The 288,358-nt window shown below is 37.4% G+C and overlaps 6 protein-coding genes and 4 long non-coding RNA genes across 15 annotated transcripts; 5 read left to right on the plus strand and 5 right to left on the minus strand.

Annotated features, from left to right (window-relative positions):
- Positions 1-7,142: 7,142 nt before the first annotated feature.
- LOC127974309 (serine/threonine-protein kinase ULK4-like) lies at positions 7,143-45,792 on the plus strand. Its single transcript, XM_052577491.1, has 7 exons — positions 7,143-7,187; positions 7,356-7,412; positions 11,380-11,431; positions 12,763-12,946; positions 14,084-14,176; positions 23,745-23,793; positions 45,322-45,792. The coding sequence occupies exons 1-7, from the start codon at positions 7,143-7,145 to the stop codon at positions 45,784-45,786; spliced, it is 945 nt and encodes a 314-aa protein (XP_052433451.1). The 3' UTR covers positions 45,787-45,792.
- Positions 45,793-49,269: 3,477 nt separating this feature from the next.
- On the plus strand, positions 49,270-112,233 carry LOC127974920 (serine/threonine-protein kinase ULK4-like). Of its 3 annotated transcripts, none has more exons than XM_052578511.1 (6): positions 49,271-49,543; positions 56,980-57,146; positions 68,815-68,907; positions 85,011-85,184; positions 109,103-109,168; positions 112,054-112,233. In XM_052578511.1, exons 2-5 carry the CDS (start codon positions 56,982-56,984, stop codon positions 109,166-109,168), a joined length of 498 nt encoding a protein of 165 aa, XP_052434471.1. In that variant the 5' UTR covers positions 49,271-49,543; positions 56,980-56,981; the 3' UTR covers positions 112,054-112,233. The 3 variants fall into 3 exon arrangements, with proteins under 3 accessions (XP_052434473.1, XP_052434471.1, XP_052434472.1); XM_052578512.1 differs by lacking the exon at positions 49,271-49,543 and adding an exon at positions 51,663-51,809; XM_052578513.1 differs by lacking the exon at positions 112,054-112,233 and having other exon boundaries at positions 49,270-49,543; positions 109,103-110,000.
- A 112-nt stretch (positions 112,234-112,345) lies between these two features.
- LOC127974915 (catenin beta-1) lies at positions 112,346-126,035 on the minus strand. Of its 3 annotated transcripts, XM_052578499.1 has the most exons (17): positions 125,857-126,034; positions 120,051-120,095; positions 119,703-119,927; positions 119,134-119,387; positions 118,811-119,049; positions 118,409-118,610; positions 117,471-117,615; positions 117,283-117,386; positions 117,154-117,180; positions 116,402-116,740; positions 116,120-116,278; positions 115,822-115,941; positions 115,084-115,234; positions 114,669-114,790; positions 114,320-114,380; positions 113,320-113,545; positions 112,346-113,092 (listed from the first exon to the last, which is right to left on the minus strand). In XM_052578499.1, the coding sequence occupies exons 2-16, from the start codon at positions 120,061-120,063 to the stop codon at positions 113,337-113,339; spliced, it is 2,370 nt and encodes a 789-aa protein (XP_052434459.1). In that variant the 5' UTR covers positions 120,064-120,095; positions 125,857-126,034; the 3' UTR covers positions 112,346-113,092; positions 113,320-113,336. The 3 variants fall into 3 exon arrangements, with proteins under 3 accessions (XP_052434459.1, XP_052434461.1, XP_052434460.1); XM_052578501.1 differs by lacking the exon at positions 113,320-113,545 and having other exon boundaries at positions 125,857-126,035; XM_052578500.1 differs by lacking the exon at positions 117,154-117,180 and having other exon boundaries at positions 125,857-126,033.
- An 893-nt stretch (positions 126,036-126,928) lies between these two features.
- LOC127974926 (uncharacterized) lies at positions 126,929-133,403 on the minus strand. Its single transcript, XR_008157414.1, has 2 exons — positions 133,164-133,403; positions 126,929-128,586 (listed from the first exon to the last, which is right to left on the minus strand). It is a non-coding gene; the product is annotated as an uncharacterized LOC127974926 (long non-coding RNA).
- Positions 133,404-155,637: 22,234 nt separating this feature from the next.
- LOC127974922 (uncharacterized) lies at positions 155,638-159,232 on the plus strand. Of its 2 annotated transcripts, none has more exons than XR_008157410.1 (6): positions 155,638-155,885; positions 156,684-156,783; positions 157,749-157,897; positions 158,016-158,100; positions 158,606-158,732; positions 158,853-159,232. It is a non-coding gene; the product is annotated as an uncharacterized LOC127974922 (long non-coding RNA). The 2 variants fall into 2 exon arrangements; XR_008157409.1 differs by having other exon boundaries at positions 157,784-157,897.
- Positions 159,233-161,073: 1,841 nt separating this feature from the next.
- On the minus strand, positions 161,074-163,773 carry LOC127974924 (uncharacterized). The gene is made up of 4 exons (XR_008157412.1): positions 163,518-163,773; positions 162,724-162,823; positions 162,398-162,558; positions 161,074-162,010 (listed from the first exon to the last, which is right to left on the minus strand). It is a non-coding gene; the product is annotated as an uncharacterized LOC127974924 (long non-coding RNA).
- Positions 163,774-193,148: 29,375 nt separating this feature from the next.
- cmtm8b (CKLF-like MARVEL transmembrane domain containing 8b) lies at positions 193,149-203,947 on the plus strand. Its single transcript, XM_052578508.1, has 4 exons — positions 193,149-193,373; positions 202,596-202,769; positions 202,886-203,005; positions 203,238-203,947. The coding sequence occupies exons 1-4, from the start codon at positions 193,212-193,214 to the stop codon at positions 203,322-203,324; spliced, it is 543 nt and encodes a 180-aa protein (XP_052434468.1). The 5' UTR covers positions 193,149-193,211; the 3' UTR covers positions 203,325-203,947.
- On the minus strand, positions 195,025-201,475 carry LOC127974923 (uncharacterized). Its single transcript, XR_008157411.1, has 3 exons — positions 200,510-201,475; positions 199,928-200,044; positions 195,025-195,918 (listed from the first exon to the last, which is right to left on the minus strand). It is a non-coding gene; the product is annotated as an uncharacterized LOC127974923 (long non-coding RNA).
- A 34,920-nt stretch (positions 203,948-238,867) lies between the features above and the next one.
- LOC127974918 (zymogen granule membrane protein 16-like) lies at positions 238,868-240,254 on the plus strand. The gene is made up of 3 exons (XM_052578509.1): positions 238,868-238,961; positions 239,230-239,374; positions 239,629-240,254. The coding sequence occupies exons 1-3, from the start codon at positions 238,907-238,909 to the stop codon at positions 239,945-239,947; spliced, it is 519 nt and encodes a 172-aa protein (XP_052434469.1). The 5' UTR covers positions 238,868-238,906; the 3' UTR covers positions 239,948-240,254.
- A 29,903-nt stretch (positions 240,255-270,157) lies between these two features.
- LOC127974919 (zymogen granule membrane protein 16-like) lies at positions 270,158-273,435 on the minus strand. The gene is made up of 3 exons (XM_052578510.1): positions 273,356-273,435; positions 270,743-270,872; positions 270,158-270,488 (listed from the first exon to the last, which is right to left on the minus strand). The coding sequence occupies exons 1-3, from the start codon at positions 273,408-273,410 to the stop codon at positions 270,167-270,169; spliced, it is 507 nt and encodes a 168-aa protein (XP_052434470.1). The 5' UTR covers positions 273,411-273,435; the 3' UTR covers positions 270,158-270,166.
- Between the last annotated feature and the right edge of the window lie 14,923 nt (positions 273,436-288,358).

Below are 288,358 nucleotides of genomic sequence, written 5' to 3' on the forward strand. Positions count from 1 at the left end.
GTAGTGTTTCACCAAACACATTAATAGTAATTATTACAATGTCGGGAGCAATTGTCGAAAATAATGATTTTTGTCATAATATTGCAGCCCTAGCCTGTAATGGGTTCCTGAGTTAAATGTATAATTTATATTTAATTTTAAACAGTTTATTGTTATTGGTAACAGTTGAAAGTATCCTACTGATTGAAGTAATTGGTTAAATTTAAGTATTTGACATTAGAGGTCAACACATACAATTAATAATGCCCCTGGAAATCAATACCATAATATTGCCCCAGAAATCAATTTTAAATAATATATAAGGAATATGCTGTTTCAAATATTATTTATTATTATATATTATATATTTAATATTGCTCCAAAATCACATACTCTCTAACTACTTCATATGAACAAGTAATCATTTTGCAACCGTTAAAAAGTCTGTTCTGTATTCAAACCTATAATGGCAGTTGCCATTCACATTCCAGTTCCCATTCTCCTCTCTTGTGGCCTCATGGTTTGTATATAGAATAGAATTTGGGACACTGTACAAATTGTGAATAAAAACAGAAATGCAATGATGTGGAAGTTTCAAATTTCCATATTTTATTCAGAATATAACATAGATGATATATAAATTGTTTAAACTGAGAAAATTTATCATTTTAAGGGGACAATAATAGTTGATTTAAAAATTCATGGCATCAGTACATTACAAAACAGTTGGGATAAGGACATGTTTACCACTGTGTGGCATCCCCTCTTCTTTTTATAACAGTCTGCAAACATCTGGGGACTGAGGAGAAAAGTTGCTCAAGTTTAGGGATAGGAATGTTGTCCCATTCTTGTCTAATACAGGTTTCTAGTTGCTCAACTGTCTTAGGTCTTCTTTGTCGCATCTTCCGCTTTATGATGCGCCAAATGTTTCCTATGGGTGAAAGATCTGGACTGCAGGCTGGCCATTTCAGTACCCGGATCCTCCTTTTAGGCAGCCATGATGTTGTAAGTGATGCAGTATTTGGTCTGGCATTGTCATGTTGGAAAATGCAAGGTCTTCCCTGAAAGAGATGACTTCTGGATGGGAGCATATGTTGTTCTAGAACTTGGATATTCCTTTCAGCATTGATGGTGCCTTTCCAGATGTGTAAGCTTCCCATGCCACATGCACTCATGCAACCCCATACCATTAGAGATGCAGGCTTCTGAACTGAGCTCTGATAACAACTTGGGTTGTCCTTGTCCTCTTTAGTCCAGATGACATGGCGTCCCAGTTTTCCAAAAAGAACTTAAAATTGTGATTTGTCTGACCACAGAACAGTTTTCCACTTTACCACAGTCCATTTTAAATGAGTCTTGCCCCAGAGAAAACGCCTGTGCTTCTTGATCATGTTTAGATATGGCTTCTTTTTAGACCTATAGAGTTTTAGCCGGCAACGGCGAATGGCACGGTGGATTGTGTTCACCAAAAATGTTTTCTGGAAGTATTCCTGAGCACATGTTGTGATTTCCATTATAGTAGCATTGCTGTATGTGTTGCAGTCCAGTCCAAGGGCCCGAAGATCGCGTACATCCATTATGGTTTTCCGGCCTTGACCCATATGCACAGAGATTGTTCCAGATTATCTGAATCTTTGGATGATATTATGCAATGTAGATGATGATAACTTCAGAATCAGAATCAGAATGAGCTTTATTGCCAGGTATTGCTCATTCTGATTCTGATTCTGAAGTTATCATCATCTACAGTGCATAATATCATCCAAAGATTCAAACTTCAAACTCTTTGCAGTTGTTCTCTGAGAAACTCCTTTCTAATATTGCTCCACTATTTTTCGCTGCAGCATTGGGGGAATTAGTGATCCTCTGCTGGCTCTTAAAGGGAATGGAAGATGAGACTCTGATTGGTTTATTGCATGTTACGCCCAAAAAAACACCCATTACTCATTAAGAGAATAGGGACAACCCATTTAGACCATGGGCCCAGGCGCGCCAACTGTTTTTCCGTCGTAAAATAGCAAAAGTGGATTTGGACATGCCCTGAGTGCACCTTGCACTTTACACTTTGCATTTTGATCCTTAAAATAGGGCCCTTGATATGTTATCTATATTCTGTTGTGAATAAAATATAAGTTTATGAGATTTGTAAATTATTCCATTCCTTTTATACTCACAATTTGTACAGTGTCCCAACTTTTTTGGAATCAGGTTTGTAAAATTAATGTGTAATATAATCTGGGCATACTACATGTATCATGTTGTCATTATTGTGTGACCTATAATGGCAGTTGGCATTCACAACTCCTCTCCTGTGGCCTCATGGGATAGTAAAGTGGCCATAGGATGTTCACTTCAGAATCTTACCTAAAAAGTAGATTATACAGGTTACTTTTGCCTTCTATTTTATAAAAACTGAATTCAGTCATAATACTCTTTCACTTAGTGTTTTTGCCTATATATTAGACAATAATGCATATTCAGATGCAGCCATTGTAATAGGAAAAAAAAAAGTTCATTTTGAAGTATAGAGATGTATTGTGGTAGATAATGTTTGAAAAGAGTAAATGTGTAAATCATTATGTGCCTTTTAAACTAACTAAAAAATAAACTTCCCAGACTCCCTCCACCTCTCACTTTATTTAATGTCTTAATCTAAACTGAAAAAAAAATAAATAATGAATGTGCTGTACCTGCCTGTCATGCGCTGAGTGTAATCACCGTCTGTGTCAGAATGAAATGATCTATTAGGGAGCTTTCCGGTGCAGCTTCAATGCACACACTCAGATTATTACCAGTTGCCAAACTGTGCAAAATTGGATTTACTTCTGACACACTCAGTCACGCCAAAATTAATATGAAGGGATCTGGTTTTCTCAGAGAAAGATGTTTGTCAGTGTGCTGAGTTGATGAATCTCTCTGCTGATTAAATACACTTTTACATTCGGCCAGGATTTGCCATGGAGACTCAGTGGCAGATTGAGTCGTCTCATTTGAAGGGGTCGGTGCTGATAGAGCTGTCTGTCTGATAGTTCCACTGTCATTAACTCATCTAAGGAGGATACACTGATGTCCATTAACACAGAGCTGCAGTGGGAGGCTTAGAGTGGTAATAGGCAGTTCTTTTGATTGTTTGTGTCTGTCTGTTTTAATGGTCCTCACAGTGAGTTGTGTTGGTGTAGTGCCAGCCTCAGACAGCACATCCACAGATCACCCACAAGCATTCACTGGCCATCTGATGCATATTACTCTAAAAAAAATGGCAAATATTTGTCCAAATATTCGATCTTAATGGCTGATTAAATTTCTAGGAGACGAGGTAGCCAGGCTGCTTCAGTAAGAGCTTCCGAGGAAGAACTATACACTGAGAAAACTCAGATCTAATTGCCCTCCTCTAAAATGAAATGTGTCTATTCATTTTCTCATGATCTTAGAAAACTTTTGGTCTTACCTTTATATTTAATATGCTTAATTTCTTTACAGATCAAAATTTTAGAGACAGTAACATTTTTGAAGGAAATTGAAAAGTCTGAAGAATTTTTTTTTTTTAATGATTGCTGAAGGATCATTTCAGGGTGGCTGATTTGAAGAAGGTACAATGTGACATAAATAAAAGTTTTATTTGAATTATGAGTGGTTGATATGGCAAAAATATCATATGATTTTTTTTTTTTTTTTTTTATGTTTTTTAATTCACGATTTTGTACTGATTCTATGTCATGTTGATTTTTACTATTTTGCAAGTTGTCTGAGCATTACAGCAAAACTGTGTCCCTGTTTTAAAAACAAAGCCTTACAAAGTAACAAAATACAAAAGAATGGCAGACATTTAGGGCAAAGTGGGCACAGATCTTTATCTTTTGATACAGTATTTGATCTTACAGTGACAAACACTCAACAGATTGACTACACAGAATATACAGTATTGTTAAAAATAATAGCAGTACAATGTGACTAACCAGAATAATCAAGGTTTTTCGTATATATTTTTTTATTGCTACGTGGCAAACAAGTTACCAGTAGGTTCAGTAGATTCTCAGAAAACAAATGAGACCCAGCATTCATGATATGCACGCTCTTAAGGCTGTGCAATTGGGCAATTAGTTGAATTAGTTGAAAGGGGTGTGTTCAAAAAAATAGCAGTGTAGCATTCAATCACTGAGGTCATCAATTTTGTGAAGAAACAGGTGTGAATCAGGTGGCCCCTATTTAAGGATGAAGCCAACACTTGTTGAACATGCATTTGAAAGCTGAGGAAAATGGGTCGTTCAAGACATTGTTCAGAAGAACAGCGTACTTTGATTAAAAAGTTGATTAGAGAGGGGAAAACCTATAAAGAGGTGCAAAAAATGATAGGCTGTTCAGCTAAAATGATCTCCAATGCCTTAAAATGGAGAGCAAAACCAGAGAGACGTGGAAGAAAACGGAAGACAACCATCAAAATGGATAGAAGAATAACCAGAATGGCAAAGGCTCAGCCAATGATCACCTCCAGGATGATCAAAGACAGTCTGGAGTTACCTGTAAGTACTGTGACAGTTAGAAGACGTCTGTGTGAAGCTAATCTATTTTCAAGAATCCCCCGCAAAGTCCCTCTGTTAAAAAAAAGGCATGTGCAGAAGAGGTTACAATTTGCCAAAGAACACATCAACTGGCCTAAAGAGAAATGGAGGAACATTTTGTGGACTGATGAGAGTAAAATTGTTATTTTTGGGTCCAAGGGCCACAGGCAGTTTGTGAGACGACCCCCAAACTCTGAATTCAAGCCACAGTACACAGTGAAGACAGTGAAGCATGGAGGTGCAAGCATCATGATATGGGCATGTTTCTCCTACTATGGTGTTGGGCCTATTTATCGCATACCAGGGATCATGGATCAGTTTGCATATGTTAAAATACTTGAAGAGGTCATGTTGCCCTATGCTGAAGAGGACATGCCCTTGAAATGGTTGTTTCAACAAGACAATGACCCAAAACACACTAGTAAACGGGCAAAGTCTTGGTTCCAAACCAACAAAATTAATGTTATGGAGTGGCCAGCCCAATCTCCAGACCTTAATCCAATTGAGAACTTGTGGGGTGATATCAAAAATGCTGTTTCTGAAGCAAAACCAAGAAATGTGAATGAATTGTGGAATGTTGTTAAAGAATCATGGAGTGGAATAACAGCTGAGAGGTGCCACAAGTTGGTTGACTCCATGCCACACAGATGTCAAGCAGTTTTAAAAAACTGTGGTCATACAACTAAATATTAGTTTAGTGATTCACAGGATTGCTAAATCCCAGAGAAAAAAAAAATGTTTGTACAAAATAGTTTTGAGTGTGTACAGTCAAAGGTAGACACTGCTATTTTTTTGAACACACCCCTTTCAACTAATTGCCCAATTGCACAGCCTTAAGAGCGTGCATATCATGAATGCTGGGTCTTGTTTGTTTTCTGACAATCTACTGAACCTACTGGTAACTTGTTTGCCACGTAGCAATAAAAAATATACTAAAAACCTTGATTATTCTGGTTAGTCACATTGTACTGCTATTATTTTGAACAATACTGTATCTCTCTGGTACGACACTCATAACCAAACGAAGACAAAGATACAAACAATAGCAGAAAATAGTTAATCAGAATGCTAGAGAAACCCGATAGTACTGTGTCAACGAGGCTCAAAGGCACTAGACAACTGTTTGGGATGGTCCTTTTATCTGGTACAGGCATAGCATATTTTAAAGGTCTTACCGGGGACATAAGTCTGAAGTAATGAATTTAGGTAAATGGGTGCAGAGCCAGTGGTGGTTTTGTAGGCAAAGATCAATGCGTTGAATTTTATGCGAGCATTTGATGTGAATGTATGTTGTATTTTACAGTATATTAAGACGGAGGCAACACAACTGCAACTGACAGAATGCACACTGTAGCACAATATTTCTTCAGAAGCAGATTGAGGAGACATTTGAATCGTTCACGAACAAAAATCCTGATGTCGCACACCACTAATTTGACTAATTTTTTGTCACTGATTAATGCACATGCTTACATTTTTGTTATTTCACAGTTGTTGTGGCTGCATTTGAAATGTTTCTTAAAATAAGTAAAAAATAACTTTTGTCAGTCGGTCGACCCCTTCCTGCCTAAGTGGGCAGTTCTTGGCTAGCAAAAGCTGCAGTGTGGGCTAGACTTTATGCCTATAGTCAAAAGTCTGGCTACACAAATCCAGTGTGTATGTGTTTTGATATTAAGAAAAATGCTGCAGGGCATAGCTGGTTGTCTTCCCAGTAGCAGGTTGGTCTGCATCTTTGAGACTTCACTGGCCTCTTATGCCCTTAAGCCCCGTGTGCCTGATCTCTTCAGCTGCTGTATGGTTCTGAGAGGCGTCATGCTCTTGTAATGTGAGAGCATGCCTGTGTGTTTGTGCATCCATACATACATTCATGTGATGAGCCCTCTCTGTGGTCTCATCTGTCTCTCTGGCCTGTTGCTTCTCTGACAACCAACACCCTGCGCTGACACTCAGAGCACTCATCAGTCACAGGGGTCAGCGCAGAGGTCAGTTCTAATGTGTTTCTCAGAGGCGAGAGTGGATAAGAGCTCAATGCATCACTGTCCAGGACTATGACCTTTAACCTCACATCATTACAGTCCTACAGCACAAACATGAACCCCCTCATTCTCACACCAGCGCTGAAGTCCTCCAGAGAGGAGGATCACATCCCAGGATGACACTGTAAATGAAACGCACTCGAATACCACATCTTCTGCTGCTTAGTCGAAATGGTGCATGATGGGGGAAAATCTCCTCTGACAGAACAGCAGGGTTTCATAACATTTTCTCTTAAACCGACTGAACATTTTGCGTTTTTTGCTGTCCTCTACAATCGCTGCTTGTCAGATTGTATGGTACGGCGCGTCCTGGATGAGATCTTGGGTAAAACCCACGGCAGATTTTAACATCGACATTCCTCAGTGACATTAATGTTCTTATGTCAGACTATACGATGCGCATCGTAGCTGGGATTTTAGTTCACGATTGACAGCATTGAGCATCTAGAGTGCAGCAATGCGGCCTAAAAATTCTGAACCTGCCAGAAGATTCATTGCAAAGGCAATTTATCGTCCGTCGGAGAGCATGATGCATTAATAGATCCAAGACTGCCGATTTTGCAGTACGATGAAAGAAATCTGCAGTGTACATTCAGCTGTGTTCAAGACAACTGTAAGACTTCATAGCTGCTAAAGCTCAAGTGAAGACTGACAGTTTTTGGTGGAACTCAAACGGAATAAGACTCAATGGTAGTGAATAGCAATGTTGTACAGTGTTGTAGGTTGGTGAAGTGTCTTTTAGGGTAGATCCCTTCATGACTGTGCCTGTTTGCTTCGACAGATCTTCCGACCGCAGGTGGTGACTGAGGCCTTTCTCATCAAATTTGGAAAACTGCTGGTAAGTCTCTCAGTTTTTATTGATTATTGCTTCATTGGTGTTTGTTCATCTATTAGTGTACTCACTGATGCTGATTGATTAATTTGTTACCCTACAATATAATTAGATGCTTAATCATTAAGATTTGTACTCATGGAAATTTACGTATTAAAATAGTCAAACCTGTTCATTAGAATTGGGTGTCCCGATTAGGGATGCTACTATACACTTTACAAAAAAAAAAAAAAAAAACATTACTGGTGTGCATTTTGAGACAAAATAAAGGCACTGATATATTTTAAGATCAGCCAGAGCAAGTTTCTTTAAGTTGAACCAGCTCAGACTTAGATTTTAGTCTGGCATAAGGCTTGTAAAGATTTGTCTGTGAAACGGGGGATTGTCATTTAAATGGTTGTTATAAAAACTTGTTTATATTCTACACAAATGTATAGGTCTAATGTATTTATAATTTTAGCAATATGATTAAACAGTTATCTTCCTGAGGTAAATGTCACACAACTGACACTCTTCACAGGCCGTTACACTGATGATTTCCCTGTTTAACCTTCGATTAACGCGTATACGCCTTATGAGTAATTTTCTCCTGATAACCCCGAAGATAACTTAAATTACACTTTCAGGTTTAATCGTACAGATAAGATCAATACATCAATCAAATCTTTAAAGGGCCTACTTTTTTTTGGATACAGACATAATAACAACAAAACTTTGTGCACTTATAAAATAAAGATAACAAACAAGGTGTGCTGTCTGCAGCCATTGTCTGCGCTGATCTTCATTTACAAACACGTCATTAAAATGAACTGTAACTCCGTGAATACTCAACGAAGAGACATGAGAGAGATATCTATAAAAAGCTTGACATGTCTACTTTTAAACTAAGCAAGTGCCGCTTATAGGCACATAAAATGATGCGTGATTGTAAGTTGTACTTTATTTTTCGACATATCCTCTGATTTACAATCATGTTATAACTCGTATTAAACTGAAGAATTGTTCATTTAACTTGTGTGCTGCCATTGCCTGAGGCAAATAACGTGATCTATCCCAGACTACATTAAACTTTTTGAAACTTTTATTTGTTTTTTGACTGAATTGTTGCTAGCTATAAATTAGGTCAATTAAAATATATTTATATGGAACCACTGTCGTTGTCATCATACCACGGACATTACCTAAGATGTTAAAGTCAGTATGAAAACAAAAATTGACATTATTTATTTTGTTAGCACACATTGCTTGTCTTAGATTTTTTTTTAGTCTTAGATTCTTAAGGTCAACAAATAATCTGTGCAAGTTTATATATATATATATTACACACATAGGCTAAATAAAAGCAAAAATTTTGACTTTCCCTTATACTGGGCTGCTTATACTTTATTATAATTATATAATTATGACAATATTACAATATTTTTGGTCAGTTTATATTGTCATAAATTTCTCATGATATAATAAATAGTTTTTACACTATGAGCTCAAGATTGTATTACATTTTGAGAAAATTATTACATTATGAACATTTTATCTCCCGAGAAAAGTGTGTGCAAGGTGTCGATAAAAATGTTCTGGAAAAGTTAGTCTCTAAATTATCTATTTAACCCCATGCAGAAGGTAAAACTTTCCCTCCATAAGGACATGCTCACAAACACAATATATCAAGCTGTGTTTCAGAGCAGCAAGGGCCACATTCACATCTAACCTGAGATCTCACATCTTCACGCCTGACAGAACTACACCTGAGATCACGGCTCCCCTCTGCCCAGCACTATTATTCTCACAAACCTCTTGGCAACAGGAAATCACTCAGGAGTGAAGGGAGTGTGTATGTGTGTATATCTCTCTCCGTGTGAGGCTTTTATAATGAGTATCGACATGCGTTCTGTAGGACTGATGCATCAGGAAGCGTTGAGAGGACACAGACTCTCTGATACTCTATAATAGAAGAAGACATCTTAATTACAGTTCACCAGGAGTCGTTAAATCCCATTATTCGCTCTAAAACACACACACACTGTGACTCCATATAGCATGTGAATGATTATAGTTTATTGAAACTGATATTCTTGGGGGTTATAGACACAAAAGTTGTTCATAAATGGGGTAATGTCATAGAAGAACAGTTTTGGATACCCCAAAGAACCTTTCAGTAAACTGTTAAAAGAAGACATCAGAAGCTGTAATACTTTAAGGTCTTCATAGGGTATTCAGCGAGGTTTTAGTGTAAAATAACACTTATAACACATAACTTTACCTTGTCAAAAGCAGCTCTGTTCACAGCGACCCATTTCGGTGGATGTACCTTTAAATGATAATGAGCTCTGCTCACCCCACCCCTCGCTTCCATTCTTGCTTTAAAGTCACCTTTCTTATTCAGGCAGTTATAATACATTTGTAAATGACTTATTACTCATTAACAAACATCTTTGTAAACCCTCTACAAAGGTAAACTTAATGTAGTGTTACCATGTAATCTTTAAAGAAAACATAACCTTTTTGTAGTAAGACAATTCCCATAATACATTGTTCATTATAAATGTGTGGTTATGAATTATACTTAGAAGCTTCGAAGTAGAAATGACGACAACAGTGTTCTCTGAGACTGTTAACTTTAGCCACATAGATCGTGGAACTTACCAAATCATCCTTCAGGAACAACTTTTTAGCAAAACCCGCTTTTAACAGAGCCTCATTTACAAAGTCTGGTGTAAAGTGATTCGCACAAACATAATTGCATTTATTTACGCACATTCCCTTCAAAAACAAAAGTAATCCACTGAGTCTTCACAGTTCAGATGTCGGGAGTAATTGACGACTATGTTCATTATTACATCCAACAACAGATCACCTCAAATGCTTCGAAACAATGGCTGACTCTTTACAGCTCACTCGGGGCAGGTGTGTGCTGAAACGGCAGTCTATCAACAGTCGTGGGTAAAAATGCAGTTTGTACAAACAACAACTTACATATGCAATGTGTGTGTGTGTGTGTGTTTGGGTGGGGCACACTTGTCTGGAAGATACTAGTATTTTTACTAACATATAATGAAAGACGAAAAAGCCTCATTTAAAACAATGCCTTTTTTTCATTGCTTATTATCATTGTTTAAACAAAAAAAATCTGAAGAATCAAAGTTGTGGTCAAAATCAACAATTTCTTTGACATTTCCAATAAATTTTTAACTTTTTGAATGTAAAGTTTTTTTCAAAACATGAATAGAAAAAAAAGTGAATTTCTAAGAACTCACAATTGTATGTTTAACACGATTTAAAAAAAAAAGTTTTCCTTAACTTTATCAAGGACACTTTTATTCATCATTGACCCATATAATGCTGTCTGGGTAGAAAGCTCACAAAGTTTGATTCTAAGTGTTCAGACATACCTCAACTAAGCTACAGAGAAAGAATTACCATTATATTGACATTCACGACAAACGTCTCATAAGGTGTGGGCAAGAGATCAAAGATGTGCCGCGGGTTTAGCATAGCAACTGTACAATACTTGCAGCTCAGTGAAAAAACGTGTTGTCTTACAATAGAGACAGAAGAAGAGAGAAATTCATAGATAACCTTTACAATGTTTCTTTGGTGTTCTTTTCACATAGAATCAGAGAGAGTGAAATCCTTTGTTTGAGAGATGCCCACAGCTATCCACATTAAGACACCTGTGCGCAACATTTGCTGCCGTGTGGCTGATTGTAGTTGGTAATAATCGTAAAACCTGATTCTAATTTTCAAAAGAGCTGGCGTAAGGCCTTTTGTTGGAACACACTTTCTATGATCAAAGGGCAGAGCTGACATCACATTTCCATGCAAATTGGAGCTGTTCAGAGCACTCTCTCAGTCTTCCGCTTCCAGCTGTTTCACTTTCACTCAAGTCATGTGTGTGGTCTGGTGAGACTAAGCACATATAGGTGCGATTTCTCACTTGTAGAGTAATGCAGACTTCTCTCTTTGTTTCCCCAAGGTTGTGGATTTGATTGTACCACCGCTGGCGTCTCTGGCCTTCAGTAAGAATGGTGAGAACACACTTCAGCTGCAAATAAGCAAAGACAATTACACACTACCAGTCAAGGTTTGACACATTATTCATTCTTTTTTATAACTATTGACTACATTTTTTAAATAATAGTTAAGTAATCAAAAGTATGAAATGGGACAAATGGAAGCAAACAAACTTGATGTTTCCTTGACGCTCATAGAACCCATTCATATTCTCGCTATTTTGTCAACTAACAATGTCCAACATTGAATACAGTTTTATATAAAACCCAGTCTCATTGGAAATATGACTTTACAGGCTTGTCTAACATGCAATAGTAAGCTTGAACGGTAGCTCACCTGGTGTTCACAAATGAGCTCAAAGCCTCATAGAAGGAAGCTAAGGCATGGTTCCTTTGGTAAATGTGTTTCTATCTCAGTTTTTTTTTTTTCATTTAAGTTAAAGGTAGAGTTTATTATAGGCGGTACATTATTCTCAAATGCAAAAATTTTAGTGCCATTCACCAGACATTTCATTTCTGAACTGCAGTACTCGCAAGGTTTTTATTATTATTATTATTTTATAACCATAGCACTGCTGTTTTATATTCTGTAGTGCTATATAATCTGTAATGGAGAAAAGTCATATTGCTTATAGCAGCCTCTTGTAGACATGTCATATTATTATCATATTATCATATTATCAATATTATCATATTATTATTTAAAAAAAAATGCATATTTGAAGTTTAAATAAGGACATCATTTCCTAAAAATAAACACATGAGAAACATGGCTATCAGATTGATGAAAATTTTGAAACGGTTGAAGGAGCTCTATTATAAATCATATATATATATAAAACAAACAAACCAAATATATATATATATATATATATATATATATATATATTTTAATAAATACTAACCCCCAGGACATAAGAGTGCACAAATTGGAGGAAAATAGACCACAAACAATGTTATGTCTTCTTTTCTTTTCTTTTCTTTTCTTTTCTTGAATGTTTCCCAAAAGTTAGTAATAATAACACAATAATTATTTGCTCATTTATTTATGTAAATAAATTCATTGATAGGCACATTTTGCATTGGCCAATTTATGTCAAGTATTAAAGCGTAAACCATTAGAACAAAAGTTGAAGATCTTGTTAAGATCATTAGAAACATGAACACATTTATCTTGAAATAGGAGCTATAAATATGTTGATTTATATTCATATTTGTGAATTCATGCATGTATATAAATATATACACACATGGATGTGTATATATATTCTAGATTTATTTATTTGTGAATATATGCATGTATGCATGTAAGTATATATCTAAACCTTCTGCTGTGTGTGTCCCAGTGGAATGGCGTGTTGTGAGTTTGCGTGTGCTGTCAGAGATCACGCTGCTGCTGCTGCTGAGCCAAGTCGAGGTGGAGGAGAGTGAGAGAGACGGAGGGAGAGAACGAGAGGCAGAGTGGGAAGGTGAAGGCATCTCATCCAACACTCGCTTGCTGACGCTCATCTCTGAGGCCCTGCTGCCACAGTAAGACTCACCCCTCACTTACCTATATTCTGCTTTCTCAGTTTACTCCTCCATCCTCTCTGTTTATTAAAACTATGATTGTGTCCTAACCAGGCATGAGGTGATGCGAAGCTTCCAGCAAGAAGCAATTTGTCTGTGCACACTGAATGCACACAATAGCTGGCAATCAGGAGATATTTCATGCTTAATGTACAGCGTGGTTTTGGACCAGTGGTATTTATTGAGTGTGACACAAATAGAAACCAAGTCATTGACAAAATGTCTTGTCACTCATTGTGTGTCATGGTTGCAAGTGGTTAGGATAAAAACGTAGATGCAGGACTAGAAACAGGATTCTGTAGCTTGTTGATGCATTGGTTAATGAAACAATTCGTAGCTGATTCCAAATTCAAATAGCACAGGCATGTGTTATAATACCATTTTAGGGTAGAAAACAACCATAATGTACTTAGTTTTCTAAAGTGGATTCTATTCTGGATAATGCCAATAATAAATTGGTTCGAATTAAAACTAATTCTGAATAATGATGCAAAAATCTAAAATCAGAATGAATCAGTTTTTACTCATTTGACTTTTTTGTCTTATTTCTGCAATTTTTCTGAAAAGTGATCTTTCCAAATCATCCATTCATTATAACAACAAATATCTTTCATTGCCAATCCAGACAAGAAAGATGCAGCTACATGAGCGATTCTTTCACATTTTATTAAATTAAATTTTATAGGCTAAGAAGTATTTACTTTCATAAGAGTATTTAAATAATTGTATCACTGTATTTTACTGGCTATGCAATTAATATTTTGAATGATCAACTAAACCATACTGTATGTGTTAAATTGTCAAAACACTAATTAATTAAAAATATTTAACTTTTATAATACACAATGATGGTTCATTTTTTGTTGAGTGTGTTTTCACTGTACAGCAATAACAAGAAATGTTTTATGTTGTATGCATTTTTATGAAAAGCCACGTTGAGTTTGTTCCTGAAATCCTGAGGAGAATTCAGTTCATAGAGAATACATCCACAACGTAAAAGTTGCAATGGTTGATAAACTTTTCAATGACTGTTGTCATGAATTGACTTTTTTCTTACTTACTTGCATAGCTTTCCTTTAATTTGGCTTTTCTCTGCAGGTATGAGACTCTGCTTCTGGAGTCAGATCCTGTACCGGTGTATGCTCTCAAACTGCTGGTGTCCCTCACTGAGCACAGCTCACCCATCAGCAGGTAACCAATAACACTCTCCAAATACACAGCTATTCCTACATACTGTGGGAGATTTTTGCCATTCTTATGCCAAAAATCCCCCTCCTTTTTGTGTAACCCTCAAGATGAGCCCCTCACACATCTCATTCTGTAAGCGGGTGATGCAATATAGAATGATAGGCATCATGCTGTTGCTCACAGTACACTTTGTCTCTCTCTCTCTCTCTGTCTCTTTCCAGTGGGCAGTGGTACGAGTGGTACACTAACCACAGGACAACAGCTTGTCCTTTGATTAATAATACGAACTAATAATGTATTCTTACAGAACAGTATACTAAGACTTTTTGGAGGAAAAATATACAGATAAACTTCTAAAATTACCACTGATTCGAGACAGAAGACTGTCTTGAGGGGAATGTGTTTCTGAACTCAACCTTATTAGTTTATTGATCCTGAAATTGTTAAAGTAGGTCATGCCGAGCAGCAATGAACTTCAAAGATGCCGCACATAGTTTCTCACTACATCCACAGACTATGCTTTATGCTACTCTCTCTCTCTCTCTCTCTCTCTCTCTAATATTCTATATATAAATATGGTAAATAAGTCTATGAGATCATTTGTGAACATGATTTGAAGGCTCTAAATGTGTCTCTATTGTGGGTCTTACCTTTGTTTGGAATAGAAGCTTACATATATAATGACTGATACATACACAGTCCTCCTCTGATTTTCTCAAAATGTTTGTCTCTTTTGTCTGTCATTTCCTGCACTGTTCTTACCACTTCTCTCTGTGGGCTGTATTGAGTGTCTGGGTGCACAGGTGAGGGAGTGTGTGTGAGTGTGTGTGTTTCTTATCTCATCCTCATCCCCCCGTCGTTTCTCTAATGGCTCCTGCTGGCCTCCTGCACATTGTCTTTCTTGGTGCTGATAGAGCTGCAGCCACATGGTTGAACTATTCAAATTGATGTCACCAATCGGAAAACGTTCGTCAGTCGCCGAGGCAACCCCCCCTTGCCTGCAAAGAGCTATTTCCACTCACAATAGTGAAATTAAATTGCATTTGCAAGTGCTTGATAAAGTCCTAAAAAACGCAGACCTTCTCTTGATGGGTTCCAGGCGAAATGAGATTGCAAATGAGGGACATTAGCAGGTTCCGTGCAAGCACTGGCGTTCTTTTATTATCGGTTGTGATAGTAGTTCAAACTTTCCAATTATTGAGAACCTTTGGCCACTCTTGGCTTTGTGCAGACGAAAGCAAATGTATGTGCTGTTAAGAGAGTGGTGCTGAACGGCTTCTCTAAAGTGTTAATTTTATCAATATTAAGAATTTATATCTAGAGTACATTGGCCATTGCTCAGGCAGGTGATAATGAACTCCTTTCTTACCAGTATGTTTAGTTAAAACTCTTAATGGGCTCTGTCTCAGCTGAAGGAGGAAATGTGTCTCACTGATGGTCTGATTGACAAAAATTAAATTGACTATTTAGTCCTTTCAATGGGTGAGGGAGCAGGTGATTGGCTGCAGCAGATTGAGTTGGAACTACACAGAATTAGCTTACGCTATTCTTTATTTTATCGAAAGTAAAGAGCTGACAGGAAACAATTGGGGAAGGGATTTAGGGAAGGACTCAAGCCAGACTATGTTCATTACTCAGATTCCCACCTCATGTTGGAGCCTGTGCATTAGTTGCCAGGCCTCACCTCCGACCTGTTTAAAAGTTTGAATGTGAATGGATTGATGTGCTTTCCAGGGCAAGAAAAATCATGGAAATAAATGAGATCTTCAAAAGTCATAGGAATATATACAGTGAATGTAAATTTTTTAGCACTTGTACATTGTAGAAGAGCTAGCTTTACCCAAAAATCTCTTCTTTTTTGTTGAACACAGAGCATATTTCGAAGAATGTTCATATAAAACAGTTTTTGTTCCCTTTGACTTGTGTGTGTGTGGGGGGGTACTTCGTTTGATGAAATTTCACAGGAAAAATCCTGTAATTTCAAAAGGAATCCACACTATCAGGAATTTTCTTTTCTTGAATGTTTCCCAAATGTTAGTAATAATAACACAATAATTGTTTGCCTATTTATTTCAAGTATTGAAGTGTAAACCATTAGAACGGAAGGTTGTTAAGATCATTAGAAACATAAATACAAAACAAAAACAAAAATCGTTTGATGAAATTTCACAGGAAAAATCCTGTAATTTCAAAAGGAATCCACGCTATCAGAATTGCAAGAGAATTAAGTGTTTCACACACTGATTAAAAGCATGCTGCTTTGATTTGCTAGCACTTTATAAAAATGTTTTTATTTTTTTTTAATTGAGATATAAACTCGCATGGGAGATATAAAGCCAGAATTGCGAGATGTAAACTCTCAATTCTTAAAAATTTAATTCCAATTTGCATGATATAGGATTACATCATGAAATTCTGTATTTTCTTCAAATACAGAAAAAGTCAGAAGTCAGAAAAACCGGAGTTATAAAGTCTGAACTGTAAGATATAAACACACAATTCTTAGAAATAAAGTCAGAATTGTGAGATAAAAACTTACCATTCTGACTTTTTTTCTCGCAAACACGAGTTTATATCTTGCAGTTCTGACTTTTATTTATTTTCTCAGAAATGTGAGATAAAAACGAGTTTTAAAGTCTGATTCTTAGGGGAGGAAAGACTGATATGTTCTCAGAATTAGTAGTTTAATTCTGACTTTATTTCTTGCAATGTTGATATCATGTGATTCTGAGAAAAAAGTTAGAACTGCGAGTTTATATCTCCCTTCTGAGAAGAAGAAAAAAAGCCAGTATTTTCCACATAATGTACATTGTTGTTTGTCCTCTATGCGCTACGCCTTTTTGAAACGCATTGATTTTTACAAAGCTCATCTTTCTAAAAAAGCAAGGTGTGCTCTCATTGGCCAGCTATCCAGTGCGTTGTGATTGGCCGAATGCCTCAAGTGTGTGATGGAATTGTTACGCCCCTTAATAAACTGTCATGCCATCTCCCAGTAGGATTAGGCTCATTCCAGCGGCTCTGCTCGTGCGCATCCCATCATCGGTTCTCTTTAGCAGTTCAGTCAGTGTACTGTTAGGAGTAACAGAATAACATGGGATATTGGTTTATTTAGTGTCAAAGGCAGTGTCAGGCACGTTTATAAACTGAATAACTTAATTTGTGGATTAGTGCGTACTGTAGACGTGAACTGTTTCAAATGATTCAATTCAATTTGGTGAACTGGTTCAATCGGTTTACTCAGAAGATCCAGTTAAAAAGAACGATTCGTTCACAATCAGGACATCTCTAGATGAGACAAAACCAATAAAACCCATTACAAACGAGGCATTTGTTGCATCCAGTGGTAACAGAATTGTCTTTTTACACGTTGCGTTGTGTATTGCGCTGTGTAAACATAAAACCATGTCTGCATTTGTGATCAGAGAAACAACAAGCCTTCTCTACACTGCTCAAAACTCATGTTCGAATCATTAGTGGCAATTTTTTTAAATGTAAAGTTACTTACAGGCTGTGAGTCAGAAGTGCCAGACTGTCCTTGCAAAGGTGTAAAGTGTAAACAGCCGTTGTGCACAGATGGATTGTAGGCTACTGTTTCAGGAAATAGTCATCTTCCTCCATAAAATGCTCAGCACACATCTGAATATTTGGGCTGAACTGTTCTGGAACAGTGTTGTAAAACAACTTAGCCACTGATTTCTAGTTGTGTCCTCTTTTGGAAGGCCAAACAAAGTAATTTTGCTTTCGCAACAAAACACTGCATCTCCTCCACAACATGGGGCCGGCTGCAACAGTGAGAATGTTACACCTTCTTTCTTTTGTGTGAACATTTGGGCGATGTTATGCAAATCTTCCCACATTGTGACGTAGACATGTGGGGACGTGTAAGAATGAGCCGTTTTTAGAGCTTGTAACACTCCAAAGAGAAAGGAAAATTTGCAATGGCATCATACGACTCTTTAAAGTTGGATTTACCTTTATTTATTTATTTGTTTATTCATTTAGTGGCAGAAACAGGCTTCCATAGTCCCTTGTAACATAATATTGCAAATAGAGGACATCAGCAGTAGTAGTGTCTTTAATTATAAATAGTGTTTGTGATAGTAGTTCAACATTTTAAAATGATTTACCCAAGACTGGAAAAGATGTGGAAAAAAATTAAGTCTTAAAAATTGCTATAGTGAATATATTCATATATTGTCTTATCACGTTTACTTGTTTCTAAGCAAATTTCACAGGCGAAATCCAGTAATTTCAGTAGGGATCCACGTGATCTAAAATTTTGTGTCAAACAGGGCCAAACAGATTTTGTGTCAGTTTTTCACGCAATTTCTGCCCATTAACTAACAGAATGCTTGATTTGAAAGTAAAATTAATTTACATTTGCCAGCACATTGGTACAGAAGTATTCCGATGTACTTATTATCTAATAATTTTGTGAAGTCACCATAATGTGACTTTACAAGCCTGCTTTAAATTTAATATTAATTAAAGTCAAATGGTTGCAGACTTCTGTTTTTATTATCATTATTATTTTCGTCCCAGCGTTATGTCCTTTGCTAGTGTAGATGAGGTGGTGTCTTTCTGCACTAGTGGAGGTGTCTTTTCTGCTGCTGCTTCTGCTGTGAAGGGTGACACCCTCTGCTAGCGGGATATTGGACAGGACATGCGATGTGTGGGAGCTGTCTGTGTCCATGGTGCTCAGGCATGTGGAAGTGTCACGATTTGTTTGTATGTGTGACTGGCTATTATTCTTTCAGCACTGTTTATGTGGGTGGCTCAGGACTGAAAGCATGTGTGGGTTTAGCAGTTGCTCGGGCTACAAACACTGGCCCCTGACAACATTGTACATCCACTGAACGGATGAGACAGAGATGGACAGATGGATGGCTGCAGTGTCTGGAATCTATGTAATGGATCTATTTGTTAGTACACCAGAACAACAGAAATCTCAAGAGGTGGACCTGGGAGAAATTGCACCCTACGACGGCTCTGATAGTGTCTCGGCCCCAGAGTGCCGATGGCACCAGTAAATGTCAGGGCTGTTGCGTGCCGTTCTGAAAGAGTGAGGGGTGAATAAGGACTGAATAGCAGCAGTTCTTCATACTGACTGATTGGAGATCAGATGCAAAGGTTGCCTGCAACCGTAAAGATTATGTGCATACGTTCTCTTATTAGATGCTTTAGTGTCTTTGGCTGACATTTACCTGTGTAAATGCCAATCTCTCCACTTCCCATTTCCGTGAAAATGCTGCTTAGAACCGTTAAAATCATTCTTAGTTGTCAACGAAAAGTTGAGGCATTCATTGTTTTGTGTGTTAAGACCCACATGCCTTGGTTTTTTTTTTTAGACAAGATGTAGGATTGAGATTTGAGATGCCTGTAATGGCTGGACTAAACCTTATCTCTGCTGATAGGATGTTGATTTTTGTGACAAATTTGTCAACATCGCCAATTACATCAGCTTCATTTTTAGTATGGATGACCAGGCTGTCTGGTTAACTCTCTGCAGACCATATTACTGTAAGGACGAAATATGCCTAACATTTCACCCCCAAATCTAAAGAAAAATAAGATTTATTTTGCAGAGATGGTCAAAGATTATTTTTAGAACAATTAAAAAAATATATATATTTCTTCTTTTTTTTAGGGGGGCGGTGATCTTATCATGGCAATTAGGCATATTTTCAAGTCAGCTGGCATAATATGTAATGTACCTAGACAGGTAAAAAAAAAAAAAAAAGGATTTCCATTTTCTTTTCCAAAGAGATTTAATGCATTCTTAATTTATTTTTCTATGTTCAAATACCCAGTATGTATAGATTTAGTTTTATCCTTATATTGTTTTTTTGACTTTGCATCTTATTTTATACAAATGCCTCAAGAAAATATAAATTATTCCATGAGTAAAACTATGGTTAAATAGACAATGGTGAAAAATAATGTAATAATAATAATAACTAAATATAATGATCTAATCATTTTGACATTTTAGTGTGAAAATAATTGCTAGAGTACCCTGCCCCTCGGCTGTGACATCTTTTCCTACAACATTCTGTTAGTTTACTTGTTTACTGTGGAGGCAAAAGTATAAAGGTGTAAAGTGTAAAGCATGCAGAAAATTTATATAAATCAAGGTAAATATCTAATCAAATTAATCACTTTTTATTGTTTTTCAATTTATGTAAAAATGTGTCAGTATTATTTATTTGGTTTAATGCATTAAATGCTATTAACCTTAGCAAGAGTATTCATTTTAACATTTAACATAACATTAACATATTAGAAAAATGTTGATCATGTTATGTTGATGATTAGATTAGAAAGAATGACATATTTATCACCATTATTACTCAGAATGCTGTCCAAGCAAATATATAATTTGAAATGCAGTGGAAATAGGATTTGCATTGGTTTAAAAAATATTATAAAAAGACAAAACTGACACAATTATCAACTGATAAGTTTTTTTTTTTTTTTTTTTTTTTTTTTTTTTTTACATGGACATTTAGGTTTTGGGGGCGAAAAGATATTCTGGCATGTTAGCCTTACACAGTCTATTACTATGTGGACCACGACTACTTTATCCAAGTGGTGAAAAACTGTGCCTCTGGACACTGGCTACTTTGCCTGAGGACTGTGTAAGTGGGCCAATAACCTGGTTGGCCTGAAAGCTGTCTAAGTGAAAGTCTCTGTATTTTCTCACTCGCCCAGTTGACTCCATTTACCTTTGCAAACGTCCGTCATTTAGAAAGATGCATGAGTGATCCTAGTCACCGGGCTGCTTGCCGGAGCACATACCGGACACGGATAAACCTTCAGTGAGAAAATGCCACCATCTCTCTCCCTCTTTCTGTTGTGTCATGATAAAATGGTCCTGTTCATTATGCCTGCTTACTCTGTTGTACCCAGAGAGTGTGTGTTTTCTATTGGCTCTTGTGTTTTGTTGGTAATTGTAGGGGTAATGATGTTTGTTAGGAAGGAGAGCGCAGACAGATGAGAGATTATTGACTGTTCTGAATAAACAGAATAAGCAGAAAGGTGCTCACTTGAGTGTAATGATTGCTCGATGTGCGTCATCAATGAATTCAGTGTACCATGAGTGACTGTATATTTCATGATGTTATTGTCATTTAATTAATGATGTTTGTTGCAGGCAATCTATTCCTGGTCTGTTGAATAAATTCTGTTGTACATATTCACTGTCTCTGAGCCGAGGCTTAATGGTTTATGATAAAGCATTGATAAACCGATAAACATGTTCAGCTGTGTTGTGTTTATGAAATATGTAAGTTCTAATTCAACTTTTCTATATTTACTACATTCTGTATAAGTAAAAATATCAAAAATAACATGTTTTATAATGTTTTCAAGAGCACATCAAATGGCTTGACAAATGTAGTTTTTACAGGAAGTTGAGACAAAATATATCGAATTTCTTGTTAACTTAAGCAATAATAAGCAATAATAAGCAATAACCACAAGCATATTTTCTTTTTTTATTATTTTATAAATGCAAAGCTAACTTCATTATTTCTTTGACTACCAAAAGATCATTGCTGTTCCTGTTTCTGGTTGTGTTGACTTTTTTTGCACAATTCCTTCAAAAATACACGATTATTTGGGCACAGTAAACCCTGTTTTAACCTAAAAAAATCCCTAAATCCCAGGTCTTGAAGTGTGCTCACTTTCAGGCACAAAGAAGATAATTATTTCTCTACCTGTGGCTTTGGGTTCATTTAACTGAGATTTACTCATATAGACCTCTCCATTCACCTTATCTCAAGTTCTGGGCAGTTCTCACTCTTTCTCACTCAAAGAAACCAAAACCTCCACAGAGGACACACTCAGGGGAGAATGGCCAAATAACTCTATAGCACAATTTTTATATATCACTGTATTGACTGGGAAGGGCACTGTAAGTATTTCAAATGTAACCCTTTAGCTAATTTAATTTTATCAGTCTGTCCTTTTCTCAGATTACTGTGGCATTCTTCTCTACACACCTTTATCATACGTAATTGGCTGTGAATCAAAGACCTTAATAAGAGAGCATGACGAGTCATTTTCAATAAAGGCCTCGATTATTCCTCTCAGCCAGGCTGTCTGGAGCATTTTCTGTCAGTTTCAACACCTTGTGAGCTGCCTACCTTGACAAAATGTTGGGCATTTCAGACATTCCATTTAGACTAAATGGACTGTCTACCAAGACAGTTTTGAATGTTCCATTCATACGATGTGAGTCTAGTGAGTAGCCAGCATAGTCAGCTGTTTTGGACATCATAATTACATACAAACCTAGTGAGCTGTCTACCATGTCAGCAGTTTCTAGCATCATATAGACATGTATGTGCAATCTATTTAAATGATTTAAACTTGAGTGAACTCCCTACCTAGTCAGCATTTTGCAGCTGTAAGCGTATTTTAATATTTGATTTACTAAACTAAATAAGTGCATTTTTGTAACCACACATTTTCAAACATTTGCTTCAAATGAGTTGCCTACCTAGACAAAAAATGTTGTCCATTATAGTACCATTCAAAAGTTTTTTTTTTTTTTTTTTTTTTTTTTTTCCTGCAATTAGAACTTAAACTGCCTACATAGCATTGTTTGAGATATATTAAAGTATTCAGACCTAGTAAATGGTGTACCTAGACAGTCTTTTTAGACACGGTAGACACATCAAAAAATCTGTTCAAATGTTCTGAACCGAGTGAACTGCCTATCTGTAAAGTTACTTTGGGGAAAGTATGAACTGCCTTCATAAACATAAAAATAGGTCTTTTGCGTTACATGTTCTGCTATTTAGTTAATGTTTATTATATTACTGTATTTGTTGTTGTTTTTTGTGTGTGAGGAAGGACCATTTACAGTCACCTTGAAACATCATGTGACTTTCTATTTTACAGCCATCTTTTATTATTCTGGTTGTTATCAGTCCGTTTAAAAAAAACAAACAAACAAAAAAATAAAAGGTTGCATGCTATATTAACATTATATTGCTTAATAAAATTTGTTAAGCACACAGGCATACATATGACATCCCATAATACCTGAAACAGTATCACTGTATGGTTACAGTGAATTTCTGGCAACAACAGCTTTTTGGCCATCATTAGCATGTTTAAACATTTTAGCCTGATGAAGCCTCCCTCTTGACAGCATTTCTGAGAATTATAGTCTAATAATGTTGTTCTGTGTTTTCCAAAAAAATGCATTTTAGGTAGGCAGCTCACTAGGTTTGCATACATGGGTCCTCTATTTCTCATTCTTATTACATTGTTGTGTTTTCCATCCGACTTTCTCCCTCCATCATTCTCTCACTCTTTCATCCTTTCAGTGGCATGCGTTCTCTTTCATTTTCACTCGTCACTGGATTAGTCAAAGGTCATTTTCCCAGCTGACTGATCTTGGCACGATGGAGCGTTCACACCTCAGCGGTTCCATACAGTGCCAAAACCTAAATGCGTGCACAAGTGTCACACTAATGAAGATGGAACGTGGGCCTAGTGCCATGAAGTAAATGTGTGTCACAAGCTAAATGTGTGTATCTGTGTGTGTTTCCCCCAACAGGCTTGTTAGAGAGAGCAGTCTCCTGCCTGCTATCTTTCAAGTCATAGAGGTAAGTGTGCTTCTGAGCCTTCTGGTTTCCTCACTCTCCGTTTGCTTGATTCATTTATTGGCTTGGGTATTGCTCTGACTTCACTAAGTAATGGAATTACCAGAAAACGAGCTTCATGGAAATCAGAAAACACTATATTGGAGAAATTGGCCTTGTTGCAGAAATGCGTCAAAGTATTTTAAAAGTAATACAATATTATCAGTCCTAGATGTACCTTCACTATTTTAGTAATTTAAAGGCATAATTCACTCAAAAATGGTTTTCTGTCATTATTTACTGACTACCATTTCCCATTCTAAACCCTTATGCTGTATATGTATGTTCATTTATTCAATCAATCAATCATTCATTCATTCATTTGTTTGTTCGTTCGTTCATCGTTCGATCAATAAATCAATCATTCATTCGTTCATTCGTCTGAATCATATTCACATAGGTTTTTTTTTTTTTTTTTTCGTATTATCACTGTTCATAGTGTATTTATTGTGGCTTGTGTGCTGCAGCCTTCTAAAACCCAAAAGATAGCTTTTTATGAGAAACAGAAAAACATTATATCATTATTTGCTTGAAAAACTTCACTGCATCCTTTCACAGAAACCAGAAATGGCTTTGTACGTGTCATTTTAGCTTCAATGGAAGGGGCCATTTTTAGAAGTAATGGCTTTTTTTCCATCTATCACAAAATGGATGAATAGTTTATATAAAAAAATAAATTTAAAAATTAAAATAATTAATGATGTATTAATTCCAGAAAAAATGTTAATCTCTTTTAAAATTGACTAATAAATGGACATTTCTGAAACAGTTTAATTGATTTTGTTGTTGTTGTTGTTTAAATGTATTTATATGTATGTACAGTTTATGTATATGTAACAATAAAAATTCAAATAAATTAATTACTCCAAACTTTTTAATAAATTACTCCGAATAAAACTGTCGTTCAAAAGTTTTGGGGTCATTAAAGGGATAGTTCACACAACATGTTTAATTATGTCATTAATTACTGTAACAGATATGCAGGTCAGCGATTCATGGGTTAAATTCTGTTTTATAAATTCAGACTGTTGGTACTAAATGCCAGCCTGGCTGGACTTAAACTATTTACGATGCCCATGCGAGCTTCAAAGAAGAAACGAAAACCCCCAACCCAAATTCTTCCAACACTGGAGACAAAGGAACTTTTCGTATAAGTTCCTTACTTTCATTTTATTATTAATATGTATTTTAATTATGTTTATGGATTGCATAAAATGGTTAATCCTTGTTATGTGAAGAGTATAAGTTGCAAGCTCATACTTTAGGAAATGTCTCTCCTCACTTTAACTTTCTCAAAAGGAAATGTTCTGCAACCCCCACACTCCTTGGTAGCTCGTAAAATTTTACGACTACACAGGACAGGAGAGAAGCCAAGTCACTGGCTTCTTTTGAACAATGCATTCTATGGAATGTATTCATTAACTTTCTGTTTTCATGTTTTATAAATGTATTACGTATTCCCTTTTGGTACATTTAGATGTTTCCCAACATCTGCAGTGTTATCATGTGTTAAACAAATCTTTAAATGTGTAATTCGATCTAAAAATTAGATCTTTGGTCATATATATATTATGTCTAGTCTTGTTCTAATCGTCATGCTTTGACAGACCCATTTATCTAGAGCAAAGTAATGAAAAATGTATTTAATCTGGAATAATGAACTTGCTTTAATATTCCTGATGAAATCGGACAGGCCCTAAATCATCAGGGGGTTGTCTCAACCGAGACAAAGGAACTTTCCCTCCGCTTCAGATCGCGGACATTCATTGGATGCTCCCTCGAAAATGGGCGTGAACTATTTCAAGCTATAAGAATTGACCAAACAAGGTCCACCCTCTCTTCTCTCTTCTTGCTCTTCTTTCTCTTCTTCGTTCTCGGACACGCTGCTCTCCAACGTTGCTTCCGCGCGGCCATAGGCCGCGCTCATAGCGCGAACCCCCTCAGCACAGGGGCTGAGAGAAAAAGCCATTTTAATGGCTCCTTTGGAAGCTTTCGTTTCGTTCGTTTTCTTTTCTTTTCTTTACTAAGTTTATTAAACTATTCGCCTCTCCACGCAAGGAAGACGAATTCTGGAACAATGTTTGTTGAACCTTTCAAATACCGCGCGAGGACAGAACAAAGGACCACGTGCTCCACGCTCACGCCAAGCGCAGCGTGCACGCGCGTCACATGGCCTCCGTTTCATGGCACATGGCTGTTTCAACGCGCAAAGCTCACAAGCTCGACGCCGATCTCACGCCACACTCACATGGGACACTTCTGCAAGTATCACTTTCTCTATGGAGATTTAAATGCTGGTTTAAAGTGTTGTTATGATCTGATTTGTTGTTGGCTTCCCAAAAGTTACTGACTATGATTTTCATACCTGAGCTCATTCTGTGATCTCTCTCGCTTTCTACACTTCTCTCTCTCTCTCTCTCTCGTTCTCTCTCTCTCTCTCTCTCTCTCTTTTATTTGGATTCCGTTATGTCTTGTAAATGTTTATTGTCTGTATTTTCGTACGCATATTTACTCTGTGTGATTTGTAGTTTGATGTATTACTAGTTGAATTATTAAAAACCCATATATAAAATGATTGACTTTGGACTCCACCCCACTCACATTACGAGTCACTGAGATGTGTCTGATCTTTAGCTACAAGCTCTAAATTTAGAAACTAAATTTATCATAAGGATAGGATAATATTTTCATGGCCAGAGAATACTTTTCCTTGAATTATAAAAAGTGATATCTCTATTGAAAATTGATAGGTCTACAGTGGTGTGCTGGACATACCACGGTTTGATCTGCAGTAATTTACAGTAAGTCATATCACAATAATTGATATGAAGAATGTAATATTGACATATTAATGAGTAAATTACAGTGCCCTGTGATTAGTATTGGTATTGGCAATTGAGCTATTTTTCATAATCAATAAAATTAAATGTAACTGTCATCTGAGATATATATTAATCAAATTCTTGATTAATTATTCAAATTCCCTATATATCATTTGAGTTAATTACTATGTAAAACTCATTGTTGTTACATTTTGGTGGAGGAACGCGGCTATTTCAAACTTCGTTTTGTGAGCAATCAATCTGTGTATATGGTTTTTAATAATTTCTGCACGTGCGCTATGAAATTATGTAACGTTACTTGTGAGATAAGTCGCAAGACGCGAACTCACTCCTAACTGACTGAGGCAAAAAGCTGGTCAGTAAGCACCTAGGTATTTATAGAAACTTAACAGTATAGTCACTGTTAATTTTAATGAACGTAATCTGCAGTATAATGTTAAAAGTATCCTGTTAAGAAAGACCAAAATCTTTTTACAGTGAGAACATTTTAATATGAATAATTAAAAGATGAAGAAATCTTTTATTAGTTGCAACAGGTAAATCTGAACATGAGCGATGTTCCTCTGATTCAGTAAAAAGGCCTTGTTATTAAATATCGTTATTGAATTCGTGGTAAACCACAATAATATTCAAAAATAAAACGATAAAAACTCCTGGTCTAAAATTGGCTTAGCTACCCGATTTTTAAACCTAAAACATTTAAATCATAAGTGCTATTTTGATAAATGTTTATTGGAGTCAACAGTTGGAAAATTCCTGTTTTTATTACAGTTGTGTTTTGGAAGTGAACGGATCCTTCTTCAACCTATGTTAATATAGCACCTCAGAGATTAAAACCTTTGGTTTGTTACTTGTGATTTTTGATGCAGAAAATCAGCCTGACAAATGATCAGATAAATTCTAAGTCCTATTGAAATTGTAATTCCTCTATCTAAACACCAGGAGGAACGCGTGGGTTAGAAATTTCAGGGTACGCCCTGCTTTCTGATTCCAGCTTACATGAGTGCAAAGCTGCCATCCTGTGGCCATTTCAGATAATGCGCTCTGATTGCTAATTTATAATCCCCTGTGATGTATATTTGAATTGGATGTCTAAATTCTCGATAATTATTTGCATTTACAGCTTTGCTCGTGCGAATATTATTACAGGGAAACAAAAGAATGTTCCCTGCCTTTGACTGTTTACATTTACTTTGAGTTTAGTTCAAACATGATTTGAATTAAAATGTAATTGTTTAATAGTTGAAATCTAGATGTTTCAGGTCAACCACTGATTGACCCACTTAGAAGGTAAGCCATCTAGTGGCAGTCTCCTGTTAAATCGACTAACAGACCTCTGTCTTTTCCATTCTGTTTTGAATTGAATGTCCACTTTTACCCTCTTTGATTAATCTCACACTGTTTGATTAATTTCATGATCATTAATGATAACTTACAAGCTATCAATGGTTATTATAGGATATTATTCAGATTTTCCTTTTTAATTCATACATGCTTATTTTAAATTTTGATTTAAACCAGTTTTGAATTTTTAATTTGAATTAAGTTTTCTGCTCAGCAGGTTAAAGACAGAGAAGCAGTACTTTCCCCCCCTTGCGGTGAAAACCAGCTACTCCTTCTCCCTTGTTTCATTACTGTTTTTTAATTTGATGTTTATTATTTTGCTTCTCTCTTTTGACTTAGGTTATTTTGATAATTACCATTATTATCATAAATTCCTTTGTTTTGTTTTATCATGATTAGGTAAAGCTGTTACCTTTCCTCTCTACATATAGTTACTCAATTGATGTTAAACAAACCAAACCTTAATTAACTTTAAGTTTCCTTTGTTCATCCTTTGTGTATTTGATTGTAGAACTCCCTCGGTGATTGGACAGTCATCTCAGGTTTCCAGTGAGCAAGGCTGCCCGACCGGTGTTACCGATACTGACTGTGAGTGAAACTCGGTCCCTCTTGTCTCAAGAGACATCAGCAATTTTGGCACTCCAAAGGTTGTGCTAAAAGTCACAAGCCGTTCGAGACGGCGCCACGCCAGAGTAACGGAGGACCGGGGACACTGCGGTTCAGTGTTTGGGGAGCACCGGGGAGGTTGACCAAGCCACTGGTTCCCACCTGAATGACTTCAATTCAACCAGGTGAACCAAAAGTGATAAAACCTATCCACTTATTATAAGCCACAGAATATTAGATATTCCCCCGGATATATTTTAAGTGTTCTGACCCTTTTGCTTCTTTAAGCCACACCATATTTCTAGGTTTCCTACCCAGATAGCCCACTCACCTGTTGGCCCTATCTTAAAACCTAGCAGTAGGCTCAGGCCTCCTTATTCCCACTAACACATTGTGTTTCTATTGTTTTCATCTCATTTCAAGTGTTGTGCTTCACTTTGATCTTTTTCTACCCTCTGTTCTGTTGTGATTTGTTTCTTTCATTTCACATAGAGACAGTAACCTGGGAGCCACCAACGAAGTTAAATAGTAGAGCGACCACCAGCAGCCGGTGTCATCACACGACCCGCTAGGCTACTGCCTGTCAAATCTCCATTTCAGGTCCTTCGTTGACCCAAGTTAATTGGCTACTTAACTGTCTGACTGTTTGCATCAGTCAGCCCCAAAATTCTCATAAACGGCACAGCCCGTATGAATATAGCTCGTTAAATGTAGAACGAACTTGCATTGGTCTTTTTGTGTGTGTGTGCTGTGTTTCTCTCACCGACAGAGAATCAGGATGTTCCAGGCATCCAGTCCAGCAGTCCACGGGGGCCACCTCTCGACATGGTTGAAAGCAGTGACGACCCCCTTCCTGCCCAAGGATGCCAGTAACCTGCAGCACCCAGAGCAACTAGACACCGAGCTAGATGAACTGATGGCACGCGATCCAAACCAAAGCGACTACTACAGAGAACTCGCCAGGATCTTCAGAAGCCTAGTTCACATTCTCGTCGCCCAGGCACGGCTCAGTGAACGGAGCAACATCGCGGAGGAGGCCTGGAAGGACCAGGCCCCAACCCAGAGTCATCTTGATCAGCTTCTCCTCGAGACCCAGAACCAGCGCGAGAAAGAGGACGACACAGATCCAGAGCTACAGAAAGGAGTTGAAAGACTTCACAATGCCCTGCAAGATCTTCGCCTCGACACAGATCAAAGAGAACAGCTGGAGAGAGAAGCCAGAAAAGAACTCAACAAAAAAAAAAAACTCCAGCAAGGCGACGCTCTCCTAAACAGAGCAGAGACTGAACTGAAAGAAAGAGACTATAAAACCTGGGCCTGCAAAACACACTTGCAAGCGGCCCAAGCTAAATTCAACAAGCTTACTCTGCAGAGAGACAAGCTCCAAGATGAACTTTACACTGTTCACACAGAACTGAGACAATTTCACAGATTACAGAGTGGCTGGATCGGAGAAACGCACACCACAAAATTTCTCCCGGGCCGCCACTCCAACCCTTTCAGCCAAGAACCCAGAGCTGGAAAAGGGGGTGTAGTCTCCCTTCTAAGGAAATCACCAGCCAGCTTACAAGAACATCTGTCAACAACGGAGGGAAGAGAACCCTTCCAGAGAACGCATGTCACCAAACCCTGCACTGCTCACAGAGAACTTCACAAGCTAGCCAGAAGCATCTCTACATTCATTCCAGATCCTGCAGGAGGACATGATGTTCATGCTTCTTTACAAGCCATTGACTTTCATTTGCAAACTGTCGCCAACGTGACAGATGTGAACACATTGTACCTGTTAAAAATTACGGCCAGCCGTGATGTGCATTGCTTTCTGGATCGTCAACCAGAGACTGTCAAAGCGTACTACCAGCAACTGCTACAGACTTTGATTCTTGAATTCTCTGATCCAAACTCAGATCATGGGCTCCTTATTGCTATGGACCTCAAACAGGGCCGATTTGAAAACCCACAGACTTTCTGTAGTCAGCTACGAAACACCTACTTCGGAGCATGCAACGAACCAGGTATGGAACAGGATTTCAACTTAAAAACTCTGTTCCTCCTAAACCTACATGCTAGTTGGAGTTTTCATCTCAGAGTCCCAGCGTGTCCCCGTAACAGGACTACACAAGAGTTACGGAACTTAGCCCACAAAGCTTGCACCAAGCAAAATACTATTTGTGAAAAGACTGTGAAATACCCCAAAGTCTCTGTCTCTGAGCACTGCTTGGAGTTAACCCTAGATGGCGCCCTACAACACCACAGTCACAGACATCTTTACAGAGAGTCAATACCATTCCAAGCCAGCAGAGGGCAACACAGTGCAGCCACGTCTGAGACAGCAGAGATCCTGAGGGTGCTGAAAGATCTTCTTCACATGAATACTCGCAAGGAAGATGAGCCAAGCACCCAGAACACTGCCCGAGCTCCACAGTCAACAGCTACAGCTAACTGAACGAGACAGCACAGGTCCTCACACCAGGTACCACAAACACAAGGTACCAGAAAATGCTGTTTTGACTACCTGCCTTCGCAGCGAGCTACACAAGACCGGTCCTCATCACCCACCGATCGTCCCACCTGCCCTAATGCCAACATTCCTGGGCAGCCCTGTCAAAAAGGGGGTGGGTCAAAAAGGAGTCAACAGGGAAGACCTGATCGACACAGGATTAAACCTGACGGTGATCTCATCTTACCTTTCCAAAAGACTCCAATTTGAAGCTAAGAGACAAGATCGAACTCTTACACCTCAAACTTATGAACTGAATGTACAGGTGTACAGACAGGATGACATCCAGTTTGAACAGGTTGTTTCCATTCACCTGACATTCGTTCCGATGAGTCTAATACATCCCATGTATGTCCCACCAATGAACACTCATACATTGCTCATCGACAAAGACCTGCTAGAACACTTTGACCCTTTTCTGAACTTCAAACAGCTAAAAGACTTTGCTCAAGTGCGAGAACCTCTTTCTCTCCAGCCACACAGGTTGCTAGAGCCAGACTGTCAGGTCGCAGAGGTCACGGGAACTCCCACAGAGCCAGACGGTCAGGTCACAGAGGTCACGGGAACCCCAGCAGCCAGCCATGAGTACAACGCCCTAACAACAGGCCCAAGTTCAAGCCTCTGTACCTTAGTCAACAAACAGGGTACGGTGGTACCAGCTTACACCAAAGGGGTCGCTGTTCGACTCAACCTGCAAGGTGGTCAAACCTTACACCACACGCTGGGTTTCTTCCAATCCTCACCTGAATGTGTGGAACTCGGACTCACACTTGCAAACAAGCATGTCAAACACCAACACCTGTTCCAGCAATGTGATAACATCACAAAAACACACAATGTGATCGTGTACTGGAAGAAGGAAAAAGGACACTCAAAGTTACCAAGTCTAGACGAGGACTTTAAAGATCACACTGACACCCTTGCCAAAACTGGCACACTAAACAACATTCTGTGGTCACTCCCAACCCACCCACCCACATTCAAGGTTGAAGTGATTACACACAGCACAAGAACTTTACTAGCTAAACTGCCTACCTCAGAATCGCTTACGCAGGCTCCGTTGTCTACACAGACCAACACAGCGGACATGCGGGCTTCTGAAACCTTGATAATGACTTTACCACCTCTCAGACCCCTCCATCCACCCTGGCAACCAGTCTACAGTCACTGACAACCAAAGCCCCAGACCACTGCATGATACACAAACCATGCTGCGTGCACAGAACAATATTGTGGGTTGTGCACCGTCTGGCATCACAATGCCAGGGCGTGTAATGCCACGGAGCAAAAGGGGGATACTGCCAATATATTTCCATGACGCAGCATGTGCTGCACCACGCAGCACCAGAGCCACTGACACAACACTGAGGCAAGCGTCATGCCAGCAGCAAGATGTGGCAAAACATGGGCGAGGGCGAGCTAAACCCAGTCGCCGCCCACGAAGCAAAGAGACTGTCCTGTCCAACCAAAGACAGGCCTTGTTTGTTTCTTTCTCCCCTTTCTCTCTCTCTCTCCCTATTATCTGTACCAGGATGCTGCTGTGGTTTGCCGTGCCGTGCTGTCAGCCAAAGAGAGGACAGCTGCCACCGAGAAAACCGCTGAGACTCCTGACTACCGATGACAGGGCACACTACCCCAGCACTGTAACCGAATACAGCTGTACAAGGTTCCGATGGAGAGAGGACTCCCTCACTCACACTGAGGCCGATGTCAAACACCTGTTCAGCCAATATGAGAAAGTGACGGTTACACAAATGGAGTTAGGTGGACACCACCACCGCTCCAAACAGCTCCCGGGAGCTTTGCTTAGAGCCGCTGCTGCTGCCGCCAGAATGTTTAACATTGTTATGTCCAGTGTCAATGCAGCGAACCAGACTGTAAACTCCTTGAAACCACTGTTTACTGTCTTCCAGAAGAACTTTACCCAGACTCAGCTGCCTACAGCGTTAACAACAGACATGCTGTGGGAGGTTAGCTCCTCCAAAGACAGCCTAACCACGAGTAAAACCCCACCATACATGATACCCTTAAGCCCTGTGTTAACTGTGCTGTCTTACACCATCACCATGCCAGCTGACCTGCTACGAATGCACCTGGCCAACTCTCTGGATAGCGCCTTCCTACGGCACGTAAACCCCAAACAGAGAGAAGTGAACGTGCTCCTGAACCAACTCATCAGCGAGTCAAACCAAGTCTACAGACCTAAAGACATTGTCAGTGTCAGGATGTGGAAGAGCAACACCCACACCAAAACACACATTCCAAATGTGGTGGCCTACCACGACAGCAACACACAGCTGTACCTGGCCCCAAACATGCACATGTGTACTTTAACCAAAGACATTCATTATCTCTGCCTTAGCAAACCCTTCCTCAGACACAACTCTGAAGGAATCTGCGAGCTGCAACCCTGGGTCAGCGATACGCGCTGCCCTGCCGAAGCCAAGCCTCGTACACAAGTCACAGAAACGCAAGCAGAGATTGTGGGTAACAGATGGCTCGTCAACACTCCTGTGCGCTCAGCTATGCTGACCTACGACCAGCATGACACCGCCACCCGTGCCAACCTGCTGGACCAAGTACTGAAAGGTACCACCCAACACATTGACATTACTCCTGTCGATACAGCCCTCCAAGCACTGTCTCGACAGCCCATTCTGAACCAGTCATCTGCGGTCCTAGCCTGGACTGCTGCCGACACTGCACGGTGCATCTCCACCGTCATTGGTCCCGCCCTGACTCTTGGCGTGACCTTCATCCTATACAGGATACTCAACGAGATGCAAACCTCTACAGCCAAACTCACGACAACTGTGGCTGGAGGTCCCCGATGGAATCCCCGGAAAGGGGGTGCCAAGTCAAAGACAACACCGAACCTCATCAAGGGGAGTCCTCAGCTTCAGGAACCACCTGCCATCATGACCCACCTGCTACATGACCATCACGATTCACCTTTCATCTGCCCATCCTGATGATTGCCGTCCGATGATGTCCACACAGGGACTTCATCTGACGAAAGGGGGAGATGTAACAGATATGCAGGTCAGCGATTCATGGGTTAAATTCTGTTTTATAAATTCAGACTGTTGGTACTAAATGCCAGCCTGGCTGGACTTAAACTATTTACGATGCCCATGCGAGCTTCAAAGAAGAAACGAAAACCCCCAACCCAAATTCTTCCAACACTGGAGACAAAGGAACTTTTCGTATAAGTTCCTTACTTTCATTTTATTATTAATATGTATTTTAATTATGTTTATGGATTGCATAAAATGGTTAATCCTTGTTATGTGAAGAGTATAAGTTGCAAGCTCATACTTTAGGAAATGTCTCTCCTCACTTTAACTTTCTCAAAAGGAAATGTTCTGCAACCCCCACACTCCTTGGTAGCTCGTAAAATTTTACGACTACACAGGACAGGAGAGAAGCCAAGTCACTGGCTTCTTTTGAACAATGCATTCTATGGAATGTATTCATTAACTTTCTGTTTTCATGTTTTATAAATGTATTACGTATTCCCTTTTGGTACATTTAGATGTTTCCCAACATCTGCAGTGTTATCATGTGTTAAACAAATCTTTAAATGTGTAATTCGATCTAAAAATTAGATCTTTGGTCATATATATATTATGTCTAGTCTTGTTCTAATCGTCATGCTTTGACAGACCCATTTATCTAGAGCAAAGTAATGAAAAATGTATTTAATCTGGAATAATGAACTTGCTTTAATATTCCTGATGAAATCGGACAGGCCCTAAATCATCAGGGGGTTGTCTCAACCGAGACAAAGGAACTTTCCCTCCGCTTCAGATCGCGGACATTCATTGGATGCTCCCTCGAAAATGGGCGTGAACTATTTCAAGCTATAAGAATTGACCAAACAAGGTCCACCCTCTCTTCTCTCTTCTTGCTCTTCTTTCTCTTCTTCGTTCTCGGACACGCTGCTCTCCAACGTTGCTTCCGCGCGGCCATAGGCCGCGCTCATAGCGCGAACCCCCTCAGCACAGGGGCTGAGAGAAAAAGCCATTTTAATGGCTCCTTTGGAAGCTTTCGTTTCGTTCGTTTTCTTTTCTTTTCTTTACTAAGTTTATTAAACTATTCGCCTCTCCACGCAAGGAAGACGAATTCTGGAACAATGTTTGTTGAACCTTTCAAATACCGCGCGAGGACAGAACAAAGGACCACGTGCTCCACGCTCACGCCAAGCGCAGCGTGCACGCGCGTCACATGGCCTCCGTTTCATGGCACATGGCTGTTTCAACGCGCAAAGCTCACAAGCTCGACGCCGATCTCACGCCACACTCACATGGGACACTTCTGCAAGTATCACTTTCTCTATGGAGATTTAAATGCTGGTTTAAAGTGTTGTTATGATCTGATTTGTTGTTGGCTTCCCAAAAGTTACTGACTATGATTTTCATACCTGAGCTCATTCTGTGATCTCTCTCGCTTTCTACACTTCTCTCTCTCTCTCTCTCTCGTTCTCTCTCTCTCTCTCTCTCTCTCTTTTATTTGGATTCCGTTATGTCTTGTAAATGTTTATTGTCTGTATTTTCGTACGCATATTTACTCTGTGTGATTTGTAGTTTGATGTATTACTAGTTGAATTATTAAAAACCCATATATAAAATGATTGACTTTGGACTCCACCCCACTCACATTACGAGTCACTGAGATGTGTCTGATCTTTAGCTACAAGCTCTAAATTTAGAAACTAAATTTATCATAAGGATAGGATAATATTTTCATGGCCAGAGAATACTTTTCCTTGAATTATAAAAAGTGATATCTCTATTGAAAATTGATAGGTCTACAGTGGTGTGCTGGACATACCACGGTTTGATCTGCAGTAATTTACAGTAAGTCATATCACAATAATTGATATGAAGAATGTAATATTGACATATTAATGAGTAAATTACAGTGCCCTGTGATTAGTATTGGTATTGGCAATTGAGCTATTTTTCATAATCAATAAAATTAAATGTAACTGTCATCTGAGATATATATTAATCAAATTCTTGATTAATTATTCAAATTCCCTATATATCATTTGAGTTAATTACTATGTAAAACTCATTGTTGTTACATTACTCACTCTCATGTCGTTCCAAACTTGTAAGACTTTCGTCTTATAAAATTACAATATTTTTTATTAATTCTAAGAGCTCTCTTAGCCTCCCATAGAGAGCAAAGATCCTAACACAATCAAGGCTCAGAAACGTAGCAAGGAGTTTGCTATATTAATCTGTGACATCAGTGGTTTCAACTGTAATTTTGCGAAGCTATGAGAATACTTTTTGTGTACAAAGACAAATTGTTGAATTGAACTAATTAATTATTTTTATTTACTTTTTTGCGCACAAAAAGTATTCTTGTGGCTTCGTAAGATCATGGTTGAACCACTGATGTCACATGGATTATTTTAACAATGTCCTTGGAACTTTTCTGGCAATTGATAGTCAAAGGAAAAATAAATAAATATATACATATATAAAAATAAAAATACTGGTAATTTAGCCTTAGACATGGTGTGTGCACATGATTTTGTGTAACAGACAGATTTTTCCCTTTGAGCATGTTCCCATCTCAGTATCCATTGAGTTATTATGTAAATGAGGCAGTGGGGGTTTGACCTATCAGAGTGTAATGTGTAATTGGGTTGCAGAGTTAATGGAGTGTGGATGTGAGGCCTTTTCAACAGCAGGTTACATTCTCATTAGAGTGGACCCTACATCGACTGTTAATAGTCAACACACCCCACCTCCTCGAAAAACTCACAATCACACATACATACTTGTTTCCAGCAGGCCAAAGTGAACAGCAGAGCTGAGCAAACGATATGCTGTCTGGTAAATGGTCATTGCCCAGCAGCAATCCAGAGCCAACAGATTTTCAAGAAGTATCCCATGATTGAAACTTTGACGTTCCCATTACCTGAAGTGAAAAATTACCATTACATTAAAACCACTTTTCAAGGTTAATGTAAGCTATAATCCCAGAGTGTCTCATGGACTGTAATTAAATTTTCCAAAGGATATACTTTTCCATCAGCCAAGCTAACCAAATAAAACTCACACTCTTAAGTATTTGAATATAAGGCATTTTATGTGCATAAATTATAGACAAATAATGTGAAACCGTGAACACAACATTTTACAATAAGGCCCCAAATAGTTAAAATTGACACTATTTACTTCGTTAGCACACATCTGTGCCAAAGTTATTCCACCTGAAAAAATTGCTTTAGTTTTCTGTAGCAACGAGGAGGGCTCATCTCAGACCTGTAACATTCATCTGTGTTTGTCTTTTTTCTTACATTGTTTGCTTTGGAATAATTCCCTCAGCAGTAGTGAGGCATTTAATCCTGCTTTATTTGGTCCATTGCTGATGTCTTGCAGGAGATTTAATCAAACAGCAAGAAAAGATCATTCAGTTTTAATATGGCAAGAAAATCATCAAAAATTTCTAAGTTTGATATTTTCATATTAATAAATTCATTCAGTTTTAGCTCCGCCTCAGAAGATAATGTATTAACTATTTTGTAACGGTGTGCTGATATAAAATTCTGCCCATTATCTTTTACTAGAACATTAGTTGTGATTATTAAATCAGGCATTAGTGTTTCTAGTTCCCATACCTGGGATAAGGTTTTGTTGTTGTTGGGGGTGGTGGTGGTGGTGGTGGTGTGTGTGTGTGTGTGTGTGTAATTATTTTTTTTTTAAACTAGGATGTTATGATATGAACAAGTATTGTGATAAATGAGATGTATACTATTGCACTTTAATACTATATGAAATACCAATGCTTTCTTGTGAATGACGAAAGGTCAATGTTAGTTAAGATTCACAGCTGAATGGATGCATCCTTTAGCTGTGACTATTTTCATGCTACAGCACAGCCTTTAGTTACTTAAATGGCTTCTACATACAACACCATTCAAAGGTTTGAGGTTATTTAGTTTTTAGTCATTCTATTTATACAGATATCTATCTATCTATCTATCTATCTATCTATCTATCTATCTATCTATCTATCTATATATATATATATATATATATATATATATATATATATATATATATATATATATATATATATATATATATATTAAGCAGCACCACCATCGTTAAGACTATTGACATACAGTACTTCAATATGTTTCTTGAATGCTAAAAATTTGGTATTGCCTTTGCATAATTGTATTTTAAAATATATTAAAATTCTAAACTGTTCATTTAAATTGTAATCATATATCACAGTATTACAGGTGTAATATTTATTTATAAATTTTTTTGCACTTTGCATTTTGATCAAATAAATGCATCCTTGGTGAGTATAAGAGACTCAAAAATATGGCATAGATGGGCCAAACTGAACTTGTTTCAACCATTCCAATGAAAGAGCAGCCCAGTCTGTGAGTCTCAGTGTAATTCAGATGCGGTCCATTCATCTTCATGAGCCCTGAGAGGACATGAAAGTAAGCCGAGGACTCTAATGAACAAGAGATCACTAATGAACATGGAGAGAGAGAGGGGTTTGTCTGTCTTATTTGGCCATCTCAGCGAGCTAGTGAGACGTTAGCTACTGCCTCACATCCCTTTTAATCCCAATCCCTCAATACTGCTGCCCTGCCAGTTCACAATCTGCCCTCCACACAGAGGTTTGGGCCTGTTTGCTATAACAAGTGAACGGATTACCGCTTACTGAACATTTGAATTGTGTTAATGTGCTGAGGCGAGTCTTCCCGGTGTAGCCCAAATCCCAAAGCGCCTTATTGGTCGAAACTTTCAAGAAGAGAAAAAAAAGAGTAAAACTGATGACAAAGGCTGAGTTGTTTAATATATATCCAGCCCATTCAGCTCTTCCAAGATTATGCTAGGAATCAGTTTGCAATTGTAAAACTTGCATGTCAAATAGAAAGTCGTGTGCGGTTTTTCCTTGAAACTGTAAAACCCAGAGTTTATTTGAAAGAATGTATGAAAATCCTGTGATTCATTTGACCGTCTTTATTCTTTACTCGAGTCTCTTAAATATCAAGGCAGCCATGAGCAATTTACAAAAAGAAAGAACCCTTTCAGGTAGCGTCATTGTATGGTATCGCTGAGGGAAAACTTTAATGAATTACTCCACCACTGCTTACCTCAGTTTTACTGCAATGGCTTTCTGTTGAATGTGACCTGCCAGTATAGATCGGGCAGGAAAAAGAAACCATTAATGTTCTTGAGAGCCGAGATGTACTCACAGCCACACTTTCTGAGCAAGAGAAGTGCACTGAAAGCTTTTAGCTGTTCTTGTCAATCTGAGGAGCTGAAATAAAAGGAGGAGGCTTGTTTTTAATGTACTGTAGTAAAAGACACGACAGTGTTCTGAATATTTCCGCTATAGTGTGGTGTATCAAGAGGAGAATTTTAAAACCATTTGTCATACCTCTAAGTTAAATAAAATATGAAATAAAATTCTGAAATTGCTAATATTTTATTTAATCAATAAAAAGGATTTGCCAGATTAGTGAGGTTTTTCTAGTTGTAGGACACTGTTCAGTGGGACAAACTACCATGTTAATGCATAGATGTAAGAATAATAATTTGATGTAAATGCTGGATGTAATGCTGATCCTGTTCCAAAGTCAGATACCATATTGAAACAGCTGTTTTACCATCCAAAAATTTTACCAAAAAATTTTTATAATACTAATAAAAAGTAGCCTGAACAAAGAATTTTCAGTTGGAATCAGTTGAGTTTTTTGTGTGAACCGAACAGAAATACCCTAAACATGTCGCTATCAAAAGTTATGTCATAACCTTACTTATTTTTTTCACAACATATCCAAATGTTCTTTTAACTTTTCAAATTTAGTCATCTTAACAAACAGTTTGAACTATATTGCATCAAGTTCCCAGCATGCATTGCAGCTTGAAAACATGTTATGTTAATTATTATTAAAATAACATAGCTCCTAAGAGTTGTTTACTTATGTTGAACATAAAAGAAGATATTCTGAAGATTAGGGGTGCACCGATATATATCGGCCGATGATTAATGCACATCTAGTTCTCTAATCAGCAGTCAAATCCATCAGGTGTGTGATTTCACATAGAGTAGCTGTTAGCACACAGAGCCATTGTTAATTGAAAAGCAAAAGACTGTTATTGGCCTACTCCTGCCTCCTTAGAGCACAGCAACTGTTACAGAATAGCAGACCGTCAAAATGAGTAACAATATAGTGGCGTTTTTCTTTTTTGTTTTGTTTCTCCCCTTCCCGGAATGGATTTACCAGCTATTAAGTTCCTGTGCTTCGAGCAACAGGACTGTTCACTGGAGGACCATACCAGGGACTTTTTCAATCTGGCGTGCCTTACGCACTTCCCGGGTCGCTCGCTCTACATATTCTATGACACCAGCCTGAGAGAACGGTGTAAGGCACACCTGCCAGCAAACTGTCCCAAGGAGGGTTTCGCCACTTTCGCCGAGTGGGTGCTGGAGAACAACAGATCACCATCACCATCAGCCCCACTCCCGAACCTGAGCCTGCTGCAACACGTGAGCCAGTGCACATACACCTGCCACTGAGCCGATCATCACCCCGGAGCCAGAGACTTAACACGATCTGACCATGTGTGTGATCCGGCAACATCGCCCGTCCCCAAGGGAGTACTGGGGAAGATCGAGGACTTGAAGGGAAGGGTGAGCTGCAGCCGGTTTCTGGGATATATTATGAAGAACTATTGGACATTTTTCAAACTCCCAGTTATCCTGTGTCTCCACTGGTTTCGTCCACCCCTGAATCTCCTGTTTCTCCACTGGTTCCGCCCAGCTCCTGTCCTCTGGTGTTCCCTCCCTCCCTCCCACCTCCTCTTAAAAGGAGCTCACCCTCAGTCAGTGCCATCTGGGCGCTCTGATCCGCCTCGGTACTTCCAATCGCCAGCTCTGCCTTGTGTTCACTTTGTAGATTATAATAAAAGACTGTTATTGTCCTACTCCTGTGTTGCGTGCCTCCTTAGAACACAACAACCATGACAAAGCTGTCCCTTATTTTCTTATAATAATCATTATCCCTTATTTTTTGCATTTCTGAAATTAATTGGCAAGTCAAATTACGACTTAAATATATTTTGACTCCTACGACAGAGGCACCTGTTGAAGATATGAGATCAAAAATCCAATGAATTACAAGGCTGTAGGTAACAGTTCACTATTTCAGACAGGACAATATACTGAGGTTTTAATTACATTATTTAAATAGGCCTGTAGTCAGTCTTGAACTAAAGTGGGCCAGTCTAAGTCATGAAACACCAGGGCTTAAAATGAGTCCCGCCCTTGCAGCCTATAAATGACTATACCACATTTTGGAATTAACGCTCACTGTAAATTTTCTGATGATTTATAAGTTTTAATGTATAGTTATAATGTTATTGTTGTCAGTTTGCATACTTTCCCTTTGTGCCACCTGGCAATAGTTTTGTGAACAACTTCAACAAGTGACTGACTTGAAGTTAATGCCGTAGCCCTGCGGCAGTGGTACACTCAGTGGTAGTAGTCATTTTGGTTTTTCACCTACTGTACAATCATTTTTGCCCTTGAAAAATGTGATCTTGCCAAATTTGTCTAAGACCTTTAGGGCCATGAGTCGAACAGGCCCACCGAGTTTAGTTCCAATCGGCCTTCATTAACCTTGTCTAATGGGTACTCAAACTTTGTTGGCCAATGAAGTCCATGGTTTTTGAGATACGCAAATGACCTTGCGACACTATAGACAGAGACTGTGCACACCAATTTTAATGTTGATATGACAAATGGTTGCACAGTTATGGCCATGTTTTTTCCCCTTCCTACAGTGCCAACAAGTGGCATTTTTTTCCCTTTGACCTCAGATTGAGCTAGTACATAAGTGTTCTGAGTTTGGCGAAAATATCTCATTCTGTTCAGTAGTTATAGGCTCGCAAGCAAATCTGAGGCATATATTTTGTCCAGCATAAGCCAAGGATCCCAATGATATAAAACACATAAGGCTGCGACTGATGGTTGAGGAGTTTTTGACTGTTGATTGCAGTAGCGTCCCCATCAGGCCGATTGGGGTGAGTCTTGGTCACGTTGTAGGTGGTGGGAGTACTGCCATCCCTCCACGTTTCAAGTTCCTACAACTTCATGATCTGCACGATCAGTTGTGATATCCACACAGGAAAAAAAATGAAGAGTGATAGTCGATTTTGTCCATTGGGAATTGATTGGATTGTTATAATAATTCCTTACATTTATATGCGCTTTTAAAGACACTCAAAGCGCTTGCATAGTCAAGGGTATCTCCTCAACGGCAGCTATAGTGCGCCAGAACGCCCACCACACCTCTACTCTTTTCGAAAGACATCCTGGGATTTTTAATGACCACAGAGAGTCAGGACCTCGGTTTAACGTTTCATCCGAAGGACGGTGCTTGTTGACAGTATAGTGTCCCAATCACTACCCTGGGAAGCTAGGACCCACACAGACCACAGGGTGAGTACCCCCTGCTGGCCTCACTAGCACCTCTTCCATCAGCAACCTAGTTTTCTCAGGAGGTCTCCCATCCAGGTACTGACCAGGCTCAGCCCTGCTTAGCTTCAGTGGGCAACCGGTCTTGGGCTCCAGGGTGATATGGCTGATATGGGTGGATTGTTGGCATTTTCCATTTTCTACAGGGCTTGTTGTCCTGCCCTCATGCCAGTATATGTCATTAGTGGAGAAAAGTTGGTTTAAGGGAAAGGATGTCAATCAGGATTGGTGTATTTTTTATTTTATTTTTTTACCCTAGCAGCAATATACTGTTTGAGAACATCTCAACAATGCCCAATGTGCTCTGCACATATTTAACACACAACAGAAATGTCAGTGTTGAAGCATCTGATCATAGCAATGTGAATACATTTGTACCAGTTCTCCAATTTGGCAATCAAGTCGAATCATGTTTATTTATATGCAATAGACTGCTTTTGTAGTATTACACATTAAAATTGTCATTTTCAATTAGAATTACAACTTAATTTTCTACTATAAAGCTGATTTCCAGTGCGATAATTTTTTTAACTGATTTCTGACCTTGACAGACTGTACAGAAGAAATGGTTACTCTTTAGTATAGGGTCCAATTCACACTAATAACTAGTTGCTTATTAGCATGTCTATTATTAACATATTGGCTGTTTATTAGTGCTTATAAAGTACATATAATGCATAATATCCATAATCCTACCCAATACCCTAAACTTAACAACTACCTTATAAACTATTAATAAGCAGCAAATAAGGAGTTAATTGAGGCAAAAGTCATAGTTAATGGTTAGTTAATAGTGAGAATTGAACCCTAAAATAAAGTGTGACCAAAGAAATGAACCTGAGAAGATTTCCATGTCAACATAGGCCGATCGCCCCAGACTAATTTTAGTTTAAAGTTGCTTACCAGCATGCAAAAGTGAAATTTCTCTAAAAGTTTTTCCAAACTCTCTAAACAAACTGCAAAAGTTCCTCCCTTGTTTTGACCTTTTTTTGTTCAAAAAGAGGTCACATAAATTCTTGCTTCAAATTCGCTTAGTGTATAGGGGCCTTAATGGTTATTTTTCTGCAATTATTATAGACCTCCTTACAATGATGGTGTGTAAAATCAGTGGTAAAACATCCGATACTATGTGTAGTTAGATGTTAAGGATGATTGTTTCACTCTGTGACATCAATGCTTGTTTTGTTAAGCAAGCTATTTTCAGCACTGACCCAATATTAAATGCTTCCTCATTGTCTCTCCTGCAGTTTGTATGTGTGTGTGTGTGTGTGTGTGTGTGCTATATTTATGTATGGACTGAAGGTTCCTGATGAATGCACGACCCCTCCACTCCACCTCTCCCGAGGCTCCGTGCGGAAATAAAGCGGAAAAAGTAATGATTCCAGGCCTTGAAAATTCTTGCACAGCCTGTGGAGGGGCTCAGAGATTCCCCTGAGACAGACATACCCTTCTCTATCTGTCTCTCAGCCAGCAGAGTTGGCCAGACCCCTCTCTCTCCATCTTTATCTCTCTTTCTCTCCCAAGCCTCACTCAGACCTCTAATTAAAACCCCCATCGATTTTTTTTCCCTCCTTCTTTCTGCTCTTCTTTGTCTGTTTATCATGTTTTTAATCGGCCCCTGGACCTGAGCTCGCTCCAGGATTAGACAGTGTCTTTGACCCTAGAGTCAAAAGAGCTAGACAACACCGTCCTGACACCTCCGGTCTTACCCAGCTCCCCCTGTTGGCCTCACCCAGCCTCGGGTGTCTGCCCTGGGGTAGAGATGAGAAGGGCAGAGGCTTGGCTCTCTCTATCTGACAGCACCTCTGCCCTCTTGGTTAGGTTCACTCTCTACTCTTGGAAATAGTAGACGTTACACAAAAGTGGAATTGATGATCTACACTTTTTTGCTGTTGTGAGTTTTATAGCAGGCAGTTTTTTTTTTTTTTTTTTTTTTTTTTCCTTACTGGGAGTGTTTTACTGTGTTGGATTACAGGTATAAGCAACAAAAAGTATTGTGTTTCAGTGATAATACCATGGGTACGCGGAGTTATTTGGCACATTTTGTCATTAATTACTCATGTCAACCCTCATTCCAAACCCGTAAGACCTCTTCGGAACACAAATTAAGATATTTTTAATGCATCCCGTGAGAAATGTTTTGCTTGATTTGTCATTAACCCGGCCTGATCATTTAGAACAGTGGTTCTCAACTTTTTTGACTTCAGGTCCCTGTTTGTCTGACACTGGATTCAAAGGCCCTCCTGGTGTACCTCTCTGTCGTTTTGAAATAAACATGATGTAAAATGATGTCTTTTTAATATGGTACATCTTTATTTTCAGTGTTCTTTTATCATTTTAAATATGATTATGATAATATAACTACATTTAAATAATATTAAGACTTATTCGGGCCCGCCTGGAAGTTTGCCGAGGCTCCCTAGCGGGGAGGGTTGTGAACCACTTGTTTATAAACATGAAACACACCTCTCATCAGTATGATCCACTAATAAACAATTCCAACTGTGCAGAAGTCTAATTATGCTTAGTCACAGCAATATCAGCTAATTTACACACAGCTTTGAAAGTGGTGCTTTCAGAGTTTTTTATTTATTTATTTTTTGTATTGATTTTAGATGTTTTGAGATTTTAATTGAAGACTTTTTCTTTTTTCTTTTCTTTTTTTAGGAGCACAAGAATAACACAGTCGGCAGCATGATGCAGAATGCCATGGCTCTCCTCTGCAATCTGACTGGACAGAAGGGCACAGACCTCAGACCATTCGACCAGCAAGGTGCAGTACATCTGAACGTCATTCGCTTTGATATATATATCGGCCCTCCGGTTTCTAGCCTATCTCTGAACCAGAACACACAAACCCACACAGTCTTTTCACCCAGACACTGCCACACACATGAAAAGGGCCTGCATTCAGAGAGCTGCCCTTGTTTTGTTTTGGAGTGTTTTCATTCCATTACCAGACCCTTATTGCTCTCATCTCGCTGTCTGACTTTGTGTGTGACTCTGATGGAGGGGGAGGGCGTCCAGCTGCCTTTTTTTAAGGGCTTCCACCAGATACTGCTGCTTTTATCAGCATGGACTCATGTGTGGCGGCCCTGTAGCCCACATCTACTTAGTATCCCACCCATCTAGCCCTCACATCACCCACTCTCCATGCTTGGGCATCAATAAAAGCCTCCCGTCGCCTCCTGTTTTTATCTGTCACTATCTACCCAGCTACTGGGCAGCCTCTCACTCATTCTCTCATCTGCAGAAGTTGCTGTCTGTTGCCTCTCTGTTCATGCCCATGCAAGGCTGTTTTTCCCCCCAGCCTGCCGTGTGAATGCCCAGTCGCACCCTGACGTTTTCAGCTCTCTGTGCTGAATTATTGAGTAATGGATTCCAATAGCCTTACTCATGTTGACAGTTTTGGACCCACATGCCTGTCTTCGGCACAACATAGGGCGAGATGTACACTGAGGTGTGCGTGGGTGTACGTTTGTGTGTGTTTGTTTTTTACGTAAGGAGATGAGTCAGATTCACACACACTCTCCACATTCAGCACCTGGGAAGGAGGGGGAACCATGGAAAAAAAGAGCGTTGGTTCGCACTTACGTACACATGCAGTCCTAGAGAGGTTGAGATTTACATTGACTGCATTAACTAACACGTTAAATAAGCGTAATAACACGTAATATTAGTGTGCGGACATCACGTTTGTTTTCCATCCAATAAATATCTAATTTACGGTGCTATGTATGATCTTAAAGCCTGTGCACTCCAGCACAAATGTTCAGCAAGAAAAATTCAGTTTTCGTATGTGATTTGTCTGTTCATTCCGATGTAAAAAATGGCATATAGGCTGAGCTTAAGTGCAAATTCACTCTCTGATAGTAGGTGTCACTTATGGAAGTGCAGAAATATAGTGCTACACAAAGGCAGCGGTGTGTAACTTTCCATTTCTGACACCACATTGTCATTGTGAAGGAAGGAACGCAAATGGTATTTACATGCTTTCAAAAGCTATTCAGATGTTGGTATTTGCTGAGGTTTTTTTATCAGACAACACCAAATACAAGAGTAAAGAGACAGAAGAGCCGTTTCAGATTCTGTCTATTATAGCTTTACAAAATTGTCTGTTTCTTAGTGTCACAAAGTCATATTTTTGTATAACAGCAGCAGCTCAGGGCATGTTACCAAATGCATGGATCTTATTGGTTGGCCTTTTTCACAGTGCAATGGAAAAACACCAAAAAGCTCTTAAAAAATAAATAAATCATAAAAATAAATAAATCTGTCACACTGACAGCATGTGAATGTTATGTTGGTCTGAACAGATGTATTAACAGCTGTTCATTAAAAATAAAATGTTTATCGCATATGAATTTTCTTAGTGACTACTAATCGGGTTTGTATCTAACTCTGCACATCATTTGGTTGCAACATTTTGTTCTTAAATCAAGACTAAATAATATGTACAGTAGTTGTAAAAAATGGCATTTTTTGAAAATATTGAGCAACCTTCAAATTTGTAATTAGGCCGTATTTAGCATATATGATTAAGCAATTTATACTAATAAAGCCAAAAAAAAATTTTTTTATTAATTAATTCATTCAAGTTTTTTTGTGTTTATTTGTTTTTTGTTACTTCATTTACTTATACTGGATATTTCATTTGTATTTTTCACATAAAGATGTGTTTTTACAATTCACTTCCTGTCTATCCACTGTAGTGAAGCTTACTCACACACATATCCCAAGCCACACAGATAAGTAGAGGCCTGTAATGGCTTGTTTTCTGGTAGATCTGTGCACAGCACGCTTCCCCATATCACAACAACCCCTCATGGACCCCTTCTCCTGTCTAAGCGGTCCAGGCTGCTGCAGGCTGGGATCAGACGTAACAAACCCTGCCCTCCGCACCTGTTTTTTTTTTTTTTTTTTCAGCACAGGGTCATCTACGAGCAATCTCATACAGCCAGCATCGTTATCAGCACTCCTCCTCTTGGAGAGCTCTGACCCGGCACTAAATATAACCTCTACAATTAGCACTATCTTGCTAATGCCAGTCACCTCGGCCCTGCTCTGCTGTAATTGGTTCTTTAAGGTGCTAGCAAAAGAGCATGGGTATGGGACGCAGACGCAAGTTAAGGAGGGAGTAAGAGAGAGTCAAAGAAAAAAAATGAGAGAATGTGAGTTGCGGTGGAGTTGAGGGTTGATTGAGAAGAGGAAATAGTGAGAAAAGCTAGATGAATTTTATAATTGGTACCATTTGTTGGGGTGAAAGATAACAGACAAAGGAGAAGGAATATGCAAGAGGAAGAAATCCAGACAAAATGGCTGTGAAAAATAGCAGTGTTCAATGTTTAGAAACTACCTTGAAAATCTAGCTTCTCAAATTTGTCATAATTGCAAATAGTTAAAACTAGTCAACCTAACCTTTTGAAAAAAAAATAGTTAAATATATTATAAACCACTACAAAATTGGAGACCATACTGCTATTTAAAGGGATAGCAATTATTTTCATCTGCTGAACATAAGATGTATTTTGAAGAATGTTGATAACCAAAAGGGTTAAGTTCACATTGACTTCCATTGTATTTTTATGTCCATACAATAGATGTAAATGGCAACCAAAACTGTTTAGTTTGCAAAATTCTTATTATTATTATTTTTTTTTTTTGAGTACTACCAATGGAATAAAGTATTATAGGCTTCGGGGGAGTAAATAATGACCAATAGGAGTGTCTATATAAACTACATTTAAATAGCCAGTCCAACTCCAGGATAGTCAACACTACAAAATATGCTCTTCAAACATCAGTTCCAGTGACGTACAGTGTCGTGAAAAATTACCAAAATTACTCCCAAGAGCTCAAAGACGATTCACCCAGGAGGTCATAAACATCTGGCGTAAAACCAACACAGCATTTCATAAAAAGAACATCATACCAACAGTCAAATATGGTGGTGGTCTGTGGCTGCTTTGCAGCTTCAGGACCTGGATGACTTGCCATAATTGATGGAACCATGAATTCTGAACTCTATCAGAAAATTCTGAAGGAGAATGTCCGGACATCAGTTTGCGACCTCAAGCCCAAGAACACTTGGGTTATGCACCAGGACAATTATCCCAAATACACCACCAAGTCCACCTCTGAATGGCTCAAGAAAAACTAAATTATGTGTGTATTAGCGTGTAAATTTCAGCTTCTGCACAGTCTAACCTCTAATTGTCATACTCTTCGAATTTGATATAAAGAAATTATTTTAACCCAAAATAAAATTATGCTCCCTTCGAATTGGTTTTCTTTCAAATACAAATCTTTGTAATCCCAGGCTATCTGTAATCAGAAGCACATTTATAATTGGAATGTAATTTTCATTCACTTGTTTCATAAATACAAAATCCTTTATGGATTACAATCCGCCATCAAAATGATGCATTTAATTATTCTGGCTGCTGTGAGAAAAAACTAAAAACGATCCGCCACCTGCATGATCCTCTCATGTGATAACCTACTAGCTCTGACAACTTTGTTTACGGACGTGACGTAATGATGCAGCTCGAATTGCTCGCAAAAACCTACCCGTAACACTCAAATTAGAAAACATTATTATAAGATAACTGTTGGGAATCAGACTAAAGGAAGGAGATCGTTTTGAACACTGGCTGGTTATGTACTTGCTCAGATATTGATTTCGGGTTAATTTTTAGCCGAAAAGCTGCAGCTTTAATCGGTTACATTACGGAGCTCTAAGTCCATGTACACTCAAAGCATGAAAGGATTGTGTTTGTGTTGGAGACTGTGTGTCTATAGAAACTCGTACAAAGCCGACACAAACATTCACTCGCCATCCATGAATGCATCTCTCTGCTGTACAATTTCAAAGCTGGAAATGTCATAGGTATGCTGTTATAAATAATTAAGTGAAGTGTTTTCTCAATTGATAAGGACATAATGTCTCATTAGAGATGTGTTATTGTACTTTGACGTTTATGTGATGACTCTTAAACCTGCAAAACAAAAAACAGTGCAAAAAATATAGATTATTCAGTTTTGTCCTTCTATTAAAATGAACGGATGCTGAATGGTTCTTCAATAAAATGTAGTGTAGTGTGTCAGGTAATACTTTACATATTAGGTTGTTTTGTGAAAATTGGTTAACATGAACTAAAAATTAAAAATACGGTAGCACTTTAGATTACGGAAGAGTTTTCCTTCAATAAACTAATAAATATTCATGCTAATGAGCAACTAGTTAAAAGTGAATAGTGTTTTTGTAAATGTCATTACTTGTTGGCACTGAGGTATTTTACCACACAAACATGTGACTTATTATAAAAATTCAGGTATGTACACTGACTTTTGTGTCACATATCTGCTTTTTGACTGCTGTACGAGGGAAAGAAAGAGGAATTTCCTCGTAAAACGTGAACTGCTGACTTGTTTGTTTTCTCTTTGCTCATGGAGGTGGAAAAACATCCATATCCTGAAGTTGTATTTGCATGACTCATTTTACTGGAAGTAATAGCAGTAAATTTGGTAGCAAGAGAAAGTAAGTTACATAAATTTAACTGTACAGCTGTAAGCATAAATATTCAGTGTCTGGCAAGAAGCTCTCTGTGTTTGAGACAGCACTGAAATACTGCTCACAGCTCTTTTAGGACCTGCGTATGCATTTCAGTTCAATATATTTACATACAAATTTCAGAAGTAATTTTTGCACCGTGTGCATTTATGATAATTCACCTAAATTGTGAACGTTCCAGGCTGCAGTTCCGGTTTCATCTGTATTCCCCCTGTATTAAAGGTGACAGCCTTGGCTGTGTTTTCTTCGTTCGGCAGTAGATTTGTATTGTTGATGGCATTGCTGTTGTTTTCATCCTGCATAATTTGTCAAGCGGCGAATTACATGCATGGGTCCTTCACCTCTGATAACTGCAGTACTAATCTCAGATAAACAGCGTGATAGCCTCAGGTCTTACTCAACTCCTCTTGATTATTACTGCTGGGACTGGAAGACTCACACACACACACACTTTCTCATACCTTTCCCAATACAGTGAAACTGGAAATAGTTTTTCTAGTGGGCACTTCACCTTTTAGCGTTGTTTGTGTTGAGTTTGTAGTCCCCAGGGGACAACAATGCAGTGAATTGATAGTATCTTCTATATTTAGTGTGGAGTGTGTGTTTCCCTCCGTATAGAGAAGTAGGTCCTTAGTTATTTTTTAAATTTTATTATTATTATTATTATTATTATTATTATTATTATTATTTATTAGTCAGCTGAATTTGTCTATTTAAATGTAGCTAAAATAAGTTGATTAAATTGTGAAATGTTTGATGTACACAAGCAAACAAACGTTTCAGCACATTGCTATCTTCAGTGCTCCATGCAATTTTTGCATGATGCAATTTATCAAATAAAACCAAAATGTTTATGTAGACTTTTAGTCTTGAGTGGATCAGTGTGCAGTTATCCACCCTTAGCAACCAGCCTGCTTACGACTTAGCATTGCATTTGACTTAGCAATGCCCTGATGTTTGCACCCTGTATACCTGAGTGAATGCGTGTAGGATTGAATAAAGGCCTCCTGTATCGAATCGATGCAGTTTTGTTAGAAAAATATCCCTGTTTAAAACATGAAAACTCTTTTCTCTCACTTCTTTCAACTGTCATATGAGCAAGCCGTTCCGGACGTATGTGTCATGCATTTGCCTGTGAGATATGTAAAGAAAACCAGTGTCCTCTTGGCTTAAATTGAAATCTTTCAACATTTTTTTTTTACAAATCCCTTTTTAATACTTCTAATTCATGACCACTGTTTGTTTAGCTGTCTCTCCTCATCGCTTCCCCATTCGTCACTAATCACCAGCTCATACGCTGTTCATACATCCTACATCACCTATCCAGAATGGCCTCCACATCTGACAGTTAGCAGTAGTGAGAGAAAAGTGTTTATAACATTTTAAATGTGGATAATTAAAAAAAAAATTATCGATCCCTTACAGGAGGCCTTTATTCACCCCCCGGAGCCATGTGAGGCACTTTTAATTTTGGATGGATGTGCTTTATTTGACTACTTTTGGGCTGTTGAAAAAACACCCAACTGCAGCCTTTCTAAAGCTTGGAATAGCAAGGAAAATGTGTAATATTCATCTGAAAGAGGTAAGTCATATACACCTATGAAGCTTTGAGGGTGAGTAAAACTTGCACTAATTTTCATTCTAAGGTGAACTAGCCTTACTCTTTAAGAGAAAAGATAAGAACATTAATATTAAGAAGAATTTTATTTATTTTATAAGAATGTTTCATGAATCCAGTCCCAGAACAAAAATCAGTAAGATTCAAAAATCTAATTTTCAAATTCAAAAATTTCTAATTTTTGAAAATAAATAATAAATCTTTTAGTACGTAAATATTTGGTGTTGTTTGATTAAAAGAAAAAAAAAAAATCTTTAATAAATATGTGCTTTTAAAATGTACAGTTGCTCCCTTCCAGAATACAAGCTAAGAAAAATGTATGATGTACAATGCACTGAAGAAATTTTGTCCAATCAAATGTTTTCTAGAGCAAGAATGCTACCTTACCATATATTATAAAGACCAAATATCAAAATTTTCAAACTGCACGTTGTCACAATTACTAAAATGTAAATGGTTTTAACAGTACCGTATTTTCCGGACTATAAGTCACACTTTTTTTCATAGTTTGGCTGGTCTTGCGACTTATAGTCAGGTGCGACTTATTTATCAAAATTAATTTGACATGAACCAAGAGAAATGAACCAATAGAAAACATTACCGTCTACAGCTGCGAGAGGGCGCTCTATGCTGCCAGAAATGCTGCTTAGTGCTCCTGTAGTCTACACTGTAAACATGCGGCTGGAGACTTATAGTCCAAAAAATACGGTAACTTATATTACTACAGAAATGTTACAGTTTTATATTATTTCTAAAATGACAAATCAGTTCAACTATATCTGTGGCTGTGAATTGCGGTTTTGCTCTATGATGTAAACTATATTAGTTATGTTAAAAAAAAAAAAAAATGGCACAGACCTTTTCACCCTACTTCCTGTTTTCAATAGTAAATGCACCAAGACATTGAGGGAAACTGTGCTCATTGTGTTCATTTAATAGGCCTTTCAGTTACATCTTCATTCTGCATTCCTCTAAGACTCCAATTCAGCTCACTTTGAATGCATAGTTTTTCTTAATAACAGGAAAATGCAGAACTTAGCTCCACCTGTAGTAGCAATGCTATTTGTATAGAAAAATACTAATATTAAAAACTGTGTGCACCCACCATTGCAGTCTATAACTGCATGCTTCTAGTGATGTAGGTGACAGATCATGCCACATAGACACTTTGTAAAGAATGGAGAGATGAGCATATTTAATCTTAATATTTCAACAATACTGAGAAAGAAGGCCATGATAAGGTGAAGGTAAGGGTGCTTTCATCTTTTGTGGAAAATCATCTATTTCATGTGTCTTTTTTTAAGGACTTTTCATGTTTTGTATCTCAGACTTATATTGTAAAAAAAAAATGCTCAGAAATTACTATATACTGTAGGAACAAGTGCAGATTTGTGGTTATTTTTATTGTATAGTGCACTTAATGTAGAAACCCAAGGTCTGCCATTCATTCTGCTCCCCTGAATTAATTAAACTAAATATTAACTAGTAAGTACAGTGGAGTTAAGTGTAAAAAATAAAATTATTTCTCATTCCCTTTTTCTGCATCCTTGAAGTTAAATAATGGTAAAAGGTTTAAATGAGAATACTTCAGTATTTCTCTTAGGCAGTGTTCGAAATGTGTCAAAGGGTCCGTGAGTCTTTAATATTAACTTCTTGTTTATTGAACTGTTGTATAAAATCAAAATCACATGGCACTCTTCGTGTGATATTTATCAACTATATAAAATAATATAAATATATTTACTGCCCCCATATCTTGAATTTTGGGGGCATTCTAAATGCATTTTATTATACTGAGTCATGCAGTGAAAGAACACATTCTAAATGAGAACAGTCAGTCTAGCTAGTGTTGAAGCACTCATAACTCCTCTTATAACCAATAAAGCAGTGTATTATAAATTAATCTCTAACTTACATCATACGCACATCTGCACTTCGTTTTTATTATGAGGGAATTCGTGAGTTTCAGTCTGAACAAATCTCTGGGGTTTCAGCGATGACTAATCTGAATGCCTCTGATTGGCAGAATCATGTGTGATTTGTTACAATTAGGGATGAACGATAAATATCGGCTGATATTTAATGCGCATCTTGTCAGTAAAGCCTGTTCTGTAATCAGTGGTAATTCTCTACATGTGCGTGATTTCACGTGGAGCAGCATTTACTACAAAGAGCCATTGTTCATTGACAAGCTGCTCATAACATGCGCAAAATATGATCGTGGTTTGGCGCAGCTTGTCCATGAACAACGGCTCTTTGTAGTAAATGCTGCTCCACGTGAAATCACGCACATGCAGAGATTTACCACTGATTACAGATCCGGCTTTACTGACAAGAAATTAAATATCAGCCAATATTGATCGTGCATCCCTAGTTACAATGAGCAACACTGTAAAAACAGGTAAAATTATGTAACATAACATAATATACATAGCAAACATGTAACATAAGCAGATCTAAATTTAATACAGCAATCAAAACTTCATTTTAAGTTTTACTTTTTTTTTTTTTTTTTTTTTTTTAACCAGGGGACCCCCAAGTATATTTTAATTTCCTTAATGCTTATGGGAAATCTGGGACTCCCCCAGCAAGAAGAACAGCAGAGTAGTGGTAGAAAGGTTGGAGATGGTATTAAAGCAGCTCAGTTTAAATGTATTGTATGAATTGCCCTTTAGTATAGGGTCCAATTCACAGTGATAACTAGTTGCTTATTATTAACATATTGGCTATTTATTAGTGCTTATAAAGTACATATAATGCATGACATCCATAATCCTACCCAATTCCCTAAACTTAACAACTACCTTATAAACTATAAGTAAGCATCAAATAAGGAGTTAATTGAGGCTAAAGTTATAGTTAATGGTTAGTTAATAGTGAGAATTGAACCCTAAAATAAAGTGTGACCGGAATAAAAAATATGCATGTACTTTTACAACACTGTACTATATTGTATTATATTACCTGTATTATTACACTGTATATATATATATATATATATATATATATATATATATATATATATATATATATATATATATATATATATACTAGTTAACGCTAATGCGATGGTGTTACTAATACAGCGTCTATGGGAATGACGTTAAAGGGGGGGTGAAATGCTATTTCATGCATACTGAGTTTTTTACACTGTTAAAGAGTTGGATTCCCATGCTAAACATGGACAAAGTTTCAAAAATTAAGTTGTACGTTTGAAGGAGTAATTTTGTTCCCAAAATACTCCTTCCGGTTTGTCACAAGTTTCGGAAAGGTTTTTTTGAGTATGGCTCTGTGACACGTTAGATGGAGCGGAATTTCCTTATATGGGTCCTAAGGGCACGTCTGCCGGAATAGCAGAGCACTGAAAGCACAACAAGCATTCACTGATCAGAGCGAGAGCGTCGCGAAATGTCACAAAAGGAGTGTGTTTTTGGTTGCCAGGGCAAGACAACCCTGCACAGATTACCAAAAGAGAAACAGCATTAAGGGACCAGTGGATGGAGTTTATTTTTACAGAGCATCAACGGAGTTGTGCAAGTGTTTTTGTTTGTTCCCTGCATTTCGAAGATGCTTGTTTTACAAACAAGGCCCAATTTGACGACGGATTTGCGTATCGTTTATTTCTTAAGGATGATGCAATCCCAATGAAAAAGGGCCACGATCGTGTGTTGGAACCGCAGGCGGTGAGTAAAACTGCTTAAAATATCTCTGCCTCCTTGTTAGTGCGTCCACCTCCCATGCCAGAGAGGTTGCTCGTTGCTGCTGCTGCTCTCGTTCAGTTTCAGCCTCGGGATCTCATTCTGGATCATAAATAAACAGCTGATGGTTTTTCCCTCACAGTAATGTCACAGCTTCCACATGCTCTCAACGCAAAAGCCTACTGGTGCTCGTGATTCTTTAGCTCCGCCCACACGTCACGCCTCCAGCCGGTCGTGTTTTTCCGGGAAAAATCGGTACAGACTATCTTTCTCTTATGAATATAATAAAACTAAAGACTTTTTGGAGTTATGAAGGATGCATTACTACTCTATAGGTACTCAAGATTAACAGGATATTGAGTGAAAACGAGCATTTCATCCCCCCCCCCCCCCTTTAAATTTGACATAGTTCTCTTCTATTTGCCATTATCAATATCTCTCTCTTTTTTCTTTCTTTTTTTTATATGAATGAAAACACTATTGTGAAAAAAAATGTCAGAGGTGTGTTAAATTAGGATTTGTTTATGTGGGGCAGAGAGAATTTAAAGGGGAGAATATATATGCAAAATATTAAGAGTTGTTTTTATAGATTTGCATTTGTAATTTATTTTGCTTTGAGAATTGTGATTTGTTTTGCATGGCCACCATAATAATATATCAAATTAAATTAAATTAAATTAAATTAAATTAAATTAAATTAAATTAAATTAAATTAAATTAAATTAAATTAAATTAAATTAAATTAAATTAAATTAAATTAAATTAAATTAAATTAAATTAAATTAATGCATTTAGCAGACGCTTTTATCCAAAGTTACTTACACTGCATTCAGGCTTTCGATTTTTACCTATCATGTGTTCCCAGGGAATCGAACCCCCAACCTTGCGCTTGTTAAAACAATGATCTACCACTTGAGCAACAAGAACACTTCTATAAGACTGTGGCTGTCAAATGTGGCTTTACCAAGCTCTGCCGCTTTGGCCCAAGCAGATATAAACAAAACACTAATGGCTATTTAAAAGGGGGGGCGGGGCTGTTTAATATGTCCCACCCTGTCTTCCTGTTTCAATTAAAATTATTTCACCTGAGAATAATGCTGCCTGTTTCAAGGCAGTCTAGGGGACCTTTAAACAAGTCACTTGTTAAATGTCTTTGCAGAAAAGATGCATGAACTACAACTACATTTTGTACAAACTTGTCTTATGCATATTATATGTTCAGAGATAATACAAGGAAAATGTGAGGAAAAGTCAAGGTAATTCAAATAAAAAATTAAAAAGCAATGTTCCAGTTCGGTAATATTTATTTTCAAACTCGTTATTCCTTCGTGTAATGTGATGTGCGATCTTAGGTCATATGGGTTGTGTTTGTGTCCATCAGATGGACAGTCAGAGCAGATGCATAGAAGAATTTTTTTGCATTTATCTCTTCTCAGGTATGATTGCGATGGTGTGTAATGTCTTTGTGGAAGTCTCTGGTGTGAGACTGGAGAGAGAAATGCTTTCAGGGCTGAAGAGCTGCTCTTCTCTGCTCCTCTGTCTGCTGGACATCATCCACTGCCTGCTCAAAAACCTTTCGTCTGTAGTCCGACTGGCCCTGCAGGTAACATTTCTCTCTATTTCAGTTTTGATTAGCTAGCAAATGTACAAGTTTATGTGTAGTCAAAGCATTTGCTGATTTGTTGCATTCAAAGAAAACAATTAAAAGACAGACTTTATGCAAAACAACTGATGTAAGTTAAATAGAAATATAAAAAGACAGAATATACGGAGTTTATAAATTATTAATAATTTTGTTAAAGAATGTTTCCCTGATGTCTGTGTATTATGTTAGAGGGCAGCTCAATTTCATTTTGGTCTAATTATAGTGAAAAGAAAAGACAAAAATCCCTGTTCACATGGATCTACAAAAACTCTCTACAATGCTTGCCCTGGCAGTTGGCAAAGTCAGTTTGTAAAAAAAATAAAAATAAAAAACGATACACCAGTATACATACGTAATGCATAATGTCATCGTTTTCACAAATTTGCATTACCATGGTGTGATCTATATATGCAATTTATACTATAAATTCTACAAAATGTATTATTTTACAATGTATTTCATTAGTACACCAATAGATTTTCTACACAAACACAAACCCATTTAGATTTACTGTAAAGTACATTATACTCCGAATCTTTACTCCCCACATTTTCCTTAGATGTGAAAATGATCTTTGCAGACAGATACAAAACATTTCACATGCAATTTGCACTTTTCTAAGAATAACTTTTGGGCAGAGTTTGCACCTCTTTCTTTTTCTGGAGCCTCAGCTGTACTTTCCTGTGGATTTTCTCTGCTGAATCTGAAATGGCTCACTGTCTGAGTAGCTTCTACACTTCTTTAACAGTCACAATGTTCTTCATCAATTTTGATGAAGAACATTGTGACTGTTAAAGAAGTATTCCTGTGCATGAATAAATTATTATCAAGCATGTGTAGTATGAATGCAATTTGAATGTACATTGTCTATAGATATAGAGTGAGTTGTGTCATTTCATCACTATTAACGGCTCTAGGTGCATGGCCTATGGATCGTCAAGTGTCCATTGGATTTGAACTACTGTAGTAGCAACAATAATAGATCATCCAGGTATTTGTTTTGCCGACTGTTTTAAGAATATTGTGAATTCAGTATCTAAAGCAAATTCTTGGCTCAGAGCAAAAAAAAAATATATATATATAATAATAATAATAAATAAATAAATAATATAAATAGATTCTATAGTGAGTCCAAACTCCTTAGGAAATTAATATGGGTCGGTTTGAGCCCCTTTATGCATTATTGGGTTAGATTTCCTATCCTATGACGATGGATATTTTATTTTTAATTTATTTATTTTTTCTTCATGGAATGGATTGGATCGAATATCAAATGAATAAATATTTATATTATTAAAATATTTCCAAAATCTTAGCTTTCCATGACAATTAGTTAAGGTCAGGACAAAAAAAAGTTATTTTCTATGTGGGTCATGTATTTGGCATGTGTTGGTGTATTCATTGGATATTTTATAGAAATTGCCTTACAATTAAACATTTGGCTCATTTTTCAGATTTTTACTTATCAGTTACTGGACCTCCACATCCCACTGGCAAAAAGGGCAGTGGGCGAGAAAGCTGATTCTAATATTTCCGGCTAAATTCGAACAGGAGTTTTATAAAGGGCATTTTTAGGTCCCTGCGGCTTTTAGCTCTCAGTATATTTACAGTAATGTTAAATTTTTTCTTTGGAATTGATTTATAGTACTAGATTATAGTAGTGTGATGAGTGAGTTATGTGGCTAGCTCCTAATGTGAATATGTGTAGGGTTTCCTCGGATGTGGATCTTTTCTAGAAGATCATGGTTGTGGTTTTATTGAAGTTGACTGGTGGTGCTCTACTGTAAATCCTGTTCAGTGTAAGACAGCAGATGTATCTGTACAGAACATCTGTTTGATTTGGTGCTGTGTGAAGTGAGTACAGGGGCTGCAGGTTGCTCCACAGTGGTTCCACCTTGTTCATGTTGATGCACATATTGAATAATGTTGGGCTTCAGCTGTAACAATCATTCCACTATCCTGAGAAAAGGATTTTGTTCTTTTGTTGCTATTTCTTTATTCCATGTTCACTATCAGTGTGGATTGATTTAATAAGGCAGTGGTTTTCCCCCTTCACACCATCACTTTCAGTAATTTTGGAGAAGAGTTCTTGGTGCCAGATAGAATAAATCCATTTCTATTCCAATGTTTATTTGTTTGTTTTCTGACTTTTTAAGTTCCTTCAAATACTTAATTAATATTTTTCACAGATTAACACCTGGGGCCCTATCATACACCCAACACAAGGTGCAGCTCAAGTGTGTTTGCTAGTTTCAGTCCAGCACTGTTCGCATTTTCCCGTCCCGTGCCACGTCGTTTAATTCGCAAATGCATTTGCGCCCATTTGTGTGCCCATGGGTATGCTGGTCTAAAAAAGAGGTGTGTTTGCTATTTTAAGGAGCTGAAAACAGACTGCACCATAGACCAACTCAAACCTCTAAAGTCTAAAGTCAATGGTGCAATATTTTTAATTTTTTATTTAAAGAGCACAATGGTAGAAAAATGCGCCTCTGGGCGGCTCCACAGTGCGCGTTGACTTTGCTTATTACACACAGGGATGCGCATCACACAATATTAAAAACTTATTACAGGATTACAGTGTTAAAGAATATTATTGTTCAGGCTACATAAATATAAAAATTTAATGATGGATAGTCATTGCATGTAATAGAATTAGGCTACCTATTTGCAGTTCAGCCTATTACTACTTAGAATGATGAATACTACTTATAATTCTACTTCATCCCACGCCTTCTTCAGCCCGGGAAGCTTTGGTGGATTCCTGCTTGTCCCGTAGATGATCTGCTCGCACGCTTTAACTTCGCACATGAGCAGATCAGTTTCTTCGCTTGAGAAGCGTTCAGCTTTTCCGCCAACAATTTCCGCCATGTAAATAGCGATCTGCCATGGCGCGAGCGCATCTCGCTCTTAAAGAGAGTGGGAGATGACACTCTGATTGGTGTATTGAACGTTACGCCAATTAATCATTAAGAGAATAAGGACAACCCATTGCAAAAATAAAAAATATTTTTTTTTTTTTCTAAAACATAGTAAATGCTCTGAAAAATTAGGAATCTTTGTTATAAATACTGCATTATTACAAGTACAGACACAGACTTTCCCATTCTTATTGACGGTGTAGTCATGCTTATTTATTTGGAAAAGCGAAATGTTGTCATTTATAAAGGACATCTAATTTATTCATACATTTTCTTCCCCGTGTGTCTGTGAAGTTAAGCCATAATCCCATTCTTTCATTTAGATCCCCAAAAACAAGCACATTTCCCTGAGCCTGGAAATGGCATGTCTCTTTTTAAAGTGCATAAAACATGTCTTCACTGTAGTGGGGGGCTCTGGCGGTGCAATATATATGCTACATAAAAAGGTGTCTTGTTGTGACAGGAAAAGTTCTTTATGGAGTTTTAGCCAGATTTTTATTGTGTCAGTGTAATGTAGAATTTGTCTGCCTTAGCATAGATTTTTGTTAACATTTATTCTCTTTAATTGGGAGGACAGACTTTCTCTCTCATATTCTTTATTGGCCTCTGTCCTTCTTACTCTGTAGTTCTGTCTCCAATTTCAATTGTGTTTAAATTTATGAATAAGGCTGTTTGTGAAAAAGGCTATCCAACTGTAGTCTAAGCCTCTGATGTGCCATCCATGGACTTTTACTGCCTGTCTGATGCATATTGCACACACACACACACATAAAAAAGACATTTGGCAAAGATCACAAGGTTTGTGTTATTGAATCTGTGAAATGTATTTTTAAAAGAGAAGAAAAATAGACTTTTGTTTGGTAGAAAGCACTGTAGCTTTTACCAGTTACCAACTCTTTTTTTTTCCCCCACAAAATATAGCAATAGGCCTATAGCATGACAAAAGTTTTCATCGGTGTTGCTGTTATTTAGCCTCTCTAATGAGCAAAAACCAGACATACTCTCCTAAACTGTCCACTCTATCATATGGCATTTGGAAGAAAAATCTATTTTAATTAAATTGTAAAGATTTTAATTCATATGCGTATATATATATATATATTTTTACTGAAGAATCCTATAAAATAAACTGTTTCCAAAAAGTATAAAACAGCACAACGGTTTTTAAAACAGATGATAGTAATATTTATTGAGCACCAATTTAGCATATTAGAATTATTAATGATTGCTGAATATTCAGTTTTGCTATCACATCAATAAATATGTGACGTTGGACCACAAAACCAGTCTAAAGTGAAGAAATTGAGATTTATACATTATCTGAAAGCTGAATAAATAATCTGTCAATTGATGTATTGTTTATTAGGTTCTGGCAATATTTAGCAGAGATACAACTATTTGAAAATCTGGAATCTGAGGGTGCAAAAAAAAAAAAATACTGAGAAAATCGCCTTTGCAATTGCCTTTGCAATGCATGTTACTAATCAAAAATTAAGTTTTGATATATTCACAGCAGACAATTTACAAAACATCTTGATGGAACATGATCTTTACTCAATACCCTAATGATTTTTGGTATAAAAGAAAAATCGATCATTTTGACCCATACAAAGTTTTTTTGGCTAATGCTAAAAATATACCCCAGTGAATTAAGAATTTGGTCTGGGTCACATATATTAAAATAGAAAACAATTTATGTAAACTGTATTAAAGTAACACTTTACGAAAAGGTCCTGATTGTTAATATTAGTTAACCACATGAACTATGAAAAATAATTTGGTAACACTTTAGTATAGGGTCCAATTCACACTAATAAGTAGTTGCTTATTAGCATGTCTATTATTAACATATTGGCTGTTTATTAGTGCTTATAAAGTACATATAATGCATGACATCCATAATCCTACCCTTTACCCTAAACTTAACAACAAACTTATAAACTATTAATAAGCAGCAAATGGAGTTAATTGAGGACAAAGTCACAGTTAATGGTTAGTTAATAGTGAGAATTGGACCCTAAAATAAAGTGTGACCAATAATTTCTAACACTTTACTTTAAGGTGTCCTTGTTACACATTACATATACTTACTATTATAATAACAATAAATTATGCATAATTATATGCAAGTAACCCTAAACCCAACCCTAATACTAACCCTAACCATACAGTAAGTACAAATATAGTTAATTAATATTGTTCAGTATGTAAATGTATTATTACTCTCTACAAGATCAATAAATTGTAACCAGTAATCCTAAAGAATTGTTTAATCTTATTAAATGTTGATTCCAACATTCAATACATAAATAAAATCAAAGGTTTTATCTATCAGTGTTCTTTAATGGGGAAGAAGGGGAACAATGAACAGCTGTATTTTTATTATCTAACGTTAAAAAATATTAATACTCGCTGTAACAAATGCAACCTTGTTGTAAAGTTACTGAGAATACTTTCAAACTGTGTTGGGGGTAACGAGTTACAAAGTAACGGATTACAGTAACTATATTACTTTTGTACAATATGGTCATGCAGAATATGCTCTTTATAAGTACTAAAAAAAGCCAATATTTTATTAATACACATGCAAATAAGCAACTAGTTAATAGTGAAAATTGATCCCTACACTAAAGTGTTACCAAAATAATGTCCCCTTAAATATTTTTTATGTAGTTATTTCAAAAGTTCAGCTTAACTGTTGTTTAACAATCAGAAGCCTGGGAAGCTACTGTATATTTAAGCTGAAGAACTTCATGCTGATATTCAAAAGTCTGATAAACTGTGCTGTCACTCAGAGAAATGAATATGGGGCTGTCACTCCTTACTGCAGCACTTACAAAGGACGTAAATTGAGGGTATACTAGGTCAAAATATGTATTTTTTTTTTTCTTGTATAAATGTATGCACATGTATGAATTATTCAGTAAAACCTAGTTATCACATATCACTCCACCAACAGGAATGATGTTGATAATGCAATGCATATTCATATATAGCTAAACAGCTTTAGCCTGATGTAGCTTTCTAATACTATTGTGCATATTGTGCAAACGTTACTAGGTCTACTGCCATTATGTCATGGAGACAAAGAAGCTGTAAGATTGGATATAACTTTGCATGGTCAGTGATTCTGTTGATCCTGTCATTATATGGTCACCTTCCAAAAACCTTTACGACTGTAATAATATATTTAATATTTCTCAGTGATTGCTGTCTGGCCCAATATGTTTTACAAATGTAACTACTGATATAAGTGATGTATCAAATGTAAGCCTTACTGGAACCGAACTGGGACCGTTGTAAAGTCAGGAGGTTTTAGTTTTTTTTTTGTTTTTTTTAGGTATAGCTCACCTTCAGCTGGTCCACATTGGCTTGCATAGTGTTTTTCCCCCCATACAATGGAAGTCAATGGGGACCAACTGAAGGTGAATTTACCCTTTTAAGGGAAAATAATATAGAGCTCAACTAGTTTTAAATTCAGATTATTATTTTAAACACTATTGGTAGTGTTTCCACCGGGGAAAATGTTGACATCATTTCCCATACAAATGTTTTCATCTGTTTTGCCTCTAACCATTTCTTTTGCATAAATGATAGATGGGTCAGAATCTATCTATCTATCTATCTATCTATCTATCTATCTATCTATCTATCTTCTTGAAAAATAACAGATTTTGTCGATTTTTTGAGGTATCAACATATGACATAAGTCTATACTACAGAAAATTTTCAAAGGATGTAGCTTTTTGCAATAATCAATAAAATGTCAAAAAAGAAAAAAGTGTTAAAAAAATGTATAATAATAATTATAATAAAAATCCACTAAATACTCTTGTAAATATCTTGAGAAATGTTGAATGTAGGGATTATTGGCATAAGCCAAACAAAATGAAACATGTAGGCCTATTTTGTCATTTGTTTCACCATTGCATTAAATAAATTGCCACATTGTGCTTTTTACTGTTTTGTCCTGCTTTTCAAATAATAATAATAATAAAAAATATATATATATTAATAATCATTGCAAAACCGCAATTAAAAATTATTTTTATTTTTTTTAACATTCTCTCAGACATACAATTCTCTCAACAAAGCACAATTTAACTTGAAATGAATACGTTTTTTTTTTACTGAAGTATTTTTTTTTTACTGTTGTAGGGTTATCATCATGATTGTTGTTGTCTTTTTTTATCAACAGAACAACAGTAAAATTACAATACTAAAATTTACAGTGCCTTGCGAAAGTATTCATACCCCCTTTTTTTCTTCTTTTTTTTTTACATTTTGTTATGAAGCAGCCTTATGTTTAACTGCTTTTAATTACTTTTTTCCACATCAGTCTACACTCCATTCACCATAATGACAAAGCAATAACAGAATTGTCACAAATAAATTAATTTATAAAAAAAAAAAGAAAAAAAGTACATTGCATAAGTATTCATAGCCTTAACTAAATATGGAGCTGAAGAACCTTATGCCTCAAGTCTTTTTGGGTACGATGCGACAAGCTTTGCACATCAGCATTTGGCAATTATCTTTCATTCTTCTCCTTGCCTCTTCACCTCTCAAGCTCTGTCAGGCTGGATGGGGTCAGACACACATTTTTAGGTTTTTCCAGAAATATTTGACAGGGTACAATCCCAGGTTCTAGCTGGGCCACTCAAGTACATTTACAGAGTTGTCTATAAGCCAAACTTGCTGTGTGTTTAGGTTTATTGTCCTGTTGGAAGGTAAACCTTCTGCCCAATCTGGGCTTTTGACTGCTCTGGACTAGGTCTTCATTAAAATGATTTATTTTATTCATTTTTGTATTTTGTGTAATGAAATGTGTTTATGATGTGTTTAAGGGAAGTCGTGGCCTAATGGTTAGAGGGTTGGACTCCCAATCGAAGGGTTGTGGGTTCTAGTCTCGGGCCGGACGGAATTGTGGGTGGGGGGGGTGCATGTACAGTTCTCTCTCCACCTTCAATACCACGACTTAGGTGCCCTTGAGCAAGGCATCGAACCCCCAACTGCTCCCCGGGCGCCGCAGCATAAATGGCTGCCCACTGCTCCGGGTGTGTGCTCACAGTGTGTGTGTTCACTGCTCTGTGTGTGTGCATTTCGGATGGGTTAAATGCAGAGCACAAATTCTGAGTATGGGTCACCATACTTGGCTGAATGTCACTTCACTTTTTTTTTTTTTTTTTATGATGTTTAAAGTTCAAAAACACATTGTTTCTCCACTATGCCCCGCCTTCTGAAAAACACAACTGTCGAGTGCGTTGTGATTGGCCGATTACCTCAAGCGTGTGACGGAGTGACGAGACATTAAACCCTATTATAAATGTGATATAAACATGATTTCTAGTCGTGTCCTCTTTTGGAAGGCCAAACAAAGTAGTTTTGCTTTATCAACAAAACGGCATCACTCACAGTGAGCCGACGCATTCTATGAAGGAGCTTGTGGCAACCACATGTGGTGACCCTGGGCTGGACTCCACTTCGCCCATGGTGAAAGCCGATCCAGCGATCCACAGTGCAAAGTTGATGTATTTTCTCAGCAACCAGCACGGATCAGCTCCAGGCATGATGAAGCAGATATCATCTTCTTTTGGAAGACCAAACAAAGTAGTTTCGCTTTCACAACCGAACACACAGCGCCTATACAACATGGCAGTGGCAGCAACAACAATACTACAACGAGAAAAAAAAACATGCTTTCTTTCTTTGCATGAACATCTAGACAACCGTTATGCAAATCTTCCCAAATAGTGACGTAGAGATGTGGGGGCGAGTTAGAACGAGCTGTTTTAGGGGAGTGTGGACGAGTCCTAACTTTTATAAAGAATATCTCTTTGGATTTTAGACTTTAGTCTTTGAAACTTTATAGATCTTCTTTTATGCACCAAGAGCTTGTGACACTTCAAGAGAAGGAAAAATTGAAATTGCATCATATGACCCCCCTCAATATTTTGCTGCACTGAGCGTTCCTTCTACTCTAACGAGTCCCTCAGTCCCTGCCGCTGAAAGACAGCCCCACAGCATGAGGCTGCTACCAGCACACTTTACTTTTGGGATTTAACTGCAGGAGATGAGCAGAGCTGGTTTCCTTCAGACATGATGCTTAGAATTGAGGTTCATCAGTTTAGAGAATCTTGTTTCTCAGTCTGAGGGTCCTTCAGGTGCTTTTTTTTTAAATACCAAGTGTGTTTTCATGTTTCTAAACTGAAGAGAGGACTTAGTCTTGCCACACTGCCATAAATCTCAGATCGGTGGAGTGCTGCAATGATATTTGTCCTTCTGTAGATTTCTCCTATCTTCACATATGATCATGGAGTTCAACTAGAGTGACCATCAGGTTCTTGATCACCACATTAACCAAAGCCCTTCTCCATCAGTTGCTCCGTTTGGCTCAGTTTTATGAACACTTCCCCCGATGTGCGGCTTGACACAAACCTGTTTCTAAGCTGTACAAGCAGTTATTTTGATATAAGTGCTTGATTTTTGCTCTGATATGGATTATCAGCTGTTAGACCTTTTATTAAGACGTGTGCCTTTCCCAAGCATGCCCATTTAATTGAATTGAATGCTCCTGAGCTATATTTCAACTGTTCCAGACAACACAAGGTTTTTTTTTTCTTTCTTTCTTTTTTTAATTTGCAAAGATGTTAAAACTAGTTTTTTGCTTTATCATTGTGGTGTGTGGAGTGTAGATTGATGTGGGAACATACATATTTAAAGCAGTTTAGCATAAGTCAGCAACATAACAAATGAAGGGGTATGAATAATTATGCAAGGCACTGTATTAATGTTGGAAGTTGTTAAATGATGGATTTGTTGCTTTTTCTTAGCTTTTATTTTGGCAGAAACCCACAGGAAGATCTCAGTGCTTGTTTTTGTTGAAGAAAATCAGCTTTTACAAAATGATTTACAAATGATTATCATGTTTGTTGCAAATATCACATTTTCACGTTTTAAAAAAAATCTTTACATCTTCAGTAAAAAAAAAAAAAAACTAATCACATCCCCATTTATATCCCCATTTTGTCCAGTGTTGGAGTATTATACAAATTAATAATATAATCAATCAAATCAATAAAATAAAAATACTAATAAAAATAAAAAGTTACAAATATTTTAATTTTATTTATTTTTTTATCCGGATGTCCTATCTTAATTTTTCTTGGGCTTTCTCGGTTGTCATGTCAGAGTCAGCTTAATCATCTCATGCTATTTTTCTCGTTCCGGTAGTTATACATTCATATTTAATTTCCCCTCTCTCACCCTCGCCGTCCTATCCTCTTGTTTGTCAACATTTCTCACTCTGTCGCCCTCATTTCTTGAGCTGTTCTCCTCGTTTCTCTCTCTCTTTCGTTCTTTCCCTACACCCCCAGTCCCCCCGTCCTCAGGGAGCGCTTGCCTGCTACTGTCGCCGTAGGCATGCTTTTAGGGGGTTCATGTCTGGATCCTCTCCTCACTGATGATTAGATTGTTATGCAATGACAACTGCTATGCAGATACCAGCAGCATACATCCAGCCACTCACTCCGAGTGGATCCACCACACCTTTTACCAATAATTACTCACCGTGGACATCTTTGTCAGAGTTACCGAGCGCGCTCGTTCGTGCAAGCGTTCGTGTTCAATTTCCAGCACTTTGACGTGTAATAGTTCCCATTGCTATTTTTACCGGTGTGCTTCAGCAGCCCCGTAGTAAACAGTGCTTTAAAGTCAGATATGTGGCACACAGGACTCACAGGAAGTCATTCCCCTGTCAGTTCCTCCTCAACCCTCATTATCCACCCAAGGCCTTTGTCTTTCACTCAGTGTCCTTCCATACATATTTATGCACGGACATTGCAGAAAAAGAGCTTTTAATGGAATTCAGTTCTCAGAGAGAAAAAAAAAAGACAGCGACAGAAAGAGAGAAATGCAAAGCTTATTAAAAAGTGTCCGTGCAACCCAAATTCATTTGGGTGATAATGATGAGCGAGACGTTCCCGAGCACTTTTCCCACTGTGCTGACTGTCCTTCCCTCTCGCGTTCACGGTTTCTCTCACGATGTCAGCCCGAGCTCCATCATTAATATTTGAAATGAGTGAAGGGAGTTTAATTGTGAAAAGCTGCAGTCCTATTAACCGAAGGCTTGCTGTAATCTCATTGCCCCGGTCTGTCAATCTGCGCGAGGATCCCAAACACTCACATTCACTGAAATATTAGCCAGAATAAGACAACTGGAGACAGAGGCGTGAACTTTTGAACCAGACTCGCTGCACGGCTGCTCTCGCTGATGGCTGATGGGTAACAGAGTTTGCATTTCGGATGCATTTTTGCTGTTGTTGTCTATTTTTTGTCTGTCTCTCTCTCTGACAGCTGTTACTAAAGACTAAGATGTTGTGGCTGTTGGTAGACAGCGAGCTGTACACATTGTTCCATTCCAGCAGCAGGACTGGGCAGTGTGCAGAGACCCCAGCACACCTCTGAGGAGTATCTCTGTTAAAAATAGCACCAGCTTCAAGCTACTGTACTTCCTGTGATGATTACATGAACAGAAATCTCTCAGACACTCAATCCTCTGCTGCGTTGGGTCTTGAGTTCTCTTTACTAAGCATTCCCCCGATGACTGACTGTCCTCATTTTCTTCCATTTGTTTCCTCTGCTTTCTCTCTCTTGTTTTTTCTTCTCGATCTAATAATGCTCTCGCTCTCTCTTTCTCTTTTTTGTAGAGATCAGACAGTAATGAAGACACTGAGGCTGCAGAGGAACTACTGCTCATCAATAAGCCACTGACAAACCTAAACAACCTCCTCATTCAGCTGGTCAGTCAGTGTGTGTGTGTGTGTGTGTGTGCGCGCGCACTATGGTCCATACTAAATTTCCACCTGTTTTGTGTTTAGCCAATCCTTTTACACAAATTACAGGTGGGCCAGGATGCTCTACTAGTCATCCAGCTACTGACCAGTCAGATACTCTATAAGTCAACTTGTGATTATTATTGTTATTTTTTTTTTCTTGAGGGTTGGACAAAATAATCCAAAAATAATTGAAATGATTAACAACAAATTTTGTATTAAACTGGCAGAGCTTAGGGATGGGCGAATATATCGATAATGAAGTGAGTATCGAAAGTATCGATACTCAAATAAAAAATATTGATACAAAGTTGTTTTCATTTAACAGTGATTTTGTTTTTTAAACAAAAAAACAATGCCTACAATATGCCTTAAATTGGACAAATAACCTATGTTAGCAAATAATTGTGTGGAAGGGATTTTCCCTCTCATCTGAACACACACAAATGTTGCAAGGCAGACTTAATCAGTTACAGAGAGCATTCACTCACTTCTGACAGTGCATTTAAATAGAGCTGCGTTTCCCAAGGGTAGCCTATAATAAGAAAGCATTTATGTTTTCGGAAAAGGCAGCCCAGAACAATGCAGAAAAAACATAGGCTATATGTTTGAGTTATTTCACAATAAACCTATTGAAATTGAACCCTAGTTTGTGCAGTACATCTATTTAAATTTGAATGTTAAAAGTTCATATTGCTCATGTTCTATTATGTATTGTTAATATAAATCATACACTCTCCGAATGAAAAGGTTGCATTTTATGCATGCAAGAGCCTATTACTGGCAGTCCCTTATGGCAGTGAAATATGGTAAAGTGAACATAGTTTAAATATAGTATTTGTATATTTCCTTGGTTACCACCACAGTTAAACATATTTTAACTATGTGTAAACCTATGTTGCAATTAAGATGTATTGAATGTTAAATTTCATAATCTAGAAAGTCCAGTTTAGAAGTTCGATATCGATATCGACGATACTGGCCATTAAAAGTATCGGTTTGGTATCGAAAACAAAATATATGGTATCGCCCATCCCTAGCAGAGCTCAGCAGAAAGGGCAGCAATTTATTTTAGCCTAAAAGTATGGATTTTGCTGAAATAGTTGTTGCACATTAAAATTATATATGTAATGGAATTTTAGGATAATAGTAGCTATAAATGGATAATATGTAATTGGATATAAAGGTAAAAAATTGTTTGCATATGATGTTAGCATAAGATTTCTGAAGGACTGTGTGACTGGAGTAATGATGTAAAAAATTCAGTTTGAAAGTCAGCTTTGATTGTTCCTAACTAACTGTTTAACTGTGAATTTAAGTTATTTAAGTGAATATTCAATTATGTTGTGGGATTATTAAATATATTCTAAATCATTGATTCCCAACCTTTTTCAGCTCGCGGCCCACATAACCATACACATATGTTTGCGCGGCCCACTTAAAAAAATAATTAACTGACCCCGCTATTGTCGAGTTAATAACTAAGTACTCAGATGCTAGATTGTTAACTGTATTTATTGAATGAACTAGGGCTGTGCGATATGGACAAAAAAATATGCTTTAACAGTCATAAATGCATTCAGGATTAATTTGAAACATATTTCCAAAAGAAAACTGATTAGAGCTTTATCAAAAAGTTGTAATGTCTCTAGAACAGACATAAGTCAAAATTATCACTATAGTAAAGATGTAACAAAATGTATAGACTTATGGCAAAAAAATAAATAAATCCCGTGTACAGGGACTTTTTTTTTTTTTTTTTTGCCATGCATTGTTCATAGAGCTCATTAATTGTAGTGGTGCCTCAGGTGTTTGCAGTGTGTATACAGTATGTGTATGCGGTCAGCAGCAAGAGCGCATAAATATAACGCGAAAGCACATTAAAATAGTGCACGAGCGCGAATCTCTCTGTTTGCATGCAGATTTCCTTTGCGCTGTCACAAAACCAGATTAATTGCTCAGATACATGCTGCTCTGCGCAGAGAGGTGCGCACTTAAAATGTGTCTTTGTGAACCTGGAGTTAGGCATATGCCCAGTCTGTTCTGTTCTCAAGTAAAAGTAAAGAAGTTAAAATTATGCTCCATGAATATATTTTGTAGTTTTTCCTAATGTAAATATATCAAAACGTATTCTTGATTAGTAATATGGATTGCTAAGAACTTCATTTGGACAAATTTAATTTAATTTTAATTAATTTAAGATTTTCTCAATATTTTGTTTATTTTGACAGATTCCAGATTCAGTTTTCAAATATCAGCCAAATATTGTCCTATCCTAACAATGTATTAAAGGTGCCATCTGTAATGTTTGGCAAAAAAAATCAAGTCATACTCCACATTCCATACCAGATGGGGGCAGTATGCCTCAATAAAGTGAATTGGTCTACTCTAGAGTAACAAACGAGAAACGGCATAGTCTCTATGCTCCGCCCCTACTTTCACAACAACACTACAGCCATAGCCGAAGCCTAACTGTGCGTTCACACCGCCGGCGTCTAGAGCGCCAAAAATCGTTCTTGCCGCTCTGCTCACGCCGCTGCAGAAAGATTTGTGAGCGCTCAGACGCTCTAACGTAGATCGAATGCTTATTTTGTATTTAAAGCGGCCGCAAAGCAAACAAGCTTGTTGATCTCGTGCAGACTAACCACAAGGAGTTATAACCTCATTAAATATTGTTGTGGACCCTTTACTTAAAATGAACATTCTCAGACACCTTGGTCCACGCATCACTTTTAATTTATTTTTTTATGTCCCTGTAGGCAAACAGGGACACATCATAGATTAATACAAACGCTAAACAGCAATAATCAACCTGTCCTTTATTCTGCTTGAGAACTAATGTGCCAACTCTCAAGCATTCACCGTGAGACACACGCAATTGACTCTTTTCACACGCTTTCACGCCACACATCAATTTTTTCACGCACAGAAAAACCACGAAGCAAAGAGGACACGGAGACCAACAGACTAGACAGAGCAGGTTAGTTATGATACATAGGGCTGTGCAAAAAATCTAATGCGATTTTCATGCACCTCTCATAAGTAAAGACGCTCCTGTAATTAGAAGTATATCTCCAGCATGTGCATTCAGATCAGGGTTGCCAGGTTTTCACAACAAATCCTGCCCAGTTGCTTCTTAAAACTAGTCCAAACCTAGCCCAATCGCGTTTCCGGGAGGTTCCCCGATAAAAATTGCTTCCCGGGGTTAAAATATAAATTTTTGGGAAGGGTTTCCCTGGTAAAATTAGCATTTTAGGGGCTAAATATCACGTTATTGGTATTGGGATTGCTTCAAACCGCGGACATGAAAATCAACCGCAGACTTGACAACACTGGTTCAGGTGCGGCAGCAGTTACTGCACAGAGCCTTAGTCTACCGACAACTAACACAAAATCGCTTTCAAAATCGACAAAGAATCGCCTGCGATTTTAACATCGATGTTGTGTAGATTTTCTGTGAATTACGGCTCTGTGTAGTAAATGCCAACCAGTGTTGCCAAGTCTGTGGTGGTTGTTTTTCATGTCCGCTGGTCACAGTGACCCCAATACAAATAACGTGATATTTAGCCCCTAAAATGCTAATTATACCAAGGCAACCCTGCTAAAAAAACTATATTTTAACCCTGGGAAGCAATGTTTTATCGGGGAACCTTCTGGAAGCGAGATTGGGCTAGTTTTGAGAAGCAACTGGGCAGGATTTGTTGTGAAAACCTGGCAATCCTGATCTGAACACACGTGCTGGAGATATACTTCTAATTACAGGAGCGCCTTTAATGATGAGATGTACATGAGTAAAGACATGCACAGCCCTATATAATAAAATGGGTAACGTTAAGTTATAGCTAGCTAATTAATTAACCTCATTTCTTTCAGGTCCATCAGTTGTCTCCAGCGATTAAAAGCAGTGCCGATGTTTACTCTGGTATTCTTATCGGATTTTATTTGTGATTCCGAGCGCGGTTGTTTCCCTGTAGTGGGTGTTGGTCTCTTGCCAAGGGCTTCAGCTATCCTTCCGCTCTCTTCTCTGAACTGAAAGTAGTGGGCTGTACTTTCCACACGATTGACATCAGGTCCAGGTACGCCCTGCGAGTTATTCGTGTATTGCAGGTTGGCTGGTGGTTATGTTGCCCGCATACCGCCTCCCACGGCCGAAACTGGTATTACAACACCTGTCGGGCCGGGGCTAGTAATGCTAATGCTAATTAAGGTTGATATCTCTGCAGCACTATAACTTGACATTTTTTTAATGACATCATCGCCCTTATTTCTTCTCATTCTTTTGATGCGTGTAGGTCATGTTATGGATATTTTTACCTCAGTTTCTGCATATGGCACCTTTAATGCAAAACGTATTTATTCAACTTTCAAAAAAGTTAAAGTGCGTTAATGAAGGCGATTAATTTTTTTCAGTTTAACGTGCTACATTTTTAATGCAGGTGGCGGGGCTAGTGTTGGACAACCCACTCACAACTGCTGTCCAAATAAGTTGTGAGTGTGATGGAAAAAGTTGTCCAAGTGAGTGGGGTGAAAAGTTGTCCAAATATTGTCCTAACCGTGAATAAATGCAAAACTTCTACTCATTTGTCTTCTAATATTGTTCTTAAAAAACAAGCTCATCCTCACAAGTTCCATTCAAGCAGTTAATTTACATATGGATAGTACATACATGGACACCCACCTACAGTTACAATAACTTACATATGGCCTTATACAGTGGCTCATACACTTTTCTTGGCCTTCTGAATGGATAAAATATATATATAAATAATATATATATATTAATCACCATGAAAACTAATATTAATAAAAAAACTACATAACATGAAGCAAAATTATATGGTCCCATGTGGGAACAGAGTACCAAATACCTACCCTTAAATATTTAAGGGATTAAATGCAGTTCTCATGAAATGTTTTAGAATGCTAACTGTGATGTTGAATATCACTATTGAGGTACTTTGAATAACATACATGTTGCTCGGAAACACATCAGAAGCTACTTATCAATTAAATTAAATCTTAAATTATTAAATTTTACACTAGAACTGGAAGGAAAGTTTTGGGAGACAAAGGGGTAACACATCAGGGGCATGAGTCAGACCAAACTCAAACCCAGACTAGTCTGACTGGTCATTCAGACAGTCTACCAATTCTGTTTTGAAAAAATGGAGTTTTTCAAATCCCTAACTTAAATCTGTCAAATAAATCTGGTTCTCAATGTTCTTGTCCTCCAGTACGGAACATAATAAGTCTATAGCGTTAAACATTTAAAGAAAATTAGGGACTATATTTCTTTTCTCCATTATCCGACCTACAATCTACCTTCACCTAAAGTTCACAGAACAATCTGGAGGTGCTACACTGAAATATTGATTGGAATCATCATCATCCATCCATCACCAGAACATTTTCACTTTTAAAAATCAGACTTTGTTTTCAGCATTAATTGTCTCTTGTAAAGAACCCATAGGCCCAAGATGCCTGGAGTCTAAAATTTGTTATCCGGGGGCCGGTTGCATAAACTGATTAGACTAGTATTAAAAATTAAGTCATCTATTTTTTTTTTTCCTTTAAGATTGGTCATACGTTTTTTAATTCAGTTATGAAAAAGTACGACCGATTACCCCTTAGCAACTGCTAGTTAATCAAACTAGTTCTTAAGGCACAGTCTTAACAAAAATTTACACATTTTTACCCAGTCACATATTTCCAATAAATTTAGGAAAACAACCGGGGGAAGACCAAAACAATTGACTTAAACTTTGCTACATTGTACCAGTGGAAGTCACACCTGCCTAACCTGCCTTTTAAGTCTCCACTATGCTGATTCACTCTTAAGCTGTATAACATGGGTTTACAATTTTTTTTTTGTGCATGCCACAGAAGTAAATCCCCTACATTACAGTTTTGGGTGTATACGGAACAGACCATTTTACCATCTCGCACATTTGGTATCCCCTATTTTTGACCAAAGTAATATTACAGTAACTAAAAACGATGTTCAGTGATTCTGTTGCTCTTCAGTCACTTTTGATCTGTTTTAAAAAATTTTAAATCACAGCCACATTGGAATGGTACAAAACTTGGTGACTTTAATGGCATTTGCAATGTGAACACAAATTGAGGGCATGATTCAAGCAGGCTAAGTGGTAATAAAAAATGGTCTTCGGTCAAAAATGACTAACCATAGGAAATGAAAGGGAAATCCAATAAAAAAAAATATTTAAAAAACCCAATGCCTGCACACACACACACAAACAAACACTGCAAATATGTAAACTGCAAATATGTAAAATAAAAGCAATAATTCGACTACAGTGCAGTAAAGAAGTGGACTGCAAAGGGTTACACTTTAAAACATCAAGAGCCAACATCAAGAGACATATTCACTCACACGCACACAAGTGCACACACTCACAGACAAACACACACATACACAATTTCACACACTCAAATTAATTGGTATGTTCATAACCATATAGCCAAAACAAGTCAGAAAACTGAAATCAAATCAGACCCAAAAGTATTAAGCTCAAATAAAACATTCCTGTTCAATTTTGTAACATTTTTATAGAAGTTTTGTGTTACAAAATGCTTTTTCTGTATTCGGAATTAACTGTAGTAATAGTAATTAAAAACAAACACTTTAAATCAACATAAAAAAAATTTTCTAAACCTTTACTAAAAAGCTGTCTTTGAGAATCTCTCTTTATCTCTCTCTCTCTCTCTCTCTCTCTCTCTCTCTCTCTCTCTCTCTTTAGACCCACAACATAATAAAAATAAGTATTTATGACTTCCACTAGTTAGCAGTAATCAAGCTTCACAAATTCGATTTTAAAGGCTTTGACTCCATTTTAACACGAAATACTGCATTAATTGAAAAAGTTATATAAAATATATATCATAATTATCATAATTATTGCATAAATATCAATTAGTACCATGAAATTATCTCAAAATACAAAAGAAAAAAAAAATATTATAGAACAAAAATGTATTACATTGATTTTACTGGGGGGGAAATAAGTAACATTTTAGGCGACCGCTAACTTTTGACTGTGAAGATCACAAGTGTGACTCTGAAATCAGGAGTACCAGAGGATTAATTAGATTACCATTGACAGAGCCATCATGTTTGAAGTGTTCCTATGTCCAATTACTATAAACAACGCTTATCAAGCGTCTCTAGGCTTATTTTTGGGCTTGCATAAAGCAATCCATTTTAAGGAAATAATAAAGAAGACCGGTTGTAGGTGGCAAAATGTTTAAATGTGGCTTATTTCCAAAATAATGTTTTTGTATTTAAGTTTATTACATGTTTGCTCTGATTTGCTGTTTTTGTTAAGGCAAGATCTGGCAACATTGAGCCAAGACATACCTCGTTTCATGTAATTTCTTGCATTACAACTCTAATGCGTGTTTTTATGTACAACATTTACAACTAGTTGTTTGGTTCCATAAAAACACTGTGTAGATTTCAGCAAATTCATTTTTCACTATATGTAGTGAAAAAGTAGGACTGTAGTGACTTAGGAGTCAATTTGGTTATAGAATGGGTGGTTACTCCTGTAAGTTACTGTACGGTGTGTGTACATAACAGCATTAAGCACTGCAAGTGATCTGACAACCAAATTTAGCTAAAGTGTGTACATATCAGTTACATTTCAGATATACATCATTTGTTACATTTCAGAAGTCAGTGAGATACATTATTCTCCCATTTCACTGTTGATGAGCTCTAGTCTTACACTTACAGCAGACTGCTCCATGTGTAGTCTCAAAGGTTCCAGGGTTGACACAATGTCAGACTGAAAAACCCTTCTTGGCTTTAACTGGAACTTTTATTTTTAGAGTGCAGATAATAGGACAGTACAGTCCTCTATAGCATAAATACAAAGATATCAGATCATACCTGATGCCACAAATTGAATTAGTGATGACCATCCTACAAGTAGTAATGTAATTTGCATTAGATTGTTTCGATTGTGTCCAACAGTAATTTCATGATATATAATAAAGAATATGTGATGTGAAATCCATTATTAGACTATAGTAAGTGCATAAGGACCGTTTTTACACACCCTCTGATCTCCATCGCATATTTACGTGTCATTAACCGATCCCCATAATGAATAATGGAGCATCCATTTCAAAAATAATCAATTCAGATGAGTGAGACATTCATAATTGAAAAGGGAGATTTACCTCTCATTCATTTCATGCAAGCCGCAAATTGACAAAGAGATAGATTGAATTTCACCGCCATTGAATGTTGTGTGTTTGCCAAGGTTTTATATATTTCACTCATGAAAGCATATTATGACAGCCAGCCATAGATGAAGACTCTGTACTGCCTTTAATAAGAGGATCTGGGTGTTTCTGGGAGATGCAATAAACAGAAATGCAGTTCAGTATTAGGTTGTGTGGAAGGCTTTGTTGTATTTTATATTCAATTGTTGTAGTTTCATATATTGCACACTGTGTATGACTCTCATGTCTGATAGAGGCTTTCAGCTGACACGTCTAGATGATACTACACTGACAATCCTTCTACTGAAGATAGCGAGAGCGAGCAAAATGAAAGTGGTTGGCATAGTGATGCACTGTGGCATAACATTCTCACAGATGGCAGAAAGACCAGAGACCAGCTCCCCACACACTCCACTCAACTCAGTAACCCTCAGACATGCATCCAGGTTCTCTTGCTCTCTCTCTCTCTCAGTGTGTGTATGTGTGTGTGTGTGTGTGTGTGTGTTTGAGTGGCAAGCTGTGCCCACATGACCCTCAAGGCAGAATCCAAGCTGATTCTGCCCACTGTGCCAGGGAAAACTGACAGACGTATTGTGACACACTAAAACTAGCATGCAATTTTGCTGTGAATAAGGTTTTAACCCTTTAACTGCCTCCTCAACCAAATGGTTGATTTGTCACTTTATGGTAAACGTAGAAAAGCTAAGCTAATGTTTTCAGATAATCCTTTCTGCTGTCAGAATGTACTATTTGCTGAGAAATATAACTTTCTGATCATTCATTATAGTTCATATTTTCTGATTTCCATAGTATGTGTATGAATTCCGGTACTTTTGCCATAAAGTGACATATCAACCATTTGGTAGAGGCCGATATTTAAAAAATTATGGGATGTGTTGAAAAAAAATACATTGAGTGTGGTAACTAATGACATAAGGAGATAAGAAATGCAAACAAAACATTTTTCAAATGCTTTTTTCTTGGTGGGGCAGTTAAAGGGTTAAAGCTTGATGTTTGTGCATTATCTAAAATGTACGATTTTAATATTCTCTTACAAATCAGTCATGACACACTTCTTAATGTGTTTTGTGTCTTGAGATCTCAACTGGCCACATTAAAAAGCCAGGTGTAAATATACCCAAGATGATCTCAATATGGTCTAAAATGGATTTATGGAAGATATAAATGCAAATGTGTTTTCATTGTTCATGTTCCACTAAACAAACTGTAATTATGTAATAAATATGTAATTGTAGTACTTTTGCAATTTGCTCTCCTGATTTAATCAACAATAAATTGTATTCCTGTAGCTCAATTGGTAGAGCACTGCGTTATGAAGCGCAAGGTTGGGGGTTCGATTCCCCGGGAATACGTGATATGTAAAAATGTATGCATTTAGCCCTATGCTAAATGCATAAATGCAATATCCAAAATAAAATAAAAATATCACTTAAAATCTTTTTTCTATCACTCAATTGTCCAAAGAGAGCGCTTTAAGACTTTTTCTTCCTTTTTCTTCCGTTTCAATCCCTATTGTCATTTTACACTGACAGGAAACTCCTGAAATGGTAGAAATTCTGGATTATTATGGAATATTAGTGGAATGACAGAAATGTTTCAGTTAATGCAACCTCTTGTAATAAGTGGCTATTGACATAGGCAGGTAAGTGTGGTGTGATCTCTGTGTAATCACACTAGAAACAAACTGAAAGGAAGTCAGTGCAGTTAGTATGAAAAAATCTGCACAATATTTGGATACGGAACACATAATGTTTTGTGAATAAATGTGGCCTGTTGCTCTGTGACATTATGAAAGCTTTGTTTGAGCCCAAAACCAACATTAGCTCAACAAGTGCTGTGTTGTTTGACCAGTGGTCTATGGTGAACATTTTGGGGAAAATATGTAAAAAATAAAAACGTTACTGTGTCTTATACTTTTGGAATAGCTGAAGATGACAAACCATGGTAGTGTTTCCATCTGCTCCCTAGTCAGACATTTTCCAAACTGTGCCTCACACCCTATAAATTACATAGTGGACAGTATAAAAACAGCACACATTGGCTGCTCACTATATTACTTACTGGACATATCATAATTTCTTCTCTATCAAGTTGTCAGAAGCGACTGAGTACATTTTTCATTATGATCCTTCATAATGATAAAGCATGATAAACAAAACAGATGATGCCAGCAGAATTTCAGTCATCTTATCATACAACAGCTTTGGTTAATAAATGGCAGCTGCGTTTTTAATGAACAACGACATAACTGTGGCGCAGACAATTGAATCATCAGTGTCCCACTGTTTTGCAGTTCAGGATTTTAGAAGAAAATGCATATGCATTCATATGCATACATAAAATATAAATTTAAGGTGCTGTATTAGATACGGAGTAATAGATTTTTTAGCTTTTATACAGTTCAAGTAATGCTACATTGTGAATAATGATTTTTTTTTTTACAATTACTATTATTTAAAGAATAAAAGTTATTTTTAATAGTTTGAAGTGAAGTACATGTCACTTTGCAGGACACTGCTGTCACTGCTTAAAAGTTTAATTACTCGCCTGCAGAACTGTGCAGAAAGACTTCCACAGAATTTCGTCATTCAGCAGAACGTTATTCACCATGGTGCATATCCACTGGCCTATGCATTTAGTCTATTAAATATTTATGCTAAATTAACAATGCTTTCAATAAGACTTCTTATTCCTAAAAACACATTTCACAATATTTAACTGCATTCTGACGAATTTTGCTGGGGGTTTTTTCCATACACATTCAACATGGCAGACTGAACAGAAATACTAGTTGTGTCACAGAATACCTCACCTGAAATCTAAAACTCAAAAGCCATCAGTTCTTGCAGCTTGACAATTCATAATTTGAATTGATGAATAGTGCTCCTATTTATGCTTCTTGTAAATGTCATAATGCAGTTGTATCATCAAAGCAAGCAGTTTAAACAGGACATCCTACCAATATATCTAATTTAGGCTAAAATAGTTAAACCACTGCACAAGTGATACATGTATTGCACTACAATCATTATATCTGCACTGTTTGTTTACTTCACTGGTTTGGACTCTATCTGGAATGTGCCTTACTTATCTTTCTTTTTACATGACCTGTTTGTATATTTGTATAGTTGTACTTTATATTTTATCTGTATTTAATGTTCTACTGTTAGTGTTATCTGTATGCACCAAGAAGAGTAACGCAATTTCAATTCTTTGTATGTATGCACTGTACATGTGGAAGAATTGATAATAAAGCAGACTTGACTTGACTTGATATAGTGTTTGGTTAAATTTACTCCCAAAGGTTACCAAATAAATGGCTTCAATCGCCCATTGACCTTGGGTTTTAATCCAAGATATGCCACTGCTATTTAAAATAACATTTTATACTTATTTAAAACCAAAAACCAGTCATAGAAGTGGGACACACAGCATTGGTTGACGTGTGTGTGTGTGTGGGTGTGTGTGTGTGCGTGCATATGCATATATGTGGAAGCAGGTCACCAGGATGGGACAGAATGCCCCATGTTGTCAAGGGCAAATGCTGCCCAAGGATCAGGGGAACAGATTGTCTGTGTGTGCTAGGGAAACACTGCATTTTCAATAGTTAATCCGAAAGGGAAATATGTCACCTCAAAGTCTCCACTCAATATAAAAGCCTTTTCATGCGTTTACTTTACACGCTTTAAATTTTTGGTGATAAGCATTGAGAGTTTGCCCGCAAACTATCACACATGATCTTCCCTGCAGTCTGTTTACATGGCGACTGGGTTCACAGTTTGAAGCAACACATGGTTTGAAAAATGTAATTTGCAGTGTTGTTTGTTCTGAAGGCAGTGCCACATGAGGCAGTGGGAAATATTGATTGCCTCAAATACACAGGCCCAGTTTTGTGCCCGAGAACATGTGGAGGTCATGAGAGGCCTACGCGTTACACGTCCCCATAGGCTTCGTTTCTCCTCCTCTTCTCATTCTTTCTTTCTCTCTTCCAATCACCCTTTCACAGCCCACAGTGGCATTAACACTCCCTAATCTCCCTGATTCCCGTGTGCTTTTCAGCCCACAGTCCCATTAGACTCCTCAGCCTGATTTCCCTGTTGCATCTACACGTCCTGCTAAGTAAACAGGGTGGATTTGGGAGGCCGTCTAAGCAGGTGTTAACTCTTCTGTTCTGCTCTGACTCCACGTTGGCATGTGAACAATACCGAAGTTACGGACGCACACCAAAGGCCTTTCAGCGCTGGGGATCTCCCTCCGGTCAGCCTCTCTTTGGGCCAGGGAAGGGGCGGCGCTCTTTGGTGGTATTGTGTGGCCTCCTAAAGCCCCGTACTCCATTCTGGAGTGGCCGGCAACATCACAAAGAGGGGCGGGATTAGGCGCGGCTGGCCCTTGCCCCAGAGTCTCTTGGGATTATGCCTTTATGGCAGAGGGCAGAAACAGATCAGTGCCGAAAAGAAGCTGGAATCCCTGAGCTGGCCACACAGGGCTTTGAGGGCCGAAATGAGCGGCAGAGAAAATCCCCTCGGCCCTTGTGTGTCACTTTTTGTCTTTATCTCAGTTTAAGCTGAGCGGGGATTGTTGCAGTTTGGGTTGAGGACCCGCACTCCATGCTGCTCCCCTGATGGACATGTTAAGCCTGTGACTGCAGTTATGAAAACATAACTCTTCCTGTTTTGACTTTTCAGCTCTCCTTTGCGATTATATCATTGCTTATATTGGAATTTCCTGTGCAGGATTCAGCTTATCGCAATTTCAGCTAATTTGGGTTTGATTATGGATGAGAACAGTAAAGATCATTGTTCATCAATTATGATTCTGATGGACTCTATGCTTGATCATGTCCACATTTAGCCTGAGAGGTCACCGCAACTTCCAATAGAATATGGAAATCGTGTGAAAATTTTATCTTGGAGAAGTGTCACACAATATGAAAAAACAATATTGATACAGTTTACATTTACACTAAAGGTATTTAAAGCTTCTGGAATAGTGCTGGGCAATGATTAAACATTTCTATTGTGATTAATCGCATTATTGTCTGCGATTAATCACAATTATTTGCATTGTTAAGCACAAAACTAATAATGCCTTCAAAAGTAGTGTATTGTGAACTTTTTTTCTATTTAAAAGTAGGCCTACTGCTATATGAACAAAAGTGTAATAACATTTGGTTTGCAAACACTTTAAACAAATGAGGTGCTTTTTACAGCACTGTTCCTTTTACATAGTGGCAGTTAAAATATTTATTGTAGCCTAATTCTCAACTTAGAACATTAATGTAATTAAAATATAAACCAAGCCATTTGTCACTGCCAGGACATTCATGTTTTTTAATATGTATCTTTTTTTAATTTTGTTAGAAAAACAAGCTTTGCTCAGAGTCCAGAGCCTCGATCATAACATTGTAACAGGCACCTTCCTATTAGAGACCTGCATGATCACGGGACCCATCGCAGCAGAGTGCGGCACGGGACAATACTTGATGTGCGAGTAGAGATGCGGGAGAATAATTAAGGTGTGCTCACACTAAGCAATCTTTAACTGTACTGGAGCACATTTGACCCCCAAATTGTCATGACCCATGAATTGTCTCTATGTGTATTCAGAGCCAGTGACCAACAGACTTTCATAATAATAAAAACTGTGTTAACACGCGATAAAGTAATTGTCGGCGTCAATCAATTAATGTGATAATAATGCGTTAACTTGCCCAGCCCTATATTTATATTTATTGGGGGAGTGGGCTTCGAATCAGAAAGGCTGAGAACCACTGCACTCTTTTCTTAAAGGAGCACGTTTGTCTTTGTATTTTTCATTGAACCCCACATATTATTAGTCAGAATTTAGATGAACATTTCCCAACCTCCACCTCACTCTTACATGTCCTAACTAGTGGTCAGCCATATTTATCGCCATGGCTGAAATAATCAGCTCAGATTTAGCACTTTTCCAATATTGGCTGAAAGGTTTCTCTGTTTGTTTGATAAGTCAAGCTGAGGTTTTATTTCGACTGAGAACCCAGTGCCTGAGCCCCCCTCCTGCCTTCTTTAGTTTACTATCTTGTTTATATTGTATTTAAATATTATGTTAAATAAATATAAATGTAATCCCAGGGAATTTAATTGACAGGCGATCTTTCCAATCGTAATGTTGAGTCTGCCATTGTTGTCCCACAAACATACCAGACAGGAGAGGAGATTAATGTTGGTGGACTTGAACCTGAATTTTTTTTTTTTTTTTTTGCACTGACATCTTTCTGCAGTTGAAACAAGATACCTTCTGATTTTCATTCATTTTTACTTCATGCTATAACAAGTAAAGAGAAAGAGATGATTGGTTCATGTGACACTTGAATTAAGGCGCTGTTATGATCTGTCACAACACATTAAAGAGCCACAAAATGGTATTTAGCTCAAGCAGAGACTTTTTAATACCTACAGGGCCTTTGCAAAGGGTCTGTTGTTATGCGTGTGTCATTTAGTGTGATATCATATAGGCCTAGATCAGCTTTATATTGGCCCCTTTGCTTTCTAAGGTATCAGCATTGTGCATCAACAAAAATCCACATTGGACATCCACTAGTCTTAACCAGCCACAATTATCATGGACAGCAAGCAGAAGGTTTCAGGTTTTTTGTTTAAAAAGTGGATTTCACTACTTGGAAATGTATACAATGCAGGTTTACAAAGGGGTAGTTCAATGTCAAAAAATGAAAATTCTGTCATTATTCGTCTTCTACCTATCAGAAGTTGATCCAAAACTGTATGAATTCCTTTCTTCTCTGGGACAAAGAAAAGGAGATGTTAGGCAGAATGACAGTCTCAATGTCAGCATTAACTGTCACTGTATAGAAAACAGTATGCAGTAAAGAAAATAATGACTGAGACTGTGAGTTCATAACATTCTGCCTGGAATATTTTTTTGGGTGAACTATCCCTTTAAGTTTTAAAAATGTTTATATTTGTGGCATCACACACCATTTCCAGTGTGGACAGACAGATTTCTTGATTTTGGAATGTAGGATTCACTTAACTGCTGTACCTTCAGGACCTCTGTATGCAACTAACCTGAACCAAGTTGTTGATCCAAATGTCAAAGCCATGATGATATCAGAGCAGCTTTACAGCTGAGTTGTCCTTTACATGTTCTAAAAGGACTTTGTATCTTTGAATCTTGCCTCTACATAGTACATCAAACTCTTGGTTCTTGAGTTTCATTCCCTGGATAAGCTGATAAACTGATAATATGTGACTTTGCATAAAAGTCTCTGACGAATGCAAATGTAAATGCTCAAAAAAGCTAGATAAATCCCTGATGTGTTCCCCTTAAAACCCCTTACAATCTGATTTTGACAAAATAACACCTTATCTCAAGTCTGAGTAAAATATACGGCACTTAATGAGTAGTTTTGAAATAAACATATAATATCGATTCTCCAGACCACTGCTATTGACAGTACATAGACTAACAGATTTGTAGTGCTGAGACTTATGAAGGATGTAGTTTCATATTTCCCAAAAGCAATAAAAGAGCAATATAAAAGTCCTATGAAGGGAGAGTTTGGCTGCTGCTCAGCTGTTCAATAATTCAGCCTGTTCATTCAGACTGTTATATAGATGCAGGAATATTGACAATTTTACTAAGATTCACAAAGATTTTCCTACTAAATCCACTGTGAATAATTATTTGTAAGGGGCTTTAAGAGGAACACATAAGGGATTTATCTAGCATTGTATGTAATATAGTTTATTTTAGATGTTGCTGGTAAATATTCAGATCTCTGTGTTGTTCTGCCGCAGCTGGCGTGTAATGACAGTGAGGTGTATGAGGAGGCCAGTCACTGTGTGTCTCTGCTGGCTCAGCTGTACGGAGGAGAGGGTGCGGACCGCCTGCAGCCGGAGGAGCTGCTCAGCCTGGCACACACACTGCAGACGCACACTGAACCCAGGCTGCTCCGTGTGCTAAAACGCTTGGTAAGTGCATACAAATACTGGTCAGCACTGAACTCTGTATTATAGATGAGTATGAACAATTCATAATGCACTGCAGTAAAAGAAGATTCTTGCTGATTCTGATCTGATCTGATTTTAAATTTGATTATAAATTGCTTAACCATTTCTAATCATATTTTAAGTAGTTATATGTTTGCACTATACAAGGTACAAAGTTATTTAAGTGGCTAGTTCACCCAAAAAATTTAATTCTGTCATTAATTATTCACCCTCATATTGTTCCAAACCCGTAAGACCTCCTTTCATATTCAGAACTCCAGTTAAGATATTTTAGATGCATCCCATGAGCTCTCTGATCCTCCCATAGACAGCAAGGATCCTTATACAGTCAAGGTCCAGAAACAAAGGAGATCCCTAAAACTTAAAGGGTGTGACATCAGGGGGTCAACTGTATAAAAAAATAACGACTTTATACAACAGTTCTTCTCTGTATCACCCTGACGCCCTTTTGGAGAGTATCCACTGAACGTAAACAGATAATTAACCCTTTAAATTACTAACACAAAATAAAAGTTAATTCATTATTAAATGCCCTCTTTAGTGTTTTATTTTTATTATGATTTTATTCATTAATGTTATTATTTATTAATGAACCATATCTATTTTTTGTAATTAATTTTAATTATATCATTATTATTTATTATTGCACCGATTCAGCTAAAAATAGCAAAAGGAATAATATCAAAGAGTAATTGGATAGCATATATGAAAGGAAACTATTTCTGAGCTGAACATTTTGTGTGTGACTCTGTGGGAAGAACAAGTTGGGATTTTTTTATTATTTTATTTATTTATTTTAAATTCTGGTGCTGTCAGAGTCAGTGTGTCCGCTCAATATGTGATGTGCCTGTGTGTGGCAAATCGAACCCTCTCTTTAATATTGGATAGTCCGTGTGGTAGGAGGGCATGAACTGTGTTTCCTGTGCATAGTGGCCTTCTGGGTCATGAATGGTTGGCTACAGCAATGTGGAATAAGGAGGACAGCATCTAGACCCTCATGACTGTTGATTTCATTTCTTTTAATTTTTAATGCAATATTAGATATTAATATTAGATATATCTAATAATTACTAAGGTCATATACATTATGACTCCTTAAAGATAATGTAGCAAAAACAGGCTGTTTAATTCAGTACTAACCCTGTCCTGATCCTCTCATCTGCATGTGTTTGTTGATTAGAGGGACTGTCCAACATCATCAAGGACAAAAAATAAATCATCAGTCTGGATGAAAATAACACAGCAGGGATGTTTAAATTCATCACACTAGCACTGACTGTATGAAAGTCAGCGTGTCATTGATCATTCAATTCATTTATGATGGGCGAGACCATGAGAATGACTGATTTCTCAATCAGGATTAATCCCTGTCGTTATCCGGGTTTTCAGCAATTTGCATCTATTAACGAATAACATTTATTTTATAATTTGCAAGGCAGAGATTTCCATAATCATGTCAAGATGTGATTATTTCATTTGCACTGTACAAAGTCAACATGAAACCAAAATCGACTCTATTTACTTTCTTTACAAATACTTCCTGATGTCTTTATACTTTCCTGATTTTATCATGAATGATTCATCAGTGCACGTTATTCCAAAGAAAACTTTGCACATGAGCTCTGTCTTTTTCTTTCCATTTCGGCTGATATATATTTTATTTTTCCACCCAATTTCTTGTCATGCAGAGACCAATCAATTCCCAAGTGGATAAAATAAAGACTTTTAACCCAGACCTAACACTGTTTATAAAATATTATTTCATATCAGATTTATTTATATTCATTCTTATCATGACCATGCATGAGTATTGAGTGTTGTGGTTACTCTCCGAGGTCCTCAAAAGGCTCTTCTTTCTTATTGTGGCATAGTCTGTGGATAAACATGTTTGTGGGCAGGTTTGGAAAATATGTTGTAATAACTTGTGGATTTGGTATTGTGTGCAAATATATAGGTATCCTATGCATTCTGGGAATATGCGTGTGTTTATAATATGTGCCCCTTCTCCAGCCTGTGGTTCAGTCATCAGTGTTCTGATGACTTTGTTTGTTTATTTCTTTCTTAACCCCTATCCAACATCTATGGCTATATTCATGCTGACAACCATTTACTCCGTACACAAGTTGATCCATTTACAAGTCTTTTCTTGTGGGAGGAAACTGGAGCACCCAGAGTAAACCCACGCAGAAACAGAGAAACATGAAAACTCCACACAGAAAGGTCTCCTGTCCTTGCCAGGGCTTGAACCGGGGACCTTCTTTCTGTAAGAGCCACTGTGCCACCCTTTCTGATGACTTCATCTGTGCTCAAATACTGCAGGTATTTGGAGAGGAGCTGTTGGCTTTGACAGACTCCAGAGAGAAGAGAGTGATCTCATCCAAGTAAATCACTCACACACTGCCCAACCACAAACTCAAACTGACACTTGAGGGACACTCAAGCACCCATATGAAAAATAAACACAGATTCCTATGAGCTTCTGTGGTTAAAATGGCTCTCCCTTATTGTTATTTATTTATTAGGAGTATTATTATGAGTATCTAGGAACATTTCTATAAATTGCAGTGTTTCATTTATGTGTGGATTTGCTTGTTGAGCTTCAATCATAATTCAATTTCACCCCAAAAAGAATGCAATTGACTTTTCCCATCTGAGTTTGATTTATTTCAGAATTATCTGTAAAGAACGACTACTGTAAAGATGAAGAACTACTTCTACTGGTTCTAATTAGTTATTGGAAATGGCACTGAACAACAAAAACAATAGCATTATAATAATAGAAATAAAGCTGCAAGCAGCAATTGTCTGCAAAATGAGAAGCTAAGCCAGCATGCTAGGGAACATCAGACCACCTGCAAAAATGAGTAATTAAACATTTGTCTTTGGGCAAAATGGTTAAAAACCCTTCAAATACAAACACTTTTTAAATGTGATATAAATACTTATCAATTATTGACCAGTAGGTGACAAAATGTAGCAAAAATGTAAATTTTTCATATACATTGACCAATAGATGGCTCACTGCCAAAACTCATATACCCTCAGGTCATTGTTGTCATAATATGCACCAAATTTGGTTTGAATAAGCTAAAGTGTTGTGAAGATGTAGCCTCACAGTCATTTTGGCGTGCTCTTCATCTACTTAATTCGCAAGTTTGACTACTAAACTTAAATTACATAAACTTTTGTCATCATGGTCTGAGGATCTACTATTTAATTTTCATGAAAATCAGAGCAATGCTCTAGGAGTAGTAAGAAAAGGTAGGTTTTTGGTATATCAAAAATGGCGCTAAATGTTGACAGAAATAACAGAAAAATGACAATGAAAGGTTTGCACCAGAAATTCATTCTTACTTAAATTGTAACGTTAAGTCCACACTAGAGGCTTATTAACTACTAGCTAGTTTGTAACTAAATCTATAAAATGTCTGGATGCACCAGTTGTTCGTAAGGCATAACGTAGCTAGTAGCCGGTTCGTAAGATCTTCGTAATGCGTAGTCACATAATATGACATTTACCCTAAATGATCCATTAAAAAAACCTTCAAATATGTGAGCAGAACTTGTTTAAATGCTGTAAATTCTAACTTATTTTGCCTCATGTAACTAATGGTGTAAAAAAAAATCCATTAAAAACAATGCTACTTAATAATGAATAACATTAGTGTAGCTATTTCTTAATGTAAATAACAATTGAAATCAATAAGGGTCAATAAAAAGGGAAAGGAAATAAAAACGGTCCCATTTTATGTTAAGTGGTTTTAACTTCTATGTACTTTATTAAATTAATAATTTAATACAATATCTGTATTGTGTACATACATGTTTTTACATTGTACTTGTATTTAAAAAAAAAAATACATCTGTAATTAATTTCTGTAATCACATTTATAATACCACAGTTGACCCATTCCTTACACATTAACCCACCCTTAAACCTATCCATACCACCAAACCTGTCCCTCACCTTACCCGTATCCCACCACAATAGAAGCAAGTGTTTTGCAATACAGTATGAACACAATAAGTCCATTGTACTCATTTTTTTTTTTAATGTAAGTACACAGTTGTTAAGGCCACATAATATAAAGTGGAACCAAAATAACATCAGAAAGGCTTTCTATATTTCTAATAAAATCTATATTCAGTGATCGCAAACAAAAGGAAATTAAATGGTTAAAATTTGTGAGAACACTGACATTAGAAAGTTTGTAAAACAATCAATGCACTGGAGTGTTGCCACTGGCAAATGTGTTCGTCTGTCATGTTGGTATCATCCTTCATTGATTGCATCAGTTTTTCCCCTCCTGATAAGAACTTGATGTGTTTCTCAGAATGCAAACAAACCTCATGCTGCTCTGAGCTTCAGATGTGAAATACAGTCTAGACAGAGAGAGAAATGTTCTTTAGTTAAGCTCGTGTTACTGGTCTCTGTTGGAATGACAATGTCAGAGACACATCAGCACAGCATTTCACTCAAAGTTACACAGTTCTACAGGAGGATGAACTCTATGACAGCAATTAAAATACCCAATTTCTGCTTTTATTCCATCTGCTTCCAGTATAATTTTGTTTATGAAGGAAGACGATTACATAGATCTTAAAGGTTCCATAGAATACATTGATACAATATTTTAAATTGTTATCTAATGTCCTAAGAGTGTGAATGTTAAGTTTTATCTCAAAATATCCCACAGATAAAATCTTGAAATTGCCACTTTTAGGATATGAGCCAAAACGCTCTGTTTATGTGTATGTCCCCTTTACATGGAATTGATGTTGATAGTGTTGAAATTAAGCAGCCAAGTGATGATATATCAGATCATTATTTAGTTTTGTGCAAACTTCATATAACCAAAATTGTAAATTCTACTTCTTGTTACAAGTATGGAAGAACAATCACTTCTACCACAAAAGACTGCTTTTTAAGTTATCTTCCTGATGTATCCAAATGTATTACAATATCCAAAACCTCAGAACAACTTGATGATGTAACAGAAACTATGGACTCTCTCTTTTCTAGCACTATAAATACAGTTGCTCCTTTACGCTTAAGGAAGGTTAAGGAAAACAGTTTGACACCATGGTATAATGAGCATACTCGCACCCTAAAAAGAGCAACCCGAAAAATTAAGTGCAGGTGGAGGAAAACAAAACTAGAGGTATTTCGTATTGCTTGGCGGGAAAGTAACCTATCCTAAAGAAAATCAATAAAAACTTTATTTTACTTTTCTTCTCTTTTAGAATAAAACAAACATAACCCCAGGTATTTATTTAATACAGTGCCTAAATTAACGAAAAATAAAGCCTCAACAAGTGTTGACTTTTCCCAACACCACAGCAGTAATGACTTTATGAACTACTTCTAAAATCAATACTATTAGAGATAAAATTGCAACCATTCAGCCACCAGCTACAGCATCGCATCAGACAGTGCCACTCATTCTCTACTATAGTAGAGGAGCAATTGTATAAACTTGTTAAATCATCTAAACCAACAACATGTATGTTAGACCCTATACCATCTAAGCTCCTAAAAGAAGTGCTTCCAGAAGTCATAGATCCTCTTCTGACTATTATTAATTCCTCATTTTTTTATTAGGATATGTCCCCAAAATCTTCAAACTGGCTGTTATTAAGCCTCTCATCAAATAAACACAACTTGACCCCAAAGAACTAATTAATTATAGACCAATCTCGAATCTCCCTTTTCTGTCCAAGATACTAGAAAAGGTGGTATCCTTACAATTATATTCCTTCTTAGAGAGAAATGGTATATGCAAGGATTTCCAGTCAGGATTTAGACCGTATCATAGTACTGAGACTGCTCTCCTTAGAGTTACAAATTATCTGCTCTTATCATCTGATCATGGGTGTATCTCTCTATTAGTTTTATTGGATCTTAGTGCTGCGTTTGACACAATTGACCACAACATCCTTTTCGTAATGCAGTTCAGCATTTGTTGCATTTAGTATAAGGACGTCTAGTGTCATGAACTCAACACAACGTCAGACTGAACGACAGAAAGGGAACATCTCTTATGTTTCTTATGGTCACCATGGCAAAATCAGTAAAAGTAATTTTGTTATATTATTAGAATTTAGAATAACTGTTTTAGATTTAAATATATTTTAAAATGTAACTTATTCATGTGATGTCAAAACTGAATATTCAGCAACTACTCAGGATCCTTCAGAAATCATTCTAATCTTTATCTTTTCCATACAGCAAAAAAAGAATGGATCAACGGCTGTCAAGCTCCAAATAATACAAAAAGCTCCTGAAAATAGTTTTATTTCAGGAGACGTTTAGCGTCAACCTGAGTGTCTTGAAGCACCATGCCCCCATCCATTCGCTTTAAAAGAGCAGCTTGGACATCCTGAAAAGTATTTTTCTGTGTAAAGGTGCATCATCATTTTTTAAATTAGAATCCACTCGTTACGTTGGGAGTCGATACTATTGGGAATATTGCTTGAGGGTCAGTGATTTCCCCCATGCAGATTTCACAACAGGTTAAAACTGGTCACATGAATTTACTGCATCTGATCAACAGAAAGCTGCTTTATTTGCAAGTGACTTCCTTGTAAGCTGTGTTTCATATATGTCATACTATTGACGACCTTTTTGACAACCAAATAATAATAATAACAGGTTTCAATCACGACTTTAGCAGAAAATGTATTTAGCATTATCAGACTACATCTAGAAAGTGCTTTTCCCACTTCATTATCATTATGTAAATGGGATGCTGCCATCTCCCAGAAGGTTGTCTGAACAGATTACTTTTTGTTCTGAACAACCTTAAGTGTTCTACTGATCTGTCACACCCATCTACTTTTTCCCATCTTTTCTCACTTTCTCTCTTTGTGTAATCACCAAACTTTTTTTTTTTTTTTCTTATTTCATCATCCGCAATGTGTAATGTGTGTTTCAGCGTTTTATATGCTTGTGTGGAAGCCTCACTTTCTCTCTCTCTCTCTGTCTCTTCGTTGATCATCCACCCCCATTTCTTCCCCCCAGGATCTGCTCCCTCCATCAAGAGCTATTATAGGCCTCATTAGTGTCATCGAGCCAGATCACAACACTTCGGTTGTTTTAACACTGTCTCTCTTTTTATCTGTCTGTTTCCTACTGTCTCCACCTGCCTCTGTATCTCTCATCCTGGATTTAGAGGGAGATGTAAATAATGTTTTTTTTTTTTTTTTTTTTTTTTTTTTGTGTGGTAAAGAGGACTGTGTTTTTGTAAGCACTTAAACCTATATGTATTTATAAACTTGTATATGTTTAACAAAGCATGAGATTGACTGGTGCTTCTCCGTTGATCATAGAGTACACTCAGAAATTATGCTGACTTTTTAATCATTCCCATTGTTAACAGAACACGTAGCTTTGAATGTGTGTTTTGGTAAGTTTGTCTGCATGAGTACTCAAGTTGCTAATTTTGGGGAATTGAGGATGAAGGTTGATGGAGCAAGTTATATCCAAGCCAATTTTCTTATTGCTGGACTGTAGAGTTGGGGTACTCGAACTTGGACTCGGACTCGAGTCCAATTTTGAATGAACTCTGACTTGTCACGCACTCAGGTGAATTTGTACTCGGACTTGACACGGACTTGAACATTTTGGACTGGGAAAATATTCCAAGTACAGTCGAGTCCGCATCATGTGTAACAATAAAACCAGCATAAAATTGAGATGAAAAATTAGATTCGATTCAATAAACCGGTTGAAAAAAAAAAGGTTCACCGGTTCTTTTATGCTCGTCATTGGTGATGACGTATAATGGCGTCAAGTCTATCAAACATTCAAATATATAAAGTCAGTAATCATAACTTCAGTCAGTTAAAACATCATTATCATGAAAAGTTTACAATTAAGTTTTGCAACAATGCACCCAAATACAGTAACAGCAATAATGTGCATAGGAGGATTTAAGTCTTGAAGATATAAAGTAAATAAATTAGGTGTCATCAGTGCAGAAACCATGATCCACTTACTATACGTAATCCATTTCGATGTAATGTTATTAAATGAACTTACGTTTCACCAGATTGCCCTTCATTCAAGCCCTCAGTTTACCCGCACTCATAACATTAGCACAGAATCAGTTCAGAATCAATCACCAAAAGAATCAGTTCGGTTCAGATGCTCTGTGAGTCAGTCGCCTTCACGCTAAATCACGCATGTGCAGTATCATCAGCTCCCATAGTCAGCTGCTCGGTTCTCGAATTGGACGCGTCCGAAAGAAACGGTTTTCGGTTCAGTGTACTGATGATCTGAAAACCGATGCAACCGGTTCTTGACTCGAGAACGAGAATCGCTGTAACCAGCACGTGCTGCAGTTCAGTATAATCTGCTGCTCTACTCGTGTTCATGTTCTGTTTACTAAAAGCTCAATTTGTGAAATGTGTCATCATTAACTATAAATACAGTACAGATATTTCATATATCATCCCTTATTCCTATTAAACATAGAGTCTTTAGAGTCTTAATTATTGTCCAACTTCCCTGAAAACCCCTTTGGCCTATACATAATCTACAATATACAGATTAGAAACCTGCAACAAAAAAAAAAAAAAAAAAATATATAGATAGATAGATAGATAGATAGATAGATAGATAGATAGATAGATAGATAGATAGTTATTTTATCACAGTTTCCAATGTACTGGAGGACAATATAGTGTGATACAATAATAAAACAGGTTCATTTGTATTTTCATGCACTTGTAATACAATAAAACCTTTGAAACCTTTTTTGATAGGAAACTAGTTCTGTTGACAAAATAAAAATGACTAGATGTAACAGTGGTATTTTTGTAATACATTGTTATATTTCCTTTGGTTTAATGGGTTGAAAGGTTAAAATATTAATAGAATGTAAAAATTTACAATACCAATTTATAATCTTTTTTAATTTAATTACTTTCTGGACTTGACTCGGACTCGGCCTTTAAGAACTCGGACTTGAGTCCAACTCGGCCCCTTTTGGACTCGGACTTGGACTTGACTCGTACTAGACAAAGGTGGACTCGGACCCAACTCTACTGGACTGTGTATAAATGTGTTAGATGAACTTCTTTGACTATCGTATTGCATCTTCATATTTATTCACTCACCATCTTAGTCACATTTATTAGTGGAAAAATAGTTCTACATATAAATTCTACATATAATTGTATCTCAAGAGACATTCTGTTGCAATCCATTACAGCAGTTGTGCTTCATCTAGCTGTTTTTAATTCCCAAACTGAAAGTCACTGTATATATAAACAAGGTCTCAGCTTTAAAATTTTGCCCTTTTTTATATATAATTTCAAGCAATGAATACTGTTTTGTGGCTCTTTAATGTGTCATGACATCACTGTATTTCCTCAGTTCAAGTCGCACACGTGAACCAAAAGTCTTTTCATATTTACTTAAATCACAAGATAAACATGAATGAACATCATAACGAATTTTATTTCAACAGCGAAAAAACTTCAATGTCAAAATGACAGATTTGGAGTTATGATTGGTCAGACTGCCTGTCAATCAAGCTCTTTCAAAATGGGAAGTTTAAATTACATTGAAATAAAGTCCCACAATAATTGGGTTGCTATGATCGATCATTTGATTGCACTTCAGAGTGCTCATGTCCATCTCTAGTTAAAGCATTAACTGGTTATTTACTTTTCTAAATGAAATTTCAGTATATATGAAGTTCATACCTGATGGTATTTTCTTAGACCCTCTTTATTTATATAATTTTTCTTGCATCAGAGAGCAGTACTTTAAACTGTACTTGAATTTAGATTTTACCCAGAAAGCGACAAAATGGTCTGTATCTGTAATAAAAGTACACCAGGCATCACAACAAGAAAATTAACTTTAGTTACATTATTCAACAAAGGTCAAACTCTGTGCAGAGAAGATTTGAGAGGGAAAAAAACAATATTGTAATCACAGACATTTCTGGTCATATGGGATTAGTTTTCTCAGAGGACCGTGATTTTGGAAAACATTCAGTATTTTTTTTTTTCTTTTTTTTAATGTAACTCTCATCAAGAGTGAAATCAAAAAAGTACACTTGCAAAAAACAAATGTATTTAATATCCTCAGGGAAAACTATCCCCATCCAAACTAAGGCTTTGCAATGATGCTTGTCTATCTCAAGTCCATTGGCAACTAAAAGGCTTATTACTAATTTTCTAAAGACAGTTATGAGACATGCATCACTGTGGGTGGGGGTGGGGGGAGTGTTGCAATCCTGGGGATTTACGTGTGTGTGTTTTTATGCACTGAAGCATATCTGTTGTTTGTGTGTTTTAAATCACCCTCTTTGATTCATGACTTGCTGTCCCTGTCCTAATTACACACGGGCTCTGTAACCGAAGTGCTAATGGAATGAAATGACCTGGTCACATTACTGCCCTCATCCGCTGTCAGCCTTCCTAGACTACTGGAGATAAATCACCCATCGGGCGTTTCTTACACACTTGCACACGCAGACGTACACACACACACACACACAGACAGACATGTACTCTCTTCTGGCATCCCTCTGATGTGTTGCTTTATGCGTGGTATTTTATTGTCATGTCTGATTCTACCTAATGATTTAGCCTCTAGAGAATACTGTTCTGCTCTGATCCACATTGAGCATGAGTAATTAGCTTCCTTCTCACAGGCAAACGACACTGTTTGTTCCTCCATAACCTCCTGCTTTTTGATATTGCTGCCTTATTTGTGAATCTGTAGGAGTTATAGTCTTTTCATTTAGACTTTCCCTGACTTCCTGCATTATAGCCAATTAGTTTCGTTAAGCACAAAGTCCTGATTAGCAGTGGATGGAAAGGGAAGCATCATTATTACTATAAGTGTTAACTCAGTTGTTGAGAAGAGATTTTTTTTTTTTTTGAGGAAGACAATAAAATGAGTGAAAAAATACCATAGACTTGCACTGAAGAAGTAGCCTGAGCCAGGTTTATGGACCAAAAATATGTTCCCTTTTATAAAGGATTCTCCCCTGAGCCGTGACCTTGCAGTAAGGTTGCATGCTCCATCATATTGGACTATGGTTCTCCTGTGGCCAGCGCACATTTGAATCTGCATCATTTGCAGATTCCGTTTCGTGTTGTCTCTCCACTATCCTGTCCATATAAAATGGCAAAAAGCCCCCCCAAAAAACATGATTCTCATCATTATGATTCTCGCCTTGCCTGTTGTGACGAGTCCTGGACCACAAGGACACAAGTGTGACTGCTGTTCTACATTCTCAATCAGTTCACAGAGTCGTCGGTGACAACGAAAGGGGCAAACTAGGAGACAGCAAGAGACAGAGAAGGGACGGAGGTAGTAAGACATTCCCTGAGATACACATCACACAATGCTCTCAGGATAGCAGAATGTGGCAGTGTGTATTGAGTGCATGAATAATGCAGAAGAAGGAGCAGGACAGTGGGGCTAGCAGACGCTCGCTCACACACAAACACATGCACACACTTTTTGCACTGCAAGCTCCCACTCCTGGGACTTAGAGGCATGCTCATTAGCTCTGCTGTGGCCACCCCTGCAGACTGGAACCCCTCACAGCGTGACAGTAGCAACAATGGCCTCATAGCTCAGCCCAGCTGCAGCATGAAAGAGTATTGACCCAGGTATGGTGCCTCGGGCCACCGGCCTGTGCTCACAAACACACATTTGCACACTCCTCCATGGGCAAAACTTGTTTTCGAAAGATGAACCATCAGGGCTAGGTACCACATTACTGGTCACAGACGAAGGTGTGTGCTGAATCATCAATGAGGTTGGGAACAGGAAGGAGGAGTGTCTTTTCTGTGATTGACAGAATTCTCCTTTGCAATTATTGGTGAATTCCTGCTGTGCTTTATATATTTCTAGTGGGGTTGTAATGCTCTTCATGTTTATGTTAAACCTGCAATACCCCACAGGCAGATCATTCAAGGTTTCCTGAAGGTGAAGGGTGTCTAAGTTACATCACCTAACCACCGGGGTGCCTCAGGGTTCAGTGTCGGGCCCCCTCCTCTTCTTGAAATGCACTGCTTCACTTGGCCAGATTATTCAATCACTCAGTTTCTCCTATCACTTTTGTCTGTGGTTTACAATATAGGGGCAATCAGACTTGTCTGAATATAATTGAAAGCTCCTATGCTGAACAAAACAGTTGTTAGCTAATCAGATAATCTCAAAAGATCATGGCAACATGTTAAGTCTTCAGTCATTCAAAGACTGTCCATGTCAGACACCACTGGCTATAATCAAATTCATGACTAGAGTTTATGACTGAACTTTCTACTATTCTGGTAAACTTTGGATAAAAGTGCTTACTAAATCAATATAATGCCAATGCTGTTACAGAGAAGTCCTAGATCTTCATCTAGTTTAATAATAATGTGTTACCATGGATGACAACAATTGTATTATTGTTCTTTGCTGACCTTGTCCTACTTTGGCAATGTAGGGTAGAGCATTGGCAATGTCATGTTCCATTTCCACCACACCAGCAAAGCCAAGACAAACTGTATTCTTTCTCTATATCTCCCCCTCTCTATCCATTTTTATCTGTCCTCTATCCCATCTGTACTATCTGCTCTGCATGGTGTCTGCAGCAAAAAAGAAAAAAAACAATGCTCTCCAGCTTCCTGTTATCAGCATAGATCTGCATTATCTCACACAATTATCAGCTCCAGAAACAGCTCACGCATTGGGATTTGAGTTTTGGCACGCTGCACAGTTGCATAAAAAGTTTTCAATGCCTGAGGTTTTGCTCAGTGCCAGTTTAGGTGTGTCTTTTTTTTTGTGGAGTTTGAGGTTGTCTTTTCCATAGTGACAGTGTTTTGTTGTGGTAAAAATATTAGAGTACAAGTCAAATATTGCATTGAATGTATGCAAACTATGGGTTGGAAGTATCAGAGAGAACACTGGAAAGACAAATGCATGAGTTCTTAGCTTCTCAAAACAAAACTTATCTGATGCAAGTGATTTGATTCCACTAACTTTGGTAAATCAAAATTTGGTAAATTCATCATAAGTGCTCATAATATCACATTGGTATCTTGTACAATGTGCATTTGGCAGTCAGTGAAAGGAATGTGGATGATGTGTGTATGTGCCATCTGATTGATCTAGACTGAGACTACATGTAAAATTGAGTAAATGAAGCTTATCTACTCCTCTAAAAACTTTACAAACAGTATTCTCAACAAGTTTCTCTTTGAATTCGTCAAATTGATAATGTATTGACCTAGATTCTGAGCATTCTTATTTATAAGGCTCTAACACGCTAGTTCCATTAAGAGGTACAAGTCTCCAAATGAATGACACATTCTACACACATCCTTTTAATCATCACTCTTTCCTTCCGCTTCCCACACCATACAGCAAGACAGGTTGGCGCTCTCATGACTTCAGAACATCCAAAAGGATGAAAGAGTGATGAACTGAAGCCGGTTTTACGTAAACCAGTACAAGCATGGATTATTCAATCAGACAAACTTGTGAGTGACAGTTGGTTGTTTTATGAATCCGACTGCTTTCACCACCTATGCAAAAAAGCTTTATATTTATGCAAATTAATTTACATTGTTCTCCTTTATTTTGAGAGTGACAGAGAGCACTTATTCACACGCGAGTGGGCAAGTGACAAAGGCTTTCAATTAAAGCAAGAAAAATCAAGCTCACTCATCCATCTCTCACCCTGGCCATCAACAAAGGCCTTTTAATTAGTATTCATTAATTGCAGTGCTGTAAAAAAATTTATCAAGCCATCAAAGACCTCACTAATTGCCTCTATAATATCAGAAATAGATCCAGGACACGATGAAGGGGTTTTCAAAGAACAGTACAAAGGCTAAAGAGGAAGAGGGCTCCATTTCATGCCCAGGCCACACAAAACATTGGTTCAGAATGGGAACAGTATGTTCTAAATGACCAGAGTTCAGTGCATGCTGTTTATGAGTCAGCGGAGACTATGAGTGATCAGCATATTACATGAATGGGTAATGTTAGAGAAAGTTAATGAACAAGAGTTAAGGCCAATAGATTGCAATAGGTTCAAAAACTCATCAAAATTAGCTTGCTTCGAGTCAAAATTGACCATTCAAACATGTTCACATTTAAAAATGTAATCTCTGCATGCAAGCAAAACCTGTTTAGTTTGAAAGATGTTAGCTCAGGACTGAAAATGATTTTTTTTCAAGCGAGGTCAACTTGCTTCTCAAAAGCTTCTTACTTGCATTTCTGCCATTTTCTACAAGGTTTCGCTAGGATCTTGAAACATGCTGGTTAACACTGAAATCACATTAAGCTTTGCTATTCGCCGTGTTTCTGTTCAAGTACAGCATTCAGTCTCAGACATCAGCAGGTCTAGAAATGTCACGTCAAGTTTATTAAATGTCATGAAGCTAATAGAACCCATCAGAGATACAGACCTCAATGTTAGAGTATTTAATGCTCTTTTACAACTAATGGTAATTCAAACCTAAAACTCTTCCCATACCATTTGTGCTAATGATATTTTTAAATGTTTGACTTTTTCAGTACAGCTAATACTTATCTAAGTGATGAATACTTATCCAAGTCATAAATTTCACATGCAGTGTCTGATTCTGAAGTGTTGTAAGAGTGATTCTCTCTCTCTCTCTCTCTCTCTCTCTCTTGCACTCACCTCACCTGCTGGGTTGTTAGACCTGAGGGTTGAGGGTATACCTGGGTGGTCTGACTGAAGAAAATAAACAACTTGCTATGTAATTTAATGTAGCCTCTGAGTCATCATGATTTCTTCTACAGTTCTCCTCTGTAGTCCACATAATAATTTCTGATGTCAGAAAGAAAGAGAGGCTGTGAAAGGAAAGGTTTGGAAAAAATAAGTGCAAGATTGTTGAACTCTTTGTGCTGAACCAATCCATGTTTAGTCAGTACAAAAACACTGTAGCAAATGCAACTCTGTTATGGCTTGTATTTTTCTGAGCAATTTTGGAACTTGTACTTTGACACTTGTTCTCAGCTTATGTTCTTCTAGATAAATTAATGTAAGTGTATTGGAAAATGCTAGAGAATATACGAAAAAAGTACCATGACAGACTGTTTTCTTTGAAGTACCTTGGATTACCTTGTAGGGAAAGTAATATGGTGCATGAATTTAGAAATCATTCAGTATCACAGTGCATAGTGAAGTACACAGTATAGTAGCTTTACCACAGTACATTTTTAAGGGAATACTGAACCTGCACCAGGGTTCTCCTGTGTCAAAATCATGTGCAAATAATGTACCCATGCTTTAACTTGCTGAAACAAACACTTTTTACATATTTTAGGTGTTGTAATAATTATATGATTGAAAAAAAAAGACAATGATAAAGTTACATTTTATAAAAACAAATTAAATTTAATACAACATACCAGCTAAAAGCCCTTTTGTAGTATAGGTGAACATATACATAACAGGAGCTCATCAGATCATGTAAATCAGTGGAAAATTAATAGAAATGATGAGTCTGTGTAAAGAGATATCAAGTAAACTTGAATTTTTTCAAATATAAACTAAAAGCTCTAATGGACGCTGTTCAGTGATGCTTTCACTGACTGCATGAGTTTTGTCGAAAACCACAGGCGGCACAACATTTGGCAGAGGTGGAAAAACCCTGTGCACATTTACAAACCTGAAGAAAACATAGTTTGATTTATATTCAGCATGCTTTTTTCTTTCAAACTGTTTCAAGCAACGTTTGCTTCCTGTCTCACAGCACAGCCATACATTCAGAATGCGCTTTTAGCAGATGATACCCATTCTGCTTACCCACGCATTATTCAAACTGCCTCAAACTGTTTAGCTGCTCATAGTCACCATTATTTTTTCTCCCCGTCAGGTCTGAAGAGAGGTTTTATCTGAAGACGATGTGCATAATTGTATTACAGCTCATCTGTTCATGATTATGCAGCCACCGATGAAAGTGTGTCTGTTTTTTTTTTTTTTGTGTGACGTGATTTGTTGGTTGTGGATTGATTGGGTTCATCTCCACATCCTCTCATCCTGTCCTCTTAACAGAATGGCGGGTCGTGCACTTGTGTGCATGAGTGTAAGGAACATTGGAGTCTCCCTTAAGACCCCATCTGAGAATCTGTTATACTAATATGCTAATAGGCATGTTAATTCAGTTGGTAATTACAAGGACTTGGGTGTACTGTTCCATGTCAGCCTTTGAAGTGGGGAAACTAGGAAACTGCTTGCATATTAAATGCACAACAGAGCTTGTTTAGGTTCGTTGGAGGGAGTTGAAGAGAAAACGTTTGTTTTTCCTGATGTTTTCTTATCAATGTTAAAAATCTTTCTCTGTCAGAAGGTTCATGCTAAGTTCAGTGTTGGAAATGACAAGTTCATGTTAAAGTGTGTTTCTCAGTGACTGTATGTCTTTTAGCAAAGAGTTGTGGGCGTGTTGTGTGTGAGTTGAGTGGCAGGCTTGTTAGGTTCACCTAGAAACACTTTTGCAGTTTTCAAGCTAGTTAGAGCAGGTAGATTGTTATTGGAGATCTTGCTACAGTTGTTCTTTGGATTTAGACCACCTCAGTTGCTTCTGTCTCTTCTCGTTATCCCACACTGACTCAATGAGGTTGATATCCGAGTTCTGTGGAGGTTATACCATCTGTTGTAGGACTTTGTGTTCATACAAAAATCTCATTGGATTATTACTGGAATGTGTGGAAATCATTAATTAATATTTCCCACTGGTACACCAAAGCAGAATATTGAAATACAAATTTTAAGAAAATGTGAAACATCTGATTTGTCTATGGTGCAGACTTTTGGTTTGCTTTTTTTTCTACTGTAGTAATGCATTTATAAGAGACACCATCAAAATCGTCTATTTTAGAAACAAGAAACATAGTTATTAGAATATTAAGAATAAAAAAATATAAAAAGTGAATGTGTGCTTGTGTGTGTGTGTGTATATATATATATATATATATATATATATATATATATGTATGTATGTATGTATGTATGTATGTATATATATATATATATAGAAAGATAGATAGATAGATAGATAGATAGATAGATAGATAGATAGATAGATAGATAGATGTGACGATTATTTTATCCTTCATTAACACAGTGTTTTATTATTATTAATTTGAAAGTCTGTTGTTGTGATGGGGCTGACGAGACATGAGACGTGTGGATCCATGTGCAAGCTCAAGCTACGAATAATAGCTTGAGTTTCTTCGATTAATTGTGATTAAAATGTACGATTAATTGTGATTAAAATGTATATATTGGAGGTGAAAGGATGCATTTTGTTATTTTAGCTGTAAAGCTGATTAAATTATTATTTTTTACTATCATTTTAGGGTTGGTGATGTGTTTTCATGGCAACTAAAATGTTAAATAGGATATAACCTTACAGAGGAAGGGTAGTAAGTGATTTTTTCACATTAAAATCATGTTAACATTCAAATGTACATGTATTGTGCTTACCTTTTGAAAAAGTAATTCAATGTTTACAAACTGGCCCCATTAATTTACATTGTAAGTGCTTTGCTGTAACTTAGAGGGATAATAGGAAATTAATTATTGTGGAAATAATCATTTATGCTGCAGTTGTTGTCAATTGAGCTTAACTTGCACTTTTTTAAATTGCCAATTTTAGAAAAGTTGAAGTTAATTAAGACTGTTGCCTGCATCTGATGACAGCATTAAAGATCTGAAGTGTGATTGAAGACATCAGTAGAGTTTAGATCTCACACATATAGCATGTGATTCACCCCTCTTTCGCACCATCTTCTTATATTTTCCTCTGTCCTTGTCTCGATTACTCTTTCAAGGTCTTTCTCTCAATATATCTTGTCGATTTTCATTTTTCATGTCACACTGCAACCCTTTGTATCTGAGCTGCAAGATTCTGTGTCCAACTCCGAAGAAGGCCAACATTACGTCTTGCATTGAGTCAGACTGCTCCAGGCATGTTGAGCACATTGAATTGCGCAGAGGGGCTGTGAGTCTATCAGCTGCTGAGAAACAATTTCAGCAGCTATTTAAAGTAGCTCCTTCTAGGTGGCTGTTCTAAAACATTCTCCTCATCCGCTATCTGTTGGACATTTGAGGGCTTTCCAGAGAGAGCTTGTTTGTGAGTCATGTGACTTCTCTCAAATTAATTGCTGGCAGGAGGAAGAGATTTTTTCAGAACAAAGCTTTGTGCTTTGTTTCCAGCTGGTCTATACTATATATATATATATCATAATTAAACATGATAAAGCCTTTAAGATAATGGTATAAATTGTGGCTAGAGGAGGAAAACATTTGTGGTATAAAGAAGGAACATTAAGAGTAATTTTTCAAAACAAGCTTTATTCAAAGCATTTCACAGTGTTGAAACATTTGACAAGCAGGGTTCTAGAGCCTTACAGTTGCATACCACAGTAATAATACAGAATCATAAACACAATTACAAAAGAAAAGATAAAGAAATATATATTTTAATCTGCTGCTGAATTTAATTTGAAAACAAGTTAACTCTTGTTTGTCATGTCATTAAATTTTTTATTGCTACAGTTTATTTAATCTGTATGTATAATAATATATATTATTATAGGATGATATGGAGCTCATACTTGAGGAGGAAAAAGCACCTTAATCTTATTCAGAGACCCAGACTGAGCAATTTGGTGCAGCTGTTTTGGTGCATTTATATGGCAAAAAGTATTCTAAAACCTTGTAATGTAAATAAGTGATATTTACATTTGCATTTAGTCATTTAGCACACTCTTTTATCCAAAGTGATTTATACATTTTAGAATTTAGAATTTATGTTTTTAACATAAAACATTGCATAATGATATTTGAAATCATTTTAAACATGAAAATAAAATTGTCGAAATGTGAAATTAAAACCACCAGTAAGTGACAGGAAGTGAATGTTAAAGTGAGTCAATAGAGTGAGTCATTGTAATTCAACCGATTCATTCAAAAAGATTATTCATTCAATAATAAACTTTATTTTCAGACCCAGAGGGATCCATAGTACAATACAAAACACATACGTAGAAAAAAATTAAAATAAGTGAACACAGTTGCAAAGAGACGCAAAACTATTTTCATTAGCGAAACTGAGCAAAAACAAGCAATATTAGGTATAAAAGTAATTTATTTCTTTATTGAACTTGTGTAAAATTATTATTTAATGTTTTCATGCATCTGCAGAAAAACGGTACTATTTGTGTGATATAGATTGTTAACTATGCCTACATTACATTATATAAATATAAAAAGCATACAGAAGCACTTTTGCCATCTACAATTTAGAATGCCAGGAATTTTGAGTTTTAATAGACGAATAAATCAATGTGTGTGCACTCTGTGTATGATTTGGCGATATAACCTATTTAATAAAGTCAGATTGGATATTATTAGAACAACACTTACCATATTATCACAGACAATGCTGAATATTGCACACCCCAGACTCAACTTGAGTGGAAAATGAAATCATCCGTGGTTGTGATTAACAAGTGGTTCACTTGTTTGCACGTGAGCAAATGTGTTTTTATGAGACTTAACTTGCAAACGCCAGACCACTGATTCGTCAAACCTGCTTCCCTGCAGTCTTTGTTCTTCGACTATTATGTAGTAAGTAATGAATATCTTTAGGGGAAATGTATCGGAGTAAAAGTATACATTTTAATTAGGAAATGTAGTTGTTAATTGTAATCTTGTTATGCTCTTTAAGTTGTAATTGTGTTTCATTGTAAGGACCCCCTCGAAAACGAGATGATACATCTCAAGGGGTTAATCTTAATAAATTCTAATAGTGGAGTAAAAGTTGGCTGAAATATAAAAACTCAAGTAAAGTACAGATACTCTAAAAGCATACTTAAGTATTGTAACAAAGAATTTTTACTTTGTTACATTACACCACTGCACATCATTAGTTGTTAGTGTGTAACTAGTGTTGTTGTATTGCTTAAATATAACAATTTGTAATAACCCAATAAAATAAAAAACAATTAAGTTATAAAATAGGAAGAAAATGGCAGTTAAGACTTTTTTTTAAGAATTTTTTTTTTTTTTTATCCGGCAACAGGTGTTAATGTAAGTAAGACTCTAAATGTATTGCCACATGTATAAGTAAATTCATGACTGAATGAATGATTCTTTTGTAATATTGTTCAAATAAATATACACTTATACTTATCCCTCTGTCAAGCCCCTTGGAAGAGCTGCATCTGTCACTTACCAACAGTATGTTTGCGAACCATGTGATTTTTTTTAGCATAAATTTGGATACGTCCATTTTAAATGGGTGAATAGGTAGTGCCTTGCGTACTGGGGAGGAAGGAAATGAACTAAGGATAAAATGACTTGTTCAGCCGGGTACATAACTCTGTTGCCTAGTAACGGGTGCATATTAAGGTGGGCAGGCGGGCTGGGGTGATGACATCAGAGATAAAGAGCACAAGCGTGTGTGTTCTCGCACAAGACATCAGAGTCTTCAGAAACGTGAAGATCCCACCACCCTTCTTATTACAGACCCCTCCTCATACTCAGGGGTATAACCCTATTTCTTTATCAAGATTGTCTTTGAAATCTAGAAAAATGAATCAGAAGATTTGTCCCTTAGTGTCACAGGAGTTTTTCCAGATAGCATTCGTTTTTCAGACAGTGCTTTTGTGCAAAAGCTGTCAACCTGGTGTGTTTTGCCCGGTTGTGTTGGAAGTAAAGGGAGCATTTTCTGAATGTGCCGTCACAATCTGTGGACTCCTTGCTTAGATGTGGCTCAGCATGAAAGAGTGTGAGACATAAACACAGAATAAGACAAACTTCTGAAGTGTCAGGTGATCCCAGTCTGTTCTGGACTTTGGCGTAGTGTCTGAACATGATAGTTCTGTTTCAGCTCTGTGTGCTTCTGTATAGTAACTTCATTGCAGCTTGTTGCCTGCATACAGTTTTTAAAATGACCTTTTTACTATATCTGCCAATGAACTGATACATTTTTCCCCTTATACTTTTAATATTAGTTGGTAAATATTTAGAAATAGTTTTCATTTAAAGAGGTCTTACAACCATGCTAAAAAGAACATTATTTTGTGTATTTGGTGTAATGAAATGTTTTTATGCAGTTTAAGAAAAAAAAAAAAAAACTTTTCTATATAATGTACATTATTGTTGCTCCTCTATGTCCTGCCTTTTTGAAATGCATCGATTTTTACAAAGCTTATCGGTCTGAAAAGAAAAGTTGTGCATTGATTGGCCAGCTATCCAGTGCGTTGTAATTGGCTGAATACCTAAAGCATGTGACGGAAATGTTACACCCCTTACCATACTGTGATTCCGTCTTTCCCGCCCATTACAAACTAGGCATTTATTGCATTCAATGGGGACATAATCATGGATAATAATGACTTATACTGTCTTTTTACACGTTGCATTGCATATCGCGCTGCATAGACATAAAACAATGTCTGTATTTGTGAACGGAGAAACGACAAACAAGTGCTTACACTGCTCAAAACTCACGTTTGAATCAACAGTGGCAAATTCTTTAAATATAAAAAACGTACTTATAGGCTTTGAGTCAAGAAGCGCCAGAAAGTCCTTGCAAAGTGGGAGCTGCCTCACTTTATAGAACAACTTTTGAACACAGACACATTGTAGGCTACTCTCCTCATGCTCCATAAAAAGCACTGTACACGTCTGAATATTTAGGTTCTGGGACAGTGTTGTAAATACAACTTAACCACTGATTTCTAGTTGTGTCCTCTTTTGGAAGGCCAAAAAAAGTAGCTTCTCTTTCACAACTAAACACACAGCATCTCCTCAACATGGAGGCGGTGGCAACAGTAAAAGTTACGCCGCCTTTCTTTGCGTGAACATTTGGACAGTGTTATGCAAATTTTCCCACATCATGACGTAGATGTGGGGGCATGTTAGAACAAGGCATTTTAGGAAGGCGTGGTTGACACTTAACTTTGTTTTTTTTTTTTTTATCTCTTTGGATTGAGACTTTTAGTCTTTGCAACTTTACAGATCTTCATTATGCACCGAGAGCTCAATAGAGAAATACAAACTTGAAATCGCATCATATGACCCCTTTAAAACAACCAAAATGCCATTTGGTCATATTCCACAAACAAGTCAAGCTACTCTAGAAAAAGTAGTTTAAGCTTTTTAAGAGAACTACATTTTCATTTATTAAATATGACATCATATAACATGAAATCAGAGCCGTTCTTATCTTGTATAAAATTGTTAGGATTTAAATTAGAACAGCAGCCTCAGCTGAACACATTCATTTACACGTAAAATGCAGAAAAGCACCCTGATTATTTAACTGAACTGTGATTTTAAATTGATAAATTTAAGACTTAGTTCCCACCAAAAATGTACATTTTGGCAAGATTAACTTAGTCACACCAAACATTTTCGTTCATCTTCAAAACAGTGAAGATATTTTTTGATTTCTGTCCCTCCAAAGAAAGTCCGTGCAACCAAAACTTTTACGCTCCAAAAACCTCATAATGACATTGTAAAAGTAATTCATATAAATCAAGCATTTATATCCAAGAGTTCAGAAGAAACATGATCAATTTTTTATAATTTTCAAATTTAGTCTATGCTTTTATTCACAAAAAAACTTTGATACATTGAGCACATCAAATATGGTAAACTCAAACTGAAGCTCGAACTTGATTGACAAGCAAGAACCATTTTGTTCTCACATCAAGCTACAGTTGAACTCCAGTTAACATTTTTGATAAACTATTCCATTCATATGGATTTCTTTCATTATCTATTTCTTAACTTTTAGTTTTAATGGACATTCAATGGGTGAAATTCTCCACAGGAGTTTATTGGAGTGGTACTGAGTGATGACTCTGTTTATTTATTAATTTATCCCTACACTGTGTATCCCTGACCTGTTTTTTTATTTAATTTATTTGTATATTGAGTGATAGCATTGCTTCAGGTGTGTATTTCATAAATCTATGTTAAAAAATATATATATATAAAACATTATATATATATTCTAAACAAATCGCAAAAGTAAATGTTAAAATTAATTAGACTTCCCAAAATTACCCAGAGGGAGTTTTTCTTATTTATACATTTATTGTTTTCTTATTATTGAAAAGAGCTGCTTTATATTTTTGTGGAATAATTTTGTTGTACAGTTTTTCAGCAGTCTTTGATAATAGAACGTACAAAAACAGCTTTTATTTAAAATATAATGTTTTTAACATTATAAATGTTGTAACTTTCATTATTTATTCATGATTCCAAACTTGGCTGTGTGTGTACGTTCTTGTATTTAACAAAGTTTTATGGACTAGCGATTTTCCTGATGACTGTTATTAGTCACCTTTTTCACACACAGTATATATTTTTACTTTCAAAAGATGGCAGGTAGATTTGTAGCAGTACGTGAGTTACGAAGGAAAAAGTTACAAACGGCCTTCCCAATTTCACAGCGTGTGTTGTACATCTGCCAGCATGAGGAGCAGGATTCACAGAGAGCTCTTAAATAGATGAAGTGTCTGTCCTGTGCTGTTCATCAGAGGGGGCTTTCACTGACCCTCATTCACTCAGATGAAGCATCTCATCTGTGAGACGCCATCGAGATGACATTGTAATGGGCTCTGTCACGCTGAAGTGCGGAGAGCCGCTAATTCTAAAAACAGACACGTCAAATCAGCAGCAAAGTACTCGAGTGTCGTACGGGTTACCATTCATGCTATTTTCAGCCTGTTATGATAGAGCCGAGCTCGTGGAGTGCGTTAAAGTGACTAAATAGGTTTCACGCTGCTTCTGGTTGACATCGTACGAAAGTGTGTCGTCTGCGAGCATGTTTCCTAAGGTACATTTCATCTTCTTCCCGTACAGATGAGTGCGGTTGGCAGCTCCTGTTGGGGTTCTTCACGTGCTGCTGAAACTGGCGCTGCCTACTAGGTGAGTTAATGGACACGGGGTCCTCATCCAGCACCGCATGGGCCCCCGGTTGAGTCTCTTAGTGCGACCCTCATATTTGATCCATTCATGTCGCCAGCTGAGGCGTAGGCCTCTGTTGAGAGCTTCCTCGAGCACAGGCCTCACCCTCAGATTGATACAGGCCTATTGTGGCTGCCTGTGGGGGCAGGACCCCCCTCTTCTTCCTTCTGCTGAAATGAGAAGGAATCCCTTTGAAGTTGCCGAGTCAAACTCGGGAGGCAAAGCTACAGCAATATTAGGTTCTTGGCAAAGCAGAGACGAATTATTGAAAACAATGCATAACTGAATGATGAGCTTTCCACTCCGGAGGCCCTTTGAATAAAGTTTTAAGAGTATTCCAGCTGCGATTTAAGATATGCTCAAGCAACATTTTTAGTTACTTCAAAAAATTATTTCCACTTTCCTCAAGTGTAATTTATATACACAGTGCTTTTCAAAATATTATATAATATACAATATTCAAAGCCGAATGCATGGCCTTTCAAAGTATACTTTGATAGAATATGTGGTTGATGTATGCACATAAAGTTTATCAGCTAGAGTTTTATTAATGTGAGCCAAAATCATCACAATTAAAAGAACCAAAGACTTAAACTACTTCAGTCTGTGTGCATTGAATTTATTTAATACACGAGTTTCACAATTTGAGTTGAATTACTGAAATAAACTTTTCCACGACATTCTAATTTATTGAGATGCACCTCTACGAACAAAAGTGAATGTGACAAAAATGCAATTGCAAGCATCCTTTCATCTTTGACCTCTTTCATTGTGTTTTCACAAGATTCGTACCTAAAGATTCTGCATACTAAGTCCAATTCTGTGCTGGCTGTGCTACCAAGCAAGCTTGTGATGTCCGAAAGCAAAACATGGAGCTGTAATCATAACAGCGTAAGAAAACGATTTCAAGTGCTCACCGTTTTACTGCCTCGAGTGTTAATTTATGTTGGAATCTGCAGTGATGTGTACTTATTGATAGGTTATTTCGCGTGTTGCGGAAAAATTCCCACAGGTAAGTTTTTGTCATGAGATCAGTTCCGTCCATATATTAAAAGCCCAATTCTCCAAAACAGTAATGCATTCACATATAAACACTAATCAGTGCACATAAATAGAGCATGTTAAATATAAATGGAAGCTTAGACGCACAAGAACCAGTGAAGATTGTTCTTGCACGTCAAGTACATTTGAGCTTCTGTTTACCATGTTTGATATGCTCTGTTTATGCATTGATCAATATTTATATGTGAATAAAAGCCTAAATTAAATCGGCTCATTGTGTAAAGTGATTGTGTCACTCCTCAACATACTTTTTTTACACAGCTTGATTCATTTGGATTATTATTTTGTCTTTATGAACCAGAACCAGCACTTTCATTGGAGAGACAGAAATCTCTCAGGTTTTTTATTTGCATTTCTATAGGCTTAATTTTTGGGTAAACTAACACTTTAACTTGTATTAAACCATTTAATGTACATGCAGATGAAGTTGGATATGATATAATAGTCTTTTTAACCCCAGTTTAAGGCCATTTAACCCTAGTTACACATAGGTCAGGTATTAATATATATATATATATATATATATATATATATATATATATATATATACATACATACAAAAAGCAGCATATAAATGCTTGAAGAAACAGGGTTTTAATAAATAAATAAATATATATAATAAATCCACAATACATTGCAATCTTGCATTCTGATCTGGTCTGATCATCCACTCAATTTGCAATGGAACTGTTTGTTTTCAAAAAACATTATCTTTTCTTAACATTATGCTCGTAAAATGTGCCGAGTGGGTTTCATGTCGTAGAGCAATACATTTATATACAATTATAAATCTCTGCAGCGTTAGTTTCAACCGAATTCTGTCTTGCTAATTTGTTTTCTTGCTTGAGGGTATATCGGACAGACAATGATAAATACACCTCAGAAAAATCTATCTACTTGATTTTTAAATAATTAATGTGCAGTAGATGGACTTAAAGGAATTGAATTAGCTTAGGTTCAGGTTACCTCTCAATTTTAATTTGGAGAAATATTTAAAGTTTTTAAATTAGTAATTAATTTAGGGTGAAATTCACAGTGTTTGCATTAATAATGTATGTGGACACAGCACTGTTATCTTATTTAAGCAGGTCTGTACTTGGCACTGCTCTCTAATTACCATATTTATGAAGTAAACAACCACTGTGAATAACTTTTGGCTATAAGCTAATGCACTACATGTATAATACATTTAAATGATCTAGTTCAATTCTGGGACAAAAACGCTCCCATCTCATATACAGGTTAAAAGTATCAATTTCCAAGCATAAGCTGATGTGCTTCTTTATGATGTCCTTCAGCTAACGGTCAGTCCACGCTAGAAGACTGGAGATTGTTGCCTTGCATGTTTTACCAGCTTAAAAATGCTTTTTCAGTCACAGCGAAGTTCATTTTTTTATGTCAAAAAACAACATGGAGGATACGGATTTGTGCAGAGCTGAAAACATGGATGGGAGTGTGCTTGGGGAACAGCTTGATGTTTATTTTGCTTCTGCGTCACTTTTGTAACATTATAAATGTTTTAACCGTGTCGTTCATCAGGACAGTGTAACACACCTGACATCATTTGCAGCATCTCACAAGTGTCCACACCAGATAAGCCACTGTGACGGACAAGGGCTTCTGGTTACCAACAAGCTTGAGACTTGCACTGTTTACTTGTCACAAGTGAATGGATTTTTAACACAAGTTATTGACCACTGAACTGATGAAGTCATTTGTTTCTGTTTTGGAACACAAAAACTCACGTGGAGCATTCAAACCAGTTTTCTTTCTCTTTTTTCCAGGTCTCAATCCGACATGGCAGTGGAATCACTAGCTGCAGAGATTCTGAAGGGCTTCGGGTTCCAGGCTGAACTCGGAGCCACAGAACAGAGTTTCACACCTGGTATTTAATATGTATGTGTATATGTATGTTTGTGTGTACTCATTTTGTATCTGTTACTGTGATTTATAAGTTGCATTTTGCAAGACTATTGAACTCTTGTGACAGTAAAACGTACTCCAGAATGATTGCTTTACTTAAGCTAATTTAAAATTAGCACATTTGGTGTATTCCATGAAGAAAAATGTCCACAATTATATAAATTTAAAGTCCATTTTATTGTTTAGCCAGGTCATTACCAAGTCTCAAACCAACAATCGCAGGCTACAATAATTAGGGGTTCATTTCAAAACCATTCTAAAGCTACCATCAAAAAAATAGATCAAGACAGGGGGGGTGGGGGGAACAAAGTAAAACTGGCCCCAACTGATTGCAAACCCTTTGGAACATTTGTGATTTCTTTAAAGCAAGAGAGCTGATATTTGGACTTCTCCAATTCTTGGTTTTATACAAAAGCTACACAATGTTACATTTGATAAGAATACAATTCAACTGATTAATTAGTGTTCTACACCATAAACTCGATAAAATCTTAATGGATCATTACCACTATAACTCAACACTATGAGAGCGAAAGAGAGACAGTCGAAAGGAATACAAAGTTCTGCAAAATAAAAGACGAGTATCATAAAGCAAGCTAGATAAGTACCATTACAGACTCAAATATCCTTTGAAAAATAAAAAGTAATAAAAAGTACAGGCAAGGCTAAGGTTGAAAATTCCATCTTAGGATTTGCATTTTGGGCTTTCTTCTGTCAATCACACCAAATTCTGACCGACCAAGACCAGAACAAAAGTTACTTCCATGTGTTCCCATAGGAAACTCAGCTTGTATTAGTGTGTCAGGCACTTTCAGAGAAACTAGCCCACTCTCTTGAGCCCGCTCAGCAACTCTACAGGCCAAAATCACAATGCAGGTTCATTCAGATCAGACGATACAGCTGCAGCAGAGAGAAAAGAGGGGACAAACAGATTAGAATCCCATTCAAGCGGAGAAACACGCACACATACAGGACTGTAATGAATTCAAAATGCAGCTCAGATTAGTTCTGCTACCGGCGTGCTTTACTCCAGCCCTTCAAATCTCCTACACACAGTGCGGTCAGCACAGATCAAACACAACCGGCCATTCGTGTCGAGTGCACTTTCGGGTGTCTTGGTGCCTCACCTAAAAAGTCATTGTATTTACAGATCGGTATCAAACCAGGCCAGCTGATTGCTGTCGCCCGGCGGGAGCCCATCGATCAGGTCCTGGGCGTGGCCGAGGTCGGGCAGGCCATCTACGGGGTAATCTGGGCCCGGGTGGTGCCCGCCCATCTCGTGCTCCATCATGGGATCCATGCCCATGGCATCCTGCCCGTAACCTCCGGAGTGGAAGGAGCGGTAGCTTGGGTCTGGAGGACGAGGGGAGTGGATGGGAAGTGGAGGGAGCACACACACACACACACACACACACACGTATGTTAGAGGAAGCATTAAACTGGCAGCTCACAATTGCACAACCTCAGTCCCACAAGACCAGAGAAAGACCTGGAACTCGACATTCTTTAGGAATATGGTGCCCTATTAGAGCTTGGATGGATTATCTAAAATAAATCTAACCTAGAATGGTAATAGCCAATCTCTATATTAAGAAAGATGCAAAATCATAAACAAATGCAAATATAAATTGTTCAATTTAGTCATTTCAATCATTTCAGTATTATTTATACATTTAGACTGATGGTTAAGCACCTTTTTCTAACAATTTGTTGAAATCAGGGCTGGGGGAAATATTTTAAAGAGATGAATCCCAGAAAAGAAAATTAATTTAGGCTCTTAAGGTTACAAACTCATATGATGGATTTTTTCCAAAAACCAACGAAATATGTTAAGCAGAATGACATGAATTAATCAAGGCAGTATTCACTTTCTTTGCACAGAAAAGGAAAATGAGTGAATGGTGATTTAAACCATTATGCCTAACTTCTCATTTCTTGGGGAAATTCTCAAAACATGGCAATTTTCAATCTTCAAAGAGTTCCAGGCCTTATTTAGTGCCCTGTCTTAATGGCAAGCGCCAGGCGTGTCTCTAGGTTTGGTGGGTGAAGGCTGATGAAGCAGTGGATTAGTGAGGATCACACCCAGATGCTGAGAGCGAATCTCATTTGTAAAAATGATGAACTTACCGTCCTGCCTATAGCCCAGAGGCTCTCCCTGCACACCTATGTCCAGCCCTAGATCTCCAGTCTGCAAAGACACACGAGAAAAAGATGCATAAGAGAAACGCTCACTTCAGTCTCAAATTCTGCGTATATCAGGACCAAATCAGTTACGCTAATGCTTTCAGAGTGCTTGAGGCTCATAAAAACAATAATGCTTTGTTACAAAGAATCACCTGGCCAGTAAATTCACAAATATAACACCCACATCTGCCATAACCCATTCTGTAATGCGCTGGGAATTTATAGGCTTAATCTACAGCAGGGCTCTGTGCCAGCGTTGATTGCAGGATTTCGCAGAGATGAGCCCCCTTACCTCGTTCCAGGTCATGGGCTCAGTTCTGAACAGAGAGCTGGTGAGCTCCACAGACAGTCGTTTCTTGTAGTCCTGGGGCTTATCCTCAGACATGCGGAACAGAACTGCAGCAGCGTATGTGGCTGTGGGCGAGAGATAGCAACGTTAGTGTGACCGAGAAAATATTTGAGCCAGGCCTGCTCACCCCAACCACTGCCTCCAGTGGAAATCCATGCATTGCTGGGAAAAACAAAATCTGCATAGTGTTTTGTATTCATACTTGCTTGTGTTTATTTTGTGGAAGTTTAACTTGTTTAACTCAAACTTTATGTTGTGACATCGGGAGGCAGTGACACAGTGTGCTGCCATTATTTCTATGTAATTGGTGTCTTTCTACATTATTCTATGGTGGTTGTGCTCGCACACACACACTTACCAACTCCCTCGTTTCTGGAGTGGAGGAGCTCTGTGAGAGGAGCCGTGGCTCCTTCTGCTTCGATGGCCTCAGCTGCCTCCTTATCCTGAGCCAGCTCACACAGCACACCTGCAGCTACACGCTGGATGTTCTCGATCGGAGAATATAGCAACTGCAGAGAGAGAGACAGACATGTCAGACAGGATCAAACTAAAAGTTAAGGGTCATCCAAACTTTAATTCTTAAAAATGAAAGAATAAAAGGTCTGAAAAAAAGTATCTGAAGTTCTCGTCCAAAACGTGCACACATTAAAAAATAAATACGGCCTGACACAGTGTCAATCGCCGTTTAACAAGCATACATTCTAACCAAGTGATAATCAATAGACAGTTTGAGAGGTAAATAGAAAAAGAGACAGAACAAGCAATATATAGAACGACAAACCAAAGAATAATCAATAGAGAAATAGAAACCGAAATAAAACAGCCATAAAACAGAAAAACAAACAGAACATGACCAATATATAAAACAAACAAATGATAGCTATAGATCGATACAAACGATAAAGTTAATGACAGACCAAACAAAAGATCAATAGACTGAATAATAGATCAATCTATAGATAAAATGACAGAACAAACACTATATCAATAGCTACAGAAGTCAACAAAGTGAAAGATAACTTTATAAGCAGAGACTTTTAGACAATAGAACAGACGTCACAACAGAGACAGATAATGTGAGGACTCAGTGACTGACCTGAACAAACAGTGGAATAGTGTTGAGTCCTCTGATCACGATTCTGTTGTGAATGTCTCTTGCTAGAATGTGCAGAGCTCCAGTGCAGCCCTCCACGATCTCCTCCATACGCACACCCTCCTGAACATAACACACACATGAAAACTTCATTCACCTATCCATCCTGCAAGAAAATTACTCGATCCCTTAACTTGTGTGCTTACGTGGATTCATTGGGTATAAGGCTTTCATTTCAGATGAATGGAATTGCACAATTCAGCAGACGTAAAATCCAGACGATCATGTGACCATGACTCACCACAAACTGCTGCTGTGTTCCACCCATGGAGGTGCGCCTCTGAGTGTCCTGATGGGCCCTGACCAGAAGCTGCACCAGGCGGGGAATGGCACCTTGCTCCCTGAGCGGGGCATGGTTGGCAGGGCACAGTGCCAGGTTACGGATCAGCCCGACTGTGGCCTGGGAGAGGAAACAGGCGTTTAAAAAGTGGTCAAATATACCTTTATGAAAACAATTAAATCCTCTTCATACACAATGAAAGCCACTGAAAGACAGGTCTATGATCTCATATCACTTCCATACCTTAATGAGAGGCCAATGTGAGGGAGGGTGGAGCAATTTGACCACCACAGGCAGCCCATAGTGCAGCCGCACTGCATTCTGGGCCATCTCTGCATCCTGATGTCTGGATGTGAGGTGACGTAGAGCGCAGATAGCAGGCTCTGTGATGTCCTCTCTGTCTCCGGCACGAAGTACAGTGCGCACAAGGGCCTCGATGCCGCCCACTTGGCACACCATCATCTTGTTCTTGTAATTGTTGCAGGTGAGGTTGGACAGGATTCCAGCAGCACACGTCACCACGTTGATGTCATCTGAACCGAGCAACTGGACCAGGGTGCCCAAGAGCCCCTCCATGCCCTCCTACACAACAGAAAGATTCAGAGTTGAGATGCGCTGCTTCATGCAACCCAGAATTTGATCCATGACAAACTCGATCCAGGTTATGTTTTTTTTTTTAGTCCCGCACACGACCAGCCACAGCCATTCGTAACATTTTACTACACGTTACATGAGGTTGTAAGCCTACCGTGAGTGGGTAAATGGTTAAAGACACAAAATCATTCCAGAAATGTTTTGATAATTAAGTAATTCTGATGCCACAACAACAGCTGGGTGAAATGTACACATAGCGCAGGCATTACAACCAAATGTAGCATCCATTCATGCTCCATCGACACGTTTTTTCTCCACAATTTGATGTCCTTACTGTGGGGGGTCAGAGCTGGCTACAGCCCCTAACCCCCATCACAGACAAAGGCAGCAATGACTGTTACCTGCACATCTACTTCTGCTAAAGACGTCTTCTCCATGGAAACAATGGGGAGACAGAAAGAGAGGGCTCATGTAGGAAGAACAGAAGACAGTGTAAAAGAGCTGAGGGAAAGAGACTGATGGATCAATACCTGTTTGGTGGCGGCGTCTGAGAGATTCCTCAAAGTCCACAAGCAGTTCTGTACCAGTCGCTGACTGGGGTCTGTGAGGTGAAGGCCAAGTGCTTGCATGCCACCTGAAAACAACAAAGCTTTCATGGTCAACCAATCCTAAATTGACAGCTCCATCTTTCCACTAAATTCAAGGTAAATGGACTCACCAGCCTCAACGATGGCAGGTTTATTACTGGAGCAAACTGACAGCACTTTGAGCACTCGACTGGTGGTCCACAACAGTTTCTCATACGTGTAGGTCCTCATGATGTTGACCAGAGCCTGTGGGCCTCCGCTGGCCAGAATGATAAGCTGAAAAAAACAAAGCAAATTATTGGAGTTAACCCAGGTTAACAATATACCATCGATACTGCACTGCTGAAATGGGTGTAACATTATTAATAACCAAAGACGTTGTGTAAATGCAGCAATATACAAATGTACTATAATAGTGTTGGGATATAATACCGTAAGCTAATATTATAACTCTGATTGAATGCCTGATTTAAATATATGCACTGCATGTTTCACATTTACACACAAGCTCATGATCCAGTGTTCTCTGTCTGTTGGTTCATAGTTAATACTGCATCTGCTTTGAGTTTGTTTCGCTTGTAACATGCATTTGGGAACAACATGCACCAATCTTCTTAGTCTTCTCAGCTGTTGCCAACAAAAGAGGAGCCTTAAGGTCTCTATCTGTTTTCCCCCCCACCAAAACAAAAGATTGCCTGTTTAACCATAAACAAAATATATATTGTTTATTATTAATAGTATTTACTAATGAATATCATTATAAATATTAGTTCCTATGATTAAAGCCAAATTGAATTTGGCTTGCAATTCAAAAAGAGCAAACCTAGAGCTTTTTTTTAAATCTCTATTATCTGAATAAACATCCCTATAATACAAACATCCAGTGCCGAAGAAAAACATCAAGGTGCAAATCAAAAACACTTCAATTCCAAATATAGCAGATATGTTGTTGCACTGCTAGATATGAGTGACAAGATTTGAAAAATAAATACAATTTGTAAACAAGAGTGTATCTGGCCAAGAAACCCTGCTGTGATGTGCCTATCTTTGAGAGGTTTTTCCTTCTTACTTTGCTTTCCTGGTTGCCGTATGCCAGAATCTGAAGGCAGTCTGTTGTGATGGCGAGGAATTTGACATTTGTTTTGTTTAACAAGGCCACCATTTTCTGCAGGCCTCCGGCCAAACGGACAGCCATCTTGGCTCCTTCCTGGTGCAGTAGCAGGTTGTGTAGAGTCGTAATGGCATAAAACAGTACTGAGTCCACTGGGGAACTGAAGAGACCACAGCAATATTAATTAGATCCAAACTACAGATAAATAATGGGATTCAAGCTGAAGCACAGAGCAGTTCTCAGTATGACTCAGCCTGCTAGTCCTTGAATCCCAAACACACTACAACTTTCCCCTATTCAAATCCACATGATGGTCGATATTTGTCTGTTTGAAAATGGAGAGCATGAAAGAGAACCAACCCAAGCATTTTGACGAGGGCAGGGATGCCTCCTGATTTGAAGATGGAGAGCAGGCCTTCTCTGTGGTGGGAAAGATTGTGCAGGGTGCCCGAGGTGCAGCGCGCTGTTTCTACATCATTAGTGTTCTGCATCGTCCTCACAATGGCCGACACCATCTGTGGGGATCGCATGATGGCATGACGAGAGGCCTCCTTCTTCGAGAGCTGGTGCACCATCACAGCTGCCTTATTTACCACCACCTGATGAAAGAAGAAGAAATCAAACCATTAGCACACTCTGACAGTCACAGCACTGGCTGTTTTTGACAGTCCATCCATTCCAACCTGATCCTCGTCGTTCAATAGTTTGGTGAGTTCTGGAATGGCACGAGTGGCCAGCTCTGCATCGTCCTGGTAGTTAATGAGGTTGACCACGGCGTGTTTGAGCATCTGCGAGGGCTCAGCCAGACGCTGGACATTGGTAGGGTGGGCAGAGTCGAACTGCGTGGAAGGTATCTGCATGCCCTCATCTAGAGTCTCTGGGAACATGGCCGCCCGAACTCTCTGGGCTCTGGTCATGGCATACTGACCATCAATGTCTACAGAGAAACCACAGTACTATATTAAGAAACTGTCTTTTGCGCAGTTATTCAAAACTATAAAGATCTGTTATGTCTCTGAATATAATACAGTGATTGTTATTCCCACAATGAAAAGATACAAACAAGCTTGAACAATGAGAAATTGTCTCAGCATTGTTCCTTACATAAACCAGTGTGAGTGCAGTTTACAGTTTCTGTTTTTAACATTTAAGACTCTGTTTTTACCCAACCATACATTAAGTAAATTAAATCCTAATTCTTCCATATTCTTTCCATGAATTCTTAAAACGGGAGAACAGAACCACCACATACCTGCTACCTGGTCCTGGTTGAAGGACTGGTTAAAGCCCTGCTCCCACTCATACAGCACCTGATTATCCACATCATCATCCTCTGGGTTGCCCTTGCCGCTTAGGGATGGGGCAGTGGTTGTGGCACCAGAGTGGATACCTGAGTCCAGGTAAGACTGTTGCTGCCAATGGCTGACCGCGGCTTTGCGATCCGGCTCCATGGCCATGTCGAGCTCCATCAAGTCAGCTGCACATAAAACATTGCAAAATTATATAACCGAATAGTATTCAAACCAAAATGTTAATTATTTTTAGCTCACCTAACATTTGTTTTCCACAAAATATTTCACTATAGCTACATATAACTTACATTGGGTAGCCATGATTCTCTCACAGCCAAGCACAGCTTCCTAATCTGAAAAACAAACACAGCAAAATGGTTAATATCACCTCCGTGGTGCCAACTTTTTCTCTCGTTCTCATATAGCGCTCAACATTCCACAAAGTCCAGCATGCATCACACAGAACCCCAGTGTTCAGACTGAATGCTCTCTGTCTCCTAACCTGACTGCAGCTGGGATGAAAGAGTCAGGCAGGATGTGCCACGCTACACACACAGCCACTCTTTATTATCTCCAGGTCCCTCACGATACTCCCCGGAAAGAGCTTGGGGTGAACAATAAACAGTGCTACAGGAAATCAAAGGACTATGTTATAATTCAGGAATTTGGGGGGTTTGGTAGGCGTCACTCCATCTATCCTTAAAAAGTATCCTTTAAATCATCCACTAAAAGGTATATTAACAAAGATTTGATTACCAAAAGTTATTTTTGAGTATTTAAAACAATATAAATATCAAGATTTTTTTTTTCTTTCGCTTTCGTGAGTGTAATTTGTGTGATTCCTGCTACCTTGAAAGTATCAGTCAGAATGCTATAAATGGACTAAAATCGGTTTCAAAATGTACACCAGCTTTTCCTAGCAAAACGTCTTTGACTCATAGCTGTATGGTTTCCTGCTATTACTGCAAATCAAGTTATTTTTGCATCCGTTTAGAAGAAGGTTCAATGAAATAAATCTTTTTGATATGCATTTCCAAACAAACGTGTTGACGGGCCACTGAAAATAGCCCTGAATATATCAGGCCTCGTGAGATTATATACTTCTTTCTGGTACAAATATCTACGTATAAAGCCTGGGGAAGCTTTTTCTGCATTTTAATAAGTCACTCCATCACAAGCGTGATAATAAAGCTTGAGCTATTAGTGTCTCTCCAAACATCCAACCTCCATCTCCACCTCTAAGCCATGAGAGTTTTAAGTAAAGGAGGTGCTAAAGGTTTATATGACCTTCAATAATGAGCTCAGCCAGAAACCCCACCATCACAACAGCATCAATATGCACATGACATTCTTTGTCGATTGCCCATCAACGTCAGCAGTTAACACCTACTGGAGCAATATTGAATTCAGTGTCTCAGTCTGGGGGGCCCCGGTCTCCTTCCCTTTTGTGAGGCCTCCTCCAAAATTACCATAACACAAGCCCCAAGCCCACCTCCTTTATTCAGACGTAGAACACCCCTCTCCAAGTCAGCAGGCAGAATGCAACCCCTCTCAGAGACATCCAACATTCACATGTAGCCTTGAGACCAAAACTGGCTGCCCATGTCTCTCCATTGTGTTGGTTAGCAAAACATACTGTTCCTCTCAGTCAAACAGCTCTTACAAAACACAAACATGTTGCAGCATGTGGAAAGGTCACTCGGTTGAAGATTTCGGCTAGCTCTTGACAACATTTTGCTGTTCCTGTTCAGGAGCTGCTAGTCCAGGTGGAACAGCACCACAGGAGGCTTAGCTTTAATGACGCAGCAAGGTCTTGGCAAATATTCAGAGAAAACTAACTTTTCCTGTTTATTGGGCTCTAGTCTCGCACACACTTTTGTCAGGATTTGGCTCTCCAAAGCAGCCTCTTCAAGTTCAGGAGCTGAATTAGGTCAAGTAAGGAAAGGCTAGACTGGAATACAGATGTGTGTGGTGTTGCACCCGGTCTATTATGGATAAACCTCAATTATACAGAGACATAATGGGGCTTGCCTCTCTAAAGACACCAAGTCAGTAAGAGCTATAATTATATAACCGACAACAAAATAGTGTTGCACTGAAACATTTTCTATTTCAGCCAAAATTGTTTTGGAAGGTGGAAATTTTGCGAGACAGTGATATTTTATTAGCGGTTCCTGATGGTGCTTTGTGTCAGAGTCTGCTTTATGCACACAACACAGATAAGCCACAACTAGTGATTGTTATATTATATATTGATTTCTCTATCTGAATAAATCTTTATTTTGATGAGCTAACATCAATTCTATGAATACTAATAATCTAAAATGTATGCCGTTTTCTGTTGATGTGTGAACAAAATGTCATTGCATATTATTTGTAGTCCATCTACCATTTAATAAATTGCAATAAGCTTTAGGTTTTGTTACATTTGAAATGAAAATGAAGAGTTTTCAAATTGCCAGTTTTATCACAAATTCACACAAGTGTTGTTTGGCAGCACACCTGAACCGATCATCACTTCCTCTTTACTAATTTTGATAGCATGAAATTAACATGAATGAATATCAGAAGGTATGTTGAAAGGACAAGTATAACATTTTTACTTGACTTGTTTTTGAGGTCTTAATTTTGGCATCCAAATATGCAAAAAATAAATAAATTTTATATTATTTTTAAAATAAATATAAAAAGCAATATAAATCAAAAAAGTTTTTATAAACTGGCTACTGTGCAATTAAAAATTTTACATACAACAAAAAGTGCATCACTACAACAAAACACTTAAACTGCCTCCCAGCTCAACAACGAAACCAAAAATCAGGCCATTTGTTTTTACAAATGGGGATATCACATGGACCAACACAGGTGCCAAAACAAACCCCCGGTCCAGGAGGAAAACGGAACTGACACACCAAAGCCTACAAAAATGTCACAGTCTTGTGCAGCTCTGCGTCAAACAGTCAAAATGACATGGTCAGCTCTTATGTTCTATATATTTGCCAATAACGAGGACAGTTCCTCTAGGAGGCAGCTGTCAGTATTGTGAATGCAGAGCATGGAAAGTGTGTTTGATAAGGGAATGTGTAAAACAGTGCTGCTGTGGCACTCTGCCTGGGGCTGCCGAGAGTTTCACAGCAGTCAGCCAGTCGCTCGGTCTATGGTTCACAACATCTGGATTCAATCGCAGAGATAAACCCAGCAGCATACAGGCCTTAACCCCCCTGCGGTATTACTGCTCGCTCTCGCACGCAACATGAGGTGCCAACTGAGCCTCAGCCTCCAAGAAATCCCACACACAAGCTACACGCAAACAGTCCTCTTGGTCACAGTCAGTTGAGATGATGCATGGAAATAAGTCTTAACAAACCACTACATGTTAGTCTGGGTCATTGATGAGGATGTATTTAGACAATCTTTTTTTCCATTCCAGAGCTCAATTGCTGGGTTATAAAATCATCTGAATGGACAGCGTGAATACAATCATGAAGAGAAAAGCTTCTGGGTGAGCTCTTCTGAATCTTATTCTAGCTGAACTCCACTAGTTTCTTTATTTCACAGACAGACTGGCTTGGGCATGAAAAAAAACCCAACCCTAATAACCACATGTGTGTGTTTTTCACTGCCTGGCCAACATTCAGATTGGATTCAGATGTGCATGTTTTGGTACCTCTACTGGGTGGAATATGGGTGGAGTTGGCCACATAGAAAAAAAAAGGGGGGGGGGGGATTCACAGTCCGAACAGAGCTCTAACAGAGAGGTTACAACAATGAGCAGCAAATAAGAAGTCATTACTCAAAGCCTGAATCTGACTTGGAACCCGGCACACAAATCTGTTATGCATACGTAGAATTTCAGACTCAGCGTTCTTAGGAAAAGCTAACGTCTGCATCACAAAACAATAGCCTGGACTAAACCCACCATTCTTGTGTCATTAGGCACTTCAACCCTCCTAGCTGGAGCTCTATTGTACCCCAAAGTTTACATGAAACTTTGCATTAAAAACCAGATTGTTGGTTTCAACTAGCCTGATCCTAATGTAGTATATAGATAAATTAGTATTGCACATACACCTGGGCTTTGCATCAATATTTAAAGTTTCCAACAAATTACCCATTTAATTTTATTTTTTTAATCAACCACCAAAAGATTTCTCTAACACAGTGCCTATTCCATACTCAACGACAGGCTCCTCCAAAGAAACCCAAGGAGGCTTGAGAAGACTGAGGCATTTGTTTGCAATCCTTGGCATTTGGACAGCATGTGAATTTAAATACCACCCAAATGGCTTGGGCTAAGTGTCTGTTGTGACCAGGGGCACGCAACTTGGATAGCAATTTCAACACCCGCATTCAATTTCAAAGATATGCCCATTGTGTGCAATATTTCAAAAGAACTTAGGTGCTAGCTCCCAGGAACATCCTATACTACACATCTGCTCCAAATGTGTCAGTTGTGATGAGAGATGCTCCAACAGCATGAGTCGGCGCCCGTGTGCACGTACACAGTGTATTCTGTCTTCATATACCTCACCCAGATCCAAAAACATACTGTAGCCTCTCTGTACAACTGAAATAACTGCCTCGGACGCTTCCACTTGGAGAGTTTAGGTATGAAGACTCAAAGTAAGCAGTGGGAGAACACTGTGTCAGACAACAGGTAAAAGGAAAATAAGGAGTCACACAACAATTAGGAAAAAAAATGCTTTTCTAAAAGTTCTTAATTATCTAAACAGCGGTCAAACTAAATGTCCATCAATGTTTCACAACTGTCACAAGCATTTTACTAACTCTAAAAAGTTTGAATTAATGTAACTTTTGCAACAAATGTACCTTTTTCTTTCCAAGTTTATTCTAAATTTGTCAAGTAAATTTCTTGCATGGAAGTAAACCCCATTTAAGTCAATAAAATAATGTGCATACACACTGATGTTCAACAAGGAACTAAATGAGACTATAAAATGCCTATTGTCAAAAAAGCGAGGAAAATATGCATAATGCCTTTAGTTAGACTCCATGACAGAGGTGGAGGAAAAGGCACACGTTTGGTTACATTTTAAGCCACGTGAATCATTAACAAATCTACTGCCAGTTGTGTTTACAGGGGCGGCTGCTAAAAATAAACAAACCCTTTAAAAATATATATAAACCCATACTTTTACAGATCGTCAGACAATTGAGAAGGTAAACAAATTCACTCTATGCAATGCATAGTGAAATAATGCTCAAGTCAGTTGGGTTTATTGTTAAGAAGAGCTGGGGAGTGATGTACGGGTAGTGCATGCGCCCGTCCGCGCGCACTGAGGATCCCCACCCCCATCAGCACGAGCTCCAGCAGAGTCCGATTTCACTCAAGCTCCTCCTCGACTTCCTCTCAACGGCTAAACACTTTAAATGCCTTTGTTTGTTTCTTACTGAGACTTAGATATGGGTCATATTTAGAGTAACGTTACTTGACAACAGCGCATGACTTTACTAATATCATAAGTGTTTATAACTCTAGGGTGATGGTGCTGGCCACGTATGAGAGCAGAAAATTTTACCGCAAACTTAATATCCACCAAATATTAGTTAGTCACAAAAGAAGCTGACAACACATTGAGTTCAGTAATACGCAAAACAGAGCTTGACGTTAAAGGGCAAACTACAAGTCAGCTAGTTGAGTTTAGTTAACCACGGACTAACTTACAACCGACTTAAACAGGTTTGAGATTGCGGCAAGACTAAATCAACTTTAGCTGTCGAATTTTACAAAGGGAATTCACCGAGTTAATGTAAAGAGGAGGCAGATATCCAGTTGAGTTCGGGGAGGATTTTAAATGGTCTCCACAGAACACTTTTCCAGACCAAAAAATGCTAACGTTAACCAAGCTAGCACCAAAGACACAAAATCTCTTAACTTGAAGCTTTATATAACATGTTTTTTTCTGATTCGTTAAAACGCGTACATTATTACTGTCAATTTGCGTTTATATGTGTGAATGTAAGTGTAATTTTGTCGTGATTTTGCAGTAATTATATTTCCCCCGGCTGATTCACCTTCTCTCTCTCCACACAGCTGCAGGAAGACATTCCATACGATAACGAACCACACATTTTATCGGCGAAAACACTCACCTGCGTCAAAAGCTGTATTATTCCCCTTTCGCTTGTCAGTACTTAAACACGAATAAATGCGACAATCCGTGGAAAAATTGTGAAGGAAAGACCCACGGCGCACGGCAGCTCCTGCGGAGAGTGAATGTGTGCGCGAGGACTCCGCTCTCGCGCAGCAGCACACTGGGAAAGATGGCGTCACTCCATATGTGCGCGAGCCATTATAAAAACTCCTACCTATGCCATATCCTGCCGCCTTCCGGAAAACTAGACCCCGTGCCGCTGGATCTCTATTGAAATAAAACCAAAAGCGGGTTCCGTGCTCAACAATGACTTACTGATATACAATTCGATAGTGTTAATGATGGCTGCGGGCTGAACGACCGAAATGTGAGATAATTTAGTGAGTATGTATGTAAAAATATGGAAACGTGCGTAGGAATACCAGAACTGCACGGATGTGGTGCGGCAAGGGGGCGCACCTATTCATTAAGTTTTATGAATATCGCAATAAAGAGTGCGTGTAGTATTGACAAGAAGCAACGCCACAAGATAAACAGACTAAAATCATGAATAAAAATGGCAGTTTGTCTGTGAAAATAAATGTTTGTATACCTTCCTGGCAAACGGGAGCTAATATGGGCTTTTAGGGACGGAGGAAGTTTTTCAATCTCTCTCTCTCTCTTCTGTAGAACAATGCAGCGAGGATCGAAAAACTACTGGATCAAACTGCTGAGAAATTTACTGACACATGCGAAAATGACAATCTGTATTTACTATAAATTGAAACAAAAACAAAAAATCCCCGAGGATATTTTTCGGCTGCAGCTGAAGTGTTGGGTTCACAAAAGCAAATATTAAATGTATGACGTTTAAACCCCTGAAATGACGATGCATATTTAATAAATATCCTTTAACGTGCATATTTTGCATGTATCCAAAAAACAAATTGGTGTTGTGACTGTGTGCCTCCATGGTGAAGCTGTCATGTTCAGACTGGTTCTTACCTCAACTCTTCCCTGAGTTTCCATGGAAAAATAGAGAGAGGAGGGGCTGAGGAAACACACCAGTGCCAAAACACACTTTAACCATATATGGTTTAATAAATCATCTTTAATTGTAACAGGAAAACATTGTGAAGGCATTTTGTATACCTTACGACAACATTGGTCATTGTTTGGACCCCTGTTCAGCTTATCAAACTCTTATTGAGGATGGTAAATATCACAATTAAAAACAGACAACTATAATACATATGACAGCAAACAAGATATGTGGGTTGAAGGGATGACCCCTAAAGTCTGTTATACTTTATTTCAAAGTACTGACGTTTATACTGACTGGCCCAGTGGTTTTCCTTTAGTCAAATGACATTAAAAGCAGAACAGGTTAACAAAGCTGAGGTAAACAAGGCATCTTATATTAGTCCAATATTTGCATGCCAACTGGATTCAAAATAACATGACTGAAGAAATGCTAGAATTCACCTCTATTCACATGTCATTCAATATAGTTGTGTTCAGCTTTTAATATTTAATAAACACTGACCCCTTCAATGTAACTTTTTCATTTCATTCCATATATTGTATTTTTAATGCATTATGAATTAGAAAAATTCAATGTTGCCTTATTTGCTTTGCCTTTTTACATACTGAAATCTGTTTAAAGCTTGCAATTAAATATGGTACTATTTATTGATTAAATTGTGGAAATAAAACTGCTTAAAAAATACAAAGCCAACCATAATTGAGAGTAGATTATATTTAGTAGAATGTTTTTTTTTTCTCTCTATCTCTCTCTAAAATGAAAATAATGCACGAGCAATTGTTTCAGTGCATTTTTCTCAGCAGAAGTAAAATATGGTGGTAATTTTTCATTTGTTTGTACTTTATTATCACAATCACAACTAATTATATTATTTAGAATTAGTATATAATATATTATTTTATATTAATTCAACAATTAAACATAGATTTAATCTGTATTATAATAATCTCTTCTTCACAAAATAACATGTAACATAACTCTGTCTCCCTATATCCTGTCTCCACATGATGTAAGCGTAGTGAAAGAGGCTGTTAATATATACATATCATAAATGAGTTATTATTGTTTATAAGCCAGCTTGAATTATACGTAACCCTTGCTCCAGCTTCCATCAGAGGGATTGACTTTATTCTGTTAATGCATATTAAAAAAAAAAAACAACTTGAACTATTTGCACTTTGCTCCTTTACATAGTAGAATCAGCATGTAATAAATAAGGTCCAAGAAAAAAAAAAGAACAAAAGAACTCCCTCAGTCTTTCTCTTTCACACATACAGACACATCAGGATTACATATGCATCTCCTGCCTTCTCCCAGTAGGATCAAGCTGAGAAAAGAAGTCACAGGTCTTGCGCATAGCCAGGAGTGCCGCTTTACCTAAAGGAGAGCCGAGGTCACGTCCCGCGAAGCTTTGCTCTCCTACTGGAGTGTGTGCATGTGTGTGTGAGAGAGAGAGGGTGAAAGAGAGAGAGATATAGTGGGTTTATTTAGAGAAAGGCAGTATTTTCCCTCGGGAAGCCAGAGGAATTGAAGCTGTGTGCTGAGGGGAGGGGCACCTTTCTCTGCACGTGAATGAAAGGGGCGCGCTAAAACCCACTTGTGTGCTGGCATGATTGTTTACCATGACCCCGACTTCACCAAAGGTCCTGAACCGACATCCTGGCTGTCACAGTAACGCTGGGCAGGAGCCAGCCATGTCCTGCCCTGGTACACGGTAACGACATGGAAGAGAGGAAAAAAGTCCTTGCAATCACTCATGTGACAAAAGTTAAATATATAGATAAATAAATATAACTGGGTATTTGAATAACCCAACAGTGATGTTAAAGTGCTCAACACTGGTAAAAATTCTTACAACAGCACATAAGATGAGGAAACATCATGTTGAGACAATGCAATTTTTAGTTACTCGTGTTAATTTTGAAACTTGTTATAAACTGTATATGATTTATTAGCATCACATATAATTCCTGTGCCTTACAAATAATTTTAATGGGTTGTATGATTTCATATATATATATATATATATATTCGATAGATATAGATATAGAATTGTAGAATTTGATCAATTTAGAGTTGTTAAGAATTATGAAACCACAATAAATATTGTGTATTATTGTTGTAGATAGAATCAGTTCTGCAAATTAGACAACTAGGACCAGATTTTTCTAATCCAGGACTGCAAAGATGAAATCAGGAAAAACATGTAAAAACACAAATTGTTGCAATAACTGAATAAATATCAAAATAAACTAATAGAAATGCTACCAAAAGAAGAAACATTTTGCGATAGCCTTTTATTATGTTTGGCAATATTTGTTGGTTTGCAGAGTTTGGAAGGAGCATTAAAATAAAAAAGGCATTTTTCATATCACAGAACATGCCTTACATATAAACACATCTATTTTAAATGACCATTATTATTTATTATAAACATACAGCTCATAAAATTGTCTTTAGAACTATTTATATACCACAATTTAAAGGAAAGATTTTTTAAAATAATAAAAACCTTTTTTTTAGAAAACAAAATAAATAAAATAACCTTTAATATTAAAAACAACATCTAGGAAGCATGTTTAACAGTTAGGACTATTCTTAGTGTCGGAAGGTCAAATAAAAATACTGACCCATCTACTACGCTTGTCGGATCATTTTAATTGCAAAATACCATATTTGATGCTCAAACAATGAATATACATTTCAGAACTTAAAAGCATTTACATAAATTCTTACAGCAAATTAGCAACAGTCTCAGTGAAAAAATAAAAATAAAATACAAACTCACTAGCTCCAGTCTTTTTATTTATCTTCATTTTATTTAAATACAAACATACAAACAAATAGTACCAACAAACACCATTAAAGCCTCCTTCAGTCCTGATTAAACTGCAACGGTCTACAACTTTTTCATCTTAATAGGCATTTCTGTTTAACTGTTAAATCACTGAACTCCAAATACACAACTAGCCTCGGACATCTCAGTGTAGTTTCATGCACATAAACAAATACAAAGCTTCTTTTCAGTGCGCCGACTCAAAATTCTCTTCAAAGGCTCTCCGCTTTGTAAGGTTGCACAGGCAACAATATCTGTGTGCGGACCAGCCCCTTTTGTGTTCTGGTTCATTGTAAGGTTCAAAAACACAGACTAAAGACTTGCTTTGCCACCCCCATTACATTCAAGCCTCCACTTTTATTCCAACTGGTGCTATTGAAATCTCTAATACCGAATAAAGTTTGGGATCCCCAGATCAATGCGGTGTATAGTGCATTGTGATTTTAAAATGGAAAGCTCCTCGCGAACACAGCATTAGAACTTGCAGAATTTTAGCCGGGCACTGAATAAATACCTCTGCATTCAAAAAAATGTGAAAATGTTGAAAAGGAAAGCAAAATGAGTTAAAGAAAGCAAGAGAAGAGGGGTGAAATTTTGCCTTTTCAATAAATAAAAGTCTTCACTATTAGAATCATTATTACAGTCCAACTGTTTACTTGTTTTTTCATTACATTTATAATAAAATTATTATTATTATAATTATTATAAGAATAGAAAATTAATTTGATTAATTCTTAATAGAGAATAAAATTCTGTCTTCATTTTGGGTTTGTATTTTACTCTCTGTATCAGCATCTTTATTATTACTATGAGATTCTTACAATGGTATAAATGGTAAATTAAGCCTTGGTTAATGTAAAATAATAACAACAACAATAACAAAAACAATAACGCTATAGATAATTCAAATTTAATATATATGTTCAAATAAATATTTTTTTGTTTGTATTATCACTGTTTAATATTTTAACACGTACCGTATTATTTCAAACAATACAGAATGGCTGCAAAATTTCACCTGTTTTACAACCTGCTATTATTGCCGTTATTATTAATGTTGTCGATGACGATGATGTCAATTGTTTTTGCTGTTTCTCACCCACATTTATTAGTACTGACTGTTTTCTTTTTCTATTAACCTCCCCTGGAGCAAAAGAAAAACAAATCAAAGAACTGTTAAAAGATGAAGAGTGTAATGACATCAATAAACAGCAACTAAAAACCGTATAAAACACATCAGAGCGCTGAACACATCTCCATCAATTTTCTCTTTTCTTCCTGCTCTTGCTTATGCCGAGATCAGCCTTTTATCCGTTCTTTGTTTGCAGAAGTTAAAAAGGGGGGGATACGTCTTTGAAGACAAATCTGAATATAAAGAAGTGACTGTGCAGTTTGTTTTAGACAAATAGAGGATTCAGTCATGGTGTAGATTTGTAGATAGAGAGAGATGTCTAATTTTAATGTCCTGGTGGCCTACTAAGCCACATGAAATGATACAAAAAATGGCTGCTGCTGGTGTGTTATGATGCCTGTGAGTTTAGCCTTGTACTAGACAGCGTATGATGCGGAAAAATTATATTTATATATAATGATTATATTGATTTATATATAATTAATCTAAAGATTAAAAAGGCATTCAATTACACCATATTGGATGAAATATAAATGGTTAGAATAAGTAATTTGAATTTAGTATTTATAGAGAATATCCTGATACATATACATTGTGTAAAAACAATAGCCACAAACAAAAACTGCACAGGATTATTTCTAAACATCACAAATTCAGAATTTTAACCAACATTGTATTAAAGCTGAATGCTGCAAGACAGCTTCTATTCATAGCTTAAAAGATTTAATTCCATTAAAAATTAGCAATTAATTTTTCTGTTTGTATAATTTGATTTCATTTGGATAGTGGTAAAAAAAAAAAAAAAAAAAAACCTACTATCAGACACCTTGATTTGAAAACACAATCATCTGCAAGGAAACTGAAACATGCAACACATGAATTCAGAGGAAAACACTGAAGAAGAAAAAAAACAGCTGAATCAAAGCCAGCTTAAAAAAACATAATAGTGCTGAAAAAATGTGTCCTTTGAGGGAGGGTGAAAGAAAGAAAGCAAAGAGAGAGAAACGGGGTGGAATATAATCTCATCATGCAGCGTCCACGGTACCTATTTACACCGAATGCAAAGAGGGCACGTCTGCCTGCGCATCCCTGCTGCGTGGAGTGAAAAGCAGGAACAAATCAAAGACACAGCTCATCTGTGTTTATATTTTCACACAATGAAAAACCTACTCTTTGTATAAATACACCCCCCTCCCATCTTTTATTATTGTATAATAGCCCCCCCCCCCCCAAATTCCACAAATCCATCTATCCTGTCTTGTCTTTCTCAGTACTTTCTCATGGATAATTAACATTTCTTTCTTCTAGTTATTTTATTTTTTAAATTACTCCTTTTACCAGGCTTATAATTATGTTCAGATTTTCAAAGTGATGCTAGATTTGTGTGACGCCGTCTCTGCTTGGTTTTCAGCAGACATCGCCTGGTGCTTCCTTATTGTTTCACTTTACAGACAATCACGGATCCTGCAAAGGTCACATCAGAAACGGTCTTCACGCCACACCTGTCATCTGATGTTCACGGTGATACCCGTCTATACGTGTCTTTTGCAAAGAACCATGATACTCTGTAGCTCAGTGACTCCCTGCACACACACACACACACACACACAGACGCACTTGCATCAGTCAGTCTACCCCCCCCCCCCCCCCAACATACACACAATGCCCTCCATCTCCCCTCTGCAACATGCACCATGCTTCCTTCTTTCTCCACGCCAAACTCAGCTCCAGCTCAAAGTTTACAGCATCCCTAACACAATGATTTGCATTCTGCCCACAGGAATCGCGCCGGGATATTCTAAATTTTTCAGCCATTCGTCACATGCATTTTTCAGACGGACTGACAGAATACAGACAGCGCTGGCGGAATGACTGCTGCTTGTGTGTGTGACGTGTGTGTATGTGTATTTTTAGGAACAGAACATGGCATGTGTGTGTTGCAGGAAGGCTAGTCCTGATCTAGCCGCATTGTTCCGAATCCTCACCTCTGCATCATCAGCTATATGATTCTGCTGGCACACACACACACACACACACACACACACAAACACACACACACCAGCTGATTGTGCTCCGAAAAATGCTTGCACAAATAATTTTTGGAACAATACATGATGTAGTCTTGTTAGCATTGCAAAAAGACAGTTTTGTCGACACTTCCACTTTGAGGAAGCTTGTAACAGGCTCAAAGGGAATAGAACAGAAAACACAATATTTACACCTTCTGAACTTTTCAGACCAAGTCAAATGAGATCAGACAGCGGTATTCTAATTGATACAACAAAATAGGATCATTTTGAACACGATGCTCACCTTTACTTAGCTCGCTCGAGACTACTAGCATGTCACATCCATCAGGCAACGCATCGAACGGCACCTACTGTATTTCTCCAACAGTCCACGAGATCCTGCTCTATAAAACACCGTACAAGAGGAACAAGCCTCAACCCTTTTCATCTTAGATCTACTGCAAGCGAGAACCGATGTGACCACTGCTCCTCGTGAGCTCAACTTTCATGTAAGCCGGCGACAGATGCAGCTTTTGGGTCTCTTTTGGGGGGCCTCTCCCCAATATTTTAAGCCCAATTTTCTATGGTTTGATTTAGGGTTGATGGGCTTGATGCCGGGAGTGAGACAGCAGGCTCAGCGGGGGCCATTAGCCATGGTGTGGTGGCCGACTTAAAAAGAGTTCAAGCTCCCGCAAGCGAAAGGAGGAGGGAAAACCCCCAAGTCTTCCTTTCCCACCTTCTCCTCTTCAGTAACCTGATGATGGTGCTCATAGCAATCATAATCTTTCCCCTCCATCAACAGACTTCTTGGGGAACATTCAACATGTTCTTAATTTTTTATGTTGTGTTATATGAAGGGCAGAACTTTACATAAACCATTTAGTTCATTTCATTCAAACATAAGATGTTTTTAAAGAAGGGTCTCATATTGACTGGCTTGTGATGCAGCAATAAGAGAACAATGAATTACTGTACATAAATTGTGTTTGGGCCTAGCGTTCTTTTAGCTCTTTACAACAAACACTTTTTACAATTATAATCCCAATATATGGAACTACAATATCAGTTCCAGTACCATCAGAATCTTCCACTAAACTGTTCCACTGTTTTCTGTCACTGCATTTCCCATGATTCTGTACAGAAGAAGACATTCTGAATTAGTGCACAGTGACAGAAAAAGTCAAGTCAGAGGGGTGCATAAGTATTTGACATAAATACGTTTGGAATACTGACCGGTCCAGAGGTATGTCATGCTATACTTCACTTTTGTTCACCCCCAACCCCCCCAACATTTTCATCTTCGGGACACAAATTAAGATATTTTTTTTATGAATTCGAGAGCTCTCTGACCCTCCTATAGACAGCAAGAGAACTACCATGATCAAGGTCTAGAAACATAGCAAGGAGAACAGTAATATAATTCATGTGACATCATCGGTTCAACCGTAATTTTACAAAGCTACCAGAATACTTTTTGTACACAAAGAAAACAAAAATAACGACTTCATTCAACAATTTGTCTCCTTCGTGTCACCCCGATGCCACTTTGAAGACATTTTTTTATTTTTTTGCATACAGAAAGTATTCTCGTAGCTTCGCTACATTAAGTCTGAACCCCTGATGTCACATTGATTATTTTACCTATTTTTTTGCTACATTTCTGGACCTTGATTGTGGTAATTAAATTGCTGTATATCGGAGGGTCAGAGAGCTCTTGGAATTCATCAAAAAGATCTTAATTTGTGTTCCGATTATTATTATTTTTTTTTTTATAAATGATGGCCAATCATAATGTCTACATACACTACTATTAAACATTTGAGGTTGGTGAGATGTTTTTAAAATAAGTTATGCTCACCATTTATTTAATTAAATACAGTAAAAACTGTAATACTGTGCAATATTGTTATAATATAAAATAAGTGTTTTGTGTTTTATTACATTTTAAAAAGGTATTTTATTCCTGTGATGGCAAAGCTGAATTTGCAGCATCATTACTCCAGTCTGTAGTGTCACATGATCATTCAGAAATCATTCTAACATGCTGATTTGATACTCAAGAAGGGAATAACTTAAGAATGTATGGCCACTTTACTACTTTACTGATGAACAGAAAACCTTTGTTTAAACTTCCGTCTTTTAGATTCAGATAAGTCAGAAAAGAAAGTGTAGACCAGAATTCCTTTAAAAACAGCTTCTGATTTAGTGCCACATATAATAGCCAGGACTGATGCAAATAAAATGCACCACAGAAAAAAAAAAAGAAAAAAGAAAAGCCCTGTCGGTTGTTAAGTATCCCTTATACTTTTTAATGATGCCAAGTAACTTTGTTTCGGCAGGTTTAGCCAAACACTTGGTTAATTCTTTATAATGACGGTTTCTGTCACTCTGGAGAGTTTGAAGCTCAATATGTCTGATTATATGTTGGTTTAGACCTTGTTGTCTGCCCAGCCTCAATCTCAGCAGGGTGCCTCCAATTACGCCACTGATTAAGACACTCTTGTGCGAAAAACCTAATTGGCTTCGTGCTGCAGAGAGATGCTGTTTTTTTCTTCTTTTTGCACCATGGACATAAAACAAGAGGCACCGAGAGTGAAAAACAAGACTCTCTCTCTCCTTCACTTCATATTTTCCCCAGTGGCCGAGGTTATTTTGAAGAATCCCTCACCGAGAACAGCTTAGCAGAACGACACTTTGTACCTGTTGCCACCATCTTGTTTACCGATAACAAGCTGGCACCGAAACAGGGCAGAGAATTCACTTCTCAATAAACGTTACAGCAGCATCTTCTCCCGTCGTCTTCAAATTCAATTAGAAATCTAGAATTATCTGCACAGCAGCTGTGAAGAAAAGCGCATGCTCGCTTTTGTTGCATGTGTTTTTTTCTTGCAGGGTGGAACGCCTCTGTTTCTCCCCGCTCCCTAAGCCCTGATAAGACCAGTTGTGTGTGTGTTGATGGCTAGGAGGATGGGAAGGCTAGTTGGTTGGGGGTTTGAGAACTGGTGACATTTGTTCCTGGGTTCTGTAGAGGACTCCCTGCTGTGTTGCGCTGGGCTGAGGCAGAGCTTCTGAAGCTGGCCAGCCAGGCCTCCAGGAGCCTTAACTAAGCCCCCTTCCCCCATACACACACACACACAAAGCGTACACGAACATGGACACACGAGCACCTTCAGAAGCACACTCACTTACACACAAATCCACAATGTCAAATTACAAGCAAGTGGCGCATGTAGAAGCTAGAAAACATCCATGCACAGGCGCAGAGCTTGATTGATAAGTGTGAGCAAAACTATATGCAACATGATTCCTAGAGATTTCCTGTTTTTCCTTCTGCACAAACGCATTGCAGCGCAAACTGAGAAAGAAAAAGAAAGCAACCAAGCAAGCACTGCACACATTGACTAATTTAATATTTAACAGTCGCTGCGCTAAAAGCAGACTACGTTTGGTATTTAAAAACATTTTACATCTCCTGCATGATTACAAAAAGCAGAAATCAAGGTGACAGTGGTGTTTAAAGTAAGTAAATTGATGCAAATATTAAAATAATGGCTCTTTAAAAATACAACCTATAGATATGTGTGGTAATATGACTTTAGTGTTAAAAAAAAACCTTGCTAATACTTTCTGTGTTATGTCACATTTGACAATTACAACTAACACTACAAAACAAATGTCAAAATAAAAAGATGGCAAGTTTTGACAGAAGAATTCATGTACACTATTATTCCTGCAGGATCACGTGGCTGAAAATCTAAATTTGCAACACAGAAGTAAAATAAAATTAATTTGAATAAAATAAATCGAAATAAAAATAGTAAATTGTGATCCTATTTTACAATATTACCATTCACACTGAATTTTTAATTAAACAAATGAAACCTTATACAGACGTCTTTCCAATATAGTAAAAACACCTTACTGACCCAAAACATTAAAAGTTTCTTTTATAAATTTTATGCTTCACAATTCAGCGTATAAATCATCCAAAATTGGCACCTCCATTCTAAATGCCTCATCAATCTTTTTTTTTTTTTTTTTTTTTTATAGATTTTTTTCATTCATTCATTTATTTTCGTGGGAATCAACATCATGCTGTTAATAATGCTTAAAATGCATTGAACTTGAAAATCCATTCTGTTCAGTTTTGAAGCTAAACATCTATACACTATAAAGAAAACAGATATTACGTACAAAATGTAATTGTCACAATTTAGTAACTCTCCCACTCTCCCTGTCTTCACCCTACTTATGTGTAGCACCTTGGCACTTATAGATGAGACTTTTTTTATTTATAACTTCAATCATTCAAATATACAATTTATTTATACAATCAGTCTTAGACATCTTCTTTGCCCATCTATTATGGTTCTGTCGAATCTTTGGTAATATACACATGCTCATACACCTCAAGTATTTCATCCTCACAGACGAGTGCCCTGTGACCGCTATCATTCAAATCATCTCAATATCATTATGAAATAGTAGCATCAGCAATCCTGGCAATTCCAGTTCACTGAAGACTCCAGGGAGATTCCACATAGATATAATCACACAAACGCAATGACGCATTGGAAATGAATATGACCATGATGATTAAGATTTTAATGCATTTAGCCTACTTATACAGAGACATCATTATGGATGTGCTAATTTTAAAATATACAGTTTATCAAAACAATATAAAAGTTTATCAAATATATATATATATACAGTTTATCAAAAAAAATATAAAGTTTTTCATTCGAACTGTAAGAGGCCTGTTTGAACACTAGCTTGGGATTCATCAATAAAAGAACAATGAATTACTGTGAATTGATTATGTCTGTTTTTTGAGTCTTTAATACAAAAATACTGTAAAAAAATTTTTTAACAACAATATGAGTGGCAAATGAGAATCTTCAATATTTTCTATCATTGCATTTCCTATTATTCTGTTCAACAGGGAAAAAAAAACAACTTTACAAACACATTAAAATATGTAAATAATTTTCACTACAACTCTATTCAGCTAAAGAGAGATTGATATGCTAAATAATAGAAATACAGGGCAACAATTGTGAATTGTAATCCTTATTATTATTTTTTTTTTTTTAATGAACCTTGATAATTTTATATCATAGTATGCCTGACTGTGGGAATCTTGAATTCTCCAAGATTCTCTCTTTTCTTTGGCTGTGGTGTCCCTGGTTCAGACTGGTTCAGTGTTTTCTATCGGCGAGATACCTGAAGTAATTATATGTATGAAAGCTGAGACACCAATTTATCAATAGTTTAAAGTGAACGTGATAACGCAAACATCAATAACCAGAAGCAATGAAACAGAAAATTAAAATTCAGAGTAAACAAGCGCAGTATGACATTATTGCTGTATTAGACTGAGAGCTGCAGGCCAATTTAGTCAGCTAGTTTAACAGCAGCCCCAAATGGGATTTGATTTGCGCGTGCATGCATGTGTGTGTGTGTGTGTACACGAGAAAAGGAGAAAGCGAGAGAGAGAGGGTGACTTTGTACTGCAGGTGAGTGAATATCTCATGCTCTCAGCCCCTGGACCCCCTGCTGTTTTCAATCAATACCATTAGAATGCCTGAGTCCGGTCACCCTGACTGTAATCTGCTGTGTGTGTGTGTGTGTGTGTGTTCTCAGCCAGCCCCCCTCCCTGCTATTATCAGTTTGATAAGCTTTGGCACAATTTAACACAGATTTAGGCGACGGTTGATTTTTAAGGTTTAGAATGTTTGATTATCAGGAAAACTAAGGAAAACAGCAGATGGTCATGAATCAGCGTCAAAACACAAGACTGAGAGCTGCCTGATCAGTATAAAAGAAACATGGCGATTGGAGGATGGGAGTGAACTTTAATGCTTTTCCTTAACATATGAAGCTAAGGTATACTTTAAAAACACGACGCCTCTCAAAGTCATATTTGGATTTTATTACAAAGTGAGACGAGGTCTTTGAAATGGCTGTGGCAAGGTGAAACGATATAGAGACGCTATAGAAAAGTATCCTATTTATTAATTCTTTCTTTCTTTCTTTATTTCTTTCTTTCTTTAAGTGTGTAAATAAATATACCAAAAAAAGAGATTTTGTATTTATATCTTAATAGAATTTATTGCATTTTAAAAAGGTTTGCAAAATAAATATTTTATGTTTCCACAATATGCACTATTTGATTGAATTACATTTGATAACAATCTTAAACATGACGTACACTCATAAATGACTCAAAGATGTACAATACATATTTGATCACAATGTGACTATTTTAAATTTTTCTATATTATATTGGAATAGTGATTACAGCATCTAGTATTGGTAAATACATAATGGTCTGCAATACTGCAGGAACCTAACTTAAGGAAGAACATCTGTATCTGTCCGGTGGATATATGCAAATTTAGATTTTAATTAAATCTATGTAATTACTCTGTCAACCATAATTGTACACAGATGCATTGGCTCTGCAGATTAAAAAACAACAACAACAACAACAACAAAAAACTATATGCATATATAATTGTGTTCAAAACAATAATATATGGTAATTGCAGTTTATATTACACTATAATTACACAGTAAGTACAGTCATTACAAGCAAATATGTATTCTCATGCTATATACTTGTGGCAAACATTGACTTCACTGTGTTTGCACAAAAACTCCTTGTTATCAGTAATCATTTTTGACTATTTTTATGAACAGTTTAATCTTTTCCTAAATTATGTATTTTCATTGAGACATATGGATTTATTTTCATGGAGAATTGCAGTCACGTCTTTTATTCTTAAGTTAGGAAGTAATTTTACAATATTAATAATAGGTGTAACCATATTTTGAAATCCAAAAGGATTATTTTTATATAAGAAAAAAAGTGCACTTCTTCATTCACATCCAAATATTGTTTAAAATATAATGCAACAATTCTCTAACAATTATTCTTGTTTAAAAAGCAAAGGTGAACAACAGACACTTTGTCAGGTGCTGCCTTGAATCAGTGATAAAGACAGAGCGCTTTATATGAAAATTGGATCTTGAAAAGCATTTTAAACTTTACTGCATATTACAGCTCCAACGTTAATGGGTAATTCACATTGCTAAGTAGGAATGCTCCAGCATTTATTTGTGATTGCTGTGACAAATTAAGCCTATTTCAGGCAAAATTAAGTGTATGTAATGTGGTGAGAGCCGTACGGCAAAATTGAACTACAGCTAGCCTCATCATTGAAAGTGTGAATAAAGCACTTTGGATGAATGGGCCATCAAGTACTGCTTTAATTGGATGGTTGTGGGGAGTCAAACCGGGGTTAAACGTATTTGCTGTGTACACAAATATGAAGCTGGAAATTTTATCTATACTGAAAGTGAGACCTGGCCTCTAAATTAGAAACTTTAAAATGATGCTATTTTTCTGTTGGCACCAGTGTTTTTGTTATTTTGTAGATAACAAATTCTCCTGCATTTTAAATTGTATTCATTCCAAAAATAATACATATATATACATTTCTTTTTTTATTCTTTCTCTATAGCTGTGACATAACAAAGAAGTTATTTTATTTGGATCTCCTGTGTCCATTTTCTTCCTATTGTTTGCCAGATAACCTTTGGCACTGGTTCTTTTCTTTCTTTTTTCAGGACTCAGAAATTCTGATGCCATTTTTCTTCTGACAGGACACGGTTTCAGTCCCTTTTCCGGGAGATGTTAAGAAGATTTTTTACACCTGTTTCGTGTTTTGTGAGGAAATGTATACTGCAATACTTTCAGCAGTATATGTCAAATAACCACAATGCATATAAATGATTGTGACAATAGAATATTTAAGATGTTTACGAGGATGAAGGAGGAAATAGATGTATCTGCAGGGATACTGACAGTGATCAGAATGACTACAGTGTAAAAAATAGTAGTTTAACGCACCTAGTAGGCAGCATGTCATGTTACTTAACAGAAGTGGAAATTGTGTAAATTTAGTAGCTTAATAGCAGGGCACATACCATTTTTAAACATTAACAATTTATCAAATTTAATTTAATAAAATTGTATTTAATGTGTTTACTTTAATATCATTTTATGGAAGACAGATAATTTACATACATTTCTATATACACTTTCAGCTTGAGTTTATTGAATCGCTTGCAATTAATGATCAAACCTTATGTGAATGCGTCCTTGTTAAAGTGTAATTGCAAAAAAATAAATACCGAGTAATATTAACTAAAACATGCTTAGTATAGTTTTAGGGTTAATGTTTAAGTTAGTTGCTTGTAATTATACATACATTTTTACTATAAATATATATGTAACATAAAAATGACACATTAAATCAAAGTGTTACCATATATCTAAAATATTTCCTGCTTCTCTAATAGTAAACAGTGTATAGAGAGCATAAACATGCTGACAGCTGACACACGAAAGCTATTTTTTCATACACTACCAGTCTTCGAACTGATAGGAACTCGCTTGATTAGGATTCACTACAGTAAATACCAAATCTTGATGCAAAAAAAAGAAAAAAAAAGTTTTTTGTGAGGGGGGTGTTGGGTAATGAGGTACTATTAGCATTAGCTAGCGTGTCACCTTGGCAGGTAAAATATAATTGGGTGCTGGAGCGTGTCTGTATGATCGGCCCATCGTGCAGTGCATGCACATGCTGCATTATTTAGCAGCGCAAGGCACAACGCAGCTATGTAGCAACCTCCTTTCACAGCCCATTAGCCAGCACTGATCCCGCGCTGGCAACAAGCTGCCCCATTCACAGCACACTAATTATTTTACATCAGTCACAGTATTTTTCCCCCAACAAATGTGACCAGTGATGCATAATTATGAGCAGTGGGGTTCAGAGAATGCTGAGGGTGCTGGGGACTTAACTATAGCTATTTTAGAGAGAACACAGACACAAGCTGAGAGAACAATCTGGTCCCCACCTGGGCTAGATACACCAATGTATGAAAATGTAAAAACCAGCCTAGCAGATGTGCATTTAAAAGTCGGGAATTTTCTGCACCCACTTTTTTTTTTTTTTTTTTAGATTACAGTTAGTCCTTAGAGATCTGTAAGTAGCAATTTTAGCTAAGGTTCTCTAAGAACTTTAAAGTTTTTTTCTTAAATCTGGTAACAATATGAAGTAAAAACATCACATTCTGCACATAAAGACCTTCACCAGCGCTCTGAATACAAGATCGAATTCTGTTCCGCTCACAGCGATCTAATAACAAACCCAAACACTCATTACACCTTGTATGCTAATTCTATTAGCTTTAGCATAATACTTGTTTTATGCGACAAAGACTGTTGAAGTATCATAAGATAGCATTTTCACTCAACATACCTAGAGTTGATTTAATGTCGAACAGGACACAACAAGCGCCATTCAGAGGCCATAGCTGGTCTGGCTCGGTCAAAAATGTCCACCTTTAATCTCATCCAGAGGTGAAAACCACGTCCATATCTTCAGTTTAAATGATGCAGGTGAAACACCTCATTCTTCTTAAGAGGGAGAGGAAAATTTAGGTTTTCTACTTGCTTGCCTTGTGATATTTCTGAGCCGTCAGCAATGCAGAAGCTGCTTTTCTCTCCCCTAATTCTGTGGACTTGAAGCTTTGAAGCCCCCCAACTGTGCACAGTATGGTCTTTGAAGCGGGGAAGAAATTCAGAGATTTAAAAAAATTGATAAAAAGCAGGGGGAACATGCTGCTCCTCACACATACCATTGTCTACATTGATCTGTTTTTAGGTGCCATGTTCGCTTCTGGATACAGGAAGCTTGATTTGGACAAATCCTTGCCTGGTAGCAATAACAGCCAAATATGAAATAGGAGACACATTGGTGCAGTTATTTTTTAATTGTTTTAATTTTCTATGTTATACTGTACTTTAATAAATAATATTTACAAATTGCACATCACCTCTTCTTCAAAAGGGCGTTTGATTTGCCAAAACAGTCCAGGAAGAGGACAATTAAATAGCTGATTTTGTTTCCTGAAATTATCAAGTTTATGTAAGTTTTGATTGATATATATATATATATATATATATATATATATATATATATATATATATATATATATATATATATATATATATATATATTAATACAAGAAAACAGTTTACTTTTGTGATTCAAATTTCTATTAAGTGGACTTAACTACTATTTAAATTTGACAATTATTGTTTACATGTGATTACAAGGTATTTCTATTTTCAAAATACCTGCATTTAATTACATATACAGTTTAATTAATTTCTGTAATTTCAGTTATAATTACACTGTTTACCCATTCCTTACACCTTAATCCACCCTTAAACCTATCCATACCACCAAACCTGTCCCTATCCTTACCCGTATCCCACCTCATAGCAGCAGAAGTGTTTTGCAATACAGTATGAACACAATAAGTAAATTGTACCTATTGTACCTTGCCACCTATTATACAGTGAGACCACTTTTCTGAAATTCTTTTAAGTAGGTAGTTTGGCATTTAACTAATCTAAAACTAAATGATAATAAAGATGAAACTGTGCTTTTAATGATGAAATATAAAAAAAGAATACAATTAAATAAATAACAAAAATATTTGGGTTAAGGTTTTTAAATCATCAGATATCACGAAGTATATGAATAGCAAACTGCATTTTGTTCCATAATACACTTTTAGAGATCGCCAAGATTTATAAAGGACATAAACCAACAAGTACTGAGATTTTCCTACTTTTTTCCCCCCAGTGAATGCTAGTAAAGCTCCTCGAGATCTTGTGAGAACTTAAACCAATATGCTCATAATGCTCATTGTTAGGAAGGCGTAATGTTATGCAAATGGCTTTAGCTGAGGGGCCTTCTTCAGTCGTTTTGGGCTTGTGGCTTTGATAACCTCCATTACTATAGGATTAGATGAATGCTGATGTTTTGTCAGTCTCCTTGGACTCTATAGTCTTCAACTCAGGACTAATCCTGCAATTCTGATTGTCTGAATAGACTGACCCATCCATCTAGTATCTTGTCGATAACATTCAGGAACGCTGGACAATGCAGCCACACTCGGACTTGAACTGAATCTGTTCTGTAAATACGCAGCTCAACAAACCATAGTTTACAGTTTAATATACAAATTGGATATTAACGCCCACCTCTGACAAGGAAGGTTTTGATGGCTTGTTTCAAAGAATATCTGTTTTATTGTTGTTGCTTTTTTTTTTGAAAGATATAGATTAAGTTTATCTCTTTTTCCATCCACTGACCCCCTGTTGTTTTCTTTCTTTGAGCTTCTGAAACATCTCCAGATTTTTGGAGGTGATGGTCCGTCTGCTTCTCTGGCTGTTATGTTAATTTATTTGCTCATTGATTTTTCAACATGTATGTACACACGTTTCTTGGCTGACGGATCGATTTTTTGCAGCGCCAGAAATCCGTTCTGCATTTAGCCGTGTCCTGTGATCATATTCCATTTTAACCACTTCAGATGCACTTTGGGCCTTTCTGATTGTGGAGAATTGAATGAAGGAAACAAGGTTGTTTTCCAATGTTTTTTTTTTTTTTTTTTTTTAGCATCTCTAGCAGGAAATCAGGCAGCTAGTGAAATGCATAAATTTTATTAATAAACCTTCATAACCAAAATGAAAAAAAAAAAAAATTAATACATCATTCATTACCTATTTATTTCCATCTTCTGGATGGACAGACATATATATGAGGATTAATCAAATATTATCCTAAAATAATAATAATAATAAACAGTTTTGAATGCTTTGCAAATCCTTCTAGAGAAAACAACACATAAACCTTACAGTATAAATGATATATGGTATATGATGGAAATCAAATCCTTCAAAAGGATGTGTCTATAATGATTAAATTTAATCTTGTGTCCAAATTTAACTCCATTTTCACTCCATTTTGACCATAACCTTTAGGTGAAGGGAAAAAAAGGCATTAAGAGTCATTGCTGAACTCCAGGAGGACTCTCTGGACTCAATAATTTGATCAGTGAGTTCTCTCCAGGGGCTTTCGGTGCTGCTGGCAGCACTTAGGACCCCTTGTAGCCAAGACTTCTTTCTCTGCATTAACAGAATCCCAGACTGGCCAGAAAAACAGGTCTCAGAAACAGGTATGAGGACAAGAGAGACAGAGTTTGGTCCGTTATACAATATAGCACTGTATATAGTATATACTTGAAACAAAGAAATTAATAATATATAATGAGACGTGCACAAAGTTATATCATCAAGGCGTATAATATTGTGGAGAAAGTCTTCTAGGAAACATTTCTTGAAGTATTTCAGAATTTATTATTTTAACGTGATGATTTATACTAGGGTACTGATTCTTGATTTAGATTATTGTAAAGCAAGCAAAATAAATACCATTGTCTAGCCTCAATGCATTGTATTATTTCCATTATATGTGTTTGCATCATGCATAATATCCTTACTGAGTTCTGTATAGAATGCATACATTTTACCCTTGAAAAACTAAAATAAGATTTAGAAAACAAAAGAAAATCAGAAAATGCACTCAAAATTGGCATTACATTTTCTTTTTTTTTCACAAATAATCTTTTTATATGCAAACATCTGGCTGTATTTCTCAGCTCACTGTGTTAGCCAAGGCTGTGGTATGATATGTTTCAAAGTGACTGGGGTTATTGTGGCGGTGGATTGCTTTATATGCAGGTTTATCTGTCCTTAACAGTTTTTATTTGCAGTCTTGTTTATCGATTGTTTTTATTTCTGAAAACTATTGTACTGCATATAATGACAAGGCAATTTGCAATTATACTTCAGCTACAGGCCATTAAGACTTTTAAGCACAATCACATTTCCAAGCCATACATAAATAGCAAAGCACTGAGTGAGTTTAAATATATAAATTGATTGCTGCAGAAAAAACAAAAACAAAAAAACAATCAATTTTGAATCAAGGATGCTTAAATGTGTGAGACTGTGGCTAGGTTCTTTTAGAATGATTTACTGGTAGCGCTCGTGTTGTATAACAGATTTATTCCATGCACCGTCCAGCTGAAATGACCCAGTAATTATAAACTACCACAGTAATTCTACTGCTAAAAATGCACCTATTCATTATTTAGGACATTGATTTATTTTCCCCTTTTTTTATGGTAAAGCAAACAGCGTAGAGTTTTGATTGCACTGATCCGCATTTGCATTTTAACGCTCTGAATCATTGGATGTTGTGATGTCCTCAGGTTGCTGACAAACTCTTGACCCAGCTGAAGAATGGGAAATGCTCAAGGCACTGCTTAAATTCCCTTAAAACTACAGTACGGCACATTGACAAATCTGGATCTGATGTCTGTGGCTTGGCAGAGACTGGGATAATGATAGACTATTGTGGTCCATACAGCTGGAGTGTAGTTCCCAAAAGTGCCAGTCCTAATTTTCAATGACTACTGTCAGAAGCACAAACAACAGTTCATCATTTCTTTATTTTCTAAACCTTCATGGTCTTTTTAGTTGGCTATCGAGGAATTGACCAAAAGAAGGTGCTGAAAACCAGACTGCCATTTAAAGCAGAACATCTCTTCATCTGTGTTAAAGGTCAGAGTCATCAGCCACACCATTCTTAGTCTGAGGATCTCTTGGACTTTTGTGGTCTATCATATCAGCCAGCTGAGCTGATAGACTCCTGCCAACATTCCTTACAAAAGGGGACCTCTGACTGTAAACGCAGTGATTATGAAATGCATTTACCATTAGCTTTGTTGTCATAGCTTAAATGATCAGTCTATATAGGATTTAATGTGACTGGATTATCCTGGCAAACTTAAATTACTCCAACGAAAGCATTTTATAGATCACGGTAGAATTGGGTCTACACATTTTTTTTACTTTTACAGTGCTCACATAATATTGGTCAAGTTTAAAGCTTTGTGAAAATGGGTCAATGACATATAATAGTGTCCATGGTAATGAAAAGAAAAAGATCTTTCTGAAATCTCGCTTGAAACATGTGCAAGGTTCTTAGAAATGTAGACTTTGTCATGTTGGTTTCATTATGTTTCTGAAAAACTTGTTTGAAAAAAAGTTTGAATTGAAGGCTCTAGAGTCGTAACCATTATTGTCAAACTATTTCAAAATGTACAAATTCTTCAAATTCTGAGTAATATTAATTAACTAATTATACATTAGTGAACCGTTAGGGGTAGGATTAGGGCTTGGTTTAAGGTTACTTGCATGTAATCATACATAATCTATTTTTATTATAATAGTAAGTACATGTAACATGTAACCAGGGGATCGTAAAATACTGAATTTAAAAATTGAAAATATACAACCTTAAAATGGATTCTAAATGCATTTTAAATAAATCAACAGATAGGACAAAAAAATGAGTGTCAAGACTGACCCAAATATGTTTATCCAACATATTATTTTCATATCTATCTATCTATCTATCTATCTATCTATCTATCTATCTATCTATATATATATATATACATACATATATGTGTGTGTATCATAATCTAGAGTTTATTCAGAATTTGTCATTACAAGAGGACAAACTGTATTTCTAGTATTTTTTCTGTTCATTCACAATTTGATGTACACTGAGTGAAGGCAGTCAAATCTTGCTGTAGCACGCAGTAGACAACATGGAAAAGATATTGAAAAGCACAGTGCTTCCCACCACTGGGACCAATTTGAAGCCTGTGCAACATCCACTACCACACACACACACACACACAGAGACACACACACGGATATGCCAAAGCTCATCCCTGACAGGTGGGACTCTGACTGCTGGCTTTTTCAGGGGTTACTCAGGGGACCAGTGCGAGTGTCTGCCTCCATACCTCACACACACAGCCAGAATATGACTCTGACAGTCTCTGACACTGAGCTGTGGCTCTGGGAAAAAGTGGCCTTCATTAGTTTGACTCTGCATGGAAAGATCTGAAGGCATCTTTTAAAATGAGCCTATACTGTTATGTTATAGTATATAGCTAATGTGATAGGGGATGTGATTTAAGGGATGTTTATCATAGCCATAGATATAGGAGTTGTGTCGTTAGTAGGTCAGTGCTAGAAAAATAACATTTTCTTCGTTGTACAGGCCTCCAGCAAATAATTTATTTTAACTGAGAAAAAAAAAAAAAAAATCTAGGAAGTAAAAAAAAGTCACAAAAAGTTTTGAGAAAGGCAGAAACTGTGCTTCAGGCACTCAAAGTAAACACGTACATACATAAAATTCTGCAGTTAAACAAATGTCTAATTGCAAATAATAATAAGAAGAATATTTAATGGACCTGAGTGAACTTGTATATGCAATGAACAGATGTATTTTTTTTTTATTAACAAAGATTGATATGTACTGTAACAAATGTGTTACTCAGTATTAGTTAATGTAACTAATGGCACCCTACTGTAAAGTGTTACTGAAGACTATAATCTGATTGGATAACCCTAACCCTAACCCTAACCCTAACCCAACTGCTGTAAAATATCTTTTAGACATGTAACAATAGACACTAAAACCACTAAAATCACATAGCATCAATGGAATTATCCGCATGAAATATCCAAATGATCCACATCATTAGGAAGACCAGTTCTAGAATAATTATTGATTGCTATGTTACTTAGCAACCCTAAGCAGTCTGCAGCTATGTTAATGAACTATAATACTTGCTGGAACAATTAATTATTCTGATTACTATTATAAATAAATCATGTCATGCCTGACAACACCTCTCGACACTGGTAAAATCCCTTTAATGCACATTTCTTAATTTTACTTGCAAAGTTGTGCTTCTCAAGATGCTAGTTTTGGTTAGTTGGAATATTTTCAGACAAAATCTATGTACACAATAACTAAATTTATTCATTTAACAGACACTTATATCCAAAGGGACTTAGAGTGCATTTAGGCTATCAATTTTTTCCTATCATGTATTCCCGGGGAATTGAACCCCCAACCTTGCGCTTCATAACGCAATGCTCTACCAATTGAGCTACAGGAACACTGAAATAAGTGCATTATATCAAATAGTTTAAGACACTTATAAAGTGTGTCTGTTTAAACCACTATTATTAAACTAATTTTATTATTAAGCCTAAACAACTGATCAGATAATAGAGCAGATCTTAAAGGGGAGTACAATGGTGTTCATGTTTTAAGAGATGGAAAGAGATAGATTCTCATGCTAAACATGGCCAAAGTTTTAAAAAATAATTTAGAAGAATGACTGAGAATTTCTGTACTGAAAATCTTACTTCCGTGTTGGTACAAGTTTCGGCTGTTTTTTTTTTTTTTTTTTGTGGATTTAATGACATAGATGAGAGTGGAAGTCCTTATATGAGCATTTCTCTTGGAAAAGCGAGCCCACGCACACATTGACCAGAGGAGAGCGAGAGCACGGACATCAACGTGCTTCCTCTGGAAATGGTCGGCTCGGCAGCGATGCATAGGATTTGTTCGCGAATGTCTCCAAATTAGTGCAATTTTGGATGTGAGGGAAAGTTTACTATGTTCAGCTTCCCAAAGAACCCTGCTTCACATGAAAAGTGGATGCAGTTTGTTTTTCCGGGGCAGAAACGGAGTGTATCAAGTGCATTTGTGTGTTCTGTTCATTTCAGTGACATATATTTTATAAACAAGGCCTAAGTCAACGCTGTATTTCTGTATTTTGCTGGAAATCAGCACATAAGTGAATATATGTTAATGGGAACAACACAAAACATCAGTATTATAGCTCCGCTCACGGCACGTCTCCAGGAGCTCTGCTTTTTCCGAAGAGAATCGGAAAGCTGTATTTTTCTTTTATAAATATGGACATTTTGGATATATGAAGGATGCAGTACAACTCTATAGGTACTCAAGATTAACATGAGATTAGGTGAAACTGTGTATGTTATGTACCCTTTAAATATACTGTACAACAAGCAAGGATTCCTTGCTTATATATATATATATATATATATATATATATATATATATATATATATATATATATATATATATATATATATATATATATATATATATATATATATATATATATATATATATATATATTAAAGATTCATTCCTGGATATTGAGTATGGACTTTTCCACAGCAGAGTGCGTAAAGAGAGAGAACACCTTGTCAGCTATTTGTCATGCAAGGTATACGACCATCAAGACAACTCAATCTCGCTCATCTCACAGTTCCTAAATCACCCAGTGACCCTGAAACGGTGAACACCTCTGTAATAGTCAGTCAGTGAAGTGTGATGAGCTCTGAAGCTGGACCCTCCTGAGCCAGTCTGTGATTAATTCAATGAGATTCTGCCTCATGCAGCACATTCTTGATTTGCAGTGCAATCACCGAGCTCTGTTATGGTCTATGCATTAGCCCCTGTCCGGACACAACATTACATGCTTCCATTTGCAAAAAAGAGATTTAAGGTCATTTGAGTACCACTTTGAAAAAAAAATTTTTTTTTAAATGACAACAACAACAGCAATAATAATAATAATAATAATAATAATAATAATAATAATAATAATACTAATAATAATAATAATTATTATTATTATTATAGCTTTTAAATAAAAAATAAATAAAATCTTTTTAGCTGAACATTTTTGCCAAAACAGACCTTTTGTTTTACATAAAGATTGAATGGGAAGATCAACAAATACATTAATAATAAAATAATTAGGGCTGTCAAATGATTAAAATTTTTAATCAAATTAATCAGAATTTTCAGTGGATTAATCATGATTAATCACTATTTGAAATTACACCTGAATCGTAACCATTTTTTTTTTCTGAAATGCGTACCAAAAGATAAATAACAGGACACAGATACATAATTTTCATGTATTGATTCATCAATATGTGGTTCTTTTTTTCTGAATTTCAAAAGTTTAACATTTACTTAGATCAATTTTACCTGAGCACTATATCAAACCATGCCATTTAACTACAGATAGTGTAAGAGTTTTAGGTGAACCAGTGGTTAAATATAGCCACATATCTATGAAATTATGCATAGAGAAACTCGAAAGAATGAACTCAGAAACACAAACGTGCCCTCTGCACTCTGGGCACTCTTGTTTTTGGGAGGTGTTCATTTGCTCTGCCACAGTACTTTAGGATCAATATTTTCACGTTCTGAAGGCTTCAAGGGCCAGTAAAAACAAGTAAAAATGCATATGCTTTTCCAAACAGCTGTAATTTTCGCTGCATTGCATGTATGCGTTCTGCGCATGGGCAGTGTGAAACACAGGACGTTATAACAGGAAGAAGCTCCAGCGTATCAACTACCAAAGTTGTCTCTGTTTATCGAGCTTGGCATGAATGTATTTGAGAGTAACTGGGGTAAAACCTTAAGCTTCTTCAGTGTTTTCGTCGCGGCGCTCGCCGCTGTTTTTTACTATCTTGAGAATTCAGAGATCGACGAGACTTTCCTGACCTGAATAATATGTGACACTGCGCATGCGTGAAATGCGTAAAAAATTTTGACGTAATTAACAACAAACAACTAATTAACATCGTTAACGCGCTATTTTTGACAGCCCTAAAAATAATCAATAATTATTTAACTTAATCCATAAGAAAACCAGCATTAAAGTCAAGTAATCTTCTTTAGTTGTGACACAATTTCAAGTATTATATTTCAACAAAAGTGGTAAAAATGGCACACATATAACTATATAATAAAAATAAAAAAATCTGTAGTTCTGCTCATGGAACATGGGAAAATGGCAGAGATGTTTTTAAATATTTTACCTTTTTAAAGTTGCATCTGTATAGTTGCAAATTCTTCTTTAAAGGAATAGTTCCCCTAAAAAAGAAAAACTGCTGAAAATGTACTCACCTTGCTGGCGTCTACATCAAGGGGTGAGCAAATTTTCCGTAAGTTGTCATTTTTGGGTGAACTATTCCTTTAGTGTTCACACTGCACATAACAAAATAGTTACCTTCTAATAGTTATATATGGTTATAAATGCAGTTTCTTGGCACCATGAATTTAATTTGAAAAGCTGACGGGATTATTGCGATAAACCAAACAGAGACCAGAAATCATTATTTCTTATTTCTGGTTTAGTATTATCTAGTGCCACTTGTTTTGTAATGTGTTCGTTTTTTTTTTTTTTTTCAAGACAGTAATATTAATGTGGATTTTACATCAGATCAGAGCCTATTTTCTTATCAGACACTTTTCGCCCGTATGTAAATTATAGTGTGCAAATGAGTTGACCGGTATAACCTCTGCTGTGCAGATGTCCTCATTCAACCTCTTTATCACCCTCATGGTGTTGAAGCAACCTGAATAACCTTCATTATATTTTCAGTATGTATGTCTGTATGTCTGTTGTACAGTTTATATTGTTCATTATTTAAACATTTTTGGTACCATGACAATTTTTGATTTTGAGATCAAGTCATGACCCAAAAACAAAACTAAAAACAAAACTAAAAAAGTCACGGTCACTTTTATATATGTGTATATATATATATATATATATATATATATATATATATATATATATATATATATATATATATATATATATATATATATATATATATATAATTCCACAAAATACTTAATGTACTTGCTAAAGAAGATCGATTTAACTTAAAATATGAGTTTGGAAAAACAACCAGTCTAACTGTCAAAAACTAATGGGCACAACTACAACTACTGATGTGGAGAAAAGTCAAAAATGCTTTGCAGCTGGTAGCATTATTATTATTTTAAGATAACATATGTATGTATGTATGTATTTATTTCAGTGTATGACACACCCATTATAAAATTATGTCAGAGCTAAAGAAGAACTAAAGAATGGTGTCAGAACTTTTGTGTAATCTTGGATGAACTTAATGGTAGAAAATACACACAAAACACACAACATACTAAGCTTTAGTGAAATAATTAAGCTTTAGTCTCCCACTTTACCTATATTCACCTTGCATGATTTTAAATACAAAGAAGCACCATGTACAATTATGTATAATTTATTCATTTTCTATAAAAAAAATATATATTTTGAGGCCAGAGGGGGAAGGGGGAAATCACACTTTTCCATAGATGGCTATTGCATTTACTTGGAATCTACACAGAGGAATGCACTGTAATTAGTAGGAAATCTAATTTATTAGACTATTGTTTATATTTTTGGAAATGGCCAATAAATCACAAATATGGGCATGGTTTCCTAACTGAAAGGCGGCTCAGTTAACTGGGACAAAAAAAGCTTCAGCAGAGATTTTGCTAAATGTGTTGTAGGCCAAATGTGAAGAATCATGCAGTAAAGGGCAGAATATGCAATCTAGCCACTGTAAGAAACTAATTTTTGTAAATGAACTGTGGAACAGTATCTTGAAACGAATGATGTCACCCCCTAAATTTACAAAGCTGTCCACAGTGTATGTATATATTACCATAACATAAATCTGGATTTGATTGAGAAGTGCACTTAAAATACAGGAAATACCATTACACTGTAATGATGGAAAACTAATGAGGACAGGTCTGAGATGGCTTGGGCAAATAAAGAAAGCCTTTCAAATAAAATGATAAAGGATTTGTCCCATGAAGTTATGAAATCAAATTATGCCATCTGGGTTTCAGGAATTAGTCAACGAAGAGACAAACCTTTTTTTTTTTTTTTGTTAGAATGTGAATAATAATAATGATAATAATAATAATGATAATAATGCTCAAGTTTGTTGGGTTTAGTAAACTATTTTGTAAGGCCCTTTGTTATAGAGGCTGTCTTATAATTTCATCATTAAATAAACTGAATTAGGAAATAGTCTCCTTTCCCCATGCATACACAACAACTTGACAAAAAAATGGCACCCCTTACCCCCTCACCATTTTAACATCAATGCCTAAAGTAAATGTTTGTCTTTAATGAAGAGTTAATTACAGAAAATTTGAAATAACTAACATTTTTGTTCTATTTTTTATTTATTAAGCGAAAGTTAAGGAAGCAGCAGTGTTCTGTAAGGATTCTCCAATTATTCTTTAAAACTAAGTGGATGAATTACAAACAAAAAGTGTCTATATGCCAGCAGTCTGCCATGCTGCAGACAGCAAGTTCAGTCTCTATCTCTAATCCCCTTTTAAGCACATGACGCACTGGAGCCAGTCGGGTACAGTGTCAAGTCGCAGGGCTGCCACATTCTTCCCTTTGTTCCAATCTTTAGAGCTCAGACGCTTAGGTGACTTTTTAAGGAGATCTCATGTTTGAAACATTGAATTATTATCAGCGCGTAATAGAAATGGAATTCTCTGCAACTTTCCCTTCTTCTCTATAATGATGCAGGCTCCTCTGGAAAGCCTCGCCTTGCGCATCAGAAAGAAGTTTTCATTTGTATTCTTGAGATGTTGGAAAAATGGAATACAAATTGAATATCAGCTGGAATGAAGGATGTTTGTAGGTTAAGGGAGCACACACTGCTAATTTGAGGCAAATGTTGAATGGTGCGCTCATTACCCATGACCATCACACAAGAAAACAATATAACGAAACCTCTCAGCCATTCAGAGGGATCAAAAACCAGCATGCTCAAAGATGACTATGATTTTAGAAAAAAGTTTTACTTATACCCATCTATGTCATTGATTGAAACTTTTATGCAGGGTTATCTTGCCCTGAGGTTCATGGACCTGTCGGCAACAACTCAGCACTTGAGTGAGTCAGATGAGGGAAGGACTTCTTCAAATCCCATAAACACTTAACTCAATATGATATTAAAATGGCTGTTCTGTGCACATGGTGCACGCACCATTCCAAAGGCAGTAGATTGGGACTACACATGCCCCTTTTTTTTGTGGTGTTTCTTGTACAGCTCCATCTGTGCTTCGATTTCCCAGAAAGCCAGGCGGGGCCCCGGAGCCTCGGTTTGGTCCTGTAATTATGTGAGCCTGGTTAGCCACATACCATCCGTCACTGCCACGGCTCTTGACAAACCCATCATTTACTGCACGTCCACATGTAGACGCAGGAACCGCAGCTCTGCAGACGCAGGGACACAGATGTCAGGGTTGGTGAGGGCCAGGGCCCTGGTGATGGTGCTCCAGTTGGGGTGGAAAATGTAGTAGTCCTACAGGAGCTCCTGTTGGCAGTTAGCCTGTTGGACTACAGGCTTTTCTCGACCTTTGTGTGGAAAAATAAACTGCGGACCCCAAGAGTCCATCGGAAAGCCTGGTTCAGCACTGGAGGCTGACAAAGACGGCAGAGCAATGCTATTCTTGGTCAGAACTGAGTATAACTAACAGTTTTATTGTTGGATGCTTGCTAATTTCATTCTACATATCATAGGGTGACAGCTTTAGCACTGAAAATATATTTTCAAAAATAACTTAATGTAATAAAAGCAACTTAATATGTTTTTGCTGACAATCAGTTTTACTGAGTTTCCGGTGGAAGGAATTTCCATCTGTCTGTTATTTAGAGAAAAAGTGAAAGAGTGCATTTGGTGTTGTAACTCTTTTAATTGAAATGAGACACTGCTCATAAACTAGATTCAGTGCCAGGGGGCTTCATTCATTTTCTTGGATCCTACATGATATAGCTGCACTTGTGCCAAAAAGGAAATCTTTTGGGAGGAAAATTAAGATCATGTTTACAGTGGCGGGATTTACATTAACTGCTCAAATGAGCAAGGGCCCCGTAGAAGAGATAATTATAAGATTATTATGCTGTGGAAATTTTAATTAACATTCAGCCACAGGACACTGAAAACCTTTTAGCCTTTTTCTGCATCAAAAATTATAAGGCCAGCTGTCAGTGGCAGCCAGTATTAGCAACCCATTCTCACTCCAAAGGCGTCAAAAACCGAAGCATGGTCAAGCGCCCCTAGCGTCACTTTTATGACGCCAAATGTGCCTCTCGGCGTCGACTATCGAAGCACTACGACCTTCATTGCTTTCAGTGGGAAACTTTTGGCGTCAGAATTCGACACGAGGACATGAGATGTTTATCGCTATGAAATCACGTTCAAGAAGTCTCATTCAGCACACATCGCGCGATACTTGCTATCAGTTCCACAGTTTGGGTGAGTAGTCGTATATACGCTCTTTTAATGCCTTTTATCAAATGTATTCTGTCTTCTTTATTAATCAGATTAGTGCCATATGTTTAATCGCTGTATTATATCGGTCATCCGCGGCTGTCTTTGAGTTTCATTGCGTTTAAATAAATGAACACAGCTGCTAATTAGTGTGATTAAACTCTATCTGTCACGTGACGTGCCATAGACCTTCGATCCGTTTTATATTATTATTAATTTCAGGATCAATGATGTAAGTTGTATTTGTAGTAAAATCATGGTAATCACGACACAATAGTAATAAATGAAATGTGAAGTTAAAACACAGTAAATGGGACATTAGTAACTGTAACTGTAGTTTTACTATGATATATTAATAATCAATACAACAATACAATAATCACCAAACCAGCTATGTTTGTATCACTGTAATGTTAGTGTTTTTATGTGCTTTTATATGACAGATATCACAGTAATCATGTGTTCTGTACCATGCTTTTAATACCTTTTAATGTGAATCCAAAAAAAAAAAAAAAAATCAAATTAAAAATAAATAATAAAACATGTATTTTTCCATCTTGCAGTTCATTCATATCAGTTTATATATATATATATATATATATATATATATATATATATATATATATATATATATATATATATTTATTTTTATATACATATATATATATATATATATATATATATATATATATATATAAATATTTTGCTCACAGATCATTATTAACATTCTGTATATAATTCAATTTTATTTTCTCTCCCCTTTTTTATTATTTTTATTTTTAGCTGAAAAGACGTAAAGGCAGTCAGCCCAGTGGTGTTTCTGGAGAGGGATTCCTTCAGAAATGGAGAAGACAGAAAGCTGCGGAGGCAGATATTTGCAGCAGTAAGTCTGTGATAGTTTGTCTCTTTTATCAAAAATTCCTGCTGTTATAATTTGTACAGCATTTGTTGTTTCTTAAACTGTTGCACTGTCCAAATACCCACACTTGCCATCTTTTCACTTGACCACTTGATTACTTATTTGAAGTCTTTCCTGTATTTGGCCTAGTGTTCGAGTGAGCATGATGACCACGAGTGTGTGTCGAACTTTTCATGACCTGATGACTGTGTTTCCCCAATCCTGATCCTGGAGAACCCCAGCACTGCACGGTTTTGGTGTCTCTCTTATCTGCCTTGGAGTCTTCACTGATGAGCTGATGAGTTGAATCAGGTGTGTTTGATCAGGGAGACATCTCAAATGTGCAGTGTTGGGCTTCTCCAGGACCAGGATTGGGAGCCACTGCCTTATGGGACACTTATGTGTTTAAAGAGAATTTTAATATCTAATTATCAATATTTCACATACTGTACATTGGACAGCTTTCCGTGACCTCTTGTGAGATCTCGGCAAAAAGTCTGACGATTTATTCCAAAACATGATGCATGATGGGATACACTAAGCTTTGTATAGCGCTCCAGAGCAGTATTGGAGAGGTTTAGTGTGTGTTAAGGACGCTGTGCTTTGGCATTATTAAGACCGGGGACAGTCTTGTGCACACACTGTCACGTACACACACTCTCAAGTGGCCAAGACTGCAAGTGTGGGTATCTGGACAGGGTCAAAGTCTTAAAAATGATCCCTAAACACATCACAGTCTTAATAATCCAGTTTAACACTTGTATGATATTGTACAAGCCCCAGGACTGTCTCATCTGACACTATCAAAGAATTCATATGACTATAGCTTGTTATTAATTACTTGCTTTCAATAATGGATTCATTTAACATTTAATTATACAGCATCTTTACAGAGGTGTAATGTACAAGTTGCACGTAATTAATAATATTTCCTTCCTTCTGTCTTACAGGATTTTTTCCAGATAATGCTGTTCTTCTTTTTCAGGTCTAAAATATCGAGCTCAACAGCTATTTTAAGAGCCAACCCTCACAAACCTTCCTAAAAACTAAGAGCTATTACTGAGTCTCAGCGAATCTTGCCATGATCAGCTCTTCCCAGGTACATTTGTTTACTCCAAAAATGCTCTGGTCTGAATCTTACTTTAAATTAACTTAATTATGTTTAATGAGCAATATTAATTGCACAGAGAGTAAGTAGAGATTATCTTGTTTCACAGAAGAGAAGGAAGACCAAGGATATGATTTGCTCAGGATGAGGAATGAAGATGGCCATCTTGAGCTCAAACAAACAGAAGTCCTCTGGTATGTGTGTGTTGAAGCAATGTTATACAACATTTTATAATGATCTCTCACATAACTGGTCATGTCAGCCTTGATTTCGTTTTATACTATTACAATTACAGCATGTTAGCAAAGTGTGACTGGACATTTTTAATATTATGTTTTTAAAAACACACCACCTGTTTTATTAGCAGACAAGTGTCATGAAATTGGTTTAGTTGATATAAACACCAATTGACATTATTTCATTGTTTTGTAAATGTTATGTTATTAATTGTGAATTGATAGTTGATTGGTTTGAAGCCAGGCATTACACTGCACAGACTAAAACACATTTGTGAGAGAAGTCAGGAACTTTGGAGAAAGATTCTAGAGGAAAAAAACACATTTACTGCAACAACAGATGAATTCTAGAGTCTCTGAGAACTACACATGCTAATGTCTCATGAGCAAGACCTTTGCTTCTGTAACTTTTTCTTAATTCTTGCAGAATGACATATTTATTGCAGTATTTTTATTTGTACAGATGATCTCATCAGCCAAATGAGGGGTTTTGACCAAGTGATGCTCTTGAAAGGAGTGAAAGAAGAGGATGTGGTAAATTGTCTTCAGAGAAAAGCTTCTCAAAAGATCTTAAAACAGCTTGAAGAATGGTAAGTGTACAGTACTACAAGGGTCATAGTTACTCACCCTGCTAAAACCACACAGAACATAAGCTGCGCTCTCTGTCCATTAAACAACTTCTTCTGCATTGTTTGTTTCACTTTGACCAGGTCTGGGATCTTAGGACTGAGAGATCATCTGGCTGAGAACAAGCTACACCTCATCAGTGCTGGACATCAACCACAAACTGTTTCCAGACACGAGAGAAGAAGATCACGATGGGGAGATGAAACCAGTTTAGATGTGATGATGGGAATCATTATTTTCTGAAACAGTATCACATGTCTTATATGTATCACATGATCTGTATCACAGTTGACTGGATGGGACTGTGTGACTTTTAAGGACATTTCATCACTCATCTGTGTTAACTGATTTATATATGAGGTTAATGTATCTTTGATGATAATTATTTTCATTGAATCTTATTTGTCTTGATGCTACTTTATCAACTTTATAGTCTATGCTTCAATAAAATGAAAATGGTGAATATTGTGTTCTGAAGATTCTTGGTAAATACATCATTTTACTAGGTAGGCTCATATGTGTTTATTTTAGACTTGGAAAAACGACATATTAATTATTGGGATTATTTTTTTATTTAAGACATGAACATTTTTGATCGGATTAATAACATCTGGGACATCAGTACACCAGAAAGTAATTTTTTTATATTTTAGTAACAAATATGCACATTTTTTGTGAAATACAGGGAGTTACAAGATTAATTATTCTGCATTACAAGATGGTGCCATGGGCTTTATTGTTACAAACACTTGAGGGATAACTGAGAATGTAGCAGGAATGATCAACGTGGATCTTGTACTGCATTAAAACCAAGAGCACGCACATTACTGATGTCCAGCACATGAGGAGCAAGATACGGGGGTGAGGAGGACATTTTTACACTGATTTCGGCTAATTAGTTATATATAATGCTAATATATATATATATATATATATATATATATATATATATATATATATATATATATATATATATATAAAAATTAATATTCTTAGCACTGCATGAATTTGTCCTTGTGTAATAGTGAAGTATCACAATGTGTATACATTGTCCTTGATTACTGCTTTACAGTGGGGAATAGATAATGGCAAGTTGTTGCAGGTTCATCCATTATATTTCTTGCCATTTACTTCAAAAATCAAAGAAATAATCTATTATTTTCATTATTAAATCATTTCTTTATAATTTTTCCATGTTTCATCAGATGGCCTCACAATGTCCTGTCAAAAGGTATAATAGCCATGATGAATAGAATAGAAAACAGAGGACTGTGAAAACTGTCAGATATAAATGTGACTCAGCTCAGTTTGTTGTTCATGATGAGGAGAATACATATATGTAGGTTTTACTGCCCTGCTACCCCCAAGGGCCCAGTAGCACCCCCCGGAAGAGCCCAAAACTGTACATTTCAAATGGCTGTAAATCAGAGTCCAATTAACATATCAAAGAGAAAATGGGCAGGATTATTACTTATGCTATGCTGATAAAATAATGTTGAGCTCAGTTTTCAGAAATAAGTGGAAAGCTGGCATAAAAGCATTTTAAATATTGCTCACTGTAAAATACCACATTTCAGCCTGCCTCTCAAATATATCATAGAGGTTTGCACAATAAACATATTTAGATATCCAGTTTACCTTAAAATAAATAATTTATTTAGTTTCGTTAATAAAAAGTTTTAAACTACATTACCCACAAGCCTCCGTCGTTCTATCTATAGAAAGGCAACACTAGGGGGCTGTTTTTGTAGTTCATTGAAGTTATGCTTAGGGTTAGGATTAGGATCTCGCTAAAGATGTCATTTTTCTCAAGATAGCAACACTTCATTGTTGACTTAATATATTACTAATGTGATGATAGGAGCAAAACATACTTTTTAACATGATGCGCTGTTTAATATGGGTTAAAAGATAGTCCAACCACAGACTGTCCTGAAAAGTCATAGCCAATGACATCAAAGCTGAGCAGCAGCGTCACACTTCCTTATCCATGTATGACAGATGTCTTTCGTTTTTCGGCTGAAGGGATAGATTCGGTTAACAGTAGATTAAGCTTGCTACTTATTAGATTCTGTTTTATTAACGTCTTCACCTTCCTCCGTTGTTCAGCTTGACAAAAATTGGGCAATATTGATGTGCACATGCCCAGCAGTCGCAGTTGTATCCAACAGATAGATTCCTCTCATTAAATATAAGACACATTTTTAAGATTTGTATATTTTTTTTTTTGACCAAAGACAAATATATTTACTAATCAAATGACTTGCTTCTAAAATTTACATTGTATATTACATTGTGTTTTAAAGTTAAAATTGTTCACATTTGTGTTTCTGTGATTTACCATTCTCTACCATTTGAACCCTAGGAATAAAAACAGAAATTATAAATTAATGAATGAATGAATGAACAAATAAATACATAAAGCATAATAAACATGCATATTTTTGTAAGGATCTTCCATTATTTATTGATATGTCAAACTCATTTAAAGACAACATGCCCAAATTACTACACTGCATCCTCTGTCACCAAGCTCGTTTTTGCCACCATAAAGAATAAAAAGGCAGTTATGTTGTAAACATTAACTATTTTCAGTATGCAAATGAAAATGCTTTTATTAAAAAACAAAACAGTAAATACAGTATGTCTTTCAGAGAACACTGGAAAAAGATCAATTTTATTAAAAAAATTAAATTGACCAAAATGTTATACAACACAATGTAAATGTTTCAAACTCACAAAAAAACACCATGAAGACATGCATGTCAAGTGTGCAATATCATCCATAAAACTCAATCAGCACAGCATCAAATAAACACTGATTGTCTGAACAATGGAAGACAGAGAAAGTGTTCAGGAAAACAAACACCTGCTAGCTTTGACAATAACATCATGAATTCACTTCATGACTGGAGCTAGGGGATGACTGTGTATGAATATCTCCTTTACTAAAACTCTTAATTAAAGTCTAAAAAGTTCACTGTATGAAGCTTGAAAAAGAGAACAAAATGCTTTATCAATACGAAAAATACTATTTTTAACTATTGTTTTCATCACTGGTTCTGTAATGTATTCATTATGAGCTTATAAATAAAACAAAGTTACATCTTCTGCAAAAATCAAACCACTGCAAAGTCTAATCACTGATCCAGGGACCATATCTGTGTGTGTGGGGGATAAAGAGTTAACGAGGTGAGTCCTTGTGCATGATGGAGAACTGCAGTGTTATCCTCAAACAATCCTGTAAAACAGAAATATTACATTACATTCAACTTATACATTACACTGTGTTTTGTTTAGACCATAAAAGCAGCCTCTGTAAAGATGCTGTAAAATTAAATGTTAAATGAATCCATTATTGAAAGCAAGTAATTAATAACAAGCTATAGTCATATGAATTCTTTTGATAGTGTCAGATGAGACCGTCCTGGGGCTTGTACAATATCATACAAGTGTTAAACTGGATTATTAAGACTGTGATGTGTTTAGTACAGTATGTGAAATATTGATAATTAGATATAAAAAATCTCTTTAAACACATAAGTGTCCCATAAGGCAGTGGCTCCCAATCCTGGTCCTGGAGAACCCCAACACTGCACATTTGAGATGTCTCCCTGATCAAACACACCTGATTCAACTCATCAGCTCATCAGTGAAGACTCCAAGGCAGATAAGAGAGACACCAAAACCGTGCAGTGCTGGGGTTCTCCAGGATCAGGATTGGGAAACACAGTCATCAGGTCATGAAAAGTTCGACACACACTCGTGGTCATCATGCTCACTCGAACACTAGGCCAAATACAGGAAAGACTTCAAATAAGTAATCAAGTGGTCAAGTGAAAAGATGGCAAGTGTGGGTATTTGGACAGTGCAACAGTTTAAGAAACAACAAATGCTGTACAAATTATAACAGCAGGAATTTTTGATAAAAGAGACAAACTATCACAGACTTACTGCTGCAAATATCTGCCTCCGCAGCTTTCTGTCTTCTCCATTTCTGAAGGAATCCCTCTCCAGAAACACCACTGGGCTGACTGCCTTTACGTCTTTTCAGCTAAAAATATAAATAATAAAAAAGGGGAGAGAAAATAAAATTGAATTATATACAGAATGTTAATAATGATCTGTGAGCAAAATATTTATATATATATATATAAACTGATATGAATGAACTGCAAGATGGAAAAATACATGTTTTATTATTTATTTTTAATTTGATTTTTTTTTTTTTTTGGATTCACATTAAAAGGTATTAAAAGCATGGTACAGAACACATGATTACTGTGATATCTGTCATATAAAAGCACATAAAAACACTAACATTACAGTGATACAAACATAGCTGGTTTGGTGATTATTGTATTGTTGTATTGATTATTAATATATCATAGTAAAACTACAGTTACAGTTACTAATGTCCCATTTACTGTGTTTTAACTTCACATTTCATTTATTACTATTGTGTCGTGATTACCATGATTTTACTACAAATACAACTTACATCATTGATCCTGAAATTAATAATAATATAAAACGGATCGAAGGTCTATGGCACGTCACGTGACAGATAGAGTTTAATCACACTAATTAGCAGCTGTGTTCATTTATTTAAACGCAATGAAACTCAAAGACAGCCGCGGATGACCGATATAATACAGCGATTAAACATATGGCACTAATCTGATTAATAAAGAAGACAGAATACATTTGATAAAAGGCATTAAAAGAGCGTATATACGACTACTCACCCAAACTGTGGAACTGATAGCAAGTATCGCGCGATGTGTGCTGAATGAGACTTCTTGAACGTGATTTCATAGCGATAAACATCTCATGTCCTCGTGTCGAATTCTGACGCCAAAAGTTTCCCACTGAAAGCAATGAAGGTCGTAGTGCTTCGATAGTCGACGCCGAGAGGCACATTTGGCGTCATAAAAGTGACGCTAGGGGCGCTTGACCATGCTTCGGTTTTTGACGCCTTTGGAGTGAGAATGGGTTGGTATTAGACAATAACAACATGTTTCAAGACAATTGTTATTGTTCTTTTCTGTTAATTATAGGAAATAAAACTGTGACATTTACCATGAGAAATCTACAGTGAGGAAAACAACAACAACAACAAAACCCCCAACATATTAGGTTATACAGATTTAAATTTAGAGTAAAACATTGATACATTCAAATACAAACACACATGACACTAGAATAATTAAATAATAGTTACTTTAACAGAAGATGTAACAAAATCCTGATAAGAAACAAACAAACAAACAAACAAACAAAATTTTTACTTTTGTCTATTAAGTTTTTCCCCCAGTTTTTTACCTTAACTTTAACCAATTAACAGGTTCACCTAACCTTTTTTTTTACAGTTAAAATGAAAATACTCTTTAATTGCCCAATGGATTAAAATGCACAGACACACATTATTGATTTACTTTAAAAGAAAAGTGACAAGCAAAAGTTTTGTATTCACATGTTTGTGTGTGTGATTGAGTGGATTAAGAAAGAGGGCCAGGTGGCGGCAACATGTTGGCCCCAAAACACCACGCCCGCGTTGAGGGACATGCCCAGTCATTTCAGCAGATGGGTTAAAAGCCAGACTCGTTTAGCTAACACATGGGTTCTGACAGCACCTCAGGCCCAGTCTGTCCCTTATCTGCAACTAGTTGAGCCAGATCAACCAATGGAGGCTGGTCGCTCCAGACAGACCCTTTTTTGCTTGCCCCTAGGTGAGTTTTGGCTTCTAGGACAAAATATCTAAATCAATGCCAACGCCGCAGTGTCTCAGCTGGGTCAGATTCCTGTTTGGGGAAAAACTATATGAACAATGGAAGCAAACGATGAGGGAAACATAGAGGAGGCTTGTGCATGGGAAATAGTCAGGTGTGTTTAGGTAAAAATGTGTCATTCAGTTGGGCTCAGGTGATTACAGTGGATTTGAGGAGCCTCTTAGGAGAGCTTAAGTAGGACAGTGGTTGTTTTTGAGGGTTGTGGTTGAATTTGAATTTGGGCTGTTTTTTGGGAAGTCTTGAATCCAGGTGAATACTTTAATTCATGCACCACAAATTCAAGCTCGATGCAGATTTCCATTCGTTTGAACTGCAATGGCTAAATAAAGATGCTGATTATCTCTTCTCTCATATCAGCCTGAGAAAACAGAATCTTTATGGAAAGGTACTCAAGAACTTGATGCTGCATGGAACTGAGCTGCAGGATGTTATCATAGTCTCAGTATGACTCAGATGGACGTCACTGCTGCAGATGACGCCAGTCAAAGATGTGGTGTGGACAATGTTTCTACAGACGGTCATCAGTGCATTTCACAAGGAAATTCTGCTTAAACTGTTTATCTTGTTGATCTTCACCTTTTGAATAGCTTGAAGACGTACATTCTTACATCCACATAATTCACTTTAATGCTCATATATGGTAAATAATGTTAATTTATAGAAGTTAAATGTGCAGAAAAAAGACTATAAAATATCTAATCTATGCCTACCTAAAAAATAAAAAATAAAATAAGATTTGCTATTTGCCATTGTTGAAGGCCTGTAGTAATAGAAAGAGGAACATTTTCACTCTAAAGACCATTGGATTACACAAGAATTTGCATATGATATGAGGGCAGGACTATTTTTTTCTGGGAAAGAAAGACTCTACAATTTGTTTATCTGATAAAGATGAATTTTGTAAATGTTTAGCTGTATACTAGCATATAGATGTTTGCAAAGCAAACAATTATAAAATAAAAGCCCATTTATAAGCCCATTTATAACTTCCAACGTCATCTTCATTCAGATTTGAATTAATTTCAGATTTAACATTTTTCATTATTGGAAAGAAACCCAGACTTTTATTAAAGTCAGCAGGATGGCAATCAGTGTTGTTCTTCCTCTGGTTGCCTGGTTTGCACGCGAACCTGCAGCCCACATTTGCAGAGGACCAGATTAAAAGAGCTGATAAACCAATAGCACTCACGACATCTAGCAACAATTACACTAATTCTATGTGAACACGCTGTTCTCTGGAAATCTGATTGTTATGTAATACTTTTACATGTTTCTTTTTAATTTTGTTGTTGTTGTTTTTAATCTAACTCTTTAATCTCTTGTTGTTTTCTTTAAGCTAACCAAAAGCTAATTTTATTTCAAGATGCAAACACACACACACACACACACACACACACAAATCATTACCGTGAAAAATGTTGAGTTACAGTTTTGGCTTTTAGTATGGCAATTGCAATGCCAAGATCACCAATTACCATCTGAAATGCAAAGACTAAATGTATATATTGAGTTAAACGTGAGTCGCTTTAGTTAAAAGCATCTTCATTATGACCTGCCCTGTTTTAGGAAATACACTGTGTTTGTTTTTTAAATCACACTATTTTGTATAATTAAAATGAATTGAAAACAACTTATGGCTAACACAATGATTTTTCTTACGCCCCCTCCCCCCAACAGTTGTATTTAAATCCTATCTTAACATACAATCTGCTGGCATTCTAGCAGTTCAAAACATATAATAGATTACCATTTATATTTGTTTGATGCAAAGGCTGTTAAGGGTCTCAGTATCGCTTATTGGTGAAAATAGTCTCTTGATATTTTTTCCATTCAAAATATTCCAGTGCATTAAATGTTCAGATGTTATCTGAAAACTTGTTCTGATCCCTTAGAGCAAGTTATCAGAGTGAATCGTTGCTTGCAGGTATTTTCAGACCATGTAAATTCATCAAGATGTCGTTCAATAAGGTCACCATTAATCCCCTGTGCTGTCTGTATCCTGCTTCATGATGTCCTGTGAATGATAACACACTGTGAATGCACCATCAGAAATGATCAGGAAGAGATGAATACTTACACAAACACACAAGCTGCTTTCAGTCCCTGTGGGTCAATGTGACTGAGGATTATCACAAAGTCATTTCGTTCCTCCTGTCTATGGAACGATCATGATTGTAGTGGAAAAACTAACTTGACAATCAAAATCTCACAGCACTTGCTTGTCAGAAGAACTCCGTGCTTCTGTTGAGTTTTGAATTGGATCTTGTAGCTTGACCTGACAATTGATTTAAGTATTCATCTAAACATCATGAAAAGATCAGTTTTTACACAGCAGTGCTGCCTAACAATTTTTATATATATATATATATTTTTTTTTTTTGTTAGCTGACCTTCAGATATTGTATTGTATTGTATGTGCTCATATAATATCTTTTTATTTTGGCCTTTGAAAATATCATATTAAGTGAAACGTAAGTTATACGTTTCCTCCAAAATAAACATTCGGTCATCATTTATTCCTGCTAATGTTATTACAAACATATAACTGTCTCTTTTAGACAAAGAATCAATTTTAAAGAATGTTCACGCTGCTCTTTGTCATAAAATGACAGCATATAATGAACAGCAACGTTCAAGCTCCCAAAATAAAAACAAAAGTAAATAATATAATTTAATATTATGTTTCTTTGATGTACTTTTAACAAAAATAAATAAACAAGGTTTCATGGAATAGTAAGGTTGTAGGATCTATATTACACTTTACAAAAAAAGTAATTGTAGATGTAATAACATGCTGGTATTTTATAAATATAAGAGCAATGTAAATCATATATAGGTGCATATGTATAGTATGTACAAATTTAATTAAAGATACTCAATATAAATTTGGCGGAGAATTAAATAGCACCATGAAAAGTTTCATAAAAGTGGTCCACCTGAATTCTGCAGTATATTTCACATCTTCTTAAGCCATAAGAAAGAAACTGAGAAACCGAGTCACAGTGCCAAGTTTAAAAATGCACTTGTTGATGACAAATGACAAATAATAAATTATAAAGCCATCATATAACTTGAGAGGATTTTTGGAACATAGTCCAAAAGTCATAATAGTTTTGAAACTAGATTTGTTTAAAAACTAGAGGGTCACACTTTAATTTGGGACCATTAAGTATTACTTTTTCCTCAATAAACTGCCAGTTTGCTATTAGTAAGGTAATTGTTAAGTTTATGAAGGTCGGATTAAGGGATCTAAAATATGGTCATGCAGAACAAGGCATAAATATGTGCTTCATAAGTACTAATAAAAAGCCAACATGCTAGGAATATGCATGCTAATAAGCAACTAGTTAATAGTGAAATATGGAAAAGAGCGGCGTGGGCATTCCTAAAACATTTCCTTTTGTATTCCGAAGAAGAAGAAAAAGTCAAACATGTTTGGAACAACATGTGGGTGAGTTGGAAAACATCCTAATGAAAAGAAATCTCTGCTGTCCTACTTTAGCACTGTTCTGAATTGCCTGTCAGTTGACAGGAGTGGGTTGATGTGCTTAATTTGAGGAGATTGTCTAGAGTTTCCATGGGGGCTGTCTATAAAACTTGTGTTGTGGAAGAGTTGGATGAGTGACAGCTCGGAGGTGGAGAAGAGGCATCGGCTGGAGACTCATTCCCAGTCACAGGTGTGTGTCAGAGCCAGAGAGCCCGGAGCCAGGCGCTAAGGGAGGGAGCACAGGTGGCGGAGAGCATGGAGAGGAGCTGGGGCAGCAGGCTAGCATGTGGCACTGATCCAGGCTCTGCTGCAACATATGCCGGGGTGTGAAGAGAGCAGGGCACAGACAACGTGACCTAGTGTGTGGGGAGAGAGGACGAGACTGCATGCCTAACTGTCTCTGTGGGAATGACTGAGACATTGTCCGTAGACAGTTGTGTTTCAGAAATGAAGGCACTGAGAGATGGACAGAAATAGAACCAGAGGCCAGTCTTTTTCTTTTATTATAATGTTATACACAATGTTGGGAGTAATTCACAAATAACTCAAGTTACATAATCAGATTACATTTACCCCCCAAGTAATTAGTAAAGTAATGCATTACTTTGTTATTTACATGACAAATATCCCAGTTACTTTTTTAGTCATGCATTTTTTGTTTTTGTTTTTTTTTTGTTTCAGTATTTCTCAAAACTAATAAAAACAGTGAAATGCGAATTAACATGATTCTAACCTACAATAACAAAATATTAAATAACACAAATAACCTATTTATTAGCAATTCAATTTTATTTTTGCTTCTGACGTTTGATGATCCTGTTCACCGTATACAAAAAAAGTTAAACATTTTATTTGTATTTCATTGCTGATGTAAGTGTGTTGACCTTTATTCTCCTGCATCCTATTCGTCTGCAGTCCAGAATGGCAGCACAGCAGAAACATTTGTTTTAGTTGTGCCCTTTACTCATTTCACTTTTGATTTGCCAAAAAATAGAATGCTTTTATATAAAAAATAAACAAACAAGCAAGCCCAGATGTGGAAAAGCAATGCAAAAGTAACATAACACATTACTTTACATTACATTCCACACAATTCGTTACTTTTTAGGGAGTAATGCAATATTGTATATTGTATTACTTTAAAACATAACTTCCCCCAACACTGGTTATACATAATTAATAACAAAGGCAACTAGATTTGCATTTCATGAAATAAATACCAGCGCTTCCATGGAGGCAAAAAATTGTGTTAAACTTTTATGTATGCTTAGGTTTTCAACTTCAATTCTATATGACATATCTATATGACTATAAATTAATTCATGCATTAGAATCACATTGCCTTTACATTAACACAGCACAGTGTAAAGATGAATATAAAAACAAAAACAAATATAACATAGAAACATATATATTATAAAGTATGCAATTCAGTATGCAAATATTATGTTGATGACATTACTTATTATGTATATTTAGTTTAGTTTTACATTTTACATAAAGTATGGTTTAAAGGGACAACCAAATTTCTTAAAGTGTAATGTTTAGAAAAGGAAAAGAAAATGTTTCACGTTTAAATGGTCTCTTTTAGTATGGGTGGTATTAATCATAGACATTTATGTTATACCCATAACCGCACTTTTAAAGCAATATTAATCAAACAGTAATACAAAAAAAACAGAAAAGTATTTATATCTATATATTATATTTGTATGTAGCACAACAAAACAAGGAAACACTTCCTTGTTGTTTATCTTACACAGACTTTCTAAAGTAAAAAAACAGTAAATTGTGCCGAATTACAAACAATTAACCCTAAACCAAATTCAAACTCTATAGTAAGTACTGTACATTTTGTGAAATATCACTCAGTATGTAATTACACTTTAATAATAACACCTTTACACTGGACGTTCATTAGTAATTACATGTGTAATTACATTGTAATAGAAACATTTGAAAATAAATATGGATGCATTTTAGGTTAGAGCGATTTTATGCAGTAGTACTTTAAATACATACATCAAATACTATATCTTAGGACATGGTATGTACGTGGTATGTATGTATTGGTTGTACACCAAAAACTTAAGTTGTATATTTTTATTGGTTTACCACACAAATAAGTCTTCAGATTAGCTTGAAGGCTCAGGGTGCCTTACAGCAGTATGTTAAATATTCATGATACTAACCACACAAAGGCAACCAGGCCACCACTGGCGATGCCACTGTGGTCTTTAGAGGAATGTCAATCCACAAACAAGACCTCCCAAAAAACTCTGCTCCAGGCTTCAATCTTTGTGTGTCTCTCTCTCACGCTCTCTCCATTTCTCGCCGCCACACATCCTAAGGCTCGCCCAGGCCCGGCTCCTTGGGAGCTGCTCCAGCCTGCCAAGCCAACGCCAGCTTGCATTATTATCATATTTCATCAATTATGTAAACGATGTCCTGCTGAGTGTGCCTGCAACAGAGCACCATCAGGTCCCGCCCCTAAACGCATGCAAATGAGCTTGCCTGCAGGCGTGAACTGACCTCCGCCTCTCCCCGTCTCCGCAGCTTTCTGTGATTCGCTCTCCTGCGTGTCAAGCAGCCCGGAACACTGGACCCAGGAAACCTCGAGCGGCAAGCCCCATGGGCCAGCTCTGCCAGTGTTTGTATACCCGCAAATGTTTCTGAGCGAGCTGTTCGTCTTTTCAGTGTTTTGAAAATTTAAATTTCTTGACATGAACTTGATCCAGTAGTCAGCGAGCCAAGGCCATTGCATAGCCTCTCTACAAATTTTATGAGCTTGAGGAGGAGTGTGTTTAACAAATATTTATTTTATATGAGGGGGAGGACTGGAGTCGGTGCTATAGAGCTGTGATTTTCGACTGGTTTTGCTTCAGGTCTCTGATTTTACATTGGACATCGAGTGCTGACTAAAAACACAGAAACCTAAATTATTCATTTTATGAAAGTAAAATTTGTTTGTTAAAACACTGAAATTTTATATTAATTTAAATAAATGAAATATTTTTCCATAAATAATTCACCACGCAAAACACATTGTGCTTATAGCAAATATAGAATATAATTTGATGCAATTGATGTTGTTCGAATAAATCTGCAGCTCATTTTTGGGTCTCATCCCACCAGTTGTTTGAACCCTTGATTATAGACCATATAGTTATGTCCATTTCTTATGGAACCACCTTTAGTCTAATTTAAACAGTTTGCTTTACTTTTCTGCAAGGTGCCCTTGCATTTTTTCATGTTATCTAAATTCACACAATTTTTAATCACCTCGAGCACAATAAGAGCAGAATTTTCACTTCTTTTTATTCTCTCTTTCACAAGTTGCCACCAAAAATGTTACTCAATGACAACTCTTATCATTTTGTGAAACGGTTCTTTGTCTATAATCGGCAAGCCTACTCGGTTTTCAATGTCAGAGGCAAGGACATGCACTGGCCTCCAGGACTGAATGAAACTCAATGAGTTTGAGCTACACATATCTGAGCTTCATTAAGCAGAAACTATAGAGCACTGAAAGGAAGAGAAGAGTCAGGACTTTCACTCAATGGAATCTCATATCTGTCTAATCCCTTCCCTCTCTGCTGTTTTACTGATATAAATCTACTCTAGATAAGATGACTGATGCTGCTGAGCAGTACGTCTCCCCAATAATTGAATAAATTAACAAATTAATCATTTTAGATTTTAAGATCCTCAATTAAAGTTTTTGCTTGGGAAACAATGTTTGTGTATTCATAACTGGATCAATGTGTCCATATGACGGCCTTATAAATAATAGTTTTTTACTGGTCTGAGCATTTGGATGTTTTTTTTTTTTTTTTTTTGGTCATGTAATTTACATCCAAATAGATTCTAGTTTCAGTCTGTTGTAAAACATTGTACAGCTTTGAAAGGTTTAGAATAGCACTTAGAATACCACTTCTAATGTTCTTTGTAATATCATTTTGGAACTTTATAATTAAATCTGCAGTCGGTAACTTTTGACTGTTAATAAACAGAACTGCTTGCGTCTTGCGGAAGAACATCGTAGCCGGAACTACTTCTCTATGTTTATGTCTATGAAGAATCACAAAGGTACTGGGTTACTCCGCCGCGGTATTCCCGAAGCAATCTAAAATAGTCTGAATATAAACACTTATTATAGGTGCACCCTAGTGATTCAGGACAAGCTAAAAACACGGTTTGGAAAATGGATTCATGGTGTACTCGCTTATTATATACATTTTTCTACATTTTGAACACAAACAAAGTTACGGACCGCAGCTCTGATTGGTTGTTTCTTACCATGAGCGGATGACTTTCTTCAAATGGCAATAGGACCACTGGGAGGAGCCAGAGGAGCTTGATTTTTTCACAGATTATCGGTCTCATATTCTACTGACAGGACATAATGACAGGTTTAACAAATATGTAAAAAATATATTTTTACAAAAGTTACCTACTGCAGCTTTAATTCACTTTTAGTGTATGGGGAAAAAATGGGCAGAAATGTTTTTAAAAACTCAACTGGTGTGTTTGGAAGGTCATGAAGAATTGCTTACCTATTCTTATGGATGTTCACTTTTGTAGCCTGTTAAATTTACAAATCGCATCACTTATTTTTGGCCTTATGGACAATTACGTGACAGACAGACGTGATGGACGGACGGAGCTTATTCTGTAGGCCTAGTTGTTACAAATTGTTAGTTAAACTCTTGACTCCCTAATGCGGAATTTGGCCAAATCCATTTTTCTGTCTTTTTTTCTTTCCTGAGTATTTTTAATGCAATATGTCACTCTTTGGTTTGGACTGTCACAGAGCACAAAGAACAACAAGTTTATACTGAGGGTGCTGCTGGAACCAGACTGAGGCTAATTGCTTTCATAGTGAGAAATGACCCTGGTGACGTTTGATATTTGCACTGCAGTCAGGCTGAGCTGTCAGATGAAGACAGCTCTATCAGAGTGACAGTTATCTATGCAAAACAAAACAGGTGATTTTCCTTCCTCTGTCACTCCACTGTTATGCATGACAGACAGTTATTCAGATATCAGTGCAACAGAAGAACAGAGCTGCTAGGCTCTCCTCTCTCAGAAGGGAAGCTTCTCTGGCTGTCTGATAGCTTGAAATAACTCCAAATTACAGTTAACTTTTGTAAACATCACATTGCTGCTTCTCCTTTTTTCTTCCAGTATAGACTTGTTTAATGTATTGCTGGTAGCAGGTATTCTGAGTATAATTTCTGTGCAGATATAAATTAATTCTGTCAAAACAAAAAAACAACAACAATGACAAGTGTAATATGTAATCATTTACAGCCAGGTCTTTTTTTTTTTTTTTGATGGAATATTCCAGGCTAAATTTAATTCAGTTTCTCTAGAAAGCTGTGGCATGTTATTGATTTTGAGAGAAAAGTAATTTTGACTTGTCACTCAAATTAAAAACGTTTACAGTAATTTACACTTGAATTTACAATGGATCGCTAGCAGGGAAACATATAAAGCAACACCTCCATCGTACACGCATTACTGAAAACACACACGTTGAAATTATTTTCTCTTTTATGATTCCAAATCATCTAGGGTTGTAATATACTGCAATGGCTAATGCGTTAGGCATAATTTCAATAAATTGAGTAAAATAGTTTGTGACAAAAGATGTTGGCAAGGTTCATGATGTCAAGGTGGTGACTGTTTTGTCCTGGCCATGGCATGTTGATGAATTCACTATAAAAGTACACATATTGATTGTAGCTATCAAAAGCACCCTGTCCCAAAACTCAAAGATAGTGCAATTAAATTTGTCAGTGCATCCCTATTGGAAATCAATGCTAGCTGGGCTCTGATTGAGTCTGAGCTATGTTGAGAAGATCTGGAGGAAATGGGCACTGAAGGTGATTGTGACTGCCATATTGGCCTCAACAATCCAAATTCTGCTCCCCAGCCCTCTCTGTTCTGCTTTATTGAAGGTAACTATGTCTGTCAGTTCGGTTCTATCTCTAGCCTGTCAGCGGCTAGAGCACTTTCTGCCTTCCACTGACAGCCCAACCTGACTTACTCTGATCAATATAGAAAAGCAGTGCTGCTCTTCCATTATGTCCTTTTGTGGAAAGAGACAAAAAAAAAAAAAGAGTGGGATGGATAGAGAAAAGGAAACGATGGGAAGACCTAACCATGATATGTTTATATAGACTTGATATCAGAATTGACAGTTGTGGAGATAATGCAGGAGTTCGGTTTGATTTTTGCTGCGTTTATAGGCTGTCAAGGTCAAGGCATCTGGTGGAAGAAAATTAATTCTGAGGGTTTGCCTGCCAAACTGACTGGTAATATTTGAGCTGCACGTTTGACATGGTAGCAAGTTTAGAGAAAGGGAAACTATGGATGGTTCTAATGGGTGAGATGTATCATTGCTTGTAAATAATGATTCATTAGACAATTGTTCACAGGTATCTTTTTTTATTAAGTTAAACTCAGAAGATTTATACGTTTATTAAATAGCTACCAACACTGAAATATGATTAACAAAAATAAATACATATGCAAAACAAAATGTAAAAAAAAAAAAATCCATGTTTTGTTATAGTGTTACAAACCGCCACATTTTTGTTACAATTCATTCGAGGTGGGGTATTCTGTTAAAAATAAAGCTTCTTTATTGGCATCTATGATGCATGCTAGTTAACAGTGAGAATAAGTCCTTCCGAGTGGATAGATTCTTAATATTAATGTTTTTCTTACTAAAACAAAAAAGGTTTTTCTTTGAGATCACTGCAATAAATAAATAAATCAACTAACCAATCAATCAATATAGAACCATTGTTTTTAAGAATGTAGTTTGTGACATAGCACCACCCGTTATTGTACATGACATTAATTTACACATCTTAAAGAATGATTGTAGATTTCAAAACAGAGCTGCAAGCAAAAAGTGTTACAATCATTCCTGATACATTCATCATTCATTCATCAAGTGTCGAATGACTATAAATAGTGTTACGTGACTAAATGCTTTTTTTTAGTACAGTAGTTCCTATTTAAAAACAATTAAAGCTAGTAGCATAACAAAATAATTGTGTACAGTTAAATATGACTTATGACAAAATTGTAGTTTTCTATTTTTTGTTTAGCTTGAGCTAACTACTTTTTCAGTAGTTGTTTCCTGAAGTAAAGATAATACTGTTAATAAATGTTAGAATTTAATTGATTCTTTTTGCATTTAATGACAACTAATATTTTGGAGGAATGCATCCTTAATGTGACTTTATTATTGCTGAATTGCATTGACAGGTTTTGTGTCAAATCAATCTTTGAAAAAATCACTTCATTTTATGAAGTGGCTGTAAAATCAATTTTAATTTGTGTCACCTCAATAAAAAGTGCTTGTTCAGTTGCCTATATATTTGCAATGCCCCTGTTCCCTTCTCTGCATATATTGAGTGCAATAACACAAAAGAACACGGTTTGGACCAGTGCACCACTCGTTCCTTTTGATCCGGTCCTGGGAGCCCTATGTGATTTCCTACTGTGGGACAAGCCACCCCAACCCCCCTACAATCCCTTTGGCTTTTACGTTGAAAAGAACACAACAGGCATTGTTCAGGGGATGACTGTCCTCTGTCATTGTTCTCTTTGTCAAAAATCATTATGTAGAACGACAAACAGGTGTTCAGTAGCTTGTGAAGGTCAGTGTCAAATTCATGAGCTCCAGCATCCAACAGTCTCATCGATTGTGCTTTGATGCATTTTGAGAAAAGGGAGGAATTTTACCTGGTAAATGAATAGAAATCAAGATGACATTTTGTCAGGTTTAGAGTAATTTGAAAATATCTAGTCTGACCTTTTATAGCGCATTGTATTTAAAAGCCTCAATATTAACAAGAAATAAACTTGTCAGAGGGCCCTTCACTTTTTTTAAATGAGGTTTTCCAGCATGTCTATAAATATTTGAAACAGGTGACAGAGAACTGTCAAAAACTGCAGTGAGTTTGACTGAATCTTATCAAGGAGAGGGATTTTTATGGATCCATTTTTTTTTTTTTTTTTTGGTAATATAGAAATTTATATGGCAGAATGTGGAATTGAGACCGAGAGTGTAATGTAAATACACCCAAGTCCCAATGGGTCAATATGGCATGATGAGATTTCTTGCTAGCTCCCTGAGTGAGCGCACACACACCACCCTCACCAACCCACACAGACATCCACAGACACACTCACACAGGCACTCATCATCTTCCAGACAATCTCAGCTGGCACTTGCACTTGACATTTTTTGGTGGTGAAAGGCCAGTCTAGTTTTTGACAGACACTGCCATTGTGTTAGTCTGACATTCAGTTGGAGGATATCAGTACAAATCAAAATGTGCACTGGAATTAGTTCTGAATTATTGCCTTGTTTGCTATGCTATAATGTAATATGGGAAATCATGTGTTTCTTTATATTTATGCTTTACTTCTGATTTTAGCTGAAAATATAACAAGGCAATAATAACCAGTCTTAATGTCACGGAGACGAACCCCGTGATTCCCTCTACTGGCCAGCAGAGGGCTCCATCTCCGGAATACTGACTCTCACATTCACCTATACTGATTCGCACTACACTACCCATCATCCCCGCACCTCTACTCTGATCATCACACAGGTGCAGCTCATTGGCACGGATATATAAGCTGCACAACTCCATTAGCCTAACGCGAAGTCTTGTTTTGCTCCGGCTAACATTTCCAAGCGTTATTATCCGTGTTTGATTTCCTGTTACCAGTATTGCTTGTTTACCGTCTCTTGAACCTTTGCTGCCTGCCTCTCGACCTTGGATTGTTTATTGGACTCTGAATCTTGCCTGTTTCCCCTGAACTTCTGCTTGTGTTTGACTACGATTCTGGTTATCTCTACTGTTGTGTTTGCTGGTCCTGATCCCTGCCTGTACTACCTCGAGTCTGTCAATAAAGCCTGCAAAATGGATTCCCTGTCTGATGATGTGTTACAGAAGACTTCGCCACAACCGAATCCAGCGGCTTACGATCATCTGTGTGCTACTATGGCAGCTCAGGCAAACCAGACCGCTGCTAACCAACATCAACTGAATCGTCTCACTTCTATCACGGAGGAACTGGTACAGGCTGTTCAAAATCTCCACAGCCCTGCCGTGACGTTATCCCCACCTGCAGCGGTCACCGCTTCCCACATGGCAGGAACGCCAACCCACGTTAATCCACGACTGGCTTACCCGGAGAAATTTGACGGGGACTCTACCAAGTGTAAGGGCTTTCTACTACAGTGCTCGCTGTTCGTTGAACAACAACCCACCCTTTACACCACTGATGCTGGTAGGATCGCCTTCGTGTGTTCATTATTAACGGGAAGAGCTTTGGAATGGATAACGGCTGTGTGGCGCGAGGATGGAACGGCGTTCACCACTTTCACTGACTTTCTGATACGTTTCCGAGAGGTGTTTGATCACCCCCGAGAGGGGAAAGGAGCGGGTGAGCGTTTGCTTGAGTTATCGCAGGGAGGATTAACAGCAGCGGAATATGCCTTGAACTTTCGCACTTTGGCTGCTCAAACGTCATGGGTGAGCGACACGCTGAAGGTATTATTTCGCAAAGGGCTCAATCCCGAACTGCAAACCGAACTCGCTTGCCGTGATGAGGGGAGAACTCTGAGTGATCTTATTTCACTGACTATAACCATTGACAACCTGCAACGCTCTCGCCGAGTCAGTGCTCCAAGCCCCTTCACCGCTGCGGTAACGCGACCCGTAGAAACTACAGAGCCCATGCAGATAAACTCCTATCATCTGACGGAGGAGGAACGTCACCGCCGCAGGGTTAACCGACTCTGTCTCTACTGTGGTGCTCCGGGACATCTACGAATCACTTGCCCCTCTCGCCGCTCTTCTCACACTCCGAAATCGGTGAGTTTACCTTTTAACTGTGTGTCAGTCCCTTTGATAATCAAGACCGACAAGGTTCAAATAGCCACCACTGCTTTACTCGATTCAGGAGCAGCTGGGAACTTTATCTCTGAGGACTTTGCCAGAGGGAATAACATCTCATTAATTTCATGCACTAATTCTCTGTCTGTAGCCACAATAGATGGGCGCCCTTTGGGGTCTGGATTGATCACTCACCGCACCCAAGATCTTCAAATGTTAACCGGCCTGCTACACCACGAAACCATTCAGTTCTACGTACTCCCTGTATCTAACACCCCTGTTATTTTGGGATTGCCCTGGCTCAGATTGCATGATCCTCAGGTGTCGTGGAGAGAAGGACAAATTCTTAGATGGAGCACCCAGTGTCAGAAATCATGCCTCTCGACCATCTCTCCCATGACGGTACAAGTTGTCACATTAGACCAGGAGACCACCAGCATTCCCAATCTGCCCAAGGAGTATCACGATCTCGTCACCGCCTTCAGCAAGGTACAGGCAAACACATTACCACCACATCGCAGCCATGATTGTGCCATTGATCTCATTCCAGGTTCATCACCACCCCGGGGTCGAATCTTCCCATTATCATTACCCGAGTCAGAAGCTATGGCTAAGTACATCAAGGAGGAGCTGGAGAAGGGGTTCATACGTCCATCCACCTCTCCTGCCTCAGCTGGCTTCTTCTTTGTCCGCAAGAAGGATGGAGGTCTGCGCCCTTGCATCGATTATCGTGGACTCAACGAAATCACAGTGAAGTTTCGCTATCCTCTACCACTGGTGCCCTCTGCATTAGAACAGTTACGTACTGCACAGTACTACACCAAATTGGATCTGCGCTGCGCATACAACCTCATCCGCATTAGGGAGGGGGACGAGTGGAAGACCGCTTTCTCAACCACCAATGGGCACTACGAATACCGGGTGATGCCGTTTGGACTGGTCAATAGTCCTTCGGTTTTCCAATCCTTTGTCAATGACATCTTCAGAGACATGCTAAATAGAACTGTGATCATATACATTGACGATATATTAATCTATTCAGATACCCTGGAGGAACATGTCCAACATGTGAGAGCTGTGCTGCAAAGACTCATTGAACATCAACTCTATGCTAAGGCGGAGAAGTGTGAGTTTCATACCACCTCCACCACCTTCCTGGGGTACGTCATCAGCCCAGAGGGGGTCGCCATGGATGAGAGCAAAGTCAATGCCGTTCTCAAGTGGTCAGTACCAAGGACACTAAAGGAACTTCAACGCTTTCTGGGGTTTGCTAATTTCTATCGCCGTTTCATCAGGAACTTCAGCTCTGTGGTTAGTCCCCTCACATCTCTGGTCAAGAAAGGAGCTCATCGGCTACACTGGGCTGAAGCTGCTTTTCAAGCTTTCCAGGAACTAAAGAGAAGGTTTGTGACCGCCCCAATACTCCATCATCCTGACCCATATCTCCAGTTTCTCGTCGAGGTGGATGCCTCCAACACTGGTATCGGGGCTATTCTCTCCCAACGCCAGAGTTCTACCGGTAAACTCCACCCATGTGCCTTTTACTCCCGCAAACTCAATGCTGCTGAACGGAACTACGACGTGGGAGACCGTGAACTTCTTGCTATGAAAGCGGCCTTCGAAGAGTGGAGACATTGGCTGGAGGGGGCCAACTTTCCCTTCACCGTACTAACCGATCATAAGAATCTCGAGTACTTGCGCTCAGCCAAGCGCCTCAATCCACGGCAGGCCAGATGGTCACTGTTCTTCTCTCGATTCGACTTCTCAGTTACCTACCGTCCAGGCTCCAAGAACACCAAGGCAGATGCACTATCCCGTATTCATGAAGATGAACAGATTCCATCCGAACCAGAGTCCATACTCCCCTTCAAAGTAGTCATTGCACCAGTACAATGGGACATCATGACACTAATCCAACAACACAACTCTCAACACGCACCTCCAGCAACTTGTCCTCCTGATAAGGTTTACGTACCACCTACCTTACGTGATCAAGTTTTCAACCACACGCACTGCTTGCCCGCATCCGGTCATCCCGGTATCACGGCTACCATTAACCTGCTTCAGAACCGGTTCTGGTGGGAATCATTACCCAAGGACACTATAACTTTCATCCAACAATGCCAGACCTGTAATGCACACAAGACTCCCCGCCAATTGCCAGCCGGATTGCTTCAACCACTTCCCATCCCACAACGACCCTGGTCCCATCTAGCAATAGACTTCATCACTGATCTACCTGTCTCTCAGGGGAACACTGTTGTTCTGACAGTAATTGATCGTTTCTCCAAAGCCTGTCGCCTTATTCCCCTACCTAAATTGCCTACTGCTCTACAGACTGCCGAACTACTCTGTAACTGGGTCTTCCGTCTTTACGGACTACCGGAGGATATCGTCTCTGATAGAGGTCCCCAATTTACCTCTCGTCTTTGGAAAGCCTTCTTCCAAGCCCTCAATATAAACGTTAGCTTAACCTCTGGTTACCACCCTCAATCCAACGGCCAGGTCGAAAGACTCAATCAGGAGATCACCCGGTTCCTGAGATCATACTGCAGCTCCAACCAAGAAGATTGGGCACGGTTTCTCCTTTGGGCTGAGTACGCACAGAACTCCCTGGTCAAACCAGCTACTGGTATAACCCCCTTTAAGTGCATCCTAGGCTATCAACCACCCATGTTTCCCTGGTCCGGGGAACCCACCGATGTACCCGCTGTCACGGACTGGTTGCAACGCAGTGAGGAGACTTGGAATCAAGCTCACGTACACCTTCAACGAGCCATCCGCCATCAAAAAGAACATGCTGACCACCGTCGCCGTCCTGGGCCTGTATACCAACCCGGACAATGGGTGTGGCTCTCTACCCGAGATCTCCGTCTCCGACTACCCTGCAAAAAACTAAGTCCAAGGTACGTGGGTCCCTTCAAGATAACACATCAGATCACTCCTGTTTCATTCCGTCTTGCATTACCTGACACCTATCGCATCTCTCCCACCTTTCATGTATCTCTGCTCAAGCCCGCTGTGGCCCCTGGAGAGGAGGGAGAGGGGAGGTCCCGTGAGCAGAGTCCCCAGCCCGTCCAGATCGAGACTGAGGAAACTTACCAAGTGCGAGAGCTTCTTAACTCCAGGCGTCGAGGACGCATCCTGCAGTATCTGGTCGACTGGGAGGGGTACGGTCCGGAGGAACAATCTTGGGTCAACGCTGACAACATACTAGACCCCAACCTCATCACGGAGTTCCATCGGTTACATCCGGAGAAACCGGCCCCCCGACCACGCGGTAGACCTCGACGTCGGCTACCATCTCGCGCCAGGAGTCGCTCGCAGGGAGGGGGCTCTGTCACGGAGACGAACCCCGTGATTCCCTCTACTGGCCAGCAGAGGGCTCCATCTCCGGAATACTGACTCTCACATTCACCTATACTGATTCGCACTACACTACCCATCATCCCCGCACCTCTACTCTGATCATCACACAGGTGCAGCTCATTGGCACGGATATATAAGCTGCACAACTCCATTAGCCTAACGCGAAGTCTTGTTTTGCTCCGGCTAACATTTCCAAGCGTTATTATCCGTGTTTGATTTCCTGTTACCAGTATTGCTTGTTTACCGTCTCTTGAACCTTTGCTGCCTGCCTCTCGACCTTGGATTGTTTATTGGACTCTGAATCTTGCCTGTTTCCCCTGAACTTCTGCTTGTGTTTGACTACGATTCTGGTTATCTCTACTGTTGTGTTTGCTGGTCCTGATCCCTGCCTGTACTACCTCGAGTCTGTCAATAAAGCCTGCAAAATGGATTCCCTGTCTGATGATGTGTTACACTTAACTAGGCATAGCACAGTGAGAAGTGAAATATGTTTGCCACTAGCTTCACCAAGCAAAACTGTAGAAATAATAATTGATGTTATACAAGTTTCCAAAACATTCCATCATCTGCCATTGGTTGGCAAACAAAAAGTTCCACCCCCAACTCATACTGTTCCTGTTAAAGACATAGAACAATGTTAATATATATAACACATGATAGCTAAAAATTGAATGCACTGTAAATTGTAAATAAAAAAGCGTCTGCTAAATGAATTAATTTAATTTTAATGTAATTTTAATGTATTTACATTGCTGAAACTTTAGCGCACTTAAATAAATAATACACTTAAAAAATATATACTTAAAGTGTAAACTAAATGTAATTTTTTCAGACACTTAATTGCATGTTATTTACAAATAAATCCAAATGTATTACAGCTTAAATTTATAACCCATTAAACACAAAACGTTTAAATGTAATTTCAGAATTACTTATATTGAAATATGGTTAAAGTGTACTGCCAAAGTTATGGTAAACTAAAACATACTATAATGTAATTTCTATTGAGATCTATATGCCATATAATTAAATATATTTGAATTGCATATATGTCTAATGATTAAGTTTAAACATATTAACGTTAATGTTTATTACATCTTAATGATTTAAAAGATACTTCAAAATAAAGCTTTTGATTTTAGATGATTACTATCTTTTGAATTCCACTTTCTTTGAATTCATGTGTTACCTTTTATTTTCAGTAGGGTTACTTACATGTAATTATGCATAATTTATATAGGTAAGTACATGTAACGTTTAACAAGGACACTTTAAAATAAAGTGTTACCAAGTTTTACTATAAGTGCACCATTAATACAATTAAGTACACTTCTTTTTCACAAGGACAAATACTGAAGACAGACACAAGCTTGCTGTGGAAGATGAAAGAAGACATTTTGAGAAATGTCTCAAAGTTTTAATCCAGACAGTAGAAGCCAATAACAACAAAACCATCATTCTTCAAAATGTCTTCTTCTTGTGTTCTGAAGGAGAAAACATGAGGGTGAGCAAATAATGACAGGTTTCTCATTTTTGGTTGAAGCTCAGTTGGCTCAATTTCCAAAGTTCCAGGTACTTTGGGGCACATTGGTGTTCGCCGTTTTGAAAACTCTTATCAGTAGCAGGCAGGTCGAGCTGCCCCAGTGACAAAACAGCCCATTAGAGCCCTATAACATTGAAGAAGAATACTACCATCACCCTGGTTCCCTAGGGGCTATAGTGGAGCACAGCAGACACACAGAGACAGCCCCGTCATTCAATCCTAATGCTTGCACCTTCACTGTGTACCCTAATGTGATTCTAAACACATCTAAATGACATTTCCTCTCACTGAGATAGTGTCGATGGCTCTATTAGAAGTTGATAATGGCAGATATAAGTGCTGCAGGAGAGGATATGGAAGATCCGTATCTTAAGTGGCTCTCTTTCTTTCATGTCTCACTCCATCACTGTAAGGTTCCCGAGCTCCCTCTAACACACTGGCAATGTGTCTAAGGTGATATGTGGCCAAAACAACCACATAGTTCATATGTGTGCGTTAACACACATAATTAGGCAAGTGGACATGTCTGATATGCCAAAGCAATCATGCATTAGGAAATAGAAATATAATACCATGAGATGCGGGCCTAGAAGTAGTCGAGTCTTTTTTAGCAATTCTATATTGGTAATTTAATGCATTTTCTATGTTTTGTATTGAAAGAAAATAGACATTTGATTTTTGGATTATTACTGTTATGCTTACTAACATGCTTAATAAATAGAGTTATCAGGAGTTGGCATGCTTTTCTAAAAAAAAATACCTCAATAACACAGTGCTTAGCCTCCGATCCAGAACTCCTGAATAATATTAGTTTTTGGCCTCTAAAATATTGGAAGACGGTAAATAATAACAGTGTCTTTGCAGCAGTGATGTTTTAGTGCATAATGGGACTTTCCATTTAGAGGATATTTTTCAAGCTATCTGACACTGACATGGAATTCTGGTTTGGAGTCTCTCATTTTTTTTTTTTTTTTTTTACAGCATAAGTCACCAACCCTTTTTTAAACAGAACCATTCAATTATTTGCTGTAATAAATAGGCCTGGCAGTTTTGCTCGGCATAACAATATTTGCAGGCATGGGAATTTGCACGCTTCTGTGCTAAAGTTAACAATATGGAAATGTCTTTGAGCTTACCTGCCAGACTTCTCAGAAACACATTACTTGCAAATTGATAGCAGTGCTGAAAACAGCTGATTAGAAACAGGTAGACGGCTGCTGGATCAAGCGTGATCCCCTAAAGACATTAGCTGTGCTCAAAATAGCTGTACGGTACATTTGCAGATGAATAACCTATGCATAAACCTAAACACTTCCATATCAATGATCATTCGTTTATGACCTGAGCACTTTACATGCATGTTACTTCACATTTTTGTATGAAAACTAAATGTCTTTATTATTTGCACATGATCATCTTTTTTACATATTCACTCATTATTTATTATTATTATTATTATTATTATTATTACCACAGATAGTAATAATAACCGAATATGTTTTTCAGCATTAAAATGTTAATACTTTGAGAATGATTAGATGATTAGAGTGTTACGATTTTTGTGTTTACTAATAATTATTTTAATCTTAATAATTTAATATTTATTTAACTGTATTTAAATTATCAGTACTTTAAGAAGTTTTAAACAGTTTTATGATTTTTTGTGTGATTATAATAAATTATGATTATCGATTATTATAAATTATAATGAATATATAGACATTTTAAATATTTGTTTATGCATTATTAGATAATAATAAAAATAATAATATCTGCAATTACTATTTATAATAATATTAGCAAATATTAATTTTATGTTTGGTTATTTCATTTTAATGTGTGTGTGTTTTTTTTGTTGCTTCATTTAAGCTTTTTGTCTGGACTTTTAACAAACATTAAAATATATACCCCTAAATGCTACCACTAGCCACGTTTGGTTTGCCAGTGTCAACAATATTCCTTTATTGGACTGCATATCATTAATAATTAAAACAAGGTTGAAGAGAATTTTTTTTTTTTTTTTTTTTTCTCCGAATCATAATTTAGCTCCTCTCTGTCTGCACTTGTATTCAGATGTAGAACATGGCCACATCCCCAGATCCCCCTTTGATTAAAAATCGACTGCCAAGCTCAAGTCTGTTCTGCAAGAGTCAAAACATTTCCTTCACCCTGTTCTTAAGGGTGGGATTTGACTGAAACCGAAGCCTAATTAATATGAATGACTGAAACAAACTGGCATATAGTGTGTGTCCCCAGCGGTGGAAGAGAGGTAAACATATGAAAGATTTCCAGATTTTTCACATCTGCTGCCACGGATAATCACTTCTGAGGAAGTAAAGAAACACTCACAAGAATTGTATTTACACATCTACTTTCAATTTGGTATTCAGGTACCAGTTCACGAAGCTGGTGGAATTCCGGGGATGCAGCTCGGCTAGTTCGCATGCAGCCTGGGCTTCTCGTCCACGTAGCGTATCGACTGAACCGACAGGAAAAGAGAGAAAGAGAGAGAAAGGGAGGGCGAAAGCTGCTAAAAAATTCATGCCTCTGCCAGCTCTGTCTATTCGCTGCTCAGCAGGGGCCCGCCTTTGATACTTCACACTTGCGAAAAAAAAAAAAAATGCAAATGATTTTTTCACTGCATAACACAGAGAGAATGTATCCCCAGTAAGTTATCGGAATATCCTGCCAAAACATAATGAAATTTAGCCATCACTTGCGAGTTTTCTCTTTCCGGTTCTCCATAGCTGTGCGTGTGAATCTAACCTTTCGTCACATTCTGAAATATCGCTTACCGCCTTTTGTTTTCGTCAAATTCGCAGATTGCACCACATGCTACATACTACGGGACATATACTTCGCAATGTAGCAAAAATATCTACATCAACAATAATATATATATATATATATATATATATATATATATATATATATATATATATATATATATACATTTTTTTTTTTTTTAATCTAAATGAAGAGAAATCAGGAGAACTTCTATTCATATACCAATTACGACTGCCAAACATATTAAGGAGGTGCTTGAGTTTGTTGAGAGGAATGATGGGTAATATATGAAAGGAGGTAAATGTGGTCTTGTTGTGGGGAGCTGAAGGGGAAATATTGGCTTTGACAGGTAGCACAGCAGGGGGGCCGCCAGACTAAGACTGGGATCTATTTTCTCACCCCGGCTTGGTTTCAAGAATGCTGATTAGATATGCTCTCTCTGTGTCAGGGAGTAATCCACCAATGCAACCACAGACCAGACCTGCTCTCCATCTCCCACAACTACCTCCGCCATTTTTATACCTCGCCCCGGCTTTGTTTTTGTGGGATTAAATCACATCCGGCTTGATTATCGCTCTCTCTTGTTGATGTTTGGCTGCAATACGGGCTTAAATAATAGCCAGTGTGAGACGGTTTTATTTATTGTAGTGTAGGAAGCTTGTTTGGGTTCGGATAGGGAAGAAGATGCTGGGATGTGGGATGGGGTGCAACGGCGTCTGGAGTTTGTGTGTGTGTGTGTGTGCTTGTGTGTAATAATGTCTTCGCTTTTGTGGGTGCCCACATCAGCCAATTATGAGGCGACATCTGGTTTAGCTGACAAGTGACTGCGGAGGAGGGCGGAAAGTATTTGTGTGTGTGTGTGTGTGTGTTTGTGTGTTGTTCTGGCAGCAGGGAGGCGTTTAGGAGAATAGATTTGAGCTCTGGATGCTCAGTGGGGCAAGGGCTGGGCAAAGGGCGGCGTCAACAACATATTTTTTATAGTATATGAATCAATAATTAATAGGCACATATGAACACCATACAAAATCCAGAGAAATATTAAAGACCTGTGTGTACAAAACCGTCTTTGAGAATGTTTTAATAACATACTGTGAATAATATATAATGAACGCTGTCAATCAAAACTTTTATTTTGCTGTTCATTCTCATGTAGCGCTCACCTTCTCTTTTGTGGTAGGGCTGGATACAGTTCCAGAGAAATTATAAATACATTTATAAAGCACTTATTTTTTCCAGTAAACACCTGAATATTAACAGCAAGACTGCAGTCAAATAATAAAAAGATCAAATTAAATCAGTACATTTATGATGTAGCTTGCATGGGACATTGGCACGGTATCGAAGGTGGTCGTTTGGCCTGACAGACTGCAGTTTTCCAGCATGAACGTAATGTTCTGAGAAGGTCCCCAGTATCGGGCCAGTGTAAATGAGGCAGCTGACATGGATCACCTGCGGCGATGTGGATCATACTGAGCTGGGTGAAATACATTAGCACTGTGAAATGGGCCCCAGCTGAGGGCCCTGACTTCTACACAGGCATATCACTGACACTCAAATAAGAGAGATTCTCAGGAATGTTTTATTTGTACAATAAAAAATAAAAATAAAAAACTTAATTCATGAATTGGATAAATCGTTGCTTTATGATTGGTGTTGATTTATTGTTTTAGTAGACATATCAAGGCTTCTTTTGTATGCACACAGAATTATTAAAAAGTATCATGTACTATTTTTTTGTAAGATATTTATGTTAAATTTTCCAAAATGTAACAATTTAAATTCATATAGTTAAGTAATACATTTTGATTTAATTGATATAGTTAAATAATACATTTTGATACAATTTTGATTTCTTTTATTATTATGGTGTTGGCTCCTCAGTCGCATAGGTATGTTTGTAGCAATAGCCAACATGGGTCAAAATGATTGACTTTTGTTTAATTCCAAAAAAAAATTGGATATTTAAGCTGGCTGCACACTAGAAGATTTTAGAATCTTAACCGATTTTTAAACCATGGGAGACCATAGACATGAAGACAGTTTCAACCGATTTTTAGCCTTATAATTCTCTGAATTAGATGATTCGACCAGACCGCGAGATCACACACTTGTCGATTGTAGGGACGATTTCACAGTGACATGAGATCTCACGGAGACTCGCGAGATCAAACATGACTAGAGAAGAGAAACAAATGGAGAATAATCGACGCTGACATGTTTGATATTTACGATTTGAGTTCTGGGACGCTTTGTCTCAATTGAGAGCAGTTAAATAATTGTAATGACTCCTGATCATTCGGGGGTGCAAATCGGCCTTAAAATTAGATTTAAAATCCTCTAGTGTCCGGCCAGCTTCAGTAAAGATTATATTTTCCATTAAAATATTTAGGAAATTTCCTAACACAAATATATCAAAACGTAATATTTAATTAGTAATATGCATCGCTAAGGACTTCATTTGGACAACTTTAAAGGCAATTTTTTTGCACCCTCAGATATCAGATTGTCAAATAGTTGTATTTCGGCCAAATATTGTCATATCCTAACATCCATCCTTCCATACATCAATGGAAACCTTATTCAACGTTGAGATGATTTCAGTAAAAAAAAAAAAAAAAAAAAAAAAAGGATTATAACTGGTTTTGTGGTCCAGGTCACACACACATATAAATTTTTTATTATTTTTCTTTTACATTTCATCTAAAATAAACAAATAATGAAAAAAAAATACAAAGATATTTAGAAGCTAGAAATAGTTTTGATGTTTAGCCAACACAAAACACTTACATTCTAGCATTGCAAATTTGGCTTTCTATTTACAGATGTAGATATCTACAGATATTTAATACTGAGCTGTGTAATTTCTATAATTCTTTGTGACTGCATAGCTGAGCTAAGTAAAAAAGTCTTTGCAAACACGTGACCTGGAGTCAGATTGGAATGGGGTATAACCATTTTGATTGAACTGTCTCAGATCACCTGTCTTCATGGTCAGTTTGTAGACAGAATGGATTTCTTTTTTTCTTTTTGCTCCTCATACAAATGGTAGCATTGATTATATCTGGCAGTTCCAAGGCTGAGCAGATGTAAACTGATCATGGGCATATCGCAGTATCTGTTCCCATGGTCCTCTGCTCCTCTTCGGACTCCGATTAAAATGTTTGCATGTATGTTGTTCTCATACAGAGGTGAGAGGATTTGCCTGTGTCTCTGAGTGGTTTGGTAAATCCGGCCTGGTCCTAGACACCAAAATAATTAATCCCTTCGGTGTTGGCTCCTCGTTCACCCTTTCAATGATTCTCAGAGCAGCTTACCAATGCGTCAGAGTCTGGGTGAAGAGGAAAGGAAATAAAAGGCAGCAGGAAGAATCATCAGGGATGAGAATGTCTTAATGCAGACCCACCATCCCCCTCTTCCTTCAAACACACTCCCTTCTTGCTCCAGAGACCATGAAAGACCCTTCATTCATGATAAAAAAAAAAAAAGATAATTCAGCCGGTTTAATTTCCTTTTTCAATTTTGCTTCAAGGATTTTACAGTGGCGCGATAACCATTTTCATGGCTGAAAAGTGCAAAAGGAGAGATCTGATTTTCATCTACCTCTAGGACTCCATCTTGAATGTGACCATCCTCTGGAGTCATCATTAAGTTTGAGGTAACGGAGAGACTGAGTGTTAAAGGACACTTAGCTGCTTTTACCCTATCAATTCTTGATGAAAGACTTTCATTTCCCGAGACTCGTTTGAAAAAGTTCCACTTTAAGATTGTTTTAGCAACAAGCTCGATACTGTTGCAACTGTTAGCGGAGGTTGCAGAGAGTTTTGTGTTCTCATGTTTGATTGCAGAAGTGTCACGACCACGACGGCCCCCTTTTAACCTTTGACCCTTCCTGACCCTTCCTCCACTGCAATGGCAAAAGCCCTTTGACTTGGAATTAAGGGATAAAACTCAAAGTAAATGGATGTTGTAGTGAGCTCCCGTGACAGATCACCATCACATAGACTATGTGATTGTTCTGAGCTTGTTTAGATGAGAGTCTAGTGTTTCATCATAATCAGATCTAGTATTTTTATCTGACTGAGTATAGTTCTTCTTATATATATATTCATTCTGCCTACAATTTAACGTAATTGTGTTTTGTAGATTGTACATTTTCCATCTCTTTTTCTCTGATGTGGAATTATGCTGAGAAACTCCCAGCACCTACTTTTCTTTTTAAAGGCTTAAGATTATCCTAATCTGATCTAGATCGTTTTAATACACAGAGACTCCACAGATCTGGTAATTAGAAAGTAATGCATGGATTCAGCATCAGGTTTAGTATTGATTACTGTACTTTTGTGATATAAACAAATCCCAGAGGTCAAAACAGTTCTGTTGATCTAAAGACTCATAACAGTCCTATTAACAGTCTTTGTTATTATCTCAGAAACAATCCGTGCATTATGAGGGTTATTTATCAGTATACGGTCCCTTGAGCAAGACTTATTCACAGACAAAGCTGAAGACTTTCTTCTTAAAAATAAGAACAGCCCTTGTAGTGCCTCTGACTACCAATAATAGAATTTACTCAGAAGACATTTTGTTGTTATTACTGTCAACTTTGAACAAGTACAAATATGGCTGGATATTAGTAAAAACAAATTTAAATATGGTTCATAGATTAAAAAGAAGAAGAAAAAGAAGAAAAACATCCCATGAATATTTTTGTATGCTTAATTATTTGCTTTAGTTCCCTCATCTGATTAAAATTTTCATTATTTATTTACAAAAAAAAAATGCATATCCATATTTCCATACTGAATATTTCTTGAAATTAGAAAGGAAAATATTTAACCTGAATAACATAAGAAAGATCAATTAATGATTTTTACAGCAGTGCTCACGCACATCCTGACTTTGCCATTAGCTACAATTAAAGTACAAAGCAAAGGTATATGACATTGAACTTTCAACCTTGCTACTCTCATGGAGACTGTCTCAGAATATAGTACATGAGATACACATGCACTGTGCCAAGACTCCTCTCAAATGAACTTAGAATTGAATGCTGTCACAATATGATGGAAATCATTTTTGTTAATGTAATATAATGAAAATACATGTTTTTATAATGTATTATAATTAGTAGGTAATGTTTATGATATATTCTGCATGGCCTATTTCTTTTTTACAGTTACAATAACTAGACCTTTAATTTAATTTCTGCTAAACTATTAAATAAACTCATGCGTCTTAAACATGGCTGCCCGCGAAGCATTATACCAGCCTGAGTCTCACAGCACGTCTCCTCCTAAGATGACTTAATTACATTCTGTGGAACCGTGCATTTATCGAAAGCATAACCTTTACAACTGACTACATGGTGACCGCTGTGGACAACAATTAGTAAATAGAGGTTGCTGAGACGAACAGGCCACATGCAGGGTACTGAGCAATGGACATCTTATTTTTGCCATGATTTTTTTTCACCAGGAATCTTTGGCATGTTTATTTCATGAATCAAACTCATTTCAATTAAAATCTTATAGATAATAAATAATACTGGATTTAAAGCCTACTGATTATAAACAAATATAACATGAGTCTATGAGGGTTTTAAATGCTGAAAAAGCATGATACATATTTATCAACTATTTTATTTCTAATCAAGTATTGATTTTTTTTTTTTAAATAAATAAATCATTTCTATTTAATTTCATCTGTTTCTCTTATTTTCTTTTACAGGATTGTAATACGCTCTTTCCTGTATGGAGTATTAATATTGGCTGCGTACGGAGTCTCAAATGAAATATTTTAATTCAATAGCTAAAGCCCGTTCAGTGATATCGCCTGTAACAGACTGTATTAGTGGGGTAGAGCAATACAGCTGGGCAAGATGCTTTCATGGCATTTTCAGGTTTGTTTAGTCATAAATAAAAAATCAGATCAACAAAGTGAAAGCAAACCTTTGATGTAGAGAGAGCTGGCAGAAAGGATGGGGTGAACAGCCATCAAATAATAGGTTTATGGTGACTGTGTTATATATATTGTAACAGAAATAGATTTTTAATTGGTCGTTCTCCTCATAAATTTAATTAAATTAATTGAATGATGTCAGTAATAATAGAGTTATGTAATGACTTTTTAAATGTTGCGATCTAGATAACATTTAATAGTAATAGTACAATGGACAATATAGTGTGTAATTAATATATCACACATAAAACAATTAACAGTCATGAAACAGTTTTGAAGAACATTTTGTTAGTAGCCTATTTTCTGCAAACCACTGGTTGGTTAAATTATGGCCTAGAGACTTTAAATCAGTAACAGATGAACCTTTCAGTACCATCGTTTGACCACTTCTATGGATTTGCTGCCCTCTTGCGACATACTGGAATTATTACAGGGAAAAAAAGGGTAGTGAGGTCATTTGTGTCGTTTTGGTCATAAAAATGTACTGTTGTCTTTTGGCGATCATTCACGGATGATCCAATGATGTAAGGTTAATGCACCATCAGGCCTCAGCGTTCTCGACAGGAGATGTCGGGTTCTCTTCAGCATAGCAAAATTAGCCTAATTCTATGCCAGTGCTATCTCTTTGATATGAAAAAGATTAGAACAGTGATGGTTTGACTGGCTTGTTCATATTAATTTGATCATTCTAACTCTCTTCAGTAACTTTTCAATAGCACCAGCCTGCTAATAATAATAATAATAATAATAATATTAATAATAATAATAATAATAATTCCGTTATATATATATATATATATATATATATATATATATATATATATATATATATATATATATATATATATAGCAACACGTTAGTTGCTGTTGTTTTATTTTGTTCGTTAATTACGAGTTTTTTCGTATGCTATAGGCCTATGGTATACACCAGGCCTTGTTCGCTAATAAACAAGCTAATTATTTTAAAGTCAGTTAAATAAATTGCTCAAAATCGTTTTGATTTGGTTGGCGATTTATTTTGTAATTATTTGCTTCAGCACTATAATTTTATAGAAATTGGTTTGCGTAAAATACGTTGCCTTTAAATCAGAACGAGCAAAAGAGCAATTGGTTGGAGAGAATATGCAATTTAAAAAAAAAGAGAGTGAAAAACAGATTAAAAAAACTTAACATTCTAATGTATTATAAGCTATTACATATCAAGTGCATCGCAGCTTCTGAACGACTGAATGCAGATTATACGTGGAAGCACAATAATTACTTTCCATCAACTTACTACTGCGTCTGTTCTTGTATTTACCTCTTTATCTTGTTTTAGGGGATCATCGCGAGTCTTCTCGCCTCGGTTCAATGAGTCAGTGAAGTGATGCTTGAGAGTGATGCATTCCGATTAATATTATGATTGTGAACCGGTTCAGCAAATTCATTAAAAAGATCCGTTTCAAAAAGAACGATTCTTTCACGAATCTGACAACCCTTTTATTGGCTAAGCCTTTACCATAGTAGGTTTCCTTTATTTCGGAAGCAGGGATCCTTTCTTAGTTTATTCCGGGAGTTTTTGTAATTCCGTTAGAATGGAGATCGACTCCGAGTCCCGCACCGACAGCACCAGCACCATTGTCGACAGAACCAGTAAGAGCTCAAATATAGAGAGTTTAGGCTTGTCACATTCCAAGTTGGATTATGATGGGAACTTTATTCGCTCTGCTTCTGGCGTGTTTATGACTGGAGAAATCGTAAGTATAGCTCAATGAATCTAACATTGTTTAGAAATACATTTAGTAATACATTTCATGGTCTCTAAGTATTGGCTTAAGTCACAAGATTTAGATTAAAAGAAAACTAATCTAGACTGGAGTTATCTCTGCTTAGAAAAGGACACTTTTTTGCACAGTGTTCCACTCTCCATTTCCCAGAAGAGAATGCAAAGATGTATCTCTTGATAATATAGCAAAAGTGAAACTGGTTTTGGAAATCTTTTATTTCAGTATATATTTTTATATATTATTTTCATTTATTTTATTTAATCTGCACTGTTTATCGGCTGTAAATTTTTATTTATTTATTTATATATTTATTATGAAAAGAATATAGTTCTAATTTAAAATTATGCATTTAAGTGTGAATTAAATAATGTTAGGAAGCATAATTGCATGCTATTTACAACTGAATGAACATGTAACATATATCAAATTTGTGTGGTAGTTTAAATGCAGCTAAAAGTTTAGAGTGCCTATTGTATTATTATTATTACTATTATTATTGGCCTTTGAAATGTAGTTCAAATGCAGGCCTATACTACTGACTCTATACACTCTAAAAATGGCTGGGTTAAAAATAACCCAATTGGCAACCCAGCACTGGGTAAATATTGGACAGAACACGTGCTGGGTTAAAGTAACCCAGCATGCTGGTTTACACATTTTAACCCAGCATGCTGGGTTATTTAGAAAACCCAAGTTAGAGTCATTTTTACCATTTGTGGGTTTGCATTTTTATGATTCTGGGTTATTCTTGCTGGGTTATTCTCATAATTTCACTTTTGCTTAACAAAGCAATCATGGATTAATAAATAATGAAGAATACAGGTTATTTAGACTGTTAAAAAATATTTTTAATGCCATCTGATATTCAAAAATGTGTACCAATGACAAACAACATGGAATTTTCCCTTTTTTTGTTTCCAGCAAATGCAAAAAAAATAAATAAAATAAAAATCACAGAATTACAGTTGAAATAAATAAGAAAATTATTTCTAAATGACCTGTCTAGCTGTTTAACTATTACATTTTGACATGTTTAGCTATTTAAATACACAGTGAAATGACATTGACAATTAACATTCTTTAAATTTAAATGTAAAATAATTTAAAGATGTCCTTAACCTGATAACTGTCACTCACGTTTTTGAAGATAGACATGAATGTGCATGATACAAACCTAAATTTTTATATTTCATGACTGAAAACATTTTGTAACATGATTTTGATGTGCCATTTACATGTTAATGCAATGTCTGATTTTAAAATGGGTTTTAAAGGATGAATTTTGAGATTTTATGTTTTCAAGCGATATATAACTTCTGATGATTTCTAAAATGTGATAGAGAAAAAGGCAACGAGGAAGTCTTATTTTTAAAAAAAAGGTCAAAGCTCCTTTTGTAATGTAGATTTCTGAGGGTGCACTCTTGTCATAAATTAATCTATTACTTTTCCTACATAATTTTTAACAAAAAATATTGGTATAATATATATTTGGGAGTCTTAGACCTTTCCAACGATATATAGTTTGTCAAGATTAGATTAGATTTGATTGTAATATAGTATAGTCAATGTAGGCGTCCCGTATACGGGACGGGGTGACATTTAACAGGTTAAATTTATATCAAGTATATAAAGACTCCTATGTAGGTAGATGTACACTGCTTAGGGTAGTTCAACATATATAGTTCACCCAAAAATGAAAATTCAAAGATCTACTGTACACCTGAGAGCAGTGTACTCTGCTTTAGAGCCTGTCAACGGAAGGACAATTTTCAAAAGGAATTGCAAATTATGTTTTCAATTGCGTTTTCCACATGTGACAAATTGTGACAAAATCCAAACACAATTGCAAATCTTGAACAAAAACACTTTCAGAAACAACGAACAAAAATTACCTTTTCAGTTTTCATGAATGCACAGTGACTGCCAAATTTCAAATGGAAAAGCAAAGTCCGTTTGCAGCTGTATTTTCCATTTATTATGAGTAATAAGCCTCTCATATTGATCAAATACTGCATCATAGCAGCTTTACAGTATTAAATAGGAAAATAGTGTGTAATAATGCAAAGGGACAACAGTCAACACTCAGTTTTCAGTTAAAGTCAGTTCATCATTGATTCAGTGATGTATCGTCCCTCTGTGCAATCAAGTCAATGATATCGCTTGATATTAATTGTCTCCAACTAAGGAAAACCAAGGAACCAAAACTCCATCGGTGACAGAATGGAGAAAAAAACCTTGGGAGAAACCAGGCTCAGTTGGGGGGCCAGTTCTCCTCTGACCAGACGAAACCAGTAGTTCAATTCCAGCTGCAGCAAAGTCAGATTGTGCAGAAGAATCATCTGTTTCCTGTGGTCTTGTCCTGGTGGTCCTCTGAGACCAGGTCTTTACAGGGGATCTGTATCTGGGGCTCTAGTTGTCCTAGTCTCCGCTGTCTTTCAGGGATGTAGAGGTCCTTTCTAGGTGCTGATCCACCATCTGGTCTGGATAGGTACTGGATACGGGTGGCTACGGTGACCTCGGAATAATAGAGAAACAGACTAATGTTAGCATAGATGCAACATAAGAACAAGTACATGAGGTGTTACTAATTACCATGTCTGTTTTTTCACTGTGTTGCACGTTACCTGCCAAAACTCAAAGGGAATCGCAATTACTTTAGCAATTTACTTTAGCCTCACATGGAAAACTGTCCATTTTTGCCAGAGGTGGGACCATACTATGGAGAGTGTTTGTATTGGGAGGTGATGTCACTCAAAGACAATTGTGCCAAAATGCTTTGAACGATGGAGGTTAAGGCACTACTAAAGGCATCTGCCGCTCCAAGAGATGCGTGTTAAAGAACAGACAGTGCAACCCGGATCTCCCTATATTCTTGGCACCTCACACAATAAATAATTATGTCATTTTTACCCCAAATGCAACTACTATCCCCTGCTAACAGTTAGAGCCACATGGTACTATTGGTCAATATTCACCATTAACCAAATGCTTTTCACCTGAGGTATAAAATATAGGGTAAGATGCAAATAGGTAAATAAGAGTAGAACGGCAATGTTGTTTTGCTGACGTGCATCAGAGTGCAAACAGTGAGAGATTTGGGGTAAAAACTACAGAATATATCCCAATAAAAAACATGCCCCATAGTATAGTCCCACGCTTGACACAAATTGACAGCTTTCTGTGTAAAGCATCTGTAATTTAACCCCTTTACGTGTGTAGTGGGACGAACTTGGGTGTCTCCTCTTTAAATTTGTTTCATCAGTTGTCCAATCATACACATTCACGGTTATATAAAAGGGGACTTTTAATGCACCGTGTTGTGCTCACCTCTTGTGCGTCATTGCTCGAGGCCCGCCCCTTCCTGACTTAGACGCTTCCTGTCTTGCAGGTATGTGCTTGCTAGCGAATGCAAATCAGTGGTGCGCTTGTGGTAACCAGCATTATTTTGAATCATAGTTTCCGACATATAACCATCTCATGTTGCTTGGCGACTGCTTTTAAATGCACTTCCGCTGCATTTCCACCCCTTCTTGCCGGTTTGATGTCTGTTTGCGTGTGCGGCTGGACGTGTGATCATAGCTACGATAAAAAGGTATGTGTAACCATCCCTGTTGATATTTGAGGTGTTTGGTGCGACGAATCAATGCTCTACTTAATCCTTTTTAGGTGGAATAGTTTTAAGGAGGATTCATTCAGTGCAGCCTGTGGGGCAACGTATTTTGATGCTGCTGCTTTGTTTATGTTTAGTTCATGTCTGTTTTGCAATCTAACGCAGAGGCGTGAGTTGGCGCGGGTATTGGTCCTCTCCATTTGATCAACTTTTCTGCGTTCTGCCTATTGGATTGTGAAAGTTGTAATTTGTTTCAGTTTGTCTTTTTTTGAATTTATTTATTTCATTCTTATTCATTGTTATATTACATTTTTGTTGTTTTACTTTGGTTATGTAAGTGCCTGATTTATGATTTGTTGTTTTGTTTAGTTTGTTTTCATTTAATTGGCACCTGGCCATGAAACTGGGGTGAGTATTCACCTCCAGCTGAGTTAATTCTTTACAACTTCCCAGGTGTTTTGATTTGGTTGGTTTAAGTCTTTATTTGTTTCATTGTATTTCATTCAACTGCTAAGTATTTTATTATTGTTGTTATTATTTCTATTTCTTTGATTTTTTTTCTTTGAGAATTAAATTTGATTAACTGTGTCTTTTGTTATAGGAACCGAGGCTTCAGGCAGACTGCTAGTTGGCCCTTGTGTGCGGTGGTGGGACTCTGTCAAAGAGTGCAGTGTGTTCACGCTTGACCTTACCGTGTGTGTGTGTGTGTGTGTGTGTGGTGCGAATTGTGCACTTGGTGTTATGCTTCTGGCAATATAGTAGCCACATACTCATTAAGCTAGCCTACCTGCCTTAGGTAAGCCTCGGTTTCCTTTTGTTTTGTATGCCTCCTCTACTTCCGTCCATAGTGACTTTTTTAAGATTAATATTCATATTTATTGTTGAAATAAACATTTTGTATTTTCGGTATCCACGTCTCTTGCCTCTGTCTTTGGAAACCACATTCCTGTGTGCTTTTAGTAGGTGATTGATTTACAATAATGTTCCCTGTTAACAGGGTGGCGTAGTCAGCTGAGTTACAGTTTGCCCAATTAACTTCCCGCCACACGTGCAAACATCGCTGACGGCCCCAGTTTATTATTGTTTCACTTTCACAGCACATTAAACATCACTGTCTTACTTCATCTGGACAAACTATGCATCAATTGAAAGTTTAAAGACTCTAGCTTCGATATTTGACCATGTTTTTGATAAAACATTGTTGCAGTGACAGATATTTAGTGATTTATGTCAGGAGTGCAAAATAATAAATCCGTATTATGCCACATTTTGAATAGAAATTCACCACTCACTTATATTCAGTCACGTCAAAAGCGGTTTATTTGTGTTCACATAGACTCACTGAACAGCGTCAATAAGGATTTATAGACCAAAGATGCATATCTGCGGAGATATATGGATATATTTACTGATGTTTACTTCATATTTCTTCAGACAGAATCGTCATTTCTATTCATTTTCCACGGATTTACGCGATCAGATGATAAACAGCCTCTCCCAGCGATCTGTGTATGTGTTTGCTGTGCCGGCAGCTCGTGCTGTGTGGCTCAGACTCTGATTGGGCCTTCCCAAAAGTCAATCTGAGAGTGTAATATCTGGACACCGCCCCATCGTGTCACATGCTTCCTGCACACTTCCTGGTAGTTATCTGGCCAAAACAACACTGAAACACCTCTGTACACACAAAATATCCGAACAATAAACCCGCGATTACGATAGTAAAGCTTGGTATGAGAATTTCTTGAGATCTGGGGCGTTTTTATAAAAAAAATCGAAAATGTACATCGGAAATGCTAACTTGTGCAGCGATGAAAAAGGCTACAAATAACATATTTTTACAACAGTAAACGACCAAATTCCACCCCTGATCGCTAAAGGAAGTTATTATAAACACTCGATCGGGGTTTAAAGTGAGTTTTTAGTAAAAGTGTACTAATAATTTCATAAATTGTCAGATGTAGCTTGATGCTAACGTTAGCACCAATGCTACTAATAGCAGGTGCTTTTCTTCTTCATGATGCATTTTTGTCTCAATAATTCACGTAAGGTCGTAAGAAAATGTTTTGTTGTATTTTTATAGTAAGACTTTTGATAAATAAGGGCTAAATGCAAACAGAGACTGAAGTGAGATTGCTGCTTTGTGTCTTTGTAAAGCCTGAAAAACCACAATCAAGGCTAATAAAGGTGGAATAAAAACAAAAGAATAATGATAAAAGAATAATGCGGATAATGTGTCATACCTGGCGGAGGTGTGAAAGACTCGTTTGGTGAGAACAATGGAATAACAGATAGGGATTAATCGGGCAGTTTTCACAGCCAAACAAACACAAAATACACAGGAGAGTTTACATGTGAGATCTCACAGAGATGACAAGGGCCATAAATCAATCTGATTAGCCTGCTCTAAAAACACACATGACATGGCCTTAGAAAATATTTCATAAAATTCACCGTTTTACAGATTCGATTATGAAATTTTTTATGAAGGTTTGGAAGACTTGTGGCCTTAGCTACACTGTGTTTTCAAACTCATTTCCTACATCAACATTTTTTTAAATACATTTAAAACATATGTTTTTTATATTTTTATTTTTGTTTTTATGTTTGAGCTTATATATCTCTATTATCATAACAGTCTGAGTGATTCTGATTCCCTAACAGTAAACTTTAAAGTGTCAGCTTTGTGAACAAAGGTTGATTATGTATCTAGTCAGAAAGAATCATGAGCAGAAACCTTTTTATTTTGGGTATGTAATTTCGGTCTCCATGCCAAAAAAGGGGGGTTACTAGTAAGGGGTTAAATGCTTTTCAATTGCGTTTGGACTATGTCACAATGTATGCGTCCACATGTGGAAAAATGCAATTAAATATACAATTTGCAATTTATTTGGAAAATAGTCCAGAATATCCTTACCTGTCCATTGATTATGATCAATTCCTGAGAGATCTGCTGGCATTTTTAATTCGCCATGACAATTGGATGGGGTTTTGTGGACTCTTCTTGGTTAAGGAATTCCATGTTTGTTCCAACCTTTAAAATAAAGTAAAAAAAAAATAAAAAAAAAATTGTTATATCTAAGCAGAATATGATATAGTGATTCAAACTTTCAAACTGTCTAATCAATGGGATGTTCCAGTTATTATAAATCACAGTTTTATGTTAATATGCTGGCTATATCAAACACACACAGTCACTGGCACAGATAATTTCTATGACAAGTCACGCAGGTACGGGGTTACCCCGCAGCTTTAAAACAGTCCATATATAAACACTTATAGATGTACCAAAGTGATAAGGACAAGTCAAAAACACGAGCTGGAAAATTGGTATAATATGATGTTTACGCTGCTAAATTAGGTACATTCTGAACACAAAGTTAGCTTTAACTCTAGCACGAAATACAAATATATGTGCGTTTAAGTTACGTGAGGGTTAACATTAGTTGATTATAACAGACAAGCAATTATGTAAAATGTATAATAAACACGAACTTACCGTTAGACGCATCAATAAGACTGCACTCGACGAGTTATTCTCTCACAAATGTATCCATGTGCTTTTCTGACAGGAAAAAACACATTTTGAATTATAATTTGTATGTAAAAAGACTTTATAAACCACAAAAGCATCAAAACACCTCACTAACGCGTTCTAAATCAATCGCTGTGCGTGCGCGCACTTTGAAATGCCCTGAGACGTCGATTCTTTTCCGGGAAATTTGTTCGAGAATTACTGAACCGGTTTATTTGAACTGGATCGTCGGTTCTTTTAGACCTGCAGTCCGACTATATTGTACGTAATTTGAATGATTTACATGTCGATATGGACAACTGCAGGCGTTTACATTATGCAGAAAGTCGTATTCACTTTTTGAACTCATTTGACTCACTTAAATGTTAAATTCGCTTTTCAGTGTCAGAAACGACTTTTTCCTCTATTTTCACAGGTATTCGCATATTTCAGCCATCCGTCACTGTCTGAAACTTAATAAAACTATTAATCTGTCGTCTCACGATCATGCGAGTCACGTAACGTAGGTTGGCCGTTTGAGGTAACGTACGTTAAACAGTTCATCATTTAACGTAAATAATGTTGGCCTGTAGACGTTTAACAGTATTGTTGCCGCAAAAAAGTTATAATTCTGCCAATTTAAAATAATTATTAATGAAAACATTAAATAAACTTACCTTAAAACAGTTGAAAGCCGTGGCTTTGCCCCGTTGTTCTTCCAAAATGACAGTTGGGGAGCGATTTAAACATCTTCAAGGCGCGTTAAATAACCCAGCGCTGGCCTGAAACAACCCAGCGACGCAACCCAGCAGGTTTAACCCAACACGTGGTAAATTGAAACTACCCAAAAGTGTTTAAAAAGAAATAAAATAACCCAACAAAATGACCCAACAGACTCAACCCAGCATTTTGGGTTAAAAAATAACCCAGCCGTTTTTAGAGTGTAAACAAACATTTATGGTAGTTAAAATATACTTCAGTTAGGCTACCAAAAATGAATAGCTATTGAAACGTTATGCATTTGAATATATTTTTAATTACACATTTGCAATAATGAAGCTATATACGAAGTAAGAAATTGACTTACTTTTGTAATAGTAATATTAGATAAAACATGCTTTAACATGTTAGTTAACACAACACAGAGTAAGTGTACTTAAAGCATGAGAAAAAAAAAATAGTTAAACATGATTTGAAATATACCGTAAACCTTTTAAATTTTGCATGATTTACCAAATGCACAAACAGGTTTATATATATATATATATATATATATATTACTAAATTGGAAGTGCACTGCTATATTCAATACAAGTACACTTCTTTTTCACAAGGAATAGTTTGCAACCATACAGTATATGGTGAATAGGAACAACAAAATGTAAGAATTTTTGTTGCTCATGAAGATAATTACTCACTAAGGAAAGAGAGGAAGAGGACCAACCAAAACAGTTGGAAACAAACTCTTCCTTTCGGCTTGTATTGTTCTTCTTCCTTCCACCACACACTCTGAGTCAAATCTAAGCATTCTCTTTCCTGGTCTAATCTATGGCTAGCTCTGTCTTCCAAACCCAAAATAATTTTTCCTGTAATATCATGAACCAAGTGAGAAATTCTTTGCAGGAATTTATAACAGGAAGGGAGGGTGGGAAGTCTCTGGAGAACAATATGGTGTTAAGGAGTGGTGGCTAGGCCCAGTTCTGCTGCTTAGAGAACATGATTGTCATTGTTTTATTTAGTTTGACAAAATGTTTTCTTACAGCTAACTTCTAAAATGTTTTTTCAGGTCCTAAAAATATGAGTTGGCATTTTGCAGATGCATTTATCAAAAGTGCCTTACAGTGCATTCAAGTTATATGTTTTATCAGTTTGTGTATTTCCTGTATTCAAACAACAATGGCTTTACTAGTGTCATAGACACTAGCCTAGGCCTCTATTTGAGATACAGAAATGCTATTTCATGTGATGCCCATTATCTGCTTTCTTGTGGCTGGTTTCAGATCAGATTCAGTGTGTTTAAAGAGTTCTGTTTCAGTCAGTTGAGTGTCTGTGCTTTATCTTCAACCTCCAGGTGTTTGGGCTTCTGGTGTGGACCCTGATTGGTGGGACGGAGTACCTCCATATTCCTGCACTGGGATGGGTAATGTTTGTGTCAGTGTTTTATTGGGTGCTTACTGTCATTCTCTTCCTCATATACCTGACTATGGCCCACACCAGGATTCCCAAGATCCCATGGAAAATTGTGGTGCGTAGATTTGAATAAATATTAGTTGAACTTATCTAAATTAAACTACACAAATGAATTTCCAAGATTTATTTTTAACCTAACTTTCGTTAAACGAAATGCTTGTTAATTCACAGGGAGTATGCTTTAATGGCAGCGCCTCTGTATTGTACCTGACAGCAGCTGTGTTTTGTGCCATATCTTTGAATGAGGCCATTAGGGGGCGCTACTACTTCATCAGCTGGGTGGCATCAACGGTATGAAAAGCAACATCCCTGATTAGTTTAGCAATACTCTTGTTTTCTTATAGCCTAGCACCTGTATTTCCTTCCACAGTTGATTATTTTCCTGGACTGAAATAATGAGTTGACATTAAGTAAAGAGACATTACTGTACGGCATTGTTTGTGTGTCTCGCAATTACAAAAATAAATTGCAGCAGTAGCCTATAATAACCTGAATGACAAATTTCTTTTCTTTTCCTTTTCAGATATTTGCCTCACTCGCTATGGTGTCTTATGCAGGAAATACAGTTGTGAATTTCAAATCCTGGAGATCAAAAAGTGAAGAGACATAGGCAAATGTTTTTAGTTTGTTTGTTTGCTTGTGTTTTTTGTTTGTTTGTTTTTTATTATCCCTGGGGGATCATTTCTGCAAATTGAAAGAATCACATAAAACAAGAATTTTGCTGGGGTAAAAATGCAAAAAAAAAAAAAAAAGGCTAGAAGTATATGTAGCATCATTCCTATAAGTAAAACTTGAACTGTACACTACATAAGATTTCTCATTTTATTTTTCATAAGAAATTAATTATTGAGACAGAACATAACAATCTTTTTTTAAACTCATGCTTTATCACTATGGTAAGCCTACTATAATGATTTATATTCAGAGCGGTTAGATTCAGTTTGATGGGAAGTTTTAGGATTTTACCATTTATCCTTGCTTGTTTGGGGTCACGTCATCTACAGTGATATTGACTTGATTGCAAATAAATGCACAGACACTATTTAAACTGAACAGAGATGGCATCAGTGAATTCAATGATGAATTGCCTTTAACTGTCATTTTGCATTATTGACACACTGTTTTCCTAATGAATGTTGTTCAGTTGCTTTGACGCAATGTATTTTGTTTAAAGCGCTAAATAAATAAAGGTGACTTGACTTGTTTGAATAAAAGGATAACTATTAGGTATAATTCACTTTTACTTGGTATTTGTGTACACAACCACCACATAATCATACAAATTCACCAACTCCTTTTTTTTTTATTCCCCACGAATCATAAACAGAGCTGGGGTTGGTTCTCAACTCTGACCCTCGGGATCCACTTTTGGCAGAGATTATCACTAGCCATAACCAATCACATAAGCTAATCAAGGTCTAGGGGTTTTTTACAAAGTTATAGTCAGGTGAGTTTTCTCAAGGTTCCTGCACTTTAAAGAAAAATAAATAAATAAAAGTGTTAAATAATGGAAAAGTTGAAACTGTTAAATTAAAAACACTGATAATCTGTTTAACAATTTATATTCCAGAAAGAGTGAATGTTTTACTTAGGCCTACATCAGTAGTGGCCCCTGACGGTAAATGTAAATGTGGACAAAACTTTGGCAGAGATGTCCTTGCATTATTCTGTGGGTGATGCTTATGTTGACTGACAAGCTAGAACAGCATAAAATGTTGTATTATAACTGCCTTGATATAGCATTTATCACCTCTAAATGTTGATTTAGAATTCTAGTTGTGGAGCAATTCGGGTGATCGAGGAAAGACCATCATAGGTCTATTCTCAGAATAAAAATAAAACAAACACAATATAACCATATAAAGGCTATTCATGAGAAGCCTATATGTAGGCCTAAAAAAAACATTCACTGTTACATGATTTATGACAAGTGGTACGATACAGCAATGCTATGAACAGTGCAATTAACAGAAGCTCGAACAATACATTTTAACAGGCAAAAAATAACTGAAGGACATATATACAGTTGAAGTCAAAAGTTTACATACTGTACACCTTGCAGAATCTGCAAAATTATTTTACCAAAATAAGAGGAATCATTCAAAATACATTTTTAATACTGTGTTTTTACCTACATGATCTACAGCTGTGCTTTTTGTTTAGTGATAACGGTTCATGAGTCCCTTGTTTGTACTGTCTGCTGTTCTTCAGAAAAATCCTTCAGGTTCCACAAATTCTTTGGTTTTCCAGCATTTTTCTGTATTTGAACCCAAATTACTGTATGATCCTTTTTTTTCACAACGAGGACAACTGAGAGACTCTTTTTATCTATAGACTTTATTTTTTCTATAGACTTTATTGAATATACTTTTTGAATTTATCTTGGTTTGGATTTAGAATTTAAAATACACTGTAAATTGTGTTCTTGCACTCAAAGCTGTAGTTTGAGAAATGATGGACTGTTGATTTCCAGCTTCAATGATTTACTGAGTCTCCGCTATAACATGAAACATCCCTAGTTTACATGTATGGCCATGGTTTCCCAAGGGAACACATTCAGCTTGACCATGCTCTGAATCACATGTGTAATCTGTCCAACAGAGTAGCGAAACATCATAAGCGGGGTGACGAAGTGACCAGAAAGCTTAAAAGCACATGCAGTTGATATAGCGGCAGCTTCTGGTAAAAATTTGACATTGAAATGCAATGGAGAATGTCCACGCCACCAGACTTACAAATTCCTGCCTTATTTGGAAGAGCACAGCTAAGGGGAGAGAACAGAGAAACCCAGAGTGGTATGCACAAAAGTGGCACAGACCAGCCTGCAGTGTTAAAGATGTCAAGGATAGGAAGGCCTTGGAGGCTGAAATTCCTCTAGTAGAGTGAGCTTTGACCCCTAAGGGGGAGGAAAGATCAGAGATATTGTAGGAAAGAGAAGTGGTATCTACAATCCACCTGTTGAGAGTCTGCTTAGTAGCAGGGAGACCCCTCTTACAAGAACCATAGAAAATAAAAAGCTGGTCCGACTTCCTTCACAGGGAAGCTCTGTGGATGTATGTCATACAGTCATACAGTCAAGCTTCTGCTAGTCTGGGTCCCGGAAGGGAGGAGGGCAATAGTCCTGCAGTCCAACAGGCTATTGGATGGAGGAGGGCACTTTAGACATGTACCCTGGTCTGGGGCACAGGACGGCTTTGGTCCTACTAGGTACAAAGTTCAAGTAGATAGGGGCCACTGAGAGGGCCTGTAAGTCTCTTTGGTGATGTGGAGAGAGAAAATAGGGGTCCAACGCAGTTCTTTAATGTCGTCACCTTCACTTTCTCTCTATCATCTAGCTTCTTCAGCAGGTCGGCTTGGTAGGCCTGCAACACGACCATCATCTGCAGGCAAACACCAACCTGTACCCTTTGCCCACCGAAGCCGAGGTCGTGCACAGTGGCTTGGAGGGCAATGCCAGAGCCTTCAGGGATGGTGTCGCACCGGGAGACAGATACCTCGCGAGTGTCTGTTTAACCTGGGGCATCGCTCTGTAACCATGCTTATTCAGTCCCACAACATTGGAGTAATTAAATAACAGAGTGTCTGAAGATACCGCAGTGTAGAAATCATGGAGGCCCCAGAATTGATGTAGCAGCTAAGAGTGCGTAAAGCACTCATCTAGTTTGCTCTTGTATGGCTCAGCCTGGTAATCGGTTGGCCAATCAAGTTATAACCTGGCCATGAGTTACTACATACTGAGCAGACTGGGGTGGCGAATCCACAGTCTCATCTACGGTCTCCACATTGACATCCTCAGAGGATGATAGGCGGAGCATCGAGTAGGGATGCATGATAAATATTGCCAGATGTTTAATGTGCATCTTGTCAGTAATTCCGGTTCTGTATTCAGCGGTAAATCTGAGTAGCACTGATTACAGAACCGACATTACTGACAAGATGCACATTACATATAAGCTAATATTTATCGTGCATCCCTAGTATCGAGTTCTCTCAAACCACAGAGCATGCTTCCAATCACTGGCAGAGAGCGCTGGGAAAAAAGGCACTCTACCAGATACATTTGCGATCCCCATGACCGCAGCCACTGCACTGCCTCTGCAGAAGGGTAACCTGTTAAGAATGCTAGCGAGGGCTTCTGGAAGCATTGCGTCCGCAGTGAGAGCTGCTCACAATGCAGTGAGTCAGCCCCCTCAAGAGCTGACTGAGCATGCTCCACTCCCACTTCTAGATGCCATGCATTTACTATTTTCACTTTGCTAAGACAGACAACAATGAATAGAACATACACATAGACAGCACTTACTGAGTCTGCCATTGTCTCCATCGCACATCCATGTCACCACTACGATGCAGCTTGAGTTCCTGTGATGTTCCCCTCAAAATCATTTATTCCCCACAAACAAAAGAAAAAAAAAAGAAAAAGAGGTTCTAGACGGGGGATTCTGAATTGCCTTAAATGATGCAGCAGTTACTTTCCTTTACTCACTATAACTCTAACTAATGGTCATTCACTCAATAATAAATTGCCTGAACTTTGAGCTTTAATGAAATATGATCAAAATTACAAGAGAATAAATCTTTTCTGCATTGCTTTAATGTGGTTAATGGAAAAGACTGATGTGATAAGCCACTGTGAATATTCATTAATTCGACTGGACCTCGACAGCCAGAAATTATCTAAAACCATCAGAGGAGGAATACAGTTGCAATCAAAATTATTCAAGCCCCTTGACTTGCAAGACAATTTGCTGTGGAGGATAACATTTTATGAAATAAATTTAACAAAGGCATCAGTAAAGTATTAGAGAAAGTTTGTTAATACACTTTTGAGTGATTCTGAGAATGGAACATTGATGAATCATGATAAAATTCGAATTGGCTCTAAACATTCACGTTCAAAATTATTCAACCCCCTATGTGCAGAATCTTTTATTCTTTAAAATCTCCAATAAACGCTGTCTGTAAGTGTTTAGAAGCTTCTGTCATCTCTCTACTACAGTTTTGGCCCATTCCACACCTGAAAAAGCTTTCAGATCACTGATAATCTTTGGTTTTCACATTGCCACTGCTTTCTTCAAATTCAACCAGATATTTGAAATGAGAATTAAGCCTGGAGACTGAACAGGTCACTCAAGTCCATTCTATGACTGATCCCTGAACCAAGCAGTAGTAGATTTGGATGTGTACTTTGGTATGACTGGCCTGCAGGAAAGTCCATTGATCATCAGCTTCAGTTTTTGCACCAAAGGCATCACAATTCTTGTCAAAATGGCCTGACACTTTAAAGAATCCATGATGTCCTTCACACAGTCATGATTTCCACTTCCTTCTACAGTAAAGAAACCCCATAACAGGACTGATCCACTTCCAAGTTTGAGGATGGAGATGGTGTTCTTCTGCTTATGAGCTTTGCCTGTTTTGCAGCCTGCTTTGCCTGTTTTTACAAGTCTACACAAATGTATTTTATCAAGTTCAAGTTGTCCTTTGTTCTTCTTGATCAAGAGTGGTTTTCTACAAGATGTCTCAACATAAAGGCAATACTTGTCTAGTGATCTTCTTACACACTGCTTTGAAATGGTTTTCCTCCTTTCATCAGGTCATCTTGCAAGTCTTTGACTTAACATTGCAGATTTTTCTCAGTTGCTCTGATTAAACATTTTATGATATTGTGCTTTTTCTTCCACAACCTCAAAGATTTTCTGGTAAAACACACTTTAAGCTAAGGGAATAAGGCTGAGAGCTGTGTCTCTAGGAACTTTCAATGTCTTGGAAATCTTCATATAGCCTTAGCCTTTCTAAAGTACTACGATATTTATTCTCTTTAGCTTTTGTGAGATCTCTGTTGACATTTTTGCTACTCAACTTCAACACATGCATGGGCTAACTGTATGTGTAACAGCTCAAGCTAATTCTGTTTTTAATAGAGTTTCTAAAAGCTTAATTGTGTTTTGAGACTGTTTTATTCCCCACCATGCAAATAAGTGATTTAAAAACAACAATGTTGAATAGGGTTTGAATAATTATGACATTGCTGTATTATTAAAAAATCTTATAACTCAAAAATATTACATTATATATTGACAATATCACTTTTAATATGCCAGTGAACTGTTATAGATACAATTTTTATTTTATCCTGGATCTTCAGAATAGCTATATGTATGTTTTTCAGCGACCGCTAGGCAACATATAGTACTGTACATAGGATACACTGTTCAATTGATAATGAATTATTGTCTGGTCATTTAGACCACGTTACTTGCATAGAGAGTTCAGCCTCTATAATAAAATTACTGTTATCCTCATGTATGTCACATAGGACATTGCTGCCAGTTATAATATGGCACAGCTAAACTCAGAATATGATCTAGTTTTCTCCTTTGAGAATTTAACAGATGTGAAAATACTTGTGTTTTACCAAGGTTGGAGCAGTATGTAGCTTGTCCGACAAGACTGGATGAAATTCTGTATTTTGGTAATGTGGACTTTGTATCAAGGACGCTTCCCCCATTAGGTCACTCACACCACCCATCATCCATCTTCTTCCAAAACACAGGGATATTTAAAAAAGGACTAAACCTGTCATCCAAAAGTTTCAGTCATGGACCAAGGAGAGCAGGGGTCTCCAACACGTTGCTCGAGAGCTAGCAGTAACTTGTGGCCTGACTAAAAGTAGCTTGTGGTGCTGACGTTGCTGTGGGTAAATGGTGCAATGTGGAGTGCCATTTCACTCAAGTTCAATGAACTTTGCACAAGACTTTCCTGCGGGTAGTGGGCTTCGAACAGAAAAGATAACACAGCTTAAAGCAACTCTACAAAAACAGCAATCTTTATTCACCAAACCTATAAAGAGATAGATTTATTGAAATCATGTCTGCTATCGCGGATGTCCAGCTCAGTGCCAATACAGTGGCAAGGATAATTTATTTGCTTTCTTCATATGCAATGGGACAATTACAACAAGTACATAGAATGATGTTCCGTACATGGTTTCCACTTCAGTGCAATTAATAATTTGGTCATTCGGATGGTTTATGATGATTTTTCCATCAAAGAGGAGTTTTTGATACTGCTTCCTTTGAAAACCATGACAAGAGGAGTCGACATCTTCAACGTTTTCAAAAACTACTGCGTGGAAAAACGCATGACCCTTGACAAGGTGGCATCTGACAACAGATGAAGCTCCAGCCATGATATGGTGCCACTCTGGATTTATTGCACATTGCACCTCTTCGTCATCATTTAGGAACCTTGGTGTGCAATTTGATAGCAATCTTTTCTTAGAAAGCCACGTTTCTAGCATTTGTAAAACTGCATTTTTCCATCTCAAAAATATATCAAATTTATGGCCTATGCTATCAATGTCAAATGCAGAAATGTTAATCCATGCATTCATGACCTCAAGGTTAGATTATTGTAATGCTTTATTGGGTTGTTGTTCTGCATGCTTGGTAAACAAACTCCAGTTAGTTCAAAATGCAGCAGCTAGAGTTCTTACTAGAACCAGGAACTTGCACTGGCTTCTTATCAAACATCGTATAGATTTTAAAATCTTGCTTATTACTTATAAAGCCCTGAATGGTTTAGCACCTCAGTATTTGAATGAGCTCTTGTTACATTATAATTCTCCACGTCCGTTGCGTTCTCAAAATACAGGCAATTTGGTAATACCTAGAATATCAAAATCAACTGCAGGCGGTAGATCCTTTTCCTATTTGGTGAATAAACTCTGGAATAACCTACCTAACATTGTTTGGGAGGCAGACACACTCTTGCAGTTTAAATCTAGATTAAAGACCCATCTCTTTAACCTGGCTTACACATAACATACTAATATGCTTCCAATATCCAAATCCGTTAAAGTATTTTTAGGCTGCATTAATTAGGTAAACCGGAACCGGGAACACTTACCATAACACCTGATGTACTTGCTACATCATTAGAAGAATGGCATCTATGCTAACGTTAGTCTGTTTCTCTCTTATTCCAAGGTCACTGTAGCCACCAGATCCAGTCTGTATCCAAGTCAGAGGGTCACTGCAGTCACCTGGATCCAGAACGTATCCAGAACAGATGGTGGATCCGCACCAACTTATAGTCTGACGCTGGGTTGCTGCTTGACCTGGCATTCTTGGCTGATGTAAATGAGAAACTGAATCAGCTCAATCTTCAGTTACAAGGTAAGTGAAAGTGACGTGACATAGAGCCAAGTATGTTGACCCCATACTCTGAATTCGTGCTCTGCTTTTAACCCATCCAAAATGCACACACACAGCAGTGGGCAGCGGCACCCAGGGAGCAGTTGGGGGTTCTGTGCCTTGCTCAAGAGCACCCCACTCATGGTATCGAGGGTGGAGAGAGCACTGTACATACAATCCCCCCACCTACAATTCCTGCCGTCCCGAGACTCAAACTCACAACCCTTGGACTGCGAGTCCAACTCTCTAACCATTGGGCCACAATTTCCCCAGATGTAAAGACAAATCCTTATGTGAAATGATTTGTGCTGTGGAGGCTTTTAAAGCAAAACATTTATTTTACATTCATCAACTAAAGAACAACAGATTGCAGCACTTCCCTTCTGTGTTAAAGATTTTAGAAAGTGAGTACATCAATCTGAAGTTTTTGATGTACTGTTGTAAAATAATTTACAAATCTCATAAACTTATATTATATTCACAATAGAATATAGATTACATATCAAATGTTGAAAGTGAGACATTTTGAAGTGTCATGCCAAATATTGGCTCATTTTAGATTTCATGAGAGCTACACATTCCAAAAAAGTTGGGACAGGTAGCAATTAGAGGCCGGAAAAGTTAAATGTAAATATTAGGAACAGCTGGAGGACCAATTTGCAACATATTAGGTCAATTGGTATAAAAAGATCCTCTCAGAGTGGCAGTGTGCCTCTGAAGTCAAGATGGGCAGAGGATCACCAATTCCCCCAATGCTGTGGCGAAAATAGTGGAGCAATATCAGAAAGTAGTTTCTCAGAGAATAATTTCAAAGAGTTTGAAGTTATCATCATCTACAGTGTATAATATCATCCAAAGATTCAGAGAATCTGGAATAATCTCTGTGCGTAAGGGACAAGGCCGGAAAACCATACTGGATGCCTGTAATCTTCGGGCCCTTAGATGGCACTGCATCACATACAGGAATGCTACTGTAATGGAAAGCACAACATGGGCTCAGGAACACTTTTAGAAAACATTGTTGTGAACACTATCCACCGTGCCATTCGCCGTTGCCGGCTAAAACTCTATAGGTCAAAAATGAAGCCATATCTAAACATGATCCATAAGTGCAGGTGTTTTCTCTGGGCCAAGGCTCATTTAAAATGGACTGTTGCAAAGTGGAAAACTGTTGTGTGGTCTGAAGAATCAAAATTTGAAGTTCTTTTTGGAAAACTGGGACATCATGTCATCTGGACTAAAGAGGACAAGGACAACCCAAGTTGTTATGCAGGCTTCAGTTCAGAAGCCTAAGACAGTTGATCAAATAGAAGCCTGTAATAGACAAGAATGGGACATTCCTATTCCTAAACTTGAGCAACTTTTCTCGTCAGTCCCCAGACGTTTGCAGACTGTTATAAAAAAGAAGAGGCCACACAGTGGTAATCATGGCCTTGTCCCTACTTTTTTGAGATATGTTGATGCCTTAAAATGATACATTTACTTAGTCATTCACTCGTTCTTCACTGTTTATATCCTTCCGATCTCCTCTGTAGGACTCGAGACTGGTGAGTGGTGAAGGTGTCGCTCATTTCCAATCACTCCACTGGCCTTGACCTGTTCCCACAGCTCTCGACCCTGCCTCACTCATCACAATGGTATGGCAGTTTAACATTGAAACAGAAAAATAAAGTAATTAACAAAGCACATATATTCAAATAGAAGGCAGAGACAGATTACAATACAATCGTGCTTGGGCTCTGTTCAAGGCAACTTTGCCTAGAACACCCAAAGTCCTTACAAATGCTAACACCACTGGTCACTAGATTATTGTGGATCCTTTGCTGATGCTCCTACTCTGTCAGGAAGTACCCTGGCAGACATGGTTGGGTTAAAATGGTTTGGCAGAAAAAGAAGGGCAGATTGTCTACAAAGACAAAGCTGGTCACCCAAGACAACAAACCTTTGTACTGTATATATAATTAAAGGCTACAACACCATCTTTAAAGAAGTGTGTTTTGATCTATAAGCCAAATGCATCATATTATGCCTAATTTAGGAATAATGGTCCCATATGATGTAAAACAGAACACCTGGTGTTGTTCTTGTGCCAGGTCAAGAAAAACTGCATCTTTTCCAGACTGAGAATCAGCTATTTCAAACAGCCCAGTGCACAGAATAGACCAGTTTACTTCATGAGTAAACTGGTACTTCACTTTTTTTTCACTTTCACTTCACTTTATGAGAGTGTAGACGACATAGGCCTACTTAGTACATCATGAACAAGACCAACCAGCTCTTCCTGAGCACCTGCGTCTGGCTTCATTTTCAACACGTCCTCAACTAACCTCATTCCTGATGAGCTAGAATGCTAGAGATTCCAGAGAAGAGCTGTAAATGTCAAGTCAAGTCACCTTTATTTATATAGCGCTTTAAACAAAATACATTCCGTAAAAGCAACTGAACAACATTCATTAGGAAAACAGTGTGTCAATAATGCAAAATGATAGTTAAAGTCAGTTCATCATGGAATTCAGTGATGTCATCTCTGTTCAGTTAAATAGTGTCTGTGCATTTATTTGCAATCAAGTCAACGATATCGCTGTAGATGAAGTGACCCCAACTAAGCTAGCTAGAGGCGACAGCGGCAAGGGACCAAAATTCCATCGTGACAGAATGGAGAAAAAAAAAAACCTTAGGAAAAACCAGGCTCAGTTGGGGGGCCAGTTCTCCTCTGACCAGACGAAACCAGCAGTTCAATTCCAAGCTGCAGCAACGTCAGATTGTGCAGAAGAATCATCTGTTTCCTGTGGTCTTGTCCTGGTGGTCATCTGAGACAAGGTCTTTATAAGGGATCTGTATCTGGGGCTCTAGTTGTCCTGGTCTCCACTGTCTTTCAGGGCTGTAGAGGTCCTTTCTAGGTGCTGATCAACCATTTGGTCTGGATACATACTGGATCTGGATTACTGCAGTGACCCTCTGATCTGGATACAGACTGGATCTGGTGGCTACGGTGGCCTTGGAATGAGAGAGAAACAGACTAATATTAGCATAGCTGCCATTCTTCTAATGATATAGCAAGTACATCGGGTGTTATGTGAAGTGTTCCCGGTTCGGGTTTACCTAATTAATGCAGCGTAAAAATCCTTTAATGGATTTGGATATAAGAAGCTGTTACGTGACCATGGTAATAATCCGAACTGGTACAACATTACATACAAAAACCATAGACGCAGTGACATTGCAAAAACAATTTAATATGAAAAAATAATAATGTTTACTTAAACAGAGCGTGGTGGTAAAAATAACAAAACAAACAGAAAGAAAATCCTGATCTCACATAACTACAACAAAAGATAAAATTTACCTACCTCCCGACCAAAAACAAAATACAAAGTTTACCATGAGTCTTCCGGGTCTGCTAACTGCTGCACTAACTAAATAACATGAAAACCCCCTATCACCCGAATCTAAACCACCACCGCTCTAAGAATCAATTATAAACTGAAAAACACAAACATCAATTCCACACCGGAACACGTGCTTGTGGAAACGGAAACATTAAATCAACACGACAACCTCCACAAAGATAATAACACGCCAAGCCGTGCGAGCCCAGCGAGACACCATGGAGCTATGTTCCGTCTGCCAGCGGGAGCAGATGAGTTAGGAAAGAGAGCCCGCTTCCCTGGACGTCAAACAAGACGTCTTTAAAGTGGTTGCCCCACCCACAAACAGCAGACACCTGGACATCACATGACCTAGAGAAAAAAAAAGAAACAGCAGGAGCATAGCCGCAATTAAGCAGCACAAACTGTTCAAATTATGCTTAATAGCGTAACAGAAGCATATTAGAGTGTTATGTGTAAAAACATAAGCTCATTGACATAACCAGAATAAAACTTTCCAGAGACCGGATCTAAATGTTCATTTTTGAAGAGAGTCATCTCCCTTTCATTTCCATAATAGCTCATGCCAACTGGTTCTGTCCAGTTACTGTCATATCTCTTCTGGATCCTAAACAGATACAGTATGTGCCATTAAATAATTTAGAGATAAATATCATATAACTAGACCGTAAACAACAACAAAAAACAATACAGAATATACAATTAGAAAATAGAATGTTGAATATGCTGTATGAAATATGAAGTGTATAATTTGATTCTAAATGGTTTTAGGTAACAAGTCTAATAATTAATTAAAACAGATTATGTTATTTTGGACCTGATAAGATGTTATCTATTGTGTAACTGGTGCTTGGGAATACCTACCCATTGATGTAGTCATAGCTGTAGTAGTATCCATAACATACTTTTTTGTAATGTGGGAAGTCTGAAAACTCATAAGTATACCTGTCCTGGTGTCAAACCCCTGGAATATTTGTGTGTGTTTTTCTCCCCATGTGTTCCGTGAGCTAGTTTTCTCACTTGTTTGATTTAGTTCATTTTGAGTCTCGTCATCTTCCCCTGTTTAGTCTTGTATTTAAAGTATTGTCTGTTTCTTTGTCCGGTGTCATCAATGCTACGTGTGTGTTCCTGCCTTCCCTGTGTTACCCCCTGTTTAGATGAATAAAAACTTTGTGACCCTCATTCGTCTCCGCGTTCCTTGACTCAACATAATAGGCACTGTGTCGCCTGTAGGGTAGTGGGAATAGCTGAGTTCACCCAGAGTATATATGACATGAATTTACACAAACTAATATATCATAACTGAAACCTTAGTAATTTTTTCTCTCCAAAAGATTATAATGTTTTTTTTTTTTTTTTTTTACTGTTGCTTAAAAAAATAAGAAAGAAAGAAACAAGAAAAAAATTTAGTGCCTAAAATTTTAATATTATATTTGTAAATTACAATCATTTTAGAATTATTTTCTTGGTACCCACTATATACTTTGTCCCTAATACATGTGTACTTACATAGTAACTGCATGTGTACGTAGTATGTAACCACAGTGTAAGTACACATTGGTACATAACTACATCTGTAATATTTATGTAACTACACAAATGTAACAAACCTCAGGATGGTTTATGTAAGTACAGATGCATAACAGGAAATTGGTAACATCTATCGTCGCTGTTAGACAGTTTTCTCTACTTCTTGTTGGCCTTCTGTAGCTAATCGTAGCTCCGTGTAGCTGTTTTTATTTTTTTCTCTATAATCTTTCTTACTATCACTGTCTGGTTGTTTGTTTTTTTTTGTTTTTAAGTTGTAAAATATAACTTAATTCACACCATATTTCTGATATTATCGATCAATCTTATCAGATTAACTTTGATCGTTCACTTTTCTGTGAGTGCAGTACACCTGCAAAGCGTTAACACTCGTTAGCTTGTCATTAGCATTTTATTTTCTCCTGAGGTGTGTGAACTTGCAAGCACGATGTCAGACACTGTAATATGCTCTGGTCCGCTCCCTGCTTACCGTGGTGACGAGATGCATAGCAGATTGTCATCACTCGATGGCTGGATGTCTAAGTGGTGCCCACAGAATAACATAGGTTTCATAGACAATTGGACGAGCTTTTGGGGCAGACCTGACCTGTTGAAAAGAGATGGTCTTCATCCCTCCTTGGGTGGCGCCACTCTTCTCTCTAGAAATATGGCAAATAGTCTTAGTGTTTATCCTTGACTAACTGGGGCCCAGGTCAGGAAGCAGACAGACTGGGTAAACCGACCGCCTGCTAGCTGCCTCCCATCACAGAGGTCAGTTAATTCTCAGCACATAGAGACTCTTTCACCAAGATATCACACTATAGAGACTGTGTCTGTTCCCCGAACTAGAAAATACAAAAAACGTCCAAACCAAGTTAAGGCTAACAATTTAATTGAGGTTCAACAAATAAAAAACAAATGCAATATGGATAAACAAATGATAAAGCTTGGCTTATTGAATATCAGATCCATTTCTACGAAAACACTTTTTGTAAATAATATGATAACTGATCATAATATAGATGTGCTCTGTTTGACAGAAACTTGGCTAAAACCTGATGATTACATTATTTTAAATGAGTTGCTTCAATTTATAACAACGTTTTCAGGATTTCTCAGAGGGCAGGCTTCAAGTATAACTCGTTTGAAGTAATGGTGCTACATATAACATTATCCAGAGAAACCAATGTTAATGATAAATCCCTTGTTATGTTTGTACTGGCTACTGTATACAGGCCACCAGGGCACCATACAGACTTTATTAAAGAGTTTGGTGATTTTACATCCAAGTTAGTTCTGGCTGCAGATAAAGTTTTAATAGTTGGTGATTTTAATATCCATGTCGATAATGAAAAAGATGCATTGGGATCAGCATTTATAGACATTCTGTAATCTATTGGTGTTAGACAACATGTTTCAGGACCTACTCATTGTCGAAATCATACTCTAGATTTAATACTGTCACATGGAATTGATGTTGATAGTGTTGAAATTATTCAGCCAAGTGATGATATCTCAGATCATTATTTAGTTCTGTGCAAACTTCATATAGCCTAAATTGCAAATTCTACTTCTTGTTACAAGTATCGAAGAACCATCACTTCTACCACAAAAGACTGCTTTTTAAGTTATCTTCCTGATGTATCCAAATTCCTTAGCATATCCAAAACCTTAGAACAACTTGATGATGTAACAGAAACAATGGACTCTCTCTTTTCTAGCACTTTAAATACAGTTGCTCCTTTACACTTAAGGAAGGTTAAGGAAAACAGTTTGACACCATGGTATAATGAGCATACTCGCACCCTAAAGAGAGTAGCCTGAAAAATAGAGCGCAGCTGGAGGAAAACAAAACTAGAGGTATTTCGTATTGCTTGGCGGGAAAGTAGCATATCCTACAGAAAAGCATTAAAAACTGCTAGATCTGATTACTTTTCTTCTCTTTTAGAAGAAAACAAACATAACCCCAGGTATTTATTCAATACAGTGGCTAAATTAACGAAAAATAAAGCCTCAACAAGTGTTGACATTTCCCAACACCACAACAGTAATGACTTTATGAACTACTTTACTTCTAAAATCGATACTATTAGAGATACAATTGCAACCATTCAGCCGTCAGCTACAGTATCACATCAGACAGTGCACTATAGACCCCCTGAAGAACAGTTCCACTCATTCTCTAGTATAGGACAGGAAGAATTGTATAAACTTGTTAAATCATCTAAACCAACAACATGTATGTTAGACCCTATACCATCTAAGCTCCTAAAAGAGGTGCTTCCAGAAGTCATAGGTCCTCTTCTGACTATTATTAATTCCTCATTGTCATTAGGATATGTCCCCAAAACCTTCAAACTGGCTGTTATTAAGCCTCTCATAAAAAAACCACAACTTGACCCCAAAGAACTTGTTAATTATAGACCAATCTCGAATCTCCCTTTTCTGTCCAAGATACTAGAAAAGGTGGTATCCTCACAATTATATTCCTTCTTAGAGAAAAATGGTATATGTGAGGATTTCCAGTCAGGATTTAGACCGTATCATAGTACTGAGACTGCTCTCCTTAGAGTTACAAATGATCTGCTCTTATCATCTGATCATGGGTGTATCTCTCTATTAGTTTTATTGGATCTTAGTGCTGCGTTTGACACAATTGACCACAATTGACCACAGCATTCTTTTGCATAGACTTGAACACTTTGTTGGCATCAGTGGAAGTTCATTAGCATGGTTTAAATCGTACTTATATGACCGCCATCAGTTCGTAGCAGTGAATGAAGATGTATCATATCGATCACAAGTGCAGTATGGAGTACCTCAAGGCTCAGTACTAGGGCCGCTACTCTTCACGCTTTATATGTTACCCTTGGGAGATATCCTCAGGAAACATAGTGTTAGCTTTCACTGTTATGCTGATGATACTCAGCTCTATATTTCTTCACGGCCCGATGAAACACACCAATTTGAAAAACTAATGGAATGCATAGTCGATACAAAAAATTGGATGACGAGTAATTTCTTACTGCTAAATTCAGAAAAAAACAGAGGTGTTAATTGTAGGGCCTACAAACTCTGCTTGTAATAACCTAGAACACTGTCTAAGACTTGATGGCTCTGTCAATTCTTCGTCATCAGTTAGGAACCTAAGGTGTGCTACTTGATCGCAATCTTTCCTTAGAAAGCCACATTTCTAGCATTTGTAAAACTGCATTTTTCCATCTCAAAAATATATCTAAATTACGGCCTATGCTCTCAATGTCAAATGCAGAAATGTTAATCCATGCATTTATGACTTCAAGGTTAGACTATTGTAATGCTTTATTGGGTGGTTGTTCTGCACGCTTAGTAAACAAACTACAGCTAGTCCAAAATGCAGCAGCAAGAGTTCTTACTAGAACCAGGAAGTATGACCATATTAGCCCGGTCCTGTCCACACTGCACTGGCTCCCTATCAAACATCGTATAGATTTTAAAATATTGCTTATTACTTATAAAGCCCTGAATGGTTTAGCACCTCAGTATTTGAATGAGCTCCTTTTACATTATACTCCTCTACGTCCGCTACGTTCTCAAAACTCAGGCAATTTGATAATACCTAGAATATCAAAATCAACTGCGGGCTGCAGATCCTTTTCCTATTTGGCGCCTAAACTCTGGAATAACCTACCCAACATTGTTCGGGAGGCAGACACACTCTTGCAGTTTAAATCTAGATTAAAGACCCATCTCTTTAACCTGGCATACACATAACATACTAATATGCTTTTAATATCCAAATCCGTTAAAGGATTTTTAGGCTGCATTAATTAGGTAAACCGGAACCGGAAACAGTTCACATAACATGTACCTTCTACATCATTAGAAGAATGGCATCTACGCTAATATTTGTCTGTTTCTCTCTTGTTCCGAGGTCACTGTGGCCACCAGATCTAGTCTGTATCCAGATCAGAGGGTCACTGCAGTCATCAGGATCCAGTACGTATCCAGACCAGATGGTGGATCGGCACCTAGAAAGGACCTCTACTGCCCAGAAAGACAGCGGAGACCAGGACAACTAAAGCCCCAGATACAGATCCCCTGTAAATACCTCGTCTCAGAGGACCACCAGGACAAGACCACAGGAAACAGATGATTCTTCTGCACAATCTGACTTTGCTGCAGCCTGGAATTGAACTACTGGTTTCGTCTGGTCAGAGAAGAACTGGCCCCCCAACTGAGCCTGGTTTCTCCCAAGGTTTTTTTCTCCATTCTGTCATCGATGGAGTTTCGGTTCCTTGCCGCTGTCGCCTCTGGCTTGCTTAGTTGGGGTCACTTCATCTACAGCGATATCATTGACTTGATTGCAAATAAATGCACAGACACTATTTAACTGAACAGAGATGACATCACTAAATTCAATGATGAACTGCCTTAACTATCATTTTGCATTATTGAGACACTGTTTTCCAAATGAATGTTGTTCAGTGCTTTGACGCAATGTATTTTGTTTAAAGCACTATATAAATAAAGGTGATTGATTGATTAACAACACTTTTTTCACTACATAAAGCACTTGTGTAACTAGAATTATATAACTACATTTTTTTAAGAACATGAATAAGAGTAATTGGAACCATTTGATCCAGGGGGTGGAGATGGGTAGGTTTAGGGGTAGAAATGGGATCCAGGGGGTGGAGATGGGTAGGTTTAGGGGTAGAAATGGGATCCAGGGGGTGGAGATGGGTAGGTTTAGGGTTGGAAATGGTATCCAGAGGGTGGAGATGGGTAGGTTTAGGGATATGTAAAGTGGGAGGAATTGGATCTTTTGCACTGCTGTAATACTAGTGTACTTACATTGTAACTTCTCAGGAACTGTCCACTTAATATAAAGTGTAACATTCTGGACACCAAACACAATTTATATGTAAAGCCTTACTTACTGGTTGCTGCTGTGTAACATTAGAGTAATTACATGATATGTAAGTTGTGGCCTAACGGTTAGTGTGTTGAACTTGCAATCCAAGGGTTGTGAGTTTGAGTCTCTGGATGAACGCAGAGCATTAATTCCGAGTATGGGTCACCATACTTGGCTGTGTCACATCGCTTTCACTTTTTTCACTTTTATCTAATATAAAGTGTAACACTTTCTTTACCAAAAAGTGATGTTAGTCCTGTTACACATTGGTACTTTCTTTACCAAAAAGTGTTGTTACCGATGTCATGTTACACAGTTGTATTTACACATACCATTCAGTGGGTTGTTACATATGTGTAGTTACACAAACATTAGTGCTGTAGATACTATTTACCAATGTATACTTACACTGTGGTTACATACTACACAGTGTTGGGAGTAATGCATTAAAAAAAAAATGCATTACAGTAAAAAAAACGCAGTAGAGTAAGGCTTTAGTAATACATTTTCAGCAATATTTTATTCTGTACATCATTATTAATTATTGCATTACAACACACTTTTAGCCCAAAATTTAATTGTTCAAAGAAAATAAAAAATAAAACAACAACAAAAAAGGGCAAGAATGCAAGACATTAATGAATAAACTAGAAAAAAAAGTTTGTTGAGACAAACTTTAAGTTGGCTTGAGAAAGCCTGACCAGAAAGTTTGAAGAAGTTTAAAGAAGTTAGAAGTTTATAGTTTAAACATGTTTCTAGCATGATTAGCAAGTTACTAGCATGTTGTTAGCATGACTAGCAAGTTACTAGCATGTTGTTAGCATGACTAGCATGTCGCTACCATGTTTCTAGCATGACTAGCATGTCACTACCATGTTTCTAGCATGTTTCTAGCATTTTTCTAGCATGATTAACATGCTGCTAGCATGTTGCTAGCATGATTAGCATGCGACTAGCATGTTGCTAGCATGATTTTACCATTATTAGCATGTTTTGCTAACATTTTTCTAGCATGATTAGCATGTTGCTAACATGTTTCTAGCATGATTAGCATGCGACTAGCATGTTGCTAGCATGATTTTACCATGATTAGCATGTTGCTAACATTTTTCTAGCATGATTAGAATGTTTGCTAGCATGTCGCTAACATGTTTCTAGCATGATTAGGATGTTGCTAGCATGTTTCTAGCATGACTAGCATGTTGCTAGCATGATTAACATGATTTGCTAGTATGTTTCTAGCATTATTAACATGTTGCTAGCATGTCGCTAGCATGTTTCTACCATGATTAACATGTTGCTAGCATTTTGCTAGCATGTTTCTAGCATGACTAGCATTTGACTTGCATGTTGCTAGCATGATTAGCATGTTGTTAACATGTTTCTAGCATGACTAGCAAGCAACTAGCATGTTGTTAGCATTATTTTAGCATGATTAGCATGTTGCTAGCATTTTTCTAGCAAGCGACTAACATGTTGTTAGCGTTATTTTAGCACGATTAGCATGATGCTAGCATGTTTCTAGCATGATTAGCATGTTGCTATCATGTTTCTAGCATGATTTGCATGTTGTTAACATGTTTCTAGCATTGATTAACATGTTGCTAGCATTTGGTTAACATGTTTCTAGCATGATTAGCATTCGACTAGCATGTTGCTAGCATGATTACCATGTTGCTATCATTTCGTAGCATGTTTCTAGCATGATTAACATGCAACTAGCATGTTGTTAGCATGATTTTACCATGATTAGCATTGTTGCTAGCATATTTCTAGCATGATTAACATATTGCTAGAATGTCGCTAGCATTTTTCTAGCAAAATTAGCATGTTGCTAGCATGACTAGCATGCAACTAGCATGTTTCTAGCATGATTAGCATGTTGCTATCATGTTTCTAGCATGATTTGCATGTTGTTACCATGTTTCTAGCATGATTAACATGTTGCTAGCATGTTGTTAAAATGTTTCTAGCATGATTAGCATTGCGACTAGCATGTTGCTAGCATGATTACCATGTTGCTAGCATGTCGTAGCATGTTTCTAGCATGATCATAGACAGTAAAAGAAATGGACACAGCGACCCCATTGGAACTCAATTGAGACAAATGAAGCCCAGTTTTAGCGTTTTTTTAGCACTTCCGTTTCTGACGCGCAGACTCAAACGAAGCTTGACGACGTCAGCAACCTGTCTGACAGATGTAAATCTTCTAAGTGGCTGTGCGTGTAAACTGCCATCGTTAATCTTGCAGAGACGGCGAGCTTGAGCGGGGAGTTCTTTGGCATGAGTGAGCAGGAGTAAGTATTCTGATTAATTATTTTGTATAGTATTTTAAAATGTAACGCCAGTACTCCATATTAAGTTAATTGCCTGCGAGCTTCTCCTCCTGTCTGTACGGTAATGCGACAGAGAGCCGAGTGGTTATGACGCAATCGTTAGCCTATTTTATACAAAAACTGTTTATACGGGGCCATAATGTAACATAGAAGGTAATGGAGCCCTTTATACATTTTCGTGTATCTTTAGAAATAAATAATGGACAAACAGAGTCTTTAAACGCCTCAGATGTAAAGTTATTCGCTGTCAAAGTGACGCCAAAATGAATGGGAGTCAATGGGAATGCTAACGCAAGTGAAGTTCTGCTAAAAGATGGCAGCCCCCACCCGACTTCAACTTCCGGTCGAGTTCCTTGCCCCTTGAGCATGATTAACATGCAACTAGCATGTTGTTAGCATGATTTAACCATGATTAGCATTGTTGCTTGCATATTTCTAGCATGATTAGCATATTGCTAGAATGTCGCTAGCATGTTTCTAGCAATTAGCATGCTGCTAGAATGACTAGCATGTTGCTAGGATGATTAGCATGTTGTTAGCATGTTTCTAACATGATTAGCATGTTGCTAACATTTGTCTAGCATGATTAGCATATTGCAAGCATGTCGTTAGCATGTTTCTAGCATGATTAGCATTTTTCTAGCATGACTAGCATTCAACTAGCATGTTGCTAACATGATTAGCATGTTGCTAGGATGTTTCTAGCATTAAAAGCATGCGACTAGCATGTTGCTAGCATGCTTTTAGCATGATTAGCATGTTGCTAGCATGTTTCTAGCATGACTAGCATGCGACTAGCATGTTTCTAGCATGATTTACCATAGTTTACCACGATTTACTATAGTATACCATGATTTACCATGTTCAAGTATGATTTACTGATTCTAGCCTGATTTAGCATAGTTTACCATGATTTACCATAGTTTACCATGATTTACTATAGTATACCATGATTTACCATGTTCAAGTATGATTTACTGATTCTAGCCTGATTTAGCATAGTTTACCATGATTTACCATGATTTACCCGTAGTTTACCATGATTTACTTTACCCGTAGTTTACCATGATTTACTATAGTATACCACGATTTACCATTTTCAAGTATGATTTATTGATTCTAGCATAATTTGCCATAGTTTACCATGATTTACCACGATTTACTATAGTTTACCATGATTTACTATAGTATACCACGATTTGCCATGTTCAAGTATAATTTACTGCTTCTAGCATGATTTACCATAGTTTAGCATGATTTACCATAGTTTACCATGATTTACCATGATTTAGCATAGTTTACCATTATTTACTCTAGTATACCATGATTTACCATGTTCAAGTATGATTTACTTTGATTCTAGCATGATTTACCATAGTTTACCACGATTTACCATAGTTTCCCATGATTTACCATAGTTTACCATTATTTTACCATGGTTTACCATAGTTTACCATGATTTACTATAGTATACCACGATTTACTATGTTCAAGTATGATTTACTGATTCTAGCATGATTTATCATAGTTTACCATGATTTATGAGCTATGATAGATAGATAGATAGATAGATAGATAGATAGATAGATAGATAGATAGATAGATAGATTGCGTGGATTGTTTTATCAGACACGGAGCAAGTGAAACCAAAACTGAAACTAAATGCACACTCACGATTAGTTAAGAAGGATAAGGACGTGTTAGACACAAAGATATGTTGATGTTTTATGGAACAGTGGGTCTTGCTGTACATGTTTTGTGGAGTTTCGTTGGAAAAGGATGTTCTAGGATTACCTCAGAAGCGCGGCCTTATCTACTCGCGATCTAATGGTGCAGTTTATGCCGATAAGATTTCTGAGGTAAAAAGGTTAAACGTGATACTGGACAGTTCAGTTAATGATATGAGGCATTATAAAGCATTTGCTGCTTAAAACTAAGAATGGATGAAAGTACGAAGATAAATGAGGATTGCACTAGTGCTTAAAGGCCAATAAAAATGACAGAGAAAGCAAAGGAAGAAACATTACAAAGGCTTTTGCAATCAAGGAAACCTAAACTTTCTCAGCTCACAAGTAAATCTAAGGAAATTGAACAACTTATGGATGATAAACTGCTGTCCTTATCTGTTGCTCGACAGTTTGTTCTGAAATGCAAAACAAAGCACCAAACCACTTCATCACATATTTACCAGGGTAAGACACACAGTAAATAAAACAAAGTTTCCAAGCAACGACGATCACGCAGTAGTCTAAAGAGAAAACGAGGCAAAACACTTACAAACTGCTGTCCTTATCTGTTGCTCGACTGTTTCTTCTGACAAAGGCTTCAAAAACAGCTAATAAAGTACTTTCACTGGCTTTGGCCACTCCTCACTATTTAGAAGACCGAAACTGGACAGTCCTGTGATATATATAAAGACTTCTGTCAGCTGAATCATGCTGTTGAGGAGTATATGTCTGATGAAGATTATGCAAAAGACCAGCATACATGGTTTGAACCAAGAGTCAGCTCATGCGAAAGATTTATTAATGCAGTCAACAAGTGGATGAAAAAGGTTGCAGAAAATGCTGAGCAAGCAATACAGTGTGATCTAGAAGTGAATCCTGATGATAGCATTTCGTCTCTCAGTGACTTCCAGTAAGAAGCATAAGAAACATGGGTCAGTAGATTGACAGATCTACAGCTTCTACAATTTCCTCTGCACGAATATCTGCTGAGCGGCAATGCTTGTTTAACATGCCAGCAACCAGAAGAAACCATGTCTTTTTTGTAAAAGACTGCAACACGACCTGGAATCCTGTAAAAGATTGAGAAGTAAGACACATCAAGAGACAATTGACTTTGTGAACCAAAGGATTGTGTTTTGGCTGTCTAAAGCAAGGTCATATGGGGAAACAATGCAAAGATAGAATGAGCTGCAGTGGATGTTCTTTGCCACATCCAACCATATTGCATATGAAATCAAAGGAAACTACTTGTCTTCAGGAAGACAAAATGGATAGCTATGAAAGACAGTCTGTTACAAGTGCACTAGTCTGTACAAAAAAAGTAAGAGACAAAGATACCTGCAAGACTGTGCCACGATCATTGGCTGGAGTGCCCATAAACTCCAATAGAGGGCACTCCACCCAGGACTCAGGACTCACTCAGGCATTTTTGTTTCCATCACCTTTTTTTGAACTCCATTTCCCATCCTGCCTCATTCCTGGGACTGACTGCGCACACACACACCTGCATCTAATTACACACTGTAACACTAATGAGCTGATGGTATTTCAGCCATCTGTTCCATACTAGTGAATCCTGACTCTTAACACATTCGGAACTCAAAAGACCAGAACGTGAGTAAACAAGGACTTTCGTTGTTTACATAGTTCACCATTTTGGCCGCCCTGAAGTCGGCCACATCCTGCCTTGAGTGACAGTTATTTACGACACGAAATTCCAGAGTCACGTGGGCGAGCTTCAAAGGAGACCTGAAAACTAGAGCCCGACCGATATGGATTTTTGGGGGCCGATGCCGATGCCGATATTAACTCGAAAATAGCCGATTTATAAGCCGATATTTTGATTTTGAAAGTAAACTGGATATTAGACCCATTTCCTATAAACTGCACTTACACAACATTCAATAGCAAAATATCTACCTGTTCTATGTATGTGGGCTGTATAAACCATTTTCCAGAAGGGATTTATGTAAAAAAAAAAAAAAAGCCTTAGATTACGGTCTCAATGACTAAACAATTGCACATCAAAAGTATATATTTTTTAATGATCAAAAAATGATTAAAAGTCTGGTTTTAAACATTTAGCACTTTTACTTTCTTCCAGTTGAAGCTGGTTTTAACAGTCTGTGTGTGTACTGTAAATAAATTATAATACTAAAGTTAAAGTATTTGCAGAAGTAGTCCCACACTTTGCTGCTACAGCATTCACCTTTTTCAGGTATCTGTAGGCAGAACGAGAGACAGAGAAAGAATAAGCATGTGTATTAATAATATCACCATGTATTATTACTCATGTCATCATTAGAATTATAATAATAATAAACAGGGATCTCCTACATAGGCAAAAATGAGAAATTTATATATTTTTTTTATTTGTCAAGCAATAGGTATTACCTACTTATATTTAACTATATTATTTCAACATTTTCCTGTTATGTCTGTAAAGCTGCTTTGAAACAATATGTAAAAATAAAAAAAGAAAAAAGCGCGTGTTCAGCTCACATTTATTTACATGTCCCCTCTGGTTTAATCATTTCTTACGCACCTACTGTAGTTACTGTAACTACACTACATTTGCTCTCACAGACATATTCACAATGGACCCGTAGATCTTCTCCTCTTCTCTTTGTGCAGTCTGAATCAAAACATCGTCATGCGCTGGCGAACGTAAAGTTAGCCTACTGTTACCGGAAGATTACGGAATCAATTCGAAGTTGAATGGTTAACGTTAGTGTCATGAACACACCGCTGTCAATTTTGAGAAGCACCACCTTCAAACAAGTTAATAGCAAGCATTTAAGGGGCCTGCTAAAAAGGAAGCTATATTAGCGTTAGAGTAACATAACCAGCCTGAATTCACCAAATTGTGCTCTGGACCTGAGGGTAGCCTTCTCTTCCTTGCTTCTCTCTTAATTATCATCAGCTGGACTAGCGCTATCGCTCGCTTCTTACAACGGGACAGATACATGTTTGCTGCTGACCGAAAGGAGGAACAACAGACTATTAAAACTCCGCCAACGCCATAGCGCAGCGTTGCCCTTCAGATACAATCGCGTTGTATCTGAAGGGCAACGCTGAACCCAGCATACCGCGTCCTGTGTGAAAGGACCATTACGCGGTCATTATGTGGGAAACACACCGCAATAGAATAAGAATAATTTTAATGCTAACGTTATAGTTTGACCTCTTATTAACGTTCGCGCTCTTCCACTAATAAACATGGTATTAGCTTTGTGACTAATCTAATATAGCAATGCATGAGCGGCTGTAAGTGATGTTGCAGAATATTTAGAAGTGATAATGATAGGACCGTTAGCTAGAACTACCACACCGTTTTTATATACAGTGTATGAACTAAATCTACAATCATTTCACATGACGAACGACAGACTCACCTGGGTGGCTTGGCTGTCCTTCTGTAGTGAATTTCTGGCGCTGTTGTCAACTCTGGAGTTGCAGACCGCCCTCTGGTGGGCAAAGTATGCAACACTCATAACATGAGTGAAGCATGAGACTCTGTTTTTTCATGTTTCATCGGCCGTTATAAACGCCGATGCCGATTTAAATGCAATTAGCTCATATCGGCCGATAATATCGGCCGGCCGATATATCGGTCGGGCTCTAATGGTGACCCATACTCAGAATTTGTGCTCTGCATTTAACCCATCCGAAATGCACACACACAGAGCAGTGAACACACACACACACACACTGTGAGCACACACCCGGAGCATTTGGGATGACATGGGGACCGAACCAAGTGGCGAATGTTGTGCCAATCAGCAGACCCCACACTGCAGCACTAACGCCCAGAAGAAAAAGATGATTCAATGCTTTTTAATTTTGCATTTACTTCTATATTTTCTATATTTATATATTAAATTGCTCAAGCAAGTGGCAAAATATTAAAACTACTATTCTTACATTATCACAAACATTCTAAATTAAAACTTACCATTGACAGAAACAGTCAGCTCTTCTGCCTTTTCTTTTGCATTTAATTCTTTATTACAAGCAATCCTACAGTTCATAAAGAACTTTGTTTTCCTACCTCCAGGAGTGCCATCTATTATTGCCTTGTTTATCTAAAGGTGCTCTTTTCATTTAAGCCTAGCCAAAAAGCCATAGCATACTGTATATGTTGACTGTATCGAGGACAGCGCACGTTTGCTGTATGGTTTAAACACTGCCAAGAATTAAAAAGTAATGCAATTTATAAACTTTAGTGATGTTGTGACACTGCCTTGATTGTGCAAGTGTCAATTCCTGTGTCAACTGTGCAGCTCACTTATAGTGCAGACGAGATTTGATTTGTGTGTGATTGTACCTCAACTTCAGCATTATGATTATTTCACCCGCACTGGACAGAGACTGAGACGGTGCCGCTTCATGTCATGCCAAACCTCTGATGGCAGGCGTGCCATCAGCTTGAGATCAGCTTTTTTGAAACATATGAATATGAATTTGTGTTTTCAGGCTTTCACCTAGACTCACTGATTAATCCTGCAAAAAAGCAATAAGCAAGCTTCATTGAAATGTTGAAATAAGATACATGAACAAACATACTTTATAGCCCATCCAGGGATACTCCACCCCAAAATAAGATAGAAATAAAAAAATAACTATAAACACCACAACTATACATTTACAATTAATTCATATAAAATTAGCCAATAACAGTTTTGCGTAAATTATTGAATTTATGTATTATAATTTGTGAAAGTGAAGTGAAAGTCGTGACATTTGCCAATACTGGTAACCCATACTCGGAATTGGTGCTCTGCATTTAACCCATCGAAGTGCACACACACCCGGAGCAGTGGGCAGCTACAGTATATCCAGTGCCTGGAGTGCAAATAGGGGTTCAGTGCCTTGCTCAAGGACACTTCAGACATGGGTATTGAGGGTGGAAGAGAGCACTGTTCATTCACTCCCCACCTCCTACAACTCCTGCCAGGACCAAGAATCGAACCTGCAACCTTCATGTTACAAGTCCAACTCTCTAACCATTAGGCCACATCTGTCCTATAATTTGCAATAATATTCATTAAAATTTTGTTGACTTCGTGGTTTATTTTTTTGACAATATCCTCATTAAGCTTGACATGTGCGTCAATTCTTAACCTGTTTTCTCTCGTCGATGTACAGCACTCTATGAGTTACATTGAACATAAGATTAGAAGAAGCCCAACAACAGCACTTCCAGTGAGTTCAATTACAAATTCACTGATATTATTTGATAAATTATTTCAATAATGCAATCTGTGAGGATTACAGGATATGTTCATTGTGGTTTATTGCAACCTAAGGTATTTCGCATGAATGTGTGTCTGTTGTGGTAATGCTTAACATGCATTCTCTTCACCTCTGTTACGATGAAAAAAAAAATAGAGGTTCCAAAACAGCTTTACAAAACAGCAACTATTAAATAACAGATTTTACACCAATGACTGAAAGAAAACACAAATTAGCCACCTGGAATGGACACTTGACTAACATTTGTCTTGCAAAATTGACAGAATCACCCTCTATCAGGCCTGATTCAAAATTCTCTATGACAGAGGTGATACGATATTAAGGGCCCATTTACACTTGTGCATTTTCGTTTTAAAATGGCGTTTTAGAATTTAAAACGATCTGCGTTTACGCTAATGTTTCAGAAACGATCTCTACAAAACATAACCGAAAACCATGTCACGTGACCATTCATGCACACTGGGCATGCGCGTAAAAGTGTAAACAAGAAGTCAGTTGCTAGTCATTGATCATGATGGCGAAGAAAAGCAAGGACGTCTTTGTGTGGACAGATGATGAGGTGGAATTGTTACTCAAAGTAACTAATGATTACAAGATGGCCGAAAATGTCTACTGGGAATCATGCCAAAACAAATACAGCGACATAATCGACAGAGACATGATACAGTTAGACGGTCATCAAGGATACGCAGAGATCACGTGGGCAGCCATGCCATAGTTTTCGAAAGTCTCAGTTTTGGTCTGTTTATACTGAAATGCAACCATGGAGTTTACAAACTAAAACGGGGTCAGCAGCATTTTCAAAAGTCTCAATTTTTTAACGTGGAAAACGCCGGATTCGTTTAAATGATAGGCATAACTGAAGCAAAAGTTATGCGTATTAAAATGAAAATGCATTTGTGTAAATGGGACCTAAAATATACTAACTATTCCTTTGCTTCTCTCTGCACTCAGATTTCAGTTTGTCTGTTTGCAGCTAAGAACAATAAATGTTAATATTTCACACACACACACACAGGCAAATGATGATTGATGATCAGAGGTGGGTAGAGTACCCAAAAACTGTACTCAAGTAAAAGTAAAAGTAATTCTAGAAATATTTACTCAAGTAAAAGTAAAAGTACTAGTCTTGAATAGTTACTTGAGTAAGAGTAAAAGAGAATCGGATAAAAAATCTACTCAAGTAGTTAGTTACTAGTTACTTTGGGTCATATATACTGAGCCTATTTTTATTTAGATATATAGATAAAATGTATGTAATGTGTGTGTGTGTGTATAAATGTATATATTTAATCAGCCTTTACTCCAATTTATGTAATTTATTATAAAACCCTGTCTGTTTACTTAACTAGGTGTCATGCCATAACATATTTTTAATACGACTGACTTTATATTAAATGTGAATTTAACATTGAAAGTTAATGTGATATAAATATTGCTACTAATCTTTCATTGTTCAGAAAGAGAGCAAATAACATTTACATTATTAAAGATAATTTTCACTGACAGTCTAGAGTTCAATCACAAAAACTCCTATTAAAATCACTGAAACTGTTAACACTGTAAAATCAATATCTTAATTATAGATTCGTACACACATCTGCACTTTGTTGTTTCTGACGAGAGAATTCGCCAGAAAGAGATATTCAGTCAGTGAGCGAGTGAAGCATTCAAAAGCTCAACAGAATCGTGTGTGATTGGTTAATGCGCAGCGCTGTAAAAACGCGTCTGTCTCTGGCTCAGTGCCAGCAAGCGATCACAGATCTGAATTTAGCAGCTGATGATATGACTTGCTGAACGTTCTCGCACCGGTGTGATTGTATTAAAATTAATTAGGGCCGGGACTCGATAAAAAAAAAAAAAATCTAATTAATTAGAGGCTTTGTAATTAATTAATCGAAATTAATCGCATTTTAATTGCATATAAATATTTGACCTGAGAACAGTGAGAAGTAATTTTTTTCACATGGATTTATAGTATACCATTGAATAATGACTGAATACATAAGCTTAAGCAACAAAATATTGTTTATTTTTGTTCAACCAAGTCTAGCAGACCAGTGCAATTTTTGCCATGAAGTGTAGCAATAGCATATTTAGAAACAATTTAGAAATAGTACATTTCAGAAATTCAGGAAGCTTATAGGTGCTGGAACCTTCTGTAAAGTGTCTTTTTTTTTTTTTAAGTAAAACACAATACTGTCAATTACATTCAGAACATTGGAAACACTGACTATTAGAAAACATCTCTCTGTTGCTTCAGAGGCCATAACATACTCAAGTCCAACTCTTAATAACCTTGGCCAAAACAATAAAGAGTTCAACATAAACTGTTGCACCAACAAAATAATACATAGTTCAACATAAAGTGTAAAGTCCACGCTAGCTGCTAAATGTTTTGCGTTTAGGTGATACTTGAGGCTCGATGTGCTGCTGCGGTGATATGCGAACTATGATGCGAACGCTAGTTGGTGCTCCAGTATAATCGGTCCGCCGAAACGCGTCCATTGAGAAACGTTCCGCGGTGCAAAAATAAGTTATTAAAAATGCGGGAATTTTTTTTTCTGTAATTAATTAATCTTAGTTAACGCGATATTTTTTGTGTAATTAATTAATCTCAATTAACGCGTTAAAGTCCCGGCCCTAAAATTAATACAATTTTAATCGGCTATTTTTTGTCTTTTGGAAGCTGCATTCAACTTGACTCCCTTCTGTTATAAGCCACACACGTACAACAAACTAATGTCACAGTGGTATCGTGTACTGTAATCGAATGTAGTCCAAGTTATTACCTGATAAACAGTAGACAGCACACGCGTTCATCTAATAAGGATCTCCATCGCAAGCAAATAATAGCCTTTGCAGATTTGCTTTCAATTCAGTGCAGTTCCATAGCCCCGTTTTCAACGCTACTGATGTTAAACGTTACAACTCTGAGTGAACCGCTTCAGACGCTCAGCGCGTGCGGCAGGGAACTGAACCATTCAAACTGATTCATGAACCAATTCACTCGTTTGCCAATTGGTTTGAACAGAATTGACTCAAAAGAATGAATCATTCGCGAATGGGAATCGCTCATTGCCCAGAGAAAAGTAGATTCCCCAAAAAACCCAAAAAATTACTCAAGTAAATGTAACGAAGTAAATGTACTCGTTATACCCACCTTTGTTGATGATTTGTTTTCTTTTTAAGAATGACAGTATGAGAACTATATACCTGGTTGGTAACATAGTCAAAATCCTTCCCAGCCTCAGCAGTTTCAGATGTAGCCTACTGCATGCTCTCTTATAAGCAACACTGCTTACAATTAAAAATTTGTTCTTATCTGAAATGAGAATTAAAAGACAAATAATGTTAATTAAATAAAAATCTTACCTGAAGTCACAGTGAGCTTTCATAAGCCAGGCGCCATACACATTTGCAGACTTTAGGACAGTATAACGTTGCAATTAATTTAATAATTTTAATACAATTCCTTGCAGTCAGGAAGTTTGGCGTGACTTGCCTGGAACGCTACAAAGTCGTGAGTCGTGGTTTGAAGTCATGACTTATTTTTTTTAAATCAAAATATCTTACTTTTCCAAATATTAAATTTAAAAATCCATAGAATATACAAAAATATATATTTCAATATATTTTTTATGCACTTCAAATGCCGAAAGTATGTTGGGAATACAAATGTATTATAAACATACTACCTTAATTTGAAGTATATTTTTAAAGCATTTAATACTATGTCTTTTCCACCTGGTTTGTCTTCTATTGGTGGCTTGTTAAAAAACCAAATCATAAAGGAATATGTCTCAAAACACATAGAAACCACTAAATGTACTGGTTTTATTGGTTTACAGTTGATGGTTTGTAATGTTTTTAATGGTATTTGTAGTTGAAACCATTACAACTTCTGCAATGGTGAATATATATATATATATATATATATATATATATATATATATATATATATATATATATATATATATATATATATGGGGGGAGTAGAGCGCAGTCTCGAGGGTATGTGGCGAGTGGGGCGGGGCTGAGGGACGTGGGAACAAGGAGTGAGGCCGGCAGAATGATTGGGAAATCAGCGACACCTGCGCCCCACAGCCGGTCTCGAGTCCCACGTAGGAGATGGAAGGATATAAAACTGGAGCGACGATAGTGAAGGCCTGGGCTTTTAGTCGTCCGTGAGGGGCTGGTGCGCTGTTTTGTGTTTATTTGGAATTATTAAAGTTTCATTTTGATTGTGCGCCGGTTCCCTCCTCCTTCTTGCCGATGATTAGGAAGCTGAATTCATTACACCCACCAATTCACTATCTCAACAAATTAGAATACTTCATAAGACTTACATACATAAAATTGTGAATTGTTCTGCTTCTGAAAAGTGTGTTCATTTACTGTACGTGTACTCAATACTTGGTAGGGGCTGCTTTTGCTTTAATTACTGTCTCAATAGAAGGAAACAAATTACTAGTAGAGACCCATAGGGACTATTAAAGTTTCCATTAAAACCAATACAATACCCATTACAACTAGTAAAACTATTACAAAATCTGTGACGGTTTCTATGGCTTGTTTGTTTTTTCAGCAGGGGGGGTAGCCAGTCTGTGTCACTATTTCACTTTCATAACTCCTTATGAAATACAAAGTTTTACAACTCAGATTTTTTTTTCTTTTGTCATCAATACTGTGCATGCGGTGTGTCAGTTGTGGAGACATTGATCTCAGATATTTGTTTGCATACTATATGTAATATACCACAGTTGTAAAGCACTGGAAAAGTTTAAAATGCTCCTTGAAAAGTACGAGTTTGTTTGTGTAAGATCCCTGGTTGTTTGTTCTGACCAACACTCTGTTGCTCCTCAGCTGTGGAAATGTTTTAGAGCAAGAAACACTGCCCTAATCAAGCGATTTATGTGGCACCATCAAGAACTGCACCCCAGCCCATGGGAAAAGCGTTCATCATTAAAGACTTGCGACGACAACATGCTTTTACTACCAGTCCCATGTTGAGGAACTCTGGTTTCTTCCAAGGTAGAAGAGCATGTAGCCCTCAGTGTGTGACTCCTACTACCCTGATGGTATGCACATGCACTCAAGTGTGTACTATTTTCTTTATGATGGAAGTCAACCAACAATTCCAAGAAAGGTTCTTGAAAGTCTAGAAATACTAGTCAAGAACTATGGAGAAGTGAGAGATTTCCTCATAGCTGAGGAATTGTTTGTTCTTTATTCCTTGTAAGTTTACCATAACACATTACCTTTTTTGTAATAGCTTTAAGAGCTAAACTATGTTTATGTAGCCCGGTTCCCTAAAAGGGGAACCAGATATTGCATCAACTGTCGATGCTATGGGAATGCTTCCATGTGAGCTGGTGTCTGAAGCACATATCTATTGTAAATATACTGATCCAATTGGCAAGATGTTTGGATGTCATGGCATGGCATAACAAGATGTTTGAGTGCACACCAAACACATTAATTTGTCTGAAAAAGATTCACAGGTGTAACCAGGGAATGCCAATATGATACAGCATTAGAAACCAGAAACCATTACAACTTCTCCATGACCAAGGGTGTGTGCAAGCACATACACTTATTGAACATAGACTGTACTTCCGATTACCCCCGAAGGACTCTAAATCCTGGGGTCCAATCCACATCAAGACTGTGGAACCTGATGAATATTTGCAAAGAGGAACATCCTGTCACAACTCAAGCATCTTGTAAGGGTGCAGCCCTAGCAATGCCTTTGACTCCAAATGAAGCGGGCCTAGAAGCTAAAGCAAACCATGTGCCTCTTAGGGAAAACTAGGCCGTAGGGAAAACTATGAAACCGTCTATACTATTCAGAGATCAGACCCAAAGTTCAATTCAGTCCTGACCAACCCTTGTTAGAACTTCTGAGAGAAGTTCTATCAGAAGTTATCAGTCCCAATGGAGCTGGGGGTGTGAGGATGAGTGGTGTTGCACAATGCTATTTGTATTGTTAGAAAATATATTTATATTTTACATTAATTTTAATTTAACAACTTAAATAATTATCTGTACCTTGTGTAGTTGAACCCTATGTGGTCTAGTAAAATTGACCAATAAATAAATTAAAAGTCAAAAAATTCCCTTTTATTTTTTTCAAACTGCATCTTTGGAAAGTACTTTTAGAATCAATTATGATCCATGTCAAGCAGAGCTGAAAATAGTGGCATTCATTAAGATACAAACTAACTAAATAAATAAATAGCTGAATAATTCATTCTCAAATCTTATTTTATACTGACACAGTTGTAGTTACTTCAAACCTTGAAAAAAAATGGCTTTGTTTTTAGTGAAAGTGATGATATACTGTAAATAAGAGGTTGTGCATAGACCTTTAAACTTCACACACAAACCTTGAATCTTGTTGTTTAAAGGGGGGGTGAAATCCTCATTTTCACTCAATATCCTGTTAATCTTGAGTACCTATAGAGTAGTACTGCATCCTTCATAACTCCAAAAAGTCTTTAGTTTTATTATATTCATAAGAGAAAGATAGTCTGTACCGATTTTTCCCGGAAAAACACGATCGGCTGGAGGCGTGACGTGTGGGCGGAGCTAAAGAATCACGAGCGCCAGTAGGCTTTTGCGTTGAGAGCGTTTGGAAGCTGTGACATTACCGTGAAGAAAAAAACATCATCCAAAACAAACCATGGCTAACAATTAGATTCAGCCGTATATTTATGATCCAGAATCAGATCCAGAGGCTGAAATTTAACAAGAGCAGCATCAGCAACGACGTCTCTATGTGGTATGTACTGAAACTGTATATATTTGCTTAGCGGAAAATGAAAAAGTTCCACTTTGTCGTCTTTTTTTTTTTTTTAAGCTGTACATGTGGAAATTTGCAGTTTGATGACAACATCGCATGTTGTTTACTTGATGTGCTTACGCGCCGATAGCTAAGTTAACAACACAGAGATATTTGAAGCAGTTTTACTCGTGCAGTTTGATGACAACATCGCATGTTGTTTACTTGATGTGCTTACGCGCCGATAGCTAAGTTAACAACACAGAGATATTTGAAGCAGTTTTACTCACCGCATGCGGTTCCAACACACGATCGTGACCCTTTTTCGTTGGGATTGCATTATCCTTAAGAAATAAACGATGTGCAATCCGGCGTCAAACTGGGCCTTGTTTGCAAAACAAGCATCTTCGAAATGCAGGGAACAAACACAAACACTTGCACAACTCCGTTGATGCTCTGTAAAAATAAACTCCATCCACTGGTCCCTTAATGCAGTTTTTTTTTTGGTAATTTGTGCAGGGTTGTCTTGCCCTGGCAACCAAAAACACAATTATTTTGTGACATTTCGCAATGCTCTCGCTCTGATCAGTGATTGTCTGTGTTCAGCCTTTTTCTTTGCTCTGCTCTACGGGAGCGCGCGCTCTTCCGGCAGAAGTGCCCTTAGGACCCATATAAGGAAATTCCGCTCCATCTAACGTCACACAGAGCCATACTCGAAAAAAACTTTCAGAAACTTGTGAAAAACCGGAAGGAGTATTTTTGGAACAGAAATACTCCTTCAAACGTACAACTTAATTTTTGAAACTTTGTCCATGTTTAGCATGGGAATCCAACTATTTAACAGTGTAAAAAACTCAGTATGCATGAAATAGCATTTCACCCCCCCTTTAAGACAACTGGATTTTGAATGCACCACCTTTCTTTTGTCATACACATCAATGTGGTTAGTACATTTCAAGTCAATCAACTTTACATTCCATATTTTGTCTTTAAACCTGTCCTCATGTACGTGTCAAATCTGGTTTTCATTTGAAGCAGAATGTCCTGTTTAGTTATATAAGCTCAAAATATTGTAGACAGTGTGTAACATGTACACACATGGACACACATACTGACTAAGAATTATTATATACAACAAGTTTCTTCATTAACTTTTTCAGTGATTTTTTAAATAAACATTATTATTATTATTGTTTTATTTTAATCTTTTGTAAAATATTTTAGCTTTTTAAACAAATGCTTAAAATAAAACAGGGTGTAGCTGGGCAGAGTGGTTAATAATGCTTTGTGGGTAATAATGCTATTATGATTAAGAAAAATCTATTAATTTGAATATTTTGATAAAAAAAAAAGAGTTTTGAATAACACATCTGATCAGCTTAGACTTAATTTTTTTATCACCAGTAAAGTCATGCTCGTTATTTAAACATTTTTAGAATACAAAATATTTTGTATTGGCCCTTTTAAATCCTTTACTAGTTCTGATTGTTATCTGATATTAGTATTCATTCAGTTACGTATTCCCGAAAAGTGTCAGCTGATTTATGATACAAACAAAAACAAAATTCCTTCTCAAAATGTTTTTTTTTTTTTTTTTTTTTATGTATTTAAAAAATGTTCCAAAACATTCTTCATCTAAATGACTGAAAAGAATAGGCTGGACCAGCAAGAGAGTATAAATAAAGGCTTGTTTAACCATCCTACTCAAGGAACACCCTCTTAGGCTCAACCAGGTAATGGCATCATATAGCAATTAACAATATAATACTAACAATAAAATCATGAATATATCGTGAATATATATATATATATATATATATATATATATATATATATATATATATATATATATATATATATATATATATATATATATATATAATTATTATTTTTTTTATTATTATCATTATTAACGATACATGTATTTATTAATTTGTGAATACAGTAAAAAAGATTATATATATGTTCGTTTTTAAAAACTAATTATAAGTTGGCACTATTTGATGTCTTAGCAATAAATAGCAATCTACAATGTTCTATCTAGATTCACAGGAACAGTGGACAGATAACAATCAAAAATGCTGCATCATTTTCTGGTACTCTCTGCCCTTTGTGCCATGAGCATGACCATGCGTAAGTATCACTAACTGCTCAGCTCAATACAAATATGGTGCGATAAATAAATCAACACTGACTTACTGATTATGCATGAAGTGCTTACTGTTATTTTGTATCACACTGTTAGAATTAGGCATTAAATGTAGCATAACAATGGATTTTTTTTTTTTGTTGTATAACTTAAACAGTCAAACTAAAGGTTCCAACTGAAACCAAAAAAAAAAGAAAAAAAAGAAAAGAAAACAGCTGATCACTTACAGATGATAATCTATTATCTTTTTAGCTTTACCTGATTTTTACTCATACTCCCCTGCTGCTGGGGAAGGCAGTGGAACCGAATTTTCCACTGCACATGAGGGTCGCATCACTGGAGTCAGAGTCTATGAATATCCCTACTATGGATACTACTCTAACAATTTTCTCAATGGGTAGGTTTCCCCAAGTGCAAGCAGATAGTCACACATTGGATAACTTCTTATCTAGTTCATAAGAACCTGAACTGTTGTAATTATTATACTTGTTACCTTACATAAAACCATTTTTCCACTAATTATACACTTCATATTTCAAATAGCATATTTAACATTGTATTTTTAGATTCTGTATTGTTTTTAATGGTCTAGTTGTATGATTTTTAGCTCTGAATTATTTTAAAGTAATGGCACATATTTTATCTGTTTAGGATCCAGTTTAAATATAACAGTAACTGGACAGATTTGGTTGGCATAAACTCCTATGGCAATGAAAAGGAGATGACACTCTCAAAAAATGAACATTTTGTTCAGATCTCAGGAAAGTATTATTCTGGTTACATCAGTGAGCTCATGTTCGTCACTAACAAGGGGCGCTCTTTCAAAGTGGGGCAGCCTTACGGACTTTCATTCAACTTCTACCCAACCCACGATGGAAGTGAGCTACGCTTCATCAGCGGTCGTCACAATGGAAATGCCCTTACCTCCATTGGGGCTCATTGGGCTGTCTACAACAATTCCACTAAATAATGTCAGGAATAATGTCATATTCTCACATAAACATTATGTGTTTATGTGAGAAAAAAGGCCAGTAAACAATGAGCGTGTTTTTCTTGAGCTCTTTATGGGAGATTACATTTTGGGAAGTTTTTGAGCTGTCAATTAAACACTAAGAAGATTGGAATGAAATTGTTTTATTTCTAATGATGCTTTAAGGGTTTCTCCTTTAACACAATAATTCCCAAAAGGCTCTTGTAACGATTTTTTCCTGAATATTATTTTTTTTCTTTTTCAATTTCACTTTTAATACACAAAGGTACATTTTTATTTAAGCTAACGATTAGAAGTTTTGAAATTTATTTTAATTAAAACATTTTTATGTTATTATGTTAGATCACAATAAAACTGGCTTATTAAAACATGCAGTTGCCGAGGCTTTTTCATTTATTTTTTCCATTTTTTATGTATCCACCTTTTTCTTCAATGCGGAAGTAAGCCTGGGTGAGATTTCTGTTTCATTATGCACTATAGGGAAATAACAAGAAGAATAACAACATGCAATCAATGGTAAAACTGTTAGCACTACAAACCAGTGTACTCATAATTAAGAAAATGCATTACAATTATATGGTAAGGCACACCAATTTGCAATATCATGCCGCAAAACAAGCTGTTTTGTACAGCTAAAAAATGCTGGATGCGGATCATACTTGAAACCAGGCAGAAAAAATTACAAATGGCCACACCCACTCTTACAGGAAAGAAATTGATTTTATTGTTTTTACCCTTGACACGCACTTCTTATCAGACTTAAAAATGAATATACATATGTAAAACTTGGACAACGTTAACCAAGTATGAACTAAACAACAAATGATTTCAATATTTATTGTGTGAACAGAAATTTTTCCAAAATCATGAATTCCACACAGCTGTGCTATAATTTGATGACATTGGTTCAGGTTTGTTGAGAACCAGACGGCAGTCTTAAATCTGTGCAAAATAAGTTGTGTAGACAGTCTTAGAGCACTGGCAATCTCAGAGGCATGTCAGTTCAGAAAAGTGGAAGTCTCATAGATATTACAGGCAGTTGTTTACAGGTTGTTTCCAAAACAGTCTCAGATAGAGTCCCATTAGACAGGCAATGGTAGTCTCAGAGGCATGACATTGATTTCAACATTGGAACTTCTGCACTTAACTGCTGCAAGAATTCCCTGCCATAAAGAACAGGTGGTGTCAGTTTCAGAAGCAGTGCCAGTCTGAGAGGCAATGTGAGTCTCAGAGATGGTGAAAGTCTCAAATACTGTGGCAAAAGAAGAGGGCAGAAACATACTGTTAAATTCACTTCAATACAATGGTTATATCGATTTAAAAGCTAAGCTAGTTCTCAAAAGAGCATCATTAAAACATTTGCATAGTGCACTCATTAAGACACATTTAATGAAGATGATTAACATATAATAATTCGTATTTAATAATTATCTTTTAAAATTTATAATTTACCAAATTTTCTTGAATATGTGCTCAAATTGACAAATGACAGCTTTCTTATTGCAACCTGCCTTAACAAATATTTTCCTTTCAATTAACTAGTCAGCTAGAAATGATAATGATATCCCTGACAGATGCAGGCTCAAGGATGACTGCAAGTTCTAGAACAGCAAATAAAAACAACTTAACATTCGAAAAAAAACATTGACATTCTATGCTCATTATGACACATTTATTGGAAAAGGAAACGTCAGCGCAAGTTCTACTAGGAAGACTTAATGTCACATAGGCTATTACAATTAGATCTTGCCAATCCACACTCAACACAATGAATATAAAATCCCTTTACCCACCCTTAATTGTGTTTGCAGATACTGCCGCATCTTTTCTTACTCAAACTGTCGTTTGATGTATTGCCCGACTTCCCCTGGGTTATTTGTATATAGTTAAGTTTGTCTTCTGTGAATAATTGCGAGTTTTACATTCCTCATAAGATGCCCACTAGATCGTTGGCATTGCTCTGGTGTCACGGTGAATGTTTGCGGTCGTTTTGGTAGTGTTTTTTATGATATACAGGTTTTGGAGTTTTCCCGGCAGTGGATGTGAAACATTGGCGGAGTTCCGAGTGCTTTCCAGGGTTGCCAGGTTTTCTCAGAAAAACCGCCAATTGCTGGTCAGGACTGGCTCAATCCCGTTTCAAGAGGGGTTCCCTGGTTAAGTTCGCATTCCAGGGGCGGAATATCACGTTATTGGGGTTGCTTCAACCATAGTTCGAATTACAGGGACAGAAAGGGACAGAAATGTCCAAGGTTATAAATGATGTTTTATTAACAAGATTTGGGAGGAGCGCGTCAGATACTTCAACACAGGTGGACCATAATCAAGTAATCAATCCCATAGTATAAATATCGCCGTTGAGCATCATTAAGCGTCATCGCCACAGCTGCTCTTCTTGCCAAGCCACACGTTGTGGCCAATAGACCGTGCAAGCCCAGAGCTCGCCTGGCTCAACACAACGATCGTGCCGCCCAAGACCGGGCTCTCTTCGAGCGCTGGATTGCAGCAGCAGCAGGCGATCAAACAGCCTGGTCTGCACCCCAGTTCTCACCGCAGCAAGCCTCTCTCACTTCCCGCTTCGGAGGCGCTTCCTCTAGCGGCACAGACCACGTGTCGTAAATCAATACATTTTCAGGTGAAGACGCTAAAAGCAGGTTCGCGGCTGAAGTTTGTTAAATAATGTCATGACGTAGTTCTGTCAGATGACGATGCCACTTTTAACCACGAATCCAAGGCATTATTTCCAGAGTCTTCATCCACACTGAAATGTCCAAAGACATTACATTTGCCTTACCGTGCATGTTTGAACCTCACTGAGACAATACAGACATAAGTTTCATGCAATTATTCTGGCAGGACAAATTTATTTAGGGACCTATTTCACCATTCACTGGCGTGATCACTCAAAATTCATCTAAAACGCAAATCCCCTCGTGTTTTGACACAGGACAGCAAGTGTGAGTAAAATTTCTGTTGCCTTTTTAGGACCGTAATATGAAAGCAGCCAAGTAAATATCTTTAGAAACCACTTGGAAGTGAAAAGCACATAACTGCAATTAACTCCTTTGCTTGCAAGCATTGCCAACGGCCCCAGTTTATTATTGTTCCACTTCCACAGCATGTTAAACATCACTCTCTTACTTGATCTGGACAAACTGTGCATCAAATGAAAGTTTAAAGACTCTAGCTTTGATATTTGACAAATGTTTTGATAAAACATTGTTGCAGTGACAGTTATTTAGTAATTTATGTCAGGAAGATGATTGCCGAACAGTAAACTTTGAAGTGTCAACTTTGTGGACAAACGTTGATTATGTATCTAGTCAGAAAAAATCATGTCAAAAAAATGTCATTTCTGTATCCATGCCAAAAATGGGGGGTGACTGGTAAGGGGTTAACGTTACTGGTATAATAATGTCTTTTGGTACAATATTTTACAAGATTAAACATGCTTCATAATTTTCAAAAGCATTTGTTTCCACAGTCCATACTACAACGTGAAAACAGCGTTCCAAATGTATCCGCTCTGGAGACCGTTTAAAAAGGCCGAAGGCCAAATGAGAGGAAAGATGCTTTTCCAACAGGAACATACTAATGTGGACAAGGCTTGAGGAATTGTCAAATCAGGCAACCAATTGCTAAGCTGTCAACATAGTAGGCTACCCATTCATTTTTAGCTTGCCCCATCAAATGTTACTAACCCTTTTACTCTTCCCGCAGCCAACATCTACAGCAGCCGAAGCAAGCTCCACAGGCTGCCCAAGCAGCTATCCCTCCTCCTCTTCTCATGCTCCCCTTTACTTCTCTGTTTTCCGCATCTCCCCACTGCTGATGCAGTGTCTGCTCCCGCAGGAGCCTTTTCTGTATCTCCTCACTGACGCAACAGTGTCTGCTCCCACGAAAAAAAAAAAAAAATCACATCAACATCACCTCCACTTCAAAGTTATGCCATGCATCCTAGGTTGCGGTGATAGTATCACGTATCGACGATAGTCAAGACGATATTAGGCTCATTCTCCTATCAACGTTTTTTATTATCATTATTAGGTGGCCTACCATAATTCAGCTATCAAACTGCTCCGTTATCCCATCTCAGCATTGCATTTCACGCTCGCCCATGCTCTCAAAGGATGATTTGAGCCTGTAGGCGGTGAAGAAGTCTCCATCCACAAATAGACATGCATCGTTTGCAGATATAAGTCATTTCATTGTACTTTAACAGGTAATACGATATGTGCCATATTTTAAACAATCTCTCACTAATGGAGTTTAATGCCACATTACATTATAATGCATCTCATTCTTGTTTCTGTGGTGGAGCGTGGGTTTCATCATGAGGCATGTGGTCCAGAGAGCGTATGACCAAGGCATCAGTCAAACAGAACTCACTCCAAATATATGAACTTACCTGTTTTGAATACCTTATATTTAAGGCGTTCCTTTACGTCCATATTAGGGTTAAATCATTGGACTTTAAATGAAATCTACTATTGTTTTGCACCGTTGACTGATTTTGCAGAACATTTAGACTGATAACTTCCGTGCGCAGATGCGGCAAATTCGTCACAGGACAATCGAGATGACAGTAGTGCCGACTACATGAACTAGCTGTTTTAAATATAGTATTTTATATTTAATGCCAGTTTATCAGTACGTCTGAAAGTATATTTTTCGATTATTGGTGATTCCATAGGCTCTTTTTCGTGCACCTGCATGGTTAAAATGGCAAATAGTAAGCTATGACAAGAACAAAGAATCTTTCTCTTACTCCACCCATGCACGATTACATTGTCGATATGTACCATCGATCTCGCATGCTGACAATATGACGATTCGACAATGACCATATCGCTGATTCATGGCACCTATTCAGGGTAGACTAACACAGGAAATTCAATTGATTTTTTTATACGCTTAATTTCGAATACAATGACTGCACCAAGATTTTCTGACTCATTATCGGAAGCAGCTCATTGGATTTGCTGAACAAATATTCAAGTAAGCCACCTTTTCTATCCTATGGTCAGCGAGGCTTCCCTCTTCGATGCCAGGAGCTCGAGCTCCCATCGAATGCCGACTAGAACCTCCCGGCTAGACAACCTTACCTTTTCTATTCTGCGGCCGTTCATTGCCAGGAGCTCGCACTCCCTTCAGACATAGGTGAGAGCTGCCTGGCTACCCTTCTTAGGTGCGGAGAGGTTTACCCATTCAATGCATGAAGTTGGGGCTCCCATTGGATGTAGGTGAAAGCTTCCTGGCTAGACAACCTTACCTTTTCCGTCTTTTGGCCAGCAAGGCTTACCCGTTCGATGCCGGGAGCTAAGCTCCTATCGGACGTTGGTGAGAGCCTCTCGGCTAGACAACCTTTTCCGTCCTTCAGCCAGAGAGGCTTACCCATTCGATGCCAGGAGCTAAGCTCCTATCGGATGTCAGTGAGAGCCTCCTGGCTAGACAACCTTACCTTTTCCATCCTTTGGCCTCACCGTTCCAACGCCACAAGCTACCACTGAGCATCAGCTCGAGCCCTACCGACCGTGCGCCCACAACCATACAGAGTGAAATTATGTTTTATTAACAAGATTCGGGAGGAGCGCTTCAGATACTTAGCCTAATCAACACAGGTTGGACCATAATCAAGTAATCAATCACATATTATAAATATCACTGACTTACCTCAATCCATTAACAGTTTATCAGCATCCCTCCTCCACCCCGTCTCCTCACTTTGAGTTCACTTTATAAATTGATGGTGAAGGGGGGTACTCTATTACTGAGCTCGGAGCCCTTTCACGGACAGCAGGCCAAATATGCATACCATACCTCAGCTAATTATATGTAAGCGTGAACTCGTAAATCGTTAACGAAAACGAACAAAAAAATGAAAACTAGGTGGGTAAAAACATTGTCGTTAACTGAAATAAGAATAAAAATTATATATATATATATATATATATATATATATATATATAAGATAACTAACTAAAACTGTAATGTGTATTTGGCAAAACTAACTAAAATAAAATTATAGAGTAAATGTCCTTAGTTTTTGTCTTTTTCAAGGTCTTTCATTTTTTAACGCTATTTAAAACAGACAGCGTATTCGTTCCAAGTAGGGGTAACTGCAGCCTGGAGCAATGGGTGTGCCAAAAGGTGGGTGTGCCGAAAGGTTTCTCATTGGTGGAAAGAAAGGTAGGGGGCATGCCAAAAGGTTTAGTGAAAACTGGCTGTTCCACCTACAGGCAAGCCATACTTTTAATCGCTATTGGCCTATGGATTAATAGAAAGCAATAAATTAAAAACATAGTTCTATAAAACCAAATGAAATTCATCCAATGTAAAAACAGCATTAATGATGTAAAAATATTATTTTAAATTACTTTCGAAAGTACCTTCAAAACGGCCTACTGACGTCATCACCACCGCACGTTTAGGTCTTAGTTTATCAACAATCAAAAACAGATTACAATTATTTTTGAGAATACAAATGTCTCTTAACTCGGTTAGTCACACTTGCTGTTCTTAAGTTAACGTCAAAGCTGTATTTGTTAACATTAGTGTACTAACAAGAACAAACAACGAACAGCTGTTTTTTTAACAAAATTTAATAAATACTGTATCAAATGTTTTGCTCATAGTTAATGCTAGGCAATACATCAATGTTAACAAATGAATGCTTATTGTAAAGTGTTACCCTAGACAAAGTCCTTTTAGGAAAGTCGTGCCACTCAGCCACCATCTTGGCAACGCCTCCGGGCAGCTATTTCAGACTAACAAGACCATGCTCCTATCTAAATGAATGGGCATAGAGTCAGAACTTCACTTTCACTGGTCACCGGGACATAAAAACTGCATGTATAGAAACAGCAGTAAAATATTATAAAAATCACTGAAAATTTTTGATGACTTTGCCTCAAAATAAGTTTTAAAATGCCTTTTTCCCCACAGGTTAAACTTTTACTACGCATGCGCAAGGGTTCCTGAACTGTGCGCATACGTCAGTGGAACCAAATGATAGGCTTAAATGTTTCCCGGCTTGACTGTTAAAAGCAGGTAATTGGCTTTCTAGCGGGAGGGGCGAGACATATGCATACAACCGTCATCTTTGCCATTACAGGTTTTCCATATATAGTTGTACTGATGATTGAGGAAGTGGCATGTGTCTTATAAATTGTCTCTGCCCTAAAAACTAGATTTTGCCTGATAGAAAAAAAGATATAGTTGACAAAACCACGAAATTATTAAATTAAAACATTAGTCAGAAGAGTTTAGTAACCTTATGTTACGTGACATAAGCAAACAGATACAGCATTATCCACTAAAACGTTTATTTAGCTTTCAGTTTCAGTTGTCAATTCAAGTGAAAGATAGATTAGATAGATAGATCTGTAGTAGCAGCCCATAGAACAGAATCAGGCAAACGATTTGTCTGAATAGAAAGCTGTGAAGACGCCCTTCTTTCCAAGGCCCCAGTATCTACAGCCATAACACATCTGCTGAGCTCCAACTCCACTCTGTATGTCTTCCTCACATCTGGACTGCAGCCAGACCCTTCTCCATTATATTAATACAACTGCACTGCTGACTCTTCACTGAGTACCAAAAGTACATATGCTTCCTGTGCATGTTTACTAAAAGAATGTAATCACAAAAAAGGTGATTGGCACTCATCTATATCACAGCTTTTACTAATATTTGGTTCATGTGCATGTACAACCCCAACATGTTGGGTTAACTTCAGAAGACTGAATGTCCTTCGAGGACACTTTGGGCAATGGTAAAGTTGAGGCATGAGGATCTAATACAAAAGGCTAATCATTCAGAGTTATTGACAGTGCTTGTCTCACTCTTCTAATGTTGAGAATGTGCCTCTTAAGGAAAGTCAGTGTCTTTCTCAGGTGTATTGGATATGAAATGTTGAACACAAAATACATCCAGAAGGCTGTTATGAAGGCTTCATCAAGGCTGGTGCACTCAGGGCCGTCGCTAGTGGGGTGAAAGGTGGTGACGATTATAAAGGCCCACGGCCGAGGGGAGGCCCCCGACAATCTCAACCATCTGGCTGAGGCCAGTCTAAAAAGACGCTCAAATTGATAATTAAAATTGAAATGATTTTTTTTTTCAGAATTGCTAATGAAACCTTTTCACACCACAGACTGAAATTAATCATTGCTTGGAAATTTTGTCAACTATATTGGATTTACACCTTCAAACAAGTCTCCTTCCTGCTTAAGCTTTGCAAACACTTTATATTCCTATCTTTTCTTTTTTTCTGCAGTTGATCCCCTGTTGGAGTCACTTCCATCCGATGTACTCTGTCGCTTCTTTTTCCGTTTATTATTCTCAACCGTATCCCATTTTTCATACCTCCCACCACCTACTTCCATCACTCCCAGTTGTTGCCAACCATCTTGGGAGCCAATCGCCTTGTCATCCGCAGTTCTGCCACCGCCCCCTTCTGTTGCGGCATAATGATTAAAAGTTTAAAGTGTATTGCTTATTGGCCAACACAGTAACACACCTTTCACCAATGAGAAACCTTTTGACATGCCTATTTCCCCAGGCTCCCATTATCTTTTGGCACGCCCCTTCTAGCTACCTTTTGGCATGCCTATTGCTCCAGGCTGCAGCTACCCCTGTCAAGTCAAGTCAAGTCACCTTTATTTATATAGCACTTTAAAAAAAATACATTGCTTCAAAGCAACTGAACAACATTCATTAGGAAAACAGTGTGTCAATAATGCAAAATGACAGTTAAAGGCAGTTCATCACTGAATTCAGTGATGTCATCTCTGTTCAGTTTAAATAGTGTCTGTGCATTAATTTACAATCAAGTCAATGATATCGCTGTAGATGAAGTGACCCCAACTAAGCAAGCCAGAGGCGAGAGCGGCAAGGAAACAAAACTCCATCGATGACAGAATGGAGAAAAAAACCTTGGGAGAAATCAGGCTCAGTTGGGGGGCCAGTTCTCCTCTGACCAGATGAAACCAGCAGTTCAATTACAGGCTGCAGCAAAATCAGATTGTGCAGAAGAATCATCTGTTTCCTGTGGTCTTGTCCTGGTGGTCGTCTGAGACAAATTCTTTACAGGGGGTCTGTATCTGGGGCTTTAGTTGTCCTGGTCTCCACTGTCTTTCAGGGCTGTAGAGGTTCTTTCTAGATGCCGATCCACCATCTGGTCTGTGTAGGTACTGGATCCGGGTGATTGCAGTGACCCTCTGATGTGGATACAGACCGGATCTGGTGGCTACGGTGACTTCGGAATAAAAGAGAAACAGACTAATATTTGCGTAGATGCCATTCTTCTAATGATGTAGCAAGTACATTGGGTGTTATGGGAAGTGTTCCTGGTTCTGGTTTACCTAATTAATGCAGCCTAAAAATAATTTAATGGATTTGGATATTAAAATCATATTAGTATCTTATGTGTAAGCCAGGTTAAAGAGATGGGTCTTTAATGGCAAGGCAAGTTTATTTATATAGCACATTTCATACACAATAGTAGTTCAAAGTGCTTTACATAAAAGAAAGTAAAAATAATCATGAAGAAAAATAATAACAAAAATAAAACAAGCAATTTTAAAACTTTTACAATTATTAAAACATTAAAAACAGTTAGAAAATGATTTAAAAAAAACAGTGAAAATATAGTGCAATCAGTTCGGATATTGCACAATGCTCATTCAATAAATGCACAGGTAAACAGAAGGGTTTTGAGTCTAGATTTAATGTGTTTTATCACATCTGATCTCTTCTGGAAAATGATTCCAACTGCGGGCAGCATAGTAACTAAAGGTGGACTCCCTTTGTTTTGTGTGAACCCTTGGTATTTCTAACTGACTTGATCCTAGTGATCTGAGTGCTCTGTTAGGTTTATATTCAGTGAGCATATCTGAAATATATTTCGGTCCTAGGTCATTTAGTGACTTATATACGAGCAAAAGTATTTTAAAATCAATCCTAAATGTAACTGGAAGCCAGTGTAAGGACCTGAGGACTGGTGTGATATGCTCAGATTTTCTGGTTCTAGTCAGAATCCTGGCAGCAGCGTTCTGGATGAGCTGCAGCTGTCTAATGGTCTTTTTGGGAAGGTCGGTGAGGAACCCATTACAATAGTCCACCCTGCTGGTGATAAAGGCATGAACAAGTTTCTCCAAGTCTTGACTGGAAACAAAACATCTAATTCTTGCAATGTTTTTTAAATGATAGTATGCTGATTTAGTTACTGCTTTGACATGACTACTGAAACTAAGGTCTGTCTCCAGAATCACACCAAGATTCCTGACTTGATTTTTAGTTGTTTGACCCCTAGAGTCAAGGTATGTATTCACCTTGAGAACTTAATCTTTGTTTCCAAATGCAATGACTTCAGTTTTTTCCTTATTTAACTGAAGAAAGTTATGGCACATCCAACTATTAATTCCATCAATGCATTGGCAGAGGGAGTTAATGGGGCTGTAGTCATTTGGAAATAAGGCTAGGTAAATCTGGATATCATCAGCATAGCTGATTATTTGACTTAGTGGAAGCATATACAGGCTAAACAAGAGTGGTGCAAGAATTGAGCCTTGTGGGACTCCGCATGTCATGGACGTCCACTTAGACTTATGCTCTCCTAGACTCACATAATAGCCTCTCCCTTCTAAGTATGACCTGAACCATTTTCCAGTCTCTCTAGTAGTATGTTATGATCGACATTGTCAAACGCAGCACTGAGATCTAGCAATACCAGCACTGATATTTTGCCAGAGTCACAATTTAAGCGAATATCATTTATTATCTTAATGAGTGCTGTCTCTGTGCTGTGATGCGGTCGAAAACCAGATTGAAAATTGTCCAGGTATTCATTTGAGTTTAAGTATTTGTTCAGCTGATTAAAAACTACCTTTTCTATAATTTTGCCTATAAAAGGAAGATTAGACATTGGTCTAAAATTGCTCAAAATTGTGTTATCAAGATTGCTCTTTTTCAAGAGGGGCTTAACAACTGCAGTTTTTAGGGAGTTTGGAAATGTCCCAGAAAGAAGTGAGGCGTTCACCACTTCTAAAAGATCTGGTTCTAAGCAGTTAAGCACACTTTTGAAAAAAGATGTGGGAAGTGTGTCAAGACAACAGGTTGACGATTTTAGTTGCTGCATTATGTCTTCCAGAATTTTGCTGTCAATTGCTTCAAAAATAGACGTAGTATCTTTTTGATATTGTGGCTGAATCTGTCTGACCTCTGCATTACTTGAGGATGTGCTAATCACCTTCCTGATATTGATGATCTTCTCAGAAAAGAAGGAAGCAAACTCATTGCATTTGCTGTCTGATAGCATTTCACTGGGAATCTGACTTGGGGGGTTTGTCAGTCTCTCAACAGTGGCAAAAAGAGTACGAGTGTTATTTAAGTTATTGCTTATAAGTTTTTTTGAGAAGAAATTTTGTCTAGTTGTGGCTAGTTTCACATTAAAATCATGAAGGCTGTCTTTATAGATGCTATAGTGAATTTCAAGTTTCGTCTTCCTCCACATCCGCTCTGCTTTTCTGCATTGTCTTTTCATAGTCTGAACTGCTGTTGATCTTCTCCAAACTGATTTCTGTCTGTTTGTTTTCTTACTGACTATTATTGGTGCAATATCATCAATAACATTCTTAACTTTTGAGTTGAAGGAATCAAGGAGAATATCAACAGAGTCTGCAGAAATGCCTGGAGTTAAAGATATAGCCTTCATATATGGTACAATTGTGTTCTCGTTTATGCTTCTCCTTCTGACAGAGACAGATCTAGATTCAGTGGTAGCAGAGATCAATATAGCAAAGAAAATACAGAAGTGATCAGATAGTGCTACGTCCTTAATAACAATGGATGAAATGTTTAGACCCCTACTGATGATTAGATCCAGAGTGTGTCCACCTTTGTGTATGGGTCCATGCACATGCTGAATCAGGTCAAAAGTGTTAAGAACCATTATCATTTCTTTTGTAGTTTTGTTTTCTGCATTATCTATCTGAATATTAAAATCCCCTGCAATTGCAAAAGAGTCAAACTCTGAGGAAATTATTGATAACATTTCTGTGACCTCTTCAACAAAGGCTGGAGAGTAGATAGAGGCCTGTAGTTAATAATAAACAGAATGTGTGGGGCACCTTTCAGCACAATCCGTAGATATTCGAAAGAGAGGTACAGACCAAATGACACTTGCTTGCATTGATAGACATCTTTAAATAGAGCAGCTACACCCCCACCTCTCCTAACAGACCTGCAGACACTCATGTAAATGAGGTTAGGAGGGGCTGCTTCATTGAGGACTGTTGCACTGCAGCTGTCTTCTAGCCATGATTCATTTAGAAACATAAAATCCAGATTGTTTGTGGTTATAAAGTCATTGATTAGAAATGATTTATTTTTTAGTGAGTGAATGTTTAAAAGTGCTAACTTGATGGCAGTGCTTTGTGTCTTTACATCAATCTTAGTTTGATGCATGATAGGCCGCAGATTAGATGAGTTTGCCCTTCGGCTTGAGAAGGCCTTAGACTTTCTATCACGTGATAAAACTGAAATAGAGAAAGCTACAGGCACACATATCACTGAGAGCTGCTATCAGTTGTTTTTGGTTCACCTTCAGCAGACAGAGGGTTTGGGCCCTGGCGTTGTGGCAGTGGTCGGAGAGCTCTCATAGGAACAGGGCCCACAGACTTTGATATCTGCGGGCTAGCAGCGAATGAGTGGGAGAATTTAGTCCCAGCATACACCAATTCCTCCATTTTCTGTGAGAAGCACAGAAGTGGAGATGCTGGAGAGAGGGATAATGTGTCTGGTGAGATGGGCTGTGTCTCTGGTGTTTCCGGTGGCTGTGATATGTTGTCCTGGCTTCCCTGGCTGTTTTCCAGAAAGACATCCCTGGGTGCTGAATCTTGTAGCTGTTTTGATACATCACAGTCTGTCTGTGAGGAGCTCTGTGGGCAGGGCTCAGCAGGGATAGTGTCCATGAGCAGTGCTTGTTTTGGCTGCGTGGTGTTATCAGTGTCCTTGTGGGATATGTCAACCACATAATGACTTGGACCCGGTGTGTGTGTGCTGAATGGATTGACACACTCTGCTGAAGGATGATGGAGGGAGAAGTAGATATTGTCCTTAAACACTCTAACACCAAGTTTGTTTGGGTGGAGGCCATCAGTTTAAACAGTTGTCTATGGCCCCAGAAAAGATTGAAGTTGTCGATGAAATTCACTCCTTTTATATTACAAGATCGTTGTAGCCATGTGTTCAGCGCAAGCATCCGTGAAAACATATTTGTTCCCTGTGCTGGGGAGTGGTCCACTGATGAACGACTGAACTTTGAGTCTTTGAAGTGTTTCAAAGAGTTCACTGAAGTCCTTCTTAAGGAGTTCTGACTGCTCTTTCCGAATTTCATTCTTTCCCACATGGATGATGATTCGACTTGCAGTCTTGTATGAGGGGCCGTACAAGCCATAATTCATTCTGGCACTCTCACACACATACATTCTCCATTCACATACATATATTCTTGCTTTCACTAACTTACATTCTCCATTCACATACATATATTCGTGCTTTCACACACTTACATTCTTCTTACAAATGCATACATTTCTACTCTTACACACACTTACATTCTCCTTTCATATGCATATATTTTTGCTTTCACACACACATACATTCTCCTTACAAATACATATATTTCTACTCTCACACACACATACATTCTCCTTTCACATACATATACACACATACATATATAGAATGTATGTATGTAAGAGAAGAATGTATGTATGTGCGAGAGAGAGTATGTATGTATGTGCGAGAGAGAGTATAGTGGAAACGGAAGGCGTTTAGTTGAAACGGAAGGCGTGTAGTGGAAACGGAAGGTAGGTTAGGTGCGATCAGACTCACAGAGACAGGTCTTGATCAGGATGGCTGAGGTAGATGAGGCAGCCACAGAAGTATTTCAGCGAGCTATATCTGGGTTTTAAAAAATACATAAATAAATATTATCATCGTGAAAAGGTTGCGTGGCCTCGTCATTTGAGCGAGTTGTGATTGAGGACGCAAGCTTAGCCTCAGTCATGTTGCCAGATAGACGTATTATAAGCGTCCAAGGATTTTTTTTTTTTTTTTTTTAATTTAGGAAGTGAATTAAGTGGTAGGCAGCAAGTTAGGGACAGCGATATCTTTATATTATTTAAATAACCCAAGACTCATTGCGGTTTATTTATTTTTAGATTTTTATTTACTTATTTATTCAATTGCACAGCTCTGCATGCAGCAATAACTCTAGCTAGACTGCTAGACTAGTGTTCTATAAGCGCCACCTGCTGTCAGAGATTGAATTAACATTTTCATCGGAATCAGAAAGCGCTTTATTGCCAAGTGTTTACACACAGAAGAAATTTCGTCAGGAGCTTCCAGTACAGAAAGTACAAACATAGTGCAGACACACACACACATATAATTAAGGAAATAAAACTAATAATAATAAATAGTAATAATAAAATATTAATTCAGCCCATCTGATGTTTTTTGTTTTGTGCACTTGCTTCATGTTGCATATAGTGTTTGTTTGTTTGCTCAAGGGTTAGTTTGGCCAGTAACAGAGCAAAATAAACATTTAATAAATGTAAAAACGAAAAAAAAAGAGAAAAAGAATAATAACTAAATAAATTGGCAATGAGAATGGAAATCGGCTCATTTGATTGTAAAATAAATAAAATCCTGATCAGTGCATCCTTAACTGGAATAGTTAGGCCTGAAAAAGAATGGTTTATTTTAGTTTTATCTTTGAACTATTGTACCTATTTGTGAAAACTGGTTATTATTTATACAATTTTACAGTCAACAATTAAATAAGTCTTATTGATTGATTGATTGATTGATTGATTGATTGATTGATTGATTGTGGCAAGTCCTGTGAAAATTTTTCCAGGGCAAGTAAAAAAAATGTAACCACTGGCCAAACCGGACCAGTAGAAAACTTATTTAGCATTAAGCCCTGTTAATACAATCAAAATCAGTGTCTTAACACTTGTACACAGATCTGTAAAACACATAGGTTGCATAATGATATGCTCAAGTTAAAAACTTAAAATATGTACTTGAAAAGAAAAAAGGATGACTTTGAATAGCATAACTGTAAAATTGTGAGGAAGAGCTGATCAGGTCTTGCACATGTATTTCTTGGTCTGAAAATGACTTCCTGCTTAAACAGGAAGTAATGGATACCAAAAAAGATAGAAGTAAATGTATGTGTAAGGAGAATGTATATGTGTGAGAAAGAGTAGAAATGTATGTATGTGAAAGGAAAATGTATGTGTGTGAGAGTATAAATATATGTATGTGAAAGGAGAATGTATGTGCGTGAGAGAGAGTAGAAATGTATGTATGTGTAAGGAGAATGTGAGTGTGTGAAAGCAAGAATATATGTATGTGTAAGGAGAATGTAAGTGTGTGAAAGCAAGAATATGAGAATGTAAGTGTGTGAAAGCAAGAATATATGTATGTGTAAGGAGAATGTAAGTGTGTGAAAGCAAGAATATATGTATGTGTAAGGAGAATGTAAGTGTGTGAAAGCAAGAATATATGTATGTGAATGGAGAATGTAAGTGTGTGAAAGCAAGAATATATGTATGTGAATGGAGAATGTATGTGTGTGAGAGTGCCAGAATGAATTATGGCTTGTACGGCCCCTCATAGTCTTGTGCTTCATCAGAATGTTCTTAAGTTCCTTGTTCACATCAGAGACCGTTGCTTGAGGAAGGCAGCATGTTGTTGTAGTCCTGCTACGGATGTTTCTGATAACAGAGTCACCCACTATCAGAGTCCTGGGCTCGGCTGCGCTCTGAGCTGAATGCCGCTGTCTGCTCAACCTTGAGCGCCTGTTAGTAGCGGTGTTTGCTGCTGGCTGATCCGATCCATGATCACATTTGGGGATTCCTCACCCACATTTATTAATGCTTCAAATCTGTTCTCCAGATGTATAGGGGGTGGTAGAATACCAGTATTAACAAGCCTTGTCATAGTCGTATCTGGGGTAGAGGAAGCTACGGGAGCAATACGAGAAACTCGTGACAATCTGATATCTCGTGTTCCTTTGGGTCTTGCTCCCTGTTTTTGCCATCGATTAGTGTGGCGATCAGTTTCGGCTTGTTCCTCTACACTTGGTATAAACTGTTGAGATTCAGAAGATTCATGGGACTCACCGGCTGTATGCTGAGAGAGTCCATGACGACGGTCTGCGGAGTTTTCCGTCTGTTTTGGAAGTCCAGAAAGTAACTTTGTTTCAAGAATCACAATCCTTTGTAGAAGTTTGCAGCAGTTCATACAACAAGTAGATCCAACAGGAGGCATTTTCTCTCTCTTCTGTTTGAATGTAGGCAGTTGTTATCCTGTCTCCGGAATGTAAGCTGCTGGCAGTGGGAGGCAAAGTCTTCTTTTTGTAGTATTATTCCAGTCCCAATGTTTTTAGTTTTAGCGTTTGTGCCAGAAATATGTTGTTTGAGCACTGTGCTGATATGCTGAAGTAAAAAACTTTGAAATCTGAGAAAAGTACAGAAATAAGAAGCAAAGCGCAGAGCAGTAAGCTAGAACGTCCGAACTTTAGCAAAGCCGGAAGCAGACTCTATTAAATCTATTAATCTAGATTTAAACTGCCTCCCGTGTGTCTGCCTCCCGAACAATGTTAGGTAGGTTATTCCAAAGGTTAAATAAGAAAAGGATCTGCTGCCCGCAGTTGATTTTGATATACTAGGTATTTTCAAATTTCCTGAGTTTTGAGAACGCAGCGGACGTGGAGGATTATAATGTAACAGGAGCTAATTCAAATACTGAGGTGTTAAACCATTCAGGGCTTATAAGTAATAAGCAATATTTTAAATTCGATGTTTGATTGGGAGCCAGTGGAGTGTTGACAGAACTGGGCTAATATGGTCATAGTTCCTGGTTCTAGTAAGAACTCTTGCTGCTGCATTTTGGACTAGCTGTAGTTTGTTTACTAAGCATGCAGAACAACCATCCAATAAAGCATTATAATAATCTAACCTTGAGGTCATAAATGCATGGATTAACATTTCTGCATTTGACATTGAGAGCATAGGCCGTAATTTAGATATATTTTAGAGATGTAAAAATACATATTTACAAATGCTATAAACATGGCTTTATAAGGAAAGATTGCTATCAAATAGCACACCTAGGTTCCTAACTGAAACCGAAGAATTGGCAGAGCAGCCATCAAGTCTTAGACAGTGTTCTATGTTAATACATGCAGAGTTTTTAGGTCCTATAATTTTTTTTTTCAGAATTTAGCAGTAAGAAATTACTCGTCATCCAGTTTTTTATATTGACTATTCATTTCATTGGCTTTTCAAATTGGTGTGCTTCACTGGGCCGCGAACAAATATAAAGCTGAGCATCAGCTCTATAGTACTAGTACTGAGCCTTGAGGTACTCCATACTGCACTTGTGATCGATATGATACCTCTTCATTCACTGCTACGAATTGATGGCGGTCATATAAGTACGATTTAAACCATGCTAATGCACTTCCATTAATGCCAACAAAGTGTTCAAGTCTATGCAAAAGAATGTTGTGGTCAATAGTGTCAAACGCAGCACTAAGATCCAATAGAACTAATAGAGAGATACAACCACGATCAGATGATAAGAGCAGGTCATTTGTAACTCTAAGGAGAGCAGTCTCAGTACTATGATATGGTCTAAATCCTGACTGGAAATCCTCACAGATACCATTTTTCTCTTAGAAGGAATATAATTGTGAGGATACTACATTTTCTAGTATCTTGGCCAGAAAAGGGAGATTCGAGATCGGTCTATAATTAACTAGTTATTTGGGGTCAAGGTGGTTTTTTTTTTTTTTTCTATGAGAGGCTTAATAACAGCCAGTTTGAAGGTTTTGGGGACATATCCTAATGACAATGAGGAATTAATAATAGTCAGAAGAGGATCTATGACTTCTGGAAGCACCAGAAGCATCTTTTAGGAGCTTAGATGGTATATGGTCTAACATACATGTTGTTGGTTTAGATGATTTAACAAGTTTATACAATTCTTCCTCTCCTATAGTAGAGAATGAGTGGAACTGTTTCTCATGGGGTCTATTGTGCACTGTCTGATGCGATACTGTAGCTAATGGCTGAATGGTTACAATTTTATCTCTAATAGTATCGATTTTAGAAGTAAAGTAGGTCATAAAGTCATTACTGCTGTGATGTTGGAAAATGTCAACTCTTATTGAGGATTTATTTTTCATTAATTTAGCCACTGTATTGAATAAATACCTGGGGTTATGTTTGTTTTCTTCTAAAAGAGAAGAAAAGTAATCGGATCTAGCAGTTTTTAATGCTATCTGTAGCATAGGTTACTTTCCCGGCACGCAATACGAAATGCCTCTAGTTTTGTTTTCCTACAGCAGCGCAACATTTTTCGGGCTGCTCTCTTTAGGGTGCGAGTATGCTCATTATACCATGGTGTCAGACTGGTTTCCTTAACCTTCCTTAAGCATAAAGGAGCAACTGTATTTAAAATGCTAGAAAATGTATTTTCGATGCTTCAAAAAATTCTAACTGCCCCTCTGAGGTCACATGTACTACTTTGATGATGTTATTCTTACCTTTCTGGACATAGACAGTATACCATTCACACAACTTTAATGGAGGGACTGAGAGCTCTCGGACTAAATCTAAAATATATTAAACTGTGTTCCAAAGATAAACGGAGGTCTTACGGGTTTGGAACAACATTAGGGTAAGTTAATTAATTACATAATTTTGCTATTTGGGTGAACTAACCCTTTAATATCTCAAGCACCGTCGTCAGTCCATATTTGTGTTTATCATTACAAATAAAAATGCGTGATTTATGTTTTTTAAATAGCCAGGTTTTTTTTTTTTTTTTTTTAATGCCATACCATATGAATGTTTTTGAGAATGTGCAAACAGCACGTCTTATGTTGGTCTATATAGGTAACTTGGCAACTTTTTTGTAGTTCATAATCACTTGATTAAACTTTTATGTCTTACTTGTAAAGCCCTGAAGAATCATGAATTTCAAGATTACGTTATTTAGAAAATCATTTTCACATAATAAAAGCTATATTTACAGCACTACTCAATTTTATATTGACAGCAAAATTAGTATAACATTAAATGCATCATCTAGAAATAGAAGTAAATAGTTTTAATATTTTTTTCCTCATTGTATTTAGGAAGTAAGAGGTTTTAGGCCTGCATGATTATGCCAAAAATCATAATTGTCGATTATTCCCTTACAATTGAAATGGGTGATTAATAATTACAAATTATTGAATGATGTTTTTAATGATGTCATTTTTTTATGCATATTATAATATATTTGTTTACACAAAAATTGTATACTCAAACAAGTACAGTCCCCCTTTACTTAACAAGATCATAAATTGTAAGAATGTGACTAATATTGGTAAATAAACGCTTAACAAGGTTAAGCTACTTAATAGCAGTCGTAAACTAGTTTTGTTAATACAATATTTTTATTTTTCAAGATGAAGAGGGTGAAAGGATAAACGTTAATATATATTATATATATATATATTTTACAGATAACAAACTAAAGAATGAGGACTGCAGCATTGCTTGGCTTGCCGTGGTACCTGCGAGAGACTCCTTCTAAATTCATGGAAATGTGCAAGGTAAGCTGAAACCTTTAAGGCAAAACAAGGGAAAATTGATTTGATGGAACCTCTCCCAGCGTTCCACAATGACGTTTCCCCGTTTATTGGGGAAGAAGTGGTGATGCGTCACCTGAGTGATATACCTAATGCTTTTCTGAACCAGATGGGCCTGGTGTACACATTAAACCTTGACTACCCAAAGGAATTAAAAATCACATTTGTTCATTGAAGTTGGATAAGACTCTTGCACCCAGAGAGTTCACTCTTTGAAGAGAAAGTTGCTGAGATAAAGTAAAATATTTTCTCCTTCTTGTTACAGCTCTTACACTGTTACATTGTTTTAAATTTTAAGAGCATCGTTATTTTAGATCTCATTGTTTTAAGTGTAACATTGTTATTCTTGATTATTATTTTTTAAACAGACTTTTTTCCTGTTACCTTGTCCTGCTTCCTCTTTCCTTGTCATGTTTGACGTTTGATTGGTAATTGAAGACACTGTCTGATAGTGACAAGGAGAGTTATTTGTACTATTCTCTAAGAATGGCTCTAAGATGGGTCTGTGCATAAAGAAGTCTGCACATGCTTGTGTGAGCTGAATATATGTGAGGGTTTTTCTTGTGATCTTTGTAAATTATTCTTTTTGTCTGTGTTTTTGGGTGCAATTCATCTGTTAAAAAAAAATAAATGCTGAGATTTTCAATTTTGCAGTTGTGTTGATTTCATAATATATATATCCCGCTCTCGGGTCCTTGTTTTCCGACAATGACAGACTCGGGCTCTGCGGGTGAGGTGGGCTCTAGCTCCATGCGGCGGGATGGTGGCTGGCTGGTCTCTGGTTCGGGAGTGGGGCTGCAGATATTCTCTTCGGTGGTGCAGATGGTAAATAAAGATCAATTTTTCACCAGCAGCCACCCCACGAAAGTAAATGGTAAATGGACTGCATTTATATAGCGCTTTCAACAGACCACATGGCCATCCAAAGCGCTTTACAATTTTGCCTCACATTCACCCATTCACACACTCACTCACACACCAACTGCGGTGTCAGCCATTCAAGGCGCCATCCAGCTCATCGGGAGCAGCTGGGGTTAAGTGTCTTGCTCAAGGACACCTCGACACTTGGTCATGTGGAGCCAGGGATTGAGCCACCAACCTTCTGGTTTGTAGACAACCTACATGAACCACTGAGCCACTGCCGCCTGCCGACTGCACGTGGCAAAATCCTCTCTGGAAGCGTTCGCTGGCAGGCGTGCCAGTGTAATAGAAGTTAGAGAGCGAGCGGTCGGGGAAGTGGGTAAGGCACGCCAGATCTAGAAAGTCCCTGGTATGGTCCTCCAGCGAATGGTCCAGTTGCTCCAGGCATAGGAGTCAGACTGCTGGGATTGCCATTCCAGGAAATGGAGGAAAACAAAACAAAACAAAAGAAAAATGCCACTAAATAAACTGTTTTGGTCCGTGATTCTTTTTACGGTTTTGCTATAATAGCTGCAACATTCACAAATGTTTACAGAACAAGCGGGAACTCAGTGTGCCTGTAGCTTTCTCTATTTCAGTTTTATCACGTGCTAGAAAGTCTAAGGCCTTCTCAAGCCGAAGGGCAAACTTATCTAATCTGCGGCCTATTATGCATCAAACTAAAATTTGTGTAAAGACACAAAGCACTGCCATCAAGTTAGCATCTTTAAACATTCGCTCACTAAAAATAAATCATTTCTAATCAATGACTTTATAACCACAAACAATCTGGATTTTATGTTTCTAAATGAAACATTGCTAGAAGAAAGCTGCAGTGCAACAATCCTCAATGAAGCAGCCCCTCCTAACTTTAATTCCATGAGTGTCTGCAGGACTGGACTGGAGAGGTGGATGTGTAGCTTCTCTATTTAAAGATGTCCATCAATGCAAGCAAGTGTCATTTGGTCAGTATTTGTCTTTTGAATATCTAAGGATTGTGCTGAAAGGTGCTCCACTCATTCTGTTTATTATTATTTACAGGCCTCCAAAACACTTTCCAGCCTTTGTTGAAGAGGTCACAGAAATGTTATCAATGATTACCTCAGTGTAATGAATGTTTTTTGTTGCAAGGGATTTTAATATTCACATAGATAATGCAGAAAACAAAACTACAAAAGAAATTATAACTGTTCTAAACACGTTTGACCTGATTGAGCATGTGCATGGACCCACACACAAAGGTGGACACACTCTAGATCTAACCATCAGTAGGGGTCTAAACATTTCATCCATTGTTATTAAGGACATAGCACTATCTGATCACTTCTGTATTTTCTTTGCTATATTGATCTCTGCTACCACTGAATCTAGATCTGTCTCTGTCAGAAGGAGATGCATTAACGAGAACACAAGTATACTATTTATGGAGGCTATATCTTTTACTCCAGGCATTTCTGCAGACTCTGTTGATATTCTCCTTGATTCCTTCAACTCAAAAGTTAAAAATGTTATTGATGAAATTGCTCCAGTAATAGTCAGTAAGAAAACAAAAAGACAGAAATCAGTTTGGAAAAGATCAACAGCAGCTCAGACTATGAAAAGACAATGCAGAAAAGCAGAGCAGATGTGGCGGAAGACAAAAACTGAAATTCCATATAGCATCTGTAAAGACAGCTTTCATGCTTTTAATGTGAAACTATTCACAGGTAGACAAAATTTATTCTCAAACCTTATGAACAGTAACTTATATAACACTCATACTTTTTTTGCCACTGTTGAGAGACTGACAAACCCCCCCAAGTAAGACTCCCAGTGAAATGCTCTCAGACAGCAAATGCAATGAGTTTGCTTCCTTCTTTTCAGCGAAGATCATCAATATCATGAAGGTGATTAGAACATCCTCAAGTAATGTAGAGGTCAGACAGATTCAGCCACCATATCAAAAAGATACTGTCTATTTTTGAAGCAATTGATAGCAAAATTCTGGAAGACATAGTGCAGCACCTAAAATCGTCAACCTGCTATCTTGACACACTTCCCACAACTTTTTTCAAAAGTGTGCTAAACTGTTTAGAAGCTTGCTGGTACTCGAAGCTGAAGCCAGCTGCGTGGCTCGTGTCTTTATTGCTTCCTGGTTGCTTACGTCACTCCGCCCGTGACGTCACGCTCTTCTATAAGACAGATTGGATATGATATTCAGAGTCGCTAAAAGTGTTTTCGACGCAGCGTCTCGTTCCCTCGAGGAACTAGGGTTACATACGTAACCTAGAGATGTTGCTTCCAAGGTATAAGAGCATTTAGCCCTCAGTGTTTGACTCCTATTACCCTGATGAAGTATATATTGTTCCCTGTCAAGGGAACTTCGAACTGCGTCCTCTGAAGGGACACTATGGGGAACACCTCGTCGTGACCCTTGTCTGAAGCATAAATTTGAAAAACGCCAACGTGTTGGCCGGCGACAGCCTCTGACATCGCTACCGGCGCGACTATAAATACGCGCCTGTAGGACCCGTCACTTATCTTCTTCGTCTTCATTGACTGAAGAGTGCATCTGTGAAATGACCAGAACGGTAAGAGCGATCTATTATTGTTATCATGGCATCCACTAGCAAGGCGTTTAAACAGTGTGTGCATCCATGTCAGCATTATTTGACACCTGATGATACACACAGTCTTTGCGTGTCTTGTTTGGGTGAAGAGCACACGCGTGATGTCCTTGAGGGGGCAATCTACGCGCACTGCGAGCGTTTTTATGTGAAAAAGCTCCGCTCTCGTTTGTCTCTCTTTTCGTGGAAAGAGGGACAGCCATCTGGATCTCGCGGCTCAGGACCCGTCATTGCGGAGGCACGGAGGAGAATGAGCTCGAGGGGATCACAGGTGGATCTCGCTGAGGAGTGTAGAGTGGGACTTTTCCTCTCACACTCTCCGGTGGTAAACGAGAGCGAACTTCGGGAGGAAGATGCGTTGTCATTAACCCATTCTGACACTGAAGTTAGTGCTCTGCTGGGTTCTGTGCACTTTCTAAAATCCTGTTCGGTAGGGGTTACGCGCTCTGCTTCATTCCCTTTCTGAAGAGTTTAGCCCTGGGGTCCATGGGCTTCATTCAACCAGTGTGTATTTGTTATACACCCCAAGCATCGCTTCCCTCAACATGAGGGGCTGTCTGGACTCCCACATATTGTGGTTATCAGGTAGTAGGCTTCATCAGGCCTCTCTGATAGTGAGCTTCCACATACTGTGGTTGTCAGGTAGTAGGCCTCACCAGGCCTCCCTGGAGATTTAGCTCCCACATACTGTGTGTTTCCACTAAATAGCATATTGAGGTTTTTCAGATAGTAGACTTCACCAGGTCTCTCTGAAAGCGAGCTCCCACATACTGTGGTTGTCAGGTAGTAGGCCTCACCAGGCCTCCCTGGAGATTTAGCTCCCACATACTGTGCGTTTCCACAAAAAAAAAAAAAAAGAGCTCCCATGGTTTGTGGTTGTCAGGTAGTATGCCTCACCAGGCCTCCCTGGAGTCGAGTTCCGTATTACCTTCCACTGAGGTGGTTATCTGGTAACAGGTAGTAGGCCTCTCTAGGCCTCTCTGTAGGTGAACTCCCACATATTGTGGTTATCAGATAGTAGGCTTCACAGGTCTCTCTGAAGGTGAGCTCCCACATACTGTGGTTGACAGGTAACCTTTCAGTACACACGCTAAGCCTGTGTACTTTCTCAAAACCACATGGTGGTCAGTGTGCACGTTAACGCTTTGCGCACTGTCTGAAATCCTGTACGGTAAGGCTTACGCGCTTCACTTTGTTCCCTTTCTTAAGATGATTAGCCCCGAGGTTCCTTGGGCTTCATTGAACCAGTGTGTATTTGTTATACACCTCAATCACCACCCCTCTACATGGGGGGCTGTGTTGGCAATTCTCATGGTAGTTAGCAGCACTCCCCTTTTCTGAAATGGTCGCCTATGAGCATGCTGCTCAGAGCTCGGACTCCTCCTCTCAGCGGTAGAGTGAATTCTCATTTTTTTCATCGGAGCGCTCCAGTACTACATACTGTTTTAAGACACACTGTGAGAGCAGGCATCCTGCTGAGGCAGGGGCTGAGGCTCGGGTATGGCGCTTTCGCACCAAGGTGTTGAAGCAGAGTTGGAAAGGTGGGCCAGATTTGGGTGGATCGGTTTTGCGGCTCGATAGAGCATCACACTATCCCCTCTGGCTTCCTCTGACTCATCCAGCTCCATTGGGGCTGGACGCCATGGTACAGGCGTGGCCAAGGCTTCATCTGTATGTTCCGTCGTCCAATTGCTCTGCTCCCAAGCCATTCCATTTACGAACTGCTCTATCAGAGTGCCACGAGAGCCCCTCCTTTGTGACAGGCAAGACTTGGTAATAAACAGTGCTAGGTTCTTAGCTGTATCCCTTTAAAGGAATCATTCGTGATTCCAAGCCTTCAGCTCTACCCCGGGCCGAGGCCCTACAGGTAAGTTGGGTATGTAGCTTAGGCCTTTGGCCAAAAGTCATGGACAACCATCCCAGGGGCGACTCCCGGTGAAATGGTAGAGTTGGTACTAAGTGTTTGCCATGATTCTGGCCTGCACTCCCCTCAGCATGGCGGCGTGGGTATACTGTTCCCCATAGTGTCCCTTCAGAGGATGCAGTTCGAAGTTCCCTTGACAGGGAACGTCTCGGGTTACAAATGTAACCATGGTTCCCTGAGAGGGAATGAGACACTGCATCCTCTAGCTCCCTACCATGCTTCGGAAGCAAGCTTCACAAAGAAGATAAGTGACGGGTCCTACGGGCGCGTATTTATAGTTGCGCCGGTAGCGACGTCAGAGGCTGTCGCCTGCCAACACTTTGGCGTTTTAAGTATGCTTCAGACACGGGTCACGACGAGGTGTTCCCCATAGTGTCCCTTCAGAGGGCGCAGTGTCTCGTTCCCTCTCAGGGAACCATGGTTACATTCGTAACCCGAGACGTTTTCTTTATGATGGAAGTCAACAAACAATTACAAGAAAGGTACTTTAAAGTCTAGAAATACCAGTCAAGAACTGTAGAGAGTAAAAAAAATCTCCATTACTTATTCCTTGTTAGTTTACCATAACACATTATCTTTTTTAATAGCTTTAAGAGGGAACACGATATTGCACCAGCTTTCAATACTATGGGAATGCTTCCATGTGAGCTGGTGTCTGAAGCACATATCTATTGTAAATATACTTATCCAATTGGCAAGATGTTTGTATGTCATGCTGTGACATTAAATCAAATAACATTAAATAACATTAAATCCATAAACAGATGCCTGAAATGCACACCACACACATTAATTTGTCTGAAAAAGTTTTACGGCTGATCATTAAAATCCAAAGCAAAGTGAAAACACTATTTATTAGCACAGTAACAAGATCTGCAGTTTAAGACATTACCTTTTAAGCACAAAAAACAAGATATTTCTCTTTTCAAATATTAATAAGGCTTTATTGGATAAATCTTAGTCATATAAACTGATCTAACACATGAACACAAGCATTCACACATTCATAAAGTTTCAGGGAGAAAGTGATTTTAAGAGAATGAAAATGTGAAATCCCAAATTTAAAGCAATATGTGCAATTGCAAAGACCTGAAAAACCATTGATCACTTAATTAACCCTCAAATTGAGTTCCTCAATGAGATTAAAATGTATATTCAATTCAACAGTTCAGAATCTGGAGGTATTTGCATTGCTTGTTTAGGGGGTTCCCTTTGTTTGTCATCGGAAAAAGGGGATTTCCCAAGGTTGCTGATTGGCTGGAAGTTCAGTAGTCGTTGAAGTGACGTCTTGGGAAGCCAATCTTTTGGCGTTGGCTGAAGATGCGGAGTTGTGGGCTGGTTGAAGTTTTAGACAGCCACTCAAAGTCAGACTCAGAGACACAGCATTAGGCAAAACTTAACTCAGAACACTAAACTATCAACGGAAAAGAAAAGAAACTAAAGTAAAAGGACAGAAGTAAACTTTGATGAGACTAAATGGCGTTTCTTTAGACCATGGCTAAGAAGCAGCTGGCGTGTAGGCCGAAACATGATGGAACAGCACTCAAAGAATGCAAACAGCATGGCTGAAAGTGATAACTAAAAGCGAAAATTTATTCGATTTCAATTGGAGAAAATTATTGGTCATCCAATCTTTTACATTTTTAACACACTCTGTTAGCTTAGATAATTTAGAAGTTGAATCTGGTCTCGTTGAGATATATAGCTGAATATAATCAGCATAACAGTGGTAGCTAATTCCGTATTTTCTAATAATATTACCAAGGGGCAACATGTATATTGAAAATAGAAGTGGACCTAGGACGGATCCTTGTGGCACTCCATATTTAACTGGTGATAAATGAGATGACTCCCCATTTAAATAAAAAAAATGGTAGTGATCGGAAAGGTAGGATCTTAACCATCTTAGAGCCTGCCCTTGAATACCTGTATAGTTTTGTAATCAATCTATGAGTATGTCATGATCTATGGTGTCGAACGCAGCACTAAGATCAAGTAAAACTAGCAATGAGATGCAGCCTTGATCTGACACAAGAAGCAGGTCATTTGTAATTTTAACAAGTGCATTCTGAAATTCTTGAAATTCTTCATACAGATCATTTTTGTGCAGGAAGGTGCTCAATTGAGCAGACACAACTTTTTCTAAAATTTTAGACATAAATGGAAGATTTGAAATAGGCCTATAATTTGCCAGTTCACTAGGATCTAGTTTTGGTTTCTTAATAAGAGGCTTGATAACCGCCAGCTTGAATGTTTTTCACACATGACCTAAAGATAACGATGAGTTAATGATATTGAGAAGCGGTTCTTCGGCTACAGGTAACAACTCTTTCAGTAATTTAGTGGGTACAGGATCTAATAAACATGTTGTTGGTTTAGATACAGTGATAAGTTTATTTAGTTCTTCCTGTCCTATGGTTGTAAAGCACTGCAGTTTATCTTTGGGTGCGATGGATGAAACTGAAGTGTTAGATGCTGTAGAATCTACATTAGCTATTGTATTTCTAATGTTATCTATTTTATCAGTGAAGAAATTCATAAAGTCATTACTATTAAACATTGGTGGAATATTTGAATCAGGGGGGCGTCTGATAATTTGTTAATTTAGCCACTGTGCTAAATAAAAACCATGGATTGTTTTGCTTATTTTCTATAAGTTTGTGTATATGCTCTTCCCTGGCAGTTTTTAGAGCCTGTCTATAGCTGGACATACTGTTTTTCCATGCAATTCTAAAAAATTCCAAGTTAGTTCCAAGTTCCAAAGTTCCAAGACTACAAGTTACTTTCTTGAGAGATTGAGTATTACTTTTATATCATGGCACAGTACGTTTTTCTCTAACCTTTTTCAATTTGATGGAGGTAACAGCTTCTAATGTATTAGAGAAAATAGTGCCCATGTTGTCAGTCATTTTGTGTAATTCATGTGTATTTTGGGTACAAATAGCAGTTGAGATAGATCAGGCAGGTTATTTGCGAATGTCTTTGGTGGCTGGAACAATAGTTCTGCCCAGACGGTTACGCTGAGACATATAGCTAATATCAGTGATACGCAGCATGCACGATACAAGGATAATAATTGCCATGCATGCCAAGACTGCTGCTAATAGATCTAACATTGCGTCTGAATTTTGTTATGCTTGCTGCTGCTATACTCCATGAAAGTACAATAATTGCTGTAAGCCTAACTGAATACGCAAATAGAAAATCCTAGATTAAGAGTGTCCTACTATTAGCTACATTGAATCAATCAGCATGAGAAAAGTCAGCATGAGAAAAGTCAGCCTGCTCCATCATGACTTAATTATATATTGATTCTGTTCTGAACATCAAATCCTTTTTTCATCCAATTTATTCTAACTAGTTTGTTAAATAAAAATAATTAGACTTTTTATAAAAAAATTACCTCATATTAGCATCACTTGGCTACTTATTTATATATTCAATAATATATTCAATTTAAACTTTGTTTAATTAAAGAAGTCGATCCATGAGCGGAGACAGGCAGGAGTCATGTTCTCACATTGAGATCACGAGCCCTCAACAAGCGCAGCCTCTGCATGGTGATGCACTCGGTGTGCCCATCTGTCTCATGCAAGAACGCCTTCCATGAGCCACACTCATAGCGTGACATTTGTAATAATGCATGCTGGAAATTTGGTCAGAAGGTGCTCTTTTATAAAGTGCGGATGGCCGCTGCTGGTCTTCTCCTGCCAGGGGCTCTTTAAATATTAAATATTCCACGAAATTATAACTTAAAATCACATTTATAAGGCAAAAACATTTTTTTTTAATAAATGCAAGCTGAATGAAGGTACCTAAATATTAATATTTTATGAAATAATAAAAAACTCCACTGTAGTTATTGACCAGCTATTGGCCAATCAGCATGAAGTACTGATGAAGAAAACTAACCATTTTATAAAATCCCTTATGTATTATTCAATATATATATATATATATATATATATATATATATATATATATATATATATATATATATATATATATATATTGAATAATACATAAGGGATTTTATAAAATGGTTAGTTCTAATATATTTTCTTTATATATATATATATATATATATATATATATATATATATATATATACATATATATATATATATATATTAAGAAAATATATTAGAATGTAGATTTACAATATACATATAGAATAAGAGTAAGACATCAGTGATGGAAAATATTTGATCTGAACCTTTTTGCTTAATACTATAAAAAAAATGCCGCAGTAAAAACTGGCTAACTGTAATTTACAGTTAAAACAGTAAAGAGAAATTCCAAGAAACCCTGTCTGACACATCACACATTGAATTTCATTTAAATTAATTCAATATTCATTTAAATTAATTCTTTATAAATAATGCCCATTGTTTTGTGTTACATTTTATATTATTTGTATAATTGTATTGTCTTTTATTACCCTGATATATCATCACCTAATGAAATACAGTATATGGTTATATATGTTGTATTGCTACATGCTATTTGTAATACCTGATACATTGTCACTGGTTGTTTTATTTGTATTTTATAAAAAAAAATGAATGTGCTTTAGATAAAGAAATTTTGATATTTCCTCATTGAGGACATTTCTCATAACCAGCTAAACTAGATTTTGCTTTGTAATTGTATCTATAGCATGTTCAACTTGACTTATAATTATTTAGCCTTGGTAAGATTATTATTATTATTATTATTATTATTATTATTATTATCACTATTATTATTCTATATATATATATATATATATATATATATATATATATATATATATATATATATATATATATATATATATATATATATATATATGGGATGTACATCTTGAATATTGTTTATTCATGCATTTTTACTTGATACATTTTATTTTTAACAATTTACTGAATTAGACAAACTGCCTTAGGTATAAGAACATCTTCTTAACATAGTACAGGTTAAAACAATATAATCAAATTATCAAAGATATTCAAGTACCATATTCATTTTTCTATGTTTCTCTGTAGTAAGGTCACATTAAATAAAAATCAGTTTCAGGCTTTCCCAGGTGCAGTACGTATTGTGGCCCAGTGAGCCCCAATAGAGGTGATGCCACTTCCATTCTGTCGACCGCTGAGAAAACGCAGCTCATTTCCTTTCTGTGTTGGATAGAAGTTAAATGAGAGCCCACTACACTGTCCCACTTTTAAAAAGCGCCACTGATTAGTGATAAACACAAGCTCATAGATGTAGCCAGAGTAATATTTTCCAGAGACCTGAATAATTGCTTCTTTGTCATTGAGTATCATTTCCATCTGATTGCCACTATTTGCACCAACCGATGCTGTCCAGTTACTCTCGTACTTCAGCTGGAACCTAAAAAAATATTTAAATAGTGTTCAAATAGTGCAATGCCAGAAAGCATGAAAAGCAATGTACAACTCCAACTTCTACTATATAAATTAAATCAAAAATGTTTTCCTTAGAGAAACTTTTTGTAGTATCGATCAAGGACAATACATTTTGATCATTCAAACTTCATACATCATTACATTTTCATACGGTTTTTAAATATAGTTATATATATTTTTGGTTATTTTATAATTTGGATGGTGCTTGAGGAAATTTACCCAGAGATATAGTAGTAGTAATTGTTTTCCCAGACTCTGATACCAGTGATGCGACCCTCACTGGCAGTGGAAAATTCAGTCCCACTGCCGTCCCCAACAGCAGGTGAGTAAGAGAAAAGATCCGGTAAAGCTGAAAGAAGGAATAATAGCTATTAAAATGATCTCACGTATATTTGAGCAACAACAAAAATTATTTCAGAAAATGGATGGCAGAGCTAAAGTTAGAACCTAAATTTAGAAGGTAAGCTGTGTTTGTTTACTGTAACAGATATGCAGGTCATCGATTCATTAGTTAAATTCAGGCATAAAAATGGAAACCTGTTTGCACTAAATGCCTGGCCTGGCGCCAGCCTGGCTGGACTTAAATTATTTTACGATACCCATGCGAGCCTCAAAGGAGACCTGAAACCCCCCCCCCAAATTCCTCAACACTGGAGACAAAGGAAACCTTTCGTAGAAGTTCCTTACTTTCATCATTTTATTAATAATATGTATTTTGAATATGTTTTGTGTGTACCATGGTTAATCCTTGTTATGTGAGGATTATAATTTTTCTAGCGTATAAATTGGAATTGTTTCTCAGAAGAATCATTTTAACTTTCTCAAAGAGAGCCATGTTCTGCAACCCCCACACTCCTGCAGCTCATAAAATTTTACGACCACACAGGGCAACAGGACAGGAGAGAAGCCAAATCACTGGTTTCTTTTCCCAATGCATTCTAAACCATTACCTTTTTGTTTTTATGTTTTCTAAATGTATTACGTATTTCTTTTTGGTACATTAGAGGTTTCCCATATAAATTGGGACTATCTGCAGTGTTATCATGTGTCAATCAAATCTTTAAATGTGTGTAATTCTGCATTTGAATGTAACTTCATGTTTTGATCATTTATATATATTATTTTTGGTATCTGTGTAATCGTCATGCTTTGACAGACCCTTTTATCTAGAGCAAAGTAATGAAAAATGTATTTAATCTGGAATTACGAACTTGCTAGAATATCCCTGATGAAATCGGACAACCCCTAAATCACTAGGGGGTTGTCTCCACAGAGACAAAGAAACTTTTCCCCCGCTTCAGATCGCGGACGTTCATTGGGTGTTTACGCAAAAAGAGGCGTGAACCATCCCAAGCCATAAGAACCGACCGGACAAGATCCGCTCTCTCCTTCTCTTCTTCTCGTTCTTGGTCCTCGGACACGCTGCTCTCCTGTGCACCCTCGTCGCTCCCGCGAGTCCCTCGGCGCGGCCTTAGGCCACGCTCACATCGCCTAGTCTCTTCTTTCGCTTACTCGCTTCAAACTCACACATGCTGCGACCAACGTCGCTCCCGCGAGGCCTTGGGCCGCGCTCATTTCGCCGTCCCCCTCAGCACAGGGACTGAGGAAAGGAAAGCCATTTTCATGGCTCCTTTGGACGCTTTCGTTTTTGTTGTTTGTTTTCTTTTCTTTACTAAGTTTATTCGACTATTCGCCTCTCCACACAAGGAAGGCGAATTCTGGAACATTGTTTGTTGAACCTTTCAAATACCGCGCGAAGATGAACGAACATCCCTTTGCCACAAAGGACCACGTGACCCCACGCTCACGCCGAGATCCAGAGCAGCTCACCCGCGCATCACACGCGCGTCGCCGGTACCACGCTCACCCACTGGGCCATGCAAGTATCGTTCTCTATGGAGATTTAAATGCTGCTTTAAAGTGTTGCTATGATCTGATTGTTGTTGGCTTCCAAAAAGGTTACTGACTGATTTTCATACCTGAGCTCATTCTGTGATCTCTCTCGCTTTCTCCATTTTCTCTCTCTCTCTCTCTCTTGCTCGCTCTCTCTCTCTCTCTCTCTCTCTCTCTCTCTCTCTCTCTTTTATTTGGATTCCGTTATGTCTTGTATAAAGGTTACTGTCTGTATTGTCGTACGCATATTTACTCTGTGTGATTTGTAGTTTCGATATATCACTAGTTGAATTATTAAAAACCCTATATTCATGATTGGCTTGGACTCCACCCCACTCACATTAGGAGTCACTGAAAGGTCTGATCTTTAGCTACAAGCTTTAAATTTAGAAACTAAATTTATCATAAGGATAGGATAATGTTTTCATGGCCAGAGAATATTTTTCCTTGAATTATAAGAAGTGATAACTTTATTGAAAATTGATAGGTCAATCTGGTTTGCTGGACAAACCACTGTTTGATTTGCAGTAATTTACAGTACGAGATATCACAATAATTGATATGAAGAATGGAATATTGACATATTAATGAGTAAGTTACAGTGCCCTGTAATTAGTTATTGGTATAGACAATTGAGCTATTTTTCATAATCAATAAAATTTAATGTAACTGTCATCTGAGATATATATTAATCATATTCCTGATTAATTATTCAAATTCCCTATATATCATTTGAGTTAATTATTATGTAAAACTCATTGTTGTTACATTACATTGTATCTGTTTATCTTGGAACTTGACTTCTGTCTGATTATGGGAATTATGAGTTGTTATCTTTATCTATTTAATCACAAAAAGGGGTTTCAAATATTTTGTTATTGACTTTTTTCTTACTTATCTGAGCAGAATAAATTGTATCACAGATGTGTTAATACTCACGTGCTGCCATGCCCATGGAATAAACTGCAGAAAGAATCAGGAAAAACTGCAACATTTTGGAATAAATTGCTTTCCTGCACACTGTAAGGAAATCATAATAAATTAATATTTGATTGTTATTGAATTACAGTTATTCTGGATTTGTGAATTTCATGATGTCACTGATACAAACACTTCTTGCTGTATTCAAATCAGTGGCACTTTGCATACAATAAACCACTTTCAATGATTATGATGTAAATTACTAAATTGCTATTAGTTACAGTTATTAGTAAACTAATTTACTATAGCACTGCTAAATGATTACTGTAAAGATAGACAAGTGATAAACTATAACAAAGAATAAATATAATGGCATTTACAAAGAAATATATAGATAAAGATCCATTACCTGTAGATGGGTGTGTGGTTGATAGTTGAATAAACTAGTGTGTTGACTAAACTTGCTGGTACACCTTTGTCCTTGTCAGACCTCGTTATTGGTTGAACAACATGTTGTTGTGTCTTTTGTTTTCTGACACTCCTCAGATGGAATGTTTTAGAGCCCCAACCTATAGCATGATTGAGATCGAAATACCTGAGCTACCAGCATTAGTTTTTACTTTCAGTATTAACCTGTTAAATGTCACCCCGTCCCGTATACGGGACGCCTACGTTGACTATACTATATTACAATCAAATTTAATCTAATCTTGACAAACTATATATCGTAGGAAAGGTCTAAGACTCCCAAATATATATTATATCAATATTTTTTGTTAAAAATTATTTAGGAAAAGTAATAGATCAATTTATGACAAGAGTGCACCCTCAGAAATCTACATTACAAAAGGAGCTTTGACCTTTGTTTAAAAATAAGGCTTCCTTGTTGCCTTTTTCCCTATCACATTTTAGAAATCATCAGAAGTTATATATATTTCATATATATATATGAAATATAAAAATGTAGGTTTGTATCATGCACATTCAAGTCTATCTTCAAAAACGCGAGTGACAGTTATCAGGTTAAAGAATGATTTTATGAATTATAGGACTATAAGATCTTAATTCAATATAGCTGAATTGTGTGCCTTATTCTACTGTCTAACAAGAAATTGACCCACTATTTTTGTATTTTGCTGGTTCTAACAGCTGCTTAGACTTTGTTCATCACCTTTAATGAAATTAGATGAATTAAATTAACAACAAACTTATGCACATATTAGTGGGACTGATATGTGCATTCCATGTTTGAGTTATCCTAATCCCATTTCATTTGTAATATACAGTATATCATATTTGCATTGCCTTTTATCATAATGAGCCTTTGTGAATTCCAATTTAAATACTGACTGACTTAAATATTGATTTCAAATAATTCACAGTTCTTGGGGGATACAAGTTACTTGTGGGATACAAGTTACTTGTTTACAATACCTTCACTGAGTTAACATCAGCTTTTACCACACTGATTTTCTTTGTTTCCTTCACATACAGTATCACATGTCACATTCTGAGTTCTGACGCTGTTTTCTTCTTGGTAAACGTGCACTATACAAGCTGTTTGTTAGGATAATGACAGCACAACTTTGGACAGTCATTATTTGAGCAATTTTCACAGTAAATAAATAAATAAACCTTATTTTTATCTATTCATGTCACGCCATGTTTACATCATCATATTGATCATTAAATGCTATAATTTAAACTATTAACTATAATAAACTATTTTACTCTGGATTTTCATATTTTCAGATTGAAAGTCTGAACAAGTTAATAAAACCCATAGATATAAGTCATTTGAGGAGTGGAGGAAATAAATGATGAATGCAGGGTAAAATATTTCCAAGTTTTTAATGTGATCTTCATATTACAAAAACAAAATATATGCGTGTCAGTTATTGAAGAAATATAATAAGACAAGGCAATTAAAATAATGTAGAAAGTTCAAATATAATAAATTACATTTATGCAGCTAAAATGTAGCAAATTTCCAGAATTTATTTTTGAAAAACCCAGCTGAACATAGAATAGACTAAAACTGTCACAAAACATTGCTTTTTTTCAAGTAATAATCATGAAAAGCTTGTCTCAAAAAAATGGAAGAAAAAAACAGATACAGATATAAAGTTTACGTGTAAATTTGTTTCTTTAATTATGCGCAAAAGAAAGAAAAGGTGGTTGAACTAAACTAATATGGTCTTGTTGGCACTGGTGTTAGTAGACAGCCCAGTGAGCCCCAATGGAGGTGATGTCATATCCATTCTGTCGACCACTGAGAAAACGTAGCTCACTTCCATCATGGGTTGGGTACAAGTTAAATGAGTTTCCAGAAGGCTGCCCCACTTTTAAAAAGCGGCCTTTATTAGTGACAAACATAAGCTCAAAGATGTAGCCACTGTCATACTTTCCAGACACCTGAACAATGGATTCTTCATAATGAAGTGTCATCTCCTTCGGAGAGCCATAGCTTGCACAAACCACAGTTGTCCAATTACTATCATAGCTCAGCTGGAATCTAAACAGAAATGTGCCATGTTCAAATAGATTTTGGTCACAGAATACCTCACAAATTAATTACAACACAAAACAACTTACTTCAAAAATTATTCAACATTCAGTCGCAATTAATGTTTTATTTACCTTTTTACTTTTGTGGTTGAGATGGGTTAACTCACCCACTAATGTATGATACCAATGATACTGCTTGTGCAGTAGAATATTCTGTCCCACTGCCGTCCCCAAAAGCCAAGGAGTAAGAGTAGAAATCAGGTAAAGCTGAAAGAGGGAATAACAACTAAAAGTCTGTCTATATGAATAAATATATATTTATATAATCTCATTAGAGGTGTGTGCAATACGCACGCATGGTCATTCCCACTGTATAGACTCCAGAGAGAATTAGAATAAGTTGCAACATTTTGGGAAAAAGTGGCTGTCCAGTGCACGCCAATAATCTGCATGAAACAAAATATATCAGTAAATAGCGTACAAGAACTAGCTTGCTACTCATTGTTCAGCTGGATCTGCATTATTTTAGGTAGTGGTTTCCAATTTATAACTATATTAGTGTTTTCATATGTACCTAAAAATATTAAGATGATAAAAAGTAATCACTCGAATTTTAGAAATATAAAGTCATTACCTGCAGTTATACTTATCTGATTTGCTGACTAAACCTACCTGCACTTATATTGTCCTGCTAGTCAAACCTCTTCTATTGGACAAAGTATTGTTGTGTTTCTGTCTCATTAGTAACACACCTCAAATGTATTGTTTTAGAATGCATTCCAGATGTTGGTCCTTTTAAATTTTAGAGATGAGTGAGAGAGTGATGTTTCCTCATAGTGAACATTCCTACCTTATAACCTGCTAAAAATATGTTTTGTCATTTATAACCTGGGCATCCGGATTTTGCATGTCTCAAGTGTTGTTTAAAAATCTTTCACACAGATCTTTATTACATTATGAGAATATGTACACTTTCAATCTTATTATCATGAAGAGAGTATTGTTTTAAATATTTGTTTAATGGCATCTTTATTTTATGGCTGAATGACAGTATCAATCAAAGGTGAACTGTCAGGTCCCTCTTGTGGTCTAACTGCGGACCTAACTTTCTGTAAAAACAATATTTAAAATTTGTAAATAATTTTTTAAAAATATAATATGTATTTTTTAAGTATTATTACTTGTTTTATTTAAGCAATTCATAATTTGACAAATTTCGTAAATAAATTAAATAAAACTTCTGTGAAAAAAAAATCATAAAATCTGCATATTCAGTCCAATTCGTGCACGCAGGAACATCCTTTTCTATTCAGTGAATTGACTTACAGGTGGATCTCAAAAAAAATTTATATCATGGAAAAGATCTTTATTTTTTGTAATTTAATTGAACAAAAAAAAGCTAACTTTCTTATATTCTAGACTTATTGCACACAAACTGAAAAATTTCAAGAGCTTTTTGTTTTAAAGCTGCGGTAGGGAACTTTTGACACTCTAGCGGTTAATAAACAGAACTGCTTGCGTCTTTTGGAAGAACATCGTAGCCGGAACTACTACTCTCTGTTTATGTCTATGAAGAATCACAAAGGTACTGGGTTACTCCGCCGCGGTATCCCCGAAGCAATCTAAAATAGTCCGAATATAAACACTTATTATAGGTGCACCCTAGTGATTCAGGACAAGCCAAAAACACGGTTTGGAAAATGGATTCATGGTGTACTCGCTTATTATATACATTTTTCTACATTTTGAACACAAACAAAGTTACGGACCGCAGCTCTGATTGGTTGATTTCTTACCGGGAGCGGTCTGTAACTGCAAATGGCAATAGGACCACTGGGAGGAGCCAGAGGAGCTTGATTTTTTTCACAGATTATCTGTCTCATATTCTACTTGTCAGGACATAATGACAGGTTTAATAAATATGTAAAAAATATTTTTTTACAAAAGTTCCCTACAGCACCTTTAATCATTACAGCTTAGGAAAATTAAAAATTCCACTCCTTGTGAAGCTCTCCCAAGTTCTTGAATCGGCTTTTCCTGACAATCTTCCCAAGGCTGTGGTCATCCCTGTTGCTTGTGCACCTTTTTCTACAACACTTTTTCCTTCCAGTCATCTTTCTATGATTATATTTTGATAAAGCACTTTGTGAACAGCCAGCCCTTTTAGACCTTCTGTGGCTTACCCTCCTTGTGGATTGTGTTGATGATTGTCTTCTGGAGCCTTTCCCATAATTGTAGTTGCATGTTCTAAGCTAGCTCGAGAAGTACCCAATATTTATACTGAAAGTTTATCAAAATAATCAAGCTCAGAATGGAATATAAAAATTTTTTGAGATACTGAATTTTTAATTTTCCTAAGCTGTAAGTCGTAGCCTTCAGAATAAAAAAAAAATGATATTTCAGTTTGTGTGCAATGAATATAGAATATAAGATATTTAACTTTTTAATTAAATTACAAAAAATAAAGACCTTTTCCATGATATTCATTTTTTTTTTTTAGATGCACCTGTATGAACTACTGTGATTGGTAGTCCAGCTGTGAAATTACATAGGGCCAAGCAATAGAAAATCAATCGGGGAGTTATTTCGACTGACAGAAAAACTGACCAATCGTATATTTTCTATAAATGAAGGATTACATTAAATAAATTGAGTTTTTTAAATCGTGAATAAGATGTCACCATTAGAGCTCATGCAATGGCACTGGAGAAACGGCAATGACCGTATCAGCATCTGCTTGGGAATTGCTCTTGCTGTAGCCTGATTTGATGACACAAGCTGCTTTAAGTCAGACGCTGATTGATCTGGGCAAATTGAACACAACATTATGTGCTCAGACAGTGCGCCATGTTACGCCAATTAATTATCTCTTAATGGTTTAAAGGATTATAGTTCATTAAGTAAACTGAGGGGGCACAAATTCTTTCTGGCTGTGCGATGCTTTCTCGATCTGTTACTAATGTCAATGGACAATTAATGACAACATGGTCCCATGACATTGAAGACTTTGAAATTTAAACTCTTTACCTTCTAATCTAAACTTTTTTTTTTTAACTCTAACTTGTAACACCATAAAGCAGACAATATAAAATTAATATGTTTGCTAAATAACAAAAAAGAGTAAAATATTATATTTAAAAGATATAAGTATTAATAAAATAATATGGAAAAATACAAAGACATTAATTAAAAGTATTGGTTGCAGGTACAGCATTTCTGGTCTTAAAAAAAATGGCACTTTTAAATGAATGAAAGCAAAACCTTAGATCCCCTGTCATGGTATACAGAGATAGTCACAAAATGGAAGCAAAACCTTAGATCCTTCTGTAATGGTATACAGAGAAAGTCGCAAAATAAAAGCAAAACCTTAGATCCTTCTGCCATGGTATACAGAGAAAGTCACGAAATGAAAGCAAAACCTTAGATCCTTCTGCCATGGTATACAGAGAAAGTCACGAAATGAAAGCAAAACCTTAGATCCTTCTGCCATGGTATACAGAGATAGTCACGAAATGAAAGCAAAACCTTAGATCCTTCTGTCATGGTATACAGAGAAAGTCGCAAAATAAAAGCAAAACCTTAGATCATTCTGCCATGGTATACAGAGAAAGTCATGAAATGAAAGCAAAACCTTAGATCCTTCTGTCATGGTAAACAGAGATAGTCACGAAATGAAAGCAAAACATCTCGGTTACGTCTTTAACCTTGGTTCCCCGAGAAGGGAAAGAGACGATGCATCGATAACGCTTTGGGAACGCATTCTGCATGAGTGTGTCTGAAGCATCCATGTCAACTAGTCCAATGGCGAGAGTGAGCATCAGGAGTGACGTCACGACCAGGAATTGCTAAAAACCCCAACCGGAGCAAACGGTGTTAGCTTCTACAGTGCCGAAGCAAGACGATCACAGGAACAAAGGAAGTATGGCAGGGAGACGCATCGTCTCGTTCCCTTCTCGGGGAACCGAGGTTACAGACGTAACCGAGATGTTCCCCATCGAGGGAGAGACGATGCGTCGATAACGCTTTGGGAACGAGAATACCCAAACCGCCATATTACAAGTGCCTGAGTGTCAGCCAAAAAAAAACAACGCCTCAAGAATTAAAAACCTGAGACCCGGGAGTAGTGTACAGGTCTAGGCTATAAAACCTGACGAATGTGAGTGGCGAGGACCAGCCTGCCGCATCACAAACATCCTGAAGAGAGGCCCCAGATAATAAGGCTCTAGAGGCCGCCATACTCCTAGTAGAATGAGCTCTGACCCCCAAAGGGCACGGTAGGTCAGAAGACTCATAGGCAAGAAGGATAGCCCCAACTATCCACTCACTAAGTGTCTGTTTAGTGGCAGGAAGACCTATATTAGGTGACCCGAAACAAACAAACAGCTGATCGGATTTCCGAAAAGAAGAAGTCCGATGAACATATGTGTCTAATGCTTGCACCGGGCACAAGAGGTTAGATTTTTCCTGGTCTGATGATGCAAACGCGGGAGGACAGAAAGCCTGCAGAACAATAGGTCTCGGAACAACGGTCGGTACCTTAGGGACATATCCCTGCTTAGGGTAGAGAAATGCTTTGACCATCCCAGGTGCAAATTCAAGGCAGGTGGGAGAAACCGAGAGAGCCTGAAGCTCTCTGACTCTTTTAAGGGACGAAATAGCAAGGAGAAAAGTAGTCTTAAACGAAATAAACTTCTCAGAGACAGAATCTAGGGGGTTCAAAAGGAGCCCTAGAAAGGCCTTCTAAAACATTAGCCAGGTCCCAAGCCGGCACTCTAGTACGAGTTGCAGGTCTCAGCCTCAAGGTGCCACGAAGGAAACGAGAGATAAGAGGGTCTCGACCCAGAGATGCACCACCCACTGGCCGCCACGTAAACTTTTAAGGTGGATGGACATAGACCAGAAGTGAAACGTTCTTGTAAAAACTCAAGAACTGGGCCAACAGAGCAGTTGACGGGGTCACACTGATGTTGGTAACACCAAGAAGAAAAAACATTCCATTTGAGTCTATAAAGTTTCCTCGTAGCTGGAGCTCTGGAGCTAAGAATGGTCTCCACAACCTCAGTTGAGAGACCACTCTCTATGAGTTGCGCCCCCTCAGAGGCCACACCCAAAGCTTCCAAATCCCTGGCCGGGACAGAAGGTCTTTCCTGATCGGGATCTCCAAGGGAGGACCGTCGAGGAGATGAATCAGCACCGCAAACCAGATTCGACTCGGCCAGTTTGAAGCTAAGAGAAGTAGATTTACTCCGTCCTGGCAGACTCTCTCCAGAACTCCTGGGAGCAGAGCAACGGGGGAAAGGTGTACAGACGTAGCCTCGGCCACGTCTGTACCATAGCGTCCAACCCCAGGGGGGCTGGATGAGTAAGGGAGAACCATAGTGGACAGTGTGTTGTGTACTGAGACACAAACAGATCCACTTCTGCTTGGCCATAAGATTCCCATATGAGCTCCACCACCTCGGGGTGAAGCCTCCATTCCCCTGGCCTCAGCACCTGCCTCGACAGGGTGTCTGCTCCAATATTATGAGTCCCTGGTATATACATTGCCCTCAGAGAGCGTAATTTCCCCAGGGACCACAGGAGGATCTGGTGTGCTAATTTGCAGAGTGGGCGCGAGCGCAGACCCCCCTGACGGTTGATGTAAGAGACCACCGATGTATTGTCTGTGCGGACCAGCACATGATGGTCCCTCAGGTCTGGCAGGAAGTGCCTCAAAGCTTTGAAGACAGCCATCATCTCCAGGCAGTTGATGTGCCAAGAGTGATGATGGCTCTCCCACAGACCCTGAGCTGAGCGGCCTTCCATTACCGCTCCCCAGCCGGTAAGGGAAGCATCTGTCAAGATGGTAACCCGATGAAAAAGAGCTCCCAATACCGGACCCTGGGACAGGAACCAGTGTTCTCTCCATATGACCAAGGCGCGGAGACACCGCCGCGTGATCTTGATCGTACGAAGTGGGTTTCCCCTAGGGGAGAACCCTCTGGCCCTGAGCCACCACTGTAAAGGTCTCATGCCCAGCAGGCCAAAGGGGATCAGATTGGACGCTGCTGCCATGAGACCCAACAATCTCTCGAACTGTTTTACAGTGCATGACTGGCCTAGCTTTAGCTCTTATGTGGCTGTGAGGATGTTGGCTACACGAGCGGGCGAAAGAGCGGCTCGCATCATAACCGAATCCCATACCACCCCAAGAAAAGTGGTCCTCTGTAATGGAGATAGCACACTCTTCTTGGTATTGAGCCTCAAACCCAACTTCTGCATATGAGCGAGGACGACATCTCGATGCCGAACCGCCAACTGTTCTGATTCCGCTAAAATCAACCAGTCGTCCAAGTAATTCAGAATACGTATGCCCTGCAGCCTGAGCGGGGCCAGAGCTGCATCCACGCATTTCGTGAATGTGCGGGGTGAGAGAGCTAGACCGAAGGGAAGTACCTGATACTGGTATTCTTTGCCCCCGAAAGAAAACCTTAGGAACTTCCTGTGCTGAGGGAGCATGGAGATATGGAAGTACACATATTTTAGGTCTATTGTGATGAACCAGTCCTCGGATCTGATTTGAGTCACGATCTGTTTGAGTGTCAGCATCTTGAATTTAATTTCTGAACTGTACGAAGATCTAAAATGGGACGCAGCCCTCCATCCTTTTTTGGAACAATGAAATAACGGCTGTAAAAACCCGATGCCCAGTCAAAATTGTTTCTTAGTTTGGTTCACTAGACTACACAATCATGGGGAAGACTGCTTATCTGACAGTTGTCCTGAAGACACTCATTGACACCCTTCACAAGGAGGGTAAGCCACAAACCATTCATTGCCAAAGAAGTTGGCTGCTCACAGAGTGCTGTATCCAAGCATGTTAACACAAAGTTGAGTGGAAGGAAAAGGTGTGGAAGAAAAAGATGCACAACCAACCGAGAGAACCTCAGCCAAAAGCACCAAAAGGTGGTTAAATAACCATGGTGTTTGTGTGCTTGACTGACCAGCAAACTCACCAGACCTGAACCCCAGAGAGAATCTATGGAGTATTGTCAAGAGGAAAATGAGAAACAAGAGACCAAAAAAAAAAAAAAATGCAGATGAGCTGAAGGGCCACTGTCAAAGAAACCTGGGCTTCCATACCCCCTCAGCAGTGCCACAAACTGATCACCTCCACACCACGCCGAATTGAGGCTGTAATTAAAGCAAAAGGAGCCCTACCAATTAGTAAGAACATGTACAGTAAATGAACATACTTTCCAGAAGGCCAACAATTCAGTAAAAAAAAAAAAGTTTTATTATTGTTCTTATGAAGTATTCTATAATTAGTCGAGATAGTGAATTGGAGGGCTTCTGTTAAATTCTGTTAAACCAAAGACTTAAACTACTTTAGTCTGTGTGCATTGAATTTATTTAATACACGAGTTTCACAATTTGAGTTGAATTACTGAAATAAATGAATTTTTCCACGATATTGTAATTTATTGAGATGCACCTGTATACTAATAAACAACTCATTAAGAGCTTTTATATATTTTTTAACTATTTATAGACCTACTATTAATATGGTTTTAATAAAATATGATGTGTTATAGATTTCTAGTATCAAGACAACAAATCTGTACATATATATGTGCAGTAAATCGTCTTAAACATTAAACAAACATGAACAAACAATGGCCCAGAGCTGCACAAACAATTGCACATTTGGCTGTCTTTATATTGTTTTATTGATGGATTGTACAGGTTCGAGTAGCAAAGGGCTTCTTCACACAGCCGCGCATGCGCAGTCAGACTCGCACATGGGCAAAGTATGACACAGGCTTAACAGTAATATGTATTTGTTGCATGAATAAACTGATAAAATGATCCACCCCATAATAAAGTATTAACAAATTTGATGTAATAAATAGGGTATGCTTTAAAAATGATAATCCCTCCAAAACAGATAAATTATCTTTCACAAACATCTATAAAGTTTATTTTAAAGTGGTTATAATTTATATAATAAGTTGTATTTGTTGGGGTTATTATAGCACAATTCTTCAACACCTCCCCATCCAGACCTCACTCATTTTCAAAACCTGGCTACGGCCATGGTGGTCAGAGAGGAGCCCTGCCATAAACTGGTCCCTGGAATGTGCTGTCCACTACATTCAATATGACAGGCTATTATACCAGTGTCGTCTAAGCCTCGAAGTGTATCTAGAGCTTTTCAGAGCACTGACTAGGCTGTTTATTCGATTATATGGTTCAATGAATTGGCCAGTCGACACATAAAACCAAACATCAGTTGCCTAAAGAGTGTCTCACAGCTTGGCACTCTATTAGACAGTGCCACAAACAAATGACTGGCACTATGCCACCTAGGGACACAGAGCAGCAACCTCATTGCAACATTGAATGCTACCTTTAGCCATTGCATACACTTTTTCTTATAGTTAGACCACAATTGAGCAGTATATAGTGGTGTGATGTAGGTTCTAAACTAAGAGCCCTTCACAGAGTCAGAACACATATAAAACTTCCGTATGAGCATATTGGCTTGAGCATTTTCTTAGTGTTATATTTAATATCATAATCAAAGCCATATTGTGAGCAGACTTTCAGCATCTGGTGCAGCCCAACACTGTAAGGACAGAGCAGGACAAGATCATCTGCATAAATTAGATGATTAACAACAGTTTTGCCCACAAGACAGCCAGTTTTTAACCTATTTAACTGGTCTGACAGTTCATCCATATAAACATTAAATAAAATAGGAGACATAATTCCTCCTTGTCTCACTCCGTTACTGACATGAAATGGAGCAGATACAACATTGTCCCATTTAACCTGAAAAGTTTGATGGGCATATCAAAACAATTAAACTCTCACTAAAAATGTAGGGGAACCTCTATCAAGCAATTTCAGTCGTTCATGATTGATTCCATCAGATGCCTTTGACGCATCAATAAAACATAAAAACATGGGTGAATTCAGGCTGTTATACCTGGACACAATCTCTTTAAGAGCATAGATACACAAATTGGTTCCATGCTTTCTTTTAAACCCAAACTGATTGTCAGTAGTAAGAACATACATTTCTAACTTTGTTAACAATATTCTCTCTAGTACTTTAGACAAGATACTGGCTAATGCAATTGGACGATTATTGTCAATACTGTTGAGCTTACCAGCCATGTCTTTAAGCACAGGTAGTAACATAACAGACATAAAAGCATTAGACACCATGAACCAAACAACCATTAAAACTCATGGAAAGCAAAGGACAGAGCTTATGGCTGGCATATTTTAGATGTCCTGCATTAATGTAGTCCATACCACAGGCTTTGTTGTTCTCCAACATATTAATGGCATCATAGATATCTGCTACCCTAACCATCATATCTGCTGAGAAATGAGTATGTTCATGATTGATTCTAACTGGGTTACTTTTGACACAATTGAATAGGTCACAGTAATGCTCTCGCCAGAGCTCAGCTATTTTTTCTGGGCTACTAATACCTTCAATATCAGCCTGTAAAGATATTTTATTGTTATTCATAATTTTGACCTATGGCCAAGGATCAGTCGGGTTGTTTGCTCTCATTGCATTTTCATTTTTCTTAATGAAACGTGGTGCATACTTAACTCTAGCATTTGTCTTTTTTTTCCTATCTAACAATTCCCCATGTCTGGGCCTTCCTGCCTCTGACCAGAGTCTAAAGGCCTCTCTTGCCATGGCATACTGCTCAGACACAAACTCATTCCACCCACGTCTAATGTTAAGCACCTTACATTTTCTTTCACAGAATGGTACACTGGAAACATGAAGACATTTCACAATACCATCATACTGTACATGGCACAGAGTTTTTCACATGTAGCACATCCAATTAATATCTGAGCACATTAGGGCTTCATGGTCAAAGCTGAGTAAAGAGGAGCTGGCTGAATACTCATTGCCTTATTACGGTGCCCGTAAAGTAACTTGTTCGGTTTACTTAGTTTTGCCGTGGCCACGAAATCCTTATGTCGTGGCCTTGAGATGCTATGTTGAGGGAACATCATCCATTTCTCGTGGCCATGACTTCTTATGTTGAGGGAACGACATGTTTTTCTCGTGGCCACGAGTTTAATGCGTAAACAAACCTGCGTGACCATAACAACCTGGGATTATCAGAGATGGATTCATTCATATTTTATTTTGAATTAAGTAATTATTATATTAACCATATGCTTTGGTTACCGGGCTGTATTACATGCGATTGTCAGCATTCAAATTAAGTTTATCATAAATAAATATTACATAAAGTGCGTAATAAAATATAAAAACTTTTTTTATCCATACAGTTTTGTAATTCCATTAACTGATAGTCTTTCCCCCGTAATATGTGTACATTATTATTATTATTATTATTAGCCTATTATTATTGGTTATTTTTTAATTTCGTTTATATCCTTTTTTTTGCTTCAATATCGATCTCTTTACTTAACATTCTGAATACTTTTGTAAATAATACAGTACTCTCAATGCTCGACATTAACATAAAATGTCATAATGTAAATGTACACATTTTATATGTATAAATAATATAATAATTTCGTAATTCAAAATAAAATATGAATGAATCCATCTTCGTTACTTTGACAAAATGATCTTGTGACTCGTGCCACGACATAATATGATGTTCCCATAAATTAATATCACGTTCCCATAAGTTATTATGCCGTGGCCACAACAAAACTAAGTAAACTGAACAAGTTATTTTACGGGCACCGTAATAAGGCAATGAGTATACAGCCAGCTCCTCTTTACTCAGCTTTGACCAGTCCAGTTTACTTGAAGCTGCATTCTTATTCCTGGACAGCATGGGGAGTTTTTCAACATCTAACAAAGCAGCAATAGGTATATGATCTGAGGTGGCAAGTTCATAGCAGATCTCCACATTTATCAGTGAGGCATGAGCATCAGCTGTGGTAACAGTATGGTCTAACCAAGATGTTGTGTTCCACGCATCACTAACATAGGTAAAACTTGAGTCAGGCAACAAAGCAATGCTCGATAGAATTAAGTTAGACTCATTACAAAACTGCTGTAAGTGTGTTGCAAATAAAGATTTTCTATCTGACATGTCAGCATTAAAATCACCCATAACTTAGACACAAGATGAACTATTCTCCTCTATGAATGTCTGAATAAAAGCTAACCTTTTCAATTCATCCTCATGCTCATATGATTCATACGGTGTATAAACATTTAAGACAATTCATTTATTTTCATTATAAATACACACTAGCCCTATGGCCCTGTCAACATTTAGGCGCACCACATTCACCATTGAGTCATATTTGATGTTCCACAATATTGCTACATCAAATAAGACGTACAATGTATTTAAGTTGTGTACTGCCATAGCAAAGCTTAAAACTCCCTACTGAAAATACAGCTAAAACCAGCCTAATCTAATCGGTTGCTTTGGCTGGTCTCCCAAGCTGGTGGTTTTTAAGTGGCTTTGGCCACTGTCACGCTAGTCTTAGCTGGTTTTGAGCAGTTTTTTACTGAATCAACTGGTTTTAGCTGGATTAACATAGAAACATGTTAACAACATGCTAGTAACTTGCTAACCAGGCTATAAATACACTATTAACATGGTTTTGAAGTGGTAAAATGGTTTTGGCCACTGTCACGCTGGTCTTAGCTGTTTTTTAGTTGGTTCTTACTGAATAAAATGGTTTTAGACTACCATCACACTTGGTAGACATGCTAGGAACATGCTAGTCACCTGCTAATCATGCTAAAACATGCTAGAGACATGCTAGTCATTTGCAAATCATGCTAATTACATGATAGTCAATTGCTAATCATGTCAACAACATGCTAGTCACTTGTTAAACATGTTAACAACATGTCACTTGCTAATCAAGCTAATGACATGCTTGTCACTTGATAATCATGCTAACAACATGCTAGTAACATTGCTAATCATGTTAATAACATGCTAGTCATGCGTCATGTGTAACATGCTACATGCTGGTCAATTGCTAATTATGTTAATTACATGCTAGTCACATGCTTATCATGTTAACAATATGCTAGTCACTAGCTAATCATGGTAACAACATGATAGAGACATGCTAGTCACTTGCTAAACATGTTAATAGCATGTAAGACACTTGCTAATCATGCTAACAACATGATAGTCACTTGCTAATCATGCTAATGCATGCAGTCACTTGTTAATCATGTTAAAGGGGGGTGAAATGCTATTTCATGCATTGTGAGTTTTTTACACTGTTAAACAGTTGGATTCCCATGCTAAACATGGACAACATTTCAAAAATTAAGTTGTACGTTTGAAAGAGTATTTTTGTTCCAAAAATACTCCTTCCGGTTTGTCACAAGTTTTGGAAAGTTTTTTTTGAGTATGACTCTGTGTGATGTTAGATGGAGCGGAATTTCCTTATATGGGTCCTGAGGGCACGTTTGCCGGAAGAACGCGCGCTCCCGTATAGCAGAGCACTGAGAGCACAGACATTCACTGATCAGAG

The sequence above is a fragment of the Carassius gibelio genome, chromosome B16, assembly GCF_023724105.1.
Source record: "Carassius gibelio isolate Cgi1373 ecotype wild population from Czech Republic chromosome B16, carGib1.2-hapl.c, whole genome shotgun sequence".
NCBI classification, from domain to species: Eukaryota; Metazoa; Chordata; class Actinopteri; order Cypriniformes; family Cyprinidae; genus Carassius; species Carassius gibelio.

Excerpts from the sequence above, each read along its gene's own strand:
- LOC127974309 (XM_052577491.1), top strand. The coding sequence starts at position 7,143 with ATGAAAGAAATCTGCAGTGTACATTCAGCTGTGTTCAAGACAACT. Across the intron at positions 7,188-7,355 it reads CAGCTGTGTTCAAGACAACT|ATCTTCCGACCGCAGGTGGT; the intron begins GTAAGACTTCAT and ends TTGCTTCGACAG. Across the intron at positions 14,177-23,744 it reads CACAGCTCACCCATCAGCAG|GCTTGTTAGAGAGAGCAGTC; the intron begins GTAACCAATAAC and ends TTCCCCCAACAG.
- LOC127974920 (XM_052578513.1), top strand. The coding sequence starts at position 56,982 with ATGATTGCGATGGTGTGTAATGTCTTTGTGGAAGTCTCTGGTGTGAGA. Across the intron at positions 57,147-68,814 it reads TAGTCCGACTGGCCCTGCAG|AGATCAGACAGTAATGAAGA; the intron begins GTAACATTTCTC and ends TCTTTTTTGTAG. Across the intron at positions 85,185-109,102 it reads TCCGTGTGCTAAAACGCTTG|ATGAGTGCGGTTGGCAGCTC; the intron begins GTAAGTGCATAC and ends CTTCCCGTACAG.
- LOC127974915 (XM_052578499.1), bottom strand. Across the intron at positions 117,387-117,470 it reads ACCTGCCATCGTTGAGGCTG|GTGGCATGCAAGCACTTGGC; the intron begins GTGAGTCCATTT and ends TGTTGTTTTCAG. Across the intron at positions 116,741-117,153 it reads TAGCAGAAGTAGATGTGCAG|GAGGGCATGGAGGGGCTCTT; the intron begins GTAACAGTCATT and ends TCTGTTGTGTAG.
- cmtm8b (XM_052578508.1), top strand. The coding sequence starts at position 193,212 with ATGGAGATCGACTCCGAGTCCCGCACCGACAGCACCAGCACCATTGTC. Across the intron at positions 193,374-202,595 it reads TGTTTATGACTGGAGAAATC|GTGTTTGGGCTTCTGGTGTG; the intron begins GTAAGTATAGCT and ends TTCAACCTCCAG. Across the intron at positions 202,770-202,885 it reads AGATCCCATGGAAAATTGTG|GGAGTATGCTTTAATGGCAG; the intron begins GTGCGTAGATTT and ends GTTAATTCACAG.
- LOC127974918 (XM_052578509.1), top strand. The coding sequence starts at position 238,907 with ATGCTGCATCATTTTCTGGTACTCTCTGCCCTTTGTGCCATGAGCATG. Across the intron at positions 238,962-239,229 it reads TGCCATGAGCATGACCATGC|CTTTACCTGATTTTTACTCA; the intron begins GTAAGTATCACT and ends TTATCTTTTTAG. Across the intron at positions 239,375-239,628 it reads TCTAACAATTTTCTCAATGG|GATCCAGTTTAAATATAACA; the intron begins GTAGGTTTCCCC and ends TTATCTGTTTAG.
- LOC127974919 (XM_052578510.1), bottom strand. The coding sequence starts at position 273,410 with ATGTTGCAGTTTTTCCTGATTCTTTCTGCAGTTTATTCCATGGGCATG. Across the intron at positions 270,873-273,355 it reads TTCCATGGGCATGGCAGCAC|CTTTACCGGATCTTTTCTCT; the intron begins GTGAGTATTAAC and ends TCCTTCTTTCAG. Across the intron at positions 270,489-270,742 it reads TACTACTACTATATCTCTGG|GTTCCAGCTGAAGTACGAGA; the intron begins GTAAATTTCCTC and ends ATATTTTTTTAG.